The sequence below is a fragment of the Microcaecilia unicolor genome, chromosome 2 (assembly GCF_901765095.1).
Source record: "Microcaecilia unicolor chromosome 2, aMicUni1.1, whole genome shotgun sequence".
In the NCBI taxonomy this organism is placed as follows: Eukaryota; Metazoa; Chordata; class Amphibia; order Gymnophiona; family Siphonopidae; genus Microcaecilia; species Microcaecilia unicolor.
The window spans coordinates 476,553,961-476,842,318 of record NC_044032.1 but is presented as its reverse complement, the minus strand read 5'-3'; the positions used below and the strand labels follow the sequence as shown (position 1 = coordinate 476,842,318).

At 42.9% G+C, this 288,358-nt stretch overlaps 3 protein-coding genes across 4 annotated transcripts; 1 reads left to right on the top strand and 2 right to left on the bottom strand.

Annotated features, from left to right (window-relative positions):
• Positions 1-32,666: 32,666 nt before the first annotated feature.
• Positions 32,667-66,588, bottom strand: CD8B (CD8b molecule). Its single transcript, XM_030192571.1, has 6 exons — positions 66,507-66,588; positions 61,254-61,616; positions 52,240-52,338; positions 47,471-47,563; positions 42,143-42,179; positions 32,667-33,188 (listed from the first exon to the last, which is right to left on the bottom strand). The coding sequence occupies exons 1-6, from the start codon at positions 66,556-66,558 to the stop codon at positions 33,176-33,178; spliced, it is 657 nt and encodes a 218-aa protein (XP_030048431.1). The 5' UTR covers positions 66,559-66,588; the 3' UTR covers positions 32,667-33,175.
• Positions 66,589-93,376: 26,788 nt separating this feature from the next.
• KRCC1 (lysine rich coiled-coil 1) lies at positions 93,377-216,636 on the bottom strand. Its single transcript, XM_030191043.1, has 7 exons — positions 216,458-216,636; positions 151,094-151,200; positions 139,579-139,680; positions 139,292-139,487; positions 124,219-124,497; positions 110,149-110,245; positions 93,377-94,889 (listed from the first exon to the last, which is right to left on the bottom strand). The coding sequence occupies exons 1-7, from the start codon at positions 216,582-216,584 to the stop codon at positions 94,055-94,057; spliced, it is 1,743 nt and encodes a 580-aa protein (XP_030046903.1). The 5' UTR covers positions 216,585-216,636; the 3' UTR covers positions 93,377-94,054.
• Positions 216,637-216,802: 166 nt separating this feature from the next.
• Positions 216,803-270,274, top strand: LOC115461323 (fatty acid-binding protein 1, liver-like). 2 transcript variants are annotated; one of them, XM_030191042.1, is made up of 4 exons: positions 216,803-216,983; positions 255,240-255,436; positions 256,200-256,415; positions 256,503-256,763. In XM_030191042.1, the coding sequence occupies exons 2-4, from the start codon at positions 255,259-255,261 to the stop codon at positions 256,550-256,552; spliced, it is 444 nt and encodes a 147-aa protein (XP_030046902.1). In that variant the 5' UTR covers positions 216,803-216,983; positions 255,240-255,258; the 3' UTR covers positions 256,553-256,763. The 2 variants fall into 2 exon arrangements, with proteins under 2 accessions (XP_030046902.1, XP_030046901.1); XM_030191041.1 differs by lacking the exons at positions 216,803-216,983; positions 256,503-256,763 and adding exons at positions 266,243-266,335; positions 270,149-270,274 and having other exon boundaries at positions 255,244-255,436; positions 256,200-256,372.
• The last annotated feature ends 18,084 nt before the right edge of the window (positions 270,275-288,358 follow it).

Sequence of the window (288,358 nt, the reverse complement as noted above, 5' to 3'; positions counted from 1 at the left end):
GCTACATATAAGTATTGTTCCATATTTCAGCCCTTTAAGATGTTTGTGACTATAATAAAAAATAAAAAAATAAAAAAATATATATTTTATTATCTTTCATTATCTTTTTATTTTTTTTATTTTATTCATCCTTAAGACATACACACACTAGAGATACTTGTTCTCAGTTATTCATTTGCTTCATCATTTTTTCATTATTTTTTCACCATTTCATCTATTTTTCTTATATATTTAGACCAGAGAGATTTGTTTCCTGTTATTTCCCTTGGAACAAATATTCTAAACTACATCATTCAAGGTATCTTACAATCTATTCATTTTAAAATATTTTATCATATTCATGACACAATTTAGCAATAAAAATTTATTTTGGAAGCATATCATTTTCAATGAAATGAATTTTTTATTCACACTTATACATTGTTTAATCTTTTAATTTTTCATTCACACTTATACATTGTTAATCAATTTTTTATTCACACTCATACATTGTTCATTTTCATTTACACTTATACATTGCTCATTTGTACAATTAGATACAATTTAAGCATTAATTAAAACATATAATGTTTAATTATACAATTTCAATTGTAATTTTATGTTTATTTGATCAATTAGAAATATTTCATGCAATCATGTATTGTCAAAAATATTAATTATGTGGTTTTATAACATAAGTTTCATGGCAATATTTTTTATAATAATATTGTACAATTCATTATAACTTTTTTAACTTTATATATATTTAAACATGTTATTATTTGAACGAGTCAAAGATAATTCACAAGTTTGTACAATCCATGCTATCATTTTAGATAATGTTAAGTTTATTATATTTATGTTTATTAAATATTTGTTAAATCAATATATTTAATATATTTTTAATATATTTTATTGTTTAATTTAGGTTATAAAGACCCCTGAAGCAGGCCATTGTGCCGAAACACGGCCGTGTCGGGTCGTTGTTATGCACATGTAATTTTTTAAGTGAATAAATATAAAACAGTTGGTATCCTCATCCATTCTCCTCACTTTTTTGTTTCATCTTCACGGTGTCGTGAGGACTTTTTACCTCCTTTTTTGCCTTCGCAGCGAATGGCAAGACCAAGAATCAGATGCCTGGACTGATATTAGTGACTTACAGTCCCAGAATTCAGATGTTGCTGGAATGGGTCTGCACTGTGTCTGCATGGCGCCTCTGATCAGCCAGTTCCAAGCTGGAGTCGGCAAGGCGTCCAAACCCCAGAGTTTCGCCATCAGGAGCGCTAAGAAGACCCCTCGGGGCGGGTTATCCTATACCTCTCCTCGAGGACAGGATTCAGGTCTTAAGGCTCAGGACTGCTATGATGATCGGAAGTCTCAGGGCTCACAGAAGAGTTCCCAGCGAATCATGGCGGGTAGCCCTGCTTCGGGGCTGGGCACTCGGGCCAACTCGGTGTACAAGCTCCAGTCTGGTGTACAATCGACCGTCTCATGACCCATGCCTAGTACAGGGATTATGGATCACTCGCTCAAACTCAACAACAGATTCCATCAGAGATATCCATGGAGACCTAGATCACCCGAGAGGTCTGGCGGGGCCTTGAGAGGGAGGTACTATTATGACTCTGCCCCGGTATCATGCTCTCATTCATCTCGCCCCCTGGTGGTCAGACCTGGTGGTCGCAATGGACTGTGTGTTGATGGTTTTCCCGGTTCCAGAAGTCATGCCGGTCCGGTCCGGATTTTATAGCCTGTCAGTTGGTCTCGAGACTTTTTTGGAACTCAGCTGTTTCCGTACCTGGTGAACTCCCTGGCTGTTGGCCTTTATTAACCACCTGGAAGTGTTTCTAGTTTGCCTTGCAACAGAGGTCCTCAGAGGTGTGTCTTCTACGGTTGTTTGTTGCTGTGCTTTCCCTGCTACTTTCAGTTTCTGCCTTTGAACCTTTGCCTGGACCTGGACTTCGACTTTGTGTGCCGCCTGCCTTTGAACCTTTGCCTGGATCTGGATTTTGACTTTGTTTGCTGCCTGCCTTTGAACCTTTGCCTGGACCTGGATTGACTTTGTTTGCCGCCTGCCTTTGAACCTTTGCCTGGACCTGGACTTGGACTTTGCTTGCCACCTGCCTTTGAATCTTTGCCTGGACCTGGACTTGGACTTTGCTTGCCACCTGCCTTTGAATCTTTGCCTGGACCTGGACTTTGACTTTGTTTGCCGCCTGCCTTGGAACCCGTGCCTGGAGCTGGACCTTGACTTTGTTTGCCTGGCCCCAGTTCTGCTGGGTTCGTGGACTGTCTTCCTGCTCCCTGCTGTGGCTTCTGTTCCGGTGGGTGTTCCTCCTGCTGCTGCCGCCCTCGGCAGTAGCCCAAGGGCTCACTATCCAGTGTTTCGTGTGAAGCGTGACACAATTTGTCTATTTACTTCTATAATTTGCTCTCCACCCACTTCAGTCTGGATATAAAACTCAATACAGATAAAACACACTGCCTCATCCTCTCATCCCTATACATTGTGAACAACCCCATAAATATAAACACCCCAGATTATACCCTCCCCATCTCAGACAGCCTAAAACTCCTTAGCGTTACAATTGACCGCAACCTAACACTAGAGAGCCACATGAAATCCGCAACTAAGAAAATGTTCCACTCAATGTGGAAACTCAAACGCGTGAAACCATTCTTCTTGAGGGAAACATTTCGGAACCTGATACAATCAATGGTACTAAGCCACCTAGATTACTGCAATGGAATTTATGCGGGATGCAAAGAACAACTCATAAAGAAACTTCAGACCGCTCAAAACACGGCAGCCAGGCTTATATTTGGAAAAACGCGATTCGAAAGTGCCAAGCCCCTCCGTAAAAAATTGCACTGGCTCCCAATCAAAGAACGTACTGCTTTCAAAATCTGCACCCTGGTTCATAAGATTACCTACGACGAGGCCCCGGGATAGATGACAGACCTCATCGACCTACCAATCAGAAATATAACCGGATCAACAAGAACATATCTAAATCTCCACTACCCAAGCTGCAAAGGACTCAAATACAAATCAACTTATGCATCCAGCTTTTCCTACATAAGCACACAACTATGGAACGCACTATCAAAAGCCGTGAAAACAACCTATAACCACCTAAACTTCCGGAAATCACTAAAAACCTACTTGTTCAAAAAGGCATACCCTTCCGACGCTACTTAAATACCTGAACCCTGCAAAATTACGAAACCAAAGAACGTAATGGATATAACCTCTATACGATTCCCTCATATGTTTGTTCCACATGAACCTTATTCTACCATAACATCACTGTGTAACTGTTTATACCGGAATTGGCAAACACCTTTATGGTACTTTGTAAGCCACATTGAGCCTGCAAATAGGTGGGAAAATGTGGGATACAAATGCAACAAATAAATAAATATAAGATCAGACCAAACCCATTTTGTGTGGGGACAAAAGGAAATTAAGAGAACCAAAACATTTTTAACAGTAGTTATAAATTGTTTACATGAAAAGCGCCCAATGTCATTCCCCCCCCTCACCAGGTATTATCAATATGATGTCTGGGGCTTCTTTAGACATGAGGTCATCCCTAATGAGTGGAAAATGTTGAGGCCAATGTTTGACGTTGATTCCTTTCCAGGTAGCGTAAACTCTTTTTGGGGCCAAACCCAGTTGGGGTTTTAATAGTCATCTCCTAGCCCTGCTGCCAGTCCAAAAAACGAAGGAGTGTCCCACAATCCAGACCATCCTTCACCATTGCAGCAAATCTAGAAACAAAAATGAAGGCTGTTTGGATTGTGGGAATTCAATTAAGTTTAATAGCAACAAGATCAAAGTTTGCTCAAATGTATATAACTCCTGTAAGCTTTAGTGACCTTGCTGCTGAATTACTTGACCTTGTATCTCTTTCCGAGCAGCGGCCATAGCTGCACCAATATGGAAAGAGTAGGACCTAAATAAACTTGGGTCTAAATCGCAACTCTTAGAGCTTTGTTGAAAATGGCAGAAAATTGATACCTCATGAGCAGGGAGCTGTCCACATGTAGATACAATTGTGGAGCGATGTCAGGGTGCAACCCAAGGTATAATCTCAAAGTTGCGACAGGACAGGTGACAAGATCTGGTATTTGCATCAGGGTAACCATCTGCCCTCTCTCATGCTGATCAATTTTTGAGTGTGAGATCTTATTGGCTGATGAAGATCACGTAAAAGGATGTCCGAATATAACAGACCATCCATATGGGGGCGCAATTGCAACCAGGCAGTTATGTCCCCTGGTTTTGCAAGGCTGCAAAAAATTACCAATGAAAAAAATGGACCTAAATAGCATGGTTCAAATTGGGAGAAACAAACAGAGGGGAGGATGTAAAACAATTGATGCAGGATATCATGAGTGATGGGTCTTCGAATATCTGGCTGAGGTGGAACAGAATGATGCCAACCTTTAAGTTCACGGTGGACCAGGAAACTGTGACCCAGATGATCCCAATCCTTCAGTTTGGCAAGAAAGGAAAAACCTGTAAGGTGTGCCTTAGTTCAGTGTTTCCTAAGATGGTCCTGGAGTATCCCCTTGCCAGTCAGGGTTTCAGGATATCCATAATGAATATGCATGAAGGAGATTTGCATACAGTGGAAGCAGTGTATGCAAATCAGTCTCATGCATATTCATTGTGGATTTCCTGAAAACCTGACTGGCAAGAGGGTACTCCAGGACCAACTTAGGAAACACTGAACTAAGGCACACGAGTGTTTGGGCCTGGATAAGGACGTGGGCAATGAAGCTGTGAGAAACAGGGCCAGGCACCCAACCCAGAGGTAGCCAAAATGTTACTACCACCCTGAATGCATGCTGGTAGGCTGTCCATGTGGAAGGGGCCAGAGACTGATGTGATAGAACGTGGCATGCTTTTTATTTTATTTTTTTTAATGTCAGCTTTCCAGTCAATGCCTGGGGCAATCATCACTCATTGACATTTTTTGCGCTGAGCAGTAGATTTACCACAATTTTAACCTGGCATGAATAAGCATGCTCATTATTTTGAGCATGGTGTGGCAATTTTTGTATGCTGGATCATTGGTAGAATTTCCCTCTACCTTGAAGCTTTGAGCATCGGCCCCTTAGATTGGTAACCATGGGAGTGGCTAGAGTTATCCACAGGTTTAAACATAATCATTTCCCCAGGAAAAAGTGAAACCCAGAATGAGAAAGAGGATATGTGAATGACTGTGTTTAGTGTATCTGTTGACTATGGGGACCTTTCACACAGCTGTAGTAAGCAGCATACTTCAGGGCGTGCTGAGGCAGTCCGCAGTAATTTTGCCATGTGTGCTCGCTACCCACACACTAAAAAAATAACTTTTATTTTTTGGCACAATGAGCATGTCTGGGGGGGGGGAGGGGTGGAAAGTGGTCGTATTCTGTGCTAATCGGTTACTGCAGTTACACTGCCATGCAGTAACTGATTAGCACAGGTTTAGCACGAGTCCTTACTGCCTACAAAATAGGTGGGGTTAGGGTTCACATGCCAATGGCCACATGCTAATGTGTAAACATGTATCCATATACAATGTGATATCAATCTTTCTTTCTTTTTCTCACAATTTTTACTTTTTTCTTTTTCTTTTTAGTCAAAAAATGGAGAAAAAAGACCTCATCAGTCCTAGCATGACGATATTCTTATTCAGTGCATCAATCCATTTATTCGTCTGCTTACTTAGGACTCCATTATAATCCTTGGTCTTAAAAAAACTCCACTTTTTTATTGATAAAAATACTCAATTGTAATGTTTCAATCGTGATAATTTTCAACAATTTCTACTTAATGTTACTTAGCTTTTGCTCTGCCCTACGGGGCTCTCCGTTTCGCTATATATTACTGTATATTATATGCTTCATCAGGGGGCCAAGTAACGGATGGCAAATCACGGTGTCTACAATCAAACAAAAAAGATATCACATCAATTTTCATATAGAAAAACTAGATGTTATTTTATAAACAGATACGATATCTAACCACCAACCTTTAAACATGGCGTCTCCTGCTCATATGACACCGGTAGTGAAAGCACTACCCGGAAGGAGTTGCTCTTATTTATAGTCAGGGGCGTAGCCAGCCTTCCGTGGGAGAGGGGTCCAGAGCCCGGGGGGAGGGGGCACATTTTAGCCCTCCCCCCGGCGCCGCCCCCCCACCGCCGACATTGCCGCCCCCCCCTCCCGCCGCGAACCCGCCGCCGCTGCCGCCTACCTTTACTTTTGCTGGCGGGGGATCCCACTCCCCGCCAGCCGACGTCTTCTTCTTAGTCGCTTCCCGCTCTTCAATTTGTTTGCTGACGTCCTGCACGTTGTACGTGCAGGACGTCAGACTCAGAGAACAGAACTGTTCTCTGAGTCTGACGTCCTGCACGTACAATTACGTGCAGGACGTCAGCAAACAAATTGAAGAGCAGGAAGTACTGAGAAGACGTCGGCTGGCGGGGAGTGGGATCCCCCGCCAGCAAAAGTAAAGGTAGGCAGCGGCGGGGGCGGGTTCGCCGGGAGGGGGGTCCTGGGGTGAATCTGCGGGGGCCCCGGCCCCCTCAGGCCCCACGTAGCTACGCCACTGTTTATAGTCATGATTAACTTCAATCAAACCCTAATAGGGTTCCTGATGACTTATTTTCAAAAAGAAATTTACAATCTATTTACCTCAAAAAACTTCAAAAAAATTTCAAAAAAAATGCAGACCATTCTATTTGTGAATTCAACCCTCTTGGTTCTAAAGATTGTAAAATATATATCCACTTCTGTTCTTTTCTAATAAGTGTTTTGTTTCTATCCCCTCCACGTATATTATGTGGAATATGATCTATCGCAAAACATCTCAGTGAATCGAAGGTATGTCCTTTTTCTTGACAGTGTCCTGTCAAGAAAAAGGACATACCAAATGGCGATAACACTGAATTAATTGACACTTGCAACGACTGTAGGAACAGAACTTGCAGGACGTCAGACTCACAGAAACAGAAGCCTGCGTGGCTGCGTGGCTGATCTGCAAGGGCAGGCTTCTACATGGATTGTTGCTAGTGGAGGAGTAGCCTAGTGGTTAGTGCTTGTCTACTCCCCTCAGACAAATGTTGGCATTGTCATCAAAAGACGGGAACTCTTCTTCATATGTTATATGAGTGTGATTTTGTACTCAAATTCTGGCAATCAATTTGGCCCATAATTCAAAAAATTCTCCAAATGGAATATACTTTATCACCAACAATTGTGATTTTCAAATCATGTGCCCAGCAAGTAAATTTGTCGACCTCTCAAGCAAAGCAGTTCGATATTTTACTTACTATTGCTCAAAAGCATATTCTACTCAATTGGAAATCCGCTCACTTGCTCAACCTTCACTTCTGGTGGAATTCAGTTCTACAGTATCATAAAATGGAATTTGCATTAGCAGAGAAGTAGCGTACAATTCTCTCCAAAAAGAAGATATGGGAACCACTTGAACATTATCTACAATCTCTTTAATTGACTTGTTGTCCACTTGTTTTGGTTTTTTCTTGATTGAAAATTATTCCATCCACTGTTACTGATTTGATTTCGCATACTAACAGTATTATTCTTCTTCTCTTTCCTTTTTCTTGTTCCATTGTTTTATTGTTTTTATTAAAAATTATTCAATAAAATATTTGGAAAAAAGGAACTGCTAGATCAGCCTCACTCACTCAATCTATTTTTCACATATGCCATAGAGCTATATGGACACTTGCTAAAACAGCTAAAATTTGATCTCTGACACGTGTTTGAGCTGTAAGCTAGAAAGAGGGACTTTTGTGCATCAAATATACTCCTGCAGGATGCTGTCTGTTTATTGGAATCGAATTTGGCAAACTGCTTCACAAATATTCAAGATATCCGAACCTCTTTCCTTTGAAATAGTAAATGCTTGCTCAACTCTGTTATCTAAAGTCTTATCTGAAGATCATAGCAAGTTGTTTGATATTCTCATTATGCTAGCGATCGAAATCATATTGTCTTCCTGGAAAAATGCAGTGTTAATTGACTATAATGTTTGGTGGAACTCTGTTTGCCTTACTGCCAAATATGAAAAAGTTTATGCTGAAAACATGAATACTTTGTATAAAGATGATAGGGTTTGGGCACAATACTTAGGGGTCACGTCCATTTTTGGCAAAAAGTTTAAAAAGGCCTTTTTCACAGGTGCGCTGAAAAATGGCTTGTGGTAGTGTAGGCATAGGTTTTGGGCACACGCCAATCCATTTTTCAGTGCACCTGTTAAAAAGGCCTTTTTAAACTTTTTGCCAAAAATGGACGTGCGGCAAAATCAAAATTGCCGCGTGTCTATTTTGGGTCTGCGACCTTATCGCCAGCCATTGACCTAGCGGTAAAGTCTCACACGGTAACCGGGTGGTAATGACCTACGTGCGTCAAATACCGCTTGGCATGCGTCTGATACGCGCATCTGAAAATGAAAATACCGTAAGAGTCACGTGGTAACCGGGTGGTAACTCCATTTTTGCGCATGTTGGGCATGCATAGACGCTTATGAGGCTTAGCAAAAGGGCCCCTTAATTAGTTTCGTTCTGTTTCTTTTTATTTTTCTTTTCCTGAGCTCTTATGTGGATGAATATAGCCTTGTTAATTCTTTTTTGTCTATTTTGAATTGTTTCTTTTTCTTACGTATGTTAAAAGTTTTGTTATTATTAGAAAATTTGATAAAACAGTTTCACCCCCCCCCTCTACACACACAGAAAAAGCCTTCTGTCTGTGCTTTGCAGGCTTGAGATGCTTTGTGATGAAAAATGAAATTACAGAAAATATAGTAGCCTGCAATGACAATTCCAGTATAAACAAATCGACACATACTTGTGGTACACACAGCCCCTCCTTGTTTGCCCTACATAGTGTTCACCACATGAAAACCAGCGAGCTGCAGGTGTGCAGTACAAGCAGCGGTAGGGATATTTAACCACCACCTTGCATGCTAGAAGGTATTGCAATAAGTGCTTTCCACCAGATACAATTTTCAATATTTTTTTTTCTAACATATATATTACACTTCAGAGGGAAGAATTCTTCTGATTGGTCCCTTATTGACTGATACATAGGGCACATCAGCTGTTTTCAGGAATTACAGCCACTAACTGTCACAAAACCCCAGCCACGTGTGGTAGGTTCATGTGGTTAGATTGTGGTTCCCTTTTGAGATAGCTAGCAGGGCAAAATACAGTATCAAAGGGGGATCATGCAAACCCAGGACATAAACTACAAAACTCCAATGTCGAGTAACTTGTGCTACTGAGTAAAGAATATGCCACAATCCAGTGCAATTCACAGAAATCTTATGAAGAAAGAATGCCTGACTCAAGGCTTTGCAAGAAAGGCAAATTGAGATGGGTTGGGGGAGGGGGAGAAGAGAAGGTTTATTTAATTTAATTTATTTTATTAGTATTTATAAACTGTAACAACCCACAATAGTATGCGATGTGGTGTACAAAAGAACACTCAAGATGAACATGCCAAATACATTAGACAATAAAAACAGATAAAATAATATGTAATACAAGACTCTTAAAATAAGTTAAAACCCAGCCATTAAACTGCTTTGGATCCAAAGACTTTCACAAATAGAAAGCCCTTCAGCTGTTTCTGAAATTTCATGTAGTCTGTTTCATAGTACACCACTGCAGGCTGTGAATTCCAGAAAAACGGACCTGCTACTGAAAATAGTGAGAATATTTGAGAGAGTTGATGTGTTAAAAAGTTGACATATACTCAACTGGAGAGGATTATTTTGAAGTTTTACTGATAAGGAAGGTCATAGGGAAAAGGTTGGGGGTGGGGGTTTAGCAGCTGTTTGATGCAGGGTGTAATATGTAGACAAAAAGGAACTGGAACCCTGGAGCTGGGGGAAGAGATGGGCAGAACAGGGGAAGGAGCAACAGGAGAAGAAGACTATATTAGGGAGTAGTGACTGTGCTATACTCTGCTCCAGGCTCACCCCTTCCCTCTTTTTCCCTGCAGAATGCCTGGAAGGCAGCGGCTGGAACAAAATAGCCCTGTTGCTCTGGAGACTGATAAGAAGTAGTGGGATAGCAATCTAACTTGGGGTCCGATTAAGGTTGCCAACCTATTGACAAAGAAAAACCCAACACCCACTCTATTTTATTGCACTTGTACCCCACATTTTCCCACCTCTTTGCAGGCACAATGTGGCTTACAAAACATCATGGATGATGGAAATGAAAAGAGAATAGGCATTTGGTGTTACAGAAGGATGTTGGATTGCATGGTAATGGAATACATGATAGTAATATAACAGAAGGCATTATTAACGTTTCTGGAAATATGTAAGAGTTTCACATGATTTGATCTTTGTGGTATATCTTGTCGAAGAGATGGGTCTTTAGTAGTTTACGGAAGTTGGTCAGTTCATAGGTCGCTTTTAGGTTGCGTGGCAATGCGTTCCAGAATTGCGTGCTCATATAGGAAAAGGTTGATGCGTGCGTTAATTTGTATTTTAGACCTTTACAGTTAGGGAAATGAAGATTAAGGAATGTGCGAGATGATTTTTTAGCATTTCTGGGTGGTAGGTCTAGCAAGTCTGACATGTAGGCTGGGGCCCCTCCATTGCCTTTTCCATGCCCCTCCCATGTCCTGCCTCATGCCCTGCTCCAAATCCATTGCCGCAACTACTATTGTACACTTCCCCGCCCTGCCTGCACCTCTGCAACCTACTGTCCACACTAGGGTTGCCATCTCAGAAGAAAGAACTGCTACATGCACATATATTCTATGATTATTTTATAAACTTTACATAACAGAGATCAAGTAACCAAACCTAGCAAAAAAACAAAACAAAATAAATACATTCCAGACAAAATAAAGCAACACTAATATCCAGGACTCAAGTACCAACAACCCTACGTATAAAAAGGCAGCACCTAGAATACCAACAATACATCCTGCTGGAAAAACAGAACAAGTCTGACTGCTACAGGTCCAGTGGTGTGCTGGAGCCGGCTCAAACTGGCTTGTGAGGGCCGTTTGTTAAGTTTTTAAGAATTTTGGAAGCTGGTTGTTAAAGTAGGCTCTCCATGGCTACTTTAACAGCTGGTTCCAAAGATTTGGGCTTGGACCCCCTCCTGAATTCCCTTTTACTTTGTTGGTGGGGACATAGAGCCCTGCCAGCCAAATAAATACACTGCTGCTGCTTGTTTCCGGGTCTGAGCAGCATGCTGGGACTTCTTGCTGTTTGCCTACATGTTCCATAATTTTGCCCAGCACTGAAGTCAGGCTTACCAGTCTGTAATTTCCCAGATCACCCCTGGAACCTTTTTTAAAAATCGGTGTTACATTGGCCACCCTCCAATCTTCAGGTACTACAGACAATTTTAACGACAGGTTACAGATCACTAACAGCAGATCAGGAATTTCATTTTTGAGTTCTTTCAGTACCCTGGGGTTTATACCATCTGGTCCAGGTGATTTATCACTCTTTAACTTGTCGATTTGGCTCAGTAAATCTTCCAGGTTTGCCGAGATTTCTTTCAGTTCCTCTGCATCCCTTGAAAACCATTTCTGGTACTGATAGATCTCTTACATCTTCCATAAAGACCGAAGCAAAGAATTCATTCAATCTTTCCACTATGGCGTTGTCCTCCCTGCGTGCTCCTTTTGCTCCTTCATGATCTAACAGTTCCACCGATTCCCTCACAGGCTTTCTGCCTCTGATGTTTTCCATTCTTTGATGGATGCTCTTTTGGCTCTAATAGTCTCTTTCACGTCACCTTTTAACCACGCTGGCTGTCATTTGCCCCTCTTTCCACCTTTGTTAATATGCAGAAGCCAATTAGTGTTTTTAGTAGCACTTAACAAGCAATAATGAGCGCTAATTGGCAATAATTAGAATTTAAGCACAAAACTCTGTAATGCACAGCATCTAAATTCTAATACGCTTAGCCAAAAAGGGGCATGGTTATGGGCAGGAAAATGGGCGTTTCATGGGTGTTCCAAAATTTACATGCACTGTTATAGAATATGGCTCTCTGCTCCTAAATCTATGCGCCATTGATTACGCCACATTTCTCTTGATGTAAATGGATGTGTGTAGTTCTAGGCACTGGGATATCAACTATTGTACCTCTGTTATTTGAATTTTAGTGCTGTTAAATGAGTATATTTTTGGTCCTGTTTCATGGTAGTCTTAGTATTATGTTTCAATTTGCTGTTTTCACGTTTTCCTATTTCATTGTGTTTATGTCTTTATTTGTTCATTTTACCGTAACAAAATTGTAAGTTTTGAAGTTAAACTGTACCTATTGTACACCACCTTGGGTGAATCTCTTCATAAAGGCGATTAATAAATCCAAAAAAAATTCTATATACCATATAGAATATGCTTAGGCAGAAATTTATTCCATGTGGATTTTTCAGGTGCCATATGTAGAATCTAGCCTATGGCAGCTTAATATCGCTCCTATATGTACAATTGCAAGCAATCAGCGATGAATATGTATTTTCAGAGCTGCTGACCATTTAACAGCAGTACTTAATATGTGTATTTTTTTAAACACTGTCTGTTCACTTTGAAGACAGACCTTTTGTGTTTAGTGGACCCGTGTAAAATTCAATAGAAAATATTTAACTGATCAGTTCTGACATCCTAACTTCCGTGACAATTGGTGGCTTGGTTTCATTTTTTCCATTTCTCATCTCCCGAATTTCCTGGATTATTAGAAGGCCCCCAGTGCCGGCGGCAGAATGGGGGTGTTGTAAGCCTGAGCTTACAAGTACATTTTCAAAGGGAAACCATGTGTGCACTTTGTCTTTCAAAATTGGTCGTGGGGAGGGGGGGGGGGGGGGGGGGTAGAGGATACATAGTACTTGTTTTGAAGCAAATGCATATGTAGAAAATCCACATGGGTTTCCTTCTCCTGACTCAACATGTATGAAAGTACCTTTCCTATGAAACAATGTGGGAACTTCTACACCTAGAGGGGTAGGGCATTTTCACTGGGGCTCTTCCTGTTAGGAAACAGCTATTTACCACAAGAAAAGTTTGGAGAACTGTCCTTCCTATGACTGGTTGGTTTGGGTTGGAGGGTAGGGAAGGGTTGTGCAATGGAAATAATTAACTTAAGCTTCCAATTCTTATTTATAGAAGAACCTTTTTCTCAGAAATGTTAGATGTAACCTGGCTGGTAGTGACTGGAAAATATGAATATGGAACTGTAGATGAGAAAGGAGGAAGTGTAGATATAGGTCCAGTAAGCCTCTTGTGTTATCAGTAATCCAGGTCTATTCAATGGGGGAAGGGGGTGCAGGGATTTTTCTTCTATTTTTTTGTCTTTTTTTCAATTTGTGGATGGGCTGCTTATTTTCATTTAATCTTTTTATTTTGTTTATCTTATTAATTGTTTATTAGATTTATATGGTCTGTGCCAGAGTCGGTGGTGGGAGGCGGGACTGGTGGTTGGGAGGTGGGAATGGTGCTGGGCAGACTTATATGGTCTGTGCCAGAACCGGTGGTGGGAGGCGGGGCTAGTGGTTGGGAGGCGGGGATAGTGCTGGGCAGACTTATACGGTCTGTGCCCTGAAAAGGACAGTACAAATCAAGGTAAGGTATACACAAAAAGTAGCACATATGAGTTTATCTTGTTGGGCAGACTGGATGGACCGTGCAGGTCTTTTTCTGCCGTCATCTACTTTGTTACTATGTTACTATGTCTTTAATGAAGAGATCACCTATTGAGCCACTTTGTCAGAATAAACCACCCCCCGTTCACATTGGATTGGCACTTTTCTGGAGCCTGGGCCCAGAATGGTTTTCCTGAAACTGTATGGGAAAGGACATTTTGGCAGCCTGATTCATGTCTCCCTTTTTTTCTAAGTTTCTGAAGAGTACAGGGGAGCGTGTGTGCAAGACACACTGCTTTGTTTTTCAGACAGCAACCTCTAGGATCACCCTTTCTCAGATTTCCCTAGCATAGACAGCTGGTGATGTTTTGACAATGTGCTTACTCAAACAGAGAAGAAGGCAGAGCATCTCATTTCTTACAAGTGATTGAAACCTAGCAATGCTTTTGCTTTAAGGGGCCCTTTTACTAAGCTGTGGTAGGGCTAACGTGCAGGTAGTGCATACCAAATTGATCCTACCCCAGGGGTAGCGTGGGGCACCCTGCAGTAGTCTTGAAGTTGACGCACCGTTTCCTGCGGTAGAATAATTTTCTATTTTCTACCATGGAGAGCATTCTGGTTGGTAATCAGTCACATTGCTGCGTGCTGTTCTGATTCCCGTAGGAGTAGCGCATGAGCCCTTACCGCCAAGTAAATAGGTGGTGTTAAGGGCTCAGGTAGTAAATAGCTGTGCACTACTTTTCATTTTAGTGTACGGCCATTTATTGCCCCATTAAAAAAGGCCCTTTTCCCCAGCTGCGGTAAAAAATGGCCCAACGCAGGCCAATTTCACACGCCCACACAAGCACAGGGCACTTTTTGCCTCAGCTTAGGAAAAGGGCCCCTAAGTGTTGTAGGAACAAGGCAGTGAAGGATGTTTCTTGTTCATGGGAAGGATTCCCACAGTTATTCCTGTAGAGCCCTTTATATTCTCCAAAGTCTCCCCTGACCATTCTGGCAACCGGGCAGTGCCCGAGGGCCCAGAGACTCTAGGGGGACCAGAGGCTCCTTGTGGATGCCTTACATGCTGCTGGTGATCTAGTGGCCTTGGGGGGGCATGTTCTTTTCTACCCGGCCCGCTGGGCTGCCGCTATTCCCCCCTGCCCGGCACCACTGTACTTTAAAAATGGCAGCAAAGATTCCCTGTGGAAGTCTCACGAGACTGTCGAGACCCATGAGACTACTGTGGGAAGTCTCGGCCACCATTTTGAAAACACAGCGGCACCAGCTGGTGGGGAAATAGCAGCAGTGCAGTGGGCAGGAAAGAACATGTCCCCCTCCGCAGAGGCCACCAGGACCCCTCAGGTAGGATAGGGGCAGTGGGGGCAGCGGCTGCAGTGGCAGGGGGGGTGCCAGGCAGTAGGTGTGCAGGGGGCCCAGACCACCCTCAGTTTGCCCCTGATCCCTTGACTTGACTTCTGAAGCAGAAAGAAAACTTGAGCAGCCGAGACCCCAAATTTTAAGTCATTTCCTGATAGAGTCATTCATTGAGCCATTAGTTTTCTAGAAATGAGAATATGACCAAAACTTCTGTTATGTTAACACAGGCACAGACAGCCACAGCCCAGGAACAGAAACTGTGTTAGTGAAACAACCGACAGTCTTCAGTAACTGAACTAATGCTGAAGTATTTGCACAATCGTGCTAATTTATAAAGTATCATAACAAAAGGAGAGGTGAATCCAACTGTAGCAAATAAATCACGAAAACCAAAGGGCACTGCAAGACTAGCTAGATGAATAAACAATTTTTAAGAATACAAAACAAAGATCCACTATGTGAGACAAGTCCAACAGAGGTCTGAATCAACAAACAGAAGTCCAGCATCAGTGAAATTGCATTAAAAGTCCTGAAATGTTTCGGCAACAATCTGCATCAGGGGCTTGTAATTCTTACATAAAACTGGGTTATCGATCAAGAGTGGACAAGAACCTAGGGAAACAAAAAAAAAAACAGGTGACAATTGGAGAGAAAAAAAAAAGGAGAAATAGAGGGTATGAGAAAAAGTATATAGAGGTTAACAATAAAAATACTCAAGGGACTAGCCTCTCCGGGTATGAATTGCTTGTCTGAAAATTGTCTTCCCCTAATAGGGGGCTAAAAGTATTTGCATTCAAGGGAGGTGGTACCAAGGGGAAGGGGCAAGTTTTGGGTGGGATTGAAAAACAGTGCACAAAGGTTTTTTATTTTCAAGCCTATGCATGTTATTTTTCTTGCAAAATTTACCTGCTGAAAAAGAAGCTTTAGAAGTTCATAGGTATTTTCACAGGGAAAATGCACAGGATTCAGTGTTGGGAAAGGGAACAATAAAGAACCTCCAGGAGAAAGGGACAAAGAAAGAGTTCCACAGCATGACTGATTTTATAAGAAGTCTCAGAAGCTGAGAAATATCTCTCACAGACAGAATTTCCAAGTAGCAGGGCTGGCCCAAGGGTAACTGACATCCTAGGTGAACCTTCAGCTGTCTGCCCCACCAGGGGTGGCTCACAGCACTACCATCCCCCTACCCCACCCCCAAGGTGGTGTAAGGCCCTACTTCTTCCCCTACAGGTGGCTGAAGGCCCTACACCCTCTCCAGTGATGGTCCAAGGTCCTACACACCTCTCCCAAGTCTCCATGATAGCAGATGGATACACCCTGGTGTAACTAAACACACCGTACAAACCTATGAAAGTTTGGTTATTAAAACACCAACAAACTAGAAGATAAGAAGAGCAATTTTTTTTCAATAACTCTGAAAAAATTGCTATTAATTCATCAAGAGAAGATAAAAATATTGTTATTAAACAAGCTGATAATGGTGGAGCTACAGTGGTGAAGAATGGGAAGGATTATGTCGATGAAGTTAAAAGACAACTCAATGACAATACCTGTAATGAAAGACTAAATGGAGATCCTACATCAAAGATTAAGAAACCTTTTGATTCATTGTTAAATGTAGGCAAACAAGATTTTCTTACTGAGAAGGAATATCATTTTTTGAAAGTTGAACATCCAGTCATTCTGATTATTTATATTTTGCCAAAGATTCATAAATCTCTCATCTTCCTCCAGGAAGACCTATTATCTCTGTATTGGCTCTGTCCTTGAACCTTTATTTATTTTCACTGATACATTTTTAAGACCGTTAGTTCCTAAGGTCCCCATCATATATACAAGATCATCCATGGAGTGTCACCAAGTTACATGGTCAATCTAATAAACCTTCCATACAGAAACATGTCAACGTCTTCACGATCATACCTCAACCTTCACCTTCCCAACTGCAAAAGACTAAAGTACAAAACCTACCATGCATTTAACTTCCCCTTCATAGGATCCCAACTCTGGAATGCTCTACCTAGATACATTCGGTCAATTAATGAATATATTCCCTTTAGGAAACTATTGAAAACCCATCTATTCAAACAGGTTTACCCAAATGACTTGACCTATCATAAACAAACATAAGCAACCCATCTATCTACCAGTTCAAATAACCTTTAACTACAATGACTCAGATAATATCTCCTACCAACCTTCTTACCCTCCATGCTCTTCCCATCTTCTCCTTAATCGCTCCACCGCCTTACCTATCCCTATCCTTTTTCTCATACTTCTTCTATCCTATTTACTCCTTGTTCATTGGTCCTATCACATACCCCTTTGTTGATTCTGTTACTATAGATTGTATTCTTGTTACTATGTAAGCCGCATTGTGCCTGCGATAAGCGGGAAAACGCAAGGTACATAATACATCAGGAATTCTGCTCACATTCCTTTTTGAGTTTAAACCCCCCCCCACCCTGCCCCTCTACCCACCCACCCCTTGATTGACACTTCCAATATAGCCACCCTAACAAGCACTAATTATCACTTCTAAATCACCCTATTACATTCTAAAGCAATCCATTCATTTTCCCATTATATCCCAGCTTTTCACTCCATCTCTATCCCACAATTTCACCTCTTCATAACACCTGTTCCTGTGCTCCAACATTCTAGTTCATCAACCTCATCTCTTCCACTGCTCTCTATGACCATGACTCCAGTGCACACTCTCTTCCTAATGCTGTCCCTTCCCAACCTGCTTCTTAGCCCGAAAACACTCCACGCTGCTGTAACACTTTACCCTCCCCCATCCCTCTCCACCTCACCATCTCTCCTATCCTCGTCCTTCTTCCTAGCTCTCAACCTCCAACATTTCCTTCCGGCCATTGACCCTTCCCCTTTCTTTTTAACCACATCCCGACTTCGTCGCCTTCGTCGCCCAGCCTCCCCTCCCCTCCTCCGCACTCTCGTACTCCTCCTCCTCCTATTCGCTGGTGATGTCAATCCCAATCCAGGTCCCCCTCACTTGTCCTCACCCTCTCCTTGCAGACCATTCCGGAATCTCTCAAATCTTATCTCCATTCCCCTCCTCTCCCCCTCTTCCCTTCTCATGTGCCCTCTGGAACACCCACTCTGTCTGCAACAAACTCTCATTTACCCAGGACCTCTTCATCTCCTGCTCCTTCCATCTGCTAGCCCTAACTGAAACCTGGCTCCCCCCTGACGACTCTGCCTCAGTCCCTGCCCTATGCCACGGAGGTAATCTCTTCTCTCACACTCCTTGCTCAGCTGGCCGTGGTGGTGGCGTCGGATTCCTACTTTCACCCTCCTGCAAATTTCAACCTCTTCTCCCGCCTCAATCTCACTGTTTTTCCTCCTTTGAAGTCCACTCCATCCGCCTATTCGCTCCTCTGCCTCTCCGAGTAGCTGTCATCTATCGACCCCCTGATAAGTCTCTTTCCTCCTTTCTCACTGATTTTGATGCCTGGCTTTCATTCTTCCATGAGCCTTCATCTCCCTCCCTCATTCTTGGTGACTTCAACATTCATGTCGATGAACCCTCTGACTCTTATGCCTCTCAATTTCTTGCTTTAATATCATCCTACAATCTTCAACTGTGCTCCACTACCTCCACTCACCAGAATGGCCACTGTCTTGACCTTGTCCTCTCATCCAACTGCTCGCCCTCTAGTTTCTGTGCCTCACCTCTTCCCCTCTCTGATCACCATCTTATAACTTTCACTCTTAAATACCCTCCTCCCCAGTCTCGTCCGATTCTGACCAATACATTTAGAAATTTTCAAGCTGTTAACCCTTCTACTCTGTCCTCCAATGTCTCAAATCTCTTTTCTGACGCTATGTCATCTGAGTCTGTCAATGAGTCTGTCTCTTCCTACAATGCTATTCTCTCTTCTGCTCTGAACACCCTTGTGCCTCCCGTGTCTCGTCCTATCAGGCGTGCCAAACCCCAGCCGTGGCTGACCGCTGACATCCGCTATTTAAGTTCCTGTACCCGCACTGCCGAACGCCTCTGGCTGAAATCCTGTACCCTTGCCAACTTCGTTCATTTCAAATTCATGCTGACCTCCTTCCGATCTGCCCTTTCACTTGCCAAACAGGACTACTACATCCAGCTGACCAACTCTCTTGGCTCTAACCCTCGCCTTCTCTTTGCCACGCTGAACTCCCTCCTTAAAGTGCCTTCGCCCCCTACTCCCCCTTCACTTTCTCCTCAGACTCTAGCCGAGTACTTTCATGACAAGGTTCAAAAGATTAACCTTGAATTCTCAATCAAACCACTTCCACCCTCCCCTCCCCTAGTCCATTCCCCCAACCCTCCAACCCCTCCCTCCTTTTCCACCTTCTCTGTCACTGATGAGGAAACTGCACATCTTCTTTCCTCGTCCAAACGTACCACCTGCCCCTCTGATCCCATTCCCACTCACCTACTTAACACTATCTCCCCCATTGTCATCCCTTTTATCCATCATATCCTCAATCTTTCGCTTTCCACTGCGATTGTTCCTGATGCCTTCACACCGCTCCTTAAAAAACCTTCACTGGACCCTACCTGCCCCTCTAGCTATCAGCCCATCTCCCTCTTCCCTATCCTCTCCAAGATACTTGAACGTGCTGTTCACCGCCGCTGCCTCGACTTCCTTTCATCTCGAGCTATTCTTGACCCGCTCCAATCTGGCTTTCGCTCTCTTCACTCGACTGAAACGGCATTTGCCAAAGTCTCCAATGACCTGTTACTGGCCAAATCTAAAGGTCTCTACTCTATTCTCATCCTCCTCGACCTATCTGCTGCTTTTGATACTGTTGATCACACCTTACTCCTTGATACATTATCCTCTCTTGGATTCCGGGGCCCTGTTCTTTCCTGGTTCTCTTCCTATCTCTCCCAACATACTCTTAGCATATACTCTGGTGGTTCCTCCTCCACATCTATCCCGCTAACAGTTGGTGTACCCCAAGGATCTGTCCTAGGACCTCTCCTCTTCTCCATCTATACCTCTTCCCTTGGTGCTCTGATCTCATCCCATGGCTTTCAATATCACCTTTACGCTGATGATACCCAGATCTACCTCTCCGCACCGGATATCTCAGCTGAAATCCAGACCAAAGTATCAGCCTGCCTGTCTGACATCGCTGCCTGGATGTCTCGCCGCCACCTGAAACTAAACATGACCAAAACCGAGCTTCTCCTCTTTCCCCCTAAACCTGCCTCTCCTCTCCCCCCGTTCTCTATTTCGGTAGATAACACTCTCATCCTCCATGTCCCGTCTGCACGCAACCTTGGAGTCATCTTTGACTCCGCTCTCTCCTTCTCTGCTCATATTCAGCAGATTGCCAAAACCTGTCATTTCTTTCTCTATAATATTAACAAAATTCGCCCTTTCCTTCCCCAGTACGCTACCAAAACCCTTACCCACACCCTTATCACCTCTTGCCTAGACTACTGCAATTTGCTTCTCGCTGGTCTCCTGCTCAGCCATCTATCTCCTCTTCAATCTGTCCAAAACTCTGCTGCGCATCTTATATTCCGCCAGAGTCGCTATACTAACGTTAGCCCTCTCCTCAAGTCGCTTCACTGGCTCCCTATCCGCTTCCGCATACGGTTCAAACTTCTCCTTTTGACCTACAAGTGCATCCGCAGCTCCTCAGTACCTTTCCGCTCTCATCTCTCCCTACACTCCTCCCTGTGAACTCCGTTCGCTGGGTAAATGTCTCCTGTCGTCCCCCTTCTCCCCCACTGCTAACTCCCAGCTCCGTTCCTTCTATCTCGCTGCTCCCTATGCCTGGAATAGACTCCCTGAGCCAGTACGTCAGGCTTAGTCTCTGGCTGTCTTCAAGTCTAGTCTTAAAGCCCACCTCTTTGCTACTGCTTTCGACTCCTAACCATGACTCTCTTACTCAACACCCTCACTTATCACCTCTACCACTGCAATTTCCCCACCCCTAGCTGTCTGTTCGTCTGTCCAATTTAGATTGTAAGCTTTGTTGAGCAGGGACTGTCTTTTCATGTTAATTTGTACAGCGCTGCGTAAGTCTAGTAGCGCTATAGAAATGTTTAATAGTAGTAGTAGTAGTAGTAATTCTCAATATTCTGAATGGTCTAAAATGTGAAGATGATTACCTTTTGGTTACAATATTGCAGAATTTGATTTTAAAATCTCAGGTAGTTTTATGGAAAAGATTTGTTGATATGTTTTATTATTTGGAAGGGTTCTGATATAGATCTTAACACATTTCACAAATGGATCAATACTAATAATACAAATCTGAAATTTCCGATGTTGTTTGATAAGAAGGAGATTCCATTTTCTTTTTAGATATTCTGATTAAGATTATTGATGGTAAGATAGAAACTAATATATATCACAAATCAACTGATGTCAATACAAGTTTCTACATTACACAAGCTGTCATAGTTTATCACTGAAGCATAATTTACCATATAGTCAGTTTTTAAGGTTTGTTCCACCAAAAAGAATTTTCTGCCATCAATCAAAGATAATGAAAGAAAGATTTCTGGATAGAGGTTATTAAAAAACAAAAACAAAACTGTATCTTAGAGGGACTATAAAGAACAACTCGGACAGGAAAAAATTATTGAAGCCCAGAGAGAAACAGAAAGAGAACAGTGTAGTTAGTGCACTTGGCTTCAACCATTTGTCAAAAGATGTTGTGACATTTTTGAAGAAACATTGGCACATAATTCAGAGGTTAGATTCTTTCCAGAACAGCAAACTCTTGATAGCTTATAAGAGAAACCAGAATCTGAAAGATTTATTGACTCTTTTGGCACTGCCTAATGCTGTAACAGATACGAAGAACAAACTGAAAGGAGATTTCCCTTGTGGAAATTGTTTGGTGTGTGCTGTAAATCTAAAAACTAACCCCCTCCCCCCCCAATATTCAGCCGATATCAGGCAGCATGGTTAGCTGTTGCCTCCAGCGCTGACCCTGGATATTCAGTGCCAGACTGTGACTGGCATTGAATATCCAATTGCAGTTTTGGCCATGGCAACTTAACTGGCTATGGGGGCCCTTTTACTAAGCTGCGGTAAAAGGGGCCCTGCACTAGCAGTGGCAGCCATTTTTGCTGCACCCAGGGCCCCTTTTATCGCAGAGGGTAAAAAGGCTGAAAAAAGAAATGGCCGTGCGGCCATTTCGGGGTAGCACCGCCACCCATTCAGGTGGTAGTAGGGGCTCCCACAATAACCTGGCAGTAACCAGGCAGTGAGCGACGCTGCCTGATTACCATCGGGTAACCCCCTGCGGAAATATTTGTTAAATATTTCCGCTAGTGATCAAAATGGTGCGCTGTGCATGTGGAACTACCACCGGCATCTATGGTGTGCTACTGGGTCAATTCCTTCACTGAGAGTATTTCCAGGATGTTATACCCTGGTTTGTATGATTGGAGTATCGTGGAGAGCAGCATTTTCGTTACCATCAGGGGGAAGTCTTCAGCTGGCAGAGATTGGGATCCCCACCAGCTACTGCTAAACGTATACTACTGTTGAATGGGCCTGAGCCCTATGTGGGTGGGCCCCGGCCCACCCAGGCCCACCTGTGGCTATGCCACTGTTTTGGACGTGTGCAGATCTATTTTTCAGCGCACCTGTAAAAATGCCTTTTTAAAATTTTGGCTGAACATGGATGTGCGGCAAAATGAAAATAGACGTGCGTCCATTTTGGGTCTGAGACCTTACCACCAGCCATTGACTTAGTGGTAAGGTCTCACACGTTAACCATGCAGCTATGGTCTATGTGCATCAAATGCTTTCTACTGCCTGGTAGTGCCACACGCCAGAAAATAAAAATTATTTTCTGATGCGCGTAGTGGACGCACTTCAAAAATGAAATTATTGCCTGGGCCACGTGGTAGCCATGCGGTAACTCAGAATTTGCGTGCATTGGGCACACATTGGCGCTTATGCAGCTTAGTAAAATGGCCCCTAAGTGGCTTATCTTAACCCCTCAACTTAGCCGGTTTAGCGTTGAATATTCATGCTTAGCAGACTAAGTAGTGCGACATAGCCAGTTAGCGGATAGCTGCTAAGCACTAATATTCAGTGGAAATAACCAGCTATCTCCCACTGAATAGTAGCGCTTGCCGGCTAATCGCAATTTGACCAGCCAGGAGCCATTCCTGGATGGTTAAATAGTGCTGAATATTGGGCTCTAAGTTTTTTTGCCATCCTAGGACTACGGAAGAATTTCAATTAAGACATTTTTTCAAAAAGTAAGACAGAGAGCCATATGTCTGATCAATTTAATGTATATAGGTAAGACAAAGAGACCATTGAATAAAATGATTATTTAGCAAAACCCTTTGCTAGACCATTCAATAAAAGCAGATCATAAATTTGAGCAATACAAATTTTTAGCACATTGTGTGGAACATTTTCTTTATGGTGGCAGTTGCTTGGTTCTCTAGAGTTAAGTTGCTTTCTATGGTAATGCCGAGGATTTTCAGGTTATCTCAGATTGGGAGTGTGTAGTCCTGGGTGTGTATGGCTGTGGGTCTGGGATGGATTGTGCTGTGTTGGGATGAAAGAATGAGACAGTGTGTCTTTTCTTTGTTGAGTTTTAATTTGAAAGCTGATTCCCTAGGATCCATTATGCTTATGCTGGTCTTTATTATGTTGGTAATTTCTGATGGGGTCGATTTGAAAGGTATGTATATTGTGACATTGTCTGCATACAGAAATGGGTTAAGGCCTTGGTTGGCAAGTGACTTGGCTAATGGAGTCATCACAGTGGCGTAGCAAGGGGGGCTGCCACCCGGGGCGGGGCGGTTCATCATTGCACCCCCCCCCGACCCAGTGCCTACCCTCCTCCGTCCAACCAGCTCCCGCACCCTACCTTTAAAAAAATATCAGAATCTGAGGTGAGGCGCAGCGCCTCGCGTCTGCACGTAAAAGAAACGGGGACCGTCTCATCGGGCCTTCCCTCGCTCTATCTGTCCCGCCCTCCGCTGACGCAACTCCCTATTTCCGCAAGGGTGGGACAGACAGAGCGAGAGAAGGTCCGATGAGACGGTCCACGTTTCTTTTATGTGCAGGCACGAAGCGCTGTGCCTCCCTCGGATTCCGATATTTTTTTAAAGGTAGGGTGCGGGAGCTGGTTGGACGGAGGAGGGTAGGCACTGGGTCGGGGGGGTGTCATTGTGCTGCACCCGGGGGGGGGAGCTGGCAGGGAGCACCCCCCCCTGAGCTGACACCCGGGGTGGACCGCCCCTCCCGCCCCCCCTTGCTACACCACTGGGTCATCATTAAGTTGAACAGAATGGGAGAGAGGGGCGATCCCTGTGGTACTGCACAATCGGTTTTCCAGGGTGGTGAAATGTTTGAGTTTGACTTTACTTGATAAGACCTTTCGGTTAGGAATTCCTCGATCCATTTGAGTATATTCCCGCCTATTCCTATCTTGTCTAGTATTCTTAGTAGTATATTGTGCTCTACCATATTGAATGCACTCGACATGTCAAATTGGAGTAGGAGGATGTTTTTACCTAATGCAATTTCCTGCTTGAATTTGGCCATAAGAGTAATTAGTATAGTTTCTGTACTATGGAGGGACCTGAAGCCTGATTGTGATTCATGTAGTATTGAGAATTTGTCGATATATTCCGTGAGCTGTTTGGTTATGATGCCTTCCATCAATTTGGTTGTTAATGGGATGGATGCTACAGGACGGTAGTTGGTGATTTCATTTGTTTTCTTCTTGGTGTCTTTCGGTAATGGTGTAAGAGGTTCCCTTTGTCTTTGGGGAATAAACCTTGTTGGAACATGTAATTTAGGTGGGATGTGAGATCTGCAATGAATCGGTTGGGGGGAGATTTCATTAAAATAGTTGGGATAAACATCCAGTTGACAGTAAGCAGTTGACAGCTTATTGGTCGTTTGGGCAACTATGAGTCCAATATTCAGCTAGTGGGGATCAGCGCTTTGCTGAACATTGCTGGTACTAAACCCAGAAATTCAATGCTGGGCCATGTCTGGGCACCAACATTGAATTTCTGGAGCCGGCTAGCACATAGTTGGTTAAGTGCGATATTCAGCACTTACCGACTACACGTAACTGTATAAAGACAGGACTGACTTTCATGCGCTCCTATTTATTCAGTTACCCTGATTGGTTAAGTGCTGAAAATCAGCACTTAACCAGTCAAGCGCCAACTCTTCTCCCAGAACACCTCCAAAATAACTGGTTTTCAGTTCGGTGCTAATTGGTTATTTACAGCAGCATTAAGCAGTTAAGTGCCACTGAAAATTAGTCACTGGCCTCAAACAGATGGTTTATATAATAGGATTCAGGATTTATTTATCTCCTTTTTGAAGGAATTCACTCAAGGTGGTGTAGAGCAAGAATAAGTCAAACATAGCAATAGACAATTATAGCAGTAAAAATATTCAAATAATAATGTAAACTATGGCATAATATACTATTTACAATGTCAACACAATACACAATAAAACATTTTAATAGACAGCATAGGGTGTAAGCAAAGATGGAACATATAGATAGATATAACAGGATTTAGAAAATAAAAGGACTAATTTAAAGAAAAGGTGAGGTCAGAAAGGTGCTTGAATATTATCTTAGCTTGGGCAGGAGTGGATAAACATGTCCTGCTATAGTAGGTGTAGTTGGTGTCATTCCTTGTGTGTGTGTGTGACTAGCAAGTTAGTTACTTCTTCCATTAAAGATCTGGTTGAAGAGCCAAGCTTTCACCTGCTTCTTGAAGTAGAGATAGTCTTGTGTTAAGCAAAGTCTTTTAGGGAGTGAATTCCAGAGTGTGGGGGCTACTCTGGAGAAGGCTCACTGGTTTAACCAGCCAGGACCACAGGCATACAGGAAAAACCGTCTATGGAAATCCAAGGAAAAGCAGAATAGAGGATAAGCACAAGCCACAACGCTGGGATTATGTGGCAAAGACTTATTTATTTAGGAACCATCAATTAACCCGTCATGGGGCCATGTTTCTGTGGACCAAGAAAGGGATCTAGGGGTCACTGTTGATGATATGTTGAAACCCTCTGCTCGGTGTGTTGCGACGGCTAAGAAAGCAAACAGAATGTTAGGTATTGTTAGGAAAGGAATGCAAAACAAAAATGAGGACGTTATGCCTTTGTATCGTTCCATGGTGCGACCACACCTCGAATATTGTGTTCAATTCTGGTTGTCACATCGTGGAATTAGAAGAGGTACAGAGAAGGGTGACAAAAATGATAAAGGGGATGGGACAATTTCCCTATGAGGAAAGGCTAAAGCAGCTAGGGCTCTTCAGCTTGGAGAAAAGACGACTGAGGGGAGATATGATAGAGACGGTTAGCTTGGCAGAGTTTAAAAAGGGGTTAGACGGTTTCCTAAAGGACAAGTCCATAAACCGCTACTAAATGGACTTGGGAAAAATCCACAATTCCAGGAATAACATGTATAGAATGTTTGTACGTTTGGGAAGCTTGCCAGGTGCCCTTGGCCTGGATTGGCCGCTGTCGTGGACAGGATGCTGGGCTCGATGGACCCTTGGTCTTTTCCCAGTGTGGCATTACTTATGTACTTAGGTCTATAAAATACTGAGTGGAGTGGAATGGGTAGACGTGATTCGTTTACTCTTTCCAAAAATACTAGGACGAGGGGGCATGCAATGAAGCTACAAAGTAGTAAATTTAAAACAAATCGGAGAAACTTTTTCTTCATTCAACATGTAATGGCAGATAATGTGGTAAAGGTGGTTAGCTTAGCGGGGTTTAAAAAAGAATTAGACGGCTTCCTAAAGGAAAAGTCCATAGACCATTATTAAAATGGTCTTGGGGAAAATGCACTGGTTATTTCAGCGCTTTTTGGGGATCTTGCCAGATATTTGGGACCTGGATTGGCCACTGTTGGAAACAGGATGCTGGGCTTGATGGACCTTTGGTCTGTTCCAGTGTGGCAATACTTATGTACTTATGGAAATAACGCTTCAGAGGTCTATAAAACACACACACACAGATATATATATATATATATATATATATATATATATATATATATATATTCATGATATTTCATGAATATATTTGCAATTGATTATATTCATGATATATTTGCAATTGTTACACAATTAGGTTCATTTGCATGTTTTCATATTAGTATATATATATACTGTATATATATATATATATATATATATATATATATATATATATATATATATATATATATATGTGTGTGTGTGTGTGTGTGTGTGTATGTGTGTGTGTTATAGACCCCTGAAGCAGGCCCTATGTCAGGTCAGTTGTTGGTGCCAAAATACAGAAGTCTTTGTCACTTAATACCAGCATGGAGGCTTGTGCTTATTCTCTACTCTTCTGCTAAACCAGCCAGAAGCCATTTCTATCTGGTTAAATTACTTTGAATATTGACCCCTACATATGTAACTCTGTGCTGCACCCATGTGTCTGGCCACCTGTAACCTATGCACTATTGAATACATGTACATGGTTACAGAATAGCTTGTAGCTGCATACCTGAAATTTACACAATATGGCACCTAAAAAAATCGGCGTTGAAATCAGTGCAATTAAGCATATTCTATAATTTGCACCCATTATATGATATGCTTAGTTGATATCTCAGTACCTAAAACTATGCACGCCCATTTACACCAATAAAAACATGGCGTAAATCCCGGCGCATAGATTTATGCGCACTGGGCCATATTCTATAACTACATGTGTAAATTTTGGAATGCCCACAAAATGCCCATTTCCCCGCCCATAATCACAGTCCTTTTTGCCTGCATGTGTTAGTAGTCTGGTGCACTTCATTACAGGATACGCTTAGCAAGTTGTGTGCATAAATTATAATCAGTACCAATTGGTGCTCATTATTGCTTGTTAAGTGCTGTTAGCGCTCATTAACAAGTCACGTGCATTGTTAAAGAATCCACTTGGATTTCAGCGCAGCTCTTCCTCTGCTTGTCTCAAAAGCTCATGTACTGTCTGTGACAGCTTTACTGTTGGCCCTTTAAACGCTTTTGCATGGAAAAAATATTCAGTTTGTTTTCAGGTAATTTTCAGACTATTCTCTCAATTTTGGTCTTGGGGTTTTTTTTTAATCAATTTGCTTTCACTTATTTGGTTTAATAAATTTGAACTTGCATTAGAACTTTTTAATGCAAGCAAATCAATTGTACAAGCATTAAATCATATGTTAATGTGCATGAAATTGATTGTACACCTACTACAATTTAAGGTGTGCTGACATGTACTTTCCTATTAAAAGCTATCACAGCCTGAAAGACTAATTGCCTTTGCAAAAAAAAATCACTTTTGTGATTTTCCCCCCTTTTACAAAGCTGCGCTAGTAGCTGCCACGTGGCAATGCCGACACACCGGCAGCTGCTACTGTGGCTTTGCAAAAGGGGGAGGGGTGTTTGTTATCATATAGAATTAAAATGTAATTTTTTAAATGGCCAAAATGCTGAAAAAACCCATTGTTGTGTTGAATGCAAAATACTGTAACAATGGGTGCTGCCACACACCAGGTCCAAGTCAAAAATCATCTAAAGTGTGCTTCAGCTTCCTCTGAGCGGAAGTGGTGAGGCAAAGCACGCAGTGAGGCTTCCTGATCTGAACTTGGATGTCTGCAGGACTCTTTGCTGATAACATCTGTGTGGTAAATAAAGGGATGTTGATATTCTGTTCAAAAGCACATATGGAATCCATATCTGGGGCTAACTGCGTAAGTGCAAATTGTTTGAAATTCAGAGGGCCACATTTATGCAAATAGCCGCATTCTTCAGCCAGTAGCTGGACAAACATATCCAAGCCTTTCCCAACCCAATCCTAGAGTCGGGACAACACCTAGTCCCATCGGGTTTTTAGGATATCCACAATGAATATTCATGTTAGATTTGCATGCAATTGAGGCAGTGCATGCAAATGTATCTCATTCATATTCATTGTGGATATCCTGAAAACCTGATGGGACCAGGTGTGCCCTGAGGACTCGGTTGGGAATGACTGCACTAGGGGGACCGCACAAGAACAGTCCTAACTTTAAATGGATAAGTTATCCATTTAACTTCAGGAGGACGTTTGCCGATCCTAGCTGAACAAAAAGGACTGCTGGATATCAGACATAAAGGGCCCTGTTTACTAAGGTGTGGTAGCGTTTTTAGTGCGTGCTAAAAATTAATCCTCCATTGCCCCATGTAAGTCACATTGAGCCTGCCATGAGTGGGAAAAACGCGGGGTACAAATGTAACAAAAAAAAAAAATTAGCGCATGCTGAGTAGACACCCATGGGAATACTATGGGTGTCTACATGGTTAGTGAATGCTAATGCTGAGCACGTGCTAAAAATGCTGATGCAGCTTTAGCGTGGCTTAGTAAACAGGGCCCAAAAATATTAAGCCTTTGTTTTTCTTTTTGCAGTGACTGGTTTTCTGGTTACTGTCCCCAATGGTGTCCTCAATACTTGAACTTTTTTTTAACAATGAACCTTGTACTTTTTGTAGCTTTTTGCCTTTTTTCCCCACTCTTAAGAAAACACAGGAAGTTGCAGATCCCCTAAATTTCTCCAGTTTCCCTACCTATATAGTCTCACTAAAACCTTTTAATAAACACAAACTTTTTTTTGAGTGCAACTTGATTGCATGTGCATGCGTTTGTAGTTGTATGCTCATACAATAAATTGTTTTTGTATACAGTTTTTTAATGCAAGCTAATTTTTGGTTGCTTATCTGATACATGCTCTCAGAAATGAGCTCTCCCAGGAGAGAGACTAGTGGAGATGTCCAGCAGATGCCAAAGTGGAGAAGAGGATGTGAACATGGAGTTGGTGAAGGAGTCTACATTGGATCCCAAGTTTGGGAGGGAAATACTGATGATTTCCCTACTTATAGAGCCCAAGAATCGCAGAAGGGACAGTGGTTCCCAAGCACAAAAGACATTTTTGGGTCACAGGCACAAATGATCCTATAATTAAACACACCTATATATTTAACAGCAGCTGCTAAACTTATCAGTGGAGAAGTTATTAAGCTATACTAGGGTATTAACCCATATTATTTACCCCTTAATGAGCCTTATAGGGCTGTAACGCTGGGTACAGTTCCCTAATGTAGAATTAAATAAGTCACTGCGCGTTTCATAGTAATGTGATACAAAGCATGCAAATGCATGCAAAGCAGCTCATTACTATGTAAATGCCAAATCACAGCTTGCAGTGAGCACCAGGTGCACACCGCAAGCCACAGTATAGCCGGTAAAATAGCTCAGGGTTATTTTACCACCCGGGAGCCCAATGCTTCCAGGCCATTTCATAAATGAGCCAGCAACAAGTTGGCTCCAGAGCACCTCACAAAAGAAAGGTCCTCTGTGGCCCCCGAATATTGCCCCAACCAAATTCCCATGAAACCTAAAGGACCCTCCCAAAGAGTGAACCCACCAGAAGCCCTGCCCCCAAGTCTAGAAGACTCCCCTCAAGATCCCCCGCTCTACCAAAGCCCCAACCCCAGGAATACCTTTAATATTCCCTGGTGGGCAAGAATGATCCCTAGTCGCTCCTGCCCTGCCGGCACTGGGATCCAAAATGGCACCAGTGATAGGGGACATGACATAAGTTGGCATGCCAGACTTTCAGTGGGCAACCACGACTTTGTGCTAGAGTTCTATAACGTCTTAGTCACCCCCAGAAGCTGTTATAGAATTGGTGCTAAATTGACTACTGTTCCCTCTAAGGTGAGTGGGAGTCCTCCATCAACATTTCTGCCAGTGGGGGGAGCTGTTTCACTATCACATTTTCAACAGTGAAGGGCAGGCAAGTTCTGCAGGATTCCAGGGAACCTTCCTGCCCCTAGAGATTGAAAACACAATATTGAAGCATCACCCCCTACGGGTAGTAGTGCAGTTGGAGGACATCTACTCAGCTAAGAAGGAAGAGTGAGTGTGCTCCATTGTGGCACCTACATCTTAGCATCAACTTATAGAATAGCACCGATAGCGGCCTATTTATTAGCTGCACTAAAGGTTTCCAGTTACCATGTTGTAATTGCCAAAATTTATGAGCAATAACTGTAAAACCTCTGAATTAAGTTTTGGAGATTTTCCCTGGAGTTTCCCATTCAGTTAGCTACCCCTCTTGAGGTGGTGTTAAATGCACTGCATTATCTGTAGCACTAGCAGCGCATGGCCTCTACCTGTATAGACTGTAAGCTGCAGCCCCACACCCTTCTGCTTTAGGAAATTAATGCAGAGTGACGTGACCCGCGAGACTACCATGCAGCCATTTTGAAAACATGGTGGTGCTGCTGCCGGGCACAGTAGTGATAGCTGGCAGGAATGAGTGGGGTTCTTTCCTGCCCACGAGGAAGCCACTAGACCCCCTGACCACTGTCAGTCTGCCCCTGCATGCACAACAGCTTTCTGGGGGTCATTTTTTAAAAGCACATAGGTGCTATGTGAGTTCCCTGCCTAGGCACCCTGTTGCAAAATTATCCTCTAAGAGGTGAATTTTATAACTGCTTGCCTGGAGGGAAAAAAGATATCTATTTGCAACCTATTTTATAAAGATACATATATGCTTATGTGTCTACAAAATGCCAGCACAAATCCTTAAGACATCATGGGTAAAATAAACCTGTGTACATTCAGAGTCTCAGAGCAGGTATAAAAGTATGCATTGGCAATATACACGGGTATATCGTGACTATGCTCATACTTCACCCAGACTACACCCCAGAACACACCTTTACATGTGGGCTAATTTATAAGTGGTATTACATGCGTGTATATTAGCATAGACTCACAAAAATGACTTTATTTAAAATGACTCCCATATGTATTCGTCCCAGCCTGGTGGCCATGCCGTGCGCTGTGGTATGGGAGAACTGGTTCAATTGTCAAGTTCAACTGTTGTGCCTGAGATTCGGGATGCTGAGGGAGTCATGCATGGCTGTCTGAAGTGGGGGCTGTCAGCTGGGGTTTCTGAGATAACCGTAGTCTGTTTCACTCAGCCAGTCATTTGCTGGGCTAGATGGGAAGGGGAAAAATAAACTGAGGAAATTTCTGGGGATGCGGCAAATAAAGGTTCATGGCATTATATCCTAGCACAGGTTACCTCCACATAGATGCCAAGATACCCAGTTCCTGGCTGGAGACTTTTTGGCCAGTGCTGATTTTGAACTTATATCCTAGAGCAGTGTGGAATCTGTAGTGCCTGATCCTGTCCCGTGAAATCAGTGCTGCAAGTCCCATAATGCACCAGGATGGAGTGGTTCGAAATCTCCAGGCTAGAATTGGGAAACTTGGCATCCAGATCTGCCAACTTACCTATTCCAGGAGGGAGACTTTTCGGCCAGTCCTGGTTTTAAACTGAGATCCCAAAGAAGTGTAGTATTTTGTAGTCCACAATTCTGTCCATTGAAATCAGTGCTGCAGGTCCCATAATGCACCAGGACAAGGTTAGCAGAAATCCAGGACCGGCCATAAAGTCTCCCGCTTGGAATGGGTAACTTGGCAGCTCTGGGCATCTCTGCCTCCATTTCAGCTGAAAGCCCTAAGGAGCAGGAGAAAACTGTTGGACAAACAAACAAAAAAAGAAAAAAATAAAGATGAAAAAAACCACAATCATTGCAAAAGTAAAAATGTTTGAAATTTTGTGACAGAAAAGAAACAGCAATATCTATGTACATATTATGAGCTGTATGGTAACACCAGGCAAATGTTTAACTGCACTTTATACGAACCTGCTGTATTGCTTGGAGTGTAACAGAGAAAAGGCAAATTACTGAGAGATGCTGAACTTACAGCATGGCACTGACTCCTCTGGGTTTCAAGTATGCAATCCTGTTACTGTTTCTGGTAAAGCAGCATAGCCCCCCGCACTGCAGAAAAGACATATTTATTTATACATATTTTGGTTAGGAAAGCTCTGAAATGATGATGATATTCCCTTCCCAGGTGTCCACTGGAATGTCTGATCTCCCTGTGCTTCCAAACTCAAGTCAATTCCAGTGCATGTCTCCTAGTTCAGAGGTTTTCCTGAAAACCCTGACTGGCTAGGTGTGCCGCGAGGACTGGGTTGAAAACCTCTATCCTAGTTTGCACAAGCCAGCTCTTGGGGACAGGAACATTTACAGGGTGGAAGTGCTGCCCAGAGGGATCCTGGAGGCTTGTTTTCTGCATTCTCCTTATGAAGGAGACCTACAAAAAGCACATAAGACAAAGTGATTACTACTATTACTATTACTTAGCATTCATACAGCACTATTTTACATTACTCTGAACAGCAAAGCACTGGAGACAAGGGATTTGGAAGAGCTGCTAAGTATGCTCTATCCACAGACCAAGCAACCATACCTAGGGCAGGCAACAGGCTGCTACACAATATTACTTCTTGTAAATATGAAGTGCAGAGGTAGAGGCCAGTAGTCATGTACAGACACAAGCCCTTGATGATGTGCTCTGCCCTGGGTGACCCTTGCTGTTTCTCACAGAAGTAAAAGAAAATAACAGTACAGGGCTATGGAGCCCATGTGCGAACATTCAGCGTCTGCCAGTCCCACTCTCAGGAAATCTGCCTTGGAGGGGTTGACACCAGCGGACACTGAATGCATGAACACTGGCTCCAAGGCCTCACTCTGCCTTTTTCTTTTACCCCTGTGGCAGTTGAAGTGCAGGAAAGGGTTGACAGGGAAGGTGTTAGTCTGAGGGGGAAATGAGCAGGAGATGCCGGATGGGGGTGGGGATGGGGATGATGGACCCAGGAGATTGGAAGGGAAAGATTCTGGACATGGAGATGAAAGGGAAGATCAGGGGAGATGCTTGAGATTGGTGGGGAGCGAAAGGCACACTCAGGGGAGATGAGTGTCTGTATAGGGATCTGTAGTAATCCAGCTTGTTCAACTTTCCCAATAAATGCATTGATGTTCTAAGTCTCACTGTTTAGGAACTTGAATGTACAATGAATTAGTTATTTTAAGACTGGAGGATGGCTCATTATAGTGGTTTACTTTCATTACAGATATCAGCATAAGCACGAGGTCTGTTTCTTTGACAAAGCCGAAACGGCAAAACGGGACCCCGTCGGATTAATAAGTGCTTTATGCTTCAACATCAAGTTATACATGAATAAATAACAATTGTATAGCATAACAAAGAAATTTAAATTGTATACACCTAAAAGGAGGTTTTTTAACCAATGAAGAATTCACCCCGCGAGTCAGATCACAATAAATTTTGACCGGGGCTACAGAGGCTTTTTCCTCCGTTATATATATAAATAATCACTATCATGTTGTTTGCAACCACTGTCCGGACATTAAGAAATACTTGTATCAAATATTGTGGTTGAGTCCTATTTTGGAGCTAAGGCTCACTACAGCATTTAAGGTGCTGCCTTTTCCTAAGTATATCCTTACTGGTGCTGTTATGCAGTGTTAGATTTATTCTATAGATCCTGAGTTACTTTTTAGGGTAAGGTAATAATTCATAAAATACCTGCTACTAGAGAAGGATTATATTGCTGTTACTGAGATGAAACTAGAATCAGATTTTTTTTTTTGTACCGTGAGTTCTATGGGGGAAATGTTATAATTCTGCTCTGCTCCCACTGTTGAATAAGGAAGGATTCTGTGGATGAAAATATATATGTTTGCATTTACACCACGATGATCCAGGTAACAGGGCCAGGATCAGTAATTTTTATTTTAAAATTCCAGGCTACATAAGTTAACTGAAACAATTTTTGCTGAATATAATCATCGTTTGCAAAGTTTAAATTTTTTTTTCTAGTATACAGCCTAAGAATATAAATTGTGTTCTTTTTTTCGCTTTGGGCAACAGCCTGAACAGAGTTCAGATTGAGGGGATCTCCCCACCCCACTCAGAACTGCTTTAACCACCTATGGAGCCCTGGGCAAACATTTGAGGATGGGCCCACCCACCCTGGTCTGGTGGCACCCTTCCCCCACCTCATCTCCTATCCACATCTTCCTTAGTCCCCTGCCTGCCAAGCTGCTTTCCACTGAAAAAGAAAATGCAGCTTAAAGGTACAGAGCCACTGTCTAGGTCAGGACTAGACAGCAGCTCCATATCTTTATAATGCCTTTTTTTTTGGGGGGGGGGGGGGGGGAGGGGAGCTGGAAGCAGCAGGGCTGACAGGGGAGGTAGGTGGGGTGTTAAGGAAGCTGCTGGACCAGGGAAGGGGAGAGAAGGAAGATGCTGAACCAGAGTGCAGCAATGCCAAGGGTGGCCCATCCCAAAGAGTGAGATTGAAAGTCAGTGAGTGAAGCTTTTCTTGTATTGCATTCTTGGTATACATTTGGCAGAGTTGTGAACGGACAAAGGCCTGAGGAAGGGCTGCTGGCTATCATGGCATGCTAGCAGGGGTGTAGCCAGACTTCAATGTTTGGGGGGTCCAGAGCCCAAAGTGGGGGGCACAGTTTGGCCCACCTCCCTACCACAACCCCTGTCCCGCCACAACCCCACATACCTTGGCTGGTGGGGGTTCCCAACCTCCGCAAGCTGAAGCATTTCTCCACTGCTGTCCTCTGCGCATTGACTGCCCTGCTTCCCCTCATGTCGCGTGCATGCTTGGTTTTAGTGAAACTGAGTGTCGTGCATGCTCAGTTTCACTAAAACCAAGCATGCATGTGATGTGAGGGGAAGCAGGGCAGGCAATGCGCAGAGAATAGCACTGGAGAAAGGGTTTCAGCTGGTGGGGGTTGGGGACCTCCGCTAACTAAACCAGGGGCCTGGATCTAATTTGGGGGGGGGCAGGCCCCCAAGGCTCCCTGTAGCTACGCCACTGCAGGCTACATATTTGAAATTCTATTATTTCAAGCTTTTACCAAAACTAAACCACATACACATCTAAACACAATTGAATTGTTTCCACAAAAATCCCTTAAGAGGCGTTGAGGTGTAACTTCAAAACACTTAAACTTACAAAGTTATATGTAACCTATGGAAATTTGTAAGTCTAAGTGCTTTAAAAATGAGCCCCAAGTGTCTCATAATTTAAATCTGATCAAACACAAGTCTGCTATAGATGACCACCTCAGATGTTCTAAAACCCTGTCTGATATTATGACAAACTAAAATTATATTAAAGTTTTGATGTCATTTCAGACCAACACGCAATCCCTCCACTGCAAAACACTGTGCACAAACTTATGCAAAAACACACTCAGAACCTTAGCATACTATAACTGCGCTAACTCCCAGGACTCAAAGAGCAAAGCACTCTAAATATTACACCAAGCTCTAAAACACCAATATAGCACCTAATGAGAGAACAGGACAGCTACAAGATCTCCACACAGAAATTGCTAGAAGAATTCTGCGCTTTGGTCAAATGCACAAAACACAGACAGACCCTCAACAAATATGAAATAAAGGATCACAGATTAGTAACAGAGAGTAGAAAAGACTGAAGTAAACCCTCAAGAAGTCAGACTCTGTATACAGCAAACACGGAAAAACAGAAAATGAAATGCAAGATATCGAAGAAGCACATATCCCATATATTCAAAGCGGACGTATTCCTTTGTTGTCTGAACATTTTATTTTCTATTCACTATGGTCCTAGTGTCTATTTTTTTATTTTTCCTGTATTTTCTTGTCCTTGCAGGGTCTCCTGGTCCATTTGACATTTTTTCTTTCTCCAGCTACATGATCAGTCTTCCCTCTGTGTCTCTGTCTCTATCCTTCCTCCATGTCCAGTATCTACCCTCTCAGTATCCCCATCTCCCCCTTTTCCAGCATTATCTTCCCATTCCCCCATCTCCCCCTTATCCAACATTTCCCTTCCTACTGTCCCTATTCAGGAGTGGAGGAGTGGCCTAGTGGTTAGAGCACAGGTCTTGCAATCCAGAGGTGGCTGGTTCAAATCCCACTGCTGCTCCTTGTGATCTTGGGCAAGTCACTTAGGTACAAACTTAGATTGTGAGCCCTCCAGGGACAGAGAAATATCCAGAGTACCTGAATGTAACTCACCTTGAGTTACTACTGAAAAAGGTGTGAGCAAAATCTAAATAAATTAAATAAATATTCAGCACCAGCCTTGCCAGCCACAACTAACAAGCAATGATTCTGCTACATACTTTGCCAACAAAATTAAAGGTCTCCATCAGGACCTGCAGACAGTCCCATCAAAACTCCCACCAGCTAATGAAGAGAACACTCCCTCTCCCCCACCATGCACAGCCCTCTGGGACTCATTCAACCAGGTTACAGAGGATGCTCTTGAAAACATTCTGAAAGGTCTATGGCCTACAACCTGCCATCTTGATCCCTGCCCAGCAAAGATAGTACAATGAATGAGCATAGGCCTCACAGAAGGGCCACTAAAATTGTTATCATCTCTCTTGAGGAAGGGCAGCTTGTCAATAACACTAAAAAGAGCAGGTAAAGGCCTGGCTCTTCTCTCCAAGCCTTTAATACATAGGGTGACTGACTATACACACTGTAACTTAGATCAGTTCCTTATATCATGTTCAGCTGTACAAAGAACTTGCCTTAAGTTTAGCCACCCATTTATTTATCCCAGCCAGCTGACTCTGTACCACCCATCTTGTCCCCATCTATATATCTGCATTTGGCCCCTCAGCTTTATGGTAAAAAGCACTGTAGAAATGCATTAGTATCATAGCTATGTTATTTGAGTGTTCTAATTGTGTGCTTATTAGATATTTCATTAGTATTATGCTAATATTGTATTATATTTGTTATTGAAGATGTACAGCTTACATGAGACCAGTGGTTTGAGTTAACTCTGTTACAGGTAATTAGGTATCTAGCAGTGAGGGACAATATATCTGTTTTTCTTATTATTCTAGATTCCCAAGATAATTTCTACCACAGAACTATGTCTTAATTGCAGTAACTGAGCTCTGTTTAGCAGGTGTGTGTGGTTTTGCTGTTTATTTTAGGTCACTGCATTGATTCATTTTAGAAAGGCAGAATATTAACCAGGGGTGTAGCCAGACTTCGACAGGAGGGGGTCCAGAGCCCAAGGTGAGGGGGCACATTTTAGCACCCCCCCCCGGCGCCGCCACTCCCCCGCCCACCACCACCACCACCACCTTTCACCCCCCCGGCTGCCGCAGGACGTCAGACGCACGCACACAAACTTGATCAGATCATTCAGCAAGCAACGCCACACAGCCGAGGAGAGGACTTCGGCTGGCGGGGATTGGGGTCCCCTGCCAGGAAAGGTATGCAATGGCGGCAGAGGAGGGTTGGCCACGGGAAGGGGTGGTCGACAGGATCATGGCAGGGGGGTCCAGGGCCAAATCTACAGGGGCCCAGGCCCCCGTGGCCCCATAGTAGCTACGCCCCTGATATTAACCCCTCTGTTTACTAAACTGCAGAAGCGGATGTCACGCAGCAATGCCGACACAGCCCATTCAAAGTGAATGGGCTGTGCTGGCATTAGCGCTTGGCAGCCACTAACTCAGCTTAGTAAACAAGAGGGTCAATGTTCAAATAAACCTGAAACAATAAACATGGTTTAAGACTGCACTCTTCTGTGTAAGTACTATGGTGCAGTGGGTCATTTTAAAATCAGTTTGGTCAATATTCAGCCTCTGTAGTCAACATTTTGATTTAAACACTGGACATGGCAGTCAAAAAATTTGCATATTCAGTGCTATTATTCAAATGAGACTGCTGCTAAATATCTGGTCTACTACAATGAGATAAATTTGCATACAATGGAGGTAGTGCATGCAAATTTATCTCATGCATATTTATTGTGGGTTTCTTGAAAACCTGACCAGCTAGCTGTGTCCTGAAGACTGGATTGAGAACCCCTGGTCTAGATGGTAACTCTGAGTAACCTGCAGTCTAATTCTTAAAACCTACAGGCCAATTAATAGCACGCATACAAATCTGTACGGAATACTCAGAGGGCTTTAGCGCAGGAACAACATGTGCAGCAGAGATGGACACAAATTGTATTTAAATGTAGTCAAATGTATGCTAATGATGTCCTTTGTTATGCCTTCCCAATGCTCAGAGAACAGCGAACAAACAAACCCTGTTTGTACTGCTGCAAAATAACGCCAGCTCGGAGCTGGCAGTGGAAGATTTGAAAAGAGGATTTCTTTTGATTTTCAGTTTAAAATCTACAGGCTTTGATTTCTTTTGGAAGCGGAAGAAAACCTGTAAGCGCCAGTACTAAGAAATAAATGTGTGTGAGTCCGAGCAAACCCGAAAGGGGAAGCGCACATTGGCGCCTGTTTTCTGTGCTTAAATATGAGCCTTCCAAGTAAAAAAAAAAAAAAGAAGAAAAGCTTATATTTAAAGGTGCAGAAAAGTGGCACCAATGTGTGTTTTCACTTTTGGGTGAATCACACCTAAAACTTCAGTGCTAAAATGAAATTTGCTAATACTTGTGATCAAAAATAGTTGGCTTTTAAAGCTTGTTGCTCATATGAAAAGAAATTTGCACACACCAGACCACTCTTTAGAGGGAACATTGCCCCTTAACCCACCCATTTCACACCCATGGTAACACCCCCTTTTCCACTATGCGACTTAGAATTTATGCGCAGCATGCTTGCACCTTTCGTTAGTCACCTTATTTTCTAACTCCTCTTACTCTCTTCCCTATCTTTATGTTCCATCTTTGTTTATACCCTTCACTGTCAATTAAAATGTACTATTACGTATTGTGTTAACATTGTAAGTAGTATACTATGCCACAGTGGAGTAGCTATGTGGGGCCACGGGGGCCTGGGCCCCCGTAGATTAGGCCCTGGACCCCCTGCCGATGACCCTCTTGACCCCCACTCCCGCCGCCAACCCGCCGTCGCCTACCTTTCCAGGAGTCAGACTCAGAAACAGAACGAAACCTTGCGCTGGAAGAAGAGGACCTCGGCTGGCGGGGGTTGGGGTCCCCCGCCAGCAAATGTAGGTGGTGGCGGGGGAGGGTTGACGGAGGGAGGGGGGTCGAGAGGGTCATAGGCGGGGGGGGGGGGGGGGTCGGCAATGGGGGGGGGGGGGGGGGATCGGCGGAGCCGGGGGGGGCTAAAATGTGCCCCCTCACCTCGGGCTCTGGACCCCCCTCCTGCTGAAGTCTGGCTATGCCCCTGCTATGGTGGAGAACAAACCAGCAGATCAGTCTAATATGCAAAATACTTTATTGAAGATACCGTATGTTAGACAAATGCCCGACACAGGCCATGTTTCGCCCAACAAAGGGGCTGCGTCAGGGGCTATAATGAACAACAAACATAACAAATTCAAAAATATAAGAAATTATAAAATAAAAAAAAAAAAAAAAAAAAAAATATATATATATATATATAAAACATCAATGTGAGCGATAATGTACATGTAAACCATAGACATGAATTATAAACATTGAGAGTCTCTTTTGATTCAAAAATAATATAAACATTGATGTTTTATATATATATATATATATATATATTTTTTTTAAAATAATTTCTTATATTTTAAAATTTGTTATATTTGTTGTTCATTATAGCCCCTGACGCAGTCCCTTTGTTGAGCGAAACACGACCTGTGTCGGGCATTTGTCTAACATACGGTATCTTCAATAAAGTATTTTGGATATTATACTGATCTACTGGTTTGTTCTCCACGTTGGATTTTGCAGATCGTTTGCCTTGTTGTTTTCTGCTACACCCCTGCTATGCCATACTTTGTACTGTTATTTGGATATTTTTTTTACTGCTGTAATTGCCTATTGCTCATGTTTGATCTATTCTTACTGCACACTGTGTTGAGTGAATTCCTTCAAAAAAGGTAAACAAATCCTAATAAACAAATATATGAATGTGCTTAGACAGTTCTGTGCGTAAGTTCTAATTAATGCCAATTAGAGTTGATAATTGCTTGCTAATTGGCAATTATCAGCGCTGACTGGATTCTTAACCAATTAGGTTATGCATATTGTTATAGAATATGTTTTGATTTCTGTGTGCAAATCTCGGCACAATATACAGAATCCAGTGGAGTATGTGCAAAGCCAATGCAGTGATTACAGAGGGTGTGCCTAGCATCTGCCCTGCATTTGCCATATAGGATACACAGTTAACTCACAGGCACCTCCTTACATGCCTGGGTTAGAGACAGGTGGAAGGGGCGGTGCCTAGTGGGAGGGGCTTGGCAAGGAGCAGTTTGGGACTTCTCATCAGGAGATGGGGAGCTCAGAACTTATTATTGGGGAGGGCACAAGACCTGTGATTGGGGTTTGGGCCACGACTGTGCTACTGCATTGCTGGTTATGCTGCTGCCCTTACCTCCTCTTAAGGTGGCAGCTAGCGATCGAACTGTGATCACTGGCTGTCATGGCCGACCACTCCTTTCCTTGTCCACGTCACGCCCAGTTCCTGTTCACTCCCCTGCTAAGCAACTAACATGGATTTTTTTTTATTGCGCTGGCTAATAGTGCAGAAGACATTCGCATGAGTCTATGCCAGTGTCTAACACACAGTAAAACCCACGTTAGATGTTTAACACAGCTTAGTAAAAGGGTCCTTAAATGAGGAAATTAAGGAGCCCTTTTATCAATCAGCAGTAAAAAGTAGCCTTAGTGTACTCTTACGCAGGTCATTCCCACGTGCTAAGGCCATTTTTAGTGCTGGGGTAAAATGGCGGATTTTTCTATTTTCCGTATTACTGACCACGTGCTAATTTTCCCAGCCATTAGCACATGAATCCCTAAAGCCACCCTTATGTAGGCAGTAAGGGCTCATAGGCTAAGCACATGCTAATCAGTTAGCACGTGGCAATGTAGCTATGCTAATCGATTAGCACAGAACACGCCCACTCTCTGTCCCAGACCCACCGCTATTGCAGAGAAAGTGCATGCAAAAATTACCATGTGATGCCTCAGCATGCCGTAAGCCATGTTTTGCTGTGGTAAACAAGCGTTAATGTTTACCACAGCTTGGTAAAAGGGCCCCTTAACTTGCAAAGTTTTTGCACTCTTTTAAAAAAAATTTTTAATTTTTTTGTCAGAAACTTAAATCTTATTTTTAGTTAAATGTTCTGGCCACTAAGATACTCTCTCTCTTGTAAAATGCAAGATGTGACTGAGCTCCTACTCTTTTATTTGATTTTCAAACTTTCAACTAACAGCAAAAAACCTCTTCCACAAAAAAACAAAGAAAAAGCCTTACTGCTTTCTGAACCTGTGACGGAATCTCCTCTGGATACCTGGAAGAAATAAAAGACACAATAGGATGGCAAATATTAGACACTTTTGTTATTCAAATTTGTAATTAATTAAACTATGTGATGGGATTCTTTGTGGCTGGCACTGTGCTACAAGATTAAATGCAGTAATCCAAGCTTCAGGTAGTTAGGTCAATCAATTGTAAACTACAAAGGGTCGGGTTGATATTCAAAGCAGGGGCGTAGCCAGACACCCAGTTTTGGGTAGGCCTGGTCCCAAGATGGGTGGGCAGAAGAACTCCGTCTTGTCCTACAATTTGGTCTCTACCTCTCTCTCGCCTGCATACTATATGGTCTCTCAAACAACCCCCCCCCCCCCCACATACCTTTTAAATAGCAGATTTTCACCAGTAGCAAGCAGCAACCAATACACACTGCTCATGTTGGCCCCACAGCATGTATCAGTTGCTGCTCGCTGCAGGCAAAGATCTGCTATTTACAAGGTATGTAGGAGGGACAGCTGTTGGGAGTTTTCGGCTGATGGGGCTTGGGAATCCCTGCTAGCCACATCATAGGTGTGCTGCTACTGGGTGGGCCTGAGCCCAAAGTGGGTGGGCCTGGCCCACTCAGGCCCACCCTTGGCTACGCTACTGATTCAAACTGATTTTGTCAGCCAAAAACGGCTGCTGGCCAGTTAAATCGCTTGTTCGGGGCTAACCAGTCATTTCCATAGTACTTAGAGGCCCTTATACAAAGAAGTAGGGATCCTGCATGTGTAGTGTGTTGCAAATTGACACTACTGCCCAGGAAATGCACCTATCTGGCGGTAATTTCGAAGTTGGAGTGCGTTGTTTTCCGTGGTAGAAAATATTTTTCTATTTTCTACCGCAGGGGGCATTCCTGGCAGTAATCAGCAGTGTGCCCACATTGATGGGTGCTGCTTGAGTACCACGCATGTAGGACGTGAGCCCTTACCGCTAGGTGGTGGTAAGGGCTCAGGCAGTAAATAGCCGCATGGTACTTTTGATTTTACCGCACAGCCATTTACTGCCTCCATTAAAAAAAGTCCTTTTTCCCAGCCATGGTAAAAAATGGCACAGCGTGTGCCAAAAACAGTACCGCAGGCCACTTTTTACTGCAGCTTAGTAAAGGGACCCCTTAACCAGTTAATGCCGAACTGAACACTGGCTATTTTGGGGCTGTTCCAGGGCTGAGTCAGCACTTAGGTGTCCTTTTACAAAGCTGCGGCAAAAAGTGGCCTGCGGTAGTGTGAACGCATCTTTTGGGTGTGTACTGGGCCATTTTTTACCACTTCTAGGAAAAAAGGCCGTAAAATGGCCGTGCACTAAAATTGAAACAGTGTGTGTCCATTTTTGGCCTGAGAATTTACTGCCACCCATTGACCTAGATAGGATTTTAGATAGTGCTGGGGAGGAGCTGGCTGTCTTGGTACATGTGGGTACCAATGACATAGGAAAATGTGGGAGAGGTTCTGGAAGCCAAATTTAGGCTCTTAGGTAAAAATCTCAAATCCAGAACCTCTAGGATAGCATTTTCTGAAGTGCTACCCATTACACGCGTAGGACCCAAGAGACAGACAGAGCTCTGGAGTCTCAATGTATGGATGAGACGATGGTGCAGGGAAGAGGGTTTTAGATTTGTTAGGAACTGGGCAACATTCTGGGAAAGGGGGGGACCAGGCTGCTGGCATCGGCATTTAAAAAGGAGATAGAGCAGCTTTTAAACTAGAAATGGGGGGAAGGCCGACAGTCGCTCAAAAGCAAATGGTTCCGAATAAGGTATCTTTCAAAGATATCACCAAAACAGGGAAGCTAGGGTATCCTGTTAGTGAGGTTGCAAAAGAGACCGTAGTAGATCAGGTGTCCTTAAATAAAAATAAAAATCAGACAAAAGATTGCAAATTAATACTGTCAAGTACTAAGCATCATGTAAATAGGAACAACATACATACTTTGAAATGTCTATATGCGAATGCCAGGAGCCTAAGAAATAAGATGGGAGAGTTAGAATATATTGCACTAAATGAAAAATGAGATATAATAGGCATCTCTGAGACCTGGTGGAAGGAGGATAACCAGTGGGACACTTTCATACAAATTATATCCTAGTGTTAGGGTGGATCGAATTGGTAGAGGGGTAGCATTGTATATTAACGAGAGCCTTGAATCAAATAGATTGAAAATTCTGCAGGAAACAAAACACTTCTTGGAATCACTGTGGATTGAAATTCCACGTGTAAAGGGAAAAAGGATAGTGATAGGAGTGTACTACTGTCCGCCTGGCCAGGATGAACAGATGGATGCAGAAATGTTAAAGGAAATTAGGGATGTAAACAAACTGGGCAACACAATAATAATGGGTGATTTCAATTACCCCGATATTGACTGGGTAAATGTAACATCGGGGCACGCTGGGGAGGTAAAATTCCTTGATGAAATCAAGGACAGCTTTATGGAGCAGCTGGTACAGGAGCCAATGACAGAAGGAAAAATTCTAGACCTAGTCCTTAGTGGAGCGCATGATCTGGTGCGGGAGCTAATGGTGCTGGGGCCGCTTGATAACAGTGTCATAATATGATTGGATTTGATATTAGCTTTGAAGTAAGTATACATGGGAAATCAAATACGTTAGCGTTTAACTTTAAAAAACGAGAATATGATAAAATGAGAAGAATGGTGAAAACAAAACTTAGAGGAGCGACTGCAAGGGTCAAAAATTTACATCAGGCATGGATACTGTTCAAAAAAACCATCCTGGAAGCCCAGGCCAAACATATTCCGCGTATTAAAAAAGGAGGACGGAAGACCAAATGACAGCCGGCGTGGTTAAAAAGTGAGGTGAAGGAAGCTATTAGAGCTAAAAGAAAATCCTTCAGAAAATGGAAGAAGGAACCAACTGAAAATAATAAGAAACACATAAGGAATGTCAAGTCAAATGCTAAGGCTAAGAGGGACTTCGAAAAAAAGATTGCGTTGGAGGCAAAAGCACACAGTAATTCTTTTTTAGGTATATTATAAGCAGGAAGCCGGCAAAAGAATCGGTTGGACCGCTAGATGACCGAGGAGTAAAAGGGGTGATCAGGGAAGACAAAGCCGTAGTGGAGAGATTAAATAATTTCTTTGCTTCGGTCTTCACCGAGGAAGATTTGGGTGGGAAACCGGTGCCAGAAATGGTATTCAAAACTGATGAGTCGGAGAAACTTAATGAATTCTCTGTAAACCTGGAGGATGTAATGGGGCAGTTCTACAAACTGAAGAGTAGCAAATCTCCTGGACCAGATGGTATTCATCCCAGAGTACTGATAGAACTGAAAAATGAGCTTGCGGAGCTATTGTTAGTAATATGTAATTTATCCTTAAAATCGAGCGTGGTACCAGAAAATTGGAGGGTGGCCAATGTAATGCCGATTTTTAAAAAATGTTCCAGAGGAGATCCTGGAAATTATAGACCGGTGAGTCTGACGTCAGTTCCGGGCAAAATGGTAGAGACTATTATTAAGAACAAAATTACAGAGTATATTCAATAGCATGGATTAATGAGACAAAGTCAACATGGATTTAGTGAAGGGAAATCTTGCTTCACTAATCTACTACATTTCTTTGAAGGGGTGAACAAACATGTGGATAAAGGTGAGCCGGTTGATTGTGTATCTGGATTTTCAGAAGGTGTTTGACAAAGTACCTCATGAAAAACTCCAGAGGAAATTGGAGAGTCATGGGATAGGCGGTAGTGTTCTATTGTGGATTAAAAACTGGTTAAAAGATAGAAAACAAAGAATAGGGTTAAATGGTCAGTATTCTCAATGGAGATGGGTAGTTAGTGGGGTTCCCCAGGGCTCTGTGCTGGGAATGCTGCTTTTTAACATATTTATAAATGACCTAGAGATGGGAGTAACTAGTGAGGTAATTAAATTTGCTGATGACACAAAGTTATTCAAAGTGGTTAAATCACGGGAGGATTGTGAATAATTACAAGAGGACCTTACGAGAATGGGAGACTGGGCGTCTAAATGGCAGATGACGTTTAATGTGAGCAAGTGCAAAGTGATGCACGTGGGAAAGAGGAACTCGAATTATAGCTATGTCATGCAAGGTTCCACGTTAGAAGTCAAAGACCAAGAAAGGGATCTTGGAGTCGTCGTTGATGATACGTTGAAACCTTCTGCTCAGTGTGCTACTGCGGCTAAGAAAGCAAATAGAATGTTAGTTATTATTAGGAAAGGAATCGAAATAAAAATGAGGATGTTATAATGTCTTTGTATCGCTCCATGGTGTGAACGCACCTCGAATATTGCGTGCAATTCTGGTCGCCACATCTCAAAAAAGATATAGTGGAATTAGAAAAGGTGCAGAGAAGGGCGACGTAAATGATAAATGGGATGGGATGACTTCCCTATGAGGAAAGGCTAAAGTGGCTAGGGCTCTTCAGCTTGGAGAAAAGGTGGCTGAGGGGAGATATGATAGAAGTCTATAAAATAATGAATGGAGTGGAACGGGTAGATGTGAAGCATCTGTTTATGCTTTCCAGAAATACTAGGACTAGGGAGGATGCGATGAATCTACAATGTAGTAAATTTTAAACAAAATCGGAGAAATGTTTTCTTCACTCAACGTGTAATTAAACTCTGGAATTCGTTGCCAGAGAATGTGGTAAAGGCGATTAGCTTAGTGGAGTTTATAAAAGGTTTGGACGGCTTCCTAAAGAAAAAGTCCATAGACCATTATTAAATGGACTTGGAGAAAATCCACTATTTCTTGGATAAGCTGTATAAAATGTTTTGTACTTTTTTGGGATCTTGCCAGGTATTTGTGACTTGGATTGGCCACTGTTGGAAACAGGATGCTGGGCTTGATGGACATTTGGTCTTTCCCAGTATGGCAATACTTATGTAAGGTCTCACGCACTACCCGTGTGGTAAGCATGCAGCACGTGCCAACTGATGTTTACCGCTGGATAAGTGGCCCGTGGTAGAAAATTATTTTCTACTGCAAGATTCGGCGTTTGCCAAATTTGGAATTACCGCCCGTCTTAATTCCAAATTTGGCACACACACTATGCGCATAGGTCATTCTGCACCTTTGTGAAAGGGCCCCTTAACCGGCTACAATCACCACATAAACAGGACCGCATAAAAGTTAGTCCTATCCTTATGAAGTGTCCCATAGCCTGTTAATGAAGTTATGGTGTGGTGGTTTCCCAGAGATTACCACCAGTTTGTTGTTTCTCAGACTTCCCCTGATGATATCTTATCAGGCAGTGATCTAGCTTTTATTTAAACCATGATTTTTGAGACAGGACAGTGTAATGCTTACGTCGCAGGCAGTGGATGGTAAAAGCCAGTACAATTAGTAGGATACCATTGCAGCACAAGAGGGGCACCCAGACTGTAAGACTGCAGACAGAATCTGGAGAGAGAAGAATGGGATTACACATCTGAAAAGTGGAGGAGGAATTTCCTGCTCTAAATTTAATACCAGATGGCTGTTGTGTCAGTCACATAGATAGGTAGAAATTGAGATTGGGAAACACATTGCAGATAATACCTTTTTTCTGGTCAAACATAATACATTCATGGCTACTTTTTGACCCGATGAAGTGAGCACAACTCTAAAAAGCTAATTGCAAATATAATAAGTTAGTCCAATAACAAGATGGCAACCACAATCTGTTTCTTGCCCTCCATTTTAGCTGAACTCGGTTTGTATGGAATGTGCAAATGTTGTACATTTAAATTCATACTGGTGTCTTAAACCACGATGATATTCAAGATGTCACACACAAGCACAAGGAGCCAACACATGGAGTGGGTATTTGAGACAGGGAGGGGGAGTGAAATGATTTTCCTAAAGTCATAGCATCATTGGTAGAAACAGGACTTGTGCGTGGGTCTCCTGCTTCCTAAGCCATGACTGTTTACAGAGGACGGCTAACAGTGAGGGAGTCATAACCACACACAAATTATTTAACATTGAACCACTGGAAAGGAAATTTATATGGGCCTTTATGTTTTATGCTGACAAAATGGGGTGTGCACTAGAAACCATTTTGGGCCCTGTTTACAAAGGCGCGGTAGCATTTTTTTTAGTGTGCGCTAACTGTGTAGATGCCCATATTGTTTCTGTTCTAGTACATTACTCTTGTTTAAGCATATTCCTATGTAGCATACACTATTCTACTTAACATGCAGTAAGAAAAGAGAACATGTTATTAACGATGAAAAAACTGAAATTCCAGCTTTTTTCCCCATTCTTTCATTTTGAAAACAATATGAAATGACAGAGGATATGCACTGAGGTTTTGTGCACTTTTCAAACAATTGCATAGCCCTAGAAATGGAGGCCCATAACGGTAATTCAGTGGCTCTGCTGCACATTGCTGCATTCAGTGTTCAGGTCAGATCTTTCATTGTACTCAAGAACACAACAATGTTCTTATGGACAGGGCCGCCGAGAGACTAGACCGGGCGCAGGCAAGGTCGCCCCCCCTCCCATCGCTCCCCCCGCTGCTGCCGGCCCCTGTTGTTCCCCCCACTGCTGCAGTCAGCGGTCTCACCTGCCTGCCTTCACGGCTCCGGGCCCCCTGCATTTAAGGCGGCAGTCGCAGATCGCCTCTCTTCTGGCCTGCCCTCCCTGTGTCCCACCCTCGTCTGATGTAACTTCTGGTTTCCGTGAGGGCGGGACACAGGGAGGGAAGGCCCGAAGGGAGGGGATCTGTGACTGCCGCTTCGAATGCAGGGGGCCCGGAGTCGAGGAGGCAGGCAGATGAGACCGGGAACTGCAGCGCCGGGCCCCCCTCTGCCGCATTCCACCCCCTTCTCGTGCAACTTCCTGTTTGGAATGTGGCTGCAGAGGAACAGCACTGATGCAGTCACAGACAACGTATCAGAATCGCTGCCGCGGCGATGATCCTTGGTCAACAAGAATAGGATGTAAGATAGACAGGGAAGGAAGGGAGTTCTCAGATCGGGGTGGCAAGAAGGGGGGGGGGGCTGGAGCTATTTTAAAGTAGACCTGGGAGGAGGGGATGGTGGAGGAATAAATGATAGGCCTGGGAACAGGGGAGGAGGAGAGAGGGATGGCAATGGGGTGGAAGGAAGGAAGAGAGAGGGAAAGATATTGGACTTGGGAGTGGTGGGGAGGGAAGGAGAGATGCTAGATGGGAGGGCAGATGGGAAGAAAGAGAAAGATGTTGCACCCAGGGAAGGAAGGGAAGGAGAGGCAGGTGTTGAACAATGGGAGGGGAGGAGGTAGGGAGATATGCTGGCTTATGTGGGATAGGGTGCGAGGGGAACAGTAGCAGCAGGAAAGAGAGAGGAATAACTGCAGCAGGAAAGAGAGAGAGAGAGAGAGAGAGAGAGAGAGAGAGAGAAATGTTGGACCATGGAAGAGAGAGAGAGAAGTTGACCATGGGGGGGGGGGGGGGGGCAGGAAGGTAGATAGATGGGAGAGGAAGATGATGGGGTGTGGAGAAAAAGGGACAAGGAGATGTTAGGCCATGGTTGGGGGGATAGGGAGAGGAAATATTGGGCTCCAACTGTGGAGGGAGAGGGAGGGGAAATAGTGGAAATTTTGGAACCATGTGGTACAGGCCAAGAAGGGATGGCAAGATAATGAGTGACAGGAGGATAGCGAATACAGAGATAGAAATGTAGTAACGGAGGGTAGATGAGAGATGGAAAGGAATAGCAGACTGGGGAAAGGGTGATTAGAAATAGGACAGCTAAGGAATGAGAGAAGAATATGGAAAGTTAATAGGTAGTTGAAAAGTTAAAAGAAGCAGAAGGATGAGAAAGAAGATGAAGTTTGAGTGGACAGAGAGGCTGAAAAGAAAAAAAAGGAGATAAAACAGATAAAGGAAGGATCAATATGTCAGAGACAGGTATAGTGAAGGAATAGAACATGACAGGAGAGAGAAGAAAAGACAAATAGACAAAAGTTGCTGGTTAAAAAATTAGCAGAAGATGGAGAAACTGGGACCAACATGATGGAAAAATAAAATGTCCAGACAACAAAGATAGAAAAAAGTGTTTTATTTTCAGTTTATTAACTGGAATATGTTAGTTTTGGGATTAGTGTATCACAAATGAGTTTGTATTATGTTCATTGGCATAGCCAGGTGGCTGATTGAGGTGGAAACAAAGCTGAACTAGTGGATGGGCACCAAATTCTCTCCCTGCCTCCTGCCACCCCCCTGCCTGAATGCAAAATATAAATACCTGAGCTGGTAGGGATCTCCAGGCCTCTCCAGGTGAACACTTCCTTTGCTGCTCCGACATCCAGAACTCTTCCAAGCTGCTGCCGCCACTGCTAACCCATGCCTGTGAATGCTTGGTTGTTCTGCATACATGAAAACTAATCATGCATGGGAGGGGGGCAGTGGCAGCTGCTTCAGGGCACAGCCACCAGCTGTAGAGCTTGGAGAGCTCTGGTTGCCAGACCAGAGGAGGTAGTCTTCAGCTAGCACAGCTTGGGGATCCCTTCTAGCCACAGCAAAGGTGATAGCTAATTTGGGGGGGGGGGGGGTCTGAGCCCAAAGTAGGGGGAGGGGAGACACAGACACCCCCCCCCCCCCCGTAGTGATGCTACCAATTGTGTTCAATACAAAAAGGAGGTGCATTTCTGTTTTTATAGCTTTAGTGTTACAGTACTTGCCAGGTTTCAATTTTGGTGTTCATATTTCCAATTTTCTAATTTCTGATCCCTTGGTCTGTATTTGGTGAAGGCCTGTTTACGTTTTGTGTGTGAAGAAGTCATTTAAAGTCGTTTCATATGTGGCAGCAGTGGTAGCGTAACCCTCATTAAGTACCAGAAACGTGTCCTTCTATTTGCAGCTTTCTCTTTCACGATCGTCCACGATCATCACGATCGATCAGAATCACCAGAAGTGGTGTTAAAGGGCAATTTTTATGGAAATGAAAAATAATAATGAAAGCGGAAATGAAAATTAAAACATAAACCCCCTTGTTTACTAAGCAATGCTAGTGGATGCTATTGACAGCCATTCAAAGTGAATGGGCTGTTTTGGCATTAAGGGGAAATGAGACTTGATATACTACCTTTCTGAGGTTTTTGCAACTACATTCAAAGTGGTTTACATATATTCAGGTACTTATTTTGTAACAGGGGCAATGGAGGGTTAAGTGACTTGCCCAGAGTCACAAGGAGCTGCAGTGGGAATTGAACTCAGTTCCCCAGGATCAAAGTCTACTGCACTAACCACTAGGCTACTTCACCGCTCCATATGGCAGCTACTAGTGTGGCTTAGTAAATGGGGAGAAAGTAATTTAAAATAGGATTTTAAAAAAGACTAATGAGGGAGCTTGCTCAGCTGGAAGTTTGTCTTCAATATAAGGCAGTGTTTAATATAAGACAGTCTGCTGAGCTTCTGCATAAAGGAATCCTGTGCCGAAGGAATGGATCCTCAGGAGCTTAGTCAAGATCGGGAGGCGGGGCTGGTGGTTGGGAGGCGGGGATAGGGCTGGGCAAACTTATACGGTCTGTACCAGAGCCGGTGGTGGAAAGCGGGACTGGTGGTTGGGAGGCGGGGATAGTGCTGGACAGACTTGTACGGTCTGTGCCAGAGCCGGTGGTTGGGAGGCAGGGCTGGTGGTGGGGAGGTGAGGATAGTGCTGGGCAGACTTATACGGTCTGTGCCTGTGCCAGAGCCGGTGGTTGGGAGGTGGGGCTGGTGGTTGGGAGGCGGGGATAGTGCGGGGCAGACTTATACGGTCTGTGCCCTGAAGAGCACAGGTACAAATCAAAGTAGGGTATACACAAAAAGCAGCAAATATGAGTTATCTTGTTGGGCAGACTGGATGGACCGTGCAGGTCTTTTTCTGCCGTCATCTACTATATTACTATGTTACTATGAAGTCTTTTTTTCCCCTATTTTGAATATTAGCATTGGACATAGAATAAAAATAGAACTTACGTTGGTTGAATATTGGAATATTTCTGAAACAAGTTTACAGCTTATGCACATTATTAATCCTAAATACTTTGCACATTTCTGCTTTGTATCACTCTCCTCTGGACTAGTGGCGCATCTACACTGTGCATCCTAGGAAGCTATTGCACCATACCTTCTGCTTTCTCTTTAACCTTCGTGTATTTACGCGTGTCTCGGCGTTTCTCCTCTTGCTTTGTTAGTGGAACTTTTGTTGTTAGAGGCATCATTTCAACTATAAAGGGGCAAAACACAGCATTAAGATATTCTATTCACCGTAGAAATGTGAAGGCAGAGGACAACATATCTTTCTGACCTCACTACATACCTGCAGCGCTAAGAACACCAATGAAACTTTATAAGTAACAATAGAAAAACAAAGACAGAAAACTCTGTTATGAACTGTAGTGGATATTGTAGATGCTCTGCTTGTGATTTGAGCATGTATAAACCAGCATTTAGAGGTGCATATTGCATACATGTTTAAATTCCCTAATTTTAGAAAGTAGAGCTATACATTATTATTTTATTATTTATTAGGATTTATTACATGTCCAAATTGCGCAATTCCTTCAACTTGCCTTCTAGACTACTCTGAGATATTATAGCCTGTTCCTATGGAATCTGGACTTTTTTATTTTTAATTATGTCTTTATAAGTGATTAAGTTGTTATGGAATAGTTTAATATATTTTATAAGTTTTATTTTTTTAATTTGATTTTATTATGAATGCTTTTTTTTGTAAACTGCGTAGTACCATGGATAGAGCGGTATATAGACTGTGAAATAAATAAATCAATAAAATAAATGGCACGGGAGCATGGTCTGGGTGTGTTTTGCATGTCTGTGTCTAAAGGGATCAATGCTGGGATTTACACCTGCTCCCTGGGATGTTTAGGTTTCAGGGAAATACTTCCATAGACAGGGATGAGGGGAGGTCACCTCCTTAATCCTACCGAGTTTTTATGTCCCCAAACTCACTTCTGCTGAATGTTTGAAGGTTTCATTCTTAATTGGCAGCACATAGAAGTCTATGGGGGTCTGTTTACTAAGCCCTGCTAGTGGCTTCCACACGGCATTTCACTTTGAATGGGCTGTGTTGGCACTAGCACACAGCTAGTCATGCTAGTGGCTTAGGGCAGGGGCGTAGCCAGACTTCAGCAGGAGGGGGGGTCCACAGCCCGAGGTGAGGGGGCACATTTTAGCCCCCCTGGCGGCACCGCCGCCAACTTTGATGACCCCTGCCGATGACCCTCTCAACCCCCCTCCCACCGCCAACCCTCCCCTGCTGCTGCCGTCACTGTGGGCTACCTTTGCTGGCGGGGGACCCCGATCCCCGCCAGCCGAGGTCCTCTTCTTCCCACGAAGGCTTCGTTCTGTTTCTGACGTCCTGCACGTACAACGTCAGAAACAGAATGCCAGCAAAGGTAGCCCAGGGTGGCGGCGGGGGAGGGTTGGCGGTGGGAGGGGGGATTGAGAGGGTCATTGGCAGGAGGGGGGTCGAGAGGGTTGTAGGCAGGGGGGTTCAGGGCCAAATCTATGGGGGCCCCCCGTGTAGCTACGCCACGAGCTTAGGGGCCCTTTTACTAAGCCAATTCAGAACTACCACATGGCTACTGTGTGGCCCAGGTGGTAATTTCATTTTTTACGCGTGCCCAATGCACACCGGAAAATATATTTTATTTTCCGGCATGTGACGCTAACCTGTTGGTAATTGGCATTGTGTGCATGCTGATGATTACTGTCCGGTTACCGCTAAGTAAATGCCTTTTAAAAAGTTTTGCCGAAAACAGACGTGTGGCAAAATGAAAATTGCCGTGCGTCCATTTTGGTTCTGAGACCTTACTGCCAGCCATTGACCTAGTGGTAAAGTCTCACATGGTAACCGGGAAGTAATGACCCACATGCATCAAATGCCACTTGGCATGCGCCCAATACGTCCGTCCGAAAATAAACATAATTCTTTGGATGCGCGTATCGGATGTGCGCCAAAATGAAATTACCGCAAGAGCCACATGGTAGCCAGGCGGTCACTCCATTTTGGCATGTGCTGGATGCGCGTATACGCTTACGCGGCTTAGTAAAAGGGCCCCATTGTACTTGGAGCAACACAACTACTTTAGGGTGTTCATGTCTGCACCATTATCAAGCATTAAGGGAAAGGGAAATAGTACTTGATATACCGCCTTTCTGAGGGTTTTGCAACTACATTCAAAGCGGTTTACATAGTATATTCAGGTACTTATTTTGCACCAGGGGCAATGGAGGGTTAAGTGACTTGCCCAGAGTCACAAGTAGCTGCAGTGGGAATTAAACTCAGTTCCCCAGGATCAAAGTCCACTGCACTAACTACTAGGCTACTCCTCCACTAGCAACATTCCATGTAGAAGCCTGCCCTTGCAGATCAGCAACGCGGCCGCGCAGGCTTCTGTTTCCGTGAGTCTGACGTCCTGCACTCACGGAAACAGAAGCCTGCGCGGCCGCGTTGCTGATCTGCAAGGGCAGGCTTCTACATGGAATGTTGCTAGTGGAATAGCAACATTCCATGTAGAATCTCAAACAGTAGCAACAGAATCTCAATAGGAGCAACATTCTATCTAGAATCTCCAATAGTAACATTCCATGTAGAATCTCAAATAGGGAAAGGGAAATGGGACTTGATATACCACCTTTCTGAGGTTTTTGCAACTACATTCAAAGCGGTTTACATATATTCAGGTACTTATTTTGTACCAGGGACAACGGAGGGTTAAGTGACTTGCCCAGAGTCACAAGGAGCTGCAATTCCTAGTCACATTCTTTCTGGTGAAAAAAACCCCATGTAAACCCTCTGGTGTCACTCTAATGAGGACAGGAAACAAAGCCTCTCCCCTCCAGGGCTTGCCCTGGGATTGGAGCATGACCTGTGGCTACTATTTGGGTTTCTGCCAGGTCTTTGTGACCTGGATTGGCCACTGTTGGAAGCAGGATACTGGGCTAGATGGGCCATATGTTCTCCCCCCTCCCCCCACCATGTGCCTCCAGGCTTTCACATACAGTCAAGAAGGGTTTTCAACTTTTTTTAACAAGGGCTTGACCTCAAAGATATATCAAATACTGCTGAAATGGAAAAAAGGCTGAGAAAGAGATGTGAGACATGATGCATCACTCTGGGAAGGGTCGCAGATACTCACAAGAATCAACAAGATAAAGACTCCATGTGCCATGATGCAGGCAAATGGTTCAAAGTCACTGCACTGACAATACTACACCTAGCAAAGGTTGAAAAAGACGGAGTTAGCCTCTGACAGAAACCTATGGAGTGACAGGTTCTTTCTGCTACATCTATGTATTTACTGCTTATCTGTTAGTCCTACTGCTGGGTTTCTCTTTAGGGAAGGGTGAAGGGATTTTGGATTTCACTCATGTCCTTTTTAGCAGTAGCTGAAGGTGAGTTAGGTATTTCCCCGTCCCCAGAGGAATTACAGTCTAAGGGGCCCTTTTACAAAACTGAGATAAAAAGTGGCCTTACTACTACTACTACTACTAATCATTTCTATAGCGCTACTAGACGTACACAGCGCTGTACACTTGGAATGTGCTTGCATGCAGGGTCACCAAGAGGGGGAAGAAGGGCAAGATTCCTCAGGGCCCTGTCTCTAAGGGGGTCCCACCTGGTGCCGGTTTGGCTGATTAGTCTCCTGCTGCTGTGCGCAGCAGTGCTGGGTTATCTTGTTAACTCTGCTCTGCCAGCCACAAGCAGTGTTGCCAGATTGAAAACATTTTCCCCGCCCAAAACGAGCCCCAAATCACACAAAGTCAAACCCCGCCTCCAATGTCATTAACCCCGCCTCTAACATCATTAACCCTGCCTCCGATATCACCTAACGCACCTCCGACATCACCTAACCCGCCTCCGTCATTAACCACACCTCCGACATCATTAACCCTGCCTCCGACATCATCTAACCAGCCTCCGATGTCGCCTCCAACGTCATTAACCCCGCCTCCAACGCATTAACCCCGCCTCCGACACACCTAACCCCATCTCCGACATCGCCTCCAACATCATTAACCCCGCCTCCGATGTCATTAACCCCGCCTCCACAGGGCTTCTATTGGACCAAATTGGACCGATAGAAGCCCCGCGGGAAAAGCGCCCAAACCCGCACCGCAGCTGTGAAAATGCCGCCCAATTTCCCGCAGCCCGCAGCCTTCAAAAATTTCCTGCAGCCGGTCGCGGGAATCTGCCCATTTGGGCGGGAAAACCGCCCATCTGGCAACAATGGCCACAAGTCCTTCTTCCTACCTCATCCCACTTCCTGTGTGTATTACTTCCTGATTCTGCAAACACAAGAGGAGACGTGACAGGAAGAAGGACCTGTGCAGCAGAGCAGAGTGAATGCAGTCCCGGCACACAGGAGCAGGAGACAAGGTAGGGGGGCCCATGCGAAGTGTGTGTGGGGGTCTATGCAAGGTGGGGGGGGGGGGCATGCATGGGGCTTTGTCTCTCGGTGACCCTGCTTGCACGGGTCATTCCTATGTGCTAAGGCCATTTTTACTGCATGTGTAAAATAGCCACATTTTTAACATTAATAACCATGTGCTAATTTTCTCATTAGTGCGCGGCCATTAGGGCATGAGCCCCTACCGCCACTTATCTTATAGGTGGTAAGGGCTCATGCAATAACCAGATGCTAATCAGTTAGCGCGTGGCAATGTAGCTGTGCCAAACGATTCATGCAGAACATGCCCACTCTCCGCCCCCGTGCTAAAAAATAAAATCTATTTTTTAGCGCATGGGTAGCGTGCGCCAACGCCACAATTACCACGAGGCGCCTGAGCACACCCTGCAGTAAGGCAGCTTAGTAAAAGGACCCCTAAGTTTGCAAGGTAATGGAGGAGATCCTTTCACCAAGCTACAGTAAAAATAGGCCTGGATCCACCCTTATGCAGGTGTTTCCTGTGTGCTAAGGCCATTTTTACTGTGGTTATCAAATGGCCTATTTTCTACTTTTATTTTCCTTTAATAGATATGTGCCAATGTTCTCATTAATGTGTGGCTATTTTTGAAAATGACCATATACTGCCACCTATTTTGTTGGTGGTTAAGGGCTGCCGCTTTATCCACGTGCTAGGCAGTTGCCTTATGGTAACGTAGACATGCCACCTCAAAAACAAATAAGAAACATTTTTTAGTGCATGGTTAGCAGTTTTGAGGAAGGTTACAGAAGTATTTGAAATTCAGGTTCAGCTTGCTTATAAAATTGTTATAATTAGGTCTGCAATCTTGGCCCATCTTTTTCATAAGCATAAGGCTAAATTGTTTGATGTACTTATGGGGTTGGCTATTCAAGTTATTTCATCTGGGTGGAAGGATAATACTGAGCCGTCAATGAATGCTTGGTGGAATGTTGTTCGTTGCAGCTGGGAAGAAAAGCAGCATGCATACATTTCTGAAAGTCTGGGCACCATAGGATGCTTTTTGTCAACTTGCGTGCATATAATTTCTTGGATTGTGAAGGGGGTGGCAACTGTGTCCTGTGGGAAAACAGGGATTTGTTGTATTCATTTGTTAGAAAGTAATACAAATAATTAACTAAGATTTAAAAAACAAAAAAAGTTACTGCAGGATGCCTGCGTGCGTCCTGCAGTAACCCATTTTTCCGTTCACAAAGCCCATGTTAAGGCTTAGTAGACCATGGTAATAGGACCCCTAAGGGACTTGCCCAAGATGACAAGGAGCAGCAGTGGGATTTGACCCTGGTATAAAGATAGCCCTCTGCTAATACACTTATTAGAGGTGTTCGATGTTATGTAGCCTACCACTGGAAATCCCACAGCAAACCATCAACAAATGCCTGGCTTCAACAGGTGTGGTAAGCGTGTACTCAATGGAAATGCTCACCTACAATGTAAGAGGCAGTAGTGGATCTTTTAGACATATGACAGAGAAAGACAATTTCCCCCAGATTCTATACATCGCGTTGAGATTTGTGTATGGAAATCAAAATGTATTCCATAACAATGCGCATAACCTAATTGGTTTACAAGCCAATCAGCACTGATAACTGTGAATTAACAAGCAATTATTGATATTAATTGGCATTAATTAGAATTTATGCGCAGAACTCTCTAAGCATATTCTATAACATGCTGCACGTAAAGTGCAAAACCCCTCCGAGAAAAACTACACTGGCTCCAAATCAAAGAACACATTGCCTTTAAAATCTGCACCATGGTTCTCTATGGCGAAGCGCCAGGATGCATGATAGACTTAATCAACCTACCAACCAAAAACGCCTCCACTTCAACACGATCACATCTCTACCTACACTAACAAAGCCACAAAGGTCTTAAATACAAATCTACTTATGCATCCAGCTTTTCCTACATAAGCACACAACTGTGGAGCACGCTATCAAAGGCAGTGAAAACCATATACAACCACCTAAACTTCTGGAACATGCTAAAAACCACCCTGTTCAAAAAGGCATACCATCCCGAACCAACCTAAAAGACCGACATTGGCTACATATGAAAACCAAAGCACGTACGTTCACAACAATATTCTTCCCATCAGGACTATTCTATGGCTTTGCAATAGAAACTTCTTCCTACCACTACAGCACAATGTATTGGTTCACACCGGAAACAGCAATTGCCATTCCGGTACTATGTAAGCTACACTGAGCCTGCAAATAGGTGGGAAAATGTGGGATACAAATGCAACAAACAAATAAAGATAATTGAAAAGGGGGCATGGCCATGGGTGTGGAATGAGTGGGTCATGGGCGCTTCTAATACCTATGCATGTGATTATAGAATACACCCAGTTTACATATAACTTTTGACATCGGCATTGATACCAGGTTTTACTTGGCGTAACTGCCCATGACTAAATTTAGTCACATGGACCGGCGCTCAACATATTCTATAAAATGCACAGAAATACAGGCTTATCCTATAAAGTATGAAGGCTGAAATATGTTTTTAGGAATTTTTGGCATTTCAGTAAGGAAATTTTTGTTTTAAACAGGTTTCCAGTGAAAAGAAAAAAAGGCACTCTTGACCCTTATGATTTAACATATACAATGGACAATAATGATAACAAAAAATAGCTGGAAATGGCCCTGTTTTTGGTTCCTGAGGACAGTTCTGTGCAAATGGCAATGTTACTTCAGTTTGGATTAACATGTTTTCGTTACACTTACATAATGTTAATGTTACTCTACTGAATTTAATTCTTTATTATACATAGATTTTGGATCTCTGCATTTATACAACATGTACTTGAAATTATGTTTCTAATCTCTTGATTTGATTTATTCAGCTTCACATTCCACCTTTAACAGCAGGAACTATAGTCAGGTGGATTGCAATAATAAAAATGCAAACAATGACACTATCAGAAAACTTCTTTTCCACAAATACTAAGGGGCCTTGTTTACTAAGCCGGGCTAACGTTAGCGCACGCTAAAAACGCTAGTGGCACCTTAGTAAACAGGGCCCTTAATTTCTAAAATCTCAGCCGGAAGGGCAGGCACTGAAAACAGCATGTGATAATCAATGTCTAGGGTCCTTCTCAGGCTTATTTTCGAAAGTGCTCGCCGGCCATCTTCCGACACAAATCGTGAGATGGCCAGCGATCTCGCAAAAGCGGCGAAATCGGTATAATCGAAAGTGGCGTTTTTTACACCATCGCCGCTTTCCCATTGCCGCACTGGCGAAAGTTCAAGGGGGCGTGTCAGCGGTGAAGAGAAAGCAGAACATGGGCGGGCATGGGCGTGGCTACCAGATGGCCGGCTTTTGCAGATAATGGAAAAAAAAGCGGCGTTTAGCAGTATTTCGCCGGGTTTACTTGGCCCTTTTATTTTCATGACCAAGCCTCAAAAAGGTACCCCAACTGACCAGATGACCACCGGAGGGAATGGGGGATGACCTCCCCGTACTCCCCCAGTGGTCACCAACCCCCTCCCACACTAAAAAAAAAAAACAAAAAACCTTTTTTGCCAGCCTGTATGCCAGCCTCAAATGTCATTCCCAGCTCCCTGACAGCAGCATGCAGGTCCCTGGAACAGTTTTTAATGGGTACAGTGCACTTCAGGCAGGCGGACCCAGGCCCATCCCCCTCTACCTGTTATACTTGCAGTGCTAAGTGTTGAGCCCTCCAACACCCCCCAAAACCCATTGTACCCACATATAGGTGCCCCCTTTACCCATAAGGGCTATGGTAATGGTGTAGAGTTGTGGGGAGTGGGTTTGGGGGGATTTGGGGGGCTCAGCACCCAAGGTAAGGGAGCTATGCACCTGGGAGCTATTTGTGTATTTTTAAAACATTTTTAGAAGTGCCCCCTACGTTGCCCGGTTGCTGTCCTGGTATGTCAGGGGGACCAGTGCACTACAAATGCTGGCTCCTCCCACGACCAAATGCCTTGGATTTCGCCAGGTTTGAGATCACTGGTATTTTTTTTCCATTATCGCTGAAAAATAAATCCGGCCATCTCAAACCTGGGGAAATCTGGCATTTGGCCGGGCTAAACCGTGTTATCGAAAAAAAAAGATGGCCGGCCATTTTTTTCGATAATATGGTTCCAGCCAGCTGTTGCGCCGCTGCCAAAATAGATCGCCAGCGATCTATTTCGCCGGCGATGTTCGATTATGCCCCTCTCTGTCAACCTGCATGTCTTCGGTCATGTTTAAAGGAAGGGTCCCAGCTCAAATACCAACCAGAATTTCATTTTTTGTTCTCCCAAATCCCCCGCCTACTGTATCCTAATTTTCCTTCAAATAAAAATCATAACCATTCTGGATCTGACTCAGGTAGCATTATTTCTTGGCATTCAATTGATCACATCAGAAAGGTGTACTGCGGCTTCTCGAGACTGAGAACACTCATTTCCATACACATCTTTAAACTGAAAATTCTCCTGAGCTATATCTTTGCAGAGGGTTCTCCATTCTCTAGGCACAGCGCATACCAGGGTACATAGGAGCTGGCTCTGTGGGTGCCAGTGGCTGCTAAGCACCCCGATATTGAAGGGTAATTTTTTATAAAACTGTTTTTGGCATCCCCAAGCATTTCGAACTGTTGGCTACTTTCTTTGTTTTAAAATCAGGAGCTAAACCCTCTATGGCACTGGAATTCTTACGAATTGAATGAACCCTTACCCACTCTCAGATCCGTGCCTTCACCAAAGATGAGCTCTGTGCCTATACTAACAAAGCAGTAATAGGTGCCATTGTCCGAAGGCTGTAGTCCAATTATCTTCAGCACATACTGGTTTCGAAAGTTGTCTCTGCTCGGTGTAAAACGGTCCCTGCTGAAATTTATATCATAGTATGTACTCTTATCCAGCACAGCTGCAAACATGATGTACTGCAACTCCTCAGATGCCATGGGCCGCCAGTACCAGTACACTCCCAGCGAGTCTATCTTGTGACCTTTCAGTGCGCAGACCATTTCGGCTGTGCTGCCAACTAAAGCCAACCTAGACTGCGGAGTCTGCAATAAAGTTGGAGAGCAATATGCACCTGTGGAGAGTGAAGAAGCTTGTTAGTGTATACTGCAGCAGGACATGTTTATCCACTCCTACTCTAGCTGAAATAATATTTAACCATCTCTCTGACCTCATGTGCAAATTTCTTTAAATCGGTCACCTTATTTTCTAACTCTTCTTACTCTCTTACCTATCTATATGTTCCATCTTTGCTTTACCCTTCGCTATCAATTAAAATGTTCTAGTACGTATTGTGTTGACATTGTAAGTAGTACACTATCCAGCTTATAATCGAACGAGAATAACGCCCAAGTTCCGACCTAAATCGGGAGATGGGCGTTCTTCTCACAAAAACAAATAAAGCGGCATAATCGAAAGCCGAACTTTGGACGCTTTCAACTGCACTCCGTCGCGGATGCGGACAAAGTTGACGGGGGAGTGTCGGAGGCGTGGTGAAGGCGGAACTGGGGCGTGGTTATCATCCGAACAGAGATGGGCGCCCTTCGCCGATAATGGATGCGTTTGTAGCTAGAATTTAGGGCACTTTTCCTGGACCCTGTTTTTTGACGAATAAGGCCCCAAAACGTGCCCTAAATGACCAGATGACCCCCAGAGGGAGTCGGGGATGACCTCCCCTGACTCCCCCAGTGGTCACTAACCCCCTCCCACCACAACAAATGATGTTTCACAACTTTTTACTTTCACCCTCAAATGTCATACCCTCCTCCCAAGCAGCAGTATGCAGGTCCCTGGAACAGTTGTTAGGGGGTGCAGTGGACGTCAGGCAGGTGGACCCAGGCCCATCCCCCCCCTACCTGTTACAATTGTGCTGCTTAATGCTACTAGTCGTCCAACCCCCCCCAAACCCCCTGTACCCACATGTAGGTGCCCCCCTTCACCGCTTAGGGCTATAGTACTGGTGTAGACTTGTGGGCAGTGGGTTTTGAGGGGGATTTGGGGGGCTCAACACCCAAGGGAAGGGTGCTATGCACCTGGGAGCTCTTTTACCTTTTTTTTTGTTTTTGTAAAAGTGCCCCCTAGGGTGCCCGGTTGGTGTCCTGGCATGTGAGGGGGACCAGTGCACTATGAATCCTGGCCCCTCCCACGAACAAATGCCTTGCATTTATTCGTTTTTGAGCTGGGCGATTTCATTTTCCATTATCGGTGAAAAGCAAAAACGCCCAGCTCACACCTTGGCGAATAAAGCATGGGCGTCTATTTTTTTTTTAAAAATACGGTTCACTCCGCCCCTTCACGGACCCGTTCTCGGAGATTAACGCCCATGGAGATAGGCGTTTCTGGTCGATTATGCCCCTCTATGCCATGCTTTGTATTGTTTTGTTTTTTAAATTTTTTAATTTTTTTTGCTTTGTATTGTTATTTGAATAGTTTTACTGCTGTAATTGCCTATTGCTCGTTTGATCTATTCTTACTGTACACCGCCTTGAGTGAATTCTTTCAAAAAGGCTGTAAATAAATCCTAATAAAGTAAATAAATAAATAAATACATTGTGTCTGTGGCACTGTGGATTTCTGCAGAGTTTTATAGCACTGCATTGCATCTGAAGACAGAGAGTTGAGAAACATGGATTATAAAATATTACGTTAGCGAAACGCCCTAATCGCATGGCGCAGCAGCCTGATTAGAGAAATGCGTTAAGAAACAGGGAAGCCAGCTTATTTCTCATACTTCTACCAATACTTGGTTTGTCTTCTTGTTTGGTCAGAGCAAGTGCACAGCTCTGTGTAAATAAATGAGTCAGTTAACCTTAGAGCAGCCTGGGGAAAATTCTTCCTTAATCATAGCTGCAGGTCTGCAACATTGGGAGGAATAAGAAAAATCCCCGAAGATCTAATTAATATTCAAAATCCTACTGTCATTCCTTAGGATCTTGAGCAAGTCAGTTAACCCTCTTCTGCCTCAGGTACAAACGTAGGGCTCCTTTCACAAATTACAAATACAATTTACAAATACAAATAAATTACAAATGCATCTACCTTTCAGTTCATTGCAGATTATTACTACACAATAATGCTGGGAAAAGCAATTAATTAACTATACTTTAATCTCCTAAAAAGGTTAACATTAGATTCTAATCTGGTTAAAGATGAAAGAGAATTCCAAATATTTGCAGCCTGAAATGACAATAATAAAGCAAAGACACTTTTCTGTTTTATACCAGCCATGGAAGGATAATTAAGCTTTAATTGGTTCTTAGAATGAAGGCCATTACCATAAGAAGAAAAACACAATACAGACAAGAAAGGTTCAAGTGCCAATCCATATATAACATTAAATATAAGTGTACCCAGGCTGAACAGTGAGTGTGCCTCCATAGGAAGTCAATGCAACTTTCTTTAATAACACAGTTAACCTTTCACATCTCTTAGCCTGGAAAATCAACCTAACCACAGTGTTCTGCAACATCTGAAACTGGTGGCCAACCTTGTTCATAATTCCCACATAAAGAATGCTACAATAAACCAATTTGCTAAAACTAGCCAAGCGAAAAATATCTTCTTATATGTCATAGTTGTCTCAATCTCCAAAAACTCTTTTTGCTTAAAGAATTAATTTACGAAGCCATGCTACCGATTAGCGTGTGCTGAATGCAAAGAAGCCCATTCAATTCCCATGGACTTCTTCGCATTGAGCACATGCTAATCAGTAGCACGGCTTTATAAAAGGAGTCCTTAGACAGGGACAGGGAAATACCTACTTACTTAGACATAATTGATCCTAAACTATTAGTGAAAAGGCATATCTAAATAAAATAAAAATCTTATTGCAGCAGCCTATCATGTGTTGTACTTCCAGATAAAGGTGTCTTGATGGTGATGGTGTCTTATTCAGATAACCACTTTCTAATATAAATAAATGATCTATCTATCTAAATTGTTTTTCTGAAATAGGCTCTGAAAACTCTGAGGTTGTTTATAGCTATTCTGCATACAGTTTTAGATTATTTAATTTCTAAAATTTTCAATGTGTACATTGTATTTCTTGTCTTTTCATCACTTTTCATTCTTTAATTTCTTTGGAGCTGCATTTTGATTAAAATTTGTAATCCTGTGATTAAAGGTATGCTATTTATTTATTTTTCCACTGTGACTCCTTGTGACTCTGGGTAATGGAGGGTTAAGTGACTTGCCAAGAGTCACAAGGAACTGCATTGGGGGAAAAAATTTAATAAATGCCATACCTTTAATTGTGCAATTAGTCATGATTAAAATTGTAATCAAAATGCAGCCCTAATATATACATACATATAAATATATAAATACAAGTCCATAGAAGATTAGGTCATAGCAGACAGATCTGTAAAAGACTGCTTTTTTTTGTAAACAAAATAGAAGCAAAGGAAACACAACTGAAAAGGACAATTGGAATATATATGAATTCAGATGCCTATGATTCAATTTTTCTTAGATTCTTAAAATAAGTTTTCTTTTTAAAATTTTTCAAATTGTGCTGAATAATGTCAGATCCATACAGACCTACCTATGAAAGGTGGGGAAATACCACACAAGTCAACTGACTTAATAATACAAAGCTCCTGATGTATAAAATGCTTAATTTTGCAGTTTTTCTCCTAAAATTCTATGTTAGCTCAATATTACACAAACTTTAGCAATATTTTTGCAGTACACCGAAGATGGTAAACACTTCATTCTGGTCTCTGCCTGAAATTTTACCTAACCTATAGAGGAGTCCTGGTGTCAGCCTAGGGGACAACAAATCGATCTTTCTTTATGGAAAACCCAGAGGTTCAGTGCACTAGACTCCTTGCACTTCATCCACAAAAGTTAAAGAATTTCAAAACAGAGAACAAATGCACAGGGTCTTTTTTTTTTTCATTCTTTTTCATTTCCCTCCAACTAAGACAGGCGGTGAAGTCTAACATGATGAGCTACGAAAGTTCCTTGAGATCGCTCAGCCTCACTCCCAAGGCTGAAAATATGAAAAATAAATCAAACAATATCCTGCGCATCATACATTTATACTAGAGTAACTTAACATGTTCGTTTGTGTCTAGTTTTTGAGAACTATGCTCGTTTTAGCGCGTCAACGTAAAACTAGATTTTACTTTTACACTAACTCCATGAAAACAGTATCATTCTCAACAACTGGACACATATGCATTGTCTGCCAAATAATAGGGATCATCTACAATGCATTTGCTCACTTTCAGTTGTTTTTTTTCTCGATAAAGGAGCAATATACAAAACCAAATTTACAAAGGCTTAGACATGAAAATGATCTGTTTTTCCATTTGTATTCATTTCTCTAATGCTGTTTTTGTTTAAATTATGGAAATGGAAATCGACAATTTTCCTGCCTACCCGAGGAACAGTCTTGCTTGTAAATTTAAACTTTTACTAGACTTACACAGCGCATAACGACTTCCCGATTTTCTTTTCATTATTTTTTTTTTTTAGCAAGCTAAACCTACTTTAACTTTCTTATATTATGTTCGAATTTACAGCAAAAGACACATTTCTCTCTCTTCCCTACAGCACATTGCAGTGAAATCATGCTCAGGTGGGGGCCAAAGTCATTACAACGACCAAAAAGGAGCAGCACACGCTTTATAAGGGTGGCTACAAAGTAAACACAAATTCCAGTGCGCACCAATGATGGTCTGGAAAGGTGGCGAAAATATTTCATGAAAATAAAGAGCGGAGAAAGCTAGCTCGAGATCTCCGGTAAGATCTGCATTGTCCTCCGGACAGCAAAAGAGCAGGGAAAATATATTTAAGCCCATAGAGATAAAAGGTATATGAAACACTTTCAGCTGGGACTTTTACTGAATTTGCAAGAGTGTCCCAGGACCTAGGGCAAGCAGCAATGACTCCCTCCCCCCCCCCCCCGGTACAGAATTCAGCGTAGGACGTGGATCTGCTCTCCCTGTCTCGTCCCTACCTGCAGCGCACAGACACGCGAGGATGCAGCAGCGCAGCGCGAGCCGCCCCATCCCTGCTCCAGCTCCCACAGCAGCAACCACCCCGCGCGCCTCCAGAGGTACCACTAAAGAGGTTGGGCACCTCGGCACCCGTCTCCCTTCCCAGCAACTAAGCGCGTCACCCGTCTGCACAGCCAATCACAGGCCGCGCCGCCTCTGCCCTTTCAGTACAGTGCTGTGTAGGCAAGTAAATGAACGGGTTGAAGAACGCGCATTGCTTATGAGATGAATATATATATATATATTTTTTTTTTTTCAACACCAATTAACCCTCCATTCCACTACTGGGCAAGAAAATCACTACTGTGCCTATATGTAACGTGCTTTGTGTTAGGATTTGGAAATGGGGTAAATAAACCAAATCTAAAATCCAAATCGAAGTCCCCTCGTTGGTCCCCAGTCTAGAGCCGGGATGGGGCTGTGGCATTTGGACCGGGGCGGTTTTTTTTTTGCACCTTTACTAACGCCACCGGTTCCGGAAAACCTGTAGCCGAGGTTTCACGCCCAAAACCTCATATACTGGATTTTCTATCTTTAAAAGTCCATCTAACAAGTTTAGGAATAAAATCACGTGGTAGCAATTCTTTGTTTTTCTGCTCTTTAAAATAGTGAGCAAGTGACTGAAATTACACAATTATTATGAGCCACATACATTTTTCTTTTGCATAAAATAGTCATATAAACACACCTGCAGGTTTAGGGAACTATTGAGGACCTCGTAGCTCTACCCCGCAGGATGGGGCACTGCATTGAGAGGCAGACTGGATGGAACCGATGGGCTTTTTATGCCCTCATATTAAAGATTTGAATGAGAGATAATAAATTCAGTAATGTATAGGTAGCTTCGAAACAATATTCAATACGCTGAAACAGGGTTTTGTTTTGGGTTTTTTTTTTTTTTTGCTTGAAAGGTTAGCAGAATGCACGATGGATTCAAATGTTTCTTTTTTTTTTTTTTTTTGGTCCTTTTATAGGAAGATGAAAGCTACTGTAAGTAGTCTTGATCTTCAGACAGAGTAATAGTAGTAGAAGGGGAGACGAAAAATGTCTTAGATCCTGATGAAAGAAGTGGAGGGGCAATGTGATTTCTGATGAAAATCTATTAAATACAAAATCATTCTCGCGCAAAACAATGTCCAGCAAGGACAAACCACTTTAGTTTGGCAAAACCGATGCATTTAAAGTAGGTCTTCTCTAGTATTCCAGGTGCTTTTCCCGTTTGTTTTTGGTTCCTTTCTTTCTCCAGCTAGGTGGTGGTGTTTTTTTTTAAAGTTTGTTTTCTGTTTAGGTTTTTCTTTGGGGCCCAGCTCAAAAAGGACTATTTGCAGAGCACCTGCAGATTCACGCACTGAAGAGTTCAGCAGAATCTGCGTTTATAGGTAACTGTCATAGAGATCGTGTCCGCCAGCCACATATTTGGGTAAGGGTCGGCTGGAGGTTTTGCTGTAAAATCCCTCTCGCCAGTGCCGAGCTGGAAATGGGGCGCATATCACAAATCTAGACCTTGTTTTCGGGTGGACTCTTTCCAGCAAAGAAGTCTGTAGAGACAGATTCTATTCTTAGGACCCAATCTTGGAACAGACTTGAGTTGTATTTTGAGAAAAGTTAAAAACACCGGTAGCAAGAGAATTTAAACTGGCCAGGTATGAAGACAAATAGAAATTATAAAAATAACATACTTCTGTTTAGTTTACAAAAATGAAAGAAAAAAAAAAAAAGGTAAAACTAAATTGTCAAAAGTGCACCAATGTGGGAGATGTCTGCTCCTTTCCCCTAGTAGCCTCTAAGAAAGTAGATGGGATTTCAAAAGCTGCTTTCTTGGGTTATAGTCAAAACTGTTTACTTTTTATATACAAGTACTTATTTTGTACCTGGGGGGAAGACCTGGCCCAGGGTCATAGGGGGCTACAGTGGGAATCGAGCCCAGTTCCCTAATTCGCACCACTGGGCTGCGCCTCCATTTAAACCCTTTAGTTATAAAACTTGGTGCACCTTTCACAGTTTTAGCTGCTGGGTTAACATCTATTTTCATTCCCCAACTCGCATGACTTCAAAGTCTGCTGAACGCTGTTACCCGGGGGGATAATGTGCTTCTTTCCCCTTGTATTGCTGGAGGAGGAAACAGTCACATCTTCATTTTTGCAACTGTATCCTCTGCTGACACCTTTCCTTAAGTACATTGCACGTTCAATTCTGGATTTCAGAGACGTGCCACAGGGATTATGGATGACTGTTTATGCGCATAAACAAGATACTGGGACTACTGGTACAATCTAGCAGCGAAAGGCGTGTGTGAATTCTGAAAGTCTATTGAGAGGAACTTCGTTTTATCATCTGAAATCAATAAAAGCATCAAAAACTGTAAACATGCTGTCGTCGGATTCTCATTGGGCGGCTCATGTAAACTACTGTTAAAACCTTCGTTTAAATGTAGGGAAATCATGAAAGGTCATAATACTACCTTTTCAGGAACACTATCGGGAAGTGATAGTTTCAGGTTTTAGCAATGAATTAAAAGGGAAGATTGCAGAATTTTTCTATATGCTCACAGTAGTAGCGCGCTCTGTCCTGTCTTGCTACACCTCAGTTCTCAGAGCATCTTTCCAGTCCTATAACACACCCTGAAAAACAGGAGCATCATTCTTCCCCCCCCACCCCCACCCCCATGGGTTGATTTTCAGGAAATTGGAGATGTTTCTTGCTGTTTTAGAAAAAAAATCTACCTTTTTTTTTCTCTTTGCAGTCTCCAAGTGGACTGCATAGATGTTTTCTTGTCTTTCTTGTTCCCTGCCTGCAACTCTTTCTTGCAGCCCGAACTGTACCGAGAGGCATCGTTTGACACCTGCAGCCTTACAAAGATATGTTAAGGTTACGTTGTTAGTGTTATATTCCCCTCAACGCCTATAAAACAGGTTCGGAGTGGATTACAATTTGAAATAAAACCAGTCTACAAAACTGGGAGCTCATAATATATTTGTTTAGATTTTGCTCACACCTTTTTCAGTAGCAGCTCAAGGTGAGTTACATTCAGATACTTTGGATATTCCTCTTTCCCAGGAGGGCTCACAATCTAAATTTGTACCTGAAGCTATGGAGGGTTAAGTGACTTGCCCAAGATCACAAGGAGCAGCAGAGGGATTTGAACAGGCCAATTCTGGATGTCAACACTGGTGCTCTAACCACTAGGCCACTCCTCATAATATAATAGTTAGATTAATATAAAGAAAAACATTGGATCAACAATTAATTGAAGAGGTGTGGTAGCCGTGTTAGTCCACTTTTAAAGGTAATCAATAGAAATAAAACAAAATAAAACTTGGAAAAGTAAATAAGATGATACCTTTTCTATTGGACGTAACTTAATACATTTCTTGATTAGCTTTCGAAGGTTGCCCTTCATTGTCACATCCGATCTGACGAAGAAGGGCAACCTTCGAAAGCTAATCAAGAAATGTATTATGACCAATAAAAAAGGTATCATCTTATTTTCTTTTCCATGTTTTATTTTGTTTTATTTCTATTGATAACAATTAATTAGAAAGCACATATTTTCTAAACAAATTTGTCTTTAAAAGTTTGCAAAAGGATAAGTAATGTAATTGAGATTTCACTAGAGTTAGCAAAGAATTCCAAATCTGAGAGACTTATGAGACTAGGGCCTTAAAATAGTTCTTGGAACCTATTATATGGGTCTCAATTTATGTGACCTATCATGTTTCTCTGTGTAGCCAAGTTATATAAGTTTGGCAATGGGATATGTGCTGATTCCAAACCCTTCCAAGAACCCTCTTTGGCCTCCCTCCCAGAGCTGTTCTTGTCTATTGACATTATAGCAGAGACTATAGGTACTCTAGGGATTGTATCTTCTCTTGGTTGTCACTACCTAATTTTACAGTTTTCAAGTCCCCTTTAAGAAAAAGGAACAGTAGGAATATATATAACGTATAAAATAGTTCATATTTTGTGGAATCTTGGTAGATGTGATGTTGCATACTGTCACCTGATTTTCATAGCATTGACAAATAGGCGGATAAATTGGATCAGGGACTTCAGAGAAAGCATGAATCCACATTGTGTTTACGGAACAAACTAAAAATGTTAACAATGTTCTTTTAGGTCTCAGACTTCATTTTTCCAGCAAATGGTGAAAAACAGGGATGGGTAATCCACCTAGGTGGATGAACAGCAAAATCCCAAGAAACATTCAGAACAGAAGAAAAAGTGGGAAATGGACCAAAAACTCCAGAGACTGGGACAACAGTCGAACAGGAAAACTTTATTACGGACTCGACACAGATCTGTGTTTCAGCCACAGGCCTGCCTCAGGAGTCTAAAAACATAAAACAGTATGTAAACATTAATAATAATAAAATGTCTAACATGTACAATAAAATTTAAAAAAATGTTACAATTGTAAAAGTGTAACAATACAACAAAATGGTGTGAAATATGTACATATAACTTTGAAATACAGAAGCAAATCAAATATCTACATGAAGGGTGTTTTCCACCTAGCTAGTTCTTGACTATAATTCCTTTCTTTTTCCCCAGTGTGGGAGGGTGGGGTGAAAGTTATAGGATTTGTATCTTAGCAGTATTTTTTCTCTATATTTATTATTCCATTTATTTAAATCAATTCACCCCTAAACTGACTCAAAGTAATTTACAACCTACAAAGTATACATCACAATATAAAATCATACAAAACAACACACATATTAACCAGCAAAGTAAAATGTTGAACTCACTGAAAGAAGCTGATGTTTGTAAACTGCTTTGGGTCAAGTATATTGTCTGAGGCGGTATCTAAGCATGAGAAATAGAATGAAATACTTTTTTTTTTTATTTAAACAATTTTTCCGAACTAATTTTATTGATTTTTGTGATGTTCAAAGTCCACTCCAAACAGCAGAGAAATGAAAAACGGAATTCTTCTAGTTCAGAACACGCTGTGCATAACCTTACAGACATCGAACATCTTCAGAGACTGCACAGTAACCTTTCCAGGTCCGACACCGCTGTGTCTCAGCAGTGTCTGAACCTTGTGTGAATTGAGAAATAGTTTTGTCTTCATTCAATAACACATTTTTATCAGAATTTCACATACAGAGTTCAAGAGTTGGTCTCTTGAAAATCTAATATTACTCAGTGTTTGTTCTTTTATCATGGAGTTATATTTTACTCTCAATCTTGAGAATTTAGGTCAGATTACTGCATGGGTAAAACACTATCGCATTCACCAAACTGGCTAAACATGTAACATCACTTCTCTGTGCATTTTTTATGTGACTAAAAAGTTAAGAACTAGATAGATTTTTAAAAAAAATTCTCATCTATTATGGGGAAACATCTGGCTCTATGAATGTCTCTTAATGGAGGGGTCCTTTTACTAAGCTGTGGTAAAAGCTGGCCTTAGCCCTTATATGGGGTTTTCCTGTACCCGAAGGCCATTTTTACCGCAGCCAGAAAATGTCCAATTTTCTATTTCCTTTATTACTGGCCATGTGCTGTTTATTTATTTACAGTAGCTTGATATGCTGCCTTAACTAACATTTAGACCTAGGCGGTTTACAGTTCAAGTACAATAATAAATAATGTTGCCATTAGTGTATGGCCATTAAATAGAATTATTGCAGGTTGTTAGTGCAGGATTATGGGGGAGCCCTTATCAGTTAGCAAGTGGAATTCATTGCCAGAGAATGTAGTAAAAGAAACTCTGCTAAGCTAATTCAAAAAAAGGTTTGGATAGCTTCCTAAAAGAAAAGTCCATAAGTCATTATTAAAATGGGCTTGGGGAAAATCCACTGCTTATTTGTAGGATAAGCAGCACAAAATCTATTGTGCTGTTTTGGGATCTTACCAGGTACTTGTGACCTGGATTGGCCACTATTGGAAACAGGATGCTGGGCTTGATGGACCTTCAGACTGTGCCAGTATGGCAACACTTATGTAGTGCAGGAACACTCACTCTCCCCCCCTTTGACATGCCCCTTCCAACAAAATAAATTTTAAAATATTTTGTAGCATGTGCCATTTAGGAAGTTACCGCAGGACACTGGGGCATGCCCTGTGCTAAGCCCTAGCATGTAGGATCTCAGCATATTTTTCTAGAATATTGGGCCTTGTACATTCCAGGGGCGTAGCCAGACTTTGGCGGGAGGGGGGTCCAGAGCCCGAGGTGAGGGGGCACATTTTAGCCCCCCCCGGTGCTGCTGACCCCCCCACTGCCACCGCCAACACCACCACCACCACCAACTTTGACACCCCCTGCCAATGACCCTTTCGACCCCCCTCCCACCATTAACCCTCCCCTGCCACCGCCTACCTTTGCTGGCGGGGGACCCCAACCCCCGCCAGCCGAGGTCCTCTTCTTCCGGCGCAAGGCTTCGTTCAGTTTCTGAGTCTGACGTCCTGCACGTCCTGAATGAAGCCTTGTGCCGGAAGAAGAGGACCTCGGCTGGCGGGGGTTGGGGTCCCCCGCCAGCAAAGGTAGGTGACGGTGGGTTGGCGGTGGGAGGGGGGGAGGTCGAGAGGGTCGTCGGCAGGGGGGTGAGGGCCAAATCTACGTAGCTACACCACTGGTACGTTCTTGTTGCTTTCTCCTGATTGCTTGGGCTTCCATTTCAATTGGATCTGACTGCATTGTCATAAGATTTCATTCACAGCTGCTTGGAAAATTCTCACCTATATTTTTACAGTTCATCCTCTTATCCCAGTCCAGTCATCACAAGGACAGCCTTTGGCATCTCCATGCTCAGCAGCCTGAGGAGCAGAAGCCAGACTCAGGAACTGAACCCAGATCTCCCCTATAACAGTACACAACACTACCACTAGGGCATTGAGCTGAACCTTTAAAAAATGTTGTGCAGTGAAAGTGGGAGCTTGGTGTGAGGTATTTGAATATACTCCATGTGTTGCTTGATTCAAAGTTTCTAAAGTCCAGATTAAACAGACAGATGCACAATGTCTTGGACATGCTTGGCTTCTGATATCATTTCAGGGGTGTGACTCCATTGCTTGACATAAGAGAGGTTTGGAAAATTTGGTGAAATTGAAACAATTTGTTTTACACTGACTTCTTTTTTTAAATCCCCTCTCCCAGTCCCTGGTACCATGGTAATTGCAGGATCCTAAGAAGACAACTGTTTTGGGCAGAATGCATCTGGCATAAACTTTGATCTTCAGCCAGTCTTTGCTTTTAGTGTATCAGTACCAATCACTCCTGAAGAATCAACGTTGCCTTTATTATCTGAACTTGATTAAGAGGTCTGCTAATTGCCCTAAAAAGTCTCTGATTTATCATCCAGTGTGTTCTGCTCTTCACCTCCCAATAGCATCTCAGTTTCTAACTTTGCTTCTTTCTTTGCCACTAAAATTGAATCTCTCCAGGGTACCATTCCTCATTTTGCCTTAACAAACTTGTCTTCTCCCCCCCCCTCCAAAGCCACCTCTTCTGTCTCAACCCCTTCCTCCCATCTATCCTCCCTAATCTTTGTTGGTCTTTCTCCCCCTTCCCCTACCAATCTACTTCCCATGGTTCATTCTCTTGGTCTCAATTTAATCTCCCTTCTCTAACCATGTTAACTAACATCTTCACATGGAATGTGTAAAACCACTTGCTCTTCAGATCCTATTCCTTCCCAATGGTTATCACTTCCAAAAACGCTCTTCTTCCTTTCACTCTCGCTATGATTCACAGCATTTCTCTTCCGGCACGGTGCCCTCTGCCTGGAAAACTGCTGTTATTAGGCCTATACTTAAAAAAGCCATCATTAGACTCTAACTGTCTTGCTAACTATAGATCAGTTTCTAATCTTCCTTTTATTTTAAAAATGGTTGAGAAAGTGGTTTTCGCTCAATTATCCCAACATATTGATACTTCCCAGTTGCTTCATCCTTTCCAGTCCAGTGTTTGCCCTACTCACTCCACTGAAATCATTATGGCTTCCCTCATGAATGATCTTTACGCTAGTATTGATCGGGCCAATAGTGTCCTCCTGATTTGACTTGACCTCACAGCAGCATTTGATCTCATAGATAACTCTTTACTCCTTCACTGATTCTCTTCTTTTGGTATCACGGTAACTCTCTTTAATTGGTTCTTCTCTTTCCTTTCTGGTCATTCTTTCCTGGTCACTCTTCCCACATCAGTCTCCAATTCCTTCCCTCTCACTTAAGGTTTTCTATAAGTATTCTCCCCTCTTCTCATTAAGAACATAAAAATAACCATATTGGGTCAGACCAATGGTCCATTTAGCCCAGTATCCTGCTTCCAGCAATGGCCAACCATTCTATGCTACTAGTCCCAGGGAAAGTAGTGGCTTCCCCCATGATCATCTCAATTACAGATTATGGATTTTTCATACAGGAACTTGTCCAAACCTTTTTTAAACCCAGATATGCTAACAGCCATTACCTCATCCTCTGGCAACAACTTCCAGAGCTTAACCATTCCTCCTATTTATTTTAAAAGTATTTCCATGTAATTTCACTGTGTGTCCCCTGGTCTTTGTACTTTTTGAAAGCAATCGATTCACTTTTACCCCTTCTACACCACAATCATACCCCCCCCCCTCTGCTGTGTGTTTTCCAAGATAAAGAGCCCTAACCTCTTTAACCTTTCCTCATATGGGAGGAATTCCATCCCCTTTATCATTTTGGTTACTCTTCTTTGAACCTTTTCTAATTCCACTATATCTTTTTTGAGATACGGTGACCAGAATTGAACGCAATACTCAAGGTGAGGTCGCACCATGGAGTGATATAGGCATTATAATAGTCAGTCTTATTTTGCATCCCTTTCCTAAAAATTCCTAAAATTCTGTTTGCTTTTTTGGCCACTGCTGCACACTGGGCAGGAGATTTCAGTGTTTTGTCTACAATGACACCTAGATTCTTCAGTACTGACTCCTAAAGTGGACCCTAGCATTAGGTAACTATGATTTTGATTATTCTTCCCAATGTGCATTACTTTACATTTGTCCACATTAAATAGCATCTTCCATTTTGACGCCTAGTCTTCCAGTTTCCTAAGGCCTTCCTGCAATTTTTCACAATCCGCATGTGTTAAATAGCACCAGTCCTAGTACAGATCCCTGCGGCATTCCACTATTCACCCTTCTCTATTGAGAAAAATGGCCCTTGAACCCTACTCTGTTTTCTGTCAAATAACCAATTCCTAATCCACAACAGAACATATGTATGTTATGTGCATAAGTGGGAGTCTTGCCCAAGCTCTGCCCATGTGTACATCCCCTTTGCAAATACACACTATAAACTATGTAAGGTAAGCATGCATTTACAGAATAGCACTTAGGCAGACTTATGGCAGTTTTATGAGTTTGTGAACATAAATACCATTATTCTAAACATTATGGATATAATTGGCACATAAACATTAGCACCTATATTACAGAATTACCCCAATGTGTTTATTCTAAGTGAGCATGCATTTGTTTTCATTTCTTGTGATACTGCACCACCAATTTGGTTTTCTAAGATCTCAAGGTAGAGCAGGATAGGCAGGCTGAAGATGTGGACATGGAGGAAGTGGTTTCCCTAACAATAACAAACATACATAATTTCTCAGAACTTCCTTTCCTGCTTGAGTAATTTCTTTTAGAGCATTTCAAACAGTCTGGATGCAGCAAAGATTCAATGCACAATGATTGGATTGAAAAGTTTTTGAGGGTAAATGAAATACTGAGTTGAATTACAAACTTCTGTCAATGAGGACAAAAAAAGGTTAACAAACTACCCCATGTAATGACTCAACAATCTCAAAATCCAACCATTGGAAGACTGTGAGGGAGCATATAGGAAGATAGCGCTCCCCCATAATGGAGCGCCCTCACAGTGCACAGACAACTTAACTTTCATATCCCGCCCAGGGGGGAGATGACACAGGAAAGGCAGAACTGGGGGGGCCTGGCCCAGGGAGTATAAAAGTTCAGGGCACAGCTAGGTTGAGCAGGCCCAGGGGGAAGAAGCATAGCTACCACTTATGCCTTCACCACATACATGTGACTCCCAGACCATCAGGTCAAAAGAAATCCATACTCACAAATTTTCTTTCCTTTTAAATCCACAAATTCACAAACCGCTTTTTAAACAATAGAAACAGACTGACTACTCATCAGTACAAATCATATAGCGATGTATTTTCAAAGCACTTAGACTTACAAAGTTATGTGGAGGAGGCATTTTTGATATTATGTATAAATCTGACTTTGGACGTTTTGTTCAAAATGCCAGAATCCATAACGAATGCGGCCATTTTCGAAACAGCAAAATGTCTTTTTTTCTGAAAATGACCACATGCAAAATGGTTTTGTGCTCAGTGCGTTTATCTTTTTGGTCAATTTTTGAAACAAATAATGTTCAAGAGAGAAAAATGTACAAAATCAAGCCACTGAGATGTAGGAGGAGCCAGCATTCTCAGTAGACTGGCCACACAGACATCCCAGCAGAGCAGTGGGGCACCCTAGGTGGTGCTGCAGTGGACTTCACGTAAAAGCTCCCAGGTACACATTCACACCGCTACAATAGCCCTTATGGCTGCAGGTGTCATTTATATGTGGGTACAGTAGGTTTTTGGTGAGTGTGGGAGGGTTCACACTTTCTACCACAAGCGCAACAGGTACACTGGGATATAGGCCTGAGTTCTCCTCTCTAAAGTGCACTGCTTGCTGCTCTAATAGAACTGGATATAAAACCTGAGTCTGTCATAGATGCAGGTATGTACTGTTTTTTCACATCTTTGGGGGTGGGGGGCAGGGGGGGGGGTCATACCTTAATTCCTCTAGTGGTCATCTGGTCATTTAGGGTGATATTTTTTTGTGCCTTATTCATTCTAAAATCAGGTCTAGACCAAAACATTAAAATTGTAGCCCTAGACATTTTCGTTTTGTTCCATTATGGCTGTAAAATGTCCAAGTGTTAGGAATGCTCTAATCTCGCCCCTCTTGTGATTTGGACACACTGCAGATGAATTGCTTAGATATATGTCTGCAAAACAGGTTTCAATAATACCGACTTTTTTTAAAAGAAGAAATCCATTCAAATGCTGCTTTATGACACTTTTTAAATATTTCTGTTTTGAAAATGAGCCCCATACTAATCTATGGAACTTTGCAAATCTAAGTGCTTTGAAAATGAGCCCCATAGTCATATCCAGATCCCAATAATATGATATTAGAAATATTTTAAATATATGATAATATCAAAACCTTGTACATCAAACTTATCTGGAACATCCAATATAACATGAAACAATATTCAAAGATCTTCAAATCTCTCATGGGATCTTTTTGTTTATTATGTATAGATATGAAAATTATAACTCAAGATATACACTTGTACAGCATAGCTTACCATATTAGCAATTAGAAAAAAAGAATTATTAGAAAACAAACAAGTTAAAGAATGAAACCAGGAATAGTCTCTATCCCAGAGCAATTAAGACAGATCCAATACAAACCTGGAGATAAACCCTCCCCCCCATAAAGCTAAGTCACTTACCTGTAGCAGGTGTTCTCCAAGGACATCAGGCAAATATCTTCAAATGTGGGTGACAACATCTACAGAGTCTGGTGTGGACACTGCCAAGTGCACTGTCACTTTAAATCTCTGAGACACTGCCCTCACCACGCATGTGTAGGTGCCTTCCCGCCCGAGGCTCAAGTGCAGCACTGAAGCTAAAAAGACAACTCCAAGGGGAGGGATGTGAGAATATATGCCTGTTGTCCTCAGATAACACCTGCTACAGGTAAGTAACAGTTTTCTCTGAGAATAAACAGGCACAATATTCTCACATGTGGGTCTCACTAGCTACCAGGCTCATACCATGAATGAATTTGTAGGAAGAATATAAGCCAGTGAGTCTGGTTGAAGAAAGGGCCAGAGGGCGGAGTTGACTTTTAAGTAATAAAAAGATTTTGCAGGATTGCCTGTCCAAACCGGCTATCCCACCTAGAATACTACTGTAGACAGTAGTGAGTAGTGAAGGTGTACATAGAAGACCACGTAGCCTTCTTGCAAATGTCTTCAATGGAGGCAGAGCAGAAATGGGCTACTGATATCTCCATGGCTCTGACATTGTGAGCAGTGGCTCAGTCATGAAGGGCTATCCTAGCCTGAGTATACATCTACGAGATACAGTCAGACAATCAAGTAGATATTGTACATTTGGTGATGGGAATCCCTAAGCTGTAGGGTTGAAGGACAGAAAAAGCTGGGAAGACTTTCTATGAGGTGTTGTATGCTCCAGATAATACACAAGAGCATGCTTACAGTCTAAGGTATGCAGTGCTGCTTCTACAGGATGAGACTGTGGCTTAGGGAAGAAGACAGGAAGTACAATGGATTGATTGAGGTGGAACTCCAATACCACTTTAGGGATATATTTAGGGTGGGTTTGGAGAATAACCTAGTCATGGTATCTTATCTGAAATTGTAATTGCTTTCCTGTTTCTCTTCATTCTTTTTAGTCTGTAAACAGCTTAGTTTTGTGCATTAGTCCAAGTGGTATAGTAAATACAAATAAAGGATAAAGGACAGTGTAAGGTGGTCTGCCACCAGGGTTTGAAGTTTGCTTACTCTTCTGGCAGAAGTAAGGGGAATTAAGAACACTACCTTATATGTGAGAGCTGTGAGGATGACATTGAGGTCCCAAACCACAGAGAGTGGTTTGAAGGGAGGTTTGGTGTGAAATAAACCCTTCATGAATCTTACTATCAAGGGATGAACAGAAACTGGCTTGTTATCAACCTTGAAGTGAAAAGCGCTAATTGCACTCGTGTACCCTGACAGAGTTTATTTTGAAGCCAGAATCAGACAGATGGCGGAGATACCCCATGAGTGGGCAGAGAGCACATAGCAGGGTCAAGTACTTTGGCTGCACACTAGAGGGAAAATCTCTTCCATTTCAACTGGTAACATTTCTGTGAAGAAGACTTACGAGAGGCTAAGAGTATTCTAGAAACTGTCAGGAAGGTTTAAAGTAACGTAAATCTATGTAATCAGGAACCAAACTGTTAGGCTAGGGAGTGAGGGGCTGGATGAAGGAGAGACCCTTCGCTCTGTGTTATTAATGTTATTAATGTTCTAACCTCAGTGATTCTTTGGAAATTAACTCTAGGAGGAGAGGGAACCATATTTGATGAGGCTAGTAGGGAGCTATTAGAATCATGGTCCCTTGGTCTCGGCATAGTTTGAGACGATCAAATAGAAGACCTGTTCCCCGTGGAACAAGAAAGCATCTAGGGCTACATGGTTGGGAGAATAAAGTCTGGAACAGAAATGGGGAAGCTAGTTCTGAGGAGAAGTGAACCAGGTGTATCTATGGGGTCCCCCACTACTGGGATATTCAATGAACTACAGGTATGCTGAGGGACCATTCATGAGGTTCAAGAACCCTGCTCAATCTGTCTGACATTCTGTTGCCGGCTAGGTAAACAGCCCTTATAAAGATGTTTCGATACTTGTAGAAAGAGATAAGAACCTATTCCCCCTTGTTTGTTCAGGTAATACATTTCAACTTGGTTTTCTGTGCAAACTAGTATTATTTGATTGAGTATGTGGACTTGGAAAGTCATAAGAGCTTTCCAAACTGTTTGCAATTCTAGAAGATTGATATGATGTTATCGTTCCGATGAGGACAAAGATTCCTGTGTGGAGACAATTGAGGTGAACACCCCACCATATCATGGAGGCATCTGTGGTGAGGACCTTGTGAAGGGGGCTGAAACGGAAGACCTTTTGTCAAGTTCTAGGACACCATCTGTGTGGAGTGACTCAAATATGCACCAAGAGTGATGCCGTGGCCTGAGGAATGCGGAAGTGGAGTCGTGTCAATGGTGGTACATGGACTGTTGAGGCCATGTGACCGAGTAGGCAGAACATCTGACTAGCAGGATACTCTGGTGGATTTGAACACCTGAGTGGAGAGATGCAATATGTTGTTAGCTCTTGACTGAGGAAGGAAGGCTCAGCCCTGCATAGTGTCAAGAAGTGCTCCTATGAATTCTATGGTTTGAACTGGTTGAAGATGTGACTTTGGATAATTGATCACAAACCCAAGGAGTTCTAGAAACCTGATGGAGGACTGAATGGAAGTGAGTGCTGACTCCCAGGAGACTGCTTTGATAAACCAATTGTCTAGGTAAATGTGTATTCCCCAATTGTGAAGTGTTGCATCTACCACTATGAGGCACTTCATGAAGACTTGAGGAGCTGAGGCCAAGCCAAACAGTAAGATCTTGTATTATTAATGAAGAGTCCCACAGTGAAAGAGTAGGAACTTTCTGTGGGCAGAGAGCATAGATATGTGCATGTATGTCTCCTTGAGATCTAGAGAGCAAAGCCAGTTGTATCATGGAAAGCAGTGATACCAGAGAGACCATGCAAAATGTTTCTCTGGGTAGAAACTTGTTTAAGCCTCATAGATTAAGAACTGGTCGTATTACTCCCATCAAGTCTCCAAACAATGGTTTCAAATTTTTTTTTCAAAACGTTATCTGCACAGAGTAGCAACATTTTCTCCGGAGGAGCTTCCAGTGAACTGGATCATGGTCCAAACTGCTGACAAGGGCCTTATTTCACAGAAGAAACCTGGCTGCATTAGGGCAAAAGCAGACCATTTGAAGCAATATGTATACAATGTTCAATTTCCTCTTATAATATTATCCCATATGACCAAATACGCATATTTTTATGCAACCCAGGTGTGGGCATGTTTTGGGTGATGCATAGTGTAAAGCTCCCGGCTGCTGGGCAATTCAGAAATGCAGCCCTCTGCTGGCCAGGGTCTCACTTGCCAGTCTCCTTGGAATTCTCTTGGCTCCCAAGCCAAGCTATGTATTGCAATTGGCCAGGCAAACTGCTCAGCCACAGACAGTTCCAACCAAAGCAGTTCAACACAACTTGTGGCAAACCCTGGGTAATTCCAACAAAAACAGCACAGAAGCAAACAGTTCAAAACAAAAGGGGTTTCCTTTATCTTCCCCTCCTCAGGGTATTTGTGAACTAAGCCCTCTTGAGGCTCCCTGGCACTTGGCTTCAGGACAGTCTGTAAAGACACGTGCCCTTCCTGATCTCTACCTAGCCTCACTGGCCCCGGGCTCTTGAGCAGGACTCCGGCTGGTCTTCTCCCAGTCACTTGCAATCACCCACCTCTATATCTGGGGCTCCTGCCTTACTCAGGGCAACTGCTCGGCATGCCTTTGGCTGGAAATCCTCCCCTGTCCAGTCCAGGGTGCCCCGGTCACCCCTCTGATCCACGGGCCGTGACCCCTCGCACTCTCCTGGAACTTCAACTAGGATTCTCCAGCCTTCCCATATATGCAAATGAGACAATCAAAATGCAAATTCAATTTATTAGACTATACTGCAGTCTTGTAGAACTCACTTCTTTTCAGCCGTTAGTCATCTAGCACAAGTTCTCTCACTGAGCCCATCTACTGTGGGGGACCTGGGTCTCAGTGTCTAACAGCCTCCACCCCTGGATAGGACTTTATTCACTCACATTGACCTTACAGTCCTATCCTCCACCCCATGGCTGTTAGTTTATTTCAAACAATTCACCAGTCCATCAATAACATAGTCCTTAAGTCTGGTAAGTACCTTTACTTTTCCCATGATGCCTTCAGGCTTTAGTTGGTTTGGGTTCCCCCCATCTTCTCCACTGGACTTTGGGCTTCTTGGTACTTCAGGTAGCTGGTTTCAGGTCCCCATCTGTTCTCCTCCCTTGGCTTAAAGGGTGCTTTATATAGGGTGGCCAATAATCCACCCCACCTCTATAGGCCTCGCCCCCCTACTTCCAGAAAGGTCCAGACCCAGAACTCTCTCCAACATTCCAGCTTCTACTCTGAGAGTTCCCCCTGGTGGCCTCTTCAGGAGAAGGACAGGTCCTATACCACGAGCACCCCCTAGCTGTCCCTTCAGGTCACTACACTGGTATATCCCCTTTGGCTCCCTCTAGTGACCAGAATGGGCATATCCCAGGTTCTCAGGTGGAGAGTGCCCTCTGGCGGTCTACTCAGGGTAGGGCAGTCACTGTGTTTATTACAATAGGTGGAGTCATGATTTACTGTAAGCATGCACTCTAATGTAATCTTGACATTTTTATTCTGGTTTACCGAGTTGGCTCAAGGTGGATCGCATTCAAGATACAAACCAAAGACATAATCCCTCATAACAATATATTTCCATTATGGTTATCATAATTCATACTGAGTCCAGCCCTACTACAGACTTGCCATATGCCAATTCAGCACTACCGCCGGGGTACCGCAGGAGCCCGGCATGGTTCCTGCCCCCACCATGCACCATTTCCGGCGCTAGAAAAATATTTTTATATTTTTAGCACCAGGTTAGTGCAGGAGCCCCAGGAAATGGCTGTGCGGCAATTTCCTTTAAAAAAAAAAAAAAGTCTTTTACCTGCTGTGGTAAAAAGGGGTGTTGGTGAGCAGCTAATCCATGTGCTGCCACCATAGGGCCCCTTTTACCACAGCTTGGTAAAAGGGGCCCTTAAGTTCATGAGCAGAGCGCAACACCCTAGAAGGGGAATAAATAGAAATTATATCGTGAAGATATTTGGGAGCTAGACCATATAGAATCTTAAAGACAAACGACAATAATTTAAAATGTATCCTAGCCTTTAACGGCAGCCAATGCAATTCTATAAGTAATGGGATAGTATGATCTTTATAATTTCCTCCCAGAATTATTTTTGCAGCTGCATTCTGTATAATTTGGATTCAGTGTAATTGTCTTTCAGATAATCTATCTATCTATCTATCTATCTACTTATCATTTCTATAGCGCTACAAGGCATACGCAGCACTGTACACCATGCACAGAAGACAGTCCCTGCTCAAAGAGCTTACAATCTAGATAAGACAGGTAAACAGACAGAACAATTAAGGGTAAGGGAATAAAAAGGTGAGGATAAAGGACAGCGTAAGTGAGTTAGGAGTCAAATCCTAAAAGAACGATATTGCAATAATCAATCTGATTCAATACCATAGATTGCATGATCGTCTGAAATTGAGACATCTCTAAAAATGGTTTGACAAAGTAGTTTCAGATTTAAAAAGATTTCTTAACAATTGTATTCACTTGTTTTTCCATAGTTAGAGTAGAATTCAAAATTACTCCTAAGATTTTTATATCCATTTGAATTGGGACTTCAGCCAAGGCTAATTTTATGTTCTCTTCTGGCAACTTAACTTCTTTACCTGCTGTCCATAAAATATTTGTTTTATCTGGATTAATTTTCAGACCATTTGCAAGAATCCATGTCGAAATGGAATCAAATACCTCTGACATCTGCAATATTGTCTCCTGAAAACTCCTCTCTACAGGAAATATTATAGATATATAATCTACATAAAAGAAATATGTTACATGAAAAGGACTAAACACAAGTTGCAATTCACTTAGATATACATTAAAAAAGAACTGGAGAAAGGGGTGAGCCCTGTGGGACTCCACAAACTATTCTCCAAGCCATTGAGATAGATTTATTCCGCACTACTTGCAAAGTGTGGTGCTTTAAAAATCCAGAAAACCACTGTAAGACTGTATCTGAAAATCCAATTGGAGATGATCTACCTAACAAATATGAAAACTTACACTTGCTTCTGAGGAGGTGCAAATGTCGCAGCTTCACTTCAGGCAAACTTTCTGCTGGATTTGTACTGGTATGTTATAGGCATATAGGTACCCATGTGTCATTATAAAATAGGCTATTAATAAGTACTTTCTTGCCCTTTCAATCTAGGTGAGCTGTTATAAAATTACCCTGTAGCTGATCCACTTAATACCATTATAGTACACTTTTATTACCATTACTATAGAATATAGAGAGTCCCATGGGATTTTTTTCTTTAACAAAATATTATACACTCAGGTTGTTTATTCACAACAGTTTCACACACAAATGTTTCTCAGTAATCTATGTTATACATGTCATAAGGATAATAGACTGTCTATATTTGTGTTCTATGGTCAAGCAAAAAGTGGGCTCAGATCACAGGAGAGACCGTGCTGCAGATATAAAGACATCCTCAAGTATAAACTTAATATCCTCAAGACTGACCTCAGCAGTTGGGAAGACAAGACTTTGGATAGATCAGATGAAGGTAGCTATCACTTGGTCAATCCAAAGCTTGTAAACTGAGCAAATACAAGCAACAAAAAAAGAAAAAAGACTAATTCTTCATCTCATCCACTGAAAGCTTCATAAAAGACTAGTCTTATGGCTTCAACCATCAGTAGAAACAAATTTAGTCAAGGGAGTTGCTGAGTCAGGAGAGGTGGGAGCCTAGCTGTATGTTTCTAGCTTTTAGCATCATTTAACGCTACCTACCCTTGTTTGGCAAAATCTGAAAGGCAAGACTCCAGTGCACACCATGATGGCGAAAAGCTAAGTGCAGGGTACCACGAGGGACCTAAGATGGTGGGCATTGATGCAACAAAGTAATAAGAAGGATGTGGGCCATATACTAGTGAATGATCAACCACTCCTGCATGGTCTAAAGCAAATATTGTTTTTTAGCAGTGCATGAGGAAATTGCTGTTCTGGCTGTTGATCTACGGTCTGACATCGCAGACTTAGGACACTCATTGGAGAACTCAGAGGCAAGATTGGAAGAGCATGCTGATACGTTTAGAGAGGAGGGTTGGAGATCTAGGCAAGCAGCATATAGAAGTCCTAGAAAAACTGGAGAACCTTGAGAATCAGAGCTGGAGGTGTAACCCGAGGTTTAGAGAGGTGCTTGAGAGTTCTTAGTATGCAAACTCCCAGAAAGTGGTGGCAAAAATAGTAAAACATCTACTTAGTGAAGATGGGCCTGCAGTGGAATGATATTGAGAGAGTGCATTGGTCCCTCAGGGCCCACAAGCCTAATTTTCCAAGAGACACTGTGGTATGACTTCATAACTATCAGTTGAAGACGAAGACCTCAAGCTCTGGAACCATTGACATGGGACACTTCAATTGAGATATATTCAGACATATCGCCAACCACTCTGCAGAGGCGCAGAGAGGTGAGTTTGTCCAATGGCCGCACCATTTTGGGCTAGCTTTTAGAAAAGATGGTAAAAAGCTACAGAGCCTGCCGCAAGGAAAAACTCACTTAAGCGGTGGAGAATGGACTGATAGCGCAACAAAGTGAACTGAACAACCTGACAGATTGCAGTCCAGTTGGACCAAGGAAAGAAGACTTCAGTGCCAGGTGGCTGAAGAGCTACAGCTGAGAAGGTTCAATGCTGAGATCAGTGCTTCAATGATGTCCTTTAGCAGATGCTCTGGCTGTGGGGAAATCTTGCTTGCAGCACTTGGGAGGGCATTAGCAATATTTAAAACGTACCATAGTAACACTGTCTTAGGAGGAGGACTGGGGATAATATTTAGGAGCAATTGTATGAGGAAGAATGAGTAAATGAATGACCTTGGGACAGTTGTGACATTTGTAAGCATGGTAGTGAAAGGAGGGAATGGGGCGGGTATAAGTGAACAGTTTCTCTAATATATGGCCTATGGGGAGAAGGTAATGGTAGGCCTGAACAAGGGATGGGGTGTAAGGAGGGATGCGGAGAGATGGGTGAGGGGGGAAGGGAGGGGTGGAATTTAGGGGTGTAAAGCTGAAGGGTTGGCATGAATAGCTGCAGCACAGTTACTGCAATATTATGGAAAGTGGTTTGAACTGGTGCTGCAATGGCTGGAACATTTGGTAATTAATCAACAGCTGCACTGTGGAAGATAAAATCTACCCCCCCCCCCCGATATTCAGCTGGTGGTGGTCAGTATTTTTTTTAAACGCTATCCATCACCAAGTAGATTAGCCCCCGATATTCAGTGCCAGGCCACGTCCGGGCACTGGCACTGAATATTGGGGGCTAATTTCTGTGTGGCTGGCCGCCAGATCTTATGCAAGTCTTAGTTGATATTCAGCTGAGGCCTGCATAAGACAGTTAAAAAAATATATTCCTCTTCCCCAATCCTTAAACATTAAGGGGTTAAAGTCCTCATTTAAGAGACAGATGTTGGGTAGGATTGTACAGAGTTTGGAGGCAATGGTGTGTTTCTTTCAGGAAACACATCTTTTAAATAAAGATGAAAGACTGTTGTCTCTGGTCACCTGGAGATTATAATGGATTCTAATTGTGAGAGAAAGGAAAAGGCAGGGGAGGGGGTTAGGGATTATATTTGCCAAGGAGTTGAGAATTAAAATAGTGTGTACCATAAAGGACCCAAAAGGGGGATTCTTAATGGTGTGAGCTGAGATAAAAACAAAATTGAAATTTTGCTACTCTATCAACACTCCCAACCAAGGACAGGGAGAACTTTTTAGTGACGTTGGCAATGTACTAGAGGTTGTGGATGAGGCACCCTGGATAATCGATGAGGAATTTAATATGGCCTGGATAATTCTGAAAAAGGTAAATTATGGGGAAAAGGATAGAGTAGAGTTACCATATGGCTCCAGAAAAATGAGGACAGATTGAGCCAGGCTGGGTTTTACTTCCATTGCTTTCAATGGAAGCAAAACCCGGACTGGATCAGTGTCTCCTCATTTTTCTGGAGCCATATGGTAATCCTAGGATAGAGCAACCCTTAGTTTATTAGGATGGGAGTAATATGTGTGGCATGGGTTACATCCACAGCTCAGGAAATATTCTTTTTTTCTCTATGACATACAATACATATTTTTATGTTGATTTACTTTTGATTGATAAATCCCTAATGTCCTAGGGTATTTAAGCAAGAGTGGGAGGCACAGCTTGGTCAGAGTATGCCCATATTTAGGTATGTAAGTGTGGCACCACTCCCAAGCATCTGACATTTTGGCAATTAAAACATTTTTTGCTAGATAAAAGAGGTTAGGCAGGGTATAGAGAGGCACATACAGAAGTACTTTGAATTGAATGTAAGAAGGGGAGTTTCAGAGGGTGAGGGTTTGGGATGGTTTTAAAGGGGTAGTATGAGGGGAAATTCATAATGTGGGTGAGCCACTTCAAAAATCAAAGGGAAAGAGGGAAGCCCAAGCCTTCATCTAAAAAAAATCTGACAGACCTCTAGGGACAATTAAGAACAGGTGCATTATGACTTGAGCAGCGACTGATAGGAATACTTTAAATAAGGGAATTGAACTAACTGCTTACTAGCAAACCAGTTAACAGCAATTAGAGTGCTGAACTAGGTGAAAGAAATGCTGAAACATTTTGTCAAAGTTTTTAATGAATTGTATACCCCTGAACATAAGCCTCAAGAAGATGAGATGGAACATTTTTTGGCTGCATCTCCATTAAAGGGGTTTAGTGAGGAGAAAGTAGCAGATTTGGAGAGGGAAATCTCCCCTGAGGAAGTCCTGGGGCTAAAAAAGAATTACACCTGGGTAGAGCTTCAGGTCCAAATGGCCTGTTTGCTACATTTTATAAGACCAAAGCTCATTTGCTGGGAAAGCATATGGCTATCTTTTTTATCACTGTATTCCAAGGGGCAGGTATTGCCTGAATTCACAAGTAGGGTAAGGGCTTGATGGCACGCAGCTCATACAGCCCCATTTCCCTTCTCAACACAGATGTAAAGATTCTAGTGAAAATGCTAGCTATGTGATTGTTCTTCATATACTACATCTGCAATGTTTGTATTCAGTCTGGTTTTGTGCTGGGGCATCCAACAGGAGATTATATCTGATGCAGAGAGAGTTTGATAGGGTGGAGTGGGCTTTCATGTTGAAAACTTTGCAAAGCCTGGGGCGGAACAAAATTGTTTTAAAACTTGGATTCAAGCACTCTGTAGTTCCCCTAGCGCTAGAATTAAGGAAAATGATGGGTACACAGATACATTTTCTTTACCTAGGGGAATCAGGCAGGGATATCTATTATTGCCACTTCTATTTATATTGTCAGTGGAACCCCTGGCAGCCCAAGAAAGAGAGCAAGGGGGGAATCATGGGAGAACAGGTAGGGGCAGAAACTTATTAAGATTTCCCTCTTCGCAGATGATATAATCTTTTCTATCACATGGCTTGAGACCTCATTGCCCATGGTCATTCAGGAACAAAGGATTTTGGGGCTCTTTCTAGGTTTAAAGAGTAAAATTTCAGCATCTGAGCAACAGATGGAATGGTTTAGTGCCAACTTCCGCTTTAAGAAGGCAAAGCACAGGATTAGATACCTGGGGGTAAAAATTGTCCCTGACCCATCAGGATTTTATCGGGAAAGTTTCACCCCTTTATTTATGCAAATGGCAGGGGATCTGTACAGGTGGGTAAAGCAATCACATTCCTGTATGCGGAAACTAGCGAGTAATGATATTGCTGTCCAAGATCCTGTACTTGAGTCAGATGCTCCCTGTGCATATTCCTCCGGAAGGCTTGAAAGTGTTGTAGAGGAAACCCATTGCTTATATTTGAAAGCAGAGACCTCTCTGAGTGGTGAAGAGAAGTGCTATATTTGGAGTAAGAGAGACAGAGACATGGTGGTCTTAAACCTTACATGATATTACCAGGTGATACAATTGTGGGTGGTCTTGGAATGGCATTTGGCAGTGCAAACGCGTACCTTGATGCTTGTGGTTTATAGAACTCCAGAATCAGACTCTAGCATTGCTTGTTCTATTCTAGCACAAAGGTCACACTGATCCTAGTTTTGGACTCCTGATGAAGGCACAGTCTGAGACAAAGACTGTGTTGAGTCCACTGCCAAATGAAGCTTTGTTGCTTCTACTTTGAGCTGTCTTCAAGCAAATGGTGGTATATACATGAATAAAGGATTTACCCGATTCATTGCTTTGGTCATTCCCACCCCTTTTTTTTCCCGATATGGCTAAACCTAAACAGTGGGTGTGGACTGAAAAATTCGAAGGCAGAGAGGTCAATTAGTGAAAGGATGCGGGACCCTAAAAAGTACACTGGAAAGATAAATCCTTGTTTAGTTATCCCTTAGTACAATGCTTATCAAACCAGTCTTTGGGGCACACCCAGCCAGTCAGGTTTTCAGGATACCTACAATGAATATGCATGAGATATATTTGCATACTAAGGTGGCAATGCATGTAAATATTGACTGTATTATAAGATGATTGTTGTACACTTATTGTTGCCTACTTAAACTCAATTGCTAGCTATATTGAGCTTCAGTATAACTTGGGATAATATGGGGTATAAATGTCTTAAATAAATAAATCGCTCTTGCGTATTCATTGTGGATATCCTGAAAACCTGACTGGCTGGGTGTGCACCAAGGACTGGGTAGGGAAGCAGTGCCTTAGAATCTGGAAGACTCCTGGTAATTCCATAGTGGCTGGAAATGGTTTTCTAAGTTTAGGAGTCTTATGAGCTTCAGTAGAGTCCTATTGAAATGGGGGTTTGAAAAGCGTTGGCAAGATGAATCAGGATTCGGTCATGCATTCCTTTCAAACATTACAAGAGCAATTTGTGCTAGATAGAAAAGAGTTTTATGTCTATTTACAACTGCGCTACCTTTTGCAAAGGGATAAAGTGAAGGCTGATATTGCCTTGGAGGAAACCTCTTTTGAAAAAACCTCTAAAACTGGAAACAGGAGTGAGGAAGATTCTGAGTGTGCAAATGGGGGGAAAGCATCAACATAAGCTGAATTGGGAGCTAGATCTGGGAGAGGTCTTCTCAGTAGTGTGAAAGTGTGTATCAGGCCACCTACAACATTTGGGAGAGATACCGGTGTCAGAAACGGCATTCAAAGCTGACGAGTCAGAAAAACTGAATGAAATCTCTATAAACCTAGAAGATCTAATGGCATAATTTGACAAATTGAAGTGTAGCAAATTGCCTGGACCAGATGGTATTCAGAGAATTGAAAAATGAACTTGCAGAACTATTGTTAGTAATATGTAATTTATCTTTAAAATCAAGCATGGTACCGGAAGATTGGAGGGTGACCAATGTAATGCCGATTTTTTAGAAACGTTCCAGAGGTGATCTGGGAAATTATAGACCGGTGGGCCTGATGTTTGTGCTGGGCAAATTGGTAAAGACTACTATAAAGAAGAAAATTACAGAGCATATTCAAAAGCATGAGACAAAGCCAACATGGATTAAGTGAAGGGAAATCTTGCCTCACCAATCTATTACACTTCCTTGAAGGGCTGAAAAAACATACGGATAAAGGTGAGCTGGTTGATATTGTGTATCTGGATTTTCAAAAGGCATTTGACAAAGTACCTCATGAAAGACTCCAGAGGAAATTGGAGAGTCATGGGATTGGAGGTAGTGTTCTATTGTGGATTAAAAACTGGTTAAAAGATATAGAGAGGAGGGTTAAACAGTCAGTTTTCTCAATGGAGAAGGGTAGATAGTGGGGTTCCACAGGGGTCTGAGCTGGGACTGCTGCTTTTTAACATGTTTATAAATGATCTAGAGATGGAAGTAACTAGTGAGGTAATTAAATTGCGAGAGGATTGTGAAAAATTACAAGAGGATCTTACGAGACTGGGAGACTGGGCATCCAAATGGCAGATAACATTTAATTTGAGCAAGTGCAAAGTGATATATGTGGGATTGAGGAACCCAAACTATAGCAGGTAGAATGTTAGGTATTATTAGGAAAGGAATGGAACACAAAAATGAGAATGTTATAATGCCTTTGTATTGCTCCATGGTGCGACCGCACCTCAAATATTGTATGCAATTCTGGTCACCGCATCTTTTAAAAAAGATATAGTGGAAATAGAAAAGGTACAGAGAAGGGCAACGAAAATGAAAAAGGGGATGGGATGACTTCCTTTTGAGGAAAGGCTAAAGTGGCTAGGGCTCTTCAGCTTGGAGAAAAGACGGCTGAGGGGGATTTGATAGGTCTATAAAATAATGAGTGGGGTGGAGTGGAACGGGTAGACGTGAATCACTCGTTTACTCTTTCCAAAAATACTAGGACTAAGGGGCACACAATAAAGCTACAAAGTAGTAAATTTAAAACAAATCGGAGAAAATATTTCTTCACTCGATGTGTAATTAAACTCTGGAATTCATTGTCAGAGAATGTAGTAGCTTCCTGAAAGAAAAGTCCATAAGCCATTATTAAAATGGACTTGGGGAAAATCCACTGCTTATTTCTAGGATAAGCAGCATAAAATGTATTATACTGTTTTGGGATCTTGTCAGATTGTGGAGGAGTGGCCTAGTGGTTAGGGTGGTGGACTTTGGTCCTGGGGAACTGAGGAACTGAGTTCAATTCCCGGCACAGGCAGCTGCACAGGTAGCTCCTTGTGACTCTGGGCAAGTCACTTAACCCTCCATTGCCTGCCGCATTGAGCCTGCCATGAGTGGGAAAGTGCGGGGTACAAATGTAATAAAAATAAAAAATACTTGTAACCTGGATTGGCCACTGTTGGAAACAGGATGCTGGGTTTGATGGACCTTGGGTCTATCCCAGTATGGCAATACTTATGTTCTTATCTCATCATATGTAGTGGAGAATGGTCTTAAGGTACTTTATAGATGGTACCTAACTCCTAGTAGGATGGGCTCAGATGTCAAGTGCTCTGCTGAGGAAGTGTTGGAGGCAATATGGATAAGTAAGATATGGTGAGGTTTTTGGAGGATTTAACAGGGCGCAGGTATGATACATTTAAGTATAAAACATTTTCTATTAGAAATTGTTCAGGATGAGATAGAAAAGGCAAACACAACCTTGATTACCCATTGTATTGCTGCTGCCAAATGCAAGGTAGCTAGAAGATGGAAGACCCCTGAAGCTAGATTAGCTCTCTTTGCAAAGGAGATTGTGGAATATATATTTTATGAGAAAGTTAACAACCATAAAAAGGGGGGATTTGTGGAAATTTGAGAAGCTGTAATATGGAGTGGGTCTAAGACTGGATAAGGAGGTAGAAGGAGAAGGATGTTGGGGGGGGTGAAGGCTTTTACTTTTTTAGTCTTTTAGTCCTTAGTATTACTCAACTTCAGGGTATGGGGCACACACTTGGAATAAAAAGGGGAGAGAACTGGCAATTGGCTGGCGGCCTGCCATTAGACTTAGTATTTGGTTTGCTTGTTTGGCTAACTGATGGGGATGAGGGGAGGAGGAGGACGGGGTATCTATTACGTACATTCTTGCATTACAGTAAGACTTTTGCTACTGTTTAGAGCTGGGATTCTTAAATTGGATATGAATGTTTATATGTTACGTGATAATTAAAAAAAAATAAAGGGAGCTGCTGAAAAGTCATACATCATCAATGATGGGAGACTCCATCAAGTTAAAAGTCTGAATCTCAAGAAATCCAATTCAAATACTATCTTCCTGAATCATGTTTACATATTCTTAATACTTACCATAGGCATATTTATCTAAGAAAATCCCTTTGAATCAAAGATATAAGAGAACATACAAAATTATATATGTTACACGTTTAATATCAGCAAGTTTAATATGCAGCTCTCAGAAATGGACAAAATATAGCAAGAAATAGAGCAAAACGTTTGTCTTAATTGCACACGTCCTCTTACCAAGTTCAACAAAAAAAATTGTTTCAAAAATATTTGTGCTTAAAAAATAACAATGTCATACATGAATAAAGGTACTCTTTATTATGCTCTCAGCGATAACATAAGAACCTGTGAAACGAATAATATTACAAAGAGCATGCATACTGGTGAAGTCATCTTATATGAGCAGCACAATAAATCAATCTTTACTCCCATACGTGAGGTGTGCCAAAAAACAATGATATAGCTAGGATTTTCTATTTGTGAGCTTTTGAAAATAGATTCATGCTAACCTGGCCATTTCAAGAGACACTTTTTTTCGAGTTTCAAAAAAAATGGGGAGAAAAAAAACATTTTAAAACATGTGTGCTATTTACTCAATATGTACTTCTGATGATTTATCTACAGAGGCAGTTGTCATACTATATTTTAATTTTTAAAATAATAAAGGTGCACCATCAAACTTTAGTTCGCCACCCCCAACTAAAATGGAACAAATTGTCAGATGCTGAGAACATGTCTGAATATACAAAAACAAAGTATTTTAAAGATAATTGTCTATTTCAGGTGATATGAGTTCAGGTTTAAAAATATATGTAGATTGCAAAGGCCACTGGAACACAACATTTGGAAGCAGAATTCGTGAAACTGATTTAGTGTTCTTAGTTTGAAATCCCTTTGCAGGGGACGTCTAACAGCAGTACTGCAGTAGAGAAAACTGTGTTGCATCAAAGGTTTGTGCCTTATAAATAACAAAACAAAAAGAAGAATGTATCCCTTATAAAAAAGTTGCCAAAGAAATAGAAAAAAAATAAGGAAATGTTTTTTTTATACGTTGCAATGTTAAAATCAGTTGGTTTCCTCTGGCCAGTTGTGAAACACAGACATTAACAGTAGAGCAATTTATACAGTGATTTTTCAAGAAAAAGCTCTGCGTTTACAAACTACATAAAAGGCAGAAAAATATCTGGAACAGTTTTATAACACCTTGAAAAAAATATTGCATAGAATGCCATTCACTTCCTTGCAAACCATTTCAGAACCCCAGTATAGATTCGTCCCAAAGTTTTTCTTCCTCAGTTCTCTGGTCTATGACCTTATTCTTTTTCTCTTTTTTATGTTTTTTGTCTTTGTGGGGTGTCTCCTGTTTGTTTTTTTTCTCTTTCCTGCGCTTTGATTTTTCCCCGTTTGCAGATTCTTTTCCCTCTAGTTTTTCTTTCTTGCTCTTGAGTTTTTCATCATCTCTCCCCGAATCTGTCTCTTCACTACTTTTCTTTATTTTCTTCTTTGCTGTTTCCTCCTCTCTTCTCCATTCCTCATCTCTTCTGCACCTTCTCCCTTCTTGGTGTTTTCTTTTCTGCCTCCTTGCTTTTCTGTAGGAATTGCTGCTGCTGCTACTGCTACTGTTGTCATCCTCAGCTGAAGAGCTTTGCTTCAAGTCTTTGCATAATTCTATCCTAGGCTGGCTACAAAAATTGCTGTGCGAGGAGGGCAAAAGTCTAGATTGCTCTGTGTTAGATGAAGGCTTCTGCATATGGTGTCTCCTCAAGTTACTATCCTGAACAGGAGACCAGCCAGACAACTTACTCTCTACTGTACGTGAAATACTGTAGCCTTCTGGGAAGGAATGAGAACTGTCAGAAGGTACACCCAGTTTAGAAGTAACATCTGTTTCCTGGTGATTATCATCACGTCCGCCTTCTTCTTCATGTCCAAAACTCTCCTGGTGCTCCTCTACCCCTGTCTTTCTGAAACAGGTTTTTGGTTCCAGTCCTCGAGCTTGTTGAACTTTTATGTAATCTGCTAACTCATCTTGGAAAGAGTCATATGTTTTCTTTGCATGTTTCATTAGATTTACCACCATATTTTCTCTGTAAGAATTAGAAATTTTTTTTATTAAACATTTATTTTTCATAAAACAGAGGCAGTTTTAATACATTAAAAAAAAAAGATATCACAGGTCTCTGAGTGGCATATACAGACTTTCAAATCAGTATTCACTGAATGTTTTTCACTTGAGAAATGTAACATAATATACCTTGCTAAATATTGTTATGCAAAATTAGGCCTTATACAAACCGTTATACAGCTGGTTAATGATTTATCTGCCCAGCGTGCTACTTAAACAATTATTACACACTTAGGGCCTTTTTTTATCAAGCCACACTAGCGGTTCCCCGGTGTGGCAATGCCGACAAAGAATATTCACTTTGAATGGGCTCTGTCGGTATTGCTGTGCGGCTGGGTAAAAGAGGCCCTTAGTTATTGCACACAGGCATAGATTTTGGTTCACCTGTCATAAGCTCATGAACCTTCTCCCACAACTGAGTATAGAGAGAGGGAACCGACAAATCATTATTCTGCTTATGGCATATATGAATATCATCATATTTTAAAAGATTTTATTAACTCAACATGTTATAGGTTGTTTTTTTTTTTTTTTTTTAGTACCTAGGCAGGTCAAACTTCACAAAAATGAACTACAGTAATACAGTTCAGTGTTCTACCTAGGACCTTTTGAATCGGTGCGCCACCCAACTGATTTTACTGACTACCTGGCTAACTTAATAGAAAATTGTATACTACATAGTACCCCTACCTCCTTCATGTCACTTGACCGGCATAAATTTCTGGGGAGGCCACTGAGTTGCCTTTCTATTCCTGGAATACAGAATCAGGCTTCTAATTGTTTGAATAGTATACAGTTACTTAGGAAATTGTTAAAACCAACAGAGTACATTTTTGATTTAAAAATGTACTACAAAAAGTGCTGCTTACCATGATTGCTCTATAATATTGGGTTATTGACAGGAAGCATTCCCACCATTAACTACTAGGTGTCAGTATAGATTACAAGTAGTCAGCACAGCAAGTACGTTGCACAGTATCAAAGAAAAGCTCCAGCAGTTGCAACGTCTATCAGTCTCTGTCATCCCCTCCTCACCCCCATGCTTCTTTTTCTCACTCACAATCCCTCCCCATTTACATCAATCTCCTTCTCAAACCTCTACTTCATCCCTAAAAGTCTTTTCTCCTCTGATTTCTCCACTTCAGCAAGCAATAACCTTTCTACGGATATGGGAACAAAGAGAAACATATGGAAAACTATGTATATCAATGTTCATAGTTTGAGAAATAAAATCTCAGGATGTAGAGGCTATAAGGGAAGAGATTGACTTGCATTTACTGATGATCATAGAGACGTGGTACACGGTGAATCATGACTGGAATATAGCTATACAGGGAAATGGGAGTTTTGTTGGATTCAGGATTTTCTTTTCGTCCGCAGATTCAGCACCCGATTCATTCCTCATTTTTAAAATTGCATCTTTTAAGTAGATTACATCATCTGCTTCCAATAGTGGATTTTGTGAGGGTGGTGGAGGCTCTGGTGTTGCCTGTGATGGATTATTTTAAATTGTATATTTGGGACTGTTACTTGTGTTCACGCAATGCAAATTGTGCAGAATGCGGCTGTGTGCCTCGTCTTTGGTTTATTGAAATATGATCATGTTTCAGCTCACCTAAAGCAGTTGAGGTGGCTGCTGGTTACATTTAGGGTGAAATTCAAGTTACAGATGTTACTTCATCATGCTTTGTTTCATGATTCCACTATGTATTTCAGGAATGTTATCCAGCGTTATGTCCCACAGAGACATTTGCGGTCATTGACTGCTGAGAATTTAGTTGTGCCTGCTATGAATCAATTTTGTTTGAAAATGACTAGAAAAGACTCTTTTTCAATTGTTGGGCCTTATGAATGGAATCATTTACCTGCTGGTTTGAAACATGAGACTCATTTATGGACTTTCAAGCTTCAACATAAAGCACACTTGCACACTTGATGTGTTTGGCTTTCTCTGCTACTGTTGGTTAAGTATAGGCTGTGCTTTGAAATTTTTTGGCTGTCTATTTAGAATGATGATGATTGTATTTTTATGTGTATATACTGTACCTCGCCCTGGATAAGGGCGGGTTATAAAGAATACATCTAAATTTAATTTATTTAGGAAGGATGTAGTTGGAAGAAAAGGAGGAGGAATGGCGTAAAATTTAAGGACATAAGACTAGCCATACTGGGTCAGACCAATGGTCTATCTAGCCCAGTATCCTGCATCTAACAGTGAGTAGCCAATTCAGGTCACAAGTGCTTAGCAGACGCAAACAAACTGGGCAACACAATAATAATGGGGGATTTCAATTACCCGCATATAGACTGGGTTAATGTAACATCTGTACACGTAAGGGACATAAGATTTCTTGATGAAATCAAGGACAGCTTCATGGAACAGCTAGTTCAGGAGCCGACAAGAGAAGGAAAAATACTAGACTTAGTCCTTAGTGGTGCTCATGATCTAGTGCAGGGGGTAACGATACGAGGGCCGCTTGATAACAGTGATCATAATATGATCGGTTTTGATATTGGCATTGAAGGAAGTGAAACTAGGAAATCAAGTACGCTAGCGTTTAACTATAGAAAAGGTGATTACGACAAAATGAGAAAAATGGTGAAAAAAAGACTGAAAGGAGCAGCTCGCAGAGTAAAAAACTTGCATCAGGCGTGGATGCTGTTTAAAAACACCATCCTGGAGGTTCAGGACAAATATATTCCACGTATTAGAAAAAAGGGAAAAAAGACTAAACGTCAGCCGGCGTGGCTAAACAGTAAGATAAAGGAAATCATTAGAGCCAAAAAACAATCCTTCAGAAAGTGGAGAAGAGAACCAACTGAAAGTAACAGGATAGATCATAAGGAATGCCAAGCCAAATGCAAAGCGGAGATAAGGAGGGCAAAAAAGGACTTTGAGAAGAAATTAGCATTGGAAGCAAAAATACATAGTAAAAACTTTTTTAGATACATTAAAAGCAGGAAACCGGCCAAAGAGTCGGTTGGGCCGCTGGACGAAAATGGTGTTAAAGGGGCGATCAAGGAGGACAAAGCCGTAGCGGAGAAATTAAATGAATTCTTTGCTTCGGTCTTCACCGAGGAGGATTTGGGGGGGACACCGGTGCCGGAAAGAATATTTGAAGCGGGGGAGTCGGAGAAACTAAACAAATTCTCTGTAACCTTGGAGGATGTAATGGGTCAGTTCAGCAAGCTGAAGAGTAGTAAATCACCGGGACCTGATGGTATTCATCCCAGAGTATTAATAGAACTAAAAAATGAACTTGCGGAGCTACTGTTAGAAATATGCAATCTGTCCCTAAAATCGAGTGTAATACCGGAAGACTGGAGGGTAGCCAATGTTACTCCGATTTTTAAGAAAGGTTCCAGAGGAGATCCGGGAAATTATAGACCGGTGAGTCTGACGTCGGTGCCGGGCAAGATGGTGGAGGCTATTATTAAGAATAAAATTGCAGAGCATATACAAAAACATGGACTGATGAGACAAAGTCAGCACGGATTTAGTGAAGGGAAGTCTTGCCTCACCAATCTAATGCATTTTTTTGAGGGGGTAAGCAAACATGTGGACAATGGGGAGCCGGTTGATATTGTATATCTGGATTTTCAGAAGGCGTTTGACAAAGTGCCGCACGAAAGACTCCTGAAGAAATTGCAGAGTCATGGAATCGGAGGTAGGGTATTATTATGGATTAAGAACTGGTTGAAAGATAGGAAGCAGAGAGTAGGATTGCGTGGCCAGTATTCTCAGTGGAGGAGGGTAGTTAGTGGGGTCCCGCAGGGGTCTGTGCTGGGTCCGTTGCTTTTTAATGTATTTATAAATGACCTAGAGATGGGAATAACTAGTGAGGTAATTAAATTCGCCGATGACACAAAATTATTCAGGGTCGTCAAGTCGCAGGAGGAATGTGAACGATTACAGGAGGACCTTGCGAGACTGGGAGAATGGGCGTGCAAGTGGCAGATGAAGTTCAATGTTGACAAGTGCAAAGTGATGCATGTGGGTAAGAGGAACCCGAATTATAGCTACGTCTTGCAAGGTTCCGCGTTAGGAGTTACGGATCAAGAAAGGGATCTGGGTGTCGTCGTCGATGATACGCTGAAACCTTCTGCTCAGTGTGCTGCTGCGGCTAGGAAAGCGAATAGAATGTTGGGTGTTATTAGGAAGGGTATGGAGTCCAGGTGTGCGGATGTTATAATGCCGTTGTATCGCTCCATGGTGCGACCGCACCTGGAGTATTGTGTTCAGTACTGGTCTCCGTATCTCAAAAAAGATATAGTAGAATTGGAAAAGGTACAGCGAAGGGCGACGAAAATGATAGTGGGGATGGGACGACTTTCCTATGAAGAGAGGCTGAGAAGGCTAGGGCTTTTCAGCTTGGAGAAGAGACGGCTGAGGGGAGATATGATAGAAGTGTATAAAATAATGAGTGGAATGGATCGGGTGGATGTGAAGCGACTGTTCACGCTATCCAAAAATACTAGGACTAGAGGGCATGAGTTGAAGCTACAGTGTGGTAAATTTAAAACGAATCGGAGAAAATTTTTCTTCACCCAACGTGTAATTAGACTCTGGAATTCATTACCGGAGAACGTGGTACGGGCGGTTAGCTTGACGGAGTTTAAAAAGGGGTTAGATAGATTCCTAAAGGACAAGTCCATAGACCGCTATTAAATGGACTTGGAAAAATTCCGCATTTTTAGGTATAACTTGTCTGGAATGTTTTTACGTTTGGGGAGCGTGCCAGGTGCCCTTGACCTGGATTGGCCACTGTCGGTGACAGGATGCTGGGCTAGATGGACCTTTGGTCTTTCCCAGTATGGCACTACTTATGTACTTATGTACTTATGTAAATCCAATTAGTAGCAGCATTCCACTACCAATCCCAGGGTAAGCAGTGGCTTCACCCATGTCCATTCAAAATAACAGACTATGAACTTTTCCTCCAGGAACTTGTCCAAATCTTTTTTAAATGCAAATACTACTACTACTACTATTTAGCGCTGTTACCACATCCTCTGGCAATGAGTTCCAGAGCTTACATAAGTATTGCCATACTGGGAAAGACCAAAGGTCCATCAAGCCCAGCATCCTGTTTCCAACAGTGGCCAATCCAGGTCACAAATATCTGGCAGGATCCCAAAAATGTACAAAACATTTTATACTGCTTATCCCAGAAATAGTGGATTTTTCCCAAGTCCATTTAATAATGGTCTATGGACTTTTCCTTTAGGAAGCCGTCCAAACCTTTTTTAAACTCCGTTAAGCTAACCACCTTTACCACATTCTCTGGCAACGAATTCTAGAGTTTAATTACATGTTGAGTGAAGAAAACTTTTCTCCGATTCGTTTAAAATCTACTATATTGTAGCTTCATCGCATGCCCCCTAGTCCTAGTGTTTTTGGAAAGCGTAAGCAGATGCTTCACATCTACCTGTTCAACTCCACTCATTATTTTATAGACCTCTATCATATCTCCCCTCAGCCGCCTTTTCTCCAAGCTGAAGAGCCCTAGCTGCTTTAGCCTTTCCTCTATATCATTTTTGTCACCCTTCTCTGCACCTTTTCTAATTCCACTATATCTTTTCTGAGATGCGGCGACCAGAATTGAACACAATATTCGAGGTGAGGTCGCACCATGGAGCGATGCAAAGGCATTATAACATCCTCATTTTCGTTTTCCATTCCTTTCCTAATAATACCTAACATTCTATTTGCTTTCTTAGCCACAGCAGCACACTGAGCAGAAGGTTTCAACATATCATCAACGACGACACCTAGATCCCTTTCTTGGTCTGTGACTCCTAACGTGGAACCTTGCATGACGTAGCTATAATTCGGGTTCCTCTTTCCCACATGCATTACTTTGCACTTAAACATCACCTGCCATTTAGACGCTCAGTCTCCCAGTCTCGTAATATCCTCTTGTAATTTTTCACAATTCTCCCGCGATTTAACGACTTTGAATAATTTGTGTCATCAGCAAATGTATTTGTTACATTTATACCCCACATTTTCCCACCTACCTCACTAGTTACTCCCATCTCTACGTCATTTATAAATATGTTAAAAAGCAGTGGTCCCAGCACAGACCCCTGCAGAACCCCACTAACTACCCTTCTCCATTGAGAATACTGACCATTTAACCCTACTCTCTGTTTTCTTTTAACTAGTTTTTAATCCATAATAGAACACTACCTTCTATCCCATGACTCTCCAATTTCCTCTGGAGTCTTTCATGAGGTACTTTGTCAAAAGCCTTCTGAAAATCCAGATACACAATATCAGCTGGCTCACCTTTAGCCACATGTTCGTTCACCCCTTCAAAGAAATGTAGTAGATTGGTGAGGCAAGAGTTCCCTTCACTAAATCCATGTTGAATTTGTCCCACTGGTTATCCTCCTTCCACCAGGTCTCAGAAATGCCCATTATATCTAATTTTTCATTTAGTGCAATATATTCTAACTCTCCTATCTTATTTCTTAGGCTCCTGGCATTCGCATATAGACATTTCAAACTATGTTTGTTGTTCCTAATTATTTATGAATTTCTTGCATTTGTATCCCACATTTTCCCGCCTCTTTGCAGCCTCAATGTGGCTTACAATACATCATGGATAGTGGAAATGAGAAGATAATAGACATTTGGTATTACAGAAGGATTTGGGGTTGCATGGTAATGGAATACATGATAGTGATATAATAGAAGGCATTCTTAACATTTCTGGATATATGTGGGAGTGTCACATGTTTTGATCTTTGTGGTATATTTATTGTTGAAGAGATGGGTCTTTAGTAGTTTACGGAAGTTGGTCAGTTCATAGGTCGCTTTTAGGTTGTGTGGCAATGCGTTCCAGAATTGTGTACTCATATATTAATTTGCAATCTTTTGTCTGATTTTTTATTTTTATTTAAGGACACCTGATCTACTATGGTCTCTTTTGCAACCTCACTATCAGAATAAGCGAATGATACATACCTGTAGCAGGTGTTCTCCGAGGACAGCAGGCTGATTGTTCTCACGACTGGGTTGACGTCCACGGCAGCCCCCACCAACCGGAACAAAACTTTGCGGGCGGTCCCGCACGCAGGGCACGCCCACCGCGCATGCGCGGCCGTCTTCCCGCCCGTGCGCGACCGTTCCCGCTCAGTTGAATGACAAGCAAAGAAATGAGTAAAACGCAACTCCAAAGGGGAGGAGGGAGGGTAGGTGAGAACAATCAGCCTGCTGTCCTCAGAGAACACCTGCTACAGGTATGTATCATTCGCTTTCTCTGAGGACAAGCAGGCTGCTTGTTCTCATGACTGGGGTATTCCTAGCTCTCAGGCTCACTCAAAACAAGAACCCAGGTCAATTGAACATCGCAACGGCGAGGGTATAACAGAAATTGACCTACGAAGAACAACTAACTGAGAGTGCAGCCTGACCAGAATAAATTCGGGTCCTGGAGGGTGGAGTTGGATTTAAACCCCAAACAGATTCTGCAGCACCGACTGCCCGAACCGACTGTCGCGTCGGGTATCCTGCTGGAGGCAGTAATGAGATGTGAATGTGTGGACAGATGACCACGTCGCAGCTTTGCAAATCTCTTCAATAGTGGCTGACTTCAAGTGGGCCACCGACGCTGCCATGGCTCTGACACTATGAGCCGTGACATGACCCTCAAGAGTCAGCCCAGCCTGGGCGTAAGTGAAGGAAATGCAATCTGCTAGCCAATTGGAGATGGTGCGTTTCCCGATAGCGACCCCTTTCCTATTGGGGTCGAAGGAAATAAACAATTGGGCGGACTGTCTGTGGGGCTGTGTCCGCTCCAGATAGAAGGCCAAAGCTCGCTTGCAGTCCAATGTGTGCAACTGACGTTCAGCAGGGCGGGTATGCGGTCTGGGAAAGAATGTTGGCAAGACAACTGACTGGTTAAGATGGAACTCCGACACCACCTTTGGCAGGAACTTAGGGTGAGTGCGGAGCACTACTCTGTTATGATGAAATTTAGTATACGGAGCATGAGCTACCAGGGCTTGCAGCTCACTGACTCTACGAGCTGAAGTAACTGCCACCAAGAAGATGACCTTCCAGGTCAAGTACTTCAGATGGCAGGAATTCAGTGGCTCAAAAGGAGGTTTCATCAGCTGGGTGAGGACGACGTTGAGATCCCATGACACTGCAGGAGGCTTGACAGGGGGCCTTGACAAAAGCAAGCCTCTCATGAATCGAACGACTAAAGGCTCTCCAGAGATGGCTTTACCCTCTACATGATGATGGTAAGCACTAATCGCACTAAGGTGATTCCTTCCTGAGTTGGTCTTGAGGCCAGACTCTGATAAGTGCAGAAGGTATTCAAGCAGGTTCTGTGCAGGACAAGAACGAGGTTCTAGGGCCTTGCTCTCACACCAAGCAACAAACCTCCTCCACTTGAAAAAGTAACTCTTTTTAGTGGAATCCTTTCTAGAGGCAAGCAAGACACGGGAGACACCCTCAGCCAGACCCAACGAAGCAAAGTCTACGCCCTCAACATCCAGGCCGTGAGAGCCAGAGACTGAAGGTTGGGGTGCAGAAGCGCTCTGTCGTTCTGCGAAATGAGAGTCGGAAAACACTCCAATCTCCACGGTTCTTCGGAGGACAACTCCAGAAGAAGAGGGAACCAGATCTGGCGGGGCCAAAAAGGCGCTATCAGAATCATGGTGCCGTGGTCTTGCTTGAGCTTCAGTAAGGTTTTCCCCACCAAAGGTATGGGAGGATAAGCATACAGGAGGCCGGTCCCCCAATGGAGGAGAAAGGCATCCAACGCTAGTCTGCCGTGTGCCTGTAGTCTGGAACAGAACAGAGGCAGCTTGTGGTTGGTCTGAGAGGCGAAAAGGTCCACCGAGGGAGTGCCCCACTCTCGGAAGATCTTGCGTACCACTCTGGAATGGAGCGACCACTCGTGCGGTTGCATGACTCTGCTCAGTCTGTCGGCCAGACTGTTGTTTACACCTGCCAGGTATGTGGCTTGAAGAAGCATGCCAAACTGGCAGGCCCAACGCCATATCCCGACGGCTTCCTGACACAGGGGGCGAGATCTGGTGCCCCCCTGCTTGTTGATGTAATACATTGCAACCTGATTGTCTGTCCGAATTTGGATAATTTGATAGGACAGCCGATCTCTGAAGGCCTTCAGTGCGTTCCAGACCGCTCGGAGCTCAAGGAGGTTGATCTGAAGATCTTGTTCCTGGAGGGATCACAGTCCCTGGGTGTGAAGCCCATCGACATGAGCTCCCCACCCCAGGCGAGATGCATCCGTCGTCAGCACTTTCGTGGGCTGCGGAATTTGGAATGGACGTCCCAGGGTCAAATTGGTCCGAAGTGCCCACCAGTGCAGCGAATTGCGGCAACTGAGGGACAGGCGGATGACATCTTCTAGATTCCCGGTGGCTTGGCACCAATGGGAAGCTAGGGTCCATTGAGCAGATCTCATGTGAAGACGAGCCATGGGAGTCACATGAACTGTAGAGGCCATATGACCTAGGAGTCTCAACATCTGCCGAGCTGTGACCTGCTGAGATGCTCTGGTCTGGGAAGCGAGGGACAGGAGGTTGTGGGCCCTCGCTTCGGGAAGAAAGGCCTGAGCCGTCTGTGAATTCAGCAGAGCTCCTATGAATTCCAGAGATTGGACTGGCTGGAGATGGGACTTTGGGTAATTTATCACAAACCCCAGCAGCTCCAGGAGGTGAATAGTGCACTGCATGGACCGGAGAGCCCCTGCCTCCGAGGTGTTCTTGACCAGCCAATCGTCGAGATATGGGAACATGTGCACTCCCAGCTTGCGTAGATACGCCGCGACCACCACGAGGCACTTCGTGAACACTCGTGGCGCAGAGGCGAGCCCAAAGAGCAGCACACAATACTGAAAGTGCTGTGTCCCCAGGCGGAATCGGAGATACTGTGTGAGCTGGCAGTATCGGGATGTGAGTGTATGCGTCCTTTAAATCCAGGGAACATAGCCAATCATTTTTCTGAATCATTGGTAGAAGGGTGCCCAAGGAAAGCATCCTGAACTTCTCTTTGACCAGGTATTTGTTCAGGCCTCTCAGGTCTAGGATGGGGCGCATTCCCCCTGTTTTCTTTTCCACAAGGAAGTACCTGGAATAGAATCCCTGCCCTTCCTGCCCGGGTGGCACGGGCTCGACCGCATTGGCGCTGATAAGGGCGGAGAGTTCCTCTGCAAGTACCTGCTTGTGATGGGAGCTGAAGGATTGGGCTCCCGGAGGGCAATTTGGAGGAGGGGAGGCCAAATTCAGGGCGTATCCGCACCGCACTATTTGGAGAACCCACTGGTCGGAGGTTATTAGAGGCCACCTTTGGTGAAAAAGTTTTAACCTCCCCCCAACTGGCAGATCATCCGGCACGGACACTTTGATGGCGGCTATGTTCCCGTGGATCCAGTCAAAAACCCGTCCCCGGTTTTTGCTGTGGAGGCGCCGGGGGCTGCTTAGGCGGACGCTGTTGACGGGAACGAGCGTGCTGGGACTGTCCCTGTGCCTGATGAGGCCTTTGGGCTGGCTGGGTGTACCTACGCTTGTTGTAGGCGTAGGGCGCAGCCTGCCTGGCCCGGGAAAAACGTCCACCTGCTGAGGTGGATGCTGAAGGCGCCCGGTGGGAGAGCTTGTCGAGGGCGGTTTCCCGCTGGTGTAGTTGGTCCACCAACTGCTCGACCTTCTCGCCAAAAATATTATCCCCCCGGCAAGGGACATCAGCCAGCCGCTGCTGGGTGCGGTTGTCCAGGTCAGAGGCACGCAGCCATGAGAGCCTGCGCATCACTATACCTTGGGCCGCAGCTCGAGATGCCACATCACAGGTGTCATATATACCCCTGGACAGGAACTTTCTGCACGCCTTCAGCTGCCTGACCACCTCCTGAAACGGCCTGGACTGCTCCGGGGGGAGCTTGTCAACCAGGTCCGCCAGTTACTTCACATTATTTTGCATGTGTATGCTCGTGTAGAGCTGGTAGGATTGGATGCGGGTCACGAGCATTGAAGATTGGTAGGCCTTCCTCCCAAACGAGTCCAGAGTGCGAGACCCCTGCCCCGGGGGCGCCGAGGCAGTATCCCTCGAACGCCGTGCCCTCTTGAGAGCAGAGTCCACGACCGCCGAGTCATGAGGCAATTGAGGCCGCATTAACTCTGGGTCTGAGTGGATCCTGTATTGGGACTCCGCTTTCTTGGGGATGGTGGGGTTAGATAAAGGTCTCAGCCAGTTCCGAAGCAGTGTCTCTTTGAGGACATTGTGCAACGGTACCGTGGAGGACTCTCTAGGTGGTGATGGATAGTCGAGGACCTCGAGCATCTCGGCCCTCGGCTCATCCACAGAGACCACGGGGAAGGGAATGCAGATAGACATATCCCTGATGAAGGAGGCAAAGGAGAGGCTCTCAGGTAGCGAGAGCTTTCTCTTCGGTGAAGGAGTGGGGTCGGAGGGAAGGCCCACAGACTCCTCTGAGGAGAAATATCTGGGGTCCTCCTCCTCCCCCCACGAGGCCTCTTCCTCGGTGTCGGACATGAGCTCCTGTAGCTCAGACCTCAACTGGGCCCGGCTCGACTTCGAGGCACCGAGGCCTCTGTGGCGTCGTCGAGCGGTGGACTCCCGCGCCGGCGGGGATGAAGCTCCCTCCATCGACGTCGACAGGGACTCCACCTGCGTGGCGGTCGAGACCGGCACCGCAAGCGGCGTTGAAGGCCTCGGCACCGGGCTAGAGCACGCCGGCGCAAGCACCCCCGGCGCCGGCACAGTCTGGCGCATCAGCCCTTCCAGGATCCCCGGAAGGATGGCTTGAAGGCACTCGTCAAGGCCCACTGTCGGGAAAGGCGAGGGGGCCGGTAGAGGTGCCGGAATCTGCTCGGGTCCAGGAGACGGCACCGAAGTGCTGGTGCCCTGATGTAGCGATACCTCTACCACCGAGGAGGAACGCTCCTCCCGGCGCTGCTGCTTCCTCGGCGTCGAGTCATCTCTGGAGCCGGTAGCCACATGCGCCGTGGGCGACCGATGACGGTGCTTTTTAGCCTTTTTCCGGTGCCCGTCATCGGCGCTCGGCGGTACCGAAGAGGAGGAGGTAGATCCCCCTCGGCCTCGAGGGATCGGGTCCGACAGGGTTCGGTCCCGAGGGCCCTGGGTAGAGGGAGTGACCGGGGCCGATTGCCTGCGCGGCCGCTCACCCCTGCCATCTCCGGAAGACTGGCGGGCTGACGGGACCTGTGCTCCTGGGGTCGGTGCCGATTTCGTGGACATCGGTACCAGTACCGAAGATCCGGCCGTCGATACCGATGCCGTCGAAGTCGACGTCGAGGGGCCGGCGCAAGTTCCGAAAAGACGGTCCCGAAGAACTTGCCTCGCCACCTGTGTCCGTTTCCGTAAACCGAGACACAAGGTGCACGTCTTGGTATCGTGCTCCGGCCCGAGGCACTGGAGGCACCAAGCGTGAGTGTCGGTCTGCGAGATATGCTGGCCGCACTGACCACACTTCTTAAATCCACTCAGGACCTTCGAGGACATCGACGGAAAAATCGTGTCGGCGAAGTCAAAGTCGTCGATGGTGGCGGTAAAAATCACACCTCGAAAATAAATCGACCGTGCGGCACAAGGCCGCAACGAGGCGCCCCCGCTAAAAGTACAAGGGGAAAACAAGGTTTTTTCTTTTCTTTTTTTTTTTTAAAGAACAAAAGAAAACAATCAAAGAAAAACAACGAAGAAAAAACTCGCGTCGAAGGCACGATCCGGTTTCCGGGGCTGACAGAGAGAGAGACGAACACGGCTCTCTCCAGCGCGGAAAAGAAAAGACTGAGCGGGAACGGTCGCGCACGGGCGGGAAGACGGCCGCGCATGCGCGGTGGGCGTGCCCTGCGTGCGGGACTGCCCGCAAAGGTTTGTTCCGGTTGGTGGGGGCTGCTGTGGACGTCAACCCAGTCGTGAGAACAAGCAGCCTGCTTGTCCTCGGAGAACCCTATCTTCCCTGTTTTGGTGATATCTTTGAAAGATACCTTATCCCGAACCATTCGTTTTTGAGTGACTGTCAGCTTTCCCCCCGTTTCTAGTTTAAAAGGTGCTCTATCTCCTTTTTAAATGCCGATGCCAGCAGCCTGGTCCCATCCTGGTTAAGGTGGAGCCCATCCTTTCGGAATAGGCTCCTCCTTCCCCAGAATGTTGCCCAGTTCCTAACAAATCTAAAACCCTCCTCTCTGCACCATCATCTCATCCACGCATTGAGACTCCGGAGCTCTGCCTGTCTCTTGAGCCCTGCGCGTGGAACGGGTAGCATCCTTTTAAATGCTCTTGGCATTAGAGCAACAGAACTTGAGGGCTTATAAGGTAAGGTAGAGGCAGTGTGTTAGGGAACTGACCATATTTTTTTTATTGCTGTGATATACAGAGCTCCTTCACAGGGAGAAGAAATTGATATAAATTTCATTGAAGACATTCACAAAATTGCAATGAAAGGGGAAATAATATTGCTAGGCATGTTTGACGTGCTGGATGTTGACTGGAACATTTTAGCTGCAATGTCATCTAGAAGTAGAGAGTTCTGGATTTTCTACAGGGAGAACTGTTTTGGCAACCACACGGCAAGGAGTTATACTGGACCTGGTGCTCATGAATTGGGAGAATGTTTCTGATGATATAGTTGATGATCATCTAGGATCCAGTAATCACTGGATGGTGTGGTTCATAATTAAAGGATAGGCAGCGATGGGTCATTCAAAAGCAGGGGTCCTAGACTTCTGGAAAACTAACTTGATGGGAGAACCTCATGAAGTTTTAGCTAATGGGAATATTTAGAGGAACTAGAAAAGCAGAGGGGTAAAAATGAAAGGAGATGGTAAGAGCAACAAACCTCTTTCTTAGGAAAGTAAATAAAAGCAGAAGGACAAAGAAGACACTATAGCTTTAGATAGAAGCATTTGAAAGGTAAGGGGAAAAAAGGTTAGCATTAATAAACTAGAAGAGATCACAGAAAGAGGAACACATTCAATAATATCTGGATAAGCTAACAAAAGCTAGGAAACTGGTCTTGGCAATTGTGGGGCCCTGTGCAGACCAGGTCAGTGGGGCCTTCCTGCCCCCGCCTAGCCCCATCCCTTGTTGATAACATTTTTTTAAACATTAAAAAAATGTATTTATAAAATTTCAAATAAAGACAAATCAGAAAAACTGATTCAAATAAGCACAATGCTATCATAGGAAACCTAGTAATAATTAATGGAAATAACCAGAAACTATTCAGTTCAAGTACACTACAATTAGGAATTCCAATTCTCATAACATAGAAGAAAATAAAAGAAAAATATTAATTAACTAAGAAAAGATCCAGGTATATGGGCAGAGTACTTTAAAATCCCCCCATTACTGTAACTCACCAATATGGAGAGGCAACATCAGAGATCTCCAAAGAGCTGTCAAGGTTCCCAAAAAGACATATTTTACTAAAGACAAAATTTACAGGTAGCAAAAGTTTCCTTAAATCAGCTAGCAAGCCAAAGAGTATCTAGGGTGAACTCAGCAGGTAGGGTTGCCAATGTTTTGAAACCCACCTGCCCTGTTCCATGCCCCTCCCTTGCCCTATCTATACCCCGCTCCAAGTGCCTTTACCATACCTACTGTTTCACCCTTCTCTCACCCTGCCTCTCTACAACCAAATGTTAACACTAGGGTTGTAATCTCAGAAGAAAAAATTCACACATGCAGGGGTGACCCTATAAGGAGATCAACTGAGGTGGCAATCTTTAGGAAGCGGCATCTTACTGCTGGCGGGACTGCCTGTCAGTTTCCTCCTCCAAGTCTCTCTCTCTCCCTTTCGCTGGAACTTCAACTGCTGCACCCCTCTCCTGGCATCTCTCCGTTCATCTCCCTCCCTGTGCTAGAAAATACAAAACTATTTTCTAGCACCAGAAATGGTGCACGGTGGGAGACAGCTACCGCTGGGGGTACAGCTGAATCGCCATGCGGTAAGCTGACAGTAGGCCCACCGTGCTTTTGTAAAAGGGTTCCTTAGTCAGAAGAGCATCCCAGTGAAGAAGCAAACAGCTGGTGAATAATTTTCTTCTCTCCCAGATGGTGACACAAGCTTGTTTAGAGCTGAAAAGCTTCTACCAATTTGTCCAATAAGTATCCTGTACACATGTACTAAGTTTTATTGAATTATGAATCATCCACTGTCCAGATTAGTAATTTTGAGAAATGACATCTGAACACTTACTTAATCTGATGCTTGTTTCCTTGCATGTGGGACTGGTACATTTCTATAGATGTGAGGGTGATATTGCAAACAGGGCATATGTAGGTACCAACACCAACTGTTGAAGAAAAGAGATAAAAGACATACTTTCCTAATGCATTTATAAAGCAATACAATAAGCAAAGTTTAACAAAAGATACATGTATCAAAACAGGTAATGTAGGTATAAAATGGTGTAACAAATATAGAAACAAAGAATTTGGTGGTAGATAAAATGAAGATACATACCTGTAGCAGGTATTCTCCGAGGACAGCAGGCTGAATATTCTCACAAACTCTCCCTCCTCCCCGTTGGAGTTGTTCCAGTTCTATTTTTTTGCTTTTTATTAAACTGAGTGAGGGCACGCTCGTGTCGCAGGCAGGAAGCCGTTCGCGCATGCGTGGTGCGTTCGGCCTGTGCGACGGAGCGTTCTAGAGACTTCCTTTTTGCTTTAGAAGTTTTTGTTCTGGTCTCTTGGGCCGTCGCATATTCAGCCTGCTTGTCCTCGGAGAATGATTGTAAGAACTCTCAGAGTCTGTTCATTTTCCATTTCTCTGGTAGTACTGCAGAGCCCTCTCCCCCAAACCTCTAGCTTTATGTTTACCTACTGTACAACTAAGGATTGTCTATGTTTATTCCTTGCAATCTTGAATTCTGTGGGGGTTTTTTGGACTCCAATACCTTCACTTGGAATCTCTTCTATGTATCCACCGCCCTTAACGGGAAGAAATATTTTCTAACCTTGCTCCTCAGTCTACCCCCTTAGAGACTCACACTGTGACTACTTCTTCTTAACCTTTTTGATTGTATGGACCCCTTATAAACCTCCAAAATGTTCACAGACCCCCAAGTTCACCCCCACCACTTCCCAAAACACCCTCCCCCTCAGTGCCAAGCCTGTCCCTACTAGCCCTCTTTGTTTCTCTACTCCACCTGTCTTTGTCTCTTCCCCCATCTCATCCTCTTCCCTCCAGCAGGTCCACATCAGTCTACCAGTCTCTCTCCCCCTCCAGCCATTCCCTATGAATCAGTCTGTCTCCTTCTTTCCCCTCATTACTAACCCTCCCTCTTCTCATTTGCTGATGCAGCACTGCTATTCCCAGGCATGGCTAAAGGTTCATGTAAAGCCCCTTGGGAGTCCCTTTGCAGTAGTTTGGAGTGACAGGTGGGAACCGAGTTTTGGATTGCTGTCATCTCTAGTTCTGCTGCTTTAAGGTGAGCTGTTTTATTATTTCATGGGTAAGAACAAAGCAAAGACCAAGGATCCTCTCCCTGCTTCATCAGCCACTAAAGGGCTGATGCATAATCACGTTTAACATCTGCTTCCCCTACCGCGTCCTCCTCTCCTGTAGAGGATGGAGCGTCTCTGAGCTCTGCTGAACAAACACCACCTCCTTTACCTACTTCTTTAAATAATTTGTCTGATGCCTCATATGGAGTCTCCAACACCAAAACTGAAAGAATTATCTTTTGGACCTTTTCCAATGCTCCTAACTGTGCAATGCAGCCCTCAAGGCCAGATTCTGTTGATGATAAACCTGTATCCTTATCGGACATATGGAATGTAATTACTAGATTAGAATCTTCTCTGTAGGGGGTCTGTCTCTCAGCTATGTAACTTTTCTTCAGGGACTGTTACTAAATTGGGCAATGTACTACTATTAATAATCATTTCTATAGTGCTACTAGACGTACGCAGTGCTGTACATATTATTTGCAGGTACTTTCTCTGCCCCTAGAGGGCTCATAACCTAAGTTTTTTTTTTTGTACCTGGGGCAATGGAGAGTTAAGTGACTTGCCCAAGGTCACAAGGAGCTGCAGTGGGAATAGAACTCAGGTGTCAGGATCAAAGTCCGCTGCACTAACCATTAGGCTACTCCTCCACTCAATGTAGACTCAAATATAGGTCAAATGGATCAACGATTGACTGCCCTAGATCAACAAGAGACATCAATACAGGCTTTAAGGACTCTTAATTATTTATTATAAGCTTGAAACTCAGGAGAATAGGTCAAGCGCTAAGAATCGTTGGATTTTGAATATTCCTTGTACTAGATTATTGTCTGCTGAGATCTTGTTTCAGAAATATTTATTCTTTTTTTTTTGATAATTCTCAATTGTTTTTTTTCACCAATTGTTACCATATTCCACAGAGAAATTGGATTAAGGGGTAGATTATGATGTTTTGAAGCCCCAGGGTAGTTTGAATTTGACAGATTTTCTGGAAGATTCACAGGACAATATCTCCACCAGATTAACTTGATGTGTACCTTTGGTACCTGAAGACATAAAGATGTTAATTATGAAAGCATATTTTAAGAAGAAGGATGCTATTTTTTTTGTAGAGCTTTTGTTCAAATGTTTCATAATATGTCAAGAGCCATCCAGTTTTGCAGGAAGGTATTTTTGTAGTTAAAATCTAAGGGGTCTTTCACAAAGGTGTGCTAGCTTTTTTAGCACATACTAAATGCTAGAGACACCCATATATCCCTATGGGCGTCTCTAGTGTTTAGCGTATGACAAAGACACTAACGCGCTTTTGTAAAAGACTCCCTAAGGTAGTTTCATTAGGGGCTATTTTTTTTTTTTTAAGTTTCCCCATAAATGCTGTTTCTTTTCAGGATAAAGATTATGGGCCCTATTTTCAGCCTGCAATGGTAAGTGGCTAACAAGCTGCTTCCAGCCATAGGAAGAAATAATCACAGATATTCAGTGCTGGAGCCCATATTCAGACCAGTGTCCAATTAACTGGCCATGTAAAGTTAGGATAGAATTTTTTTCTATCCTAACTTTGGGGCCCTTTTAGAGCGGTGGTAAACCCAATGTGGGCTTACCACTCGCTCTTCCAGGACTACCGCTAGCCCAACGCATCCACCAGTGGTAGTCTCGTCCTGAGAGTACGCCATTTCCGAGGGAAAAAGAAAACCCCCAGAAATAGCTTGCGCAGTGATAACCTGGCAGTAATCAGGCTTCACCGCACATTTCCTGGTTACCGGTGGGTTAGAGCGGGAGCCCTTATCGCCACTTCAATGGGTGACGGTGAGGGCTCCCCACCACATGGCCATGCGGTAAGAGTTCTCTTATCGCACAGCCATGTGTGTCTGGGGGCTTTTTTATCTGCTGCGCTAAAAAGGGCCTATGCCACTAGCACAGGGCCCTTTTTCCTGAGGCTTAGTAAAAGGATCCCTTTATGCGGTTACTTAGCTGGTTAGCAGACTGAATATCACTGCTAGCCGGCCAAGTTGCCACTCCGCTGATGGCCTGCCCCTAACCTAGCCGGTTAGGGGATGGCCGTTTAGTGGGGATATTCAGTGGCACTAACTGGTTAGGTGAAACTGAATATCCCTGGATAGCTTTACACAAGCAATTTAAGTGGCCAGGAGCCTCTCTCGGCTGTTTAAATTGCTTTGGATATCTATCTCTTTATCTTTCTGGATCCTGCACAGTTGGAGAGTCTCTTGGCTGAGCAAGAGAAAAATGTACGTAATAGTATGATTAGCATTAGGTAGATGGGGATTGAGTTTTCTTGTCCCTTTATTCTTTTCTTCGTTACTTACACAAACTTGGCATGTGTCTCATTAATCTGGGCTTGTTAGTGTTAATACCATTTGCTTTTCTGATTTTTTTTGGAATGTAATGTGCAAAAACTGCAAATAAAAAACAAGATGAAAAATGCTTCCTTCTTGTACATTATTTACAGCTTGTGGTATAATATGTTTTTTTTATCATCCTCTTCTCCCTCATCTCTAGAAAATACTTTTTAAAATATCTCATTCATAGCATGTACAGGCAAGGCTTTACACTATTCTGGTAGTCATCAGAATTACTTCTCTGCTGTCTACATTCTTTTTTAGGCAAGAACTCCAGAACTGTATATATATATGTCAAATAAGCTCTCACCAATGATTACTACAAAGTTATCACCTCTTGTTTCTGTTGCTAATACTTTTACATTCAGGTATTACATAAGAACATAAGAATAGCCATACTGGGTCAGACCATCTACCCAGTATCCTGTTTCCAACAGTGGTCAATCCAAGTCACAACTACCTGGCAGAAACCCAAATACTAGCAATATTCCATACTATCAATCCCAGGGGAAGCAGCGGCTTCCCAATGTCTGTCTCAATAGCAGACTATGGCATTTTCCTCCAGGAACTTGTCCAACCCTTTTTAAAACCCTGATACGCTAACCACCATTACCACATCCTCTGCCAATGAATTCCAGAGCTTAACTATTCATTGAGTGAAAAAATATTTCCTCCTATTTGTTTTAAAAGTATTTCCATGTAACTTCAATGAGTGTCCAACTACTCTTTGCACATTTTTGAAAGAGTAAACAGTCGATTTACTTCTACTCCTTCTATACCACTCAGGATTTTGTAGACCTCAATCTTATCTCCTTTCATTCGCCTCTTATCCAAGTTGAAGAGCCCTAACCTCTTTAGCCTTTCCTCATATGAGAGGAGTTCCATCCCCTTTATCATTTTGGTCGCTTTTCATTGAACCTTTTCTAATTCTGCTATATCTTGTTTGAGATATGGTGACCAAAACTGAACACAATACTCAAGGTGAGGTTGCACCATGGCGTGATACAGAGGCTTTATAGTATTCTTGGTCTTATTTAGTATTCTTTTCTTAGTAATTCCTAGCACCCTGTTTGCTTTTTTGACCGCCGCCACACACTGAGCAGAAACGTTCAGTGTACTGTATACAACGACACCCAGATCTTTTTCTTGGATGCTGACCCTCAAGGTGGACCATAACATCAGGCAACTATGATTTGGGTTATTCTTCCCAATGTGCATCACTTTCCATTTGTCTACAATAAATTTCATCTGCCATTTGAATGTCCAGTCTTCCAGTTTCCTAAGGTCTTCCTGCAATTTTTCACAGTCTGAATGTGTTTTAACAATCTTGAATAGTTTTGTGTCATCTGCAAATTTAATCACCTCACTTGTCATTCTGATTTCCAGATCATTTATAAATATGTTAAATAGCACCAGTCTCAGTACAGATCCCTGTGGCACTCCACTATTTACCCTCCTCCACTGAGAAAAATGGCCATTTAACCCTACCTTCTGTCTTCTGGCCAATAACCAATTCCTAATCCACAACAGAACATTTCTTCCTATCCCATGACTTTTTAATTTTCTCAGGAGTCTCTCATGAGGAACTTTGTCAAAAGCTTTCTGAAAATCAAGATACACTACATCTTCTGGCTCACTTTTATTGACATTTATTCACACCTCAAAAAAATAAAACAAATTAGTGAGGCAAGACTTCTCTTGGCTGAATCCATGCTGACTCTGTCCCATTAAACCATGTTTATCTATGTTGTCCATAATTTCATTCTTTATAATTGTTTTCACTATTTTACATGGCACCAACGTCAGGCTTACCGGTCTGTAATTTCCTGGATCACTACTGGAACCCTTTTTAAAATTGGCATTGCATTGGCCACTCTCCAATCTTCAGGTACTTCTGGTTCTTGTTACTGCTTTATCATAGTGTTTTATAACCTTGAGATAATCAGATATGCTCACCTCAAGAGCTTTCTCCTGTTTGGTACACATCAGTACCTTTTGGAGTTTTGTATCCCAAATGTCAGACTATATAGTTTCCCACCAAATTTTAGTTGGTAAATTCTTGAACACCCTTAAGCCTTGTCAGATCACTTTCATCAAGAGTTCCCACCCTGTTGCAGGTCTGTAATATCATATATTTATGAAAATAATGAATAGAATAGAACCCAGGACTGATCTCTGAAACACTCCACTGACAAATGGCATTACTCCATGGAAAAAAAAATTCTCATTATACTCTCCTACTTGTCATACAACAAGTTTCTAAACTGGTTTACCACCACAGACTCCACCTACATATCTTATTTATCAGATTCCTGTTTGTAACAGTATCAAAAGCCTTACTGAAATCAAAGTACATCATATCCAGAATCCATTCCAATCTACTTGGTCACCCAATCAAAGAAATTATTCCAAATATGATCAGTCTTTTTCTGGTGAAACGAGGCCTTAGATCCTAGAATCAATACACCCCATTATCCTTTCTTTTAGTAATGATTCCAATAATTTATCTCCACTAAAGTCAGAATAATTGGAGGAGTTACCAGTCACCATCCTAGTTCTACTTGTTTTGAGATCTGCTCATCTCCAGTAAGAGTGAATCAAAGCAATATAATCAGAGATATAAGTTTGTAATGTGGGAAAATCTGATATAACTGGAATCAGAATATCATCAGCATATGGACAACCACAATGACCAGATCAGGTCATAGATTTTCTACTGAATTCAGGTCTGGGCTTTGTCTGGGCCACTTGAGGATGTTTACTTTCTTCCTGCTGAGGCACTCCATTTGTGCTGACTGGAATAGGTTTCCCTCCAGGATCAGTCTATACTTTGCTCCATCCATTTTTCCCTTAATCTTCAAGAGCCTTCCTATCCCCAGTATTGCACAGCATCCTCACAACACAAAGTTGCCATCACCATGCTAAACTGTAGCATTGAGACCAATAAGCAATGCTGGGCAGCAGTTAACTACATAGTTAAACTTCTTTTCAGTAGTTAATTCAAATAGTTTAACAACTCAAAAATAGTTGGTAGTTGCTGAGTAGTTAATTACTAAGTAGTTTAACTACATTTTAAGTAGTTAACAGAAAAAAATCTCAGTTGTGTTTTTAAGTTCTTCTGTACTGCTTGCTTACTGACTTACTAACACCCCAGCTAGTACAGTTCTCTTGTGATATAATACCTTTGGTTCTGGGGCAAGTGATTGGATAAAATGAGAAGCTGCATTGTGACTGGATAAAATGAGAAACTGTACTGTGATTGGATGGATAGGAAGGAAGCATTGTGACTGGTTAAATGAGAAACAGCACTGGGACTGGATGGATAGGAAGGAAGCATTGTGTCTGGATAAAATGAGAACGAGCACTGTGATTTGATAGATAGGAAGGAAGCATTGTGACTGGATAAAATGAGGAACTGTATTGTGATGGATGGATAGAAAGGAAGCACTAGTCTGTGACTGGATAAAATGAGGAACTGTATTGTGATTGGATGGATAGAAAGGAAGCACTAGTCTGTGACTGGATAAAATGAGAAACTGCATTGGGAACATTTTTTTTCTTTTGTGTTATGGCACAACTAGTGTTTGCTGTTGATTTACGAATCAGTTACTGTTTAGATATGCCAGAATGAATAGTTTAGTAGTGAGGGAATTTTATGAGAAACCGAGATTGAAAAGTGAACTGTAAATTGTTTGTACAATGTGAGATCAGTGGCAATATTACTTCAAACACCAACTTCATCAAGCACCTTAAGGTGACTATTGTAGACTACTGATGCACTGATTATCTGCTTGTTAGTGTCTCTTTTTCATATAATTTTCATTTATATGGCACTAGTTTGGCAAGTTTAAATGTGGCGGCAGCACATATTTCACCAACTGTTGCAATTTGTTAAAATACTGTTGTGATTTATAACTGACAAATGATTTAAAAATCTAAGTCTACTCCTGTTGCAATTCATTGTTATGTAAAAATTAAAGTAAAACAAATTTAAAATCACTTAAATCTCTCCCTTAATTGCATTCCTTCATTTATGCATTATATCCTCTTTAGTGAGGCTAAGGATGTTTAGTCTAACTTCCATAAATTAACTTATGTGCAAAACAATGCATTATGCTAACCGGGCGGTAATTGGCAGTGTATGTATGGGTGGCGGTAAGGTCTGAGACCCAAAATGGACAAGCGCCAATTTTTACTTTGCTGCGTGTCCAAAACACACGCCTATACTAGCGCAGGCCATTTTTCAGCTCACCTTAGTAAAAGCACCCCAGAATTTGTTTAGAATAAAGAAAGGGGGGGGGGGGTAGTGGAGTGCCTCAGTGATCTGTCCTGGGGCACATTCTATTCAATATTTTGGTGAGCAGTTGCCGAACAGTTAGAAAGAAAACTAACACAAAGATTAGAAAGAGAGTGGATGCTTCAGCAGGAAAGCATGAAAAGTGATCTACAAAAATTAGAAGGGTGAGCTTATTGCCTGGCAGTTAAGCTTTAATGTGAGGAGTGCTACAAAATCCAAAGAAGCAGTATGCAGGAGGAACGGGACCTTGCGATGATATCCAAGTTCAAGCAGGAAATTTCAATGGGCAACAACATACTTCTTCTGCAGTTTGACCTACCCAGTGCATTTGACATGGTAAACCAGAAACATCATTAAATGGATAAAAAGTTTCATCACCACCAGATCCTATCAAGTCAAATCAACCACATCAGTATTGTCTGCGTGGTCATCAAAATGCGGAGTTCCCCAAGGATCGCCTCTATCCACGATCCTTTTCAATCTTATGATGATTCCTCTGGCTAAATCCCTGTCCAAGTCTGGTCTAAACCCCTTCATCTACGCAGATGACGTCACCATATTAATCCCTTTCCAATCCAACCTTGCAGAAATCTCTGATAAAATAATCACTGGCATGAACATCTTAGCCTCCTGGGCTAACGCTTTCAAGATGAAAATGAATAAAGAAAAAACTCAATGTTTAATCCTCTCATCACAACACTCCACTCTACTCCCAACCACCCTAATCACCCCTGACGTTACAATCCCAATATCCGACAATCTAAAAATTCTAGGAGTAACGTTAGACAACCACCTAACTCTAGAAACTCATGCAAAAGCCATGACGAAGAAGATGTTCATCATGATGTGGGTACTGAAAAGAGTGAAACCATTCCGCCCCCTAAAAACTTTCCGTAATCTGGTACAATCCACAGTACTCACCCACGCTGACTATTGCAACAGCATCTTCATTGGTTGCAAAGCCCAAATCCTGAAAAAACTCCAAACCGCCCAAAACACGGCAGCCAGACTCATTTTTGGTAAATCACGATTCAAAAGCGCAACACCACTCCGTGAAAGACTCCATTGGCTCCCTATCAAAGAACGAATAAACTTCAAAGTCCACACACTGATCCACAAGATCCTCCACGGAGAATCTCCAAATTACATGACCAATCTGATCGACCTCCCAGCCAGGAATAGGTCCAAATCTTCTCAAACATATCTCAATCTTCACCTTCCTAATTGCAAAGGTCTCAAATACAAAACCTACTACGCATCCAACTTCTCCATTATAGGCAGCCAACTCTGGAACGCCATACCAAGATCCATCTGAACAACCAGCGAACACCTACCCTTCCGAAAGTTGTTGAAAATTTACCTCTTCAAACAAGCCTATCCAAACGACCCGACTTAATTTACGAACCCAATCCACACCACTAACATTAACAATACCTCAATCCTCCCCCCACATCTCTTCCTCTTGTCTTACTCTACTCAACTGTGTTATCTCTGTCATACTTTGCAATCCATACATTGTAAGCCGCACTGAACCTGCTATCGAGCGGGAAACAACGGGGTATAAATGCTACAAATAATTAGAACTATTCCCCTACACAATATAACCTCTGGTTCTAGGGACTACCTTAGACTTCATTTTCCAGATTGCTTCACTTTGCTGACTTTAGATACCAGGGTGCTAAGTGGTGGAATTCACTGCCAATGGCAAACAAGGGTCAGCCTGATTACATGATATTTCGCAAAAAAAATGAAAACTTTCCTCTTTGAGAGGTTTCTATCCATTGATGGAGTATCTCAGATTGCAACTGGCCATCAATGGTCTATATCTGATATTTTGTTTATGGCTTAGTAAACCTTTTCTGTTTATTTACTGTTAGTCACATTGAACGAATATACATAGTAACATAGTAAATGACGGCAGAAAAAGACCTGCATGTCCATCCAGTCTGCCCTACAAGATAAACTCATATATGCTACTTTTTGTGTATACCTTACCTAGATTTGTACCTGTCCTTTTCAGGGCACAGACCGTGTAAGTCTGCCCAGCACCATAATATGGGGTATAAATGTCAAAATAAGTACATAAACAAACACGGTAGAATTTGGAATTCCTTAACAACATTTTGTTACTAACTTACTATTAGCATTTTGTTTCTATACTTGTGTGTACTGATATACTCATGTGGTAGTTGTTCTCTATTCAACAACAGTGGTATACAGGACTCTATTTACTGTCGTTAGGCGAGGCAGTTGTGTTGTTCATTGATTGATTACTCTGTTTTCTATTGTACTTTTCAAAATTAATACAAATTACTGGAACTTAAAGGTGTGGACAAGTTTTTGGAGGAAAGGTTTGGACAAGTTTTTGGAGGAAAGGTCCATAGTCCGCTACTGAGACAGACATGGGGGAAGAGGCACTGCTTGCCCTGGGTTTGGTAGCATGGAATGTTGATACTATTTGGGTTTCTGCCAGGTACTTGTGACTTGGATTGGCCACTGCTGGAAGCAGGATACTAGGCTCAACGGACCATTAGTCTGACCAGTATGGCTATTTTTATGTTATAATCATATGTAAATGTGGACATTTTTTATTGGAGAAGTTTGGAACTACTGGGTACAATTCAGCATCAATTGGTCTCCCTTTCATTAACCTACAGGAATGATATATGTATCAGCCTATGGCTCATCTTTTTTTCACTGTTATTGGTGGATTTCAAGATCACAAGACTGAAATACAACTAATTTTAGTGTCCGCTTGACATCAGCTATTTAATCAAAAATTAGTTGCCGCATTTTTAATACAAACTTGAGGTCAGCCATAACAAAGGTGTTTCTGAGCTGCCACATTGCCCATTTCTGGAAAAGAAAACATTGGCTAGTCCTGGTTTTGAACTTATATCCCATAACAGTGTGGTATTCATAGTTTCGGATCCTGCCCATTGAAGCCAGTGTTGCAGGTCTTATAATTCATCAAGATGGGGATATTAGAAATCTATGACTGGCTCTAAATCTTCCCCATAGAACTAGGTAACTTAGCAGCTCTGGTGTTTTGGGGTTTGTTAACAGTGCAAGTTTGGGACAGTAATTTGTTGGTTTGTCTTTGTAACTGTTCACATGTGGATTTAGTTTTTTTTATTTTTTTTTGGTTCATGAAATTCCTGATTCCTCAACTGCCAGCATCAGCACCAAATTGGAACAGCTGGATTCATGTTCTGAGGCAGTGAGTGCTGTGGTTTACTACCTTGCATGAAAGGACTCACTTTTGAGGCTTGTGTGGTCTGAGTGATCCTTACAGTCTATCTTCCTAACCTTGAAGATTGTGGAGAAAACAAGGCCTTAGCTGAGGGGAACATTAGGGCTTCCATCTTGAAGGCTTGGAACCTTCTGGCTGTAGGTGATATCTTTATGCAATGGGTGTAATTTGGGACACTATAATCAGGCCCATAGGCGGTCGGTGGCTCAACGGCTTGGGGAGGCTAAAGGGGGCAGGGTTAGGGGTGGTGCCAGGGATGGGGCTTACATCCATAATTAGACAACACTCAGAAAAAAAAGTAAAATAGTCACAATTAATACCTTTTATTAAATTTAGATATTAGATATGTACCACATGTCAAAGAATAAAGTGGTTGTTCAAAGCATATATTAACCAATGTATACTATTAAAAAATGTTATCAATTATTAAACACTGCTATATCCATCCATTTCAATAAGGCCAACACATAATCCCTCAACCACAAACATTATGCACAAACGTGCAAAAACACACTCAGAACCTTACTGTACCATAACAGCACTAACTCCGAGGACTCAAAGAGCAAAAACATTATGCATGAAAAGGCAGCACTGTAAATATTACACTGGGCAGACCTTAATATACCACCCATATGGAAAACACAGACCGTCAACAATTTGAAACAAGGGATCATAATATCACAATTCCTCATGTACAGCCACAAAACAACCTTTTAGGGTGGATGGTGTTCACAATGAGCTCCTTTTATTAATGACCAGTTAGAGATAAGAGTTTTCAATTTTGGCACAGTATAAGTCATCACAAGAATAAAATATAAGAAAACCAAAGGACTGCATTAGGGGCTTATAGCCCATTTAGTTATGTTCAAACAAAAGAGATCTGCATGAAACAAAATATTTATTTTTATTTTAAGTTATAAAACCTCTCTCTCTGCCCCAATCCAACACTGCCCCACTGTCTTGCCCCACACCACCATCCAACATCTCTCCCCATCTTTCTCTCCTCCCTTCATCATCCACTGCATCATCACCCCTCTGATTCTCCTCCCTCACCAGTCACCATTATTTCCTATTTCACAAAAAAAGTCTTAAGAATTGCTGAATGAAGCATCTATATATTTTCATAATCGGGTGACCAAGCAGTACCATGTGTTAATGCATTGCTAAATCTCCTCCTAGGACTCTCGTTTACAACCACCCTCTCCTGTTCAGCAAAGCAAAGCAAATGAGACCCAAATACTCCTCCCGCTCCTCCCCCCTCCAACACTTACCAGCTTGCTCGATCCTCCACCTCCCTCCCTGGCTCGGTTTGTGACTGACTGAAAAGAGCCGCATGCTGCAACACTCAGGCTCACAGTCACAGCCCGAGGCTCTGCTGCCGGAACATACGGTGCAGGAAGTTACAGGGGGAGGTTCCGGCAGAGCCGGTAAGAAAAGAAGTGAGCGGGCTCAGTGGGGGGTAGGCACCAGCAGAAGATACAATCTTGTTAATGGCTGATCCGGGGCTGAATTCGAGGAGGAGGCAGGTGGGGAAGGTCACGGTTGGGCTGGGAGGCTTAGCCTCCCCAAGCCTCTTATACGGGGCACCTATGATCAGGCCCCAAGCAGCAGCAGCAGTGGACTATGTGTGTGTCTGTGATGTATATCTTTGCTGTCCATTCATCTCCAATGGCAGGACAGCTGTGGGGAAGAGGGAGGTGGAAGGGTTAACACCAAGATAAAGAGGAAAATAAGAAAAACAGTTTTGGATAACCATGGTGCCCTGAAGACACAGGGAAAAGTTTCACAGAAATTAAAAAAATAGTGAGGCAGCAGTGAAGAAAATTAGAAAGAACACAATCCATGTCTGTGTGAGAACTTGGAAGAAAAAAGATTAAGGGACCATAGAGGCAGCATCATACATAGATCATTTCATCTTCCATGTCAACAGAGAGCATTTGTGATGCAGATCACATAATTAAATTTCTCCCAAGTGACTAAAATTTACAAATTGTGGGCTGAACCTGTAGTTTTGGTCATATTGCTGTGGTGTGGGGGAGGGAACAAGGACAGATCTGAGGCTTGTTAAACCAGTTGAGCCTGGGCTTATAGCAGAGATGGTAAGCTAAGGCCTAGGGCGGAAACATTAATGTAGTTACCACTGAAGTTCTAAAAGCCAATAAGCTGATATGAAGATGGAATTTTTGGAGAAGCTGCCCCTCCAGCATCTAGGCAGTCAGATTCTCAAGGGCCACCAGAGAATCTTGTCTTGGACTAAAGCAAGAATACTAAGGATGATATGACAAAAATGTTTTAAAAAAATACAAAACATTTTTATTGAAATTGTAGCTTTCAACTTAAGACTCTTAAAAGCCTACTCTTCCAAATTTTGTCACGAGAATTTGTTATTATAAAGAATTGTTCAACAAAAGATATTTATTTGAGAAGACATAAAGGTGCCAGAGGTCTGAATGTTTCACCCTGGGACTAAGCAAACAAACAGAAGAACAGTAACCCTTGCAATCACGCAAACAAGCCAAACACATGGAGGGTGATAAAAGAAGGAGCAGCAGACGATGCCCAAAGAACAACCGTTCCTCCCCCAAGGATCACAGTGGCTGCTCTCCCAATCCTGTCTGCTACATGGGGTATCTGGTAGTTGCCACTTTATCAGACTCCTAAAGAAGGCCTTTTTAGGCTGAAACACGACTCGTGTCGAGTCTTGGATATTATAATAAAACCAACTGTTCTTTGGACATCGTCTGCTGCTCCTTCTTTTGTCACCCTCGCTGTGTTTGGCTTGACCCTGGGACTAAACATCCTTACGAATGCCATTAAATAGGCTGTCTTTTGATATATAGAACCAAACCGATTATCTATGAATTAAACAGATTTGCTCATTATTGGATTACAGTAAACCCAGTTACTTACCACTTGAGTCTTCAGGCACCGCTTCATCTCCCATTTCTTCCATCATCTTCCTACGTGCCATGTTTCTTTGGTGCTTTTTCCCACTATAGTGCTGTTGGGCCATTAGTGGGCTGTTAAAGGGAGCAGAACAGAGTTTGCAGTACATATCAGGATCATCTAAATCCAAAGCACTGTCCAATGATGAAAGCAATTCAGTATCTGCATCCTGATGCTTGGGTTCATCAGCTGGAGTTTGCAGTTGTGTTGCTTGAATGGTATCAGTTACCTGAGCCACAGTATCTGTACATCACAAAAGAAACTATGTTATTTAAAAAAATATCTAAAGTATATTACCATTTCAAAGAGCTGTTCTGCAAGAAAAAAAATCTTGTTGTAGTTCATTTGATTAACAAAACTACAAAACAACAAGTCAGAGTACTTTTCTTGTACCAAAGGAGCAATTTTCAGTAAGCTGCCTAGGTGTAAGATACATGAGTACTTTTGTACCTGGTAAACTACTTAGTGGTATGACCTGGTCCAGATGTCCAGCCTAGTAATTTCTGTTTAACAAAAGTAGCTTCCAGGCGAGTAAAAAAAGGTGTCCACATACCTTGCACTTGTTAAATCTGTGGGCCAATTATGTGCCAAACAATATGTGCGTACATTTGAAAATTTAATATCTGCATGTATTTTCCCTCTCAAATCTAAGCAAGAATTCTGGTGTGCCATTTTCTCAGTTATTAAATATAGCCCAACTGTGAAACAATGTAACTATATTAAGCCAATGTCTCAAGAAACAATTTTCTACCCTAGGTATCTAGATGCCTAGACTCCATTGGGACCAATATTCAAAGGATTTATGCTCCTAACGTTGGGGTCCTTTTACTAAAGCTTAGCACGTGCTAAGCTTTAGTAAGCTTTAGTAAAAGGGCACCTTTGAGAGTTGTGCTTATAAATTGGCCTCTCTGAAAATTCCTAATTACTCTCAGTATAGCGTCACCTAGGATCAATTTACTCAGTACTAAGAGTCTGTTGAGGCTTTTTCCTCCATATAAAAGAATATTGAAGTTTAAAACTTAGGATTTAACACAGATAGGACTCTGAAAATTCACCAGGGCTGAGTGCATACATTTTTACTCAAATTTTCACTGAACTCTTAAATTTAGAAACATAAAGAAGTGTGTGGCAACAGAGCAGATTTAGGGCGGGTTAAAGAATTTAGGAGCTTTGCACTGATTTTCAGTAGTAGGCTCATAAATCTAGGCAAACGAATGGCAGGTCTAAATTTATGAACATAACTTTTAAGATCCTAAATTAAGATGAATTTTGGCACAAATTTAGGAGCTCAGCATTTCTGAATATTTGGCCCACTGAAAATTGACCTCTAAGACATAGGAACATATAAATCTTAAATTCAAACTTCATTTGTTCCAGTGCAAAAAAATTGCTTTTGGCATTCTTCACATTGCTCAGTTCTTCAATCAGCAAAGTTGAGTGACATTGTTTTCCTGCAATAAGTGTTCTCTGGAAACAAGAGAATCACCAGCCCCACTAATGGGTAATATCAACAGTGGTGGCGAATCACACAACACATTTCTCCTTATAATTCATCTCTTTTGACCTATAAAGGAATCCTCATGATGGCTTGGAGTTATTCTCAAAACCTGTAGAAGCTCTCAAAGTTGTGTCATTCAACAAATCATATATCCTTTGGTGCCAAAGGTCAACTGTTAGAACCCTGAGCTGAGTGTCAATGACAGTCTGGAGAAGCTTTATTCTTAGAGATAGTATGATTATGATTTGGTGAACTCAGTGCTTGATGATGGGTGAAGATGCATGCACAACAGATGAGGCAGCAGGTGGTGTGTTGCTTGACATCCCAAGAGTGGTTGAGCTAAAGAGCACTCCATTCTCTGCACTTGACGTGCTGAGCTACTGCATCTATTGTGCCTCCGTGACACTTCCTTAAATACTGCAGAGACAGAAACATGGTGGTACTCAGTAGAAAGATCTTTCTCAGAGTATTTTAAGGGAAACTGGAAGCTGAACCTCTAGAAATCATTGCAGCATATGCATTGGAAGGAGGCAGATCTTTCTCCATACATTGCTTAGTGCATATGAGTACATTCCAGAACCCCCAACTCTTGAAGACATTCAAAGAGAAATGGCATCAACAGATCTTCTTCTCTGACAAGTCCTTGGAACCACATCCCCTCAGCTCTGTGCCTGAACACTCAAGAGCCCGTTTCTTGGTGCAAGAATGGTGAATGAGATCTGTCTTATTAATGGGGCCTGTTATCAAGGTTTCAAGGCCTAGGGTTGATATCTTCTTGCATATCTCTGAGTCTCCAGTAGTTGGTGCAGCTCATGGTTTTTAGTCTTTGTCATGTTCAAGTCAATAGTCTCAGACTTGTTTAAGATCAGACAATAGCCTTACCTGTCAGGTTTTGATGGCCTTCAGGATATAGTTTTAGTGGGAATAAAATCCAATCCAAACCAAACAAACAAAAAAACCCTGCCAGAATGGCAGTCTGAAGAAACATGCAGCAAAAAATACACCACAGTGAGAAAAAGGTCTATTGAGGCACAATGCGGGAATTGGCACTTATGCTCAGAAAGTACCTCTGTTTTTGATCTCTGAAAATGTGTTGTATGATTCACCCATTGATATGATTAGTAATACATCTCGTCTTCCAAGAAAGCACTTCTTGGTAAAATTCCCACCATACTTTTTCCACTGTGGATTTCTTTTATTCTTGAACTTGCAGGATATTAAATACTTTGACAAAAGATATGTCATTCCAAAAGTGACTTCAAGGTGTTTTGCACTTTTCTGCCCAAAATTAAATCAGCATCTCATGACATGACTAGGCATATTGTACAATATGATATGTAACTTAGTAACACAATAGCGGAATGAAGTTTGACCACTAACCCATTTAATCTGCCCAATTATTTCTTTTTGTACTGTAAGGATATATCCCAGGTGCCAGCTGGAGAGGCTTGGAGGATCTCACTCTTTTTCCAGCAAGTTTTTTTTCCTCTATATACCTTTCTAGGTAATCTAAGACCTAGTCCCAAATTCCAATGTCTTAAATTCAAACTTTATGGTAGCTACCAAAACCAGAAAAGCTACTGTCTGAACACATTTGACCTGTTCGGTCCCGCACAGCCTTGCTGAACAGTACCTGGCTGCCACTAACTTATTGGTAACAATTTGTTTGGTTTCTGTGGCATTGTATTTTGCTGGTGCCAACCTGTTACCCCATAATGTGAAGTATCATATGGTTGCCAGGGCCTGTGTTACACATTCTGGGGGTCCATGGCAGAAATAGGGGAAAGGGCACCAAAATTCTAGCCCCAAAGCACACCTGCAGGCTATGCTTTCTTTGGTTTTATCAGTCTTCCCCCTGCAACATGAAGATCCAGTCCCCCTCCCCTCCCCCATCCTTCAATGGCAGCTCTGCCTCCTTTAGATGCCCTCATTTTGTCCTTATTACCTCCTTCCTTATCTCTGCCCTCAAGGGAGTGACGCATGGGGTGTTTTCAATACTGCAACCTTTCAATCCTTTCCCTACCATTTTCAAAGCATATGACATTAGACAAGGATCAAAAGGTCCATCGCACTCTCAATGTAATCCCACTCTCAAGTCCTTATTTCAATGGTCTTCTGTCCTTGATCCAAGCTTTCTTGATTTTTTTTTAATCAACACTACCCACATCCCTGATTTTCCTTCCTAAAATATTTTCCATATTCAAATCTTAGGTTATCTTTTTCATGTTTGATCTAATCAATATGGAAAGACACATCATTACTTCATAAACAAAGAGGCCCTTTTACTGAACTGCCAAGGCTTCCCAAACTTGTCTTGGGGATCCCATAGCAAGTCAGATTTTTATGATATCCATAATGAATAAGTATAAAATAATTGGGTCTCCAATGTTCATAAATTTGTATTCATTGTGGATATCCTGAAAATCAACCGGCTGTGTGGTCTTCAGGATAGGTTTGGGAGGCCGTACTTTAACTTTTTTTTTTTAATTATCTTTATTAAACATTTCCAGAAAACAGCAAACAAAATACAAACAAAAAAAGATAGCAACCTATGATCAGGCTATATATTTATTTATTTGTTACATTTGTATCCCACAATTTCCCACCTATTTGCAGGCTCAATGTGGCTTACATAGTACCGTAAAGGCATTCGCCAAGTCCGGTAGGGGACAAGTACAAAAGATGTTTGGTGGAATAGGGAAGATAAGATTCAGGCACGTGGGATTAAAGGTAAGGAGGGTTTGATAATGTCCAATACGACCTTTGGTAGTGAAGTGTTGCAGAGTTGAGGCATTTAAGTTGGGTCAGTCGGGTATGCCTTTCCGAATAGATGAGTCTTTAATGATTTTCTGAATATATATATAATAATGAACTGATCTAAGTTACAGTGTGTGTAGCAAGCAAGTCCAGGTGCAGAATAAGTGTATAGTCAGTCACCCTCTCCGGATTCTATATAGCGTGCCTAGAGTTCCACGCCAAAATCTAAGCATATTTCATAATAACACGTGTAACTTAATTGGCTTAACAAGCTAATCTGCATTGATAACTGCACTTAACAAGCAATAATAAGCACTAATTGGCAATAATTAGAATTTATGCGCACAACTCACTAAGCATATTCTGCAATGAACTGTGCTTAAATTCAAAAGGGGTGTGGTTAGGTACGGGGAAACAGGCGTTTCATGGACATTACAAAATTTACGCACGCAGTTATAGAATATGGCCCACTGTATGTAAACCTGTGCGCAGGGATTTATGTCACACTTTTGTTGCTGTAAATGGAGACGCATAGTTTTAGGCTAGGATATCAACTGTTTTCTATATACCACGCCTAAATCTAGGCACCACTTATAGAATACGCTTAGGCAAAAATGTTTACCGCACAGATTTTTTTAGGTGCCTTATACAGAATCTAGCCCCCTATGTATTTCTTATGAAAAAATTGACAGTTTATATACCTAATCGGTCCTTACATTTGCAAAATGAGAGATATTTTTCTCTCTTCTGTACCAACTTTTTTAGGCTTGAATATGCCTATATGTGGCTTTCTTATGGAATAGTATTCCCTCATCAGACATACTGATGATTTATCAGAATTTTGTAGCGCATTAAAACTTTTTGTTATCAAACATTAGGAACAGGCTATGCGACATAATTCGGAACAAGGGACCAACGATACAGGGCCAATTGTAATGTTCCCTGATGATCCACTACCACCTTTTCAAAGCTTTAAACTTGATGTAGTTCCACCAGAAATTCACATTTAATTCTGCATTATTCTTCCAATTATTTACTATCAATTTTAAACCTACAGAAATTAAAAAAAGCTAACAGCTTTACATGATATTTGTTCTGAAATTGTGTCTGAAATGAATGACAAATATCAAGGGCATATATAGAAAGCACATTAACTTATAATATATCCACAGTACAATGCCAGACTCCCTTCTAATATAGTATCAGATTAACACAGAAAAACAGAATATGCAAAAGGGTTCCCTTTCCTCATTTACATGACCAATTGTTATTAGCCCTTAAGGCTTTTCTTGGTGTGCAGAAGCCCTTTGAGCTAAAAACAAAACATGGATTGGGTTACAAAAGCAGAATAAGAAATGTTTATGCTTATTAAAACTTACTATACCATCCAAGCTGACAAGCAGAACTGGGCGGTTTACAAATTCAAATACAAATAAAAGAAAGAAAAGAACTACAATTATTTGATATAAGAGTGCACATGCAACCAACAAACAGTATAACAGTAATGGTAGACAGAGGGGAGAGCAAGGCTAGATAATATTTAAAGGAAAGATGGGAAGGGGAGAGTGATGTTTCAAGCACAGGCAAATTCTACGTTAACAGTCAAGGTGAAAAGCTTCCTTAAAAAGCCAAGTTTTAAGGCTATTTTGAACTTTTGAAATGTGATTTGATCTCCTCCTCTAAGCACAGAATCCTGCCCCCCTTTCCCTGACAACCAAAGCCCATCCTCCAACATGGAAGGCCAATCCTGACAGCAAAATCTTGTCCCCCTCAGACCTCCCGGAGCCTACCCAGGGGTGACAGCGATCCCCCTTTGCTGCTGTCTGGGATGACGCCTGCCTCCAAAGCAGTGCCTCAGTCCTGTAGTGGTAGACTTGCACTGATAACATGGTGACAAAAATTCCTCAGCTGGGAGCTCAAGGTCTAATAGGCAGCCCACATTAAGCTAACATGAAAAAAAAAAAAAAACTAGAAAATATGTAAAAAAAACCCCCCACAAAACCCTAAGGAACTACCACAGAACTCACACACAAAAAAAGACTGTGACACATTTGTTTTAAATGTATTACTATGTAACTTCATATAATGTCCTCTAGTCTGTACTATTTAAAAAAGTAAACAAATGATTTACATTTATCTGTTCCACTTCATTCAGGAGTTTACAGACCTCTATCATATTTCCCTCAGCTATCTTCTCCAAGGTGAAGAGCCCTAACCTCTTTAGCCTTTCCACATATAAGGAGGAGTAGCCTAGTGGTTAGTGCAGTGGACTTTGATCCTGGGGAACTGAGTTCGATTCCCACTGCAGCTCCTTGTGACTCTGGATAAGTCACTTAACCCTCCATTGCCCCTGGTACAAAATAAGTACCTGAATATATGTAAACTGCTTTGAATGTAGTTGCAAAAACTTCAGAAAGGCGGTATATTAAGTCCCATTTCCCTTTCCCTCCCCTTTCATACCCTTAATCATTTTGGTCACCCTTCTCTGAACTTTTTCTGATTCTGTTGTACCTTTTTCAAGATACAGTGGCAAGAATTGCATACAATACTCAAGGTGCAGTCTAACCATGGAACAATACAGATGCATTATGATATTCTTTGTTTTATTCTCTATTTCTTTCATCATAATTCCTAACATTCTGTTTGCTTTTTTGGCTACTGTCACACACTGCGCAGACGATTCAATGCATTGTCCATGATCTTTTTCCTGGGTGGTAACTCCTAATGTGGACCTAGCATCAAATAGCTATAATTTTGGGGTATTCTTCCCAATGTGCATCACTCTGCACTTGTCCAAATTAAATTTAATCTGCCATTTGGATGCCCAGTCTTCCAAAGTCCTCCTGCAATTTCTCAGTCTGCATGTAATTTAACAACTCTGAATAATTTTGTCTCATCTGCAAATGTTATCACTTTGGTTGTGGTTCCCATTCTCAGATCATTTATAAATATGTTAATCAGCATCAGTCCCAGCACAAATCCCTGGGGCACTTCACTATCCACCTTCCTCCGGTGAGAGAATTGGTCATTTAACCCTATTTTCAGTTTTCTCTTTTAACTAGGTCCCAATCCACAACAGGGCATTGCCTCCTATCCGATGGCTTTTTAATTCCTCGGGAGTCTCTCATGAAGGATTTGTTAACAGCTTTCTGAAAATCTAAATACATTGTATCCATGTCACAATCATCAGACAGACCCCAACCCCAAGAACAGATTTCTGTTTATAAAAACAGAGGCTCTGCAATGCTTGAAACTAAATATTATGGAAAAGAATAAAAGAGAGCATATTATTTCACAATGATTCACCGAAAGATTTCAATATGTATATTTTGGAAGAAAGGTGGGACAGGGGAGATATGATAGAGACATTTAAATACCTTCACTGCATAAATGCAAAGGTGGCGAGTCTCTTTCAACTGAAAGGAAGCTCTGGCATAGGATGAAGGCGAAAGGGGATAGACTCAGAAGTAACCTGAGGAAATACTTTTTCACGGAAAGGGCAGTGAAAATCATGAAACGGCCTCGCGGTGGAAGTGGTAGAGACAAAAATAGTATCTGAATTCAAAAGAGCTAGGGACAAATACACTCTCTAAGGGAGTGATATGGAGAGTAGTTGGCATGGATGGACAGACTGGATAGGCCATATGGTCTTTATCTGCCTATATTTTTCTCTGTTTCTATAATAAATCTCAATTTTTTTAATTTATTTTTTTTAAGCTTTGCTGTGTTAAAAAAAAGCACACATAATTTTCCTTTCTTTTTAAGAAAATGCTGTATTTTCAGGGGAAAAGAAAATCTTGTACCTCATCACTGCAAGATGATACCTGGGAAGGGAAACATGGCGGAGCATCCTCAGCAGAAGTGGAATTGAGGGTGTCTGAGGCTAGGCAGCTTGACAGGAAAATGAAGCAAATACCATCCTAGTCCTGCAGCTGCACTAGCAACATCATCATCTCTGATGATGTGTTTAGACCTGCACATCATCAAAAGTAGACACTTCTGGTCTTCATTGATGTCGTCACTGGATGAGTTATAGCAAAAGCAGCTCAGTGGTAACAGAATTTAACCAAAGCAGAATGGGATGAGAAAAATGACCTGGGGCCTGATGCACTAAACTTAACGAGCCATTAACGAGCAAGTAGTAAACCGTGGCATGCACAAAAGGCTTCTCCGAGCCATTTTCTGATCACGGTAGCAGCTAACGAAAACGGAATGCAGATGAGCAAATTAGTACCCCAATGTGTATAAATCGTATTGTAATGAGATGCACTTCCATTTTCCGAATCCCTTACCATGGAAACCCTAACAGGAGGTCTGCATCTCTCGTTGGGGCTGCTGTGAGGGAATCGGAAGGAAAAAGAAAAAAGTGCTAGTCAGGGATGTCCTTCTAAAGTGCCTAACATAGACGTCCTTCACTCACAAAAACAAAAAAGGACGTCCCTGATGAGCACTTGGACATTTGCAGCTTAAGTGAAGGGCTACTACTCTGCCTTCTGACTCCAAAACACTCACGGGAAGCAGCGATCAGACGGGGCTACGAGGATGCTCTCTCTTCCTGCGCTGCTTATTTGTCTTGTCCCCTGGAAATCTGGGTAGTTTGGAGGGTTTGTGTGTCTCGGATTCTGCTGTCCCCACACAGGGTGGTGCTGTGAGGGAATCGAAAGGAAAAAACATAGTAACATAGTAGATGATGGCAGAAAAAGACCTGCATGGTCCATCCAGTCTGCCCAACAAGATAAACTCATATGTGTATACCTTACCTTGATTTGTACCTGCCTTTTTCAGGGCACAGACCGTACAAGTCTGCCCAGCAGTATTTCCCGCCTCCCAACCACCAGTCCTGCCTCCCATCACCGGCTCTGGCACAGACCGTATAAGTCTGCCCTCCACTATCCTCGCCTCCCAACCACCAACCTCTCTTCCCCCACCTGCTCCGCCACCCAATTTTGGCTAAGCTTCTGAGGATCCATTCCTACTGCACAGGATTCCTTTATGCATATCCCACGCATGTTTGAATTCCGTTACCGTTTTCATCTCCACCACCTCCTGCGGGAGGGCATTCCAAGCATCCACCACCCTCTCCATGAAAAAATACTTCCTGACATCTTTTTTGAGTCTGCCCCCCTTCAATCTCATTTCATGTCCTCTAGTTCTACCGCCTTCCCATCTCCGGAAAAGATTTTTTTGCGGATTAATACCTTTCAAGTATTTGAACGTCTGTATCATATCACCCCTGTTCCTCCTTTCCTCCAGGGTATACATGTTCAGGTCAGCAAGTCTTTGCTCATATGTCTTGGAACGCAAATCCCATACCATTCTCGTAGCTTTTCTTTGCACCGCTTCCATTTTTTTTAACATCCTTCGCAAGGTACGGCCTCCAAAACTGAACACAATACTCCAGGTGGGGCCTCTCCAACGACTTGTACAGGGGCATCAACACTTCCTTTCTTCTGCTGATCACACCTCTCTCTATACAGCCTAGCAACCTTCTCGCTATGGCCACCGCCTTGTCACACTGTTTCGTCGCCTTCAGATCCTCGGATACTATCACCCCAAGATCCCTCTCCCCCTCATTACCTATCAGACTCTCACCGCCTAACACATCCAAGTGCTCGTCAGGGAAGTCTAACACGAACTGGACGTCTTCCTGCAGTTTTTGTGATGGGCGTCCTTCTTGGACGTGTTTTTCTTATATGCAATTAGGAAGGACTTCTCTGAAGAAAAAAAAAAAAAAAAAGGACGTCCCTGTTTTTCTTACCTGCCTAAACTGACCACAGGCACAGTTCTTTCAACAGTCCCCTCCAAGGTTGTTTTCAGCTTGCGCCCCCCCCCCCCCCCCAAGATCAGAATGTGCAAGAACGTCCAAATCAAAACTTTTTGGATGTCCCTCCCTCCAGGTCTCTCTCAGCCAATCCCAGCGCGTTTAGCTGTTACCAGTATCAGCTAAACGTGCTGTGATTGGTTGAGAGAGACCTGGGGGGGCGGGACGTCAAAAAAGTTTTGATTTGGATGTCCTCGCACGTCCCAATCCTGTGGGGGGGGGGGGAAGAGGGCGCAAGCTGAAAAAAACCTTGGAGTGAACTGTTCAGAGAACTGTGCTTGTGGTCAGTTCAGGCAGGTAAGAAAAACAGGGACGTCCTTTTTTTTTTTTTCTTCAGAGAAGTCCTTCTCCTGATACTTTTTGGACGTCCCTCTCTCCAGGTCTCTCTCAGCTAATCCCAGCGCGTTTAGCTGTTAACAGTATCAGCTGGGATTGGCTGACAGAGACCTGGAGGGAGGGACGTCCAAAACGTTTTGATTTGGACGTCCTCGCACGTTCCGATCCTGTGTGTGTGTGGGGGGGGGGGGGGGGGGCGCAAGCTGAAAACAACCTTGGAGTGATCTGCTGATTGAACTGTGCTTGTGGTCAGTTCAGGCAGGTAAGAAAAACAGGGACGTCCTTATTTTTTTCTTCAGAAAAGTCCTTCTCCTGATACTTTTTGGACGTCCCTCTCTCCAGGTCTCTCTCAGCTAATCCCAGCGCGTTTAGCTGTTAACAGTATCAGCTAAACGCGCTGGGATTGGCTGACAACCTGGAGGGAGGGACGTCCAAAACATTTTGATTTGGACGTCCTCGCACGTACCTATCCTGTGTGTGTGTGTGGGGGGGGGGGGGGGGGGCGCAAGCTGAAAACAATCTTGGAGTGAACTGCTGATTGAACTGTGCTTGTGGTCAGTTCAGGCAGGTAAGAAAAACAGGGACGTCCTTATTTTTTTCTTCAGAGAAATCCTTCCTAATTGCAGGTAGGAAAAACACGTCCAAGAAGGACGCCCATCACAAAAGCTGCAGGAAGATGTCCAGCTCCTGTCCTCCCTGACAAGCACTTGGACGTTTTTTTTCTTCACAGAAGTCCTTCCTAATTGCCTGATGTAAGCCTGCCTTTAACATGCAAAGCAGTAAACAATGGAAATGTTACACAAGCAAAGAGCAGTAGCACTTAAATTAACTGGGGCTCTTTTCAGCACTCTTTATCTCTTCTGAGGTTCAGGCTGCTGACAAGTTTCCTGCTCGTCAGGGATGTCCTTTTTTTTTGTTGTTGTTTTTTTTGAGTGAAGGACGTCCATAAAGGACGTCCTTGGTATGCGCAGAGCAGCCGGAATAACGCTTGGCTGCTCTGCGCATGCTCGACTGGCTGACTGGCTTCCGAGGGAATAGAGAATGCAAGTGAGCTACAACGAGCAGCTCATTTGCATTCCCTTTCCATGATGCATTCCCGCTGCTTACCGATTCGCTAAGGAATCGGTAAGGGAAAGGCATTAACGATTGTTTTAGTGCATCTTCCCCCTGGTAGGCTAGTTTTGGTCCAAGGGCAGGGCACGCTCAATCATTAAACAAGGAAGCCTTCAGAGCAAAACAATAGGTCCTGATAGCACATAAATTCAAACAATCAACACCTACTTTAGCCTGAATGTTTATAGGATTTTTGTGTGATGATCGTGAAATTTACTCATCAAAATCCTGTGGACGCGGGGGAGGGAGGGTGGACAGCTGCAGGCTAGGGGCCCGAAAGTTAATTGAGGGGGGCTATAAGACTGAAAGTTCACCTGGGGTGCTCACCCCTGCACTAAAAATTAGCCCAAATCCTGAAAAAATTTCAAACCGCCCAAAACACAGCAGCCAGACTCATTTTGGAGAAGCTCCAAGTTACATGACCAGTTTGATTGACCTTCCAGCCAGGAACGGATCCAAATCTTCTCGAACATATCTCAACCTTCACCTTCCCAATTGCAAAGGTCTCAAATACAAAACCTACTACGCATCCAACTTCTCCGTTATAGGCAGCCAGCTCTGGAACGCCATACCAAGATCCATCTGAACAACCAACGAACACCTACCATTCCGAAAGCTGCTGAAAACTTACCTCTTCAAACAAGCCTATCCAAATCACCCAACATAACTCACGAACCAACGCACACCACTAACACTACCCTTACCGTAATCCCTCCCCCAACATCTCTTCCTCTTGTCCCACTCTATACAACTGTGTTATCTCTGCAATATTTTATACCATACATTGTAAGCCATCATCTCTGTGATACTTTGTACTGTACATTGTAAGCCGCACTGAACCTGCTACTGAGCGGGAAAGAGCGGGGTATAAATGCTACAAATAAATAAATAAAAATAAATAGACACATCACAAACTCAAGTGACTGCCAATAAGCAATTTTAAACTTACTCCACTTAGCTACTTCAAAAAGTAAGCTATTCTGAAATACTAAAAAGAAAAGTGGTAAAATATAGATATATATGGTCTGAAACAGCCAGGGGTTGCTCCCTAGTAGTTTCCCCCTGCTCCTCTGGACCTTCTTATAGCTCAACTGAAACTGTTGAGCTACAGTGCTATAAGCCTTCATCCATAACTTACAGGTTTTGTTTTTAAATGATCTTTTATATTCTGCTCGCAAATCAGCCCTGCTTTTACAGCACCAGTCCTCAGGTCAGGACTACAAATTGCGACTCCCGCTGGAATCCTACTAATGCAGACTACAAATCTAATAGTAGTTGGAATCTGAGTCACATAGTTGTCAATGTATGTTAGAATATATGATTAAGGGGCCCTTTTACTAAAGTTTAAACGCTGTGCATTCTATTTTATACATATGGCACTTAGTGCACACTAGTTAAGCTGTTGTAAAGGGCTAAAATAATAGATGAATAAATTCATTTAAATAGAAAATAGAATATCAAATTAAATCAGCATAAGCAATTTATTTATACAATAAAAATGTTTTCAGGTATCCCCAAACTATCTTTCTTCTTCAAGCTCCTGTTCTCAAAGACAGTCAAACAATTTACCTACTAACAAATCCAAGACCAAGGGCTAAACCCCCCTTCTACTAAATTATAATAAACAAGAGTGGCCTAGTGGTTAGGGTGGTGGACTTTGGTCCTGGGGAACTGAGGAACTGAGTTCGATTCCCACTTCAGGCACAGGCAGCTCCTTGTGACTCTGGGCAAGTCACTTAACCCTCCATTGCCCCATGTAAGCCGCATTGAGCCTGCCATGAGTGGGAAAGCGCGGGGTACAAATGTAACAAACAAAATAAAACATAAAATACATAAAATGGCATGTATTAAAGATTTACACTTACCACACCTTAAGTGCAAACCTTAAGGTGCAGTAAGTACAAAGCCTGTGTGGTGAATGTCATGGGTGGTGTAAGCATCTGCCCTGCATTTACTGCCAATGCATGCAATGCAGGCCCAAACACTGCCAGAGTAAAAAAACAATCAGGGTCAATAAAACCCATGTTCATCATCTCCCCCAGAGCACAAGACCCTCTGATCAAGATCTTCCCAACAGAAGACCTCCTGCGAGTTAAGCCCCTCTACCCCTACCCCAGGGAGGGGGCTTGGCTCAGGAGATGAGGGGGGGGTCTTCTGTTGGGGGAGCCTTGATCGAGGGGATTCGAGAGGCTGTTCTCTTGGGGGAGCCTTGATAGGGGGTCAACTTTAGGAGGGAGCTTGATTGGGGGGGGGGGGGGGAGGGTATCTTGATTTGAGAAGGTGATGGTGTTCTTTTTTTTTTATTATTTTGGAGCCACAGCAGAACTTTAATGCCACCTCTTTAGGCTGTATTCTGTCAGTGCAGGCCATGCCCTATCTCTGCCTATAACCTACCCAGATCCCACTGGATATTCAGTGCCTGCTATTGTCCAAATAGTTGCACTGAATATATGGATATTTTTTGACCACCACAGCCAGAATAAAAAAAAAACAAAACAAAACAAAAAATACTAATTGAGGCAGCTGAATTTTGACCCGTTAGTTTTCTGCATCTAAAGAAAGGGAAAACAAGTGTAAAATTAAAAACACAATGGCAAGTATTATACATTTGATTTCCTGAACTGAGATTTAGCTGGTTGAGGCTGAAGGAGTAGCCACAGCTGCTGTGCAGTGGTGACACCTAGTGGCACACTGGGAAATATGGGTTTGATGCAATGTAGGCTACAGCAGCAATGAGAGCAAATTGTTAGTGGGAGAGGATGGCACTTTGGAGTTTTTAATGTGATTGGTATTTAGGAGCCTGTTTACTAAACCATGCTAAACAGGGCAGGTTATTTTTCAAAATTTGGCGACATTTTTCCTGCAGATGTAACCAGTTCTGCTCTAACCCATGAACATATTCTCTTAATGCCTGTCAAGCCATGAAACACACAGAAAACTTGTAGTTTTTAATTTTACACTTATTTTCTCTTTCTTTAGATGTAGAAAGCTAACTGGTAAAAATTCAGCTGCAAAATATCCATATATTCAGTGCAACTATTTGGACAGTAGCAGGCACAGAATATCCAAATAATTAGGTCAGCAGTGGAACTGATCCGGATAGAGGGTATATTCCGTCTGCTCTTCGGATAACTTAGGACAATTTCTTTGCTATCTTAAGTTAACAGGATACGTTATCCAGATAGCGGACTGAATATCCCACTGTCTGAATAAGTTCTAGTATTGTCTTGGCTTTGCCCTCGTTCCACCCTGCATTATCCAGAAAGTGCCAAAGCGGTCTATAAGGATATCCTGGTCAGCAGCACTTATCTGGATAGTAGGTGCTGTTATTCAGAGAAGTGCTTTACTGTACAATCCATGGGTGGAATTTCCACCTGCCTAATTTTTTGAATTAAAAAAAAAACAAACCAACAACCCTGAAACAGAAGGAGAAATGAGTGATCACAGAAAGGGCAGCAGAATACAGCATTGTACAGACAGTTTTTTTAAATTACAAATAATTTAATCCTCACCATTTTCTAGCTGAGTGGTTTGCGGAAAGAACTGACTGCTCAGTGGACTGGAAAGAACGTGATCCCCTGTCAGCTGTCTCATCTTTTTGGCATGGACCTTTCCCACATAGTGCGACTGTGCAACAATGGCTGAAGTGAAAACCATGTTGCAAAGACTGCAAAATCTGTTTTTGTCAACCACGGTACTTCCATCCACCTAAAATCAAGCATTATCTCAATTAGAAGAGCCTAATACCTATGCGACTTTACTGACTATTGTCTCCCCCAAACAGAAGAGGAAAACTCACATGAAAATTTACATGGTCCAGTTTTTGTTTCTTAATAGGTACCTCCTCCTGCTCCGGGTGTAACTGAAAGTAAAGACGAACCTTCTGGGCATGTTTTTTACCCTAATTAAAAAACAAAAAGTACACAGAATAAGTTGTAGCATTAAGGTTGTCATTTTAGAAGCATCTAGATGTATAATGACCACTCAGTGAACATACTTACCTGTAGCAGGTATTCTCCGAGGACAGCAGGCAATTCATTTTCACGTGTGGGTGATGTCATCCATGTCACCCAGTGTGGAACATTAAAAAGCTAATATTGCTTTAAGAGAAAGTGCTGCATCCCCACCGCGTATGCACGAGTCCCTAGAATGCTAGATCAGCAGTACAATAGCATGGAATTAACTCCAAGGGGAGGTGGGAGGGTATGTGAGAATGAATGGCTTGCTGTCCTCGGAGAATATCTGCTACAGGAAAGTATCTTTGCTTTCTCCAAGGACAAGCAGGCCATATTTTCACATGTGGGAATCCCTAGCTACCAGGCTCACCGAAAACAACAACTATTGGTCAACTGGACCTCACAACTGTGAGGCCAAATACTAATTAACCTGAAACTATATACTAGTGTGTGAGAATGCAGCCTGGAGTTGGATTCTATACCCCCCAAAATTCTGTAGCACTGTCTGTCCAAGACGACTATCGCGTTGGGTATTCTGTTCAAGGCAGTAGTGAGATATGAATGTGTGGACTGAAGACCACATTCCAGACTTGCAAAACTCTTCAATGGAGACTAACCTCAAATGGGATTTTGATGCTGCCATGTCTCTAACATAATGGGCCTTGACATGACCCTCAAGAGTCAGCCCAGCCTGGGCATAAATGAATGAAAAACAATCTGCCAGCCAATTAGAAATGGTGCGATTCCCGATGGCGACCCCTATTCCTTTTGGACCAAAAGAAACAAAACTCTGGGTAGACTGTCTGTAGGGCCTAGTCTGCTCTAAGTAAAAGGCCAGTGCTCGCTTGCAGTCCAAGATGTGCAGTGGGCTTTTGCAAGGATGGCCATGAGGTCTGGGGAAAAATGTTATAAGGACAATCGACTGGTTCAGATGAAACTCCGACACCATCTTAGGGTGCATGCACAGAACTACTCTATTGTGATGAAACTTAGTATAAGGTGGATCTGCTACTAGGTTCTGAAGCTCACTGACCCTGCAAGCTGAAGTAACAGCAAACAAAAACAAGACCTTCCAAGTCAAGGACTTCAGATGACAGGAATCAAGTGGCTCAAAAGGAGCTTTCATCAGCTGGGTGAGGACAATGTTGAGGTCCCATGACACAGGTGGAGGCTTGACAGGGGGCTTTGTCAAAAGCAAATCTTTCATGAAGCGAACAGCCAGAGGCTGTCCAGAGATGGGCTTAACTTCTACACGATGACGATAAGCACTAATTTCACTAAGGTGAACCCTTACAGAGTTATTTTTGAGACCAGATTCAGAGAGGTGTAGAAGGTATTCAAGTAGGGTCTGTGTAGGGCAAAAAAGGGGATCTAAGGCCCTGCCCTCACACCAGATGGCACACCTCCTCCATTTGAAAGAGTAAAACCTCTTAGTGGAATCTTTCCTGGAAGCCAGCAAGACCTTGGAGACACCCTCCGGAAGATGCAAGGAAGCAAATTCTAAGCTCTCAACATCCAGGCTGTAAGGGCCAGAGACTGGAGGTTGGGATGTAGAACAGACCCTTCGTTCTGCATGATGAGGGTCAGAAAACACTCCAAATCTCCAAGGTTCTTTGGAGAATAAATCAAGAAGAGGGAACCAAATCTGCCTGGGCCAGTATGGAGCGATCAGGATCATAGTTCCTCAGTCTTGCTTGAGTTTCAGCAAGGTCTTCCCCACAAGAAGACCAGTTCTCCAATGAAGGAGGAAGGCATCCCACACTAGTCTGTCCTGGGCCTGGAACAGTACTGAGGGACTTTGTGATTGAACTGAGTGGCAAAGAGATCCACCAAGGGGGTACCCCAAGCTTGGAAGATTTCACGGGCAACGTCTATGCTGAGTGACTACTCGTGTGGTTGGATGACCCTGCCTAGTCTGTCGGCCAGACTTTTGGATTTGCCTGCCAGGTAAGTGGTCTTGAGAAGCATATCATGCTGGACTGCCCAGTGTCACATCCGGACGGCCTCATGACACAATTGATCTGATCCGGTACCCCCCTGCTTCTTGGCGTAATACATTGCAACCTGATTATCTGTTTGAATAAGTACAATTTGGTTGAACAGTCGATCTCTGAAAGCCTTTAGAGCATTCCAGATTGCCTGGAACTCCAGAAGGTTGATTTGGAGATTTGTCTCATGGGCTCACTAAACACTCTGGGTGTGACGCCTGTCTAAGTAAGCTCCCATCCCAAGTGGGATGCATCCGTTGTCTGCACCTTCTGGGTCTGAGGAATTTGGAATGGAAGTCCCACAGCCGAACTGGATCGAATTGTCCACCAAAGCAGAAACTGAACCAACTCTGGGGTCACATGGATGACAACTGCTAGGTTCCCTGAGGCTTGATGCAACTGGGAAGCTAGGGTCCACTGGGTACTTCTCATGTGAATACATGCCATGGGCATCACATGGAGGCCATGTGGTCCAAGAACCTCAACATCTTCCAAGCTGTGCCTGCTGGCTGGCTTGGAGCTGAGTAGCTAGAACAACAAGTAATCACCCTTGTCACAGAGAGAAAAGCCTGCACCTGCTCCATGCCTAGCAGGGCTCCAATGAACTCCAATTGCTGGATGGAATGGAGATGGGACTTGGGGTAGTTTAACAAACCCTAGTAGCTCTAAAACCCGAATAGTTCTCCACATGGACTCTTCAGCACCGTCCTTTGCCATGCTCTTCATCAGCAAGTCATCCAAATAGGGGAACACATGGACTCCCAGTCTGCCTACCAACTACTGAAAGACACTTGGTGAAAAACCTGGGAGCCAATGCGAGGCCAAAAGGCAATATGCGGTACTGGAAGTGATGTGTTCCCAGCCGAAATTGAAGATACTTCCTGTGACCTGGAAGTACTAGGATGTGGGTGTAAGCATCCTTTAAATCCAGACAGCATAGCCAATCATGTTCCTTTTCTTTGACTATGAATTTGTTCAGGGCTCTTAGGTCTAGGATGGGACGCATCCCCAGTGTTTTTTTTTTTTGGCACAAGAAAGTACCTGGAATAGAATCCCTTCCCTTATTCCCCTGGTGGAATGGGCTCGACCGCATGGGCCTTTAGAAGGACAGAGAGTTCCTTTGCAAGTACGTGCTTGTGCTGAGAGCTGAAGTGAGATGCTCTCGGTGGGAAATTTAGTGGTCTTTGATGCCAATACAGGATGTAACCAAGATGGACTATCTGAAGAACCCACTGGTCAGAGGTTATAAGGGACCACCTTTCCTGGGAAAAATTCAGCCTCCCCCAGCCAGTAGGTTGTCCAGAACCATCACTTTGACTGCGGCTATCCTCTGCTGGAGTCAGTCAAAAGCTTTGACTGGAGAGCTGGCTGGGCCATGGGCGCACGCTGTTGACGAGAACAAGTGAGCTGGGACTGAGCCTCATAAAGCTGGCGAGAAGTGTACCTATGTCTCAGAGTGGTACAGATTCCTCTTTGACTTGTCCAAAAACCTCCTGGATGAGGAGGTAGGTGCAGAAGACATCCGGCGGGAGAGAGTATCAGTGGTGTCAATGTGTTTGTTGATGAGGTCAGTGACCTCCTCCATCCTGTCTCCAAAGCGTTCATTCTCCTGGCATGAGGCATCTGCCAACCTCTGCTGGACCACCTGGTCCAAGTCAGAGAGACACAGCCATGAGAGTCTGTGCATTGATCCTGGATGCCACATCAAAGGTGTCATAGGCACCCCTGGCAAAGAACTTTCTACACACCTTCTGCTGCTTGACCAACTGGCGAAGAGATTTGGCCTGCTCCTGTGGGAGAGAATCCACCAAATCAGACATACTGCGCACTAAGTTCCCATCTAGTCTTTGTATGTTTTTCCTTTTAATTTATTGTAAGCTGCCTTGATGGTCTTTCCCCTAGGCGGGGTAGAAAGTTTTAAATAAACTTGAAAACTTGGAAGTATAGGCTTGTGTAGAGCTGAAGATTGAATACAGGAGATAAGCACAGAGGCCCGATACATCTTTCACCCAAAAGAATCCAGGGTTCTAGGTTCCCTGCTAAGGGACACCGAGGCACAGTCCCTAGAACTCCTGGCTCTTTGTTGGATTCCACCATCAAAGAGTGATGAGGCAACTGAAGCCTATCAAAACCAGGACAGCTCTGGATCTTGTACATTGTGTCTATCTTCTTAGGTAGGACAGGGACCAACAGAGGGGACTCCCACTTCTTCACCTGAATGTCCCAGAGGATCTTGTGAAGTGGGACCATCACAGCCTCCCTAGGAGGGAAATCATAGTCCAGGACCTTGAACATTTCAGCCCTGGGCTTGTCCCTTGTTTCTAAACAAATTGGAATGGCAGCTGCCATTTCCTTGACAAAAGATAGAAAGGAAAGTCAGGTGGAAGTTTTCGCCTTTCCTCAGGAGGGGAGGGATCAGATGGATACCATAGGCCTCCTCTTTCGAGAAGTACCGTGGATTCTCATCACACCCCCATAAGCGCTCCTCATCAGTGTCGGCAAAGAACTCCTCATGGAAGGGCCAAGACTCAGCCCGCCTCGATAGAGAGGAACCATGTTCTCGAGAAGGGCATTGAGGTGTCAGCTTCACCCTCGACTCCAGCGAAGATTTATCCACCAATGTTGAGGGGGATATGGAAGGGAAAACAGCTGTAGCCAAATCAAATAGCTTGATGGTGCTAGAAAAAAGGGGCAAAGCACCTGAAAAAATATGAAAAATGAGTCTCGACTAGAGTTCAGGCCTAAGAGGGCCTAAAGTCGCAATCCCCCCCCCCCCCCCCCCCCACAAACCTTAAAAGTGGGGAAAAAATACCTAAACCAATAAGGGAACAGAAAATAAAGGGCAAAAAAGGAAAAATAGAAGAAAAATATCTCCTAGGGAAGGCACTATTTGCTCAAAAAAGGTACTCCTGCACTAGATGATGTGAGGAGCTGCGGAAAGCGTGTCCTCGCCTCTCAACAGATGAGACGAGACTGTTGGTCCCACGCTCTTATGGTGGGTGGGAAGGCACTCATTCATGCATGGTGTGGACGCTGCACATGCTCTTAAAGCAATATTAGCTTTTTAATGCTCCTCACCATGCGATATAGATGAAGTCACCCACATGTGAGAATATGGCCTGCTTGTCCTCGAAGAATTACAGGTACACAGCATACATGCATAAACAGCGGTCTTAGAAATCTCCTTATTTGACAGCTTGACCCCTAGCTGAAGTACCCTGAGAACACTGCTAGGTCATCAAAGGCACTATTTTGAACCAGGTGCCCAATGGGGCAGGGGCAATTGGGAATCATTCCTGCCTTTCACTATATTTTGATGCCATTATTTGTCATTTTTATATTAATTTTTTTTGTAAATCACTTTGCTGTTACACGAATGGTGGTATATTAAGCTATGTAATTAACAAAGTAAATGCCAGAGAGGGGGATATGATGATGTCAGGCCGGGGGGGAGATGTCTGGGGAGGGTTCATATGAGTGATGTCGAGAGATTCTGAAGAGGGTACTTTCAATTCCCCACCGCTCCCTTTCACAGATAGCAGGCCTGATTTCGAACCCACTGTCTCACTGCTGAAGTCAATAAACTTTGATGGTTTTGGTTGCAAAAATGCTAATTTAAAAGCTTGGGTCTCTCTTTTTCTTCCAACATTTTTCTTTTAAATTGCTGCTCCTACTGCACGTGTATGACTGCATTTCCTTACATATATTTTACAAGAGGCTCTGCATTTCAAGCATTGAGTGCATCCTGATTTAGTCATCCCAATTCCTCTCTCCATGACCTATCTAAAATGAGTCTTAAAAGATAAGAATATGGAGGTTGGACATCTTCAGGTTCGGTGGACAGGCTTCCATTCCAGCTCATACACATGTGGTTTTGTTGGTAGTGCAAAGGATAATACACATGGGAGGAGATATAAAATTATGTAGCTTGAGGAAGAGGCCCTTTTTCTGTTTTATTGTGTGCAAAGAATAGCATGGCTCAAGGCCTCAGATTCCCATGGGTTTCAAACGTAGCTAGATTCTTCTCCGAGTCTCAATTATAGACTGTTTTTCAAACTACGGCCGCACTGGATATAATGGCAGCGATGACTAACATTATTAAGCCCCCCTCCCACCATCAGACCCCCACCTTTCAAAGGACTCCAACCCCTAACCAGGCAGTACCTGGTGGTCTAGTGGGTTCATGGGCAGGAGCGATTCCTAGTCATTCCTGCCCTTGCCAGCGCCTTATTCTCAATATGGCACCTCTAATGGTAGTCTCGCGGGACTACCGCCAGGGGCGCCATTTTGAGACAAGGTGCCAGTAAGGGCAGGAATGACTAGGGATTGCTCCTGCCTATGGGGGTTTATGTTTGGGGAACTTGTGTGCATGGAGAATGATGTGTAGGGGGAGGGCTTGGATTAAGGGGAGAGGGGCTGGGGAACATGATTGGGGAAAGGGTGAAGTGATCATCAGGGGGTGGTGGGTAAAGAACTACGGGTTCTGTTAGATGCAGCCCAGGAGCATCAGGCCATGGCTTAGCAGCCAGATGTTATTGGGTTGGTGGACTAACGCTGCCTGCGAGGTGCCTCTCAGGCAGTGTTAGTTCTTTACTATGGGAGTCATAAGAACATAAGCATTGCCATACTGGGACAGACCAAGCGTCCATCAAGCCCAGTATCCTGTTTCTAACAGTGGCCAAACCAGTCACACGTACCTGGCATGATCCCAGAACAGTAAAACAGATTTTATGCTGCTTATCCTACAATATGCAGTGGATTTTCCCCGTCCATTTTAATAATGGCTTATGGGCTTTTCTTTTAGGAGATTATCCAAACCTTTTTTAAACACTGCTAAGCTAACTGCTTTTACCACATATTCTGGCAACGAATTCCAGAGCTTAATTCTCATTGAGTGAATAAATATTTTCTCCAATTCGTGTTTTAAATGTACTACTTAGTAGCTTCTTTACATGCTCCCTACTCCTAGTATTTTTGAAAAGAGTAAACAAGCGATTCACACTTACCTGTTGCACTCCACTCATTATTTTATATACCTCTATCATATCTCTCCTCAGCCGTCTCTTCTCCAAGCTGAAGAGCCCTAGTCGCTTTAGCCTTTCTTCATAGGGAAGTCATCCCATCCCCTTTATCATTTTCATCGCCCTTTTCTATACCTTTTCTAATTCTAGTATATCTTTTTTGAGATGCAGTGACCTGCACACAGTATTTGAGGTGCTGTTGCACCATGAAGCAATACATTCTCAGTTTTGTTTTCCATTCCTTTCCTAATAATGCCTAACATTCTATTTGCTTTCTTAGCCGCCGCATCAGTGGGCCTGGGTGGGCCAGGGCCCACCCACTTTGGACTCAGGCCCATCCAAAATTGTGACACTCTTGCTGTGGCTGGTGGGGATCTCCAAGCCTTGCCAGCTGAAGATTTTCTTTCCTTGGGAAGCCAGTGCTCTTCCAAATGTCAGCCAGCAGCTCTTTTCTTGAGCTGATGCTGAGACCAGCCTTTCTGCATATGCTCAGTTTTCACACAAGCAAAAGAACTGAGCATGCACGGCCTGCCGGCAGCAGCATCAGTTTGAGGCAAGTGCTGCCAGCTGCCATTTGGACGAGTGCTGGCTGCTCGAGGAGGAAGAGGAAATCTTCAGCTGGCAGGGTTTGGGAATCCCCGCTAGTTCAAGTATTTAATATTTGGGGTTTGTGGGCAGGGAGGGGTGGAGAGAGGACCAAACCGGATGGGGGCTGAATTCCATGCCCACCCACCTTGGGCTCAGGCCCACCCAAAATTGGCCATCTGGCTACGCCCCTGCGCTGCACATTGAGCAGAGGGTTTAAACTTATCAATGATGAATGAGTCAGCAAACTATGGTACAAAGAAAACCAGAGACCCATGGTAAATCAAGATGTGATAAAAACTCTGACCTAAATTCCCCCCTAAATATTGTAACTAGGTTAAAAATTTCCACAACTCACCATTAATTTCAGGTTAATTCAATACTATAGAAGCACTGTTCTATTAAGTGTAGTGATATGTCAATAAGAGCAGCACAAGAATTCAAAACGCTGTTGTAAACACAAGCTATTCTTGATCCACTTCAATCTGGCTTTTGCCCCCTTCATTCAACTGAAACAACGCTTGCTAAAGTCTCCAATGATCTGTTCCTGGCCAGATCCAAAGGTCTCTATTCCATCCTCATCCTTCTCGATCTATTTGCTGCTTTTGACACTGTTGATCACAGCCTACTCCTTGATACGCTGTCCTCACTTGGATTTCAGGGCTCTGTTCTTTCCTGGTTTTCTTCTTATCTCTCCCAGCGTACCGTTAGTGTATACTCTAGTGGATCCTCCTCTACTTCTATCCACTGTCAGCTGGTGTACCTCAGGGATCTGTCCTGGGACCTCTTCTTTTCTCCATCTATACTTCTTCCCTTGGTACTCTGATCACATGGTTTTCAGTATCATCTTTACACTGATGACTCCCAGATCTACCTCTCCACACCAGAAATCTCAGCCGAAATCAAGGCCAAAGTATCAGCCTGCCTGTCTGACATTGCTGCCTGGATGTCTCAGCGCCATCTGAAACTAAACATGACCAAGACTGAGCTTCTTATCTTTCCCCCTAAACCAATCTCTCCTCCTCCCCCATTCTCTATTTCTGTGGATAACACTCTCATCCTTCCTCTCTCATCAGCTCATACCCTTGGGGTCATCTTCGACTCCTCCATCTCCTTCTCTGCACATATTCTGCAGACTGCTAAAACATGTCGTTTCTTTCTCTATAATATCACCAAAATTCGCCCTTATCCACACTCTTATCACCTCTCGCTTAGACTATTGCAACTTGCTTCTCACAGATCTCCCACTTAGCCATCTCTCTCCTCTTCAATCTGTTCAAAATTCTGCTGCACAACTAATATTCCACCAGTGTCGTTATGCTCATATTAGCCCTCTCCTCAAGTCACTTCACTGGCTTCCTATCCGTTTCCGCATACAGTTCAAACTCCTCTTATTGACCTATAAGTGCATTCACTCTGCAGCTCCTCAGTATCTCTCCACTCTCATCTCTCCCTACATTCCTCCCCAGGAACTCCATTCACTGGGTAAATCTCTCTTATCTGCACCCTTCTCCTCCACCGCTAACTCCAGACTCCGTTCCTTTTATCTTGCTGCACTATATGCCTGGAATAGACTTCCTGAGCCAGTACGTCAAGCTCCATCTCTGGCCGTCTTCAAATCTAAGCTAAAAGCCCACCTTTTTGATGCTGCTTTAAACTCCTAACCCTTATTCACTTGTTCAGAACCCTTATTTTATCATCCTCACTTTAATATTCCCTTATCTCTTGTTTGTCCTGTTTGTCTGTCCTAATTAGATTGTAAGCTCTGTCGAGCAGGGACTGTCTCTTCATGTTCAAGTGTACAGCGCTGCGTACATCTTGTAGCGCTTTAGAAATGATAAGTAGTAGTAGTGCTTCCAGGTAGCCTCTGAAGTTTGGTCTCTAAAGTTCCAGAACATCCCCAAAAGGCCATAACCTCTTGGATAGAGTGAAACTGCACAAGTTTGAGATTGTTATGTCTGCCACTCTGGGCAGGAACTCCTGAGAGGCATTGCCATGAACACTGTGGCCTTGATTTGAACTAGCCCAGACCAGGCAATACTGAACATCCAAATAAAGGATCTTCTAACTTCACTTGCCTACATCATGCAAGACTCATCGCACGTAAAGATGTTTAAGACCTCCCTCCACCCAGGAATATAGGATCCCCTTACAGATTAATATTTCTCATGGCCCATCTGAGAGCTACCCAGAGATGAAGCCTTAGAAATAAGGGTCACCTGTTTCTCTCTATCAAACATCTTCCCAAATAAGGCATTATCCCCTTCTAAGAGAGCACTCTCTCTCTCTGTTTGCCAAACCAGCTAGTTCTTCTTCCTGTTGCCCCAGTCAGTGGAATACTCTAGCACCACAAACATTGCCAAGATGACACAGATTAGGGCTAGAAAGGGCTCAAAATGGAATTTGAAGGTGCTGCCAAGCAGGACAAATCAGGAGTCTTTAAATATATGTTTAAATTATTTTCAGGCTGCACAAAATTTCCAGGCACTCTAGGAAACTTCATTTATGTAGAGAGGCAGAAAGCCCGTTCTGTAGGAAGGGAGAAAAGAAAGAGGAGCTTTGACATGCATGTGAGGTCACTTGCTAAAATATTAACTCAATAGAGGACTAGTATTGCACATATTCTGCCATGGCTGAAGGTGTACATACAGCCTTCATGACGCTCTTCATTTCTCTGTCAGAGGGAAAGAGGAAGCTGATGGGCCCAAAATAGCTGCTGATTCCACCAACATAGGATCACTAACCAGGTCTTATTCCATGTGCATCACATGGGCTACAATTCAATCTCAGGAACCTCTCCAACTTTGCATTTAGCTGACTTCCCACTGGGTGCCTATTTGCCTGTCTGTTTCAAAGCCAGGCTAAATTCATTGTGTGACACACTGAACTGCTATGACTTAACTGTAGTAAATCACTTCCCTTTTTTCCAGACATTCTGGAAGTAAGAGGAGGGAGAGTGGATTACAGGCACCTAGCTGACCCGATGAACCTGCTGATCCTAGGTCAGGCTCGATGCACCAGCTGACCCAATGAACTGATATGACTTACTTGCAGCATGTCACCTCCCTTTATTCTAGAAGGGAGGGAGAAAGAGGGTAATCACTGCAGACTTTCTGAGTCCAAATTCGACTCAGTACTACAAGACAGTGAGAGAAAGTCTGGGAGAGGCTCTGCTGTCGGTATCTCCTGCTGTTGGAACCACCAAGAATGAAAAGTTAGCAGGCAACATCTGGTAATTGATCCTTTAATGTGGGAACTCGGTTTCCAGCTGAATCTGTTCCCAAGGGAGGAGGAAAATTATCTCCCAAAACTGTCACTGGCAGTATCCCCTGGACTTACCTATGCTACATCAGGAATTCAGCTACTGCTGCATCAGGCCATACATCTGCATCATCTGCTGGAGACAGTGAAATACTGAGGAGCTGAAGGTAGCACCAGCCCCCTATAAGGAGATCAAAGTCAACTCTGAGCTGTTTTCTCTAGCTCATCTACTGGCAGGAAGATATAACCCACTCATATGGACTGGACTGATATGGCACGATGATAAAGAATAAGCTGTTTGTAACTCTGTCTTCAAATTACTTTTGTCTGCCTGTGCCAGAATTAAGATTTTAAGGAAATACAAACTAAATCTGAATTGCATCAATTTCATACCCCAAGCTCACTAAAACCTTCATTAAATTAATATCATTAAAGAAAGTTCTTTCTGAAAAAGTTATCAAAATAGTGTTGTGTTTTGTTTTGTACCTTCATATACATCATACCTCATAATGTGAGATCCTTTGTGATTCAAACTGCAACACAGCACCACAAACTTTACAGAAGGTGTTTGTAAAAAGATCCTTCCTAGTCCTTTCATCCAAAATGTTTTCTGTGTAAGAAAGAGAACCAAAAAGGTAAACATTATACTATTTTGTGCTATTCCTATAACTTTCCTCAAAATATTTACTATAGTTATGTGGATGTTTAATAGACTATGTTAAACAGTTAGCGCATGTGATAGTGTTGAGTAACTGTTAGCGCTAAAACCAGCCAATGTGATAGCACTAGTTGCTTAGCGCAGGTAGGGGTGGGACCTGAGTGGGTCATGGGTGGAGACGCGCATGGCCAGCCCTAATAGCTAGTGCACAAGACTTTACTGCACACTATTAGGGCTGCTGGTTCTGTAAGGCACCTATCTGCAGCACTTTGTGTGGATGCAGCCCAAAAAAGAATGGACATCCTGATCCCCGCTTGTAGCAATATCCTCCTTCTGATCAAGCACCTTCCAGAAATGATCCCTCTCCCCCAAGAAAAAGCCCTAGATCTAAGCTCCCCTCTCAAGACACCCCCCTAATAAAGTGCCCCTCTCGAGAACTCTCCCCTGAATCAAACATCCTCCCTTGAGGATCACAGCCCAACCATCAGCCACCCTCTGATCCCATCCCCAGGATTCTCCTGAGCTTTCTCTGGTAGTCTAGTGGACGGATTTAGCGGTTGTACTGTAAGACTATCTCTAGGAGTCATTGTCAACATTTTGATCCCTGGTTGTCATGAACCAGGATCAGAGAGTGATTGCTCCAGTTCTGTCCACCATACTACCAAGGAGATCCCTGATTGTCTGTGGGAGGAGGGGGGAATATTTAGGTTGTGGTCCTTGAGGGTGTGTTTGTCTCAAGGAGGGGTTGCTTGGATTGGAGGAGTCTTAACTGGAGATTATGACTTGGGGAAGGACTGCATTGCATTGCTGCACATGTAGGTTTCTTTATATTAGTGCTTGCACTTGCATTACATATCTCGGCAAACAAGTGTGAGTGTGCCTGCACTATCTGCTGAAACATCTGACATGGGCCCCAGCACTGTCTGCCTGTATGGTAAATGATGGGTCAGTGCTGCACACGCACCCAAAATTTACTGTAAAGGCTTTGCATCCTTCAGTAAACAGGCCCCTTATTTACTAAATATCTTAAAACAAACAAAAAAAAAGAGGTTATAAATGAGGCAAATATTTCCCAAAATTTATGTTATTTTGTAACCTCATCATTAGTCAAAATGATAGCCAAGTGCTAATAAAACAAAGCCTGAACTAGAAAAATCACAAACATAATTTTATATAGTTTATCAAAACTTTCTATACCATCTGTTTTGAAAATATATCAAAAAAGTTTTTAAAAAGTATTAAAATAATGGTCATAAAAGTAGGAAAGGAATTACAATTAAAAAAGATAGTAAAGGTAATAGTCATACTAAGAAATCCACTCAAGAACTATAATGTTGATACCACTGTAGAGTTGTAGTGATGTATTGTGTAAAACATTTCTGATATTGTACAAATTATAAATTTTTACTTACATAAATATCCAATTCAAAAATCATAGTCAATTAGGGGCAGATGCTCAGAAGCAAACGTGGGTGAAAGAAGTAGCGCCGGACTAGCACCCGCTTTTGTCAGCACACAATGTTCAGAGGCCCCTGCCGTGGAGAATAATGAGCTCACCCCAGATCAGCGCAAGTAGCATGCTAATATATATACAAAAGTATGCAAATAGGCTCATTTCCTATTCCTCTCTGATGCTCAGACAACTGCAATAAACCCTATGCCAGCTCAGAACTGGTGTAAGGGTGTCTGGAGAGGCATTCTTCTTTTGCTTCCCATTTTGGGTTCCCTTAGCAGGAGTTTCAGAAGGAGATTTGCTAGATTCTGAGCCACCGCAGGATTTTCAGGAGGAGATCTGCTGGATTCTGAGACACTGCAGGATTTTCAGGAGGAGATTTGCTGGATTCTGAGTCACTGCAGGATTTGCAGGAGGAGATCTACTGGATTCCTGAGCCACCACAGGATTTGCAGGGGGACAAACATGACGGGATTGGAAGAGGGCAAGAGAGAGCTTGGCTGCCACTTGTTCAGAGGGCAACCAAACCCCGCCCAAAACAAAACCTTCCTTGGTTGGTGTGAAAGCAGAGGGACCAAGTGCTTGTTCTGCTTCCCTCCCATCTGTTGGGGCTGTCTTTTGTATATCCTGCTGCGGAACATGCCAGTGACTGGAAGAAGCCACAACCTCTGCCATGCTGGTACCTACTCCCCTTGGCCATGCAGACTGCACATGTGCTGAGCACTCCCCCCCACTCCTTACATCCCAACGCTTAGCACTAATAGCGCACATAAAATTTGCATGCCATTAGCGTTGAGCATTGGGGAGGAATTTTAAAACTGTTTGGGCGGTATATTCCGGTGCTGTTTTGTACAGTGCTGGAGTTTTGAGAATCGGCCCCTTAATCCTCCTTTGATACAAAATTTAGGGCCTTGTTTACTAAGCCACGCTAGAGGCGCATCAGTGCTTTTAGCAAGCACTGTGTAAGCGCCCACAATATTCCTATGGGCGCCTACACAGTTAGCATGTGCTAATTTTGTGCACGCGTTAAAAATGCTAGCGCACCTTAGTAACCAGGGCCCTTAGATTGTGAGCCCTTCAGGGACAGAAAAAATCTACTGTACCTGAATTACATCTCTGATAACTTTCAGGAGTGCATACAGCATATAAGAAATTAAATAAATAAAATATATATTTTATATATATATATATATATATATATATATATATATATATATATATATATATATATATATATACAGTGGGGGAAATAAGTATTTGATCCCTTGCTGATTTTGTAAGTTTGCCCACTGACAAAGACATGAGCAGCCCATAATTGAAGGGTAGGTTATTGGTAACAGTGAGAGATAGCACATCACAAATTAAATCCGGAAAATCACATTGTGGAAAGTATATGAATTTATTTGCATTCTGCAGAGGGAAATAAGTATTTGATCCCCCACCAACCAGTAAGAGATCTGGCCCCTACAGACCAGGTAGATGCTCCAAATCAACTCGTTACCTGCATGACAGACAGCTGTCGGCAATGGTCACCTGTTTGAAAGACACCTGTCCACAGACTCAGTGAATCAGTCAGACTCTAACCTCTACAAAATGGCCAAGAGCAAGGAGCTGTCTAAGGATGTCAGGGACAAGATCATACACCTGCACAAGGCTGGAATGGGCTACAAAACCATCAGTAAGACGCTGGGCAAGAAGGAGACAACTGTTGGTGCCATAGTAAGAAAATGGAAGAAGTACAAAATGACTGTCAATCGACAAAGATCTGGGGCTCCACGCAAAATCTCACCTCGTGGGGTATCCTTGATCATGAGGAAGGTTAGAAATCAGCCTACAACTACAAGGGGGGAACTTGTCAATGATCTCAAGGCAGCTGGGACCACTGTCACCACGAAAACCATTGGTAACACATTACGACATAACGGATTGCAATCCTGCAGTGCCCGCAAGGTCCCCCTGCTCCGGAAGGCACATGTGACGGCCCGTCTGAAGTTTGCCAGTGAACACCTGGATGATGCCGAGAGTGATTGGGAGAAGGTGCTGTGGTCAGATGAGACAAAAATTGAGCTCTTTGGCATGAACTCAACTCGCCGTGTTTGGAGGAAGAGAAATGCTGCCTATGACCCAAAGAACACCGTCCCCACTGTCAAGCATGGAGGTGGAAATGTTATGTTTTGGGGGTGTTTCTCTGCTAAGGGCACAGGACTACTTCACCGCATCAATGGGAGAATGGATGGGGCCATGTACCGTACAATTCTGAGTGACAACCTCCTTCCCTCCGCCAGGGCCTTAAAAATGGGTCGTGGCTGGGTCTTCCAGCACGACAATGACCCAAAACATACAGCCAAGGCAACAAAGGAGTGGCTCAGGAAGAAGCACATTAGGGTCATGGAGTGGCCTAGCCAGTCACCAGACCTTAATCCCATTGAAAACTTATGGAGGGAGCTGAAGCTGCGAGTTGCCAAGCGACAGCCCAGAACTCTTAATGATTTAGAGATGATCTGCAAAGAGGAGTGGACCAAAATTCCTCCTGACATGTGTGCAAACCTCATCATCAACTACAGAAGACGTCTGACCGCTGTGCTTGCCAACAAGGGTTTTGCCACCAAGTATTAGGTCTTGTTTGCCAGAGGGATTAAATACTTATTTCCCTCTGCAGAATGCAAATAAATTCATATACTTTCCACAATGTGATTTTCCGGATTTAATTTGTGATGTGCTATCTCTCACTGTTACCAATAACCTACCCTTCAATTATGGGCTGCTCATGTCTTTGTCAGTGGGCAAACTTACAAAATCAGCAAGGGATCAAATACTTATTTCCCCCACTGTGTATATATATATATATATGATTCCTAAATGTGTGTCAATCAGTTGAGCAACAACTGATGAATCTGTAACCATCAGTTTTTAGATGTTAAGACAGATACTTTAGAAGGGTTAGGTTGCATTTACATATGTAAATGGACATACACAAGTAGTAATTTTAGAAAAGCTGCTACTTTACACATATGTACCTGCAGCACGTACAGATTTTAAAAGGGTGTGTTCTTGGTGAACCTTAAAATTATACATGCATTGTCTCCAGTATATTGCAACAGAAATATACTGTATATTTTAAACATTTTCCCCATTGGTATTTACACCTGAGATATGCAAAACTGTCAACTACCTGCCCATTTGGATCTGGGGTTTGGAGTAGTGATTGAAGGGGGAATTATGCTTATCTGTATGGTGTAGTGTGTGTGTGTGTGTGTGTGTAAGTGCTGGCCTTGACACTTGTAAGCAGCAGATTTTGCTTCCTATGTACTGTGTTTGCAGAACTGTACATCCAGCATAGGCATCCAGTATAAGAGGCTTGGGGAGGCTAAGCCTCCCCAGCCCCAATCATGACTTCTACCTTCCTCCCATTGCTAACTCTGCCACTGCTGCTGGTTTAGAAGTACAAGCAACAGCAAAACACAAGAGAGCTGAGGGGTCACATCCTGTATACATGCATCTGCCGACTTTGCCAGACTCTCCCTCTCCCGGCGACTGAGAGCCGTAGAGTCAGAAGGTGCACCTATGCAGAATGCCTGTTCTGTGGCTGGTCCCGAAATGCAGCAGCCACTTAGGTTCCGATAGAGTGAAGGGGAAGAGGAAATACAAGCAGAGAGAGAGATAGGGGAGAGACTGGATGGGAGGATGGAGAGAGAGAGAGAGAGAGAAAACGCTGAATGGAAGGGGGAGGGAGTGGGAGATGTTGGATGGAGGGAAGAAAGAGGGAAACACTGGATGAAAGATGTGACAGAGGAGAGAAGCTGAAAGGAGGAGAGGGAGGGGACATGCTGGATAGAAGGGGAGGAGAAGGGACATGCTAGATGGAAGAGGGAGACAGAGAAAGGGAGACACTCAGAAGGGGGAGAGAGGAGACACACTGGTTGGAATGGGAGAGTGGGGGGCACTGGATGAATGGGGAGAGAGGGGGATACGCTAGATGGAACGGGGAAATAGGAAATGCTGGATGGAAGGGGAAGAGAATAGAGTAAATAAGATTGGAAATAAAAGGAAAGGAAAAGATGGAAAGCTCTAGGTAGATTCAATAAAAAGATGAAAATTGAAGACTCTAGTAAGAATGAATGAAAAATGGATCAAAATAAATGGAAGGAAGCTGAGAGGAAAATATCAATATTAGAGATGGATGTAGTGGAGGACATGAAGAAGACAAGAGAACAGAGAAAAAAGACATGGACAAGAAACCCTTGATAGAGGAAAGCAGAATGCAGAAATTGCAACCAACACAATAAGAAAAATTAAATGGCCAGACAACAAAGGTAGAAAAAATTTATTTTTAATTTAGGATAAATTTTATTGGACTAATGTAATACTTTTTTTTTTTACTAGTTTTTGGAGATCAAAGCCTCCTTCATTAGGTCAGAACAGTATACCATAACAGCAGCAGTATATTGTCCTGATCTGAGGAAGGAGGTTTTGGCCTCTGAAAGCTAGTTGAAAAATGTATTACGTTAGTCCAATAAAAAAGATATTGCCTTATTTCCATTTTTTGCTTTATTTTTGTTAATTTATAATGTGATTGGAAAATCACTCCACGTGTGCACAGTTTAGGAATACAATCGCAACCTCAGGAAGCCAGGATCCCGGGAAAGGGCGTCCTCTGATACCCGGAACATCACGGAGACGCTGCGCCCTGGGGCAACACTCCTAATTCACCTGACTGTGAGTAAATTATCTATATTTAACCCCCCCCCCCCCCAAAGATCCAAGTCCCATCACGCACCCAATCGATCACGGCCTATCAGGAGCCCAAACTGAACCAATACCAAAATGAATACCATCAAATTACTCCTAGCAATTTACTCCTTATCACTGATCCACCTAACACTAACTATCCCACTCGCAGAAAGTAATATGATCCCCAAACTACATAATCATCAAAGACAGACCAGACACACCCCGCCTCATCAAACCAACAACAACCAAAACAAAGGAAGAACATCAACATGCGGACAACCCCAAGAGAAGGGAAAGAAACCCCATAACAAACCCACAACAACAAAGAAACGACAACTAACAAAAATCCAAATAACACCAAACATAGCTGACCCATACCAAACAATCCAAATGGGCTACACCAACGCCGGATCTGTAGTAAACAAAACAACACTAGTAACAGAATGGGTCACGTCAGAAAACCTTGATCTACTTTTCATCCGCGAAACCTGGATCCATGGCCAAAAGGACCCCATAATCCTAGATCTTTGCCCCCCAGGGATATAAAATCGCTCACTAGACCAGAAAGGAAAAGAGAGGTGGAGGAATAGCATTAATCTATCGATCCCAGTTTACCACCGAAAACTCTGCCGAGTCCATAACACCCCAACTTGAAATTGCCTCAATCAGAATCCACAACAAAACCCTGCTTGATCACCTGAATTGTGTACTGTTTTAAAGACCACCAGGTAATTGGAACAAATGCCAGACAATCTTCACTGATTTCATTTCAAACACATGTGTGACCAACACCAATATACTAATACTAGGAGACATCAACCTTCACCTAGAAGACCCAAACTCCACTAACGCACGAGAATGTAAGGAATTCCTCCACTCATGGGATCTCGAATGGCCACAAATGCAAGCAACCCATGTCAAAGGGCATATACTTAACCTCATCTCATACAAACTGTCAACAGACCAGAACCTAAAAATAACAGCTATTAAATGGACAGAAACACCATGGACCGATCACTACAAACTAAATCAATCACTTAAATGGTGGAAGAAGGACTCATACCGCACACAAGAAAACACCACATACAGAACCAGAGGCCAAATAGACCCGGAAACATTCTGGCTACAGATATACAATAACGAATGGACAGCACAAATGGACGCCATACAGTATCTCACAGAATGGGATATAAGGTGCAGAAGCATACTAGACAAAATAGCACCCCTACGAACAAGAACCTCACTTAGGCATAACTCTATACCATGGTTCAATGAAGAACTGAAAAAATTAAAAACACAATCCAGGAAAGTTGAACGAGCATGAAAAAAAAATAAAAGATGAACACACACTCAATGCATGGAAACAGAAACAAAGAAAATGCAAATACGCAATAAGACAAACCAAAAGGACATACTATAAAATTAAAATAGGGCCTGACTACAAAGATACAAAAAAACTATACCAACTTGGGAACAAACTACTAGATACTACAGCGGTCACCACAACCAATACAGACATACCATCTGCAGATAAACTTGCTAAATACTTCAATGAAAAAATTACAAAGCTACACAACACACTACCTCAGGACAACACCAATATCGAAAACTTCATCAATAGTTTGGATCCAACCCCTGGACAATACCCAGCTGACTGAACTTGGTCAAACTTCACACTCCTCACCACTGAAACAGTCTCCAAGGCGATCAAAAGGTTCTCTAACACCCACTGTAAATTGGATACGTGCCCCAGCTACCTAATAAAATCCGCCCCTGACCGCTTCATAACAGACCTCACGTCACACCTAAACTACATGCTTCAACAAGGTCTCTTCCCCAAGGAAAACAGCAACATCCTACTCACCCCAACACCAAAAGACACCAAGAAAAATACAAACGAAATCACCAACTACCATCCAATAGCATCTATCCCACTGGTAATCAAATTGATGGAAAGTATGGTAACCAAGCAACTTACTGATTATATAGACAAATTCTCAATACTACATGAATCACAATCAGGATTTCGCCCCCTCCACAGCACTGAAACAGTACCAATTATTCTCTTAGCCAAATTCAAGCAAGAAATAGCAGCAAGTAAAAGCATACTTCTCCTCCAATTCGACATGTCCAGTGCATTCAACATGGTAAAACCATAATATACTATTAAGACTCCTAGACTACTTCGGGATCGGAGGAAATATAATTAGTTGGATCAAGGGTTTCCTAACCACTAGAACATATCAAGTGAAATCAAAGTCAAACATAACATCACCGTGGAAAGCAGACTGCAGAGTAACTCAAGGATCACCACTATCACCGATCCTCTTCAACCTAATGATGACCCCATTAGCCAAGCCCATATCCGACCAAAGTCTTAACCCTTTCATCTATGCGGATGATGTCACAATATACATTCCCTACAAACATGATCCGACAGAAATCACCAACAAAATTAAGCTCGGCTTAAACATTATGACTCATGGGCAAATGCATTTCAACTAAAACTTAACACAGAAAAAACACACTGTCTCATTCTCTCATCCCAACCAACACGAACAACCCACCAAATATAAATACACCAGATTACACCCTCCCCATCTCAGACAGCCTGAAACTCCTTGGCGTTACAATCAACCACAACCTTACACTAGAGAGCCACGTGAAATCCACAACTAAGAAAATGTTCTACTCAATGAGGAAACTCAAACGCGTGAAACCATTCTTCCCGAGGGAAACATTCCGGAACCTGATACAATCAATGGTACTAAGCTATCTAGATTACTGCAACGGAATTTATGTGGGATGCAAAGAACAACTCATAAAGAAACTTCAGACCGCTCAAAACACGGCAGCCAGGCTTATATTTGGAAAAACCTGATTCGAAAGTGCCAAACCCCTCCGAGAAAAATTGCACTGGCTCCCAATCAAAGAACGTGTAGCTTTCAAAATCTGCACCCTGGTTCACAAAATCATCTATGGAGAGGCCCCGGGATACATGACAGACCTCATCAACCTACCAGTCAGAAATACAACTGGATTAACATGAACATATTTAAACCTCCACTACCCAAGCTACAAAAGTCTCAAATACAAATCAACTTATGCATCCGAACACATTACCCAAAGCTGTGAAAACAACATATAACCACCTAAACTTCCGGAAATCACTAAAAACTTACCTGTTCAAAAAGGCATACCCTACCGACCCTACCTAAATACCTGAACCCTGCAACACTACAAATACAAAGCTCGCAATGGACATAACGAAACTCTTCCCCAATACGATTCTTTATATGTTTGTCCCACATGAACCTTATTCTACCACAACATCACTGTGTAACTGTCTATACCGGAATTGGTGAACGCTGTTAAGGTACTATGTAAGCCACATTGAGCCTGCAAATAGGTGGGAAAATGTGGGATACAAATGCAATAAATAAATAAATGTCAAATTTTAAAATTTACATCTGCTATCTTTACATTTGGCACATATTTTAGTGCTGCATTGGAGTGTCTAGTTTCTTGGGGATTCGGTTTAATTTCAGAAGTTCGTAAAACCATATTAGTATATTTTTAAGAATATGGGTTGAAGAAAATTTAAATACTTTACATATGACTGTACATCTGAGGTATGCCTAGTTATATTGCTGTAATCCATAACTATTTGTATTTTTGTCTACATATTTCTAATTCATGGTTACTTATTCTATACCTGGTGAGGGTCTATCTGTCTGTGTGAAAGACTAGGTATTCTGTTAACATTGAATGTCTATGTAGGGCTGATCTGCTCTAATCCGGCTTGTTTAGTTTTCCAATATTGATGTTCTAGTGCCCACTGCATTGTTTACGCTGCTGTCCTTGCTGCGTGACTCCTGGAAGTTAGTGTTATTAAGGTATAGTAGAATTGTTCTTTAGGTCCTAAGTGACATTTTTTGTGTTTTATATCACTTTATTATGTGTGGTACTAGTTTTCGGGATTTGATTTTACATCACGCCTTTCTCAGCAGTAGCTCAAGGTGAGTTACATTCAGATACAATAGGTATTTTCTTGTCCCTGGAGAGTTTACAATCTAAGGGCTACTCCCTACACTAAGGATTTTAACCTTCCCAATTACACTCCATTCAACCGCACCTTGACTCTGCCTTAACCCCACCCACTATTTAGCCCCACTCATCTTAGCCTCCCCAAACAGTTGAGTCACCGACCGCCTATGACATCCAGGGGGAGCCTTGCTCCACAATTCAGCTTTTGAGCTATTGAAGTGTTTTGAACTCCAAAAACCACTTCAAACAGCACAAAAATTCTGGATGTACAGTTTTGCAAAGTGCTTAAATGTATAGGAAGCAAAATTTGCTACTTACAAGTGTAAATCGGAACGAGCGAGGTGATTAAATTTGCAGATGACACAAAACCATTCAAGGTTGTTACAACACATGCAGATTGTGAAAAATTGCAGGAAGACCTTAGGCAATTGGAAGACTGGGCATCCAAATGGCACATGAAATTTAATATGGACAAATGCAAAGTGATGCACATTGGGAAGAATAATCTAAATCATAGTTACCCATCTTGGGGGGACAGCACCCAAGAAAAAGATCTAGCTGTTATAGACAATATGCTTAAATCTTCTGCCCAGTGTGTGGCGGCAGCCAAAAAAGCAAACAGGATGCTAGCCATTTTGTGATTTTGTTATGAGAATGCTTTATTTTTCCTTCTAACGAAGAATACAAAACCTGGGGGGAGGGGGGGCCCAATCCCTGTCGATGATCCATCCAGTGTGCCGTAATGCCATGCTGAATTGTGACTACATTATGAACTACCCGTGGTGATGAACTGCCTGGCTAAGATGGCTGCCGAATAAGGGTCACGGAGCCGATGCTGCTCCAGAGACTCTGATCGGGATGCGGTTAGGAGCGAGACCGGTGGCCACCAGATCATCGGGACATCGGCCATCGGACTACCGAGCCCAGGCGTGCTGACCGCCGCTGGATCGGGGCTCCCCACCGTGATGGCGGACCTCCTGGACGGGTCGATCCCTGAGGCCCACCGGCGATCCCCCCCCTCGTGGCCTGGTCGGTTCTCGCTCCAACGTCGCCCGGGCAGATGGCCTCACCTGGGAGTGGGGGCCGGGAGGACCGAGAGCGGATGTGACCGGGGCCTGAGCATTGGAGACTGTCCCACGGCGATCCTCGTGGCCGGCTCAGCGCCAGGAATGGCTCCCTCCCAGATCGGAGCCCTGGATTGCACCCACCAACGGCCCAGCACCGGCGTCAGAAGAGCACCTGTGGAGACTGCAGAGAGCGCCGTGCAGAACTGCAACTAGCTGGACAATACCTGTTACAGTTGGACCGACAATAAAGAACGACAACGAGGATGCAGCAGCGCACAGGTTTGATTGTTGTGTTTTGAGTGAACGCCGGTGACGGCTGCACGGGGGAGTAGAAATAGAGATTAATCAAATATCTTCCTTGCTTATAGTGGACTAAATAGGCTCACTTCCACTCCAGACTATTACATCCCCTTGGATTAACCTGTGTTTTGAGTGAACGCCAGTGACAGCTGCGTGGAGTAGCGGAAACAGAGATTAATCAAATATCTTCCTTGCTTATAATGGACTAGATGGGCTTACTTCCACTCCAGTCTATTACACCTCCTTGGTTTAACCTCCTCGAAATTCGCCATGGTAAGAGGAGAATAGAGAATCGCAGCGCTGGGTAATAGATCATTCCATGCCAAGTGGTCTAAACCGTCCCACCTTCATGTCTCCAATTTTGTTCAAATTTTATCTGTTGCGCGAGTCAGGTGTTAAATGAAGTTTCCCCAAAATTTGAGGTCTCTAACTGCAATAGTTGCAGATCTAGAGCCCCTTTTCTGAAAGGTTGTCAGTCCATGAGCGCGCAACATTTACCAAAATGTCATTTTTGGGGTCTAATAAAATCCAAACACATTTATACGAATGGCTAAAAAATTCAAATCCTGTACAGTTTTTGATGCTAATTCTGATGAAATACATTTTAACATTATGGATGCAAAATCCAGTCAAACAAGTTGACTCAAAGTGTGCATCAAAATTGGTCGCGACTCATTGGGACATATTTGGACCAATATTCAGACCGCAACAACTTCCATGCAAACAAAGATACGGACTTGAAATTTTGAACAAGCATTATGCTTGTGCTGGACATAATACTGCCAGATTTGCAACTAACCAGCATCTATAATCGCCCTGCAGGATCTCTTCAAAGTTGGCACTGTCAGCGCAAATGGTAAAATGTACCAAAGTTCAAAGCCAATTATTAAAAAAGAGTCTGCCTGAATCAGCTTGAGAACAGTATCATCTGAAAGAGAAAATTGTGCTCCACAACACTGATATGTTTTTGTTTTGCAATGCCACCATTAAGTAGCCATTTACTCAGGTCACCACAGAAACCATTGCCGAATCCATAACACCCCAACTAGAAATTGCATCATTCAGAATCCATAACAAATCCCTGACCGATCATCTGAACTGCATTCTGTTTTACAGACTGCCCAGAAACTGGAACGAAAGCCAACCTATTTTCACGGACTTCATCTCAAACACTTGTGTAAGCACAACTCCAATACATTAATACTAGGCAACAAACTCCCATACCCAGGAAAACCCAGCCAGGATCCCACAGTCCATCTACCCTTTCACCCATTCACTAACCCACTTACCTATCTACCCAACTTCCATTTTTAAAATGGGATTGGATCAGCTGAACCCCTTAATAAAAAGCCACACTGAAGATAAGAACCAGGAAATAAAAGTATAGTGGGGCCTAAATGGGACAGGTGTGGGTGGGTGAGTTTGTAGACAGGGAGGGGTTAGATGACTTGGTAGGTAGGGAGGAGAATGAGTACGTAGGTAGATTGGTGGCTGGGTGAATGGTGGGGCTCTCTGGTACTGGGATGCCTCTCTGGCCCAGAGATCCTAAGGCATAAAGTCTCCAAGTGCAGGAGTCCTGGGTTGGTCCAGAGACTTCAAATTGGGATTCTGCCACTTACTTGTGACCCGTATTGGCCACTGTTGGAAGCAGGATACTGGGTTAGATGGACTATTGGTCTGTCCCATATGGCTATTCTTATGTATTCCAGTTTTAGAGCAGTCGATGCACTTTTTTTTTTATTAAGAACTCCCAAGGCATTTCCTACCTTATTAGTCCTACCATGGGTGGATGGGGACCACACAGAGTGGCGGACTCGACTCTGGCCATGATGTTGGGTAGATTGGATGGACCGTGCAGATCTGCCATCATTTACTGTGTTACCTTTTGCTTATGTCATTGGGTTAACTTATCTTGGAAAGATGTGAGTAAAAAAAATGTGCTTGTTTTAGTTTACTTATTTCACTCACATTTTATTACAAGAGCTCTCGTCAGTTATGCTTTTACCCTCTGACTAAATAAATGCAAATCCCAGAATAAATCACTGGTGCTTATAAAAGCTTCAAATATATATAATAAACCAGGGTCGCACTGGAGAGTACAGAATGGGAGAATGGCTATAACTCTATCAACACCAATAGATCTAAATAATTAATGTGTATGTGGAATAATCTCAGAGTAAAGTCTCACCCAAGCAAGGCTGCATTCATGTGATTTATGCCTCTAAGGGTGGATAAGCTTCTCAATCATTGATTAACTCCACTTTTTTTTAGTATTTTATGTGAGCAAACACCCAGTGCTCAATTTTAAACAAAAACCTCACTTTCAATAGGAATAACCATTCTCTCATTGTCCCCCTTCAGTGACTGAACTCCCACTAGTACCCGATGATGATACTGTGGAGTTGTACTCCTAATCTTCTTAATCTCAGGCACTTAGCTTATGCAGAACGAATCTGCTGTCCAAGATCCACTTGTATAATAGCGTCCAGTGCTTCCGCTTATACTGCAACTCGCGCTAGTCCAAAGTGTAACCCAAACACTCTAATCACTCTCACGCTCTGACGAAAACTTTAAAGTCTTTAATACTCCACGCTTAACCATTCCGAGTTATTATTTAATCGACCCGTACTAAACCTCTGACAGCAGGACCCTCTGATCTCACAGCAGATCAACAGTACAGCACACACAATTGTACGTGGAATTGTATGTGCTGTACCCTATTTTCAAGGGACAGTGATTGCCAGATAAGTCCTACTTACACATAGCTTTTGAAGAGATTTTTTTTGCACAAAATAATGTTGGTGGATAAATGACTAAACATTATTTAAAATATGCATTTATAGAAAAATTGGGATTTTTAACAAGAGTAAAGCAGTAAATGAGTGCTGTGTTCAGCACTGAGTTAAATTGCTGCGTTTATTGGGCATGACTTACTGCCCTTTATATGGTGATCCTACCCTAGTAAAAAAAGAAAAAAATATATTCATATGAATTATCATTACGATAAGTCTATTTTGAAAAGTACATGTTTTGGGGGACAATTATTATATGGCTGAAGTCTTTTGAAGGTCCTTCTATAATTGGAGGCTTATTAAATAAGATAAGAAGATTCAATAAATTGTTGTTGATAAAAGAAGAGGAGGTTTTTTTGAGATCCACGATGAAATAGTTCAGCGGCACAAAACGCAGTGATTACGCTGCAAGCTTTGAATAGCAGTAGTAGAGTGTCAGAGATCTTTTTCCTCTCCTTTTTAAGAAAATTTGCGTAAGAAAATGTTTTTGAAACATATTTAATATTAAAGGTTTGACATTAGCTCTTGCTTTAGGAAGTTATTACAATATATTTTCAATGACAGAAAAGCCACTTTTAGGAGTAGTTGTACACCTTCTATGATCCCGGCATATCCTGCTGAGTCATGTTCCATAAACTACTCCTTGACAGAATCCTGAACATAGAGAGCATACTGGACTGTTAAGACTTGAAACTTGTCTCAAACTAAAGTATTTTCACCTTTCATATTTGGGGAAATAAGATTCAAAAGTGCAACTCTTGGTCCACTCAATCTGTCCATCTGTGAATTAAAATACCAGTACATATCTGCTGTAATCTGCCTCCCTCTCCTCCCCAGGTAAAAACAGGAAGATCAAGAAGTACTAAATCCAGCACTTATAATTTTTGAATCTTTTAAAAAGAAACTTCCATAGTTTGTTTGCTCAAACAGCTGGTAGTGTGGTAATTGCAAGGCTCCCCCTGAGGAAACTTCTCTCAGAGTGCCAGGAGACCAATTGTTCTAATACACCACTGCTCTTTTTGTGGTGCTGAGGTTGTTTGTTAAAACAAAATGATAAATAAAAGTCCCTTACTTCTTTCCTCCCTTGCCTTTCTTTTGAAACTTGTACTGGGGATCACAAGTTATAAAAGAAAAATAGTCACCCTTGCTAATTACAAGAGAACTCTAATGAAGACACTAAGAGGAGTCTGCTAATGTGAACAAAAGGATAGTCCAAGGACGTATCAGTGAGGAGAGAAAAATTACAAATTTTATTATAGCTTGGTATTATAGCATTCTGCTACTGTATTGTAAAATCTAGCTATATAATTACATATGTGGCTGATCCATTGACATTGCACAGATCAAATTTAGAAGAAAAAGCAGATAAAAAAAGACCAGCTTAATGATTGATGGGGTCTTTTATTTTTGGCAAGTTTTTTTTTGGCAGTGATAGGACAGACGTTATTCCATACCAGGGGTTCAAACAGCTCTGGCTTTTAGATAACTGAAAAAACTCTTGATCTATTGCCAGGATAGTAGTAGCTAACTTTATAAGGTTTTCTCCTCTGATCCTTTGCCTGACTTGAATGTGAAGTAAAGGCTCTCACTGTATCAGTCTCTTTCCATGGATAATTTTCATTCTGAATGTAAAATATCATGCTCTTATCATACTCTCTGCATCAGTTTCTTTAGAGTTTACCACATTTTGTACAAAATGTTTAGCTTTAATATTAATATTTCAGTAATCATAAATGTACCAACAATGCTCACTTAAATATTAGAACAGCTATATTATAATAATTTTTTATCAGATTATATGTTCTGAATGCTCATGCTTGGGAAGGAGACCCATTTATAGTGGAAGCCCATGGGGCGGGGGGGGGGGGGGGGGGGAGGTGGCTGGGTTGGAGGGAGAGAAGGGTGCCGCTAGACACCTCTCAACCAACCATCTAACTCTGCCCTGGACCTGGTGGAAAGTTCACAGCGCTAAATGCACCTGAGAAACTTTTTTTTGTGTGTGCATTTCTGTGGGTTAATTGATGATTGCGTGTAAATGCATTTAAATGCGGTCTGCACTAATGGTTTCAGGGCCTACACCAAAACCATTAAAGCATTCAGCACACAATAACATGCATGCAAACCCAGCGCTAACCCCCTTTTAGTGTCAGCGTTAATTTTTGAGAATTGGCCCCTTTGAGAGCACCGGATACAAGTATGCTGGAATAACCAGTCTTACCCAGAGATTATTTTATCGCTGAATGAATAATTCCAGCAGTAACTAGTGACAAATTAAATGTGTGTGAATGTCATCTGGAAGCCTACTCCAGAATTAAGTTTGAATACAAATGCATACTGTTCCACATTTTAAGTTTTCAGGTATGCATGGGACAAGGTAGACAGTTGGGTTGTCTAACCCAGGACTAAAAGACTCACAATTCTTGCTAGCTGATTTTCAACCCGAAATAGTGTAAACTCCGGTTTATGTGGCATGATTTTCCAACTTAGGGCTAGATTTACTAAAAGGCCACATTAATGTGCATTATTTACTCAAGCCCTCTTTTTATGCAGTGGGACTATTTACTAATAATGCAAGTTAAAGGCATTTGCACACTATAGTAAATCTACTCCTTGGGATGTAAAATATCTCTACTTCAGGAAGAAGGTGAAAGCTTGGCTCTTCAACTAGGCCTTTAACGTTAGAAGTAAATGACACCAGCAGCACATACAATAGCAGGACATGTTTATCCACTCCTACCCTAGCTAAGATAATGTTCAAGCAATTTACATTAAACGAGTCCTTTATTTTCTTATTCCTGTTACTAAAGGTTTCTTATCTACCTATATGGTCCATCTTTCCTAACAGTCTATGCTATTAAAATATTTTGTGTATTGTGTTGACATTGTAAGTAGTATACTATCCTATACTTGTTGTTTGAAGATTTTTACTGCTGTAATTGCTGGTTGCTCATGTTTGACTTATTCTAGCTGCACACCGCCTTGAGTGAATTCCTTCAAAAGACAGTAAATAAATCCTAATAAATAAAAAAATAAAATAATTGTGAAGCGGATCACTAAGGGCCCCTTTCACCAAGCTGCGGCAAAAGGGGGCCGGTGTTGGCATCGACGTGCGTTTTGCACGTGCGCCGAGCCCCCCTTTTACCACAGCTGGTAAAAGGGAAGTTTCGCCTTCCTGCAGGAAATGGCCATGCGGCAAGTAAAGAACTTGCTGTGTGGCCATTTGGGGGGGGGGGGGGGGAATCCTTACCGCCACACATTTGAGATTGTGGTAAGGGCTCCCGCATTAACCCGGTGGTGACCGGGCAGTGAGTGGCACTGCCCAATCACCACCGGATACATTCTGGCATGCTAGGGTTGGGAAGTACCACTGGGCTGCTGCAGTAGCCAGGCGGCACTTCCTGTATAGCAAACGGTAAATCTGCGTTGGGCTTAAAGCCGCTTAGTAAAAGGAGCACTAAATGTGTCTGCACACTATAAGAGCTGTAGTGTAAGCTAGAAACTGGAACAAAAAAGTAAATGACCTCTAATGGATGACAAGGATCACCAAATGTGCCGTGTACTGAATAAAAAAAAATTCAAGACACACCAAAACATATATGTATACTGCTTTCCCCCCCCCCCCCCCCCCCCCATTCTCTCACTTGAAAAAGTAATTTTAGACATTGTTGGCCATCACTTCTGCAGGTTCTTTATACAGTTGTTAACATATAGCCTTGTAAAAATGCACTTTTCAGAAATGGGTTTACTGTAGAAATGCATTAAGAGGCCGATGCTCAAAACTCTGGTGCTGTACAAAACAGCACTGCAAAAGAACTTCCCAATGCTCAATGCTAATGGCATGCAAATTTTATGCATGCTGAGCATTTGGGGGGGGGGGGGGGAGGAGAACATGCCCAGCACATGTGCACAAGGGATACCTGCATGGCCGGAAGGGGGGGGGGGGGGGAGGCACCAGTTCTGCCTTGCCCAAATCCCATTCCTTGAGAAATGACACTGTCCCTGCTTCCTATAGGCTCTGCAAAGTACATGTTTCCTGTGCCTCCCCTCGGCTGACCTCACAAAAGCACTTCACTAGTGAGGGGCTGTCGCTGTACTCCCAAGAGACTCTCCTGCCCTGGTGGGTTTGACAGAAATGCAAAGTTTAAGACTCAGGCTCATGGTTTACTGTCTCTCTTCCTTCATCCATCTACCTTTCCTGCCTCCGCCTGTCTCTGTTTAGTTTTTTTTTCTTTTGTAAATTAAGTAAAGTTGCATGTCCATGAGTAATAGATAATAGGCTCACACAGCTGCTCCCTTGCTCGCTGTTGGTCGCAATGGTAGGCAGGAAAAGCAGAGGTTCTGAGCTGGCGTAGGGTTTGTGGCAGTAAGGGTGCCCTTGTTCGGCATGCTGTCCTCTGTGCATACAGGAGGAATAGGTAATGACCTCATCAGCATGCTTTTGAATACAATAGCATGCTCATTGCACTATGAGCCCGCAAGCTCAACTGTGCTGCAAAGTAAAGAGGCATATTTTCAAAGCACTTAGTCTTAAAGTTATATAGGGGCTCATTTTCAAAGCACTTACAAAGTTACATGTGGCGGGGCATTTTTGAAAGGGATGTCCAAATTGCGATTTGGACGTCCTTGCAAAACGACGAAATCTAGGGGCGGGGAAACCCATATTTTTGAAACAAGATGGACATCCATCTTTTGTTTCAAAAATACCATCAGGGACGTCCAAATCCTTAAATTTCACTGTCCCTAGATTTGGACGTCCCTAGACATGGTCGTTTCTGTTTTTTGGCGATTTTCAAAACCAAAGACGTCCATGTCAGAAATGACCAAATGCAAGCCATTTGGTCATGGGAGGAGCCAGCATTTGTAGTACACTGGTCCCCCTGACATTCCAGGACACCAACTGGGCACTGCAGTGGACTTCATAAATTGCTCCCAGGTACATAGCTCCCTTACTTTGTGTGCTGAGCCCCCCCCAAAACCCACTACCCACAACTGTACACCACTACCATAGCCCTTACGGGTGAAGGGGGCACCTAGATGTGGATACAGTGGGTTTGTGGTGGGTTTTGGAGGGCTTGTTGTTTCCTCCACAAACGTAACAGGTAGGGGGGATGGGGCTGGGTCCGCCTGTCTGAAGTGCACTGCTGTTGTAGTTGATGATTCAATTATTAAGCATGTAGATAGCTGGGTGGCTGGTGGATGTGTGGATTGCCTGGTAACTTGCCTGCCTGGTGCGAAGGTGGCGGACCTCACACGTCACCTAGATAGGATTTTAGATAGTGCTGGGGAGGATCTGGCTGTCTTGGTACATGTGGGTACCAATGACATAGGAAAATGTGGGAGAGGTTCTGGAAGCCAAATTTAGGCTCTTAGGTAAAAATCTCAAATCCAGAACCTCTAGGGTAGCATTTTCTGAAGTGCTACCCATTACACGCGTAGGACCCAAGAGATAGACAGAGCTCTGGAGTCTCAATGTGTGGATGAGACGATGGTGCAGGGAAGAGGGTTTTAGATTTGTTAGGAACTGGGCAACATTCTGGGGAAGGAGCAGCCTATTCCGAAAGGATGGGCTCCACTTTAACCAGGGTGGGACCAGGCTGCTGGCATCAGCATTTAAAAAGGAGATAGAGCAGCTTTTAAACTAGAACCTGGGGGAAGGCAGACAGTCACTCAAAAGTGTTCAAAGATATTACCAAAACAGAGAAGATAGGGTATCCCGATAGTGAGGTTGCAAAAGAGACCGTAGTAGATCAGGTGTCCTTAAATAAAAATAAAAATCAGACAAAAGATTGCAAAGTAATACTGTCAAATACTGAGCATGATATAAATAGGAACAACAAACATAGTTTGAAATGTCTATCTGCTAATGCCAGAAGCCTAAGATTTAAGATGGGAGAGTAACATGACCTCCCCTTACTCCCCCAGTGGTCACTAACCCCCTCCCACCCTCAAAAAGATCTTTAAAAATATGTCGTGCCAGCCTCAGATGTCATACTCAGGTCCGTGACAGCAGTATGCAGGTCCCTGGAGCAGTTTTAGTGGGTGCAGTGTACTTATGTTGAAATGAGTCAGTATACATCTCCTTGCACGACATGGGCTAATGTATGGTGGTATATCGGTTCCAACTTTTCCATAGAAAAATATCAATTGGCTTGGAATAATCCCTTATGTCATAATATAACCCTTGTCCGACAACCAATAGACTGTACAAATTGTGAACAGGGAAAATGTACTTATTATCTAATACTGGTTCACTTAATCCCTTACTACCTCAAATTTCAGAAGCAAAGATTCCTATTAAGCTCCTCAACATAACCAGCCTTAAGGAAACTTTTATTCTTGAGACTGGTTTCGGTGAAGCTAATGTGTGGCTAGACTGGATTCGGTATAATATCCGGAGTTTAAACGTATCTGATTGTTATGTTGTTCTGCTTCTCGCCCTGAGCCTCAAGCAGTCCCTTTTGCCTTAAATTTTGTAAATAATTACAATGGAACCATGTGCATGTTAAAACTGCTTCAGAGTTCCAGTAAAATTATCGAACCACACTGCCTTTCCCTCAGTCTATTGTTCCCCGACTTACCCAAGGGAGCGAAAACACCCCCGGTTTTCAGACCACCAGTCCCTGGGACAATTTTTGAGATCTAACACGAGAAAAAAAAGTCCTGAATCTTTATTCAGTTGGTAACCTTTCACTATGTAACTCTAACTTAACCTCTATCATTGACCTTGACTTTTCTTGTCCTTGGGCGGACATATGGTGGTATTGTGGAACCAAAACCTTATACTCAATGCTGCCCACCAACTGGCAAAGTAAATAATCCAGTTTTTTTCTAGAAAGAAGCGAGAAATCCCTGGTTCTGTTGATGACAGAATTTATATTGACTCTATAGGTGTACAAAGGGGGGTGCCAGATGAATTCAAGGCCCACAACCAAATTGCTGCAGGGTTTGAATCCTCTTTGTTTTGTTGTCCACTATTAACAAGAATGTTGATTGGATTAATTACATTTATTATAATCAACAGCGCTTCATTAATTATACTCGAGATGCAGTTAAAGGTATTGCTGCTCAATTAGATGCCACATGAACTTGCTGAGAATTCTGGTGTAGATACCACCTGGACTGGGTAGATGGACAATATTTTTGGGAAATGGAAAACTTTTATAGTATCTAGTTTAACCACAATGATAATTGTTATTGCTGTATTTGTACTTCTTGGCTGTTGTATAATACCCTATATTAGATGTTAGTGCAACAATTAATTGAAACTGCTCTAAGTAAGAAAAGAACCTATAGGACATGAATATGTTCTATATAAAAGACTACCTATTGACGCAGAGGTTTAAAATGTTGAAGATAATGTTTAAATTTTTTGTGTTTTTTTTTATTCTGCATCATTATCCTTCTCTAGGATTATTCAGATGGGAAGGCATTGTAAGTAACATAAGGCCCGAGGAAGGTTAAAGAAGGACAATATATATCTCACTATAACCACCTTGTCTTGCTACACATAACCCAATACCTGTCACATATAGCCTATAGAGCTGGCATGAATTGTGACTCTTACTTACTCCCTAACCTTAACAATTTGACTAAAGATCTAGACACTTATGCAGGAAACTGAAATAGCCCTTTAGTGCTCATGAGGTCGTGTGGCCATGACAGGTAAAGACAGGAACCGGATTCTCATCCTGCTAAGGGAATCTGAGTGGCCTACAACCTAAGCTAGCCTGCGGCCAGGGCACTAACACAGAATATGTAGAATAAGTTAACGAAATAAAGGCAAGCTACAGGTCCTAGGTGCAGGACTAGGATGTGGTTTATGTTTTCTGTAACACCAGGGTCACAAACCTAATATAAATTAAGTCCTAATTACAAGGCCTTCAAGGGGAGAGTTGTAGAATTATGAGCACAAGTTATGTAATATGAAATGGGTTAAAAGGCCAGAGATTGATGAGCCTGTGTGACTTTGGAATCTATCAGAGATTGAGAAGCCTGTAATTTATTAAAGAACATGAGCCAGTGTAAACTCAGGAGTTTATGATCCCCTTACAGGCAAGGGAGGCCTTGGGAAAAAAAACAGCAGAAGAATGTTGCCCAAGCAGCCTTAGAGAACCAGACGCTGGGAATCAGATAGTAATCTGTGAGGACAGTTTGCAGAAAAAGAGTCATATAAATCATTGCCTGAAACAAACGATATAAGCTGCCATCTCAGAAGAATATTTCAGAGATGCAGACAGAAAAACATCTTGTTATGTTACTGAATTGATCTCTCATGAGAAACTATTGTATTTGGTAAGTGAATACATTGTACTTTCTCATATGCACTGGTTTCTTTTACCCCTCCCAGTTGAGAATGGCTAGTTCATGCTAATTTGGGAAGGGATACAAGCAGCCTAAAAACATGGGCTATATGGACCACTGGTCTGACCCAGTATAGCAGTTATGTTCTTATGTAACCCATGTTAACTGCACATTTGAAAGCATGTGCTACCTGCAGCACACTGAGTGCAATGTGCAGTCCCCACCTATACCCTAACCAAATCTCACACTAAGTAGTTAGCACTGGACTTATCACACAAACTGTTTTAACACTTGTTAGGTGTTAGCACATGCTAAAAAAAAAAAAAAAAAACTAAAATAAAACAGCACTAGCTGCTTATCGCAACTTAGTAAACATGTCCTTAATTTTACTGCTTTAATATCACAATGAAGAAAATTTTACTCAGGTTATTTTTCCACGCTAACACTACTGCCTAATATAAAAAAAGTTTTATAGCAGGAAAAAAACTAAGTAATTTACTGTCCCCTGGAATTTATATATAGTGCCCAAAGTTGCATGTCCAACGTTGGACGTGCTTCTGAGATGCACATGCAACTAAACTGGGTAAGGAGCTCTGAACCATCAATAATTGGGTGCTAACAACCAATTATTGTTAATTGGCACTCATTAAAATTTGTCACACATCTGGATGCTCTATTCTATATGGCACAGTGCCCAACTCCCATGGCACATATCTCAAAAGTTAGCATGGCCATGGGCGTGTCAGGGTATTCCAAACACCTGTGCGAAGAGTTACAGAATGCTGCCTAACCACGCTTAACTTGGGACGCCAGCATTTACACCAGGCTTCAGCAGGCATAAGTCCGGCGCCCAAAGGTTAAGCACAGGATCTGTGTTAAATGCTATTCTATATAACACACGTGCCGTTTATAGAACAGAGCTTAGTACTGAATTTTTCTGGCACCATTTACTGAATTCATTCTTTTGTGAAGTAAGCTACATTGGGACTTACTTCTGATGAAATAATGCATGCTAAATTTCAGTGCCATGTTTTTGTGTCTCGTTTAGCACTGAATCTTTACTTCTTCTCTGAAGCTGAAAAAAATCTCATCTTCATGTCTGAGTCCTGCACTGTCCACCTCCACTCAAAGTAGGTCCTATGAAAAGAATGTATCCAAGAGGACAAGCCTAATGGTTAACCCTTTAGTGTCCAATGTTCCCATATGGCTTATTACGGGAACACTGGACACTAAAGGGCTAATGCAGTGGGGTGAGAACCTGAGGAACTGGGTTTGATTCCCATTACAGCTCCTTGTGACTCTGAGCAACTCACTTAACCCTCCATTGCCCCAGGGACAGAGAAATATCTGCATATAATAAATTTAAACTGCTTAGATTGTACCACAGAAAGGCGGAATATTAAATCCCTTTACACTTCTAAAAGTGAGTGGCGGGGGAAAAGCCCATCTTGGCTCTTCTGTTTCCTGACAAAAGTCTTTCAGGTCAATAAAAAGCAGCTGGCATTAGCTCAGATGTGGTATGTACTTTTACTTGGATTTCAACAAAGAAATCAAGTTTATCATATTTTTTAAAAACTTTTAAGTCATGTTTAATACGGTTTTTAGGATTAGGGTTTTTTTTTTAAACACAGAGTTCATCTGCACACCATTAGCTTATTAGCGCTTCCACTAAAAAAAAATTCAAAACTAACTTTTTACTGGTATTTTTATTACTTATGAGTTAATGTTGTTCAAACTCATGGAACTGGCAATTAAGAACAGTAACTAAGGCACTGAGCTCAGGCAGTTTAGACTTTGATATAGAGGCCTTCTTACTAGAATGTGGTAAGTGCAAAGCCAGCTCAGCAACTGTTGGGTGATTTCCTAGTGTCCTCCCATACAGTTATGCAGAAAAACGTTTACCATGTGAAGCGCAGGGAAAGCACAGATGCACTTCCTGCCTTCCATTTAGAAGGCCGTAAAATGAATCCATGCTATCTGCAACAAGGACTAGCCTGCAAATGATATGCTGTCATGTGCGCACTGCAGGACTGCCTACGCCTATTATCTGCCCATTTCCTGAACTACAACAGGGTATGCAGTTAGTAAATGAATTAATGCAGGCTGTCATGCTAGCAAAGTAAAGGATGAGTGACCATGCAGTTACTACAAGCTGATTCATGCCGTAACTTCATACTGTATGTTTGTAAAAGAGCTCCTTAATCTCTCTGATGAACTCTCTGTAGAATGGGCAAATCACTACCAATTTGGGTTACAACTCTCTAGACCAGGGTTTCTCAACCCAGTCCTCGAGGAACTCCAAGCTTATCTACCTGTAGTGCAGTTGATGTGGAAATACCCTCTTTCTAAAATCAGGTTTTATATGTGTGCTTGTGCTGGTATTTACATGCATAATTTACAAATAGGGTTTCTAAAATAAGGGCCTACATCTCAAAAATGGGAAATATTCTTAGTTTGATTGGATAATTGTTTCTTTCTGCAATCTAGGCCAGGGTTTCTCAACTCAGTCCCTGGGGAACCCCAGGCCATTCTGGTTTTCAGGACAAACACACTGAATATATATGAGATATTTTTGCATGCAATGGAGGCAGTGTATGCAAATATATCTCATGCATATTTATTGTGGTTATCTTGAAAACCAGACTGGCTTGGGGTTCCCCAGGGACTGGGTTGAGAAACCCTGGCCTAGACTACAGAAAGAAAATACTATCCAATCAAACTAAGAATATTTCCCATTTTTGAGATGTAGGCCCTTATTTTAGGAACTCTATTTGTGAATTACGCATGTAAATACCAGCACACACAAATAAAAACTGATTTTAGAAAGAGGGTATTTACACATGGTCATCTGCACTATGTGTAGATAGGAAGGGGACAGGGTTTTGGCAGAACCAAGATCTACACATATATTCCCCATTTCAGAAGGGGAATAACCGTGTGTGTCACAATATTTCAATGCTGAGGATTTACAGCTGCTCCTTTGAGAAAGCTCTTTTCAGCCAGCTCTTTACAGATGGCATTAAGCTCTCCCTTTAATTCCCCATTACTTATTTCTCCCTCCAAAATATAAAGATTGCTGACTCTTGTTATTATTAGTGGCATGTATCCGTGTAGGTTTACAAAATGGAAAGCATAAACTTGTAACTTATATCTGCAAGTTACAGAATACCAGGGATGCCCAACCTCGGTCCCCAAGGGCCACAGTCCAGTCGGGTTTTTCAGGATTTCCCTAATAAATAGGCATGAGATCTATTTGCCTGCACTGCCTCCGTTGTACGCTAATAGATCTCATGCATATTCATTGTGAAAATCCTGAAAACCCAACCTGGCAAGGGCCAAGGTTGGGCACCCCTGCAGAATACCAACTTACACGTGTAAGTTGTCAAGTTCTTCTGTTCAGTTTTTCGAGGTGTATCTTTGTGAAACAGCTGCTCCAATAGTACATAATGGAAAATACACATGCACCCCTGCATGTATTTTAGAAAAGGCTTCACATCAATAGATCCTTTTCTAAAGTACAACTGTAACTGAACATATCCTGATCTGGACATACACATTTCAATTTCATTTGAAATAGAGGGCTGTCCATGTAACAAATACACAATCTAATCAACATGGTAGCACTAGTTTGTCCACTTGTAAATCAGTGATTTGTTTATAAGGTTTCATTCACCCAGGTTTTGGCCTTAGGAATGAATGAAAAAGTTCAAAAATCATAGCTCAGATGCAAATCGAATAAACTTTACATATGTGGGATTTTGGGCCTTCTCCTGCTCTGCTTCATATTATAATACATTAGCAGCTTCATTCGAGTATGGATGAACTTCACTGAAACTTATCCAAATGTATTCCTCTTAGCATCAGTAACATCTAATGGAAACCGACAAAGGAAATACCATGAGCACACTCAGACTGTCATGTCAGTTCAAAATGCCTTATCCTCTGTACTGCTTCATAAAAATCACAACCCCATTTCCTGTGGCAGCTCAGTGGAAAATTCTGTGACAATTATGCAGCATGTTTGCATAAACATGAATTATTGGGCTGAGCAAATAATGTATAATCATATTGCTCTGAGTCTGAATAATTTATTCTATTCTTTTGGGTGTTTAATGGGTAGGGAATTTCAGGTATCATTATCGTTGAGACAAGGAAGGTGAAATCTCAGGAATATTGAATTGGTATAAAACAGGCAGGAAAAAAGAAGGGAAGGAGCAGTAAGGCTGGGGTGGAAGAGAAGCTTCTTTCTAATGTAAAAGCCTTACTGACTAGCTTCTGTTCTCTTGGCTGTATTAATTTCACACAGCATATATATCAATCTATTTATAACCTAAGCTCTATCAAGCGTTATTCATTAATACTAGGCAGGCAGGGAAGGGGATTGGGGGGGTGGGGGTAGGAAGGAAGATCAGAATGGAGGAAGAGGAAGGAACAGATGTTCTGGGAAATTAAGGAAGAGGGAGATCCAAAGAGAGAACAAACTGCTGTCTCTCCCCCGTCTCCAGAACTGGTCCTCACATTCCATTGCCATTTCATATCCTTACTCCGTCACTCTTCTCTGCCCTCCTCTCTCCACAGCATGCTACATGCCCATATACTAGAGAATGACACGGGGACAAAGTTTGTCCCCACCCTCGCGGGTTCTGTCTCCATCGCCATCCCATCCCCACAGGTTCTGTCTCCGTCCCTGTCCTGTTGGGCTCTGTCTCCATCCCTACCCCATGGGCTCTGTCCTCATCTGCAGAAGCCTTGAACACTTATGATTTTACATTTAAATCTTTTTATTAAAGTATAAAAAGGAACAATATGGTGTGCGACTGTTTATAAATCACAAATAGAAAAACAATACTAACAACGAGCAACTACAGTACTCCTCCCACCACAAAACTCTACCCTTCCAGCCCCAACAATAGCTGACTTCTGCTATCCCAAGGAATTCTAATCCCAGTGGCGTAGGAAGGGGGGGGGGGGGGGTGGTCCGCCCCGGGTGCACGCCGCTGGTTACTTCCTGTTCCGGGGCAGAGCAAGGAACCAGCGAGGCGCCGACACCCCACAGCGGCTGCACTCTGCGGATTGACCGCCTTTCAGGTATGTTCTCGCGGGGGGGGGGGGGGGGGGAGTGTGCATCACACTGCACCCGGGGGGGGGGGGGGGTGCGCAGCGGTGACCTATCCCGGGTGTCAGCTGCCCTCGCGACGCCACTGTCTAATCCACCTTGTTAAAATGTCCTGGGGTAAAAAATACAACCTGTTCTGTATGCCCTAGCAAGGGAGAAATATACCCTAAGAAACACTGTTATAATTTTTTAATCTGGGGATAAGTAAGACATCAACAATCTCAGGATTCAGTCTAGCTCTCCTATCTTCCACAGTTCTTCCTGCAATAGATGTCGTCTTAGATGTGCTGGTAACAGGAATGTACAGGATCTCCCATGCAAATTTTGCTAGTTGTGGCCAGCATGTTTGCTTGTTTAAAAAAAAAAAAAATCAAAATATTGTCTTCTACATCACTCAAACATAAGTAACAGTCCAGTTCATTAACAGGCTTCAAAGCAGAAAATGACACAGGGACAAAGTTTGCCCCTGTCTCCACGGTCTCTGTACCTATCCCCGCCCCGTGTCATTCTCTACCATACACTCATCCACTTACCCTCCACCTAGCTCCTCCTTCACAAATCACCTCCCCAATCCAGTCATTCTTTCACATTACTCAAGCTCCTCTATTCTCACAATTCCTCCCCCAAAAGTGCCTCTTTTATATACCCCCCAATCCAGTGGCGTAGACTTGGGTGTCTAGCTATGCCCCTGCCCCAACCACCACAATGATCAGGGGCAGCAGGACAACAGTGCTCTCCACTCTGGCACTTGGGCCTACTGCTAAACTGCACACTTCAACTTATTAGTTAGACCTCGGTGGAAGAGGAGAGTGCAGCCTTGATTGGCTGTCATTATCCCTCTTGTCTTTCACATGCAGCCAGCTTAGAAAGGGAAGTTGGGAACTGGATTGGTGGAAGGCAGCTAAGGAAGCTGAAAGAGCCCACAAACTGTCTCCACCTACAGAACTTCATGGGGAAGGGGACGATGGCAGGAAATTCCTTGGGAAAGGACATATTTCATAGCCATATTCTGCAGGAACCCTGACATAAATATGCTCAAAAACATGCACATAGTCTAACTCCATATCAGTGAATGGGAAAACAAAATAAAAATTAGAAACCACTCCTTTTAGCGTTTAGAAAAATAAAAATAAAACAAGTCTCCTGCATGTTACACACTTTGGCAGGAATCGGCAGCAAGCCCTCTGGAAACAGGAAAATATCCACTGTACCTGTATTGTGAGCTAAATCTCACAAAGCAGAAAGTCTAGTGGTCAGAGCAATAGGATGAGAACACGTGAATACCAGGGTTTAAATCCTACTCCTGCTCCTAGTGATCTTGTGCAACTCATTTAACTTTCCACTGCCTCAGGTACAAACTCACTAGCAGATGGAGTGGAGGAGTGGCCTAGTGGTTAGGGTGGTGGACTCTGGTCCTGGGGAACTGAGTTCAATTCCCACTTCAGGCACAGGCAGCTCCTTGTGACTCTGGGCAAGTCACTTAACCCTCCATTGCCCCAGGTACAAATATAAGTACCTGTATATAATATGTAAGTGCGGGAGGATTGTACCTGTCAAACACAGGAGCTGGAGGTCCATGGGACCACTAGACCCCAACTACCCCTGCCCTGAGCAAGACAAAATGAGGGATGGAGGTCCGGTGGACCTCCAGTCCCCCCCAACTCAGACAAAATGAGGGATGGAGGTCCGGTGGACCTCCAGTCCCCCCCAACTCAGGGTCAGGGAGGGCTGGAGATCCGGTGGGTCTCCAGCCTCCCTAACCCCCACAGCATTTCCAAGAAGTCCCTGGTGGCCCTGATGACCCCCACACAAGCGGCCCAGTGGGCGACCGATGACCTCCTCCCTAGCAATAGGGGGGCTGGAAGTCCGGTCCCCCCGACACAGATTCAGGAGGGGCTAGAGAGCCGGTGGGTCTCCAGCCCGCCCTAACCCCCCCACCCCCCCCAGCATCAAGTCCCTAGTGGTCCAGTGGGCCACTGTCAACCCCCCCTTACCTTGAGTTGGAGGGAGGTGGCCTCCCTCCTCTTCCTTTGATGCCGCTTGCAAAATGGCATCGCCCTGCTCTGCCCAGCATATCCTGGGATGCACTGGGCGGGCTTCACTGGGCAGGGTGGGCGCCGCCATTTTGCAGGCGGCGTCGAAGGACGAGGAGGGAGGCCAGCTCCCTCCTCCAACTCAAAGTATGGGGGTAGGGAGGGGTTGACTGATGCCCACTGTACCACAAGGGACTTCTTGCTGAAGCTTGGGGGGGGGGGTTTAGGTGGGCTGGAGACCCACCGGATCTCCAGCCCTTCCGAACCTGTCGGGGTGGGGGGACGAGGGGACACGGACCTCCAGCCCCGTTGCTGGGAGGGGGTGTTCGGTTCCTGGAGGAGTTTGTTGGTTCCTGAGGGGGGGGGGGGAGCTGTTGCATTGGGGGGAATGGGGGTCAGCTAGCATGCTGGAAAGGGCTCACCATTCCTCCCCAATGATCTGCAAACCCTAACGCCAGCTCCGAGCTGGCGTAGGGTTTGCCGCAGCCAGCGAGCCAATCTTTGATGCGCTGGTCGCTGAACATTGGGGGTGAATAGGTTTAGAATGCAATTTGTGCTAAGAGCCCTGTTTTGCATGCATTTGCATGCTAGTTGCATTTAGTGCCCGAGAGCATGTCGTTTCACGTGTTCGGGGGATCTGATCAAGGGGTGGTAGCAAACGCAGGTGCTAGTATGGCGCTAACAGCCTCTAGCGCCTGCATTTGCTTCTGATCATCGGGGCATTAGATTGTAAGTTCTCCAGGGACAGGAAAAGATCTACTGTACCAGAATGTAACTCACCTCAAGCTACTGCTGAAAAGGTGAGAGCTGAATCTTAATCTGCAGCATAGCTCACAAAGGGGCCCTTTTACAAAGGTGCGCTGCAAAATGGCCTGTGGTAGTGTAGACTCGTGTTTTGGGTGCGCACAGAATCATTTTTCGGCGCACCTGTAAAAAATGCCTTTTTTTACTTTTGCCAAAATTGGACGTGTGGCAAAATCAAAACTGCCATGTGCCCATTTTGGGTCTGTGACCTTACCGCCAGTCATTGACCTACCAGTAAAGTCTCATGCGGTAATGACCTACGTGCGCCAAATGCCAGTTGGCACATGTCCAATATGCGCATCCAAAAATAAAAATGATTTTTCGGCCATGCGTACTGGACGCGCGCCAAAAATGAAATTACCACAAGAGCCACACGGTAGCCAGGCGGTAACTCCATTTTCGCCTTACACAGCATAGTAAAAGGGCCCTAAAATGGAAGTGGGTTTTCAGGAAGCTGAATGCACACTTCATTACTGCCCTGATAAATTGTAATATACCATTGTATTGCTCTTCTAACCCTCAAGAAAAGTGTTTATGGTTAACAGACAGGCCAAGATACACATTGGGGCTCATTTTCAAAGCACTTAGACTTACAAAAGTTCCATAGTTTATTACATAACTTTGTAAGTCTAAGTGCCTTGAAAATATGCCTCTATGTAACTTAAGTCTAAGTGCTTTGAAAATACACATCTTTATCACCTATGAAAATATTAAAATGAATTCTGGGTACAAAAATCCCATGCACCAGGTCATCTAAAAGTTAGCATCTAGTACCTACTGGAGATCCTAGAGACAGCTGGGATGTGCCAGGACCAAAAGAAAGCTATTGTCACTTCATAGGCCTTGGGCCTAGAACTCAATTCTACTGTGGAGTAGGAGCAGGAAGATGACATCATCATGGCAGAAGGACTAATATATCTTTACTGGGCCAGAAGTAAAGTTGAATTATCTTTACTGGGCCATTGCTGCAGAGGTTCCATGCCAAGGAGGAACCACTGCTGCTGTGGAAGGGCTAGGCCGAGCCACTGTACTTGCTCCCTGCAACAACAAAAGAACTGCTTGGGGGGGGGGGGGGGGGGGGGGGGGGGAGAGAAGAAAGGCTGTATGGAGAAAAAATATCACTCAAGCTAAAGTGTTTAATTACAAGAAAATCTTACAAAATTGTATTGGTGGGTTTCAGGCACCGGGACAGGTCTCCTAGTGCCTGAAACCCACCAATACAATTTTGTGAGATTTTCTTGGGAGAAAAAAATATGCCAAAAAACAAAACTCCAAGTAAAAAGAAAAATGAAAATTCCTGAAAAGAGAGTAAAAATAAAAACGTAAATGTAAGAGCAAAAAAATCCTGAAAGCTGAAAAACTAACTAAAAGCATGAGAAAAACAGTTATGAGAAAAACTAAATTGTTGTCTTAGCTCCTAAACAAGTGTGAATGGTACTCAAGTTTCATAAACATTTTTCCACCCCTACTATACTGTAGTTACATCATACTTCCCTTGTAGTACCATATATATGGATTTACTCTCTTCTACACCTAACTAGCACAGCTCCAGCCAGAGGACCATAACCATGCTTACTCATTCAGTGTATCCTACCTTATATATGAATATTAAGGCAGGACCAAAGAAACAAGGTCATGTCTTTCAGTATGTGCAGTCTCTAATGTGAATGAGGGCTGTTTATATGGATATGCTGGCAGTACTGCCTATTACAGTAGTGTACTACACCAATTTATTACATACATTTTGCAGCAGATCTGCTGTCTTTGGAATTCAGTGTCATAGATGTATGTGGACTAAAGAAACAGCCAGGTGGTTAGAGCAACAGGCTGAGAACCAGGGAAGTCATGGTTGAAATCTCACTGATGCACATGACCTTGGGAATGTTATTTCATTCTCTGATGCCTCATGTACAAACCTATGTGAGTTACTAGTGAATAGATCCACATAAAATCAATGCAAGCCCCTTGATTTTAAATGGCACCTATAAATGCATGACAGGAAACTTAAGACCTTAGATTGTAAGCCCTCTGGGGACTAGGGCGTACCTGCTATACCTGAATATAATTTGTCTTGAACTAATCAATGAAAAGATATTAAGTTCAACCTAAATTATCTAGAAAAAATTAATGCTATTAAAGTTTTGAGGTACTGTCTTCACTTAGGCCAACTATACAAGCAGTTTTGTTACACATACAAAATGGGGAAACAAACCACTTTTACTATATTAGGCCCTTAAGCTGTAACAGTAACATATACAATAGAGTTTGCATACATGCAGAAAGTGTATGGTATATGTGTGAATAAAAAAAAGAGAGAGTAAAGCTGTGAAATTAAAAACAGAACAAAATGAGAGATGATATGTATATGGGAAGACGGAGGCGCAGTTTGGTCCTACTCCTTGAGGCTTCCAACTCAACAGGAATCTGGTGATTATTCAAAATGCCACTGCCCGACTCTGGTTGAGGTGAACCCACAAGGCCGGCATCACTCCAGTTTTGGATCATTTAACATTTTCTCTTGAAAATGCTTAGAGCAAAGTTTTAAAATTCTGACACAGCCATTTAAAGTCTTGCATAATCTGGGCCCAACTTATCTTACATCTAGCAGCATTTTTTTAATGCCCCAGGGAGGCTTATTTTCTCTTCTTAGCTTGACTACAGACTATTAAGTAAAGCAGTCATCAGGGCCCACCCAGCCAGTCAGGTTTTCAGGATATTCACAATACGCTTGAGATGGATTTGCGTACAAAGGAGGCTGTGCATGCAAACCTCTCTTAAAACACACAAACACAGTAAATGATAGCAGATACAGACCTGCATGGTCCATCAGTCTGCCCAACAAGGTGGCCACAGTTGCATTCGCCACTCTCTACAGGTTACACTCCTTCATGACTGAACACTGGAATCACAACCAGGGCAGATGGCAATGTTATCATGCCTATAGGAAGTTCTTTATGATGCTGTAATATCACATCACCATGCCATTAGTCTGAAGAATGGTTTTATTATTATGGCCTCAGCATAGTCGTATGCATTATAATAATGATTAAACCAATAATCCAACCATTTTGCTAATTAACATTGTACTTTCTAATTTCAACCTTATTTATCCTGCATTATCCCAAGATAAGCTCAGGTTCAATGTGGATTAGTATGTCTTCCTCCACCCCCCATATAGATGCACAATACCCCCACTCATGGCATATGAAATAAATACAATATAAAGTATGCCTACTTTATCCTGACCTATCTTTGTCATTTTTGGACAAGACCACAGAAGTCTGAGGGCACCAGCCTTATTTCCCAATCACTGAAGTGGCTGTCAAAGCCCACTCCCGTCTATCCTGAACCGTCCTGCCATTTTCATGAAACAGACCGTAGTAGTCTGCCCGGCCCTGGCCTTATTTCCCAACTACTGGAGTTGACATTGAAGTCCATTCCAGCTCATCCTGAACTGTCTTTGCCATTTTCAGTATACACAGGAGAAAGTAGAGGCTGACCCAAAGATGAACCAACACAGGAGATGTTGCTTGGAAGCAATTTATTCAGAGTACCAGTAGAGGGACCTGACACTGGCCATGTTTCGGCGGGAAAAACCCACCAGCCTCAGAGGTCACAACAAATATCTCGAATGAAAGGTTTTGACCACTCATTTACACTTTGTATGAGGCATATTTATTTACTTGTCACATTTGTATCCCACATTTTCCCACCTATTTACAGGCTCAATGTGGCTTACATGGTACTGGAGAGGCGTTCGCAACTCCGGTGAGAACAAATACAATGTGATGTTGTGGTATGACAAATTCATGTAGCACAGTCAACGGAAGAGTTGTTATGTCCATTACGTACTTATGTTGTGTAGCAGAGTTCAGGCATTTAAGTTGGGTCTGCAGGGTATGCCTTTTCGAACAGGTTAGTCTTTATTATTATTATTTATTGCATTTGTATCCCACATTCCCCCACCTATTTGCAGGCTCAATGTGGCTTACATAGATTTGTTAACATTGTCATTTCAGGATATCAGATCAGACACAGTGATTTCCTGAAGTTTATGTGGTCATATGTTGTTTTCAAGGCTTTTGGTAATGCGTTCCACAGTTGTGTTGATTTGGATGTGTTTCTGATTGGTATGTATGTATCCCGGGACTTCACCGTAGATAATTTTGTGAACCAAAGTACAGATTTAGGAAACAAGAAAAAAAATCAGCAGCTTCCTTTGTGTTTTACAAGTGTCTCTGCACCTGCAACTATAAACTTCTTCCGTATATATATTTGTTGACTCCTGATGCAGGCGGGTTTTCCTGCCGAAACATGGCAAGTGTGTCGGGTCCCTCTACTGGTGCTCTGAATAAAGTGCTTCCAAGTAACATCTGCTGTGTTGGTTCATCTTTGGGTCAGCCTCTACTTTCTCCTGTGTATGCAGCTTTCCCGCTCAGGCCTTTTCCTGTTTGCAGTGCCTGCCTTTGCCATTTTCAGAACACAAACTGTAGAAATCTGCTTAGCACTGGCATATTCATTGTGGATATCCTGAAAACCTGACTGGTTGTGTATGTCCCAAGGACTGGATTGAAAACCACTGAAGTAAGCTGTTGCTGGAGGATGTGGCCAATGCAGCTAATATAACTGGATTTAAAAGGGGTTTCAACAAACTCCTGGAGGAAAGGTCCATAAATCATTATTACTCATGTAGACTTGGGAAAACACTGATTATGCCTACGAATGAGCAACAAAAAATGGATCTATTCTTTAGGGATCTTACAGATATTTGTGCCCTGGACAGTTTAATGTCGGAGAAAGGATGCTGGGCTTGATGAGTCTTTTGTCTGATCCAAAATGGAATGCTATATGTTCTTATCCAACAAGCTTTTTGCATTCTTTTGAACACTTTGCCAAATTAGTTGGATATGAATTTAATATTACTAGTGTACAGGAACCTTGTGAAAGCTACATTTCTTACAATGACATTCCCAGGTCCAGTTTTTAAATAGTTGTACGTTTTCTGCTTATATTTTACATTTCTTGGGGAGTTCAAAATGAATCGCAACACGATAAAAGCATACAGTAATCAAAATGCATAATTATAACAATATATACATAACATAGTGGATGACACCAGATAAAGATCAATATGGCCCATCAAATGAAAGTTATTTGCCCACATTGCACAGGTTACTTCTCCCATATCTTTGCTTTTAGGTTTGTATAAAGGAATAAGGGAAGCCATCTACATTGTGCAATAGGTACAACCCTGATAACCTTGTCTCACTGAACTTCATCTACCATCTTCCACTAATGTTACTGCCTGTATTATTATGAACTTCCCGGGAAATATAGAAATATAAATTACCACCGCTTTGGGTGAATTTCTTCAAAAATGTGGTAAATAAATCCTAATAAAGTAATAAATCAAGCAGGGGATTTTTTTCTACTTTATATCCTTGTCAGCTAACATTAGTCCAGTCCATACACTCGTCAGCCAGGTACTATGCACCAAGGCCCCTCCCAGAAACCTAATTAGAATTAAATCCAACATTAGGTGGTGCTTTTGCATGATTAATGCCCCACCCCTACAACAGCATACACACATCCACAGATGAACCAGGGGGACAGATGTCCTTTTACTCTGAATCAGTGGGCCAGCCCAGATATGGATATGATACAGGCTAAAGTAAGCTTTAGTGTATGCCAAAGAACTATTGTTTGATAGATGAATTACACAATTCCTGTTTTTGTTACATTTGTACCCCGCGCTTTCCCACTCATGGCAGGCTCAATGCGGCAGGCAAGGTAAAATTATGTATCATACCTGATAATTTTCTTTCCATTAATCATAGCTGATCAATCCATAGACTGGTGGGTTGTGTCCATCTACCAGCAGGTGGAGATAGAGAGCAATCCTTTTGCCTCCCTATATGTGGTCATGTGCTGCCGGAAACTCCTCAGTATGTCGATATCAAAGCTCCATCCGCAGGACTCAGCACTTAGAGAATTACACCCACAAAGGGACACTCTGCCCAGCTCACCACCGCCGAAACGGGGGAGGGGAATTAACCCAGCTCATCCCCACACAAGTGGGGAGGGGAATTCGTCCAGCTCATCCCCGCGGAGCGGGGGAGGGACACCACCCCGCCGATGCGGGGGGATCTGGCTTATCCTGCAACCGCAACCGCGGGAGGAGCTGACTGACCCTAACACCGCCGAAGCGGGAGGGGTACAAAGCTGCCCTACAGCCGAACGAAGCGGGAAGGAGCGCCGGCAGAATTTATGTCTCAATCCAGCCCCGTAAAACGGAGGGGAGAGGAATGCAGCAGCTCACTGTAACACAAACTCGTCTCAACTCTTGAAGAATCCAATTGAAAAAACTTGAACACGAAGTCCTCCTGAACAGGAACTGAAGACTAACCTTGAACCTGAAATGCAACCAGAATATAAACAGTACAGATATCTGGGAGGGGCTATGGATTGATCAGCTATGATTAATGGAAAGAAAATTATCAGGTATGATACATAATTTTACCTTCCATATCATCATGCTGATCAATCCATAGACTGGTGGGATGTACCGAAGCAGTACTCACCCAGGGCGGGACATAGAAATCCCTGACCGCAACACTGAAGCTCCAAACCGGGCCTCCGCCCGAGCAGCCACAGTCAAGCGGTAATGCCTGGAGAAGGTATGGGCCGATGCCCAAGTTGCCGCCTTGCAAATCTCTTCCAAGGAGATGGACCCGGCCTCTGCCATCGAGGCCGCCTGAGCTCTAGTGGAGTGAGCCTTCAGCTGGAAAGGCGGCACCTTCCCTGCGGCCACATAAGCCGCTGCAATGGCTTCCTTGACCCATCTTGCCACTGTAGGCTTAGCAGCCTGCAGACCCTTACGAGGACCTGCAAACAGGACAAACAAATGATCCGATTTCTGTAAATCATTGGTCACTTCCAAGTATCTGATGATGACTCGTCTCACATCCAGATATTTGAGAGCAGAGTATTCCTCTGGGTAGTCCTCCCTACGAAAGGAAGGGAGACAGAGCTGCTGATTCACATGGAAGCGAGAAACAATCTTGGGCAGGAAGGAAGGCACTGTGCGAATAGTCACTCCTGCCTCAGTGAACTGCAGAAAAGGCTCTCGACATGAGAGTGCCTGGAGCTCGGAAACTCTTCTGGCTGAAGTGATAGCCACCAAAAAGACTGCTTTCAACGTCAGGTCTTTCAGAGATGCCCTCAACAAGGGTTCAAAAGGCGGCTTCTGCAAGGCTCTTAGCACCAGGTTGAGATTCCACGCAGGCACCACTGAGTGCAGAGGAGGGCGCAGGTGATTAACTCCCTTGAGAAAACGTACCACATCTGGCTGCGAAGCCAGGGAAGCACCCTTCAGGTGGCCCCTGAAGCAAGCCAGAGCCGCTACCTGGACTTTAAGGGAACTGAGCGACAGGCCTTTCTCCAGACCTTCTTGCAGGAACGCCAGCACTGAAGAAATTGGAGCAGTGAAGGGAGAAAGTGAGCCTGCTTCACACCACGCTGCAAAGGTACGCCAAACCCTGGCGTAAGCAGTAGAAGTAGAGCGCTTCCTCGCTCTCAGCATAGTGGCGATGACCTTGTCTGAGAAGCCCTTCTTCCTCAGACGCTGCCGCTCAATAGCCAGGCCGTAAGACCAAAGGGGGAGGAATCCACCATCACCACGGGACCCTGATGCAACAGGCCCTGCTCCACTGGCAGCCGCAGAGGGTCGTCCACTGAGAGCCTGATCAAGTCCGCATACCAGGGACGTCTGGGCCAGTCCGGACCCACCAGGATTATCCGGCCCGGATGCTTTGCCACCCGGTCTAGTACCCTGCCCAACATGGGCCAGGGCGGGAACACATAGAGAAGCTCTTGTGTCGGCCACTGTTGGAGAAGAGCATCTACTCCCAGAGATCGAGGGTCCCGTCCTCTGCTGAAAAAGCGCGGCACTTGGCAATTGGCCGATGACGCCATCAGATCTAGGCTCGGCTGGCCCCAGCGCTTCGTGATGTCCAAGAACGCCTGAGCCGATAACTGCCACTCTCTGGGATCCAAGGTATGGCGACTGAGAAAGTCCGCCTTGACATTCATGACTCCGGCAATGTGGGCCGCTGACAGCTGTTCCAGGTTCGCTTCCGCCCACTGGCATAGATTCATGGCTTTCTTGGCGAGAGGGGCGCTCTTGGTACCTCCCTGGCGGTTGACATAGGCCACAGCCGTGGCGTTGTCTGACAGGACCCGTACTGGCTTCAACGCCAGTACCGGGAGGAACTCCAAAAGCGCCAACCGAATGGCTCTGAGTTCCAGGAGGTTGATAGACCACTTTGCCTCTGCAGGAGACCAGAGCCCCTGCGCTGTCCTTCCCAAGCAGTGGGCTCCCCAGCCCGTCAAAGAGGCGTCCGTCGTGACGACAATCCACTCCGGGGTCACAAGAGGCATCCCTGCAGACAACTTGTCTGTCTTCATCCACCAGCTCAGCGCCTTGCGCACTGCTGGGTCCAAGGGAAGGCGCACAGCATAATCCTCCGACACCGGAGTCCAGCGCTGCAGCAGAGAGTGTTGTAGTGGTCTCATATGAGCCCTGGCCCAGGGCACTACTTCCATCGTGGCTGTCATAGAGCCCAACAGCTGCACATAGTCCCAAGCCCGAAGCGGAGAGGCTACTAGGAACTGGTCCACCTGAGCCTGAAGTTTGACAATCCGATTGTCCGGCAGGAACACTCTGCCTACTTGGGTGTCGAATCGAACTCCCAGATACTCCAGGGACTGAGTCGGGCGCAGCTGGCTTTTCTCCCAGTTGATGATCCACCCCAGGGAGCTCAAAAGAGCAATCACCCGGTCCACAGCTTTGCCGCACTCTGCATAAGAGGGGGCTCGGATCAACCAGTCGTCCAGATAAGGATGGACTTGTACTCCTTCCTTTCGCAGGAAGGCCGCGATGACCACCATTACTTTGGAGAAGGTCCGCGGAGCAGTAGCCAACCCGAACGGGAGGGCTCTGAACTGGAAGTGTCGGCCCAGGACTGCAAAACGCAGAAAGCGTTGATGCGGAGGCCAGATGGGAATATGCAAGTACGCTTCCTTGATGTCCAAGGAAGCCAGGAACTCCCCTGCCTTCACTGCCGCTATAACAGAGCGGAGAGTCTCCATGCGAAAGTGCCGAACTTTCAAGGCCCGATTGACCCCTTTGAGGTCGAGGATAGGCCGTACAGAACCTCCTTTCTTTGGTACCACAAAGTAAATGGAGTAACGTCCCTTGCCAAGCTGATTTTCTGGCACCGGAACGACCGTACCCAGGCGGATCAGATTGTCCAAGGTCTGCTGCACTGCCACAGCTTTGACCGGAGACTTGCAGGGAGAGAGTACAAACCCGTCTCTTAAGGGTCGGCAGAACTCTAGCTTGTAGCCGTCTCTGATGACTTCCAGCACCCAAGCGTCTGAATTTACCCTGGTCCACTCGCCCAGAAACGAGGACAGGCGTCCTCCAATCTGCACTGGGCCATGGACCAGGACCCCGTCATTGGGTACGAGACCCTGAGGGAGGACCGGAGGGCGCACCTCCGGGACGGCGGTCTCTGCGAAAGGAATGCTGCTTGGGGGAGAAATTCCTCTTGAAGGAAGAGGGGGCAGAAGAGCCCGACTTGCCCGGGCGGTACCGACGGGCTTCCTGAAACCGTCCTCTGGAGATACCGGGGCGAGCACTGGCCCGAGCCCTGACCTCTGGTAACCTCTTGCCCTTAGATGTGCCGAGATCAGTCACAATTTTGTCCAGCTCGACCCCAAAGAGCAGCTTGCCTTTAAAAGGCAACTTAGCCAGGCGGGACTTAGAGGCGTGGTCAGCAGACCAATGTTTCAGCCAAAGCCACCGCCGCGCAGAGACTGTCTGAGCCATACCTTTAGCCGAGGCTCTCAAGACATCATACAGTAAGTCTGCCAAATAAGCCAAGCCCGATTCCAGGGCCGGCCAATCAGCCCTCAAGGAAGGATCCGAGGGGGAAGCCCGCTGCACAATCATCAGGCACGCCCTGGCCACATAGGAGCCGCAAACTGAGGCCTGCAAACTTAAGGCAGCCGCCTCGAAGGACGACCTTAAGGCCGCCTCCAATCTTCTGTCTTGGGCGTCCTTTAGGGCCGTGCCACCTTCCACCGGCAACGCCGTTTTCTTAGTCACCGCAGTGATTAAAGAATCCACGGTAGGCCAAAGAAAGGCTTCCCGTTCACTTTCAGGTAAAGGATAGAGGCGGGACATAGCCCTAGCCACTTTGAGGCTCGCTTCCGGGACATCCCATTGAGCCGAAATTAAGGTGTGCATGGCATCATGCACGTGGAAGGTTCTAGGCGGGCGCTTCGTCCCCAGCATAATGGCGGAGCCAACAGGGGCTGAGGGAGAGACGTCCTCTGGAGAGGAAATCTTCAAAATGCTCATGGCCTGCATTAACAGGTTGGGCAAATCCTCTGAGCGAAAGATCCGCGCTGCAGAGGGGTCATCCGCTCCATCCGAGCGGGAATCCGTCTCCTCCAAGGAATCCGCAAAGGACCGTTGGGAGAACTCAGATACGCTGCCCTCATCTACATCAGAGGAGACAAAATCCTCTAAGGCCTGGGAATCCACCCGAGGGCGTTTACTTCCGGGGGCCTCAACCCCTTTATCGGACAAGGGAGAAGGGGCAGCGTTCTGCATAAGGAAGGCCTGATGCAGCAGCAAAATAAACTCGGGGGAGAAACCCCCCAGACTGTGCACTTCAGCCGCCTGGGCCACAGCCCTAGACGCACCCTCAACCAGCGCTCGCAAGAGCGGGGGAGAAACATGCTGCGCATCCAAGATGGCATCCGGCGCGACACTCCGCGAAGGAGCCGCGCGGGAAGAACGGCGCTTAACTTTAGCCGCTTTTTTGCCGTCGCCCAGCTCAAGGGCGGCCCAAGAAGAAGCCGTCCGAGCAGCGTGGCCGGCCAAGATGGCGGAGGCGAGCAGCGGGGGATGGGCGTTTATGGCGGGAAAAACCGCCGCACCGGAGGAAGACCCGGGACACTGACCGGCCTCCAAACTGACACCCAACAAGGGCGAGTCAGACTTTAAGACCCCCGCATCCCCGCTAGAAGCGCACACGCGGTCCGGGGAGCGATTCTTCTCGCCCTCCGACGCCATAGGCCATGTGGAGATCGATCAGGGAACCCCCTGCCCGCTATAAAAAGGTAAAAATTACCTGCTTCTCGCTCCGAGCTGTAACGACCTGGTGTCCCAGTGAGTAGCTGCAATAAACGTTTAAATAAACGTCGAAATAAACGCCTTTAAGGACGTCCAAAAATTTTTTTTTTTTTTTTAACGGAGCCAGCGGGAGGGGGGAGAAAAGGAGGGACCTGGCGCCACCAGGTTTGCACTTGCTCAAGAAGAGCCCTCAACCCCAGGTACTCAACAAAACCTAAAAATTAGGCTTGGAGACCTAGCCAGAGCTGCTGCTGTGTGTGACCACCACCTGCTGAGATAGAGAACATACTGAGGAGTTTCCGGCAGCACATGACCACATATAGGGAGGCAAAAGGATTGCTCTCTATCTCCACCTGCTGGTAGATGGACACAACCCACCAGTCTATGGATTGATCAGCATGATGATATGGAATGGAGGGTTAAGTGATTTGCCCAGAGTCACAAGGAGCTGCCTGTGCCGGGAATCGAACTCAGTTCCTCAGTTCCCCAGGACCAAAGTCCACCACCCTAACCACTAGGCCACTCCTCCACTCTGTTAGGAAAATAGTCACTAAATTGAAAGACCTCTCAGTTCCTTTCCTTTTATTGTTTGTTTTTACCTAGCCTGTACACCACTCTGTTCTGCCCACCAGTTAGAGTGGTATAGCAAATTTAATAAAACTATAAACTAAATGAAACTTTAGCCAATGTATGAAAAAGGAGAAGCTTATTAATTAATTTTGCAGAAGCTAACAGGTAAACATTTGGGCTTTCTAGGGCTGAAACCAAAAATCCAGTTGCTCTGCTCTGAAACAGTAGAGTTTGCCTAGGCCAGAAGGAAAGACTACATCCAGAAAGAACATCAGTTGCTGAGGTAGAGTTATAGAGGTACAGAAAAGAAAAACACAGTGGCAGCCCCAGCCAGAACTAGAAAGAGGAGCAACAACTTGGGGATGGGAAACAAATCTAGGGCCCCACACAGGGGCTGAAAGAGGAATGGCCAGTAGAGAGAAGAGAGGCTAGGATCTAAAAATAGTGGAAATAATCCTAAAACAAAGTAAAAGATACCCTTTAATCCAACAATTTTGGCTGGCATCAAGTTTCCCATGCTTATACCTTTCCTAAATTTGGACAAGGGCAGTGATGGAGAAATATTTACAAAAACCTATACAACAGCTAACATTTTTAGGAGCTAGGGCAAAATATTTTTGGCATTTTTTTTTTTATTTTCTGTAATCTGTTTAATTCTTTTTAATTAGTTTTTTTTTTTGTCAGTGACCTCCTTTACAGACCCTTTTACCAAGCAGCAGTAAAAAGTGACCTTAGTGCATCCTTACACAAATCTTTCCCACGTGCTAAGGCCATTTTTACCAGAGGTAAAATGGCTGAATTTCCTATTTTCTGTATTAATAGTCACGCACTAATTTTGCCATTAGTGTGTGGCCATTAAAACTCTTACCGCTACACATTATGTAGGAGGTAAAGGCTGATGTGTTAAGCATACAATAATCAGTTAGCTCGCGAGAATGTATAAGTACTAACCGATTAGCACAGAACACGCCACAATCTGCTCCCCCCCGACACACCCCATCAAAAAAATATTGTTTAGCGTGTAGGTAGCACACACGCATCCAGAAATTACCACGGGATGCCTCAGCCTGTCCCACAGTATACCATTTTTTGCTGCGGTAAGTACGCGCTATTGCTTACTGCAGCTTTGTAAAAAGGGCTCCATATTTTTTTTAATTATTGATTTTTGGCGAGTTTCTTCTCTGCTTCATTTCTGTGAATACTTTTTGTCCTTCCCTGTCTCTGAAGGCTCTGTTCCGTGGAAACAAGGAGCAGTCCTAGTCAGCCGCAGAGGTTCCTCCTGTTGGGCCCATGATTAATGAAAGAGCATCTCCTCCCATCAATGAAAACCTGCTAAAGTGATGGCAGTGTTGCCTCCTTCTGTCAAGTCCAGGCCACTGGCAAGCATCACTTTACAAATATCTGTTCAAATAAAGAGCCTAATTAATGTGTCTGATGCAGTTCAATAGACAATTATATTTTTGGCGGTCCTTGTTAATTTCTATACCCTCAGAGTATCTAACATTTTCAAACAGTGGTATTTTGACAATATGCAATAGTGGGGATTTTTCTTATCCTACTTATTTGAACAGACACCTGTAATGTGGATAATTGAGAAGGGGGGTAGTTTTTGTTCTTCCAGTGACAGGGCATTTTATCACACCTTTGATGTAGGAATTGATTACTTACAGATTTTACCTACTCTTTGTTAACAGTATATCATATTTAACTGTCCTTTGACTTTAAAAAAGAGAAGTCAGTCATATAGTCATAAATATATCAAAATGTATAATGTGTAGGATTTTGTATTATCTATTTATTAATATTCATGTATCAACAGCATTATAACAGATACCGCTTCCTCACCATTGTTTATATTTTTCTAGTTTTAATTCTCTTTTGCTCAGTGAGGGGGTCTTTTAGTAAGGCACGCTTATGTTTTAACGCACGCTAAAAATAGGCGCGTGCTAAACGTTAGAGATATCAATGTATTCTTATGGATGTCTCTAGTTTAGCTCACGCCTGCTTTTCGCACGAGCTAAAAACGTAAGCAACCTTAGCAAAAGACCCAAGTTCCTTGTTTGTTTCCTTGGACAATTTCTCCCTAACTTCAATGGTTAGTAGTCTATACTGAAGTGAGCAATTTAACATTTTTTTCAAGGCTTTGTGTAAAGATATATTATTTCTTACCTGCTAATTTTCTTTCCTTGAGTCACTCCAGATCAGCCCAGAAGCTTGGGTTTGTGCTGTCCTGCCAGCAGGCAGAAACTGAGAACTACTGAGCTGTGATGACATCACTAAAGAACCTTGTGTAACCCCCCCCCCCCCCAGGCTAGTCAGTATTTCTCATAACAAAACAGAAGAGCAAAGGCAATTTAAAAGGAGAGGGGGGAAAAAACTCCCCTAGGAACTAAAGAACTGCCCAACAGAAAACCATAAACAAAGGATAAAGCCCTCCAGACTAAAGATCCAATAGGAATAATGAACTAGCCAAAATCAAAATCTTGACACTAAGAACCAAGGGTGGGTTCTGGAGAAGTTTAGGACTCAAGCATGGGCACAGACAGGACTCAATTTGGAGAAGTGGTGGGCATGCATTTTCTCCCTACTCCTCCCCCCCCCCCCCCCACGTTAATAATTTTACCTTTGCTGGCAGGGATACTCAATCCCCACCAGCCGATGAGATCCGCTTTCTGGAGTTGCCCAAGTACTGCTTCAGCAGCAAAGAAACCGGTGGCCTCTTTTCCAGCTGCTGATGCCAGCTCTCTTCACACATGCTTAGTTCATGCATGAACTGAACATGCGCGAGGGGTACTGGTGTTGGCAGCTGGAAAGGAGGCCACTAACTTCTTTGTTGCTGAGGCAGCACTGTGGCAATTCTGGGTAGAGGATCTCATGGGCTGGCAGAGATTGGGCATCCCTGCCAGACATTCAACAGTATGCCAGCCATTCAACAGGTACACCACTAGATGCAGGGAAAGAAAATTAGAAGGTAAGAACTAATTTACCCTTTCTTGTCGTCCCACCAGACCAGTCCAGACACTTGGGATGTACCAAAGCAATACTTACTGAGGATTGAACACTGAAATCCCTGCCAATAACACTTTGGCTTGGGCCGCATCACTTCAACTTGAACATCCGATCTGTAGTGATGGACAAAAGAATGCATAATTTCCAGGTTACCTCTTTGCAAATTTCATAAGGAGGACTTAAGGAGTGTTCTGCCCAAGAAGCAGATTGACCCCTTGTAGAATGAGTTTCCAAATTTATGGAATTAGATGAACATGGAAAATATATGCAGAAGCAACTGCCTCTTCAACCCACTGGGTGATTGTTACTTTTGATGCTGCTTCCCCTTTATGGGCTCCACAAAATATAAAGAGATTATCTGGATTTGCTTATTGCCTCCATACTGTTTAAGTACTTCAACATGTGCCCCAAATCTAATTTGTGCAAAGCAACTGCACTTCACTCTCAAAAACAGGTAAAGTGATAGCCTGATTCAGATGGAACCAGTCTAAGCACAACCTTTCCCTGCTAAAGCCCATAAAACGTTCTCTACAGAACAAGGCCTTCAATTCTGAAATTTGCCTGGCCAAACAAAATAGCTAAAAGAAACTTTTAAGAGTGATATAACTTAAAGTTGCAAAATCCAGAAGATTGAAAGGAGGCTGAACAAAGATAAACGAGACTAAGTTTAAATCCCAATGGGGAATCAACAGACGTGGCAAAAAATGGAAAAAAGTATCACGTCCACATGCAAAGTCAAGCTCTTTCCCTTCACTAGACCTATAAAAACAGGACAAAACATCCAGCTGTTCAGTTAGGCAAACACCAGCTCCTTGTCCAAGCCACCTTGAATGAAATCTAAAACATTTGGAACAGAAGAATGCAGATGAAAAACATCCAACACCAACTCTCAAAAATCCTGTTCTCTCTTCTGGAGGTGGAACTCAAATCACTGCTTCTAACTGAAGTAACCTGAATAACATTTATTTATTTATAACATTTATACCCCACATTTTCCCACCCACCAGCAGGCTCAATGTGGCTAACATCAGATCATAAAGGCAAACGCCAATCCGGTAAACAAACAAACAAATTATAGTAAGGTGAACAGCAAGGATTGAATTACAAGGAATAAGGGAAAGAGGGGGAGGGTAATAGAGTCCATGAGGTCCATAAGTTAGTTGTAGTCCAGGAATTATGTATTTAGGATGGGTCCATTAAGGTAAGCCTTTCCAAATAAGCTGGTCTTCAGAGATTTTTTGAAGTTCAGATGATCATGAATAGTTTTCACTGCTTTAGGTAACGCATTCCATAGTTGAGTGCTAATGAAGGAAAAGGTGGAAGCGTAAGTGGATTTATATTTGAGACCATTACAGGTAGGATGATGTAGGTTTAAATATGAGCGGGATGATCTGGAAGAATTCCTAGGCGGCAGATTTATAAGGGTAGTCATATAACCTGGGGCTTCACCATAAAGAATTTTATGGACCATGGTGCAAATTTTAAAAGTAATTCGTTCCTTTACTAGAAGCCAGTGTAATTTCATATGAAGGGGTCTAGAATTGTCGAATTTTGATTTTCCATAGATTAACCTGGCTGCTGTATTCTGGGCAGTTTGAAGTTTCTTTAGAAGTTGTTCTTTGCATCCTGCGTATATTCCATTACAATAGTCGAGGTGGCTCAATACCATTGATTGAACTAGGTTACGAAATATTTCTCTAGGGAAATAAGGTTTTATCCGTTTGAGTTTCCATAGAGAGAAGAATATTGTCTTGGTGGTGGTGTTTGTCTGTCGGACTGCTGCAACGTTTAGGCAAGAATGATAGAGCGATTCCAGAAATGCTTCAGGAAGAAGCTGAGGCAACACCAGTCCCAAATAACTTACTATCCAAATATTTGTGGGTTATCTGGACCCACCTCTGGTAAAATTGCTTCATTCGACCCCTACCAAAGGCACCACAAAGCAGGCCTGCAAACCTTCATTGTGAACTCTTGGTAGTACTTGACAAACCTGCAGAGAAATCTTGGCCTTCGCCATGGCTACATCGAAAGTACTGACCTCCGAAAGGAAATCTACTGTGCTAAGTAACACTCACTCTTCCCGATCTATATCTCCTGGACTCCATAAAGTATTCTCTAGACAAAAAAAAACCCTAAAAGTGAATTGGGGCAATCTTCCAGAAGCCTAGAAACTTTGGACTCAAAGACTTTTAACCATAATCCTCATGAAAAGCAAAACCTCCTTTAAAATGTAATTTACTGAGAAACATTTTAGATGCAACATCTGCAGATCACTTTCTAAGTCAGAGACAACACTAAGCAGTTACAAAGAGAGAGATATTTTTTGCTGAAGCTTTGATTAAACCACATAAAACATCTGCCAAATAGGTCATGCCCAAAACTGAAAAGGTGAAACATGGATCATCCAAAACATGCCTGAGCTATTTATCCTCCCCAGAGGATATATAACATGGAGATTCAAATTCTTACTTAAGAGAGACTCCATCCTGCAGTCCTGGGGATCTTTCAATGCTGCATACCCCTCAACCAGGATAGTAGTATTCATCACCACTGCATCTACCTTAGGCACCTTGAATATTTCAGACTGCTGAGAAAAGCTTAGCCACAGACAGCTTAACACAAAAACTGGCATCTGAATCCTCCAGTTCTGTGAAAATATCATATCATCAGAAGGATAGGGAACACCTTCGAAGGCTTTCTGATACCAACCAAAGGGGAGTCCTGGGAACCAGAACTAGGTTTATCCACCAAAACCTTAAGGGTGGACAAAACCTGGGAAATTAAAGTAGCCAAGTCTTTCTTACCAAAAATACAGACCACAGAAGGCTCCTCTGCCAGTGGAACTACTTCTCCCTCAAGAGGATGTCTTCTTTTAGTCCAAACTGTTGCTCTGCCAAATTTAAGACTAGTCCCTCCTCTTCTACTCTTTCTGACCTTAGCCACTGAACAGCTACATTAGGAGAAGAAGCAAGGACATTAGGTAAAGCAAAAGAAGTAGAGGCGAAATCTCTTCCTGTACAAAAGGCTCTGTGCAACAAGAGAATAAATTCAGGCAAGAAATTTTGAGGAAAATCAAAGTCCTGTGACCTACCCGCAAGAGAAGGATCTGTTGCTGTCAGTGGGGAGGGAGACAACTGAGGAGGCTCGACACTGGCAGCAACTGCTGCAGGTGTGCAAACATGGTGATAGTTCCTGCCAAAACTGGGTCTACCACTGTTTCATCCAGATTAACTGCTGGCTGTGCTCAATAAGAAGAACCAGAGTGCTGATCATCTGACAGTTCTTCAGCACCAAAAGAAAAAAACTGCAGCTTTCTTCTCACACTGTCAGCATTTTCCCAATGCCTCAGTAGCACTCAAGGTCTCCCCCACCCCACCCCCACACGCATGGGATAGATCTGGAACAAGAAAAACCTAACCCCTTAAGGATAGGTTGGGAAGGTGGGAGAAGGGACCTAGGACCCCAAGGAAATAGAAATAAAGTCCTACCAGACACCAGAGGCTGCACAGTAAACCTATCACCTGCTGGAGAGTGAGAAATATTGACGCGCCAGGGGGATGCACAGGTTTTTTTTTAAAGTGATGACATCACAGATCAGTATGTCTCAGTTTCCACCTGATGGCAGTGCAGCACAAACCCAAGAGTCTGGACTGGTCTGGTCTGACAATAAGGAAATAGTTGTTTTACATCAATCTTTTGCCAGTAACAGACATACCGCATTCTGTGTTTCTGTATTTTAATGGGTGTGATCCAGGATCACCTCCATTATCTGTGCTATATGATATCTGACAAAATGTGCCCTGATGCAAGTACTGTGTTGACACATGTTCATGCTGGGTAACTGTATATATATTTCATCATATGCTTAGTGCATTATAAATAAAAAATATTAAATTTCAAGCTTTATTAAATTTTATATTAATGCATAATATTTTTGTCACCTTGCTCATTATTGGATGATGACACTGCTTAATTTTTATTCCTTTCATGTCATTCTTACCCTGCAGAGATTTGCCTCTCCTCTGTTCTGCTTATAAAACTGCACCAGCACATACACACATAAAAGCACTAGGGTAACATCATGCCTACTCTTATGCGATATACATATAGGTGTTCCTCAGGAAGGATTCTTGACAGAGATGAGACATATTTTTAAAAATATGCACACATTCACATACAGAAAACAGGAAATTTGTCTGAGGGTCAGATTAAGTGTAAATACCTGTGCATACTTTCCAGGGGGCAATGTTATAAAGGCACATAGTACCTATGTTGTCTTTATGTGCCTATGGGCTCATTTTCAAAGCACTTAGCCACACAAAGTACTGTACGTTATTATGGTACTTTATATGTCTAAGTGCTTTGAAAATAAGCCCCTATTTGTCTTACCTGCTCATATGGCCTGCTATAGAATTGATTTTTCAGCATGTTTGCATCCTGAAAGTATTGTTTACTTAGTTGTGTGCAAAAGTTTAGGCACTATTGGTCAAACTGAATGCTTTAATGAATCCCATGTTAAGAGTTTACACAAACTCTATTCAGTACAACAATAAACACAACTACAGCAAAAGGATGAACCAAATCAAAAAGAAAAACTTTCTGCAAATTTTAATGCATAACTACCATTTGCTGATTTTTTACAGATTCAAAGTAATTAAAATGTCAGAAGTAAAGATTCATGCACCGTTTTAGTCAGTACTTTGCAACACCTTTGGCAGAAATAATGGATTCCAAACATGTTCTGTAACCAGTTAGGCCTTTCTATTCTTCTTTTTGGAATACCTTTCAATTTTTTTCTCACATGACTTTTCTACCTGAAAAATATTCTTGTCTCCTTGCATGCGTTGCTTATTTGAGATCTCTCAACGGATTTTCAATATTATTCAAATATGGGGACTGTGAAAGCCACAGCAAAACATTCATCTTTCACAAATGATTCTGAGGGTATGTTTTGGACCACTGTCTTGATGAAATACCTAATCTTTTCCTACCTTCAAATTCTTCAGTGACCAAGAAACATTAGATTCTAGAATATTTTAATGGTTTACTAAGAACTTGATACATCACCTGGCATGTCAAGATGGTATACAATCCTAATATATCCAAAAAGAAAAAGGAAGTCCATTTTTAAGATAAGAAAAGTACTCCACACATCCATAAACAGCAGAGGATTACAATCAAACAAGAAACAGTTGCATCAGACCTCCCCATCAATCCCTCTTAACTGAGCATTCCAAAGAATGGGAGCGATGAAAAAGAATGTGGAGCACCTTGTGATTTCCAGTCTGGCTTGTCACACCAGGCACTGACAACTGAAGTTCAGACATGGACAAAAGTGTCCTATCAGCCACGTAAAGAATAATCAAAGAAGCCAAATAATGGAGTATCTGTGTACAAAGTGTTACGAGTCAAGACAAGAATCTTAAACTGTTCTTTGAACAACACAAGAAGTCAGTGATAAAACAACAGGGTGAAAAGTCAAATCTAGTAAAGTGACTGAGAAGCCGAACTGCCATGTTCAGTAGCGACTGAAGATGCTTCAAATTAACAGTAGCAATACCCACATAGACAACGTTGCAGTAATCAAGGCAAGAGATAAGTAAAGCCTGTAGCAGAGTAGAAACCACCAAAGTAAGATGCTTAGCTGAATCCATTATTCCTTCCACCTGTACAATACTTCCAAAGCCTATGACTCTGGCCTTCATACAACCTCAAAGCATAATGAATCCATCCACAACAGTTGGCCAGGTGTTCTTTTCTTGAAATGCTTCATCCTTTTATCTCTAAATGCATCTTATGTGGTTGTGGTTGAACAGTTCAATTTTTATTTCATCAATATAAAGCACTTTGTTCCAGAAAAAGTTTCAGGATTAATGGTTTTCTTTTCCATAGCCTTTTGTGATAAGGTTGTAGAAAAGGTTTCTTTCTAACAATTCTCCCAAGCAGATTATGGGTAAGAAATGTGCTATGTACAGGTCATTTGTAGTGACCTTTTCTCAGATCTGATCTGTTGTTGGCCAGTCCTATCAAAAATTGTTCTTGATCTTCTAGCTCTTGCCTTCACTTCAACCATTATATGTAATACATAACAACTTTTCTGACAGTTGAAATTACTAGATGAAAGTGTTTAGGAATTCTTTAATGGCCCTTTTCTATTTTAATTGAATTATCATCATGTTCATATGCTCAGACATATACATGATGAACCCTTGGCTGTTGAAGAAGAGTGAAAGTATATATTAACCATGGAATTAACGTCATCTGACTAATTGAATGCCTAATGAGTTACTAAATCTTTTCGGCCCTAACAACTTTAAAGTAGTAATGAATTAATTGAAAGGGTGTTCAAACTTTGAAACATGCCATACTCAATCTGTTAAAACTAGCAAATACTAGCTACGCATTAAAATTTGCAGAAAGATGTACATTTAACCTTGTACCATGTAGAGGTTGTGTCAGCTTCAGTACACTTTGAGATTCATTGGACAATACTACTTAACTAGGGATACCTAAACTTTTGGCACACAACTGCATTTCTATTCTCCTCCACCTCTACTATTAAAGTGTGAGTTAGGGACAGCTCTTCAAATAGCGTCTCTATGCTCAAATTTACATTCTATCTGAAGATTCAATATGGTAGGGACCCCATAATTTAAGATGCTCATTTACAAACCTGCACTCAGTTTTGTGGAACGGCCTAGTACTGCAAAACCTCTTATATCACACCATTGATAAATGAGTTTTGTGGGGATTTTCTTGCATGTCTCTGTAAAATCACAGACCTTAAAGCAAAAACGTAGTTAAGTTTTGCAGTAAATCTCTGCTTTACACTATTTTTCGTGCATAACTTTGCTATGCCAAAGTAGCCAATGAGTAGATTTGCATGATTCTTCAGCTCATCAGCTATTTTTTGCTAATGATTGGTAAGCACAAAATTATACGAAAAAAACACAGAAGGGGCCTAGGAAAATGTTGCTCACTTTTAACAGGTGTTTTCCATAGAGAGCAGGATTAATCTTGGGCAGGATTGGGTGACATCATCACACATTGTTAGGATGGAACTACTCTCCCAGAGGTCAGAACGTAGGGCAAAGTTCTGAGCATGCACAGTCCATCCTACATGTGGCAGTCTCCTCAGGTCTTCAGTTCCAAAGCTCAAGAATTTAGGTAATTCTTGCAGAGGAGGGAAGGAATGTGTGCCTAACCAATCCTGCTGTCTATGGAAAATCTTTTTAAGGGAAGGACAGATGCTTTTTCCATTGTGGCAGGCACAGAAATGGCCAATTCCCAAGCTTAGGGCCTCACATTTCTTTTTACATTGTTCCATATGTAATAGTCCACACTGCAAAAAGGTGAGTGTTGCTACTTCACACAGACAAATTAGCCTGCACAGCCTGACCAAAGGCACCAGCCTTTACTGAGGATTGGTTCAAGCAGTAGTGCAAAAAAAATGTTATGAGAACCAGGTCACTGCTTTGCAAATTGTATCCAGTGAAGCAAATTTTGGGAGAGTCACTGTAGTTGCAGAAGCTCTAGTTTGGTGAGATTACTTTAACGATTAGAAGAGTACCCATTTGTTCATAACAGAATTGGATACAGGATACCAATTTGCTAGACTTCTTTTGCCAATTGGTAAGCCATTTCTGCTGGAGTCAGAGGAGACAAAAAGTTGCATATACATTGACTGACTTCAGTTCTTTTTAGGTAACATGTGAGGGCCCACATAGTCCACAGTGTGGAAAGCTTTCTCTTGTGGAATCTTTTAATCTTTCTCTTGTGGAATCTGGTTTTCAATAGAACAAAAGAAGCCCTATTTTCTCACTCATGTGGAACGATGCTACCTTAACTAAACATTTTGAATGAGTTCAAAGAATTAACTTTGATATGATGACACTGTGTGTACTGCTCATAAGCTTGGAGTTTACTTATTCTTCTAGCAGAGGTCACAGCTACTAACAAGGGAAAATTAGGTTCTTACCTTGATAATTTTCTTTCCTTTAGACACAGCAGATGAATCCATTAACTGATGGGTTGTATCTGCCTACCAGCAGGTAGAGATAGAGATCACTTAAAGCACATAGAGGCATATTTTCAAAGCACTTTGGGAGGCTAAGTTCCATAGGTTTCTATGGAACTTTGGGAGGCTAAGTGCTTTGAAAATGAGCTTGACAGTGTTCCAGGACGCCCAACCCCCTCTGCCTTCAGTATATGAAATTTCCAAAGCAGAGTGAATAAAAAAAGGCAATATAACAAACTTTCCTCACAGAGAACAAATGCCTCTGAACCGGGGCAATAACCAAACAAAGGAGGGACGTTATCAACCTCCTGCAATAAAAACAGCATGTAGAAACTCTGATAGCTTGTCTTCAAGCACGCCTGATGAGGCACAATGTCTGTATGCAACATCTGTACAAAAACTAAAGTCAGTCAGGGAGGGATCATGGATTCATCTGCTTTGACTAAAGGAAAGAAAATTATCAAGGTAAGAACCTAATTTTCCCTTCCTTGTCATCAACAGCATATGAATCCATTAACTGATGGTATGTACCAAAGCACTCCCTAAGTAGGGTGGGAACAGGCAACTCCGCAAGCAAGCACTTGCGCTCCAAAATGCGCATCCTGCCTCGCCGCCACATCTAGCCTGTGATGCCGCACGAAAGAGAGCTGAGAAGCCCAGGTAGCTGCACGAAAGATCTCCTGAAGAGAAAAAAAACACCTGTTTCAGCCCACAAAGAGGACACTGCCCTCGTAGAGTGCGCTTTAAACGCTTCAGGCGGCGACCGCCCTGAAAGCAGATAAGTCGAAAAAAATGAGTTCCTTAAGCCAATCGGCTATAGTGGCCTTTGACGCCGGAAACCCCCATCGGGGACCTGCCAACAGAACAAATAAATGATCTGAATTCCTAAATTCATTTGACATCTGCAGATACTGCCACAGAGCCCTGCGGACATCCAAAAGGCGCAATTACCCAAAGGAGTCCGGAAACTCCTCCTTAGAGAAGGAAGAAAGATGGGCTGGTTGAGGTGAAAAGCTGAAACCACCTTAGGCAGAAAAGAAGGCACCGTACGAACAGTTACTCCAGATTCCAAGAACTGCAGAAAAGGATCCCGACAGGAAAGAGCCTAAAGCTCAGACACTCTTGTAGCCGACGTCATTGCCACTAAAAAAACTGTCTTGACAGTCACATCTTTCTCAGAAGCCCGTTTAAGAGGCTCAAACGGAGATCGCTGGAGCGTCTTCAACACGAGCCCCAGGTTCCAAACCGGACAAGGCAACCACAAAGGAGGACGGAGATGAAGCGCCCCTCTGAGAAAACGGAGAATATCCAGATGAGCAGCAAGGGACAATCGGAGACTTTCCCCCGGAAGCAGCCAACGCTGCCACTTGAACTCGAAGGGAATTGTTGGCCAGGCCGTTTTGTAGCCTGTCCTGCAAGAAGTCCAGCAAGAACGAGACTGTCGCCAGAGTCGGCGAGATAGACTTTGGCGTACACGCCTCAAAAGTGCGCCAGATCCGAGCATAAGTCGCAGAGGTAGACCGCTTGCGAGCCTGCAAGAGCGTGGCAATAACCTTATTAGAATAGCCCTTGTCCCTCAATTGCGCCCTCTCAAGAGCCAAGCCATAAGACCAAAGCGGCAAGGATTTTCCATAGTCACTGGACCCTGAACTAACAGGTTCGGAACCCGAGGAAAAAGGAAGAGGCGCGTCCACCAGCATCTGCCGGAGATCCACATACCACGGACGCCTTGGCCAATCTGGGGCGATGAGAATCACCAATCCTCAGTGCAGACGAATCCGAAGCAGAACTCACCCTATCAAGGGCCAAGGAGGGAACACACATAGGAGGCCCGAGGGCCAAGGTTGAGCCAGAGCATCCAACCCCGCCGAGCAAGGATCTCTCTTTCTGACGCCATGAGATCCAAGCCTGGAGTCCCCCATATGGCACAAATCTGAAGAAAAACTTCGTCTGCCAGTTCCCATTCCGCCAGGTCGATTTCATGTCTGCTGAGGAAATTGGCTTGCACATTGCTCTGACCGGCTATGTGAGCCATGGACAGCAGCTCTAGGTGGCGCTCGGCCCAGTCGCAGATCTGAGACGCCTCCGCAGCCAGGGCCCTGCACTGAGTGCCGCCCTGGCGAATGACGTAGGCCACTGCTGTCATGTTGTCCGACAGAACTCGGACAGGAAGACCCTTCAGCGTCCTGTGGAAGGCCAGAAGAGCCTGAAATATCGCTCTCAGTTCCAAGCGATTGATGGACCACCCCGCTTCCGCAGTGGACCACTGACCCTGAGCAAAGCGTCCCCGGCAATGAGCTCCCCAACCTAAAAGGCTGGCATCCGTTATCACCAGACACCAACAAGGAAGAGCCAATGGCATCCCCTGCCGCAGCCTGCTGTCGGAAAACGCCACCAATCCATATTGTGCTGGGCCTCAAGAAGCCACCGTAGTCTGCGTTGGTATTCCTGGGAAATCGGAGACCATTGCTGAAGCAGAGCAAGTTGCAGCGGTCTCATGTGAGCTCTCGCCCAGGGAACCACCTCTATGGTGGCCGTCATCGATCCCAGGAGCTGAACAAAGTCCCAAGCTCGAGGGCGAGGCATCCACAGAAGCAGGCGGACCTGATTCTGAAGCTTGAACTGCCTGCTGTCGGGAAGAAAAACGAACCCCGAAGCCGTGTTGAACTGGACCCTCAAATACTCGAGAGACTGAGGGGGTCAGGTGACTTTTGGGCATATTGACTACCTAGCCCAGAGTCTGAAGAACTGTAACTACTCTGGCTGTGGCAAGTCGGCTCTCGTCTGCCGAATCTGCTCTGACGAGCCAGTCGCCGAGATAAGGGTGAACTCTGATACCCTCTCACCTGAGAAAGGCAGCCACTACCACCATGACCTTGGAAAAAGTTCGAGGGGTACTCGCCAGGCCGAAAGGCAAGGCGCGAAACTGGAAACGTTGGCTCAATACCACAAACCGGAGAAACCGCTGATGCGGTGGCCAAATGGGAATATGCAAGTACGCTTCCTTGATATCCAGAGACGTGAGAAACTCTCCTTGCTGTACTGCCGCAATGACAGAGCGCAGGGTTTCCAGGCGGAAGTGTCGCACTCCTAAGGCCTAGTTGACTCTGCGTAAGTCGAGGATAGGTCTGACCGACCCGTCTTTTCAAGGCACCACAAAATAGATGGAGTAGCGACCGCAGCCATGTTCGGCGGGAGGAACTGGAACCACCGCTCTGAGCTTCAGCAACACCTGCAAGGTCTCGTATACTGCCGCCCGCTTGACGGCAGTGCCGCATCAGGACTCCAAAAATGCGTCTCCTACTGGGACGGCAAATTCTAGCAGGTAACCTTCTCTGATCAGGTCTAGGACCCACTGATCCGAAGTAATCTTGGTCCACTCCTCAAAAAAGAGAGAGAGACGACCCCCTACTGCGGGAACCGACGAGTGGACCGGCGCCCCATCACTGTGGAGGACGCTCCTGAACTCCTGGACATTGCCCGGACACCGCCGCGCGTTTGTCTGAACGAAAGGAATCCTCTGCTGGAAACGGGTACATTGACCAAACCCCGCAGAGCGCCCTGGGCGATACCTGCGAGCTTCGTGAAAACGTGGCCTGGAAGAGGAGGGAAAAGAAGGACTTTTGGAAGAAGGCCTCGGCCTATCGGTCCTTAACAATCTTCTCCAAATCCTCCCCACATAAAAGAAGGCCCCGAAAGGGTAACCTCACCAGCCTTTGTTTAGAGGCCATGTCAGCCGCCCAATGCCGGAGCCAAAGAAGGCGGCGGGCAGCAACCGCCACAGACATCTGCTTAGCCGAAGCTCTGACCAGATCATAAAGGGCATCAGCCAAAAAAGTCAGGGCAGACTCCATACGCGGGCCGACCTCAGCGAGGGAACCTGCTCCATCGTCGGGCTGCTTAACTGCCTGTTGAAACCAGGAAAGGCAGGCCGGGCTTCATAGGAACTGCAAATAGCTGCCCGTAAGGAAAGGCCCGAGATATCAAAGGACCGCTTCAGTGCAGATTCCAGCCACCGGTCCTGCGTATCTTTCAAAGCGACCCCTCCCTCCACCAGGAGAGTAGTCTTTTTAGTCACAGCCGTGACTAAAGCATCCACTTTAGGCATCCCAAAGAGGGTCAACTGACTTTCCCTCAGGGGGTAAAGGTGACACATAGCCCTGCCCACCTTCAAGGGACCCTCAGGGTCAGACCATTGAGCTGAAATAAGCTCTTGGATGGAAGCATGCACAGGAAAAGCCCGAGAAAGCTTCTTAGTGCTAGCCATCCTAGGATTAATAGAAGAGGCAGCACTCTCGTCAGGATCTTCAATACAAAGGGCCTGTAAGGCATCAGAAATGAGTGCTGGCAGCTCGTCGCGGTGGAAAGTCTGAACTGCTTTGGGGTCATCCAACTCCTGTGGCAAGCAGCCACCCTCATCTGGATCATCAGTCCGTGAGGGCCTGCCAGTCCCCTCAGACTCCCCGAAACTAGAACATGGGGGGAGAACACAGTGAAGGGTCCCCCTCAGACGGGGTATTCACTCGTCTACGCTCAGCGTCAGCCAAAAGCTCGGGGGAAGAAATAAAGTCTCCAGCAGACGCTGGGCTATAAAGAAAAGGAGGCAACCCAGATCAACAGGAATTGTCAGGAGCCTCAGGAAGTGCTCTTTTAAACATAAAAGCCTTATGCATGAGCAGCACAAATTCAGGGGCGAAAAACTCACCCTGTACATCCACCCCCACATTGGGGGAAGCGGAGGCAAAAGCTCCTCTAAAAACCTCGAAACAAGGCGCCCCCCTGCACTCAGATCCCTCCACAACTGTGAGGGTCGAGTCACGCGGCGCCTCCAAGATGGCGGCCGCTGCCAACTCCGGCGGGCGGGAAGAATCACCGCCCGCCATGGTCGTGCCAGCATTAGCATCTAGGCAGCATGTGCTGCAAAGCCCCGCTGCTGATCTGCGTTTCCCACAGTGGGAGTAGAGCTTAACCCCTTCAGCAGCCATCAAATACAGAAAACAAATGGTGCCTTCGCACCAAAACTTACCCTGCACACAGCGCTGTCAGCGGGAACCTCCCCGGAGGAGCTGGGCACCACTCTCACCTGCCCGGTGGAGCTGGGCACCACTCTCACCTCAGGAGACCGAGTCAAACGAGCTGTGGTCAAGCTATACCGAACCAGGAGCTCAGGAGAAAGCCTCTCTCTGTTTTTTGTTTTTTTTTTACTGTGAGGAAAGTTAGAGGCAGGCAGCCACAGAGGACCTCCGGGAGGAGGGGGAATGGGGTAAGGCAGGGACAGGGAAAACCAAGTATGCCTTTAAAGTGGGCACCACCAGCCACAACACCCCCTGCTCTACTGGCAAAGCACAGGAGCCACCCCAGGCAGAAATCCAGGAGCTGAGAAGCAACGTCCACACCTGCTGGGAGATAGAGATATACTGAAGGTAGAGGGGGTTGGGCGTCCGGGAACACCATGTGCTTTCAGTGTTCTCTATCTCCACCTGCTGGTAGGCGGATACAACCCATCAGTTAATGGATTCATCTGCTGTTGATGACAAGGAACAGCACTTTCCATAAAAGGTGCTTAAGATACATAAACTACAGTGGTTCAAATGGCAACTTCATAAGGGAAGTTAAAATAAGATAAAAAGTCCCATGGAAAAGGGGAGTTTCTATATTAACAGTCTGACGTTTATTTATTTACTTACAAAGTTTCATATACTGCTTTATCCCAGATTATGGCTTCAAGGTGATTTACAATAAAATGATGACAGACTGCTTTAGAAAATAGAAGAAACATTCAGGAATGAACAGAAAAGGCAAGAGAGAAAAGGTGAGTTTTCAGGAGAGATTTACATTTGGTGTATGAGGGTTCACAGCAAAGGTGAATGGGTAAACCATTGCAAAGCTCAGGACCAACATAACTAAAGGCAGATATGCGTCTGTGTCTAATCTGATTATTGGGGGGGGGGGGGGGGGGGGGGTGGAGGCACATGAAGTTAGCATCTGTTGAGCAGAGGGAGTGTGTGGGTGTGTAGGGAATAACAAGACGAGAAAGACAGTCTGGGGCAGTTTGAAGGTGTGATTTAAAGACCAGAGTCAAGATCTTGTATTGCGCATGCAGAGAGGGGTAACCAGTGTTCTTGATATAGCAGAGGTGTAATAAGGTCAAAAGGTTGTGCACGATGAAGAATGCAGACAGCAGTAGATTGCACTAGTTGAAGACGTTTTAAAGAATAGCGTTGTAGGCCAGCATAAAGAGAGTTACAATAATCCAAATGAGTACGAGTGACAGAAGAAGAGCACAAATGGAACGAACAGAACAAATCCAGGTCTGGAGAAGTCCTTTCATTAAACATGAAATGATGGGACACTGAGAAGCTGGAAGGTTATCAACCTGAGCAGAATAAGTGGAACAGCCCTTTAGATATATCCTGACTGAGGACATCTGGAGGCAATACTGTAAGTTTGGAGAATGGTGGTAGGCAAACATGTAATAGGGTTGTGTCCATTTGTAAAGCACCTAATGGAAAAATCTTTCCCCCACTCAAAAGCATTAAGTACACCTAGTAAATTGTTCTTATAGCTATTAGTATGTCTTGGATAGATGTTGGTAAACCTAAAGTAGAAACTAAACACTGGTCAATTTCCATGCTGAGAGCTAGTGACTTCAGATTTGGATGAGGAAGATGGCCCTCATGTTGAGTGACAAGGCTAATATAGTGCTATGAGAATCACGGTACTTGACCCTTTTCTGAAATTTGTGCAGAATGGTGAGGTATTTGTAAAGAACTGACCGAGTTCAAGATATTGCCAGGCCACCTGGAACTAGGAAGGAGGGGGACACGAGGATGGTGCCGTAGAAAGGTAGTTTTCTGTTCTTTCAGCTGGTAAAGAGGTTCATTTGAAGGATTCTCTATTCCTGAAAGATGGTCTGCACTGTTGCAACATTTAGGGCTGGGGTGGGCAACCTTTATACACAAGAGGGCCACATGAATGTCAGTACTATCCCTAGCAGGCCGCAATATTACCTAATGTTGGAATCAGAAAAGCACAAAGCTGCATACACCTTTAGATAAATAAATAAGAATCTAAAACCGACAGAAATGAAATGCTAGATAACTACTCTTAAAATATTTACGTACTACAGTATTTAAAATCTCCAAAACTCTGGCTAATTATGTTTTTCTGTGTGTACTTCCCATGGTCATGCAGGCTGCATAAGATTCAATGGAAGACTGCATTCAGCCCGCAGGTTGCCCATCCCTGATCTAGGGACTACTCACGAGGCTTGTGGAATCTGATAAATTTGTATACAGAATTCCAGGAATGTAAGCACAATATATTTAGATGCAATTGACTATTGCAAAGCCTCAGAGGTCTGCTGCTTCCTGGCAGAGACATAGTAATACGATTTGGGAGATTTGAACAAAAACATTGCTCGTATCTCCAACTGGTTGATGTGGAGAAGCTTCTCACACTTTGACCATGTTCTCTGCCAATGGTATTGATATGAGCTCCACAACCTATCTTTGATACATCTATAGTTAGAACACGATAGTGTTGAAATGGAGGAAAAGAAATATCTGTTGAGATTGGTTTTAAAGTTTACCACTGTAGCATAGTGTAAAGTTGAATTGAGGGGTGAATGAGGGTAAAAAGGGCATGGGATCATTAATTCCACTGGAATTTGAGATTGCCTCATTTTCAGATGAGCAAAATGCACAACATGGATGGCTGCAGCCATGTGGCTCGCTCAACATCTGTAGGTGGGCTCCAGCCATGACCATGACTATTTGTATGTTGCAGACATGAGAAATGAGGGCATATGTTGCATCCTGTGGTAAAAGACGCTTGCTTGAATTGGGTCCAGAGTGGCATCTATTAAAAAAAAAAAAAAAAAAAAAGGGTATTCACAGTATACAACAGTGTTTCCCCAAGTCCAGTCCTGGAGTACCCCTTGACAGTCAGGTTTTCAGGATATCCACAATGAATATGCAGAGATTTGCATGCCTCTATTATATGCAATTCTCTTTCATGCATATTCATTGTGGATATCCTGAAAAACTGACTGGCAAGGGGTACTCCAGGACCAGATTTGGGGAACACTGGTGTACAATATGGGCTTTGTTATCAACTTTCAAAAGTCAAAAATCTGGAGAAACATACTGTTTCATCCCTGAGGGCTAGAGCATTGATTTCCAAAGAAGCCTCTACAGCAAAGGTTTTAAACCTAGTCCTCGGAAACACCCAGCCAGTCAGGTTTTCAGGATATCCACAGTGAATATGCATGAGATAAATTTGCATGCACTACCTCCATTGTCTGTAAATCAATCTCATGAATATTATGAGTATCCTGAAAACCTGACTGGCTAGATATGTCCCAAGAACTGAGTTGAGAACCACTGCTCTAGAGCCAGTCATCAAAGAATGGGAAAGACTAGGTCCCACTGGACCACCAGGGTCTTTTTAGTGTTGGGAAGGAGTTTAGGTTTGACAGGTCCGGGAGAAAATCCTGGACCTGTCAAACCTCTTCTGCTGTTTGACAGGTCTGGGCTTTTTTTTTTTTTTTTTTGCCAACCTGGACCTGTCAAACAACTTCTCTGGGAGGGCACAATCCTCCAGCAGAAGTACCCCTATGATCAGAGTTAATAGTGCACCTAAATTTGCATGCTATTAGCTCTGATCATAGTGGCAATGCCCTGTGCTGTTTCGACACTAATTTTAGAGTGCTGTTTAGAACAGCACGGGGCTTATCATCTGCACTTAGGTAACCCTGCTTGTGGAGATGAGCAACTAACACAACAAGGCATTTCATGAAACTCTGGAGTTTTCTGCCACACTTCAGCCAACGTCTGAATCCTGACTTCAGTGATATACCAAAAAGATAAAAACAAAGAAAAAAAAAAAACAATACTACTATGAAAAACATAAGAAGCAATCTGTCGACAAACTTGTTGGGAGATCTCTGTTAATTCCTTCAGCTAAGCAGAAAAAAATAAAACTGAGGAGCTGAGAACGCTGTGCTTAGGAAAATCTACCATGCTCACAACTTTACACTAGCTTCTGAGCACTGGGAGATATTCTGCCCCTGCAACATGCAATGACATTACCCACTCATCTATCTGACTCAATCCTGTTTGCCAACTGAAAAAAAATTTGCAAGGATATTTGATGAACTATTTGCCACTTGTTCTGAATGTAGTCCTATTCGTTGGTTACTATGCTAACCTCCAAGTTATTTGTAGTAACAATGTATATGTTGCTCTGACATAACACAAAATGCAATGAGTGTGACTGTGTTGTAAGGCTTGATATACCGCCTTTTTTTGAATGGGTTGTGGTTAGACACAAGCTGCACCACCACAAAAATAAAGACATATATTCAACAAGATAAACTTAATTAGTGGCTCAATCCCGGATTCTGAGCAAACTAGATTATTGCAATATCTATGGAAGACTGCAGACTGTACAGAATGTGACCTGCAGTTCGTTTAATTTTTTCTCTTAAAACAAAAAAGGGGTTATCACATTATTTTTTGCACTGGCTCCCCTTAGAAGTCAAGAGTTTTCTACAAACTTTAATGTTTGATATTTAAGATCTTTTATGGCACAATGCTGAAGTATATGCTTCAACTCATCCGTAGGCCAGCACTTTAATGATATCACCTAATATGCACTTTTATGGTGTTATCCATTCCAAGCCCTAAGGGTATTTCATCTGTGAAAGTGTTTTCCTCTTTATTTTCTTATTAAGCTGCTAGTGCTTGGACTACTCTACCCAATGTTATTATTTATAACCCCTCTATTAACTAAGCGAGGAACGAAATGAGATAAGATTCTTATCTAGCTATGCTATTTTTTTTTTTTAAAAGCTATCAAAACTGTCCTGTTTTGAAAATATCTCCTACTAAGACAGCATTAGGATTTGCTTTTAGTAGGTCTTTTATCTTGTATTAATCTGTAAATTCCTAGATATATAATCTAGTCTTGTTTGTAATCCGCTTAGAATCAATGACAAGAATTAGCGGAATATAATTGTAACATGTCATTCTAAATCTCTATTAGTTCTGTCACTGAACTCAGGCTTCTAAAAGCCTTTCAGAACAAACAGCACAAAAAAACATTAAAAACATAACAGATCAATTTTAAATTAATACAGCTCTATTACATATTGCTGTGCTATACCTGGAGATTCAAGTCATGGTCGCTGGCATTGCGCATGAGGTATGTGCTTGTTGGCCAACATAGAAGTCTTGCTGTGCCTGACTGCCATATAAAGCAGCGCATGAGGTATGTGCTTGTTGGCCAACATAGAAGTCTTGCTGTGCCTGACTGCCATATAAAGCAGTGTTACACTGTATTGTATATCTAACAATACTTTCAATTTTTCATGCCTGTCTGTTACAAGACATGCAATCACATCCACCATTAATTTGTCTAATATCCTTGGTTCAACCTCCCCTAGCATAACTGTAAAGAACAATGCATAATGGGTTCTGGTATCTTGGGATTCTGATACAGGGTAAAATATGCTTGTGCATTTTACTGACATCAGAAGAACTTCTCCATATGAGTATAAATTATGAGCCTCATTTATCAGAAGCATAGGATTCACCTTTGATAAATAAGGCACAGAACTGCTTGCAACAAACACTCTGTATTCACCATTCTGCAGTAAAAATTTCCATAAGAAATTACCATACTGTAGAATATCTAAAAATATATATTGACATAGGACAAAAGGTCCACAGGCAAAGAAATGAAGTCAGGGGCAGCAGAATGATTTGGCCCTCCAACCAAAAATAGTCGAGGCAGGGCTGAGCAAAATATTAGTTGGGCCGTGGCCACAGTGGCCCACCCCACACAATTCATCTGCTAATGACTAAAACTCAAATGTAACTTTTGGGGGTTGGAAACAACTGCATGCACAGTTTTGCCAGGATTCTTCAGATCCTGTTTTTTTTTTTTTTTTTGGGGGGGGGGGGGGGTAGGGTTAGAAACAACTATATGCACAGTTTTGCCAGGATTCTTCAGATCCTGTTTTTTTTTTTTTGGGGGGGGGGGGGGGGGGTAGGGTTAGAAACAACTATATGCACAGTTTTGGCAGGATTCTTCAGATCCTATGTTTTTCTGTGCCAGTGCATTTTATGATTTGTGGTACCCTTCTACCTTAGGCACCCGTAAGTCATGTTTAGAACTGGTAGACGGATTGTACAGATTTTCATCCTCCACTAAATTAGAATTGCTCCCTGTTTGGGAGGGGGGGGGGGGGAACTCCCATCTCCAGAAACCTAACTCTGATGCGTGACAAAATAAACGTCCTATTTGCCTCTCAGCCTAGGGAAAGCAGAAGTAGCTCCTCCAACTCGTCATTCCTTGCATGATAGAATCTCCTCCCCACATTCACACCGAAGACTACAAGCATCCCCTTCCCAGCACCAAAGCTTAGGGAGCCTCCGGAGAAACTGAATTCTGATGCAGAGTGGATGAACCTTAGCCCTCTGCCCTAACCCTGAATGGATGGGCGCAGGGGATCCAGGCCTCAGACCATTACTAGAGCGCTAGCGCCCTTGGACCTCGGCGGTTTCTCCCCGCACAGGAACCAGAGTGGGAGCAGAGCAGAGTACAGCCAACCTCCCACCCCACTAGCCACCTCCTGGAAGCTGCGCAATACACCGCTCAGGCCCTACTCTCGGGAAAGATGGGGGAGGGGTACTGGAATACTTTCTTGATGATTTCTTTTCAGTGTTTATTAGCTCTCGCTTCTGACTGGAAACTCACCTTTCTGGTAGTAAATGGTGTGTACACTACTACTATTGACGCTCCCTGCCACAGAGCTGTCCGTGGCAGAGGCTTTCTGATTTAAACTCTCCACTAGCTGCGGAATGATTGCTCCCTCCGACTCCATGTTTGAACGCTGCAAACGTTCGGCCGGCGAAGGAGGGAGGGGGAGAGAGAGGGTGCCCATGCGCAAGCGCGCCACAGACAGCAAGACTTCATCATACGCCCCGCCCTCAGCTTTTCCTTCGCCGGTTCTTACGACAACGCGCATAACGTGATGGCGTCATGACCCCGCCTTTGTTTTCAGAAGGGGGCAAGGAAGAGGGGGTCAAAGAGGTTCTATTGATTTAAATGTCTTTATTGATTTTATACAAAAAAACAATCTATGCATGAAAAAACTTTAACATGTGATGCTAATAAAAACTAACAACAAGAAGTGACAGACAGCAAGGAAATGAATACACATGTTCAGAGAGGCGACCATTTTTGGACTGAAATTTGTGCAACACATTAGATTTTCTGGCAGGTAAGGCAAACAGAATTCTACCAGGAGCAATAATAAAGTTGTGCCAAGTCTTTCCAGGAATTAAGGACAGTCTTAATTGTTCTCATACCTCACACTAACATCGGTTTTTGTCTCACTAGAATGTGAACCACACTGAACTCTGGAAAGGGGCCATTAGTGGTATACAAGAATTGATTTCATTTGATTAGATTAATTGCAATAGCAATTAAGGTATCTAATAAAGAACTTTTCATGTGAATTCCAAATATTTGAAACATAATGATCGCAATATAATATGTTTATACTGAAGAGGATCCTAAATAGGAAGATTTTACATATGGTGGACCAAACATAATTCCAATTTTTGAGAATAATAACAATTAAATAACATATGTTTGCAAAGTACCCCTTTCTTTACCACGAGACCAGCAATTTGGTGAAATATTCAAATCAATATGATGTGATCTAACAGGTGTCCAATAGGATCTATGAGCTAGAAAGAACTTGGACTCTGTTATAGTTGCAGGTCTAGAAGAAGAAAAAACTGAAGACCAGAATGCCTCCCAATCTTTTTCTTGAAAAGTAAAATTTAAATCTTCTTGCTATGAGCTTTGCAACCCAGATAAATGTATGTATTTAACATGTTTTAACAATTTATAAAAATGGGAAGCAGTGTGGCCCAAAGCATGAAAATATTTGCAATGGGTTAACAAAGAGGGAGGCACAGAGGTGTGAGTGTATTGGACTCCTGATTTTTTAATAGAATGTATGAGTTGGAGCCATTGATAAAAAAGGAGTAGGGAATATCAAAGCTTGTTTTCATTTAAGAAAATGTTTTCCAAGGTAGAGAACATAGTAACATAGTAGATGACAGCAGAGAAAGACCTGCACAGTCCATCCAGTCTGCCCAACAAGATAAACTCATATGTGCTACTTTATGTGTATACCTGACTTTGATTTGTATCTGTCATTTTTAGGGCACAGACCGTAGAAGTCTGCCCAGCACTAGCCCTGCCTCCTAACCACTAGCCCTGCCTCCCACCACTGGCTCTGCCACCCAATCTCTGCTAAGCTTCTGAGGATCACTTCCTTCTGAACAGGATTCTTTTATGTTTATCCCACGCATTTTTTAATTCCGTTACCATTTTCATCTCCACCACCATCCGCGGGAGGGCATTCCAAGTATCCATCGCTCTCTCCATGAAAAAATACTTCCTGACATTTTTTCTTGAGTCTGCCCCCCTTCTATCTCATTTCATGTTCTCTAGTTCTACCGCCTTCCCATCTACGGAAAAGGTTAATTTGCGGATTCATACCTTTCAAATATTTGAACGTCTGTATCATATCACCCCTGTTTCTCCAGGGTATACATGTTCAGGTCAGCAAGTCTCTCCTCATACGTCTTGTAACGCAAATCCCATACCAGTCTTGTAGCTTTTCTTTGCACCGCTTCAATTCTTTTTACATCCTTAGCAAGATGCAGCCTCCAAAACTGAACACAATACTCCAGGTGTGGCCTCACCAATGACTTATACAGGGGCATCAACACCTTTCTTCTGCTGGTCATACCTCTCTCTATACAGCCTAGGAACCTTCTAGCTACGGTCACCGCCTTGCCATACTGTTTTGTCGCCTTCAGATTCTCAGATACTATCACCCCAAGATCCGTCTCCCCATCTGTAAATATCAGACTCTCACCTTCTAACACATACGTCTCCCGTGGATTTCTACTCCCTAAGTGCATCACTTTACATTTCTTTGCATTGAATTTTAATTGCCAAACCTTAGACCATTCTTCTAGCTTCTGCAGATCCTTTTTCATGTTTTCCACTCCCTCCTGGGTGTCTACTCTGTTACAAATCTTAGAGAAGCATTGACAGTATTACTACTGTTGGTGAGATGGGAAGAGGGGGTATGTTCAGCATGTGGATTAGTGCAGGAGCATAAATCTCTGATATCCCATATCCCTAGAGCCTGCCAGTGGGCCCATGACATAGTTTTTTTTCCCAATTAAAATTTTTGGATTATGCCATATGGAGGTAAAGTTGGAAGAAGACCAGGGTATGTCCAAAGATATATCCAATTCTTTAAGAACATTGTAGGTGGTCTTAATTATGGGATTGGAAAGGAGGGTAGTCGGATGCGACATAAGCAGGGGATTTAGATAGGAAGGAAGGAGACAGTAAATTCTGTTCAATTAGTAGCCATCTTTGGTGCGAAAGATTAAGGTTAGAATTAGCAAAGGTGGATAACCAGACTGCTCCTTGATATATAATATATGCTTTATAGTATGTGCTAAGTCAGGAAAACTAACTCATCCTAGGAGTTTGGGGGCTTTTAGTTTAGATAAGGAAACTTTGGAGGATTTATTTGCACAGAGAAACTTAACCATTAATTTTTCCAAGGATGTATAAAAACTGGAGGGGAACATAATGGGAAGCATATATAGATGGTACAATATCTTAGGGACAAGCATCATTTTTAATGTGTCTAGCCTGCCCCACCACGAAAGGTAGAGAGGAGACTAGCGAGTTAAATTTTGTGTGACCATAGAGAGAATTTTGTCCATGTTAAGTTTAATTAAGGACTACAGATCCAGGATAAATAGTATTCCAAAATATTTAATACAGGAGGCATTCCAGCGGAATGGACAATTTGGAATGGTAAATGGAGTACATACTATATGTAATGGCGTGAGCTCAGTTTTGGCCCAGTTTACTTTGTAATCTGAAAGGGAAGAAAATACAGAGACAATGCGAGTACATTGCACCAAGGACGCTCGAGGATTGGATATATACAGTAAAATGTCATCAACATAAGCAGATAACTTAAATTCTAGGTGGTGTACATTGATACCAGTTTTGAGAGGGTCTTGTCTAATTTTAGCCAAGAAAGGTTCCAAGGCAAGATTAAACAATAGGGGAGACATAGGGCAACCTTGACAGATGCCTCTATGTAAAATGAGAGAGCACCATTAGCAAATATCCTAACAGAGGGGCTGGAGTATAGTAACTAAGGTTCAGGGAAGCCGAAGCATTTTAAAACAGTGAAGAGAGAGGTCCATTCCACTCAGTTAAATGCCTTTTCAGCATCTATAGCTATAGGGGGTCAGACCTTGACCGAGTGATGTGGAGGAGATGATAAAATAATCTAGTATTATCAAATCCAAAGCGATATTTTAAGAAACCAACTTGATCTGGATGTATAAGAAATGTTGTAACTATTTCCAATCTGTTGATCATTAGAGGTCCTTTTACTAAGGTGCGCCGAAAAATGGCCTGCACTGGTGTAGACATGTGTATTGGACGCGTGCAGGTCCATTTTTCAGCACACCTGCAAAAAAGGTGCACATCCATTTTGGGCCTGAGACCCGCCACCCATTGACCTAGTGGTAAGGTCTCACGCGTTAACCGTGCAGTAATGGTCTATGCGCATACAATGCCGGTTACCACCTGGTTGGTGCCACGTGCCGGAAAATAAAATATATTTGTGTGTTTAGTGAACACACGTATAAAATGAAATTACTGCCCGGGCCACGCGGTAGCCGGGCAGTAGTTCAAAAATGACATGTGTAGGACATGCGTAGTCGCCTACGCGGCATAGTAAAATGGACCCTTAGTTTGGTGAAAATATTGTAGTCCAAATTCAATAAGGAGGGCAAAGAGGTTTTGATATTAGTGGTGCATGTAAGTAGTGTAATATGAAAAGTTTGGCTGTGAAGAAAATTTTAATTTCTCTTTCCTCTGCTGCTCCCCAGTATCTCTCCACACTCGTCCTTCCCTACACCCCTTCCCGTGCACTCCGCTCCATGGATAAATCCTTCTTATCTGTTCCCTTCTCCACTACTGCCAACTCCAGACTTCGCGCCTTCTGTCTCGCTGCACCCTACGCCTGGAATAAACTTCCTGAGCCCCTACGTCTTGCCCCATCCTTGGCCACCTTTAAATCTAGACTGAAAGCCCACCTCTTTAACATTGCTTTTGACTCGTAACCACTTGTAACCACTCGCCTCCACCTACCCTCCTCTCCTCCTTCCTGTACACATTAATTGATTTGATTTGCTTACTTTATTTCTTGTCTATTAGATTGTAAGCTCTTAGAGCAGGGACTGTCTTTCTTCTATGTTTGTGCAGCGCTGCGTACGCCTTGTAGTGCTATAGAAATGCTAAATAGTAGTCGTAGTAGTAGTAGTTTCCTTAAAAAAAATCATTTATTTATTTTATAAATACTAAGTAGAGATAGCAAGAAAGGAGCAGTATCATTGGTTGATTGTTAGACATAACTAGCCACAGTCAAACTAATTGAGGCCACACCTGGGTATCTGAGTAGTTTAGTGTCTGTAGAAGCAGATTATAAACCAGGGCTGATATCCTGCTTCATGTACTAAATGTGCTATGACCTTGGGCTAGTCATGTTAACTATTGCCTCAGGTACAAAAGGATTTGGATTTAGGTTATGCTTTTCTCAATAGTTCAACATATTCAGGTACTGTAGGTATTTTCCTGTCCCCAGTGAGCTTATAATCTAGGGCCCTGTTTACTAAGGTACGCTAGTGTTTTTAGCGCATGCTAAAAATTGGCACGCACTAACAGTGTCGACGCCCATAGGAATATTATGGGCATCTACACAGTTAGCACGTGCTAATTCTTAGCACATTCTAAAAATAGCATGCCTCTAGCACGGCTTAGTAAACAGGACCCTAGGTTTGTAGTAGCTGAGGTAATAGAGGATTAAGTAATTTACCCAAGATCCCAAGAAATAGCAGGATTTGAACCTGGCTTCTTGGGATCTTAGTTCACTGCTGAAACCATTAAGGCTACTGGATGTACTCTGAACTTGAAATGTATGTAATGCTCTCTTGTGATTTCTGCGCCATCTCAGTTTAGTTTGCAACACAGGGTTGCCAACTAATTCCAGAGTTGCCCAACAGGGTTGATTCAGTCCTGGCCCTACCACATTGCATGCAGGGACTTGTAGCCTGGCTTTTCTTAGGGAATCCAATGAGGAAATCAGAGCCACATGTTCCTGCATGCATTGAGGTAAGCCCAGGACTGGATCAACCCTATCGAGTGAATCTGAAGCTAGTTGGCAACCCTACTTGGTTTTCACTACCTCCACTTGGTGGCCATTCCACACATCCTCCAGCCTGGCTATAAAGAAATATTTCCTTATATTACTTCTAAGTCTATCCTTTTCACCTTCATTCTATGCCCCTTCATCCCCAAGCTTCCTTTTGGTTAAACGAGACTTGCCTACTGTGCATTTATGCCATGGACATATTTAAATGTCTTTATCATATCTTCCCTCTGCTACCTTTATTTATTTATTTTTAGTTTTGAAAGCATTTTTAACATGCCTGGAGTGGATGAGTAGCCTAATGGTTAGTGCAGTGGCCTGAGAACCTGGGGAGCCAGGTTCAATTCCCATTGCATCTCCTTGTGACTCTGGGAAAATCCCTTAAACCTCCATTGCCCCAGTTACAAAATAAGTACTTGAATATAGTATGTAAACCACTTTGATTGTAACCCACAGAAAGGCAGTATATCAAATGCCATCCCCTTTCCCTTTCTTCTAATGTGTGCATATTGAGTTCTTCAAGTCTGGCCTCATACGCTTTATTTATTTATTGGTACTTATAATCCATATTATCTGAATTTAAATATTGAGTTCAGTGTGGCTAGCATTCAATAATAGTTCAATCCATTTGAAAGTGTAAGAAATACAGAAGTAATGGGATGAATAACCAAGGCAGATATATAATGAAGAAGATTAGCATTACTAATATAACAGTTATATTAACAGCTTAATATAATAAATTATTGAAAAGGAAGGCTTTTAAGAATTTACGGAAGATCAAATTGTTATTGATAAGTCTTTCTTTCCTTGGAATAGAATTCCACCATTTGGTACCCAGACTTATACTTGATATTTTTGTAACTTGGGAAGTGTAGAATGAGGTAGTCTGTTGCACCTGGTATGATACTGTGAGTGGGAAGGTCTACCATGTTCATCATATAATCCGGTGCCAAACCACGGATGATTTTATAGATGAATGTATAAGTTTTGAAGATGATTATAGCTCTTATAAGGAGCCAATGTGGTTTAATAAGGAGTGGAAATGTCCTGTCAAATGTAGAGAATTTTATAGATCAGTCTAGCAGCTGTATTTAGAGTTGTTTGAAGTTTCCTTTTAGACAATGCTTTTTACCTAAATAAACGGCATTGCAATAATCAAGCTTTGAGAGAACAAAAGTGTTTGTCCAAGTAATCGTAAAGTAGTTGTTGGAAAGAAAGGTCTTGAATGCCTTGGTGACTACAGTGTGCTGCGGCGGCTAAGAAAACAAATAGAATGTTAGGTATTATTAGGAAAGGAATGGAAAACAAAATTGAGGACGTTATAATGCCTTTGTATCACTCCACAGTGCGACCACACCTCGAATACTGTGTTCAATTCTGGTCACTGCATCACAAAAAAAGATATAGTGGAATTAGAAAAGGTACAGAGAAGGGCAACAAAAATGATAAAGGGGATGGGAATGCTTCCCTATGAGGCTAGGGCTTTTAGCTTAGAGAAAAGACGGCCGAGGGGAGAAATGATAGAGGTTTATAAAATATTGAGTGAAGTGAAACGGGTAGCCATGAATCGCTTGTTTACTCTTTCCAAAAATACTAGGACTAGGGGGCACACAATGAAGCTACAAAATAGTAAATTTAAAAGAAATCTGAGAAAATATTTCTTCAGTCAGTGTGTAATTAAACTCTAGAATTCGTTGTCAGAGAATGTAGTAAAAGCAGTTAGTGGGGTTTGGTTAACTTCCTAAAAGAAAAGTCCATATGCCATTATTAAGATGGACTTGGGAAAATCCACTGCTGATTTCTAGGATAAGCAGCATAGGATGTATTATACTGTTTTGGGATCTTGCCAGGTACTTGTGACCTGGATTGGCCACTGTTGGAAACAGGATACCGGGCTTGATGGACCTTCGGTCTGTCCCAGTATGGCAGCGCTTCTCCACCCTCAAAAAAGTACCCCTTTTGCAAGTACCTCACCCAAAAAAACGACTACTCTACAAACTGTCACACTCACAAAAATTACCATCCCTCAACTGTACCACCATCCTGCAGACTGCCCCTGCCTCAAAAACAACCTTCTGCAACTGCCCCACCTCAAAACTACCAGCCCACAAACTGCTCCATTCCTAAAGGTTACCTCAGCTACACCACCACTATGCCAACTGACCCACATCCAAAAAATACTCTCCTGCTAATTGCCCCCACCCCCCAAAAAACTACCTCCACATAACTGCCATAGCCCTTCAACTGCTTTACCCCCTGCAAACTACTGCACTTGCAAAAATTACTCTTCAAGTGCTCCTTCCCCAATAAATAGTCCTGGAACTGCCCCATCCCCAAGGGTACTGAAAGAACTCAAACATGAAATTGCTGATCTGCTGTTAATAATCTGTAACCTGTTTTAAAATCATCTGTAGTACCTAAAGTTTGGAGGGTGGCCATTATATCACCGATTTTTAAAAAGAGTTCCAGGGGTGATCTAGGAAACTACAGACCGGTAAACCTGACTTCAATGCTGGGCAAAATAGTGGAAATTATTATAAAGAATAAAATTACAGAACACATAGATCAACATTGTTTAATGGGACAGAGTCAGCATGAATTCAGCCAAGGGAAGTCTTGCCTCACCAATTTGCTTCATTTCTTTGAAGATATGAATAAACATGTTGATAAAGGTGAGCTGGTTGATGTACTATATCTAGATTTTCAGAAAGCTTTTGATAAAGTTCCTCGTGAGAGACGCCTGAGAAAATTAAAAAGCCATGGGATAGGAGGCAGTGTTCTGTTGTGGATTAGGAACAGGTTAATGAATAGAAAACAGGGTGGGGTTAAATAGCCATTTTTCTCAATGGAGGAGGGTGAATGGAGGAGTGCCGCAGGGATCTGTACTGGGACTAGTGCTATTTAACATATTTATTAATGATCTAGAAATTGGAATGGCAAGTGAGGTGATTAAATTTGTAGATGACTCAAAACCATTCAAGGTTGTTAAAACGCACTAAAATCTTCTGCCCAGTGTGTGGCGTGGCCAAAAAAGCAAACAGGATGCTAGGAATAATTAGGAAAGGAATGGTAAATGAGACCAAGATTATTATAATGGCTCTGTATTGCTCCATGGTGCAACCTCCCTTGAGTATTGCATTCAGATCTGTCACCATATCTCAGAAAAAGATATAGCAGAATTAGAAATGACTCAAAGAAGAGCAACCAGAATGATAAAGGGGATAGAACTCCTCTCATATGAGGAAAGGCAAAAGAGGTTAGGGCTGTTCAGCTTGGAAAAAAGATGACTTAGGGGAGTTATGATTGAGGTCTACAAAATCCTGAGTGGTGCAGAATGAGTAGAAGTGAATTGATTTTTTACTCTTTCAAAAGGTACAAAGACTAGGGCACACTCAATGAAGTTATATGGAAATACTTTTAAAACAAATAGGAAGAAATATTTTTTCACTCAGCAAATAGTTAAGCTCTGTAACTTGTTGCCAGATGATGTGGTAACAGTGGTTAGCGTATCTGGGTTTTTAAAAGGTTTGGACAAGTTCCTGGAGGAAAAGTCCATAGTCAATGTCAGTGTAACTCTTCTAGACTGCTATTTCCCCTGAGTAGAATTTAGCGCTGTGTATAAAAGTGAAGGAATCCGTCAGAAAAATTACAATAACAGTAGATTTCTAAAAGTATGAAATACAAAATAGCATAAAAGCAAGCTCAGCATCTCTCCAAGTCAAGTATATGGCGATTGCGTTTGATGAAAGAAACATGTCTTTAGGTTTTTTGTGTTTTTTTTTTTTAGACAGTCATGGGGAAGCCACTGCTTGCCCTGGGATTGGTAGCATGGAATCTTGCTACTATTTGGGTTTCTCAAAAAAAGATGGGAGAAAAAGTATAAGCAACAGCAGACCCAAAAGTACTAAGTAGTTGCTGTTTTTCTTTTTCCTGTTTGATTTTTGAAAAACATTCATAATGCTCGATAAACTTTAGCTATGATAAGCCTGGGCACAGTGACAAATGATTGATGAATTGATTTAGGGCCTCTTTTACAATGCTGAGTTAGCAATTCCCACGCGGCAAATGAAAGGAAGCCCATAGGAACTGAATGGGCTTCTTTTCATTTGCCGCACAGGAATCGCTAGCGTGGCTATGTAAAAAAAAGCCCTTAAACTTTGAACTGTAATAGCTGTGTGCCATAAGAGATCTGATAGCTTTCTGCACACACATCTGATGCCGCTATGTCCCTTGATACAGATATCTTGTTTAATGTAATTAAAGTAGTTTTTTATGTACTTTTGGGTCTGCCGTTGCTTATACTTTTCTCCCTTCTTTTTGTTTTTGAGCTATAACTTCTTTGGGAGAATTAGTTGTTTCCCCTATTTTTTGGACTCACTGTTTGGGTTTTTGCCAGGTACTTGTGACCTGGATTTACAGAAAGGTGGTATATCAAGTGTGGAATAAACATAAACCTGGATTCACCCTTTGGTTGTTGCTGCGGAGTCATCAATAACTGTTGAATTTTGTAGAATAGTAACCGATAGGCAACGCTGTTAGAAGGGTGAGCATACCTGGGCTTCAACCCAGAATGCGTGGCGTCACAATACCGAAGTTCGGTTTAGTTCTTTAGTAATAGAGGATTCAGATTTAGAAGGCAGCTGGTGGTGGTTGTTGATGGGTGATACCATATTCTGTGTTGCTTTCTTCTGTACAACTTCAATGAACATTTGAATACTCTGGGAAAGGGGGGCATTGGGGAGTTGGGGGAAAAGGGGGGGTGTTAAACATTGATGGTGGAATTATTACCTTGCTTTTAATCTGCTTGTTTCGTGACAAATGGCTGTATACTGAATTTGCTGATTGTTAATTCTATTAATTCTGTTACATCATCAGTAAAAATTGTTGACCCACCCTTGACAGGCCCAAACAGAATGACAAATTGTCCATCTAAATTTTAATACACGTATTCCTCTCAAAGAAAGAGCAGAGGGGGTTGAAAAGTGCAACTGGAAGCAGGAGAAAACCAATAGTTGAAGTTAAAATAAAAACAAAATTGCAGTTGCAATAGCTTTAAAAAGAGCTGCACAGAGGGGAGAACCAGGAGCCCCACCAGCAGTTTCACAAGGAGGAAAGCCATGCAGAGCCATAGATCATGATAATCTTTCTAAACCCTATCAGAGAGAGAGAGAGAGAGAGAGAAAGAGTGTGAGTGTGGTCTCTGTTGTGTGTTGCATTTGTGGAATGCATGTGCTGTGTCTGTGGGGTATAGCTGGGGGGGAGGGGTGATGTGTAGTTTTGGGGGGCTAGGGCAGATGCAGGTGGTAGTATTGGGGGTGGAGGCATATTTAAGAATATAGGAATAGCTATACTGGATCAGGCCAAAGGTCTATCTAGCCCAGTATTCTACCTCCAAAAGTGACCAATCCAGGTTTATGTTTATGTTTCAACAATTTAAATATAGAATATCCTGTACGGTCACTTCACTTTAATCGTTCATATGCAATGGCGAAACCACCGCTACTTGTGCTGGAGAAAAAGTTCTTAAAGAATCTAATATCTCCATAGGCTCTTTCAGGTAGCAAAGCGCGGGTTGAAGAGGGCTTCCATCTGATTCCAGCAAATGTCAAAACCGCATTTCGTGTTGCCCTTCATCAGGAGGAGCAACTTCCAACCCCTATAAAATCAAATCATATATACGTATCTTTTCTCGCTCTAATACTGTCATTTACTTATATACACTTATATTCAATGATAAATATTAAACCATTATGATGGCTGCCTACCTTCAGGACTGGAAACCAGATATCCAAGGGGGACCTCCAGAGTCCCCCACCATTCTTACCATAATCCAACCTTCTTATCTGTCCCCTTTTTTTTATATGAATGGCTTAACCACAAATCAAATTCAGCTGATCCCAATCCCTAACCTCAAATCCATTCTACCTCAGGGTTAAGTTCACGGGGAGCCACCATATCCCATGTGTAAATGATGCGTTGTTCTAGGGAAAACAATTGCGTGCTGACATCACCTCCTACCCTTGTCGAACACATTTGTTCCAGCACTACACATTTCACATCCTCTATGGTGTGATTATACTGTGCCCAATGGGCTACCAAGGGTGCATCTTTTTTTACCTATTTTAAGGTTGCTAATGTGTTCAGCTAACCTATTTTTCAAATGGCGTTTAGTGTGCCCTATGTAATATAAATCACAAGGGCACATAATGCAGTACACAACCCCCTCACTGATGAGTGAGTTCCGTAGACGCCAGTTAGATTATTATTTAAGAGGTTGTATGAAATATAGAGTGGTATCAATAAATTAGTATTGTTATTTAAATAAGGAGTATGTTTTTCTGATATGATATTAAATTTTAACTGCCAGACCCTCAACCATTCTTCTAATGTTCGGAGATCCCTTCTCAACATTTCTACTCCCTCCAGGGTATCCACTCTATTGGCTATTTTCGTGTCATCCGCAAAAAGGCACACCTTTCCTTTCAACCCTTCAGCAATATCTCCCACAAATATATGAAACAGAATAGGCCCCAGCACCGAACCCTGAGGAACTCTACTGCTCACTTTTCTTTCCTCCGAGCAGATTCCATTTACCACCACCCTCTGCCACCTGTCGGTCAACCAGGTTCTTATCCAGTTCCCCACTTTCGGTCCTAAGTTCAACCCTTTCAGCTTATTCATGAGTCTTCTGTGGGGGACCATATCAAAGGCTTTGCTGAAGTCCAAGTAGATTACATCTGGCGCACGTCCCTCATTCAGTTCTTTGGTCACCCAGTCAAAAAAGTCAATAAGATTCGTTTGGCAAGATTTTCCTTTGGTAAAGCCATGTTGCCTCGGGTCCTGTAACCCGTTGGTTTCTAGAAAGTTAACTATCCTTTCTTTCAGCAGCGACTCCATTATTTTTCCTATCCCCGACGTGAGACTTACCGGTCTGTAGTTTCCTACTTCTTCCCTTTCTCCACTTTTGTGAAGAGGGACCACATCCGCTCGTCTCCAATCTTGCGGAACCTCTCCCGTCTCTAAAGATCTATTAAATAAATCTTTAAGAGGTCCCGCCAGGACCTCTCTGAGCTCCTTCAGTATCCTGGGATATATCCCATCTGGCCCCATAGCTTTGTTCACCTTCATATTCTCCAGCTGTTTATAAACTCTTTCTTCTGTAAACGGAGCAGTATTCACTCCATTCCCAGACATTCCCTCGGCAGCCAACCGTGGTCCTTCTCCAGGATTTTCCTCCGTGAACACCGAAGAGAAATAATTGTTTAGCACGTTCGCTTTATCTTCATCACTCTCCACATAGCCATTCTCATTATCTTTCAGTCTTGCAATTCCATTCCTCTCTCTTCTCCTTTCTCCAATATATCTGAAAAAAGTCTTGTCACCTCTCTTTACATCTTTAGCCACTATTCAAAATCTTAGATGGTGCTGTTCCAGATTATATGTTGGATAATTTTCAGTTTACATCTCTATCTTGATCTCGGAGAGCTATTAATAACTCTCCTTTTACTTTCCTTCTGCTAAAGACTGTAAGAGATTTAAAATCTATGAATTATTGTTGGCATATCAAGCCCCTAAACTTTGGCAAGATTTCTCAAAATGGTTTTCTCGATCTGACTCTTAAGTTTTATTTAGGAGGACTCTTAAAACCTGTTTTGTTGAAATAACTAGAGTTTTGATTGAAAATTAATTTAGTTGTAATTCCTGGGAGATTTTCCTGGCTTCTTAATGACTACTGTGAACTGCTTAGAACTTTGTGATTACTGCAGTACACAAATATCATTGTTATGTTATGTTACAAAGCTATGTTTTTCTTCTTCCAGATAATTTACAGTTTAGCTGTGTACAATTGTGTTTGTGTATTGGATTCGCTTTGAATAAAAATTGTTCTCAACTTCCTGAAACTGCTGTTGCTCCTTATGACTGAAATTGAATATATTCATTAAAGGAGTACAGGATGATTGCCTAACAAGCTTGACTGGACCCCTAGGGACCAGGTAAGCTCTCTCAGTTCCCAAGGTAAGGTTAGCTTCTGAATATTTCTTGTGGCATTGTCAGTATAAAATCTCAGTTTTCAGTCCTTTTGGTGTTCTCACCACTCTTTCCCTTGGACAGTGCCAGCTTTTGGAACCTTACCCTGTACCCTGGAGAGGAAACAAGATGACCTAGCATGACCCCTACCCCTACAAGTATTGACTTGCACAGTTAGACTCTGCAGCCATGAGTACAGGCCTGACAGCAGTGCTGCTGCCACCTGGGCACCCGAGAATAGTCCAGAACTGACTCCAGCAACACTCCACTTCCAGACACTTCCTCCATCAAGATGATGGTTGATTCAATTATTTATGTAAATTTGAGGATATACATAGAGCTGTGACAGAGTGGTTGAGTGAAAGGTTGAATGAATGAGTTCTGTAGACACCAGTTAGATTATTATTTAAGAGGTTGTATGAAATATAGAGTGGTATCAATAAATTAATATTATTTAAATAAGGAGTATGCTTTTTTAATATGGAGGCATATTTTCAAAGCACTTAGCCTTCCAAAGTTCCATAGGTTTCTATGGAACTTTGGAAGGCTCAGTGCTTTGAAAATATGCCTCCATATGGGATTCTAAGTGACTACTCCGGGCTAAACAATTTCTTTCCCAGTTTGTGATAGTTAAAATTTAATGTCAAGAAGTGTAGAGTGATGCACTTGGGGTGCAGAAACCCAAAAGAGAGATACCAGATAGGAGGGAGAGAGATTAGTAAGCTCGACTCAGGAGACAGACCTTGGGGTGTTGGTGTCTGATGATCTGAAGGTGAAGAAACAATGCGACAAGGCGACGTCCGTGGCCAGAAGGATGCTAGGCTGCGTAGAGAGTGGCATAACCAGCAGAAGAAAGGAGGTTTTGATGCCCCTCTGCAAGTTGTTGGTGAGGCCCCACTTGGAGTATTGTGTTCAGTTTTGGAGGCCGTATCTTGCTAAAGATGTAAAAAGACTGGAAACGGTGCAAAGAAAAGCTACAAAAATGGTATGGGGTTTGCGTTGCAAACCATACAAGGAGAGACTTGCTAACCTGAACATGTATACCTTGGAGGAAAGGAGAAACAGGGGTGATATGATACAGACGCAGTGGTGTGCTGGAGCCGGCTCGCACCGGCTCGCAAGAGCCGGAAGTTAAATTTATTGGCATCTTGCGAGCCGGTTGTTAGCTAGTGTGAGCCGGCTCGCCTCTGCTCCCCATCATCTCCGGTCTGCAGCTCCCGTCCCCGATAGCCCTCGTTTCCTTCCTGCGCCGCCGCCCTGCCTTTAAAAATGTTATTTTCCCTCGAGGCGCGCCAGCGTTGAAGGCAGCAGGCTCAGCTCGAGCCTTCCCGTTCCCTCGCAGAAACAGGAAATACATCAAAGAGGGCGGAACCATGATGCGAGGGAACGGAAAGGCTCGAGCTGAGCCTGCTGCTTTCAACGCTGGCGCGCCTCGAGGGAAAATAAAATTTTTAAAGGCAGGGCGGCAGCGCAGGAAGGAAACGAGGGCTATCGCGAGGCAAAGTCACACCTGCGGCAGGAGGAGACTGATCGGCTGCCCGGACTGCTCCCTCCCAGCGCCGTCATTTACTATGTTACTATGACTAAAAAAACAAGCAAACTTAAACAAGATCCTAGCCTCTATCAACAACCAGTGTAGTTTTATAAAATATTCTGAAATTCTGTCCGATTTTCCCAAAGAGAAAATTAAGCACACAGCTGTGTTCTGTATTGTCTCAAGCTTTCTTAGCTTGTGTTTTGCACCTCCCAAAACAATCAAATTACAATAGTCAAGCTTTGACAGTATCAGAGATTGAACTAGAAGTCTAAATTTATCAGTGGCAGAAAGACATCTAACACGTCTCCATTTTCTCAGTAGGAGAAAAGATCTTTTAAACTATAGCATTGATATGTAAGTCAAGAGAAAGAGTACTATCCACCAGGGGCGTATCTGAACTTCAACGGTAGGGGGGGCCAGAGCCGAGGTAGGGGGGCACATTTTAGCCCCCCCGGCGCCGCTGACCGCCCCCCCCCCCCGCTGAAGACGACGACGACACCACCACCACCCCCGACCGACCGCCGCCAACACCACCACCACCTCCAACTACTTAAAAAACCCACATCTCGCCGAAGACGAAGACGACACCACCACCCGCCCGACGACGACACCACCACCTGGCTCCAACTACTTTGAACCCCCCCTCCTGCCGTCACTCCGCCGTCGTGCCTCAACTCGCTTTGCAGGCGGGGGACCCCAACCCCCGCCAGCCGAAGTCTCCTTCCTTCCTTCCTTCGTTTGGGTTTGGATTCTGACGTCCTGCACGCACGTACAACGTGCAGGACATCAGACTCGCAGAAACAGTTCTGTTTCTCTGAGTCTGATGTCCTGCACGTTGTACGTGCGTGCAGGACGTCAGAAACCAAACCCAAACAAAGGAAGGAAGGAAGGAGACTTTGGCTAGCGGGGGTTGGGGTCCCCCGCCAGCAAAGGGAGGTGAGGCACGATGGCGGAGTGACGGGAGGAGGGGGCTTGAGAGGGTCATTGGTAGGGGGGTCCAGGGGCAAATCTACGGGGGCCAGGCCCCTGTGGCCCCATAGCAGATACGCCCCTGCTATCCACATAAACCCCTAGAATTTTAATAACAGAGGAAAAAATAGATTTTGAGCCCTGTTTACTAAGCTGTAATATAGATGCGCTTGCATTTTTAGTGTGCGCTAACACTAGAAACACCCATAGGAGTATATGGGTGTCTCTAGTGTTTAGTGCATGCTAATTTTAGCACTTGCTAGAAACGCTAGCATGCCTTAGTAAACAGGGCATTTGTTTGTTTACCTGAATATAATCCAGTAGCCCGAGGATCACAATGATTGGACAATAGCATGAATTTAGTGTTCTCTGGATTTAACTTAAATTTGTAATTTGTCATCCAGGTTGAAATAAGATCTAAACATTTCTCAAATAGTGGGGTAAACTGATTTATGGTCTGATAAACAGGGATCAACCGTGATGTCATATATAACACAAGAAACCCCGAGTTTCTAAAAGTGAACCTAAGCTATGCAAAAAGATATTAAACAGTTTTGGAGACAGTGGAGACCCCTGCAGAACACCACAGTGGTTATTCCAAGAATCAGAATAATCTAATTTTAGCTTAACCTTATAAATCTGGAGAGAAGGAAGCCTTTAAATCAACTAAGTACTCTACCCCCTACTCCTATTTTCTCTATTCAGTAGGTGTATATGTTCATTGGCCTACATTTCCAGCTAAGACCTTCTATTTCACTTACTAACTCAGGAGCCAAGATGGCGGATCTATGACATGTTGGGGTGGCATCTCTAACTTACTGGCGTTCTTTCTCACTTGTAATTTGGATCTCCACTATGTCTTCAGCATGGGCAAGAGAAAGGCAAAAACACTAAGCTGTGTTTTCTTAAAGCTGTTCAGACCCCTGAGTTGCAACAGGCAACACTGGATTCTTTCTGAACTCTGTCTGCACATGATGTAAAGTTTGCTTTTGCTGCAGTGGTTTTACAGACCGTGGTGCCGAAGGAGCATCTCTTAATTTTGATGAAAAAGCTGGTGCCCCTCCAACCTGGAAGTGAAGGAGGCAGTAGGCAGGAAATGGCTTCTGGCGCATAGAAAGCCCCACAGGAGAAGCAGCCTATTGTAACTTCCACCCCTCTCATAAGGTCTAGGAGGCTGGATTAGTTCCATTGGTATCAGCGGACATAACTGCTAGGTGAGAGAGGTGGTAGTACAACTTCCAAAGTGGGTCTGTGAGTGATTAAAACACATAAGAATAACCATACTGGGTCAGACCAATGGTCCATCTAGCTCAGTATCCTGCTTCCAACAGTGGCTAATCTAGGGCACAAGTACCTGGCAGAAACCCACTTAGTAGCAACATTTCATGCTGTTAATCCTGGGGCAAGCAATGGCTTGCTCCATGTCCATCTCAATAACAGACTATAGACTTTTCCTCTAGGAACTTGTCCAAACCTGTTTTAAACCCAGATATGCCAACTGCAGTTACCATATCCTCTGGCAATGAGTTCCAGAGCATAACTATTCTTTGAGTGAAAAAATATTTCCTCCTACTTGTTTTACCCATTCTACACCACCCAGGATTTTGTAGTGCTCAATCATATCCTCGCTCAGCCATCTCCTTTTCAAGCAGAAGAGCCCTAACCTCTTTAGCCTTTCCTCATATGGGAGGAGTTCCATTCCCTTTATCATTTTGGATGCTGTTTTTTGAGCCTTTTCTAATTCTACTATATCTTGTTTGAGATATGGCGACCAAAACTGAACACAGTACTCAAAGTTTGGTCGCACCATGGAGCGATATAGAGGCATTATATTTATTCTTGGTCTTATTTTACATCCCTTTCCTAATAATTGCCATAGCATCCTGTTTGCACTTTTGGCTGCCGCCGCACACTGGGCAGAATATTTCGACGTATTGTCTGCAATGACACCTAGATCCTTGAGTGCTGACTCCTAAGGTGGATCTTATCTTCAGGTAACTATGATTCGGATTATTCTTCCTAATGTGCATCACTTTACATTTGTCCACTTAAATTTCATCTGCCATTTGGATGCCCAGTCTTCCAGTTTCCTAAGGTCTTCCTGCAATTTTTTCACAATCCGCATGTTTTGACAAATTTGAATAGTTCTGTGTCATCTGCAAATGTAATCATCTCACTTGTTCTGATTTCCAGATCATTTATAAATATGTTGAATAGCACCGGTCCCAGTACAGAAGTCCTTGAGGCACTCCACTATTCACCCTCCTCCGTTGAGAAAAATGTCCATTTAACACTACCCTCTGTTTTCTGCCTAATAAATGGGAATGGTACTTAATATACCACCTTTATGTGGTTTTTGCAACTACATTCTAAACAGTTTACATATAGGTACTTATTTGTACCTGGGGCAATGGAAGGTTAAGTGACTTGCCCAGAGTCACAAGGAGCTGTAGTGGGAATTGAACCCAGTTTCTCAGGATCAAAGTCTGCTGCACTAACCACTAGGCTACTCCTCCATCACAACCAGCTCCCTGACCCAAAATGTCACTTCTGCTTTACTGACAACACTGGGAAGCAGAGTTTGGGAGATGATGGATTTTAAAGCAGAAGTGATGTTTTGGGTCAGGGAGCTGGTTACTTCCTGGTAGTGATGTAGCACTCCTGTCCTCCAGTTTTTGGAACAGCTGCAGAGGCATCTTTATTACTCCTCGGATAGGTTTTGTTCTTTCTGAAGAGCTACCATATGAACCCCTGACGCAGGCATAGATGCTGAAACACGGCCCTTGTCAGGTCTGAAAATAAAGATCTGTTTGCTGTCCTCAATCCTGGAGGCCCTTGGTGCATTTTTTTGTTGTTGCTGACTTTGTTAATTGGATGGAATTAATGCTTTGGTCATATTACAAATGTTGGAAAATAAGAGTAGAATTTATCTTTGATGCTATAAGTCCATTTAACCTGTTTTTCTTTTTTTTTTAATAAGGAAAAAAAGGCTGTACATTTAATTATTGATGAAATATAATTATTATGTTCTCAGCTGTGTAAGCCAGGGAGTATCTGGGTGTTGACAAAGGAGTTGCCTTTCAGAGACACTCCTGGAGACACTAATTACACATTTCTATTGCCAGTAACTAGACTCAATATATATTCATTATGGGGTGTAGTTATTAGCATGAGCGTCTCGTTAAGACATGTTATTTTACCACTAACTCATGCTGTTTTAGCACATGCCTATTTTATGCACTGAGACCTACTGTACTTAGTAAATACTGGGGTTAAGAGTAAAAAGGTCATAACGGTAGCCCATGTTAATAACTTCCTCCTACTTGTTATGTCATTTAATACTCATATTTGGAAGACACTGATCATCAGAAACTGAAAAAGAGTAGGCAGGGCTTAATATTTGCCCATGTTAATAACTTCCCTCCTATATGTTATCCACAGCTAAAAATATAGGGTATAACTACTGCCGCTGTCCCAGTAACTCAGATCCCCCAAAAATATATGAGCAGTGAACAAAACACACATTCTAACTCAGAGGTTTTCAACCCAGTCCTCAGGGCACACTCAACCAGTCTGTGTTTTCAGGATATCTCCATTGATTGGATTGAAGACCCTTGCTCTAATTCATGAAAGTACAAACCACTTCTTTTTGCCAAAAAGGAAATTTCTCAAAACCACAGTAGAGAGGTGTGGTTGCCGTGTTAGTCCACTTTTAAAGGTAATCAATAGAAATAAAACATGGAAAAGAAAATAAGATGATACCTTTTTTATTGGACATAACTTAATACATTTCTTGATTAGCTTTCAAAGGTTGCTCTTCTTCGTCAGATCGGAAATAAGCAAATGTTGGTAGATGACAGTATATATGTGAAACATCAAAACATTCCAGTGGCAGTCTAACAGGATGGGGGGTGGATAGGTGAGAGACAGGAAGAGTCGGGTGGATGAGGGACAGGGAGTATGCATGGAGACAGGAGGGTGACAAAGCAGTACAATTTTATGGTTTATAATGGGCTAGAAAATCCAGATCTTTGTTAAGTCCTGTCTGGTGGGTGTCAAAATATTTAATCATTCTGACTTCAAAGGTCTTACGTTCCTGTATTGTTTTAAAGTTCCCTTTCAGGATTCTCATCATGAAATCACTGGTACAGTGTTCTGGTTTTATAAAGTGCTGCCCCACAGGCGTGACATCTTTATTGGTACTAGCATTTTTCATATGGTGTCTATGTAAATTAAATCTCTTCTTTAGCATCTGACTTGTTTCTCCAATGTAGCAGCCTTCGTTGCATTTTTTACACTGAATGGTATATACCACATTGGAAGATGGGCATGTGAAAGATTCCTTAATGTTTAATATTTTTCCTTTGTGAATGACCATGGGGTCCTGTGTAATGTTTTGGCATAGTATGCAGCTGGATATATTGCAAGGATGTGTACCATTCTTTTCTTTTTGAATCTGTGTTGGGATCTTACTTCTAGTTAGCTTGTGTTTTAAGTTGGGTGGCTTTCGGAAGGCCAGCACTGGTGGGGATGGGAATATCTCTTTCAGTAATTCATACTCCTGGAGTAGAGGCTGCAGATCTTTTATGATTTTTCTTAATTTTTCCAGCTCTGGGTTGTATGTCATTATAAGGGGGATTCTCTCACCTATCCACCCCCATCCTGTTAGACTGTCACTGGAATGCTTTGATGTTTCACTTATATATACTAAACAAAAAAAAAAAAAAAAACAGCACCACGGGCCTTTAAAAATGGAATACAGTTCTTTAATGAATGAGCCTTGACAAAAAGACCCGACACGGGCCGTGTTTCGGTGACTAGCACCTGCGTCAGGGGTCACAGTGATGACGTGGAAAACTTGGGGAATAACTCGAATATATTCCTCTACAATATATTATTCCTTACCCCACGTCTCATGTAGTAAAAGCTACAAAGCACCAAGGCACTTTCACTTTCTGTATCAAAATGGATACAGAAAGTGAAAGTGCCTTGGTGCTTTGTAGCTTTTACTACATGAGACGTGGGGTAAGGAATAATATATTGTAGAGGAATATATTCGAGTTATTCCCCAAGTTTTCCACGTCATCACTGTGACCCCTGACGCAGGTGCTAGTCACCGAAACACGGCCCGTGTCGGGTCTTTTTGTCAAGGCTCATTCATTAAAGAACTGTGTTCCATTTTTAAAGGCCCGTGGTGCTGTTTTTTTTGTTTGGACTTTAGTTTGTACTTTGTTCCCTCTCTTTTGTTATATCCAAGTCACTTATATATACTGTCATCTACCAACATTTGCTTATTTCCAATCTGACGAAGAGGAGGGCAACCTTCGAAAGCTAATCAAGAAATGTATTAAGTTATGTCCGATAAAAAAGGTATCATCTTATTTTCTTTTCCGTGTTTTATTTTGTTTTATTTCTATTCAAAACCACAGAAAAGTATCAGAACATCAACGTGGATTTTAAACAGGTTATTAGGTTTCTTATGGGACATCCATTCCAAGCCCCAACCTTAAGTCTCATACTCAATCATTTGCTCTGCTAGGTTTTCCACATATTTTAAAAAATCTTTTAATCTTTTTTTGTTGTTACATTTGTACCTCGTTTTCCCACTCATGGCAGGCTCAATGCGGCTTACATATTATATACAGGTATTTATTTGTACCTGGGGCAAAGGAGGGTTAAGTGACTTGCCCAGAGTCACAAGGAGCTGCCTGTGCCTTCTTTTTATAAAACCTTTTAATACTTCTATTACTTATTTATAAGACACTATCAGGCTTATTTTCGAAAGAGAAGGGTGCCCATCTTCTGAAACAAATCAGGAGATGGGTGTCCTTCTCTCAGGGTCGCCCAAATCGGCATAATCAAAAGCCAATTTTGGGCGTCCTCAACTGCTTCCCGTCGCGGGGATGACCAAAGTTCACGGGGGCGTGTCGGCACCGTAGCGAAGGCAGGACTGGGGCACGATTAAGAGATGGGCGTCCTTGAGCGATAATGGAAAAAAGAAGGGCGACCCTGACGAGCACTTGGCCGACTTTACTTGGTCCATTTTTTCTTGGGACCAAGCCTCAAAAAGGTGCCCGAACTGACCAGATGACCACCGGAGGGAATCATGGATGACCTCCCCTTACTCCCCCAGTGGTCACCAAACCCCTCCCACCCTAAATAAAAACTTAAAAACAAATTTTTGCAAGCCTCTATGCCAGCCTCAAATGTCATACCCAGCTCCATGACAACAGTATGCAGGTCCCTGGAGCAGTTTTAGTGGGTGCAGTGCACTTCAGGCAGGCGGACCCAGGCCCATCCCCCCCCTACCTGTTACACTTGTGGTGGTAAATGTGAGCTCTCCAAAACCCACCCCAAACCCACTGTACCCACATCTAGGTGCCCCCTTTCACCCCTTAGGGCTATGGTAGTGGTGTACAGTTGTGGGGAGTGGGTTTTGGGGGGCTCAGCACCCAAGGTAAAGGAGCTATGCACCTGGGAGCAATTTGTGAAGTCCACTACAGTGCCCCCTAGAGTGCCCGGTTGGTGTCCTGGCACGTGAGGGGGACCAGTGCACTACGAATTCTGGCTCCTCCCATGACCAAAAGGCTTGGATTTGGTTGTTTTTGAGATGAGCATCCTCGGTTTCCATTATGGCTGAAAACCAGGGATGACCATCTCTAAGGTCGACCATCTCAACATTTAGGTCGACCATCTCTAAGGTTGACCTAAATGTTGAGATTTGGGCGTCCCCAACCATATTATCAAAACGAAAGATGGACGCCCATCTTGTTTTAATAATACGGGTTTCCCTGCCCCTTCGCGGGGCTATCCTGCGAGGACACACTCATGAAAACTTGGGTGCCCCGTTTGATTATACCCCTCAATGTTTCAAAAGGCAATCAATAAACAAGTACTTAGCTTTTAAATCTTTCAGCCGCTTCTGAGTTCATAGCTGGTTATCACTCGATGCCCACACATACAGCCTTTATGGTGTTTCAGCACACCTCTGTGCCTGCTTCCGGAGTCTTCCTGTCATTGTTAAGATCGCCAAAAATCTCTAACAGGAGTCACCAACTTGCACCAGCATCAACATTCTTGAAGCAAGAGATGGCCAAAAGATCCAGGAGATGCTGCATCATTTAATGAGGATTTCTGCATCAGTTTTTTTGTTGTTGTTTTTTTTTTGTTACATTTGTACTGTTGTGAATTGAGGGGTCCCGAGCCCCCCAGGAAGGCTGGAGTGACCTTAAATCTGACTCCATCTCTAAATAGCACTAGTACTGGGGTGAAGTTCTAAAAGGAATTGCCACTGAGAGAGACGTTAGGTCTAAGGGACCCGCATTAGTCCGCCTCTCAGCACTGGCAAGGAATAGATACCAGCCTTATGACAAACTGGATTTAGGCTACAGGTTATACAATGCAGCGAATGATAGCCTGATACAGCAAAAGCATTTATACTTACAGCCTTTCATCATTAAGTGAAGTCCACAAATCATCATTTGGAATGAGGAGTTTATTTGCCAAGGTATAAGTCAAATCAGTGATTGACAACAGGCACATACAATCAATTAATTATAGGAATATAATAAGCTGCAAACAGGTGTTAATTAGTTCCTAATCTTTTATAATTTCTTTTACCAATTAGAGGTTTTACAAGGGAAAGCAATTAGGTAATTTGTCAATTCCGCTGGACACATTGGTTTCCCTTGGAGAGAGAGAGTGCCAACCCCTCTCTCTCTAACTTAAACCAGGAAAAACCCTGATTTTTATAGGTGCCCTCAGGATATGGATAATATGACAGTAGATATACCTGATTGGATCTATGCTAATGTCATGGTTGTCACTGATTGGCTCATGCTAATGAGTAGCTTCTATCTTGCTACGCCTTTCCTTTCTTACACCATAGTTGACCACAATCCTGCTCACCGGAAAGTCTCCCTCCTCTCTTGGACAGCTAGTTCCCTATTTTCTTTGCACCTGGCATGACTCACTCATTTCTCAACTTGTTTTTCTAACTTATATTACAGAGAAAATTCCACTCTGTAACAGATATGGCTTCCATTTTGTGCTGAAATCCTCCATTTTGTTTCCATATCTATTGACCTAACTTTTAGGCCTCAATCCGGGCTACAAACTAGGCCATACTTTTCCAGTAAGCTCCCAGTTATGTCAGCCATCAGATTTCTGACTCAGCCAAGGTCTGTAACAGCCTGAGCTCTATGACTGGGCCCGCCACCATTCCAGTGGGGGGTCTCTGGCTGTACCATAATTATACATTCCCCACTTGTCACCCCCTCTGGGGAGGGGTGACACAAAGCTCGTCAAGCTTGTCATCATCCATTCCAGAAGGTGGCAAGCTATCAAACGAGGGGGCGAGTTTTGGTCTTACAAATTGCTAGAAGGTATGGTGCAAGATAGGAAACTTCATTCTTAGGTGATATATTACTTGGGGCTTATGGAATTCCCTTTATATTACCCAATCCCTTGGGCCTTAATTATGATGTCCCCTCTCTTGAGACTTACTCAAACCTGTAGTGAGAAATGTTTTATGAATGGGACAAATCCATGAGTTCATCTACAAAATCCCATGGAGTATAGGTATGTAGGTAATAGCAATTTCAGGTGGATCATACTAATAAACACTTTCAGGTCTTTCTATGGCTTCTATTGTATCTGTTGCATAGTGCATGGGGAGATAATCTAATGTATTTATCTCAGTGGTCTTGGGCAGGAACAGTGGTTTCGATTAAGCATTGTTATGGGCTCAACAAATATATGGTTAGTACTCTGTTTGCAGGCTGTTTTAGGTTGTAGGTATTCAGAATACTCATCATTGGCATCCAATCATGAGCACTAAAAAGTGGATAGCATGTATGAGGTTGCCTCATACAGCAAAAATGGTCAATCCTAGGAAAATTTTATATTAACAAAGGTCATGCTTGGATCTTGACATATGCATAATGACCTGGAAGTATGGGAAGCATTTTATATATCAGTTACCCCACTTGGAGCTTAGTCAAACCTACAGAAAGACATGCAGCTTAAGAGCCTACACCAAAGTTAAACAAATGCATAACTGGTTGATACTAACAGGGTTTACACCTACATTATGATATCTTAGCCAGTATTAGGGTTTGATGTTACCCTTGTATCTGATTCTAATGTTGTATTACCACGTGGTGTTCAAAATATTCTGCTTCCAACAACTGCTGCTGTAAATCACACTTGTTTATTCTTACTTTTATTAAGAGGACCTCAGATCTTCCCAGCTTGGCTGTTCTATTCAGAACTCTTTTGCATAATACTTTCTTACATGCGCTCAAGCTGTTTTCTGGAAGTATTTATTATCACCGGTCCTATATTTGCTATCAAATTCTTTCAGAGGTCAGGATTCTAAATCACTGAAAAAAACTCCCACTCGGAGAAAAACCAGTGATTCCTGCCCTCTGAAACACAGCTTCCCCTTGTGTCAAGCAGAATATCTGAGCAATATCAACTTCAATTTAAATTACATAAACAGAAATGGCAGAAAAGAGTTTCAAAACCAATACAACAAGAGAAAATAAAGACAATTATAGTCCAATTCTGACTGTCCATTCATAATAGAGAGTGTGTCATTAGCTAGAAAGGGAATAACAAAAAAACAAAATAAAATTGAACTTTTCAATCAGGATTATTGCTAAACTGGAAATAAAACAAAATATGAGTCTATAATGTCCATAAACAGCAACAGTAAATCTCTAATTAAGTATCAGTTGATTCTGAATTCTCTTTCATCGATCATGGTTGAGGCGGTGGAAGCGTTGAAGAATCTGGACGGAGATCTGGAAGATCTAACAGGGCTGGATTTTCCCAGCAACTTGGGCATGGAATCAGTAGAAGTGACAGTCTTAATACTAGGAATTGGGATTTGCAGAATGTATCCCCACTTCTGGCTTGCATAATGTGCAAGACAGATTGGTAATTATTACGAAGAGATGATCAAATAACAATGGTTAAGTATATGGAACAAAAGAAAAGGGTACCAAAAAAACAATAAAAATTAAAATTTAGAGATGATGTTGATTGTTCAAGTTATTGATGTATGGAGGGTCAGGAATATGGTGCACAAAAATAGTCAAAAGGCACGGGCAATGCGTTGCAATCTATCGCCAGTAGGTATGGAATCTTCACCTGCGATGACTAACATTCACCAAGGGTTGGGCCCTCAGCTGCAGGAGGCCAGCAGGACTTACGAGATAGATGATTCAGAAAGAAGGGTAGCTTAGGACATAGTCATAGTCAAAGCAGAAGACTAATGTGCAGAAATTTAAAACTCATAACTAGTCCAGGTGATGGAAGTATTTTCTGAAATCACGGTCGCTGTCTGTTGTAATAGAGAGCTCATACGTAAAGTGCCATGTAGGTTCTGAAAAAGATGAGCCTGCAAGAATATTTAATACAGTAGAATATTTAAGAGCATAACCAAGAAGGTCTAAATTAATTACATCATTTGGACAAAAGAAAATTCTCATTGGAGAAGTTGGCGCTTCTTTTTCTTGCCAGAGGTCAGGTGTAGCAGAAGTACCAAACTGGAATAGAGGCGGTAGATCAGGATTTGGATTAGCAGTCTTCACTCAACCTACAGGACAGAGCTGATATAAGAAGTAATATCTAGTAGTCAAATCTCAGCACAGGACCATTGGAAAGAAAAGTCAAAGAATGCATTGTTAGTTCCTTGGGGCACCAGTAGGTGGAGCATAGTCTCAATATATAAAATCACAAGTTACAAGTAGAAAACAATTTTTTTCCTGTAGATTAGATTTTGCTGGCACAGGAAGTCAGCAGAGTCTGAGGAAACATTGTGGTCAGAGTCTGCTCCAGGAAAATACAACAGCCTTTAATATGATATTTAGAGAGATAGAGAAAAGCCAATATCAGAAAAGAAAGATGTAAAAACTAAATATTTCTATGAGGCCTCCTCACGTGACCTTTACAAGGTTTAAATAGGTCAAATGAGAAGGACAATAACCTATAGTCCTCTGTAATAGTTCAGAGCCAATTTGGAAAATGAAAATTATATTAAATGCTAAACTGATCCTTTCTATGCTTTCACAATTTGGGCCCTAAATTATGACAGCATATCAAGATTCACATTCAGAGGGATAGCTAAAAATAAGCTTATATATTCCCAGAAATCTAATCATAATTTGGAGTATATTTTAAATACAGAGGAGAAGCCGCTTTATAAGCAGGAGACAAGTAGGAGCATTTCTTAAAACATTTTAGTAAAATTCAAAAAATCAAGGATATAATAACAATTTTTATTAATGCAATAAATGCATAAATTGACCAGTAGGATATGTTCATATAGACCAGTATGATAAATGGAACAGCTTGGAAGCCTACATTGTAAATTGAATTCTAAACAAAGAGTAGCAAGGATAACACAGAATCATAGAATAACCCCTCTAGGTATTAAAAATCTGAAACACGTAATGAATTCCTGTATCATATACTGAGTTCAAAGCTTTTGTAAAAATGAACTTAAGAGAAAATAAGAACTACAAGGGTTAATCTCTGTCATTCGGTCCTAAGGAAATCACGAAATAACGGTGTTTCCTGTGTCTAATTTGAGTTTACTGCAAGCATTGGATATTATGGTGACTGAAAATAGGACTATACATCAAAATAAAAACTGTAAGTTCAAGTTTTCGTATTAAAACTTCATGCTGGTGTAATTAGTCGTCATAGAATTAATACTTCAGGAGAGGAAAAGGAGGAAAAGAAGGTTATTACTTTATCTGCTTCCAGAGGTACGGTTCTCAATAAAAAGGACGTTGGCAATTGTAGCTAGTCTTATCTGAACATAGCTCTGAAATAATAGCAACCTGAATTTCTTTAGTTCTGATTTACCAGTTAGTTATGTTATGCAAGGGTTAATCTCTAAACCCTATTGCATAGGCAATAAGGCAGGCACTGTAGTAGTATGGAATCCGGAAATGAAATTTAACTGCTCTATTTGGGGTTTGAGAACCAAAAATGCTGGAACTCTATACAATAATATATCTTAACACTATAAATCTTTAAGAGGCAGGGAAGGAAGTTTGAAAGTAGTAGATAAGACGTGAAAAGAAAAATTAAAACAGTTAATTCATTCTTACGGAACACATCCCCAATAGAGAGCCAGGAAGTGAACATCAGTACTAGTTATTTTAAACAACGTCACAAATAAACAGTGTTTTAGATGGCATATAATATAGAACCTTTTATAGTAAATATCTGGAATAATTATGCAATTTTCAAAGAACACATACACGGATGCACAGCTATGAAATTAAAACTGTAAGTGGATCTCTTTTACTAAAAAGTCTGTCATATTATACCTGAATAAGTATCATGTCCGGTATATCTGTCTTATCCAGATTTAGAATCCGGATGTGAGTATCGGAGCTAACAAAGATAAATTATCAAAAACCCTTAATCTATTTATAGCTACTAGAACTAAAAAGTGCTCACGTTTCTAGTGAAAGCAATTTACCGGAAGTAAATAACAACAATCTATTTAATATTATGTCACAAATTAAACAAACATTGCTTAAATGAAATAATATACAATCCTGCAAAAAACACTCCTTTGAGATTTACTACCACTGCAGTTGATAGGCAGTCTCTCGGGGTAACCTTAAAGCACTAATTTAAAAATAAAGAAATGATTCCTTAATAACTAGCTGGTTTAATATATGCCATTTATCACAGGACATACAGGAACATTGACGACAAAATCTTAATCCTAAATTTGGTAAAATACGACATTTAAATTAGAGCTAATCCAACAGGCTATGAAAGTATATAACGGCAAGCTTAATAGTAACACATACAATAAATGAAAAAATACTCACAATTCATGCAATGTACTCTCCAGCGCAGAAAATCAATTGAGAAAGAGGACAGTTGGCGGGATCACTACGCCCTTCCGAACTCTCGGTGGCATAGGGAGGTCAACCGCAAAATAGAAAGATTTGTTTCGGACGGAAAGTCCTTACCAGAGATATGAATAGATATCAGATCACCAGTATCTGGTGTTGGGTGCGGAGAGGAAGATATGATATAATGGGTAGTGAACAACATCACCCAATATGTATAATAACGGGACTTAGTGAGCAAGTGGTCTACAAATAAGCTTCAGACCTGTAATTTGCTATAGAAAAATGAACTAGAGTAATAATATATATATTGACCAGACCTAGAACCTGGTACAAGGTCAGTGGTTCAAAAGGCCGCTTCAGAGATAGCAGGGAGACCTAGAAATGATAATGTGCTAACAGTTTACAAAAACATGCAATGATTATCCTGATAGTAGAACATGCAGAGACATAACACAATCATACTCACGCATCTGCTAATGTACTCCAACATAGGGACCTAAAATAAAAATTACTAATTGGCGGAAAGCTCCACGCTTTGACCGCAAGTGACATTAGGAGAAAGCAAGACAAAAACAGCAAACAGAAATTTGCCTAGAAAGTCAGTATAAAAGTGAATAAATACGTAGTGTCAGCTATTATATATTTATACTACTCTATCCCAAATTAATGAATACTACTCCCCAGAGTGTGCTTCTAAAGACAGGAATTTACTCTGTTTCTACTGCCTGCCAAGAATTATCACGGTTACGATTGGCCATGGGCTCCAACCCATGATAGAGCCCCCAAAAAGGGACATTGCTACAACTCCCAAAAAGAACTCAAAAAACCAGCGAATAGGGTCTCCTGAGTCGAAGAGCAGCGGTCCAATGGGTTTCCGCTGATTAGGAATCCTCTCGTTTGCAACTAACCACCCCAATGGACCTGTAGTGGTTTGGAATCCTCTCGTTTACAACAAACCACTCAAAAAAATTTTGGTTAGGAATCCTCTCGTTTACCACTAACCATCCTAAAACATTGAAAGGTTAGGAATCATCTCTGTTACAACTAACCGTCCAAAAATTTTAAATGCCCGAGTCAACCTGTACACAATCGCAACCAAAGGTCTTAGACGTCTCTTTATTGCCCCAGCGGTCATCTGCACAAGTAACTCCAATGTGGGCAATAAACCCGAATCGTGAAGGCAGACCACTCCGAAAATGGAATGGAATTTCTGCTCAAAATCTAATAATTGAGATACCGTCATCCATCGAAGGGTCTCCGACCCTCGGATGGGTGTAAGCCCCAGGCATCGATATCAAAGCCAATGGTTATAGCGTGACACTGGTACCTAAGGAAATAATTAAAAGTATAGCATATCCCAGGGAAGAACCCCTGAAACCTACTTCAGAGGTGGTAAAAAGAGGATAAAAAAAAGAAAGAAATATTTTAAAGCAAAACTAAACACATGTAAGCTCATCGGGATAGGTACAACCATAAAAGAGCCATTAGTTGGAACACATTAGCCAGAACCAAAAATGTGAAAAATTTCACGTTCATCATTCAGTGGACAATATATTTTCCCATTCAACAAATCACGAGAAGGAAACTCAAAAGCATTAGAATGGAACAGCTGACAGTAAAGAAGCCTGCAATGCCAGGGCAAACAGTACAAATTCATTCATTCAGTTATACCTGTAGTAAAAGAAGAAAACTATTTAGGAAAGATAAGGAAAGAAAAAACTTTACAGCTTGGCAACAAATCTAAATACAATAATGAGTACTGCTATTCTAGCATTGAAGTCTCAAAGAAAAATGACATACTGTAAGAGGGGAAGTAGGCGGGATAAAAAATATTGACAGACAACCGTAGCGAACCAATGAGTAAGCAGTTGTATAAGGCTGAGCTAAACTTAACGCTGGCAGATAGCTCAGAGAAATGGATTTAACATACCAATCAATTAGTACATGGGAGACACAAAAAAAAAATTTAAAAGCCCTGTAACAGCATGGTGAGCAAGTCTTATTTAAGCTAAAATAAAGGATAGCAAGGGAAAAAAAAATGTAAAACCACTAGAGACTGAGACAGAGCAACTATCAAAGAAGGGAGGGGCAGTGCTGGAGGAGAGTAAGTAAGAGAAGAAAGTTTTAATATGAAAGGTGGCTTATCAGGACTTATTTGAAGAGCTAAGGGACAAATGCAGAAACCATAAAATACATGCAGCAATGGCAGGGGCTCTACCCACTTGAAAAATAGAATGTGAGGGACGTAGGAGAAAGCCCCAGGTAGAAACAAATTGAAATCTCTAATCTTAAGACACAACTTCAGAAGTTCAGGCTGCCACTAGATTCAGTGAAACAGGAAACAAGTAGCGGAAACTGTTGCCAAGCAATAACGAGCATCTTAGAAACAGTTTCTACAGGAGTACAACAGAAAAAAGTTTAGAAATTAAGTTAGGTAACGTAGGGCTGCAAAAAAAAACACTAAAAGGAAACCAGTTTTAAATACAGGCAATGAACAGTGTAAAGTCACTAAAAAAAAAAGTCACGGAGATCCCTACTAGATATGGGGAGGGAACCGCCCAAGCGAGAAAAGGGGAAGTGAAAAAATGTCGCAGTAAAAAAAGAAAGGGACTACGCAGGAGAAATAGAGATAAGATTTAGTATCGAGAACTCCTCTATGAAGGGAAAAGAAGCAAACTTTTAAAACTTCATAACCACATTGTGGAACACGATAAGATCTACCAGGCTGTCTCTTGCAGCATAAAAAAAAACCTGTCTCTGAGTTTTAACGAAACCGGGCAACAGATTAGATTGCCAAATAAAGCATCTTAATTCTGAAAGTCTCAGAAACAGTTTTAGAAAGCAAAAATAAAACAGCAGTTTATAAATTCAGCCCAAAATTGTGCTATGCAGCGAAAATTAAACCCGGAAGTGCAGCTAAAGTGGCTACGGGGAACAGAGACGGAATACAGACCGGGACTTCTCAAGTGGAGATTTAAAATATCATGAAAGTTTCAGACGGGGGTTTCCAAAGCAGGCAGGCATAGAAATAAGTGTGGTTTATCAAGTATAAAGCTGTATGACAGGAAGGAAAAGGGGGGGGGGGGGGAAGAGTGCCCATAGAGCCTGGCAGTAAGAGAAAAATAAGGAAGCAAGACTTACTACGCAGTTTTAAATGTGAAGCAGGAAATGCGAACGTACAGCTAGAAAGCTGGCAAAGAATTGTAAGATTTAAACAGAATCAGAGAGCATGAAAGGTAGAGGTTAAGTACCTCTCAGAGGTTTAAGTACAGCACAGAGGAAATGAGCCCGGATCTCTATGAGGGACAGCAATCAATTGGAAGATAAAACAACAGAATTTTAGTCAAGAGCTATAAGTAACTCAACAGCATCTGGCTTCATCAGGGACACAGTACTAAATCATCTTTTAGGTGCAGCCATTTGCACCAGCTGAAATGTGGTGTAAATCTTCGCACCTAAATTAGACATGTTTGCTCCTTATTTTATACCTCCATTCTGCCCACGACCCTCCCATTTCTGTGCCCCCTTTTTGATTTCACGCATAAAATTTAGGTGCAGATCCCACGCCTAAATTTATGTGCATATATTCCAATTAAATCTTAGTACCAATAGTTGCTTGTTAACAAACCAATTATCAATGCTAATTAGCTCATCATTCAATTAAATTGCACATGCAAATTGGGGGGGGGGGGCCTTTTACTAAGGTACATAGGTGCCTACACACATCCAGCGCACACCAAATTGGAACTACTGCCCAGCTACCGTGTGTCCAGGGCGGTAAGTCCATTTTTGATGTTTGCCCAAAACACATGGTAGAAAATATTTTCTATTTCCTACCATGTGGCGCTTACCCGGTGGTAATTGGCAGTTTATGTGTGCTGACAACTTACTGCCTGGTTAGCACGTGAGACCTTACTGCTAATTCAATGGGTGGTGATAAAGTCTCAGGCCGAAAATAGAAGTGCGCTGGTTTTAATTTTGCCGTATGCCCATTTTCGGCCACAAAAAAACCAGCCTTTTTTTCCAAACGTGCTGAAAGATTGACCTGTGCACATCCAAAATACACACCTACAGCAGTGCAGGCCACTTTTAGGCGCACCTTAGTAAAAGGGCCCCTGTGTGTGCAATTTTTAGCAACTTTTATATAATTTGGGAGATAGCTTATACATTTACTTCTCAAACTGAAAAAACAGGTATAGATTGTCATTTTACAAAGGATTTACAAATCAGAATTGAGATATCCAGGACGTTTCACGTTCCGCTAGTATATTAGAACAGTATCTGATAACATAGAGCCTGTTCTAAAGTACACCAAAACTGTTTATTCATCAGTTACATGTGACAAGAGCATCCACTTTAGATTCATAATTGTCTTGATTTCAGTTGACAGAACAGGGTAACATAAATTTGTATGTGCCAGTGTTTCAGGACATACATATTTATTTGCCAGCTCATATGGATGTATGTTAGCATTTTAGAAACATGCATCTCTATGTTCCTGATGCCATCACACAGTCCTTGACCAGTATTGCTTTTGTGATGTGCAAAAAACACAGGGGGATTTAGGTGGTGATGGTAGTTCATGGCACTCTTCTAGTCGTAGTACTGGATCAGATTAAACTAGGGGGATCAGGAAATAAAGACTGTAGATCAAATTCTGAGTTAGGGGTAATTATTGATGCAGAATTGACCGTCAAAGCACAAATACGTGAGTTGGTGAAATCTATATTTTTCAAGTTACATATCTCTCTATATAAAAGGCAACACCAACGTTCTATGAAGCCTCCAGCCGGAAGTGTGAAGGGGGCGAGATATCCGGTTTTCCTATGAGTGTCTGCCCCGCCCTCTCTGTAACACAGTCAGTGAAGGAAAACAGCAGAGCACGAAATCAAATCGCTGGCTCTGTAACAGTGAAGGACTCAGAGGGGGGAGGGGAGAGAGGCCAGAGGGCAGGGACACACACACTCCCACATGCACACAGAAGAAAACATTGCTAGCCCCCGTTTCATTTGCATCAGAAACGGGGCTTTTTTACTAGTATTTGATAAATTGAAGTCTATGATTCCCAAAACTGGACTATTGTAATTCACTTTACCTAGGCCTGCCTCAAACTAGTATTAGACCTCTACAAATTGTACAAAGTGTAGCTGCTTTTCTTTTGACATCTCACTTTCAGCATATCAGTCTGTTCTTAAAGGAATTAAACTGGTTACCCATAGAGTAAAGGATATTATTCAAAATTTTTATTGATATATAAAATAATTTGAATCTGAACACTCCCTTATTTTATTTGGACTTTGCTCACACCTCTTTTAGTAGTAGCTCAAGGTGAGTTACATTCAGGTACAATGGATATTTCTCTGTCCCAGGAAGGCTCACAATCTAAGTTTGTACCTGAGGCAATGGAGGGTTAAGTGACTTGCCCAAGATCACAAGGAGCAGCAGTGGGATTTGAGCTGGCCACCTCTGGATTTCAAGACCTGTGCTCTAACCACTAGGCCACACCTCTACTCCTCATTGTGTACTATTCTGAAAGTATACAAGCCAGCTAGACCCTTACGGTCAGAGAGTTCTCAATATTTGATAATTCCATCACGCAGAATCGTACATTATGAAGAGACTAGACGATGTACATTTTCAATTGCTGACCCAAAAGAATGGAACCAGATTCCGATTTATCTCAGATTATTGACAGATACAACCACTTTTAGGAAACAACTGAAAACATTTCATTCAGATATTTGTCAACATTTGCTCATTTCTGATCTGAAGAAGGGTTACCTTCTAATGCTAATCAAAAATGTATTAAGTTTGTCCAATAAAAAAGGTATCATCTTATTTTCTTTTCTATGTTCTCTTTTATTTCTATTTATTACCTTTAAAAGTGGACTGACACGGTTAACACACCACTTTACTCAAGATGGAAGATACTGTATTTTTTGTTACAATGAGTATTATATCTCCCAGCATCAGAGGGGGATTTCCGAGTCCATTTGCTGGGAGCCTGAACTAACTGCTGCTGGTGACCTCAGAGACAAGTTTGCAGATGGCCTTTGCACTACATTGTGATTGGTGGCTTTGAATCTTGGCATCAACGATAAAGCTGGCAGCCATTTTAGATTGGTTTATCCTGCTTTGATTGAATCCCTTGAAGAAACAGCAGCAAAACAAGGATTCCTTGTCTGGATGAAGACATTCATTTGAAAGATACATTTTTGGGGTCTATAATGACTGATTTCATAAATGTTTATATTTTTTTCAGATAAGCCTTATGACTTTCTATGATAGACTGTCCAGCTTATAATTGAAAAAGAAAAACGCCTACATTGCGACCCAAATCGGGAGATAGACGTTTATCTCACAAAAACGAATAAAGCGGTATAATCGAAAGCCGAATTTGGACGTTTTCAACTGCACTCCATCGCGGATGCGGACAAAGTTGATGGGGGCGTGTCAAAGGCGTGGTGAAGGCGGAACTGGGGCGTGGTTATCGGCCGATCAGAGATAGGTGCCTTTCGCCGATAATGGAAAAAAAATATGCGTTTTTAACGAGAATTTAGGGCACTTTTCCTGGACCCTGTTTTTCCACGAATAGGGCCCCAAAAAGTGCCCTAAATGACCAGATGACCACTGGAGGGAGTCGGGGATGACCTCCCCTGACTCCCCCAGTGGTCACAAACCCCCTCCCACCACAAAAATATGCCGTTTCATAACTTTTTATGTTCACCCTCAAATGTCATACCCACCACCCTGGCAGCAGTATGCAGGTCACTGGAGCAGTTATTAGGGGGTGCAGTGGACGTCAGGCAGGTAGACCCAGGCCCATCCCCCCCCACCTGTTTCACTTGTGCTGGTAAATGGGAGCCCTCCATACCGCCCCCCCAAACCCACTGTACCCACATGTAGGTGCCCCCCTTCACTCCTTAGGGCTATAGTAATGGTGTAGACTTGTGGGTGGTGGGTTTTGAGGGGGATTTGGGGGGCTCAACACCCAAGGGGAGGGTGCTATGCACCTGGGAGCTCTTTTACCTTTTTTTTTTTTTTGTAAAAGTGCCCCCTAGGGTGCCCAGTTGGTGTCCTGGCATGTGAGGGGGACCAGTGCACTACGACTCCTGGCCCCTCCCACGAACAAATGCTTTGGATTTATTCGTTTTTGAGCTGGGCGCTTTCATTTTCCATTATCGCTGAAAAACAAAAACGCTCAGCTCACAAATTGTCGAATAAAACATGGACGTCTATTTTTTCCCAAAATACGGTTCGGTCCGCCCCTTCACGGACCCGTTCTTGGAGATAAACGCCCATGGAGATAGACGTTTTCGTTCGATTATGCCCCTCTGTGCCTATTTAATATTTATCAAGTGACGTTTTTACCTTTTATGTTTTTTCTCCACTTAGCCACCATGATTTTTTGAATATTTTGATGGGTGTCTGCTGATGATTGTTTCTGTATCTTTATTATCCTGAAAGTTTAATATCAAATGGTAAAGACTGCTGAGGCATACACCATTTATTTTGATGATTTTTTTGTAGTGTCTGATTTTGTTATTCCTGCTATCATGGTTTTTGTTTTTGGTAATTGAAATCTGTTGCCAAATTTGATAGCTACCCAAATTTCTGTTAACATTTTGCATACCTGATGAAGGCATCTGCCGAAACGTGGCCGTATTGGGTTTGTCCAATAAAGATCTTTTATTGCTGCGCTGGTGTCTTTAATCTCCTTAGCATTTGTATTATTCTACCTGGTTTCTCCAGACCAGGCTATTATGATCACAACATATCGAGATATTTCTCTAAATAAGTCGCTAACATTTATGAACTGATTACATGTGTATATGACTAGAATAGAGGCATAACCATGTACATGTGTACATCTATGTGTGTATTGTCAATATTCCGCCTAAGTGCTATTGTGTAAAAAGGCATCTTGGTGTGATGGTGTGTAGTTCGAGGGTGGGCTTGCAGATTAGCAAAGTCTGGGTGGAATGTAGGCAGGAGTCACAGTTACATGTGTAAATGATAGAATACTATAGGTGCCTGCTTTCTTTTATAGAATAGGTGCCCCATAGAGGCAGTATTATAGAATTGCCCTCATCATATTCATATAGCTTGAAAGATCCCCTACAACTATATATCACTTGCTTTGTCAAGGAACTTTCAGATTCCATATATTCAAATCACTTTCTTACTGTTTCAGAAATGCTTTATGAAAATAGATTGTTTAATTGAGTCTGTTTGCTTATGTCATCATCGGCACCCCAACATAATAGTCCTGATAAAAAAAGCCCCGACAAAACAGCCTTGTAACAAAATAGCCCTTGACAAATCAGCCCCTAACAAAATGGCCCCTCCCACAAAATAACCCTTGACAAAATAGCCCCCTAGAAAAAAAATAACACATCAGAAAAAAAAGATGATAAACTACAAGTGAAATCTTCACCGATAAAGGCTACTACCAGCATTGCATTGTAACATAACATAGTAGATGACGGCAGAAAAAGAACTGCACGGTCCATCTAGTCTGCCCAACAAGATAGACTCATATGTGCTACTTCTTGTGTATACCTTACCTTGATTTGTATCTGCCATTTTCAGGACACAGACCGTAGAAGTCTTGCCCAGAACTAGCCCCACCATCCAAACACCAGCCTCGTCTCCCAATCTCGGCTAAGCTTCTGAGGATCCATTCCTTCTGCACAGGATTCCTTTATGTTTATCCCACGCATGCTTAAATTCCGCTACCGTTTTCACCTCCACCACCTCCCGCGGGAGGGCATTCTAAGTATCTACCACTCTCTCCGTGAAAAAATACTTCCTGACATTTTTCTTGAGTCTGCCCCCCCTTCACTCTCATATCATGTCCTCTCGTTCTACCGCCCTCCCATCTCCGGAAAAAGTTCGTTTGCGAATTAATACCTTTCAAATATTTGAACATCTGTATCATATCACCATTGTATAAAGCATATATTAAATAAACAAAATTCTATAACTACCAACTGATATGATCTGTTCTGCTTTTTAAGGAAACTATTCTTCCATCAACATGCTAATTAAAAAAAACCCAGTATTGTCATCATTTTCATAGTCTTACCAACCTTATTCTGTTCGGCAAGGTAAGATTATTAGAAAAAAAAATGCAGTGCCATATTTTGGGCAGCCTGATCGGTCCCTTTTGTTGGGGAGCTAATTTGTCAAGGGCTATATTGTGAGCAGGCTGTTTTGACAGTGGCTGTTATGTCGCGGGTTATTATGTCGGGAACTTTTTTGTTTGGAGCTTTTTTGTCGGGGGCCATTTTGACCGGGTGCCAACATCATCATTGTTGCAGGACATAGGAAAGCTTAAAAGCAGTTTAGAAGAGGTAAATGAGTGGAGGAGTGGCCTAGTGGTTAGAGTGGTGGACTTTGGTCCTGGGGAACTGGGTTCAATTCCCACTGCAGGCACAGGCAGCTCCTTGTGACCCTGGGTAAGTCACTTAACCCTCCATTGCCCCAGGTACAAATAAGTACCTGTATATAATATGTAAGACACATTGATCCTGCTATCAGTGGGAAAGCGCAGGGTACAAATGTAAATAAAATAAAGGGGGTTGTGAAAAAATATGGTATAACCAGTTAGCAAATATATGAACAGAAGCTGCACATACATAAGGTAAAAGTTCTGAGTCTTTCTCATGCTCCTCTTTGCTTCCTTCTTATGTTGCCAGCTGGGAGGAACCAGCAAGGCTGAGTCAGTGATTTGACACAGACAGTTGCTCAAGTGTTACCTTAATGTTTGGACAGGTCATAAAAGAATTACATAATGCTGGAGTCTGCTGAGCTTTCAAAGCAAAGCCGCCCCATAAAACCAGGAGTGAGGGAGGAGCACAGGCATCTTCTCTCCTGCCAGCTGCACAAACAGAGCATCTCTAAGATGAGTTTCAATGGGAAGTATCAACTTCAGTCCCAGGAAAACGTTGAGACTTTCATGCAAGCTATAGGTAAGTAAACCTGAGGTCTTCAAAGCTGAATTATGCAGAATACTATATATACATTTAGTGCATAAGACAGGGCACCAATATTATCTTTCAAAGCAATATTAGCAACACATGCATTTGTTCTCTTATCAAGTGTAGTTCAATAACAATACTAATAAAAAAAATTACAGGAAATGAAAAACAAACAAAAAATAAACAGTAGCAAACATTTTACAGTATTTTTTACTGTCTTCAGCCAGAACAGAAAAACTATTTAAAATGCTTTAAATATGTCATGTGAGTGATACCTTTTATATTATTATTGACTTTTATCTTGTGCTGTGCCAGCCACTGAAGCTTTATCAATCAGTAATGAACCAGTAATAATAAATAAGCAAGGAAACAGTTGCAAAGATGAGCAATTGTGAGACCAGTTTGAGAATGGGGCAGTCTTGGGCTAGTTTTGCCCAGAAGACTAAAGACATGGGTCAGATTTCACAAGGTGCTTGTGGAGTTTCAAACTCTTTATGCATGACAGTCTCTTTTTGTTGGCCATTTGAACAGTACGACAACCTACAGAGTCTTAGTATGTCTTCAATTATGCTGCCGCTACTTAAACTTCAGGTCATCATGACATCAGTTCAGTCCATGTTGCCTAACTTTAATCAGCTACTCTGATTTTTACACTCCTGCTGTACCATGGACTGCAAGATCCTGATGAGAAGAGGTTAATGGGGCAAGCGTGGCAGTGGACGGCCAGTCTTCATCTTCCTTTTTTCATCACCAGGCGTGCCCAATGATATAATTCAGAAGGGAAAGGACTTGAAAACCACCTGTGAGATTGAGCAGAATGACAAATCATTTAAGATTACTATGTCAACTGGCAGCAAAGTGATAAAGCATGAGTTTACCATCGGCAAAGAGACAGAGCTGGAAATCCCGACAGGAGAAAAGGTCAAGGTAGGAAAACCTATTCAGAATAGTCTGCAAAAGAGAACAAAATGTAATTTCCATTATTCATAATGTATTGTAAGCCACTTTGAGCCCGCAAAAAGGTGGGAAAATGTGGGATACAAATGCAATAAATAAATAAATAATAACAAACAGAAGTCTTGGGACACAAAGGTAATTCTTGTATAGTATTAGTTACAGCAGTCACATTCTGCTGTAACACACCATCTCTTTTATTTATAATAACATTGTTAATGTTACTGTAAAGCTTTTATATCTATGCAGAAGAAACAACACAGGCTCTTTAAAACAAATGCATTGGCTTCAAACTTCATTCTAAAAGGGAGTCAGATAAGTATAGAATTGGTTTAGGAACACTGGCTTAAAGAGCAGTGGATTGTAACAGAGATTGTAACATTATTTCCTCCGAGGACAAGCAGGCTGCTTGTTCTCACTGATGGGTGACGTCCGACGGCAGCCCCAGATTCGGAAGAAATCTTCCTAGCAACAGCAATTGCTAGATCCTTTGAGCGCGAGGGTGCGTGCACCGTGCATGCGTGACCGTCTTCCCGCCTGTCGCGTGAGAATCTTGCTTCAGTCTCTTTTTTTTCCACGGCTTAGCACAGCTGTTTACGGTTGTTCTCTGCCCCAGAAAGAGCCCTCACAGCGCTTTTCGCCGTCTTTCACCGTTTTTTTCTGTTTTTTTGAGCGAGTTCGCTCGCGTTTCTTTGCTTTCAAAAAAAAAAGTTTTGTTTTCCTTTATTTCCTAGTTTTGTTCCCGTAAGTTTCCTTTCGTCGTCGTGTGCGGCCGGTTTCGCCGCCCGTACGGGTTCTATCCCTTTTGTGCCCTTTTCCTGGCACCGTCGCGAATTTTGACTTCGCCGCTGCAATTTTTCTGTCCATGTCCTCGAAGATCGCCAGCGGCTTCAAAAAGTGCATGCGGTGCAGTCGGGCAATCTCAGTCACTGAGCTGCACGCTTCGTGTCTTCAGTGTCTTGGGGCTGGTCATCGCCCCGACACTTGTACTCTGTGTCTTACTCTTAAGAAACAGACACAAGCATTGAGATTGGCTCAGTGGGAACGCCTGTTTCAATCGTGCCCGGTCCTTTGACGTCGACGTTGGTAGCAGTACCGAGATCGTCGGGGACAGGTATCGATGTCGGCACCGGAGAGTGTATCGTCATCGGGAGTGCAGGTAATGGCTGTCCAGAGATCACCTGACGCTGGCACCAGTGAGCCATCGAGTGGGTCTCCACCCACCTCGAGGACTCCAGTGGTACAGGCCCACCGGGACCGACCTCTTTCGGACCCGGCCCCGAGGAGGCGTGTGGATTCCACGTCCTCATCGGTACCAGAAGGTACCGGTGGCGTGCTTTGAGCGAAGGCGAAGAAGCATCATCATCAGTCACCTTCCCGTCACGGTACCAAGAGCTCCGGGGTGCCGAAGGATTCGACACCCGTGAAGCGTCGACGCCGGGAGGACCGCTCACCCTCCATTCAGGAGGTGTCGATGCGCCGGTCTCCGGACAGCCCGGTACTGCCTCCTTATCCCAGACAGATTCTGCCTCCGTCTCCTGGACCGGCTCCTCAGCCTTTCTCGACGGACTCTCTGGATGAGCATGAGCGCCTCAGAGCCATTCTTCCGGGGATTCTGGAAGGACTGCTGCGACCATCTGTTCCGGTACCAGTGGTGCTTGTGCCGTCAGTACCGTTGAGGGATGCGGCGGTTGGCTGTCCGCCCGTGGTGCGGTCTGCAACGCAGGTACCGCTTGCGACACTGGCGTTGGCTGCCACCCGAGTTGACTTGACGTCGCTGGCGGCGCGGGAGTCTTCTCGGCATCGCCATTGAGGACATAGTTCCTCGGCATCGAGACGGGCCCGGCTTTGGACTGAAGTTAGAGAACTTGTGTCCGATACCGAGGGGGAGGCCTCAAGGGAGGCGAAGGAAGACACCAGGTTTTTCTCGGATGAGGAGTCCTGTGGTCTTCCTTCTGATCCCACTTCTTCACCAGAGGGAAAGCTTTCTTCCCCAGAGAGTCTGTCTTTCTCCTCCTTTGTCCAGGAAATGTGTACGGCCATTCCCTTCCCAGTGGTTACTGAGGATGAGCCCAGGGCTGAGATGTTCGAGGTCCTGGACTATCCTTCACCACCTAAGGAATCGTCCACTGTTCCTCTTCATAATGTCCTGAAACAGACATTGTTGACGAACTTGGCGAAGCCACTAACTAATCCCCACATTCCCAAAAAGATTGAATCTCAGTATCGAATCCACGGAGATCCAGAGTTGATGAAAACCCAATTACCTCATGACTCTGATGTGGTGGATTTAAGGCCAAGAGTTCTAGAGATTACGCCTCTGTGCCTCCTGGGCGGGAGTCTAGAACTCTGGATTCGTTTGGGCGGAAGGCCTACCATTGTGCTATGCTCATGTCCAAGATTCAGTCCTACCAGCTCTACATGAGCATCCACTTGCGGAACAATATGCGACAGTTGGCGGACTTGGTTGACAAGCTCCCGTCGGAGCAGGCCAAGCCTTTTCAGGAGGTGGTCAGGCAGCTGAAGGTGTGCGTAAATTCCGGTCCAGGGGTGCTTACGATACTTTTGATGTTGTGTCCAGGGCCGCTGCTCAAGGTATAGTGATGTGCAGACTCTCATGACTGCATGCCTCTGACCTGGATAATAGAGTCCAGCAGCGAGTTGCGGATGCTCCTTGCCAGGGGGATAATATTTTTGGTGAGAAGGTCGAACAGGTGGTAGAGCAGCTCCACTAGTGGGACACTGCCTTCGACAAACTCTTCCACCAGGCACCTTCAGCATGTACCTCAACTGGTAGACGTTTTTCTGGGGGAAGGAGGAATGCTCCCTATGCTTACAATAGGCGTAGGTACAATCCATCTTCCTGACAGCCTGCTCAGGCTAAACCCCAGCACGCTTGTTCTCGTCAACAGCGTGCGCCGCAATAGGCCCCTTCAGCTCCCCAGCAAAAGCAAGAGACAGGCTTTTGACTGGCTCCAGGCGAGCATAGCTGAGTTAAAAGTGTCCTTGCCGGGCGATCTTCCGGTTGGGGGGAGGCTAAAATTTTTTCACCAAAGGTGGCCTCTAGTAACCTCTGATCGGTGGGTTCTTCAAATAGTCCGGCTAGGATACTCCCTCAATTTGGTCTCAAAACCTCCAAATTGCCCACCGGGAGCTCAGTCTTTTAGCTTCCAGCACAAGCAGGTACTTGCAGAGGAACTCTCCGCCCTTCTCAGCACCAATGCGGTCGAGCCCATGCCACCGGGGCAGGAAGGGCAGGGATTCTATTCCAGGTACTTCCTTGTGGAAAAGAAAACAGGGGGATGCGTCCCATCCTAGACCTAAAGGCCCTGAACAAATATCTGGTCCGAGAAAAGGATGCTTTCCCTGGGCACCCTTCTTCCCATGATTCAGGAAAACGATTGGCTATGCTCTCTGGACTTAAAGGATGCTTATACCCACATTCTGATACTGTCAGCTCACAGGCAGTATCTTCGATTCCGTCTGGGAACACGGCATTTTCTGTATTGTGTGCTACCCTTTGGTCTCAATGCCTGGCAGTCGTAGCGGCGTCCCTGCGCAGACTGGGAGTGCATGTGTTCCCTTATCTCGACGATTGGCTGGTGAAGAGCACCTCGGAGGCAGGAGTCCTGCAGTCCATGCAGATGACTATTCAACTCCTGGAGCTACTAGGGTTTGTCATAAATTACCCAAAGTCCCACCTTCTTCCAGTTCAACAACTAGAATTCATAGGAGCTCTGCTGGATTCCAAGACTGCTCATGCCTATCTCCCCGAGGCGAGGGCAGACAATCTTCTGTCTCTTGCTTCTAGGGTCCGAGCGTCTCAGCAGATCACAGCTCGGCAGATGTTGAGATTACTCGGCCACATGGCCTCCACAGTTCATGTGACTCCCATGGCCTGTCTTCACATGATTGGCTTGGATCCCAATTTTTAAAGGCCATCCCTCACTCGTGACTAGTCACCGAAAACGGCCCGTGTCGGGTCTTTTTGTCAAGGCTCATTCATTAAAGAACTGTGTTCCATTTTTAAAGGCCCGTGGTGCTGTTTTTTTTGTTCCGTCTTCACATGAGATCAGCTCAATGGACCCTAGCTTCCCAGTGGTACCAAGCTGCTGGGGATCTAGAGGACGCAATCCACCTGTCCACGAGTTTTCTCAAATCCCTGCATTGGTGGACAATTCGATCCAATTTGACCTTGGGACGTCCCTTTCAAATTCCTCAGCCACAAAAAGTGCTGACGACGGATGCGTCTCTTCTGGGGTGGGGAGCTCATGTTGATGGGCTTCACACCCAAGGAAGTTGGTCCCTTCAGGAAACCGGTTTTCAGATCAATCTCCTGGAGTTGCGAGCGATCTGGAACGCTCTAAAGGCTTTCAGAGATCGGCTGTCCAATCAAATTATCCAAATTCAGACAGACAATCAGGTTGCCATATACTATATCAACAAGCAGGGGGGCACCGGATCTCGCCCCCTGTGTCCGGAAGCCGTTCAGATGTGGCTTTGGGCTCGCAGTCAGGGCATGTTTCTCCAAGCCACATATCTGGCAGGCGTAAACAACAGTCTGGCCGTCAGATTGAGCAGGATAATGCAACCTCACGAGTGGTGTCTCAATTTGAGAGTGGCACGGCAGATCTTCCAAACGTGGGGAACCCCCTTGGTGGATCTCTTTGCCACTCAGATCAATCACAAGGTCCCTCAGTTCTGTTCCAGACTTCAGGCTTACGGCAGACTAGCGTCAGATGCCTTTCTCCTCTATTGGGGGAAGGGCCTCCTGTATGCATATCCTCCCATACCTTTGGTGGGGAAGACTTTGCTGAAACTCAAGCAAGATCGCAAAACCATGATTCTGATCGCTCCCTTCTGGCCGCATCAGATTTGGTTCCCTCTTCTTCTGGAATTGTCCTCCGAAGAACCGTGGAGATTGGAGTGTTTTCCGACCCTCATTACTCAGAACGAGGGGGCACTTCTGCATCCCAACCTCCAGTCTCTGGCTCTCACGGCCTGGATGTTGAGAGCGTAGACTTCACCTCCTTGGGTCTTTCTGAGGATGTCTCCCGAGTCTTGCTTGCATCCAGAAAAGATTCCACGAAGAGGTGTTACTCTTTTAAATGGAAGAGGTTTGCCATCTGGTGTGACAGCAAGGCCCTAGATCCTCGCTCTTGTCCTACACAGACCCTGCTTGAATACCTTCTACACTTGTCAGAGTCTGGTCTTAAGACCAACTCAGTAAGGGTTCATCTTAGTGCAATTAGTGCTTATCATTTTCATGTGGAAGGTAAGCCTATCTCGGGATAGCCTTTAGTTGTTCGCTTCATGAGAGGTTTGCTTTTGTCAAAGCCCCCTGTCAAGCCTCCTACAGTGTCATGGGATCTCAACGTCGTCCTCACCCAGCTGATGAAACCTTCTTTTGAGCCACTGAATTCCTGCATCTGAAGTACTTGACCTGGAAGGTCATTTTCTTGGTGGCTGTTACTTCAGCTTGTAGAGTCAGTGAGCTTCAAGCCCTGGTAGCCCATGCTCCCTATACCAAATTCCATCATAACAGAGTAGTCTTCCTCACTCACCCTAAGCTCCTGCCGAAGGTGGTGTCGGAGTTCCAGCTGAACCAGTCAATTGTCTTGCCAACATTTTTTCCCCGTCCTCATACCTGCCCTGCTGAACGTCAGTTGCACACATTGGACTGCAAGCGAGCATTGGCCTTCTATGTGGAACGGACAAGCCCCTTCAGACAGTCCGCCCAAATGTTTGTTTCTTTCGATCCCAACAGAAGGGGAGTGGCTGTCGGGAAACGCACCATTTCTAATTGGCTAGCAGATTGCATTTCCTTCACTTATGCCCAGGCTGGGCTGACTCTTGAGGGTTATATTACGGCTCATAGTGTTAGAGCCATGGCGGTGTCAGTGGCCCACTTGAAGTCAGCCACTATTGAAGAGATTTGCAAGGCTGCGACGTGGTCTTCAGTCCACACATTCACATCTCATTACTGCCTCCAGCAGGATACCCGACACGACAGTCGGTTTGGGCAGTCGGTGCTGCAGAATCTGTTTGGGGTTTAGAATCCAACTCCACCCCCCTAGGCCCAATTTTATTCTGTTCCAGGCTGCACTCTCAGTTAGTTTCTGATTTTTAGGTCAATCTCAGTTATGTCCTCGCCATTGCGAGGCCCAATTGACCCTGTTTGTTGTTTTGAGTGAGCGTGGGGGCTAGGGATACCCCAGTCGTGAGAGCAAGCAGCCTGCTTGTCCTCGGAGAAAGTGAGGTTACTTACCTGTAGCAGGTATTCTTCGAGGACAGCAGGCTGATTGTTCTAACCAACCCTTGTCCTGCTTTTCAAGTTGACTGAAGTGGGGTTCTCGCGCGACGGGCAGGAAGACGGTCTCGCATGCGCGGTGCGTGCGCCCTTGCGCTCAAAGGCTCTAGCAATTGCTGTTGCTAGGAAGATTTCTTCCGAATCTGGGGCTGCCGTGGGACGTCACCCATCAGTGAGAACAATCAGCCTGCTGTCCTCGGAAAATACCTGCTACAGGTAAGTAACCTCGCTTTATTTGTGGGAGGACAGTCTATAAACTCTATATTGAAGTAAAACGTGCAGTGAGGAGCAGGGGTGTAGTCAGAGCTCAACGTTTGGGGGATCCGGAGCCCAAAGTGGGGGTAGCACAATTTGGGCCACCTTCCTGCCACCACCCATGCCCCGCAGCATCCCCATATACCTTGGCTGGCGGGGGTCCCCAACCCCCGCCAGCTGAAGCCTTTCTCCAACGCTGTCCTCTGTGTATTGCCTGCCCTGCTTCCCCTCATGAGAGGAAGCAGGGGCAGTATTTCACCAGGTGATGTAAAATTCCAAAATCAGCTTGGCTGGTGCAACTGTTAAAACATAGCAAGCAACATTCTGGGATCAAACTCTCATAAAAATGCTGTGTATATATTAAACGTTTTTACAAGGTCTGCCTTGTTGTCTTACTTTCAAGGTTATTAATTAATTTGTAGCCTGCCATACGGATGAACCATCTAGGCGGCTTACATTCTATTAATAACAAAAGAAATATAATTCACACAGACAGACAGTGAGGGCCAAGGGGTAGAACTGCAATGAGTAAAGAGATGAGAAAAGGTATCTACAAAAGGGACGCTCTAATGCCTTCCATTAGTCAACAGAGAATTATAAGAACAAATGGGAGTATAAGCAGAAAAGCATCAGTGAAAAGAAATGTCTTCACGTCTATTTTAAATTGAGTGGGACATTTGTAAGATGTATGTGGATGGCAAGTCCCTGCTTTGTGCAATATACACATTGAAGGTAATTCATTCTTGCAAGAGAAAAATGGCCAAAAATTGTTATAAAGTAGTATTTGGATTGATTTCTTCTTAAAACGTTCAAATCGGTATTTTTGAAACCTATTTTGCAGAGGTTTATCTATTTAATCAGTCCAGTGTATGCTTTCGAATTCAATATTCTATTATACTACTAGCAAACTTCAATGTTACACACAGTCATTCACTAAGAGGAAAATGACTTCAGATACCCGGTGCTATTTCTCTCAATTGCTGAAAAGCACCGCTCCGCTCCGTCGCTGGTTACCAAAATTCCAGTGCGGCTACTGGCGGGTGTCCTCATAAGTCAAAAAACCTCTCTCTGATGCTAATTCTAAATCACTTTATCCAAATATACTTTCTTTATATATAAGAATTAGCACTTATCTTCACTGGGCCAGGTTTTTTGACTTATGAGGACGCCCGCCAGTAGCCACACTGGAATTTTGGTAACCAGCGGCGGAGCGGAGCGGTGCTTTTCAGCGATTGAGAGAAATAGCACCAGGTATCTGAAGTAATTTTCCTCTCAATAGATGTTTATCTATGCAATTCATCTGCAGTACATCCAAATCACAAGGGGGTGTGTCTGGGGCATTTTGAGGCAGGCTTAGGGCGTTCCTTGGATGTTTTATAGCCATAATGAAACAAAATGAAAACGTCTAGGGCTACAACTTCAACATTTTGATTTAGACCTGTTTTTAGAATGAATAAGGCACAAAAAGGTGCCCTAAATGACCAGATGACCACTGGAGGGAATCAGGGGTGACCCCCCCCCTCCCACCTCTCTCATTGGTCATTGATCCTCTCCCACTCTCCAAAAGTGTGAATAAAAATAGTACTTAAAAGCCTATGACAGCCTCAGATGTTATAACCTGGTCCATTAGAGCAGCATGCAGGTCCATGGAATAGTGTAGTGGTTGGTGTAGTACACACTGAAGAGAAGGGGACCTAGGCCCATATCTTATTGTACCTGTCACATTTGTAGTAGAAACTGTGATTCTTCCAAAACTCATCAGAAACCTACTGTATCCACATATCGGTGCCCCCTTCACTATTGTAGTGGTGTACAGTTGGGGACAGTGTGTTTTAGAGAGCTCAGCAGACAAGAAAAGGGTCTAATGGTGAGATGTGTACCTGGGAACTTTTTATATGGTGCCCCACTGCTTTCCTGGGATGTCTATGTGACCAGTCTCCTAAGATTACTGGCTCCTCCTACATCCCAATGGATTGATTTTGTGCGTTTTGCTCTTGGACCTTTTTTTTTTTTTTTGAAAATGGACCAAAAAAATAAATGCACAGAGCACAAAATTATCTTGCCTGGCCATTTAAAAAAAACAACAAATGTTTTACTGTTTTCAAAAATGGCTATATTTCCTATTTGGATTTGGGACGTTTAGCACAAATCATCCAAAGTCCCAACATAGACATCTTATCAAAAATGCCCCTCCACATCTTTGTGGTGCCTATTCTACCAAGGAAAGTAGACACCTACTTCCCTTTATAGAACACAAGCTTAAGTAGGTATATATGCATTTATGTGGTTAGGCTTGCTTAAGTTTGCGCCCCTAAATGCTAGAGATATATGCATAAGTTATTGTATTCTATAAGTTATGTGCATAAATGTGCACCTCTTCCTCATGCTCTACCATGTGCACTCCCATCTGTCAAATGCATTTCTATTTAAGTTAACAGAGGTATATATAGAATAGTGCATAGGTGGAATTTAGACTATAGACATACGTTGAGCTTGAAAGGTTGGGAAACGTATTGTCAAAACATGATGACTGATATTTAGTTAAATTCAAACTGAAGGTAGGAGTGCACAAATTACTATCAGACGCTTGAAACAGAAATCAAAAAGGAACTCTCTAAAAAATAAACGAAAAGCTTCAAGCTACAGTGAATCTGATTCCTTTACTGCATTATTAATAAAAGGCTGTTTTTGAATTAGGGCATGCATTAGTTAGTACATAGGTCTAGAATTTCTGAAGCGTGCTAAATATACCCTTAATGCACGTTATTAATAAGTAGGTCCCATTGGACAGAAAGGGCCCAGCATTAAGTAGTGCATGTTAGTACTGTTTAATAAATCTAGCCCATGTAGAGCAGTTCTGTACCTGGGTACCTGATAGGATCCTGCTGTATAAAGGAATGTCAGCACCTACTGTACTTGTAGAATGCTGTCTTACATGGTTAAATCCATGCTTAAAAGTTAAACGGGAGCACTTATGCCAGCCATCAAGCTGATGAAATACTGGAGAAAGACACATAAATTATAGTATTACGCACATTTTAGTCCTTCCCATGCTCACCCATTTGTACACTCCCCTTGCAAATTCATGGTAAGTCACACGGATATACACAGAATAGAGCTTTGGTGGAATTTAGGCAGTAACACGCATACACATGTAAATGTCTTTAGTCTAAACATTTATGCATGTAATCAGTACATAAATGTTAGCTCCTATGCTATGGAATTATCCCTATAGTGTCCATCCTTCCTTTTTTTTTTTGTCTTCTTCTTGCTATTAGACTACAGTCAATATGGAAGGCGACAACAAACTGGTTGCAAATCTGAAATCAGTCAAGTCTGTTACTGAAATATCTGGAGACACACTCACCAGTGTAAGTATCTGGAACTATAACGTGACTCAGATTTCATTAGCTCCTGTGAGCAGAATCCACTGAAGACAAACATACTTTTTATTTCTTCAAATTTAATTAAGTTAATTATATTTGCCAAGCAATAAAACAAAATGTATTATGTTTCATACATTGTTTAGCATAAGGTCAAGCTTTGGAACTCTTATTGCAGAGAACAGGCAACATTTATTGTTTCTTATTTATTTATTATTAGGATTTATTTTAATCAAGTGTGATTAGATGTTTATTCAGAAGTTTATGCAAATACTCCAGGTTCCACGCCCTGCATTGTCAAGGCTGTCTAGCAACGTTTGTACTTGGGATGAGGAGTGGAATTACCTGAACTAGATTTGCAACTGTACCTATCAGTTTCTTCTTGTTAAAATGAATTCATGCAACAGGACTATGTGGCTAGTCTTCTAGAGGGTACTTTTAGAATTTTCCCACATGGGTGAAAATTACAAATGTACTTTTCACTGCAGATTGTCAAAGTAAACATGTGTATGTACTTTCACTCTGAAAATTATCCCTAGAAAGATACCTGCACACAATTACACTGGCTATCTTGTGCAAACACATTTTTGGAGGACAAATATATACCTACATTTGAAAATGCCTTCATTTGAAAAATAGGAGTGCAGTTTTAAATCCCACCCCCAGCAACATCAACCTCATGTTCACAAAGCAGACATTTATTAGAGGCAAACCAAAATGAAACCAATGACCTGACATAGCCAAATTTCAGAGGCTACCTGTATCAGGGGCAGTGGCGTACCAAGGGGGGAGCGGTGGGGGCGGTCTGCCCCGGGTGCACGCCGCTGGGGGGGGGTGCCGCGGCGCGCGCCTGCTCCGAGTTCGCTAAACTTCTTTGCTTGTTCGCTGCAGCTCCCTCTGCCCCGGAACAGGTTACTTCCTGTTCCGGGGTAGAGGGAGCTGTAGCGAACGAACAAAGAAGTTTAGCGAACTCAGAGCAGGCGCGCGCCACGGCACCCCCCCCCCAGCGGCGTGCACATGGGGGGGTGTCATTTCGCCGGAGGGGGGGGGAAGGTGTAATTTAGGGGGGGGCGCTGCACCCGGGGGGGGGGGGGGGGCGCATCGGCACTCCGCCCCGGGTGCCATCAAGGCAAGGAACGCCACTGATCAGTATGGTAAATTCATACGTAGAAATGTAAGGACTGTTAATCAAATCATACATTATGATTTACAAAAAATGGTCTTAAGCAATGTGTCTGTGAAAGTAAAAGAGACGTAGGCGATAGGAGGCAATTCTTTTCATGTTAATATTAACCATATACATTCTGTTTATGTGTATATATAATTTCAAATAATTAACTGTTTTTGAAACACAGATTCAGTTACAGTAGTTTGGATTCAGACCAGCACAGTTAATTTCCTGTATTCAGCACTGATCTTTTAGTGTATAGTATCAGTCTTACCAAACTCATTTTGCAATAGCAGTGCAACATCAGTGACTGTCATTCTGCAAATTAACTGTGAGTGCATGGAGCTGAAGCAGAACCATGGAAAGATGCACAGGACATCATACCTCTAATTCTAGAAATGTGCATGCCTGTATTTACACTTAGCACTCACATGCGTAATTTATAGAACAAGGTCAGTTACAGATGTAACTTAATTGGCTGTTAATTAGTACTAATTAGCACCAATTTGCAGTTTTGTGCTCAGCTGCCCTTAATCACTATTTTAGAAGATAAAGTGCACAACGTCTAAGGGGCCTGAATGTGGGAAGGGCCTGGGTGGGTCAAGGGCATGCCGGGGAGTTCAGCGCACAACTTAACTAACTAGCCAATCAGTGATGATAATTGGCAATAATTGGAATTTACATGTACATCTTTTTAGGCATAGATAGCACATAAATTCTAACACATGTAGCTGAAAGGGGGGCATGGCCATTGAAGGGGTGTGGACGTGTTGGGGGCGTTCCTGAAATTTATGAACGTGGTTGTAGAATTTGGTGGAATGTGCCTACATTTCGCTGTGGATATTTACACCAGGTTTTCATTGGTGTAAGTGGCAATGCCTAAACAGGTGTGTTCCCTGGCCCTATGTGCTAACTTTAGGTGTGGTTTATAGAGTAGCACTAACTCCTGGATTCTATATAGCACGCCTAGAGTTATGCGCGATTCCATGTGTAAGTCTAGGCATATTTTATAACTACGCACGTAGATTAATTGTTTTAATATAAAGGTGTTTAGCATTGTTAACAGCTCTTAACAAGCAATAACGAGCACTAATTGGCAAAATTTTGAATTTACGCGCGTACATTGCTAAGCATATTATGTAATGTACTGCGCCTAAATTCTAATGCGTACAAGCAAAAAGAGGCATTCTTAGGGGCGTGGAAATGGGCATTCCAAAATCTACACGCATTGTTATAAAATATGGGCCAGTGCGTGTAAATCTACGCACAGGGATTTACACTGGCTTTTCGTTGGCGTAAATGGACACATGTAGATTCAGTCACAAGAACTACGCCTAAGTGTATTCTAAATACCGCACATAAATTTATTTGCGGTATTTAGAATACGCTTAGGTGTAATTGTCTAGCGCACGTTAATTTTAGGCGCCATTTATAGAATTGGGCCTTAAGCATTTTTTTTTGGATGTGTCTTATTTTAGACCTTTTTATTTTAGATCTTTTCTTTTTTATTAGAGACAAGAAGTGTAAAGTTAAGCAAATGCTTTTTCGCACGAGTGAAAACTACTTAGTTTTGATATTTTCATGTGAGAGTTTGTCCTGGGATCATGAACAGCAGTGGGAAAAGAGGAAGAGAGAAATGCTGGGTGAAAAGATAGCAAAAGAAATGTTTGAAAACTTAGCTGAAAATGCTGAGAGGTCGATAGTTAAAAGCAGATAAGCAGCCAAAATCCTTAGGGTCTGAATGGATAATTTTGGACATATACTGTAAATCATTAAGGGTTTTAAGTCACTTTAATTGACCCTTAATTTGACTTAAACAGTCCTAACTCTGTTTTTCTAAAAACATCATGGCATTGTTTAAGTCGCTGTGGGTTAGTGAGTAATGAGATGCAAAACATGCATATTTTGCATCTCATTACTATGCAAAAAGCTTAACGCAACTTGCGGTGATACAAAACAAGTCCGTTACGGCCTCGAAAGCATGATAAAATAACCTCTAGAACTTATACATGTAACCAGAAATATTCAGCTGCTAAATTATATCGAAGCACTGCTTGTGTTTTACATATGCATAAACTGGCATTTAGATGTTTATATTGTGTAGAGGTCTAAATCCCAATTTTACAAAGCAGAGAGTAGGACCATCGTTAGGTGGGTAACGAGGGCAGTTGCCCTGGGCCCCCATGCCACAGGAGCCGCAGGTAAGAGCTCATGCAGTAATCCTCCACTAATCAGTGCTTGGTAACGTGGATGTGACACCAGGCATACCCCCTGTGCAAAAAAATATTTCTAGTATATAGGTAGCACATGCCAATTGCGAATTTACCACAGGGTACCCGAGTGCATTCCATGGTAATCCCTTTTAAACATGCGCTAACACTTGCCGCATCTTAGTAAATACATAAAAATATTCATCAGAGCTATATAAACATTGCTAAATCTCTCTCACACTCTTTCTCTATATATCTGTATATGTATCTATATATGATTTTAAAAGTCTAGCTTAGAAGTTTCAAACTATGCATTAACCAATATAGACCTCTGGGTGTATAGGGAGGATTTCTGTAAACATTTGACATCTAATGGCAGTGTACAGTAATAAAATGAATAAATGTCTACCCTTCCGTTTTTAGACAATGACAGTCGGAGACATCACCTGCAAGAGGGTCAGCAAGAGGATTTAGATGTGTTTGTGGACTCCCATATCTTTTACCATGTAAAATGTGTGCAATAAAATACAATTTATATAAAAAGAAAAATTCTCTCATTTTCTGGATTATTCTCTTTTTTATTGATATAGGTATGAACACTGCCACTATTATGTTTATCTTTAAAAAAAAATAAGAATTTAGGTCATATACATAAGAAAAATGATGTTCTGCTTCAGAGAAGCAACAAAAATAAGCACAAAGAGCCTTCAAAATTGGGACACAATTCCTTTAATTATTTAACTCGAAAATCAATCTTCCATTGATGACCTGACATGGGCAATGATTTGGCGCATAGTGCCTGTGTCAGGGATCAAATGTGTTCTAACATGGAATAGATTCTATGTGCAGCAGCAAAGCTTCCTCCCATGCACTTTAAGAAGTAATTGCTCAGCGCGTTAGGAACAAAGTCGGTCAGTGAAGAACAAGGGGACTGACTTTGTTCCTAACACTCTCCTCCAGCGTGTGGTGCTAGAATCCCACCACTGCCACATCTTCACACGCCCTGTGTGGTCAGCCAGATGGTCAGAGGAAAATATCCAGGAGTCAGCAATGTGCAGTGCAAAAACTCAAGTAAAACACAGGTAGAGGTTCAGCAGGTAGTTTAACACTGCCTTGTCCAAGAAAAATCACTTTAATCTTTTAGATCATTGCAGTTAGGACAGAACAAATAATAAGGCTTCACTTAGAAGACAGCAGTCTTCTCAAACAAATACAAAACCAAAACCAAAAACAGGTGTGTTGCAGGTAGAGAATAGGCTAGGGCCTAACAGACAGGGCCAGAGTAAGCAGCACAGTTCATCCACACCAAAATAAGCTTATATTCCAGTGTAAAACAGTCTCCAAAACTGAGCTCATGTAACCCATGGTTGTTTAAGCATCATGATAGAGTGAGCCCCTGGTAGCAGGTCATTAAGGGAATGACTGAAGGAGCTCAAAGGTTATAAAAAGGAAAGATTTGTCTCTGGTTCTGCCTCTTGACAGAGAGTAACTAGGCTCTGGGTTGCTGGAGTTCTGTGTTACTGATAACCCCCTGCCAGGTGACCTAGTGCAATTAATGGGGGTCCTGCAGTGCTGTAACCGACAGATTAAAGTTATAGACTGTGAGCTGTTACATTGCATGGGCCATTTGAGGAGCTACAAACTGGTCAGTTTGGGGCTCGGTTGGAGTGTGATCTACCCCTGACTGAGGCAAGACCCTCAGGGTGGCAGCCTGAAGGGAAAAGACAGTTACATTGAGCCTAGCCCGGATGGTATTGAAGTACATCAGGAGAGCGAAATCTGCTCAGGGTTCAATTAGACTGCGGGACAGGCATGAGGGTTATGCACATGTGTTAACCCAGTAATGAACTATTGCTGTGATCATCTTGAAGCAATTATGATTTCATTTGAACTGTATAAAGATCAATGCAGTGAAATTTACTAAAAATCATAATGTACATTAAAAGATAATATCAAAACTCAAGACTCGTCGCGGCACCATGTTTCAGCATGTAGTGTACCTGCTTCAGGAGTCTACAATAGAGAAAAACAATATAAAACATTGATAGGACATGTATATTTATGAGCATCCAAAAGGAAATATATAAACTAAAAATTACATTTGAAGTTCGTCACAATTGGTATATACATATCTTACATAATATCATGTTATATTTAAAAAAAAGTGTGCAAAAAAACATGAGAAATAAATACATATTTTGTATTACAAGTATGCCTGAAACATTCCAGAGATAGTAAGTTGAAAACACAATGGACTAAAGAACATTCTATGAAGTACGTGAGTATTAGACATGTATATAGGTATCAAAACACTGGAAAGAAAGGTAGTACTGACCTTGTTAATGATATGTCAAAAAATGACTGGTGAAAAAAGCAAGGAGGTCTGTGAGAAGAGGAAAAAATATATAATGATAATAAGGAAACATCGAGGAATGGTGGGACATAAAATAATTTTAAAAATAGCATGCAAGAAAACATACATAACTTTAAAAAGACCATGCATGTGTGGAACTGATGCACAAAGTAGGAAACAGTAGTATACATAAGTACATAAGTATTGCCACACTGGGAGAGCAAAGGTCCATCAAGCCCAGCATTCTGTTTCCATCAGTGGCCAATCCAGGTCACAAATACCTGGCAAGATCCCAAAAAAGCTCAATACATTTTATGCTGCTTATCCCAGAATTGATCACAACTCAACTCTTCCTCCTTATTCCCTGGTGTGTTTATCCTACACGAACCTTCTACATTGTCACTCTGTATCTGCAATACCGGAACTGGCGATCGTCATCATGGTTACCACGTAAGCCACATTGAGCCTGTAAATAGGTGGGAAAATTGGGATACAAATGCAATAAATAAATAAATAAGCAGTGGATTTTTCCCAAGTCAATTTAATAATGGTCTATGGACTTTTCCTTTAGGAAGCTGTCCAGACCCTTTTTAAACTCCGCTAAGCTAACTGCCTTTACCAGATTCTCTGGCAACGAATTCCAGAGTTCAATTACACATTGAGTGAAGAAAACGTTTCTCCAATTCGTATAAAATGTACTACTTTGTAGTTTCATTGCATGCCCCCTAGTTCTAGTATTTTTAGAAAGAGTAAACAAATGATTCACGTATAAAAAGGCAAAGCTAGGCACAGTTTATAGAATAGCGCTTAAGCTCAGGGATCATGCCTACATTTAGGTGCAGCCATTTGCACCAATGAAAATGTGGTACAAATGCTCCTGCCTATATTTAGTAGCAGAGCCCCATTATTCTATAATTGCGCGTATAACTAAAAGTTACACCCTTGATCTGCCCTGGTCCACCCATGGTCCTCCCATATTCACGCCCCCTTTTCTGACTCGCACGTAAAATTTAGGTGCTGATCCCATGCATAAATTTACTCTGTACATGTTAATTGAATCTCAGTAGTGCCAATAATTATTCAAAAGCCAATTATTGGCACTAATTAGATCATTTTTCAATTAAAAAGCACACACAAATTGGGCATGTGTCCAAATTTGCACACACATTTTTTAGCGCTTTTTATAGAATAAGGGAGATAGTGTCTATCCTTTTTTATTCTTCTTCTTGCTATTAGACGACAGTCCATATGGAAGGCAACAACAAACTGGTTGCAAATCTGAAATCAGTCAAGTCTGTTACTGAAATATCTGGAGACACACTCATCAATGTAAGTATCTGGAACTATAACGTGACTCAGATTTCATTAGCTCCTGTGAACAGAATCCACTGAAGACAAACATGCTTTTTATTTCTTCAAATTTAATTATATTTGCCAAGCAATAGAACAAAATGTATTATGTTATATACATTGTTTAGCATTATGTCAAGCTTTGGAATCCTTATTGCAGAGAACAGGCAACACTTATTGTTTGTTAATCAGGTATGATTAGGTGTTTATTCAGAAGTTTATGCAAATACTCCAGGTTCCACACCCTGATTTGTCAAGGCTGTCTAGCAACTTTTGTACTTGGGATGAGGAGTGGATTTACTAGATTTGCAACTGAACCTATCAGTTTCTTCTTGTTAGAATGAACTCATGCAACACAGCAATGTGGTTAGTCTTCTAGCGGGTACTTTTAGAATTTTTCCACATGGGTGAAAATTACAAATGTACTTTTCACTACAGATTGTCAAAGTAAATATATGTATGTACTTTCGGTCTGAAAATTATCCCTAGAAAGATACCTGCACACAATTACACTGGCTATTTTGTGGAAACACATTTTTGGAGGACAAGTAAATGCCTACTTTTGAAAATGCCATCATTTGAAAAATAAGAGGGCAGTTTTAAACCCCATCTCCAGCAACATCACCCTCTACAGTGGGTAAAAGTACCTGAAAATTTGCATTGTGGGAGTTCTTTCACATAGATATGGGGAGGCCAATTTTATTAAAAAAAAAAACAACATTTCAGCAGATCATGTAGAGGTCCTTTTACTAAGCTGCAGTAGAAAGTGGCTTTAGCACACACTTAAGTGGCTTTTCTCTGCATGCTGAGCCATTTTTACTGCAGCAGTAAAATAAAGTTTTCTAATTTTTTTTTTCTTTTAATGGCCATGTCCTAATATCCAACATGGGCCCTTTTTTTCGACATACTTGCCTGTTTCAGGGGTCACAGTCAGTGTATGGTACCTTATATAATGTGATATGGAGTTTAGGCCACACATTTGTCACATTAAATGATATAGTTGTTTTGGTCAATTAGCCTATAGCACGGTGCTGACCCAATAAATAAAACAGTAGTGCTGTAGCAGCATGCCTTCCCTGATCTGATATGTTCTCAAGACTCCCCCCAAACCAATCTAGCCATCTGATCCCCTCCTCTAAAAGATTCCATCAAGAAGCTCCCCAATCCAATCCCCCCAAGAAGCCCCTGCCACCTGTAAACAAATCTTAGCCCTGATACCTTCGCAGAGCCCTTCATTCTCACACCAACCTGACCCTCCTCCCAACCTTGACTCTCCCCCCCTCCCCCCGGACCTCCCTAGTGGTAATGTCTGGTGGTTCAGAGGTAAGTGACAGGAACAACATTTGGCTCCTGGGCAAAATGCTGCCAAAGGCTGAGCCCTAGCAGTAATACTACAAGACTACCTCTGGGGTCTTCAATGCCATTTTGCACCTGGAGCAGCAGTAGAGCTGAGCCACTCCTGCTTTCTACATCTAGACCACCAGGGTTTACCCCTAGATAAGACCCAGGGATGCTCGGGAAGGTCTTGGTTGGAGGAGGGTTGGGTTGGTGTGACACAGAGAGATTTTGTGAGGAGGCAGGACTTCAGGCAAAGTTGGGGTTTGTGTGGGGAGAACAGATTGGGCAGAACATTTGAGGGGGGATCAGATTAGAGATGAGATTGGGGGATTCTTGAGGGCTGATCAAACGGCGGGGGGCCTTTGTGAGGGGGGACACAGGTTGGGTGAGGGGTCTTCAGAGGTATCAGATTAGGGGGAACAGCATGGAGCTACTGTTGGGGGGGGGGCAATAAAAATACACAAAGAAGAAAACACACACTTCTACAAAAGCAAAGCAAAAAAAAAAAAAACCAAACTAAAAAAAAGAAAAACACAGGAGTGGAGGTGACAAAAGCCACAGGATGGTCCAAGATGTCAATAAAAATGATCTTTATTCACAATCACATATATGCACAGTCATTGATCCAATTTCACAGTCCCAGATAAACCTAGACTCAACACAGGGTGTGTTTCAGCTTTCAAAGTCTTCCTTAGGAGTCTTCTTTTAAACAAATGCAACAACAGATAATTAGTAAAGCATGAAGCAAAACAATAAACTTTTTAAAAACCATGAATGTGCATGTGAACAAATGTATCAATTTGTATAAAAAAAGAATTGAGTGACACACAAATGTGAAAAGGAAAAAAAGAAAAGAAAAGAGTAGTACCAAGAAAGCTATCAATAAACATGACAATATATAAAATGTGGTGTTATGAGCTCAAAGCCAAAGCTAGAAAAAACGTGGGTGACACAAAAGTGTAAATAATGATAGTAATTACAATGGAGAAACAGTGCTAAATGTGGGGAAACTAGAACATTAAAACACATCATGCATGAACCAAGACCAAAGTTAAAGAAAAGCAAGGATTCACCTAAAAAAATAAATATCAAGCAAAAAATACATTAACACATCGTTTGAATAAATAATAAATTGAGGTTATCAGATCAATATTGAAAAAGGCAGTATGCCTGCCCTGTTGACAAACAGTCCCAAATGACCGAAAATACCCAAAATCCTGTTGTCTTTATAAAAACCTATAGCAGCCATAGGCTAAATAACAGTACTTTACATGAGGAACCTTAATGAGGCTTCTCTTAGCACACAGGGAATTAGCAACACAGGCTCTACTGATTTACAAGGCAGAAGAATAATCAATCATGAGATTGATTTCGGCACTTGTTCAAACAAGTCAAATAATGTGTAAAGAAAAATCTTTCACGAACCAGATGGACCACGTGAGGATTACTACAAAGTAAGAGAAGACATATCAAGAAATTTAATAAAAAGCCATTAAACACAAACTACCTCTACGTAAGTGGAATTTATAATTGTATCTACAAAAATTCTGACTCAGGAATCGTGAAAATGGTGCATGTGATACACTAAAAAAGATAAAGATAGAACCATCCCAATGCAGACTATAAAATGCAAGCAAAATACATACACTAAAATGTTAGGAGCTGCAACATCTAAGTCAAAAGGCTACATGTGCAGTGGATAGCAGAAGGACGCAGCTCTGGCGTGTTAAATGGCATCCTCAGTAAAAAAAAAAAAAGTGCGTAAAAGTATGCATGCTGTAACCGTAGAAAGGTAAACAACACAAATGATTGTATAGCCCAGCTAGATATGCATTCCATCTGTAGAAGTTGATGATAGAAAGAATCCTTTAAAGCTTATATACTACGTACAGTGATGCCCCACATGTAAAAAATATTGTAGCATCTCACTGACCATACAATGCACATCCAATATGGTATATCACAGCCAAAGCATTCTGCAGTTTGCTATGATGAGAAATATTTACTTCAAAAGCTCACCCTATAGTGCAATCAATATATATGCATGCAGGACATATGAAAATACAGAATGACCACTGGGATGGAGAAATGAGATCTGCTATAGATAGAACATTGTAGAAGCAAAGAAGTAGCATGATCAACAGGACTCTTCCAAAAAGTCCAAGTAGACTTAATGAAGAAATATGGTCTTTATTCAATACTAAAGCTGGACTTGACACAACACTGTGTTTGAGCAAAGTGCCTGCCTCAGGAGTCTGTATATTGTGGTGACTAAAAGGAAGACTGTAAAATTATGCAAATGAGAAATGAACAGGATCGATTCTTTAAAAAGACTAATGATGCTAGTAAACAGTTAAAAATCACAGTGTTTTTACTCAGTGTCTTTGGTTGACTTTGTTTCCAGAGTTTCTTCTTTGTTGCTGATATATATATAGGTTATCTAGAATACACACATGAACAAAATATAAAATATATGAAAACTGCTACAGCTAAACAGCATAAAAGAAAAAGGACCAAACAACCATAAGAAACATACTGACATGCTTTAAAAATAATAATAAATGGATTAATATATAATTCATAGCAGCAAAATGATAATGGGTAAAAAATACATAATAAATAACTGGATGATGTCCCACACTTATAGAAACAGAGTTAAAGCAACATCTCGATTAAAACCTCCGGGATGAACAGTATTCAATTCAAAAATTAATCTTTGTTCAAGATGCTGTAGGAAGAGATCCAGATCTCCATCTCTCTATCTTGCTTTCAAAACTTTAAGCACAAAGAATTCAAGATGGTCAACTGTATGTTGCAGCTGTATCCAATGTTCCACTATAGGTGCTGACTCTATTTTCCGCTGAATGCAGCTTCTGTGTTCTAAACCCACACTAGCTGCTTAACACAGCTTAGTCAGCATGCCTCTTAGTAAGCAGTCACCTTTCTAGTTAATATCAAACTGTGGAGATGATTTACAGATGATGTATTTGTTTAAGGGGAGGACCACAAAATGTACTTGCCTTTTTACAAAGGATTAATTGGCAAGATATTCATTTGGAATTTACACCTCAAACTGAAACAACATCTATCCAAAATGATTTAACTGGCCAGAAACAGCTGCAGACTGCTTAAATCGCTTGTTCAGGGTTATCTGCTAATTTTCAGTGGCACTTAACCGGTTATCGCCACTGACAATTATCGGTTAACGCCTACGTGAAAGCTGGCTTTTTTGGAGGTGTTCTGGGTGTTGGAATTGGCTCTTGGCCGGTTAGGTGCCAATATTCAGCACTTAACCGGCCAGGGTAATCACCGGCCAGTGGAGTTTTTCGTGGAGTGGTGTAGCGCTTTCAAATCTTGATTTGCCAAAGATGAGTCTGGCTGCTGTGTTTTGGGCGGTTTGGAGTTTTTTCAGGATTAGGGCTTTGCAGCCAATGAATATACTATTGCAGTAATCGGCATGGAAGAGTACTGTGGATTGTACCAGAATGTGGAACATTTTTGGGGGGAGGAATGGTTTTACTCTTTTCAGTACCCACATCATGTTGAACATCTTTTTCGTCATGGCTTTTGCGTGGGTTTCTAGTGTTAGGTGGTTGTCTAATGTTACTTCTAAAATCTTTAGATTGTCGGATATTGGGATTGTGACGTCGGGGGTGTTTAGGGTGGTTGGGAGCAGAGTGGAGTGTGGTGATGAGAGGATCAAGCATTGAGTTTTTTCTTTGTTCATTTTCATCTTGAAGGCATTCGCCCAGGAGGCTAGGATGTTCATGCTTGCGGTTATTTTCTCCGAGATTTCTGCCAGGTTGGATTGGAAGGGATGAATATGGTGACGTCATCTGCATAGATAAAGGGATTTAGACCAGAGCTGGATAGGGATTTAGCCAGAGGAATCATCATAAGGTTGAAGAGGATCGGGGATAGAGGCGAACCTTGGGGGACTCCACATTTTGATGACCACGCAGACGATATTGATGAGGTTGATTTGACTTGATAAGTTCTGGTGGTGATGAAACTTTTTATCCACTTAATGATGTCACTGCCGATACCTAGTTTGTCCAGTAGTTTTGTGAGAATCTCGTGGTCGACCATGTCGAATGCACTGGATAGGTCGAACTGCAAAAGAAGTATTTTGTTGCCTTTTGAAATTTCTTGTTTGAACTTAGATATTAGGGTGAGTAGTATTGTTTCTGTGCTGTGTGCAGGTCGAAAGCCCGATTGTGACTCACGTAGTATGGAGAACTTATGTATGAATTCGTTCAGTTGGGAGGTCACTCTGTTTTCTATCAGCTTGGTTAAAAGAGGGATGGAGGCTACGGGTCGATAGTTAGTGATATCTTTCGCTGGTTTCTTGGGGTTTTTCGGTATTGGTGTGAGTAGAATATTGCCGTGTTCAGAGGAGAAGGAGCCTTGTTGAAGTAGAAAATTTAGGTGGATGGTGAGGTCTGTAATGAATCGTGCTGGGGCGTCTTTCATTAGGTAGTTGGGACATAGTAAAAGGACCCCTTAATTGGCTATGTGTTAGCCAGCGCCACATAAACCGGATATTCAATACTGAAACTCAGACATGGCCTGACACGGCTGATGTGAGACATGATAGAGGTATATAAAATAATGAGTGGAGTGGAACAGGTGGATGTGAAGCGTCTGTTCACGCTTTCCAAAAATAGTAGGACTAGGGGCCATGCGATGAAACTACAGTGTAGTACATTTAAAACAAATAGGAGAAAAGTTTTCTTCACCGAACGCGTAATTAAACTCTGGAATTCGTTGCCGGAGAACGTGGTGAAGGCGGTTAGCTTGGCAGAGTTTAAAAAGGGTTTGGACGGTTTCCTAAAGGTCATGTCCATTGACCGCTACTAATTGGACTTGGGAAAAATCCACAATTTCGGGAATAACATGCATAGAATGTTTGTACATTTGGGAAGCTTGCCAGGTGCCCTTGACCTGGATTGGCCGCCGTCAGGGACAGGATGCTGGGCTTGATGGGCCTTTGGTCTTTTCCTAGTATGGCATTACTTATGTACTTATGTAACGTCGATGGTGGTTAGCAAAATGCTCACCGCTGCCAGCTGAATACTACCATGATATCTTTTTAAGATATCCAGATCACTAGAAGGGAGCGGAATTTCAGCTCTTCGATATTTTGAAAACGTATGCATCATAATAGTTTGTTACAGTACAAACGTTATCGCCCTAAATATTTACACGGTATTTCTTTTGGATAGTTTCTACGCCTCCTTCATTTATGCACTACACTAGAATTTAATGCTAACACATATATATGATGAGTCAACCATTTAAAAATAAATTAGATCTGAGTTCAATCATTACTCAGGCATATAAACATGTTAGAAACATAAACAGGAATCTATCAATTCAATATCATGAGAAAAAGCAAAAGTCATGTCAAACCTGTACGTGTCCATATTCCCCACAATCTTTTAAAATTAAGATTATCTGGGAGCTCCTCTGAAGGGACACCACCTTGTAGTGGTGGAGGGGCTTGAGTGTTTCAATGACTCAGAGGGCTATGCTGTAGGTCCACCCAGTGGCGTTCCTAGGCTGGCTGACACCCGGGGCGGATCGCCGATGCGCCCCCCCCCCCCGGGAGCAGCGCGACCCCCCCCCGGCGAAATTACACCCCACCGGGTGCATTTTTACCTGCTGGGAGGGTGCCGCGCGCCTGTTGGCTCCGAGTCCGCTTGTTCCCTGGCTGCTGCTCCCTCTGCCCCGGAACAGGAAGTAACCTGTTCCGCGCAGAGGGAGCTGCAGGGAGGGAACGAGTGGACTCGGAGCCAACAGGCACGCGGCACCCCCCCCCCCAGCGGCGTGCACCTGGGGCGGACCGCCCCCACCGCCCCCCCTTGGTACGCCACTGGGTCCACCCATATCAGACAGGTCTCTGAAGAGAAACCAGATGAAGAGTGTCTCAAACCTATGAGAATCAAGATAGTGTTTGAGGGAGAAGTGCTGTGGGTCAGCTCCTGTGCTGGTGCTGTTGTAAGCTGTTTTCTCCATGTTTGTGCTACTTACAGTGAGGATGAAGGAAGGACAGATACGTACCTACCCACGGGTGCAAGGGTCTATTCTTGAGCTGATTCAGAACATCCTCAAGGTTGCTGGTATCATGACCCATAGCTCCCCTACAGTGCTTTTGAATCCAAGCTCCTGATGACGTCTTGAAGTAACAAAACACAGCAGCACCATGTAGACCTTGAGTTTTGGAAGTACATGAGATTTTAAAAAACAACTTTGAGCTAAGTGATCCTTGATCCCCCAATGTACCCTTAAGGAAGATTTGTTGGACGGCATACATTACATGACTAAGAATTTTTGAAATGTGAATTGGACATTGAGCAAACCACATGGGGGACACAGAGGAGTAGTGATCTCACATGCACAACTAAAAACATTGTTCATAACATCTAGAATATTAAAACGGTGGAGTTCTTGCAAATTCAAGTATTTTGGCAATATAAGCGATAAGACTTTTTTTGAATGAGACCTTGGAAAGGACAAAGGGACACAAGTATGCTTTCAGTATGGTGTATTCATTAATTTTATATTTTTATGATTAATAAGTTTATTTACTAGGCAAAAAAGTACTACTATAAATCACTTCTATAGCGCTACCAGTCGTACGCAGCGCTTTAGAATTGAACATGAAGAAAGACAATCCCTGCTCAAAAGAGCTTACAATCTAAATCAGGACAAACAGACAAGATCAATAAGGATAAGGGAAGGACAGACAGACAGACAGAAGGACACAAGGATAAGATAAAAGTGACAAGTCAGGAGTCGAAAGCAGCATCAAACAGATAGGCCTTTAGCCCGGATTTGAAGGCAGCCAGGGATGGAGCTAGACGTAATGGCTCAGGAAGCCTATTCCAGGCATAAGGTGTGGCAAGATAGAAGGATCGGAGATAGAAAGCACTGCGTGCGACTGGTAGCGCTATAGAAGTGATTTATAGTAGTAGTAGTAGGCAAAAAAGTGATGTGTATTGTTGAAATTATGCATCGTCATTAGGGATATCCTGAAAACCCAACCAGCTGGTGATCCCCCAGAATAGGTTTGAGAACCATCATCCTGGATTATGGCTGAATCAGAGTTGTCTGATTTTATATTTCCTAGTGCAGTGATATTAGATAATTTTATACTTCTAGGAGTTTTACCCATTTTATCCCTATAGGCCCTGCTGCAGATCACACATGCTAATTTTTAGTAAGAGACCTTCTTTTTTCCTATTGCACCTGCTATTGATATTCAGATATAAGGATTTTGTTCAGCAAGAATGAAAGATTTCTACAGCTCTGTCGGTCACTAAGGGGCCCTTTTACTAAAGGGCTTTAGGCCCATAACGCACAGAGGGATCCTTTTATTAAGCAGTGCTGAAAAAGTGGCCTTTGCTAGCCCCAATGCAGCTCTTTCCTGTGTGCTAAGGGCCACTTTTCAATAAGGATTTTAATGCACTGGTGCTTTCAATAAAGATTAGAAGACCTCATCCCCATAGCTGGTCATCATTTATTTCACACAATAAGGGCCCTGTTTACTAAGGTGTGCTAGTGTTTTTTTAGTGTGCGCTAAAAATTAGCATGCATTAATGCTAGAGACACCCATATGGGTACTAAAAACATTAGCACAACTACAGCGCAGTTTAGTAAACAGGGCCCTAATTTTCCCCATTAGCACATGGCCACTAGCCACTAGCGTGTGGCCACTAGCACCTACTGACACATATTTTGTAGGCAGTAAGGGTTCATATGCTTAAGCAACGTTAATCAGTTAGTGTGCGGCAATGCCTATGAGCTAACCAATTAGCACAGCTTAGCCCATTCTCTGCTCCAATCACGCCGCCAGCAGTAAAAAATAAATTTTTGTTTTTTAGCGCCTAGCTGGCACACATACATCCAAAAATTACTGTGGGACGCCTGAGCACATCCCATGGTAGGCCATTTAAGGCATGGTAAGCACGTACTAGTGCTTCCCACAGCTTAGTAAAAGGGCCCCAGAAACAGGCTACCTCACAACTGCATTAAGGAGGTTTGTAGTAGTTTGCCTGTTTCTACATTTTAACCTGTGCTTTACTGCATTTTTCAGATTTTCTTTCTCTCAGGCATGGGTGGAGAGTGAGCATGGAAGCATTAGCCGGCTACTGCATTACACTTATCAGGTTAACTCTCAGCAGGTATCGCATCCTAAAAGTGAACAGTAACTCAGGACCTGCAATAAAAATAGCGTGAATAAGCCCAAAAGGTGCCGCATAAAATTTGCAGCTACCATGTGGTAAAATCCCATGTTAAGCCATGGTAGTTTTGGCGCCCTTTCAGTTTTTTAAGGGACCATCCATCCAAACCAGATCTTTTTTGCTTCATGCTAGCACTCCAATTGTCTACGAGCAAGTTTCTTTGAAAAGGTCTTTTTAAAGACCCACCTCGTAGATCAACACACCACGTGTCTTTCAACGTTTGCATCAGCTGTTCTCCGGTGACTGAGCAACAGACCCTTTATATGGATCACCGTACCACATAGATTTAAACGTTTGTATCAGCTGTTCTCCGCCGACTGAGACTCCTGATGCAGGCCTAACGGCCGAAACACAACATTTGTGTCGAGTCTTTTTTCATCAATAAACAAGTGTTTTTAAGATCAATCTATCCAGTTTTTGGTGTTCTGTGGCCAAACATCCCACTTTCTCCTATACCTGTATTCTCCCGTGGGGCGTTTGAGTTCTCCGCTTGTTTGCGGATTTGTTCGAAGCCATAGTAGTTGCAAATTTTAGCACATTTTAGTAAAAGGGCCCCTAATACAGTTCTAGAACTATAATTGATGAGATCTACTTTTGAGCTCAACATTTCCGCTTTTCATATACAACAGTTTATCTTTCCTTGTTTTCCTGACAGGGGACTGTGCAAGAAAGTGCAGCATAAGTAATTTAAAATATTTGGAAAATATATTAAAATTCTTAAAATAAGAAAAAATTGGGGAAAATATGGATTGGGAGGGCAGAGCTCTGCGAGAGGCCTGCTTGAGGTACAGCCAGAGACTGAGATACCAGCTGATTTCTCCAGGGCAAATCATTCTTTAAGCCCAGAGTTGACAGCTCTGCCACTGCAGTCAATCTGTGGAAGTCCTGTTTCAGCTCGGTCTGCACCTGCGGCGTCTGGAGATATCTCTATGGCTGTGGTTTGTGGTGAGAGCAACACTGTGGAGCCTGTTGCTTTAGGCTCTGGGTAGAGTGTACCTGGACAAAGGAGAACTACTGGTAAGCAAAGGTTGTGCAAGGAAGTCGAAGCTCCTGGAAAATCCTCCTCTCTCCCCATGATGGAAACTTTGCAAAAAAACAGTTTACCTTCTAAAACAGTAGGACTAACAGGACTAGTAGGCAAGTCCCAAACCTTTGAGCTGGCTTATCCTGAGACATTTACTTGGGAAATAATTTGGCAAGCTATTTTGGAATTAGGTAGGACATTAACATCACAGAATTTAATATGAGACATTCCATAGAGGATTCAGAGAAGATAATCATCCAGAATGAAACCGTATCTTCAATGAAAACATTGGAATCTGCTTCATTAAAAGCTTATTTCCTCACTTAGCAACAGTGCCTCCTAAGGACTTATTTCTTAGATATCTGAATGAAATTTTGAATGTATCATATGATACAATTTCTCCTATTACAAAGATTTACTACCTTCCATTTCGAATAAGAGTAGAAGGGGCTTCTCAATTAGAAGGAGTGGAGGAGTGGCCTAGTGGTTAGGGTGGTGGACTTTGGTCCTGGGGAACTGAGGAACTGAGTTCGATTCCCGGCACAGGTAGCTCCTTGTGACTCTGGGCAAGTCACTTAACCCTCCATTGCCTGCCATGAGTGGGAAAGCGTGGGGTACAAATGTAATAAAAAAAAAAAAAAAAAACAAGCTCAGCCTTTGGAACCTTTAGATGTGTCAACTTTATTAGAGACCTTGGACTCAGATTTGGCTCAACCTGCCACATAGTGAAGTAGTTTACCATAGACAGCAGGGTAATGCAACCACAATTCATGGTGAAGTCCTCAAACTGATCCTGAGCGTTGGTGCTCTTCCCTAGCTAAAGTAAGCCTTTTGGCTTACTGGGCATGCGTGAGAGTTCCCGCCTTTGGTGAGCCCCTCCTCTTTCCTTTAGTTGTTTCCTAGCTGTTGAGGTGATGAAATGAGGGGATGGAGGGAGGGTAAGTGTGGCTGCATTCCCCTGCTGTCTACAGAGAACCTGTTACAGGTAAGCAACTTCGCTTTCTCTGGAGATGAGCAGGGGAAATGCAGGCCCACTTCACGGCGAGTCCATAGCTGTCACTGGAAAGGTTGGTGGAATTCTGTGCAGATTGTTTGAGTCAAGAAGCAAAGAAGTTCCAAAGGACAGACTGACTAAACCACATGTCCTGTGTCAAGTCAGTAATGCTTGGTGAAGATATGCCCTGTAAATGAGGTAGCCACTCTGCAAACGTCCTGGAAAGAAGTGGCATGATCATTGGCCACTGAGGAGGTGGTAGTTCGAAGTTGTTGAGCCCCAGTCTTGGCAGCTGGAGTATGGTCGGCCTGATGGTAGCAAAAGGAAATGCAGTCTGAGATTCAAGTGGAGATGGTACGCTTAGAAGCCGGGAGGCCAGGATGAACAGGGCTATAAATTACAAAACCCTGTGTGGACTGGCGAAAGGGAGCTGCATCTGTGAGGTGAAAGAATAGTGCTCTTCAACAATCTAATGTGAGTGAAGGGTCTTCTCTGCAGTGGACACATGAGGAGGTGGAAAAAAGGAAGTTGACATAATGGACTGATTGATGTGGAAATCTGACACCACCTTAGGGAGGAACTTAGTGTGCGTCCGAAAAACTGGGTGTATGGGTAATAGGTAACCAGAACTTTAAGATTGCTGACTCTGCAGGCCGAGGTGATTGCTGTCAGGAGATTGTTTTCCAGAAAAGATGCTGGAGGGAGGTGGTGCCCAAAGGCTCCAAGATTTCAGCGTATTGTCTCCAACGACACCTAGATCTTTTTCTTGGGTGCTGACCCCCCCAAGATGGACCCTAGCATCAGGTATGCTCCCAATGTGCATCACTTTGCATTTGTCCACATAAAATTTCACCTGGGGGAAGGGAAATGGGACTTGATGTACCACCTTTCTGATGTTTTTGCAACTACATTCAAAGCGGTTTACAAATATTCAGGTACTTATTTTGTACCAGGGGCAATGGGGGGTTAAGTGACTTGCCCAGAGTCACAAGGAGCTGCAGTGGGAATTGAACTCAGTTCCCCAGGATTAAAGTCCACTGCACTAACCACTATGCTACTCCTCCACTCCACTCCATCTGCTATTTGGATGCCCAGTCTTCCAATTTCCTAAGGTCTTCCTGCAATTTTTCACAGTCTGTATGCGTTTTATATCATTTGCAAATTTAATCACCTCTAATGTAAGCATCTTAATTGATAAAATATTTCCACAAAAGATAAAAGTTTGATTGTCTATCTTTGGTACCTAGCTGTCAGTGAACTAAAGAATTCTGTCTCAGTAGACTAGAGGCTGAAAGATATAAAGTATGCACACACAGGCAAGAGGAAACATAGATTAGGTCAAAGGAAGTTAGGGGAGGCAGAGTAGCTCAGGGGCTTTTATTCTGAAAGCATCATGGATACTTTTGCTGTCTGGATTTTCACCTGCTTCACAAAAGTGTGAAATTAATGCACCAAAATGGGAGCCATGTTCAAAGAATAGCTGTAATTTCAAAGGAAAACATCACATAAGGCTTTCTTTTGAAAACGGGCTTATAAGACTATGGGGATATTATCCCAATGGGACTGTAAATCCCACACCTAGTCTCAAAACTGGGAGTATTGTGCGAAATGTGACAGAGAAGGAATTGACTGAATTACTCAGCTAATGGGACTGAAAAAGCAAGGCATGTGCTAAAGATTGAGATGGATAAAATGAACGGTATTTGAAAAATCAAGAGGATTATATTCACAATATCCAGTAATTGTTCACTTTATATAGGTTCTTCACTTTATCTGCAGCATGTATGTCATTTAGGGGCCCTTTTACTAAGCTGCGCAGGTGCCTATGTGCACCCAACGTGCGCCAATTTGGAGTTACCACCCGGCTACCAGGTGGCTTGCAGTAATTTCATTTTTGGTGTGCGTCTGCTACGCACATCCGAAAATTAATTTTTCTTTTCTGACGTGCGTCTGCTAAGCACATCAAGTGGCATTTGACACGCGTAGGTCATTACCACCTGGTTGCCGTGTGAGACCTTACAGCTAAGTAAATTTTTTTTTTGCCGCACGTCCATTTTTGGCAAAAATTTTAAAAAGGCCTTTTTTACAGGCACGCTGAAAAATGGATCTGCACGCACCCAAAACCCATGCCTAAACTACTGCAGGACATTTTTCAGCACATCTTAGTAAAAGGACCCCTTAGATCAAATGGCTTGGATTTTGTCGTTTCTGAGATGGGCATCCTCGTTTTCCATTATCGCCAAAAATTGGGGCCGACCATCTCTAACGTTGACCTAAAGTTTGCGATTTGGGCATTCTCGACCATATTATCGAAACGAAAGATGCCCGCCCATCTTGTTTCAATAATACGGGTTTCCCCGCCCCTTCGCCGGGACGTTCTGCGAGGACGTCCTCAGGAAAACTTGGGCGCCCCTCATCTCCCCTTACGCTCTTACCCGTAACCTCCGCTCACAGGACAAATCCCTCCTCTCAGTACCCTTCTCCATCACCGCCAACTCCTGGCTCCGCCCTTTCTGCCTCGCCTCATCCTATGCTTGGAATAAACTCCCTGAGCCCATACGCCAAGCCCCCTCCCTACCCATCTTCAAATCCTTGCTCAAAGCCCACCTCTTCAATGTTGCTTTCGGCACCTAACCATTGTACCTCTATCCAGGAAATCTAGACTGCCCCCAATTTGATTGACTGCACTTTTTGTCCTTTAGATTGTAAGCTCCTTTGAGCAGGGACTGTCCTTCTTTGTTAAATTGTACAGCACTGCGTAACCCTTGTAGCACTTTAGAAATGTTAAATAGTAGTAGTAGTAGATTTGATCAAACTCTAGCATGCATGTGGTACTGCTGCTTTCACTCAAGATGCATGGACCAAACGTTGCCCTTATACAACTGCGTCATGAAGGTAACGTGGAGGGCCATAATCGAAAGGGGCGCCCAAGTTTTCCTGAGGACGTCCTCGCAGGATGTCCCGGTGAAGGGGCGGGGAAACCCGTATTATCGAAACAAGATTGGCGGGCATCTTTCGTTTCGATAATATGGTCGAGAATGCCCAAATCGCAAAATTTAGGTTGACATTAGAGATGGTCAGCCCCACTTTTCGGCGATAATGGAAACCGAGGACGCCCATCTCAGAAACGACCAAATCCAAGCCATTTGATCTTGGGAGGATCCAGCATTTGTATGGTCCCCCTGACATGCCAAGACACCAACCGGGCACCCTAGGGGGCACTGCAGTGGACTTCAGAAATTGCTCCCAGGTGCATAGCTCCCTTACCTTGTGTGCTGAGCCCCCCAACCCCCCCAACCTACTCCCCACAACTGTACACCACTACCAT

Excerpts from the sequence above, each read along its gene's own strand:
- CD8B (XM_030192571.1), bottom strand. The coding sequence starts at position 66,558 with ATGGGGCGGCTCGCGCTGCGCTGCTGCATCCTCGCGTGTCTGTGCGCT. Across the intron at positions 47,564-52,239 it reads GGTTAAAGAGAAAGCAGAAG|ATTCTGTCTGCAGTCTTACA; the intron begins GTATGGTGCAAT and ends TTCTCTCTCCAG. Across the intron at positions 42,180-47,470 it reads TACCATCCACTGCCTGCGAC|GTATCCAGAGGAGATTCCGT; the intron begins GTAAGCATTACA and ends TATTTCTTCCAG.
- KRCC1 (XM_030191043.1), bottom strand. The coding sequence starts at position 216,584 with ATGGAGTCGGAGGGAGCAATCATTCCGCAGCTAGTGGAGAGTTTAAAT. Across the intron at positions 139,488-139,578 it reads TGGACCATGTAAATTTTCAT|GTGGATGGAAGTACCGTGGT; the intron begins GTGAGTTTTCCT and ends GCTTGATTTTAG. Across the intron at positions 94,890-110,148 it reads GGAAACAAGCATCAGATTAA|AGAAAATATGGTGGTAAATC; the intron begins GTAAGTGTTCAG and ends TAATTCTTACAG.
- LOC115461323 (XM_030191041.1), top strand. The coding sequence starts at position 255,259 with ATGCTGGAGTCTGCTGAGCTTTCAAAGCAAAGCCGCCCCATAAAACCA. Across the intron at positions 256,373-266,242 it reads CGACAGGAGAAAAGGTCAAG|ACTACAGTCAATATGGAAGG; the intron begins GTAGGAAAACCT and ends TCTTGCTATTAG. Across the intron at positions 266,336-270,148 it reads CTGGAGACACACTCACCAGT|ACAATGACAGTCGGAGACAT; the intron begins GTAAGTATCTGG and ends TTCCGTTTTTAG.